General features: G+C 40.3%; 14 protein-coding genes and 10 long non-coding RNA genes across 34 annotated transcripts in view; 7 read left to right on the top strand and 17 right to left on the bottom strand.

The window, feature by feature from the left end:
- rpap1 (RNA polymerase II associated protein 1) overlaps nt 1-6,327 on the bottom strand; it is a 14,810-nt gene extending 8,483 nt beyond the window's left edge. Inside the window, exons 1-15 of one of the 2 annotated variants that reach the window (XM_026152561.2) lie at nt 6,202-6,327; nt 5,260-5,454; nt 4,994-5,142; nt 4,781-4,873; nt 4,428-4,581; nt 4,104-4,271; nt 3,709-3,936; nt 2,890-3,005; nt 2,696-2,794; nt 2,129-2,230; nt 1,860-2,027; nt 1,296-1,475; nt 1,070-1,204; nt 822-980; nt 253-410 (exon numbers count right to left, since the gene is read on the bottom strand). In XM_026152561.2, the coding sequence (XP_026008346.2) occupies nt 253-410; nt 822-980; nt 1,070-1,204; nt 1,296-1,475; nt 1,860-2,027; nt 2,129-2,230; nt 2,696-2,794; nt 2,890-3,005; nt 3,709-3,936; nt 4,104-4,271; nt 4,428-4,581; nt 4,781-4,873; nt 4,994-5,142; nt 5,260-5,452 (2,102 nt within the window). In that variant the 5' untranslated portion in view covers nt 5,453-5,454; nt 6,202-6,327. The remainder of the gene's footprint in view (nt 1-252; nt 411-821; nt 981-1,069; nt 1,205-1,295; nt 1,476-1,859; nt 2,028-2,128; nt 2,231-2,695; nt 2,795-2,889; nt 3,006-3,708; nt 3,937-4,103; nt 4,272-4,427; nt 4,582-4,780; nt 4,874-4,993; nt 5,143-5,259; nt 5,455-6,201) is intronic. The other variant, XM_026152563.2, reaches the window with a different exon arrangement.
- Nucleotides 6,320-9,878, top strand: iah1 (isoamyl acetate hydrolyzing esterase 1 (putative)). The gene is made up of 7 exons (XM_080294191.1): nt 6,320-6,400; nt 6,549-6,630; nt 6,739-6,791; nt 6,948-7,099; nt 8,836-8,994; nt 9,084-9,205; nt 9,547-9,878. The coding sequence occupies exons 2-7, from the start codon at nt 6,568-6,570 to the stop codon at nt 9,721-9,723; spliced, it is 726 nt and encodes a 241-aa protein (XP_080150317.1). The 5' UTR covers nt 6,320-6,400; nt 6,549-6,567; the 3' UTR covers nt 9,724-9,878.
- Nucleotides 9,879-11,491: 1,613 nt separating this feature from the next.
- Nucleotides 11,492-19,134, bottom strand: dctd (dCMP deaminase). The gene is made up of 6 exons (XM_080294190.1): nt 18,982-19,134; nt 17,481-17,562; nt 16,121-16,253; nt 14,063-14,182; nt 12,949-13,045; nt 11,492-11,820 (listed from the first exon to the last, which is right to left on the bottom strand). The coding sequence occupies exons 1-6, from the start codon at nt 18,996-18,998 to the stop codon at nt 11,748-11,750; spliced, it is 522 nt and encodes a 173-aa protein (XP_080150316.1). The 5' UTR covers nt 18,999-19,134; the 3' UTR covers nt 11,492-11,747.
- Nucleotides 19,135-28,684: 9,550 nt separating this feature from the next.
- LOC145422454 (uncharacterized) lies at nt 28,685-29,582 on the bottom strand. Its single transcript, XR_013903739.1, has 2 exons — nt 29,443-29,582; nt 28,685-29,162 (listed from the first exon to the last, which is right to left on the bottom strand). It is a non-coding gene; the product is annotated as an uncharacterized LOC145422454 (long non-coding RNA).
- Nucleotides 29,583-35,179: 5,597 nt separating this feature from the next.
- Nucleotides 35,180-36,077, bottom strand: LOC145422424 (uncharacterized). Its single transcript, XR_013903712.1, has 2 exons — nt 35,938-36,077; nt 35,180-35,657 (listed from the first exon to the last, which is right to left on the bottom strand). It is a non-coding gene; the product is annotated as an uncharacterized LOC145422424 (long non-coding RNA).
- A 5,591-nt stretch (nt 36,078-41,668) lies between these two features.
- Nucleotides 41,669-42,717, bottom strand: LOC145422535 (uncharacterized). The gene is made up of 2 exons (XR_013903845.1): nt 42,428-42,717; nt 41,669-42,146 (listed from the first exon to the last, which is right to left on the bottom strand). It is a non-coding gene; the product is annotated as an uncharacterized LOC145422535 (long non-coding RNA).
- A 17,643-nt stretch (nt 42,718-60,360) lies between these two features.
- Nucleotides 60,361-61,259, bottom strand: LOC145422436 (uncharacterized). Its single transcript, XR_013903721.1, has 2 exons — nt 61,120-61,259; nt 60,361-60,838 (listed from the first exon to the last, which is right to left on the bottom strand). It is a non-coding gene; the product is annotated as an uncharacterized LOC145422436 (long non-coding RNA).
- Nucleotides 61,260-66,890: 5,631 nt separating this feature from the next.
- On the bottom strand, nt 66,891-67,788 carry LOC145422437 (uncharacterized). Its single transcript, XR_013903723.1, has 2 exons — nt 67,649-67,788; nt 66,891-67,368 (listed from the first exon to the last, which is right to left on the bottom strand). It is a non-coding gene; the product is annotated as an uncharacterized LOC145422437 (long non-coding RNA).
- A 5,595-nt stretch (nt 67,789-73,383) lies between these two features.
- On the bottom strand, nt 73,384-74,426 carry LOC145422448 (uncharacterized). The gene is made up of 2 exons (XR_013903736.1): nt 74,143-74,426; nt 73,384-73,861 (listed from the first exon to the last, which is right to left on the bottom strand). It is a non-coding gene; the product is annotated as an uncharacterized LOC145422448 (long non-coding RNA).
- Nucleotides 74,427-79,883: 5,457 nt separating this feature from the next.
- Nucleotides 79,884-80,966, bottom strand: LOC145422451 (uncharacterized). Its single transcript, XR_013903737.1, has 2 exons — nt 80,642-80,966; nt 79,884-80,361 (listed from the first exon to the last, which is right to left on the bottom strand). It is a non-coding gene; the product is annotated as an uncharacterized LOC145422451 (long non-coding RNA).
- A 5,446-nt stretch (nt 80,967-86,412) lies between these two features.
- adam17a (ADAM metallopeptidase domain 17a) lies at nt 86,413-101,968 on the bottom strand. 2 transcript variants are annotated; one of them, XM_080294012.1, is made up of 20 exons: nt 101,739-101,968; nt 101,331-101,463; nt 99,931-100,064; nt 99,683-99,771; nt 98,913-99,096; nt 96,507-96,637; nt 96,241-96,327; nt 95,544-95,663; nt 95,023-95,167; nt 94,646-94,737; nt 94,126-94,278; nt 91,505-91,704; nt 91,314-91,417; nt 91,081-91,215; nt 90,636-90,763; nt 90,387-90,465; nt 90,119-90,207; nt 89,936-89,995; nt 89,065-89,101; nt 86,413-88,087 (listed from the first exon to the last, which is right to left on the bottom strand). In XM_080294012.1, exons 1-20 carry the CDS (start codon nt 101,842-101,844, stop codon nt 87,711-87,713), a joined length of 2,583 nt encoding a protein of 860 aa, XP_080150138.1. In that variant the 5' UTR covers nt 101,845-101,968; the 3' UTR covers nt 86,413-87,710. The 2 variants fall into 2 exon arrangements, with proteins under 2 accessions (XP_080150138.1, XP_080150137.1); XM_080294011.1 differs by lacking the exon at nt 89,065-89,101 and having other exon boundaries at nt 101,739-101,966.
- Nucleotides 101,969-103,025: 1,057 nt separating this feature from the next.
- Nucleotides 103,026-111,233, bottom strand: LOC113012094 (14-3-3 protein zeta-like). 2 transcript variants are annotated; one of them, XM_026152069.2, is made up of 6 exons: nt 111,089-111,233; nt 110,196-110,606; nt 106,336-106,459; nt 105,985-106,148; nt 105,786-105,881; nt 103,026-104,534 (listed from the first exon to the last, which is right to left on the bottom strand). In XM_026152069.2, exons 2-6 carry the CDS (start codon nt 110,487-110,489, stop codon nt 104,469-104,471), a joined length of 744 nt encoding a protein of 247 aa, XP_026007854.1. In that variant the 5' UTR covers nt 110,490-110,606; nt 111,089-111,233; the 3' UTR covers nt 103,026-104,468. The 2 variants fall into 2 exon arrangements, with proteins under 2 accessions (XP_026007854.1, XP_026007855.1); XM_026152070.2 differs by having other exon boundaries at nt 111,099-111,223.
- A 25,508-nt stretch (nt 111,234-136,741) lies between these two features.
- LOC145422527 (uncharacterized) lies at nt 136,742-141,654 on the bottom strand. Its single transcript, XR_013903839.1, has 2 exons — nt 141,547-141,654; nt 136,742-137,131 (listed from the first exon to the last, which is right to left on the bottom strand). It is a non-coding gene; the product is annotated as an uncharacterized LOC145422527 (long non-coding RNA).
- A 6,879-nt stretch (nt 141,655-148,533) lies between these two features.
- On the top strand, nt 148,534-164,369 carry grhl1 (grainyhead-like transcription factor 1). Of its 4 annotated transcripts, none has more exons than XM_080294071.1 (16): nt 148,534-148,700; nt 150,867-151,056; nt 151,332-151,405; nt 151,903-152,036; nt 152,141-152,373; nt 152,991-153,073; nt 153,355-153,508; nt 153,836-153,947; nt 154,338-154,432; nt 157,058-157,301; nt 157,771-157,898; nt 159,540-159,568; nt 159,768-159,853; nt 161,295-161,380; nt 161,784-161,848; nt 163,078-164,369. In XM_080294071.1, exons 1-16 carry the CDS (start codon nt 148,681-148,683, stop codon nt 163,190-163,192), a joined length of 1,848 nt encoding a protein of 615 aa, XP_080150197.1. In that variant the 5' UTR covers nt 148,534-148,680; the 3' UTR covers nt 163,193-164,369. The 4 variants fall into 4 exon arrangements, with proteins under 4 accessions (XP_080150197.1, XP_026008274.2, XP_080150198.1 ...); XM_026152489.2 differs by having other exon boundaries at nt 150,864-151,056; XM_080294072.1 differs by lacking the exon at nt 148,534-148,700 and adding an exon at nt 148,711-148,980 and having other exon boundaries at nt 150,864-151,056.
- A 4,543-nt stretch (nt 164,370-168,912) lies between these two features.
- Nucleotides 168,913-169,236, top strand: LOC145422574 (uncharacterized). Its single transcript, XR_013903891.1, has 2 exons — nt 168,913-169,101; nt 169,179-169,236. It is a non-coding gene; the product is annotated as an uncharacterized LOC145422574 (long non-coding RNA).
- Nucleotides 169,237-179,788: 10,552 nt separating this feature from the next.
- LOC145422571 (uncharacterized) lies at nt 179,789-186,921 on the bottom strand. The gene is made up of 2 exons (XR_013903881.1): nt 186,787-186,921; nt 179,789-180,205 (listed from the first exon to the last, which is right to left on the bottom strand). It is a non-coding gene; the product is annotated as an uncharacterized LOC145422571 (long non-coding RNA).
- Nucleotides 183,970-187,594, top strand: LOC113012439 (Krueppel-like factor 11). The gene is made up of 4 exons (XM_026152654.2): nt 183,970-184,204; nt 184,994-185,296; nt 185,661-186,600; nt 186,815-187,594. Exons 1-4 carry the CDS (start codon nt 184,190-184,192, stop codon nt 187,114-187,116), a joined length of 1,560 nt encoding a protein of 519 aa, XP_026008439.1. The 5' UTR covers nt 183,970-184,189; the 3' UTR covers nt 187,117-187,594.
- Nucleotides 187,595-190,070: 2,476 nt separating this feature from the next.
- dnaaf2 (dynein axonemal assembly factor 2) lies at nt 190,071-192,674 on the top strand. The gene is made up of 2 exons (XM_026152462.2): nt 190,071-192,063; nt 192,154-192,674. The coding sequence occupies exons 1-2, from the start codon at nt 190,303-190,305 to the stop codon at nt 192,532-192,534; spliced, it is 2,142 nt and encodes a 713-aa protein (XP_026008247.1). The 5' UTR covers nt 190,071-190,302; the 3' UTR covers nt 192,535-192,674.
- lrr1 (leucine rich repeat protein 1) lies at nt 192,672-197,777 on the bottom strand. The gene is made up of 5 exons (XM_026152463.2): nt 197,249-197,777; nt 195,760-195,858; nt 194,312-194,564; nt 193,624-194,098; nt 192,672-193,523 (listed from the first exon to the last, which is right to left on the bottom strand). Exons 1-5 carry the CDS (start codon nt 197,429-197,431, stop codon nt 193,268-193,270), a joined length of 1,266 nt encoding a protein of 421 aa, XP_026008248.1. The 5' UTR covers nt 197,432-197,777; the 3' UTR covers nt 192,672-193,267.
- Nucleotides 197,778-199,482: 1,705 nt separating this feature from the next.
- LOC113012738 (transmembrane protein 151B) lies at nt 199,483-204,516 on the bottom strand. 2 transcript variants are annotated; one of them, XM_080294075.1, is made up of 3 exons: nt 204,258-204,383; nt 201,982-202,033; nt 199,483-201,808 (listed from the first exon to the last, which is right to left on the bottom strand). In XM_080294075.1, the coding sequence occupies exon 3, from the start codon at nt 201,728-201,730 to the stop codon at nt 200,207-200,209; it is 1,524 nt and encodes a 507-aa protein (XP_080150201.1). In that variant the 5' UTR covers nt 201,731-201,808; nt 201,982-202,033; nt 204,258-204,383; the 3' UTR covers nt 199,483-200,206. The 2 variants fall into 2 exon arrangements, with proteins under 2 accessions (XP_080150201.1, XP_026008834.1); XM_026153049.2 differs by lacking the exon at nt 201,982-202,033 and having other exon boundaries at nt 204,258-204,516.
- A 4,071-nt stretch (nt 204,517-208,587) lies between these two features.
- Nucleotides 208,588-210,599, top strand: LOC113012756 (uncharacterized). The gene has a single exon (XM_026153081.2). The coding sequence runs from the start codon at nt 208,803-208,805 to the stop codon at nt 209,955-209,957; it is 1,155 nt and encodes a 384-aa protein (XP_026008866.2). The 5' UTR covers nt 208,588-208,802; the 3' UTR covers nt 209,958-210,599.
- Nucleotides 210,600-210,602: 3 nt separating this feature from the next.
- On the bottom strand, nt 210,603-220,393 carry LOC113012754 (cleavage and polyadenylation specificity factor subunit 3). Its single transcript, XM_026153078.2, has 18 exons — nt 220,205-220,393; nt 220,017-220,080; nt 219,669-219,766; nt 219,435-219,563; nt 219,179-219,356; nt 218,981-219,070; nt 218,728-218,878; nt 218,362-218,537; nt 218,116-218,274; nt 217,535-217,681; nt 217,289-217,441; nt 217,072-217,180; nt 216,783-216,881; nt 216,487-216,581; nt 215,981-216,068; nt 211,844-211,910; nt 211,612-211,708; nt 210,603-211,532 (listed from the first exon to the last, which is right to left on the bottom strand). The coding sequence occupies exons 1-18, from the start codon at nt 220,273-220,275 to the stop codon at nt 211,431-211,433; spliced, it is 2,073 nt and encodes a 690-aa protein (XP_026008863.2). The 5' UTR covers nt 220,276-220,393; the 3' UTR covers nt 210,603-211,430.
- A 227-nt stretch (nt 220,394-220,620) lies between these two features.
- itgb1bp1 (integrin beta 1 binding protein 1) lies at nt 220,621-224,626 on the top strand. The gene is made up of 7 exons (XM_026153079.2): nt 220,621-220,759; nt 222,308-222,422; nt 222,507-222,585; nt 222,677-222,807; nt 222,930-223,022; nt 223,419-223,568; nt 223,653-224,626. The coding sequence occupies exons 2-7, from the start codon at nt 222,351-222,353 to the stop codon at nt 223,734-223,736; spliced, it is 609 nt and encodes a 202-aa protein (XP_026008864.1). The 5' UTR covers nt 220,621-220,759; nt 222,308-222,350; the 3' UTR covers nt 223,737-224,626.
- Nucleotides 224,627-224,803: 177 nt separating this feature from the next.
- Nucleotides 224,804-281,281, bottom strand: asap2a (ArfGAP with SH3 domain, ankyrin repeat and PH domain 2a). 4 transcript variants are annotated; one of them, XR_013903882.1, is made up of 29 exons: nt 280,706-281,281; nt 264,396-264,468; nt 256,707-256,852; nt 254,787-254,861; nt 247,524-247,573; nt 243,413-243,542; nt 242,466-242,551; nt 241,711-241,786; nt 241,544-241,630; nt 240,352-240,455; nt 239,719-239,788; nt 238,860-238,947; nt 238,075-238,123; nt 237,631-237,797; nt 236,059-236,192; nt 235,407-235,501; nt 234,304-234,493; nt 234,059-234,144; nt 233,573-233,688; nt 232,117-232,184; nt 231,903-232,010; nt 230,743-230,968; nt 230,099-230,239; nt 229,612-229,708; nt 229,130-229,188; nt 228,940-229,019; nt 228,236-228,355; nt 227,558-227,620; nt 226,235-226,582 (listed from the first exon to the last, which is right to left on the bottom strand). XR_013903882.1 is itself a non-coding variant. In XM_026153077.2 (28 exons), the coding sequence occupies exons 1-28, from the start codon at nt 280,832-280,834 to the stop codon at nt 226,508-226,510; spliced, it is 2,925 nt and encodes a 974-aa protein (XP_026008862.1). In that variant the 5' UTR covers nt 280,835-281,281; the 3' UTR covers nt 224,804-226,507. The 4 variants fall into 4 exon arrangements, 2 of the variants coding, with proteins under 2 accessions (XP_026008862.1, XP_080150199.1); XR_013903883.1 differs by having other exon boundaries at nt 226,444-226,582; nt 228,236-228,352; XM_026153077.2 differs by lacking the exon at nt 227,558-227,620 and having other exon boundaries at nt 224,804-226,582.
- Between the last annotated feature and the right edge of the window lie 5,686 nt (nt 281,282-286,967).

Raw genomic sequence — 286,967 nt, 5'->3', positions numbered from 1 at the left:
GGGAGCCACATACAATATAAACTGGTAAGGGACCCTTTATCTAGCAGGCTGTTGGCTCATCATAAAGTAAATGTGCAAATTCCTGATAGAATCATTTGCAAATTTTCTATCTCAGTGTAGATACAGACATTAATTGTTTACATTTGATTCTATTTTCTCACTAGTGCATCAACATAGCAACATTTTTTTAAATATGACAGATATAACTGTGTTAAGAACTGTGGCAGTAATCGCTCTCACATTATAACTTACATGTATAATTTGCACGCCTGTCCATAGCCGGCTGCTACGGCCCACAGCCTGTAGGCCTCTGTGGTGATCCTGAGGGACTCGGTCGGCTCCAGCAGCAGCTCGTTGGGCTCTGCACTCAGGAGATGAGACAATCGCTCACTCGCTCCCAGAGAGTTTAACTGGAAAGGCCAAAAAAGAAGGCACAACACCGATTACCCTTCTTTCCAGCGGTCTCCACAGAGGATGTTTATTTGGCACAGATTTTACACCTTTCTGATGCAACCCTCCCATTTATCCTGGTTAGGACTGGTACTAGGAGCACACTAGCTTATAACCACTGGTCTCAAACCAGGGATCTTTTGAGTGCAAGCCAAATGTGTTTTCCCACTACAGTACACCGATGAGCCTCCAAAAACATGTTTGCTACTAATATTAAAAACAGGAATACATCATAAGTAACGGTAAACACTGTTTTTATAGCTTTTGTCTTAAAAGTCGGCCCCTGGACTGGCAGCTTGCAGAATCAATGCATTATAAATCTTATTACTCGAGTATCTTTGCAGTTAAAAAATTACACTTATTGATTTTACCAGTCTTGCACAGGCATGTCTACCAGAGGTAGCCAAAACTCTTAGAAGCTTCATTGCGCTGGAAAGTGGAAGTCCATAAATGGACTGAGATGATGGTGACCAGGAAGTGGGAAGAAACTCTGACATTACTGTCTCCATCAGACGAGGACAATCCAACACCTGAGAATGGGATACACCAAGAGGTATTTCAGCTATGAAGGACTTTGAGTTTAAAGACTTCTCAGTTGTTAAAAAGTTGCTGTTGTTACCTGCGTAGCAGATGAGGAGGAATGCCTAGCAATGCGAGTCAGGATCTCCAGGACATCCTGAACCACCCGAGGTGACGGCCGGACCACCTCGAGAATGTAACGCAGCCTGGGGAGCAGTTTCATTTTTAACAAACCCTGAAATCAGAAACCTTTGATCAGTTTCCATCCACAGGTCACGAAGGCAACATGTAGAATGCAAAAAAAAAAGGGATATTGAGATCTTCACCTTGACAGCATCCTGTCTGGCCACTTCATGATCGCTCTTCCTCTCTTCTTTCTCCTTCGCCGTCTCCTTCATACTTTCATCCAGCCCTTCATCCTCCTCATCTTCTTCCTCCTGAGCAGATGGCAGCAGGGGGAAGGAAGACAGACCGCGAAACCAGGAAAAAGTGCAGTCCAGACACTCCTGAGTGAGGGAACTCATTTGTAAGAGGAACTTGACTGGGGTTTCAGACACTTGTACTCATTTACAGTAAAGAAACAGTGTATTCTATTCTATTCAGCTGATGTGTTTTAAAAGATATTATCCGATAATGAGTCAATGCTGTGCTGTTTATGCACAAATCATCGAAATAAAGCTTTGAGTTTTACATGATATAGTTCTTTCTTTATATTAGTCCTCAGTATGAGGACAAATTTCTGTGATATTTGTATTTATTTATTTGCTTTTTTCAAATAGTGCATATAGAAAATTACAAAGAGTAAATTAGTGCAGGTTAAACAATTATTATTATTATTATTTTTATTATATTACTATTGCAATATTTGGCTTTATACTTTATAATCTTACTTCATCTTCTGCACACACAAGCAGTGCTTTAAGAGCGTGCACAGCTGCAGACATCACTCCCTCCATGCTATCGTCCAATGCAAAGCGGAGCAGAAAGAGCAGGCCGGCGTCGAGCAGAGTAGACGTCACGCTGCCTTTCAGAACTGACACGTATTCCCCAGCACACGCCTGCAAAAAAAAAAAGAAGAAGAAGAAAAAAATCCAGCAACATGACAGAGGCACGCTTCTTAAAGCTAAGAGTGGAACTTCATGCGTCTAGGTTCTGGTACCTTTGAGAGGATGTTCGCCAGAGTGCTGAGCGACAGCGTCCTCTGCTGGATGACCTGACTCCGAGACAGCAGGAAGAGTTCCTGCAGGGAATAACCTGCCCGCTGGGGACAAATGTCAAGATGAGATCTCATGATAAGAGTTTATACATTTTTACAGGTGCAGATATGAGAAGAACTGAATTTAAATGAATGAGAAAGAAATTGAGTCTGATGGGATCAATCAGACTGAATAATAACAGAGAAAACTTACAGATAAATGGTGAATGGATATGTACTTATTAGTGCTTTTCTACTCTTACTGAGCTCTCAAAGTGTGTTTCACTACAAACCTCAATCTTATTTAAATCCTCTGCAGTCTTGCTTTTGTACTTCAGTAAAAAAACATGACATAAACTTAAAATTAAGCCACAGGTTGTGATATTTAATCTACACGCACAATCCAGTAGGTTCTACTGTGTTCTACCAAGGAGTCAACTGGAACTTGACATTGTTGTCATTTTATAAAAGCATCACTCCAATTTTAAGGAGGTAAAGTTGTCTTTTTGTTGTGACTTTGTGCTGACTGACCTCAGGCTCCTCTCCATGGTGGTGGAGGCCCAGGTGCGTTGGCAGATCCTCAGTGGGCGGAATTAAAGTCCCCGCGAAGTCAAAACGAGCCTGCATGGCCTATCAGGACACACAAAAACAACGGAAAGTGTTGAATAAAATACAGAATTTTAACTAGATCTTTCATTACTTGCAAGTCAAATACCAGATCTTACTTTCTTGGTTCCTTTCCTTCTGGGTTCAGGCAAGTCTCTCAACCACTCCAACTTCTCCGGCTCCAGCTTATCCATGTGGACCCATTCCTTCTGAGGCTTCACTGGCAGATCCTCCTCTGTATTCACAGACGCATCCATTGTGGTAAAAACAGCGTAGCATTGTAAATGAAAATGACAATTAGTTAGCCAAAAACAACTTCTCCAAACAATTTTAGAAGCTGCATCTGCTGCAAAAACCTCAGCACTCATTAAACGTGACTAGAAGCTTAAACAATCTGGCTATTAATTGTAGCCAATGCAAGCAGGACAGAATAACATAATGAAGTTCTAACTTTTTGGGGGGTTCGTGTGATGTATAAGCAACAAATTAAGGGGTGAAGTTGATTTTTGCATTTTCTGAAATAAAACTTCAAAGAGAGGCTTCTATCACTCCAAATGGAGATATGAATCAGTTTTAGCCATGCAGCAACTACATCTGACATTAAGTTACACAGTGAGAGGATGGACAAGTACGAGAGCGGAAAAGCGTGCAGAAATGAGAAGAAGATATTTGACCGGGAAGTGAGGGAATGCTGGTTAACAGCTAAGTGTCATCGTCTCTTTAAAAAGTGGATAAAATTGGTCTCCTTAAGCAAATTTAAGATCCCAGAAATGAGGATTCAATCTTACCAGGAAAGCAGGCACAGGAACAATGTGAAAGTGTGCTATTGCATAGGCACACTTAATAACAACATCATCCACATATATTAGAATCTAACTTTCATCTTAATCACCAGCAGCAGAGAGCAGAAACTGGTGTTGAATTTGAATAAATCATACCCGTCACAGCAGGTGGTGGCGCTGACAGCTCCTCCTCCTCTCCTTCCATCTTCACCTCTTGGGGTTTCTGACACAACACTGCAGCACTGCAGGAGCCTGACTCTCTGCTCACATCCTGAACTGGAGGATCTTCTGTGCCACTTTTGTCCTTGGGGTGTTTGGATGGGGAGGGAAAGGATGGGACGCTCTGTGCTTTGCGAGATCTAACAAAGTCCACCAGTCTAGGATCTGAGAAGCAAAAATAACTGCATTACATGCTGTACAGAAATGGTGATAAAAAAAAAGTGTGATGTACGTGACTAGTACATCTAAATGGATAGAAAATCCACCCCATCACATCTTAATTATAACGTGCATTATAAAGAAAAGATCCTGCCGACAACATCAATGCCTACCGAGCTGAAACAAGAGCTTCTTCTGCTCCTCGAGTATCTCAGACTGGGACATGGCTTGGAGCTTGGCCTGGTTTTCCATGTGGATCCTCATGGTCTCTCCTGAGCTATCGGGACCCTGAAGCCCCTGCCCGGACACCAACCTGGGACCGGAGACTGCTGCTGGATCTACTGAACAGAGAGACGAAGAGGATGGTATAGAAGGGAGGAAAAATATTTTCCAGAAAGTGTTACTACTGCTGAAAATATGTAATTCCTAAATTCTTCGAAAACACACAAATAAACTGAGACCTGTGTTGCATTTGTGATATTAATGGTTAACCCCACCTGCAGCATCACACTGATCTGTATCCATGCTAGTTTCTGGGGTTGGAGCAGCTTCAGATAAACTATGTAATGTTGTCTTGCACTCTTTTAGTTTCTGGGCAGCAATCTGACGAGCAAAGATGCTCTTCTTTCCTCCAGCTGATGACAGAGGTGCCTGCAGGGAGGGAACAAAAAAAAACAAAACAAAAAAAACCAGGATTATTTCACACGACACCAAATGAATGCAAAAATAGCATGCCATCGTACGAAGAGGGGGTGACTTACTGCAATAAATATAATAACTGATTATGAATCTATAGTGGCTGATAAGAAATTTTAAAATTTAAAGAAGAGATGATATTATTGACCTTTACCTGATTGCTGGTTTCTGAGCGGTGCAGCACTTTGGGGAAAGCCATGCCTGTAAATGCTGGTAGAGATATTGGAGTGGAGCTGGTATCTCTCTCCTTGACACAAAAAAAATACACATACGTAAAATAAATAACTAAAAGAATCCCAAACTATGGATACACCAAACAAGACATTAAACAAGTCTAACTGAGAACAGACAAGAAGCTTCCACTTACAACAATTCTGGAGAGAACGGCACTGATGTGAGTGTCGTGTCTGTCCAGCCTTTCCTCGGCATCCTCATCCTCAAAGGTGACACGACTCGCTTTAAAGCGAGACTTCTTAGGAGGGGCTGGGGTCAGAGAAGGGAGCTGATCTGGAAGATCTGCATTTAAGAGAACAGCTGAGCTTTAGCTACTTACACAAGAGACCCCAAAAAGTTAAAATCAGACAAGTTTTAAAACACAATATGCTCTTGTGAAAAATCTGTGTCATCTGTAACCTTCAATGGTGACCACATCCCTCTGGCTCCCTTCATTCTCCCCACTCCGCCCTTCTCCCTCTCCAGCTTCTCCTCTCCTCTTGTCAGGGCGGCGGACAACACTGGCGGCGGAGGGAGCGCCTGAAGTGAGAAAGTGCTCCTGCTCTCTCAGGAGGTCTGCCTCTGAGTCAGTTGGCTTGGGACGCCGCAACATTGCTGTTAAGGACACAAAGAGGACATTAAACATAGGCATCTTGGGAATATTTTAACAGCAAAACAAGCCTTTGTAGCCACAGCTGGTCTGCATGTTGTTACGCAAAGCCTATGTTATCTTATATTACAACAGTCTTTCAATTTCCTACTTACTTTAGGGAATTTTATAAACAAAAATATATTTAAGTTTGAGTAAACTTCACGTAAAAAAAATGTTTAATGATATTGTTAATAATACCATTTTTAATATGCAGGGAAAACCCTGACTTTATCCCAGCCCATCACCTTCCAACACCTAATCCTAACACAAGTCTTATTAATAGACGCATCTGTTGTGTCAGGCTGTTTCATTGCTGTATTTATCTGAGACTCAGGTTCGTCAGGTTGGAAACTACAAATACAATCTGTGGTTGGAGATCATAGTCAGTGGAATTTGACAGTGTCATGCCCGTAGTGCTAACTAAGCCCATATAAGAGGGCATTAAAGGATAAAAATACACTATCTTCAATTAAGCGTTTAGACATTAATAAATAGTGATTATATGAAAGGAGACGGGGGGGGTTTCATCCATTTTTCACGTGTAGTTAAGTTTACCGCGGATGAATGTAACGTACAGCTGACGCTAGCTTGAATTCCATCACAGTTCCTTTTTATCTGGAGCTAAATTTGTCCAAAACAGTACCAAGGAGTATAAATTTAAACTATCTGTTTTTTGCTATTTGAAAATCTTGATAATAGCTGGAGCTAACCTTCATTTATTAGCTGGACCTTTGAAGAATCCACACAAGACTCTGCAGCTCGCACGGAAGATTTTTGATGTGACACAACAAGGCGGAAGGGGAAAACGTACTCCGGGAACCTTCAAAATAAAAGCCCCATCAGCATTAAAAAGTGCGGAAGACATTTCCTTATTTATTCCTTCCTTCCTTCTTCTTCCAAGGCTACTGGGTAATTTGTGGATTGAAAATATAAATTCTAATGAGTTGTTGTGCAAACACTTTTAACGCGTCTCGGAAACTGAGTTTACAGTGTAAACAATGCATTTGATGTGCAAGCTTTACCTATAAAATCTGACGTTTCTCTTTCCTTTCTTTAGGAACCGGCTTGGCTTCACCATGTCCAAGTTCACGTCAATCATTTGGCCTAAAGTTATTTTATTTGGGGACTCCATCACACAGGTTAGATAGTGTTTACACTTTAATCTATTTTACTATTTGTCTGCTCAATCACTGTCCACTTTGACTGTTAGTGTGGAAATAATTAATCGGTGCTGTTGATTCTTTCAGGTTTCATTTCAACCCAATGGGTGGGGAGCAGAAATTGCCGATAAACTTGCAAGGTGTGTAGTTCCATTTAAATTGCATTCCCTTCATAATAGCTCTGACTTCCAAACAGGTAAAAATACACACTTCTTCTAAGAGAAATTGTGCTTGTGTTATGCAGCAGTTGCTTAATGTGACTGATCTCTGTATCTGCGATTTTATTTTGCCTTTAGAAAATGTGATGTTATAAACAGAGGACTGTCCGGCTATAACTCCAGATGGGGCAAGATTGTTCTTCCTCGCCTCATAAACCCTGAAAATTCAGCAGACAGCAAGATAGAAGCAGTTACCATTTTCTTCGGAGCCAATGACAGTGCATTGGAAGGTACAGCTTCACTGGAGCATGCTCACTCTTGTTATAATTTAACAGATACTTGCACATTTGCAGTGATCTACACTAGGGGTGTCTAACATAAGGCCTGGAGGGCCAGAATCGGCCTGACAGAGATTCCATTCACAGGCCATTTTATTAGGTACGGATTGCTAGTGCCACTTTAGACCACCTTTAGCTTTTAGGCCTGTCTTATTTCTTTATGGCATAGATTCAAGTGCTGGAAACATTTCTCAGAGATTTTTGGCTATGTTGACATGATAGCATCATAGACCTGCTGCACATCCATGATGTGAATCTCATATTCCACCACATTCCAAAGGCCCTCTATCGGTTTGAGATCTGCCGATTGTGGAGGCCATATGAGTTCAGTGAACTCACTGTCATGTTCAACAAGCCAGTGTGAGACAATCTGGGCATTGTGGCGTTCAGTCTGCAGTTTCCTCAGTTTCCTGTTCTTACCGGACAGCAGTTGTACCCGGTGTGGTCTTCTGTTGCTGTAACCCATCTGCTTCAAGGTTCACGCATTCAGAGAGGCTAGTCTGGACAACGTAGTTGTATGCAGGTTGAAAAACTGAGAGCAGCCCATCTATCACCAACAACTATGCCACTTAAATCACTTTTTCTCCTATTTCAATGCTCAGTTTGAACTTCAGCAGGTCATCTTCACCATGTCTACGTGTCTATATGCGCTAAACTGCTGTGATCGGGCGATTAGATATTTGTGTTAACAAACAGGTATACCTAGTGCTGGTCAAGTTACTTGAAAAAAGTAATCAGTACTTAATTACTGATTACTTTGAAAAAAGTAATCCCATTACTTTACTGATTACTTATTTTCAAAGTAATTAGTTACTTAGTTACTTTTAAAAAACAGGATTTACAACCTGAACAGGTAATAAAGCGATAGATCTTTCGGCCCAATTCTACTTTTTCTACATAATCCATCATTCAAAATGTAATCAAATGGAAAAGTCTCTTTTTAAAACTTGTTTTATTAGTTTTAACTTTATGCATCAAGCAAAAATTAAATTAAATGCAATATTCTCTGACTGGAAGAAATTTGTTTAACATTTAAACCTATTTCCTGCACATTCCAGCACATAAAATAAAATATTTTTTGTGTTTACACTCAGTCTTTCAAATAAATGCAAGTGAAACACAGCAGAAAATAAATAAAATCAAAGACTCAGCGGTCCTGTTGCTCTATTTTCACCTGTAAAGCAGGTGGAGGTTTGCCGTGGTGCAGGTGTGCCGCAGCGGTCAGTGGAAGAATCCGCGAGTTTCTCGGGAAAGTAACGGTAATCTAATTACTGTTTTTGCAATAGTAATCCCTTACTTTACTCGTTACTTGAAAAAAGTAATCGGATTACAGTAACGCGTTATTGCCCATCTCTGGTGGCCAGTGGGTGTTTATTGGCATCTTGAGAGTTTCCAACAATGTCATGACTGGTAGTCAAGACATCACAGACCATATTGGCTTGGACAGCTGGATTTATTGCTGGATTTTTTTTAAAAAGTCACCGGCTCTCCTCACGGATGAATCCTCATTTCTCCGCTGTTCTTATTATACATTAATGACTGCTGGGAACATTTTTTTTTGTGATGACAAGAGACTGCTGGATGTTTATTATAATGTCTCAATTGCAAGTGCCACAGCCTTAAATGAATTTTTATGACATATTTTTATTAATAAATGTGTCTGTATATTATCATCTCCTTGTTTACAGGTAAGAGCCAGCAGCATGTGCCTGTGCACGAGTATTCTGAGAACCTGAAGGAGATGACCAGGTTTCTGGCCTCTGCTGGTGTAACTGCTGACAGAGTTATATTCATCACACCTCCCCCCTTGCATGAGCCATCTTGGGAGAAGGAGTGCATTCTTAAAGGTAACAGGAGCTTTTCTCCTTCTTCATTCCTGTCTTTTTACACACCCAGTCCTACGCAGATCCTGAGCATCCCTTTGCGTCTCCTGCAGGATGTCCTCTCAATCGCCACAACTCTGTAGCGGGGCAGTATGCACAGGCGTGTGTCGAAGCTGCTGGTCAGTGTGGTGTAGACGTCCTGGATCTCTGGACACTCATGCAAAAAGATGGACAGGTGAGGATCAATACTTCTAGCTGCTGTTTGTTGCTGATATTGAGGCTTTTGGCATTCAGGTGCTGCAGTAATCCAATGAGATCCATAACATAAAAAAACAAATGCTTTCTCAAATGAATAACAAACATTTTTTTATTATAATTTCATTATTTTGTCAGATTTTCTGGTATTAAACGGTTAATTTTAATATTGCCAATCAATATTATAATGTATATAATTTTTTATGCACTCACTGTGATTTCCTTTTTTAAAATCTGATATGATCTTGTATTCCTGTATACAGTGTTTCTGTTTTCAGGTCTTTTGGCCTCAGATGTCTTATTTTATCATCTTTTGTACAGGACTACACGGTCTACCTGTCTGATGGGCTGCATCTCTCAGAGAAAGGAAACCAGTTTGTGGCCCAGCATCTGTGGAGGCTGCTGGAGAGCCGTGTGGCTGACCTGCCCTTCATCCTGCCCTACTGGGGAGACGTGGACGCCAAGAGCCCTGAGAGCAGCCTGCTCTGTGATCAGTGAAGGACACTTGTTTCAAGATTGTGCAGAGAGCCTTATAGTAGATTGCATCATGCAACTCAACATGCAACACAACATGCAAAATGGTTCATAAGAATTAATGTGTCAAATGCTAGAACATGTATGAAAGCACAATAAAGATTTTTACATTTTTTTTTTTATATTCTGTGGCATGCCTGGATAGAAATCATAGGAAGACTTGTACATAAAAAGCTTCACTTGAGCATCTACTCCCAGCATTTTTACACAAATGTCAAAACTTTCTACTCCTTAAATTTTAAAAACAGGCTTGTTACTTTAGTTTTAACACATTTGATCAGAGTCATTATTTGATGGTGTTGCATGCCTTATTTTTTTCTTTTTTGCAGATGAGCCATTTTAAATAAAGAGGTGGTTTATTTAGTGGACTTTAAACACAGTTTGCTGAGGCATTATGGAGTATATCACACCTTTGGGTGGATCCAGTGGTTGACCCACTGAGACAGACTTTTTAAAAAAATATATATATACAGTATATGCAGGCCTTCAAACCGATTCAGCCTGAACAATAAGGCAATCCTAATGGTGTAGCTGGTGATTCCTTTTGGGTTTTGTTTTTAGGCTCAACACCCGATTGTGCAGTTGTCTGTAAGTTGTGGCCTCTATTCTTTAGCATCTAGCTGGCGCTGCAGAAGAAGACCGAGCTTAAAGGGAGTAACGTTGAAAGCTCACTTCTCTCAGAGATGGAGAAAGAAAGGACTGCCCAATGTGATTTAAAACATTTTCTTAATAAACTGAAAGCCTAAAGAAAATGTGTTAAATCAGATATTGAATCTGTTTATGATGTAAAATAATGGGGGGGGGGGTCATATTCTGCAACAAAAAAATATGATAATCTGAGCTATGCTAACTTTGTGTTATTTAAATGGTGGATGAAAGAGGTTTGATGGATTTAAAGTAAAGCACTTTGTTGGACAGTAGCTACAGTGTTCATGGTCAGATTTAGGTTATGTAAAGAACAGCAGATGTTAATGATCCTTAGATGCATTTACTGAATTCCACCTTTATACAAACTTGATAGGATTTAGTGTAAAGACAGTATAAACAGTATACTGTAAATGTAGGGGATGGAAATTGAAGCGAAGACAATTCATGAAAATCTGCTTACATCCTGTTGAATTCATTTGTGCAAATCCACAAAGCGCAGTAAACCTCAGAGCAGCAGTAACACAGTAGATGCTGCTATAAAACTACTATAAAGATCACAGTGACTTGTGATTCTTTTTCCCCTGCTGATTTTTCGTTTCCTCACCTCCCATATCTCACTTTAACCCAACTGAACTCCGTTTCCTGTTTAGGTGTTGAGGCAACGTCACCCTCTAGAATGTAGGCAACGAAAAAGAAAGCGTTTTTTATAACTGATTCAAGCTGAGTTCATTCATTAGAATAAAAAAATAGGTCTGGTTTGGTTAACTCCTGTGCAGCTTCAAGTATCATTGAGAGGCTAAAGAGATAGACTGCATCATTCCTCATTTACAAAAAAAGATCATTTTATAATATGTATGGTACATACCTTGCTCTGCCCTTGCTTCTGTCTTGATGAGGGAGGATCTCCCATTTTAAAAGCTTTCGATACCAAAATAACAAAACCGTCCTTTAATCTACATTCCAGTTGAACATCTCCTAACCCACCTTTCATTTTACTCTTTAGTAATTTCTATATAAGCTTTTTGTAGATTTGTTATCAGCAGAAAGAATAGCTGCTAGAAGAAGAACTTGGAGAGGACAACAGTTTTAACCATATTAATGCTTTATTATTACTATTATTAGTCTCCCATTTCGTTACTTCTTTTTTCATTTCATATGCTTTTTTCCCAGTTTCTTTTATTACATTCTGTTCTATAATTTGTCAAACCAAATATTCTAATTTCAGATTTGATCTGCAAATTAGTCTTGGTCATATTATTCTCCAAACCAGTCCCAAATCTGTTTTCTGCTGATTCTTCTTCTGCCTCACTGCCCCATTCAGCAGCTCCCCAAGATGAGTCTTAGGCATTTTCATCAGGAGTTTCGATGAAAGGCAAATCAATGGCAATTTGAGGCATTGTGTGCACAAAGCGCCTGTGAAAACACAGAAAACACACATTCAGACACGCTGGTCAGTACTGCTGCTGCAGTAGCAACACTATAGGGTGTTTGGGGCTGTGGGACCTGGATGACATTGACTATAAGACAGTTCCAAAACAAATCCATCAGCAGCCACAAAGGGAAGAAACATGGATGTCAAAAAATGGAGAGACTGAGTTTTTTTGCCCAAGAAATGAAGCACCGCGCATGGCTGCCAATGTGGTGAAACCAGGGTTTATGCACAACGTCAGCTCTCATGCTAAGCTTACACCTCAGATCCCATTTAAAAACGTATCGATATCCGGAAATGTTACCTGATCTAAATAAAATAATTTTGTAAGTCCAGTAGCAAAAAAAAAAGAAAAAAGCTGCAGTTTGGGTAAAAAAGGACAGAAAGACACAGACACATTAATCCAGTGAAGATCTACTAGACTAACTGTAGACTACATAATCACAGCGAGTGTGGCTTGTTTGGAAGGGTTGCTAAAAGAAAGCTTGCTGTATCTTAAAACAACAAACCACAAGAATAGATACGGTGATGTTTGGAGTAGTGAGATTCTGCAATCATGGAAAAGCAGATAGTTGGCTTATAAATATTCAAAATATTGAAGCTTGTGATAGAAAATATTTTATATTAAACTGAGGGGACTTGTTTCTCTCTTATTCTACTGTCATGTCCCTTATTGTACTGTACTATCCATCTCCAAAACAATCAATGCAGTGTGATTAGAGTTTACTTTGTAATACATTTCCTAGAAACAAGAAAGAAATTGTTACTTTGGACAACCCACACCTACAGAACACAATGTCCATATTTTTCAGAGGAACTGCTTTCCACTGAAGAAATAAAAAAGAGAAGTTTGTTCTTGCTTTTGTCCTGTAAGTCTGACCACTGTCATTACACACCATCTCTGCCATGCTTACATTTTGTCTTAATATTACTTTGAAAGAACAGTTACAGTTCACTCCTTTCCTTCATCTTTACACAGGAAACTACAGAAGAGGAAACAAATTTTATTTTAATTTTACAGATCTTACCTTTAATTCAATCAACCAGAAAGTCTCTACAGTACACTGGTGCAAGAAATATGTTCTTTTATTGTGTCCCAGAAATGTACTCACCTGTACGGTATCATCGCCATGTCAAGCATCTTTTTGGATGCTTTGGTTTCAGGTGTATCATGGTACTTGTCACAAAGATAAACCACTTCCTTCAGACCTGGAGAGAGTGAAGAAAGAATTATAAAGGAATCCAGAAAGCTGCATTGAAACTTGAAGGGTCAAGACTACTTAGCAGGAATACGGGGATCTGTGTGACTGTTAAAAGGATAAGGACATCTTTCTGGAGGAAAAAAAAACAGTATGCACCAGTTCTGTTCAAAACTGCAAACTGAGAAGACATTTGGGACATTTGTGCTGTCAGCAACGCATAAACATTCCCAGTTGCACACTTGGACAAAACAACACTTCCAGGCGTGCATGAATTTAGAATAGGTTCTCATTACTTGTTGATTTGCTCTGCAAATACAAAAACACAAGCACTTCGGTTCAGCGTGGCTGCACCCTGCAGGCTGTTCCGTGCACTAAACAACACAGGATAACTTATGTGTTGTTGTTGTTGTTGTTGTTATGTGTGTTATGAGAGTGTAAGTAATGTGGATGTCTAGGTTGTGAAATAAAATTGAGGCACAGGTGGCCAGAAGGGGACAGAGGAGGAATGCCTCCCCTGCACCTCAGTGCAAAAATGTTTTTGTTTGAGTATCCTGAGCCAACAAACACAGCATTACCATCAAAATAAAAACATGTGTTAATACAGTTCAAACTATATTCATGATCTAAAACTATTTAACTATAAGTTTAGCCACATGGCAGCCACACCTCTGGGGAAAACAAAAACACGATTGTCTTCCTATTTTTGTATCACAATCAAGTAAACTCTTTGTCCCCCATGGCACACAGAAAAACATATTCAGGGTGAGATTTGTTGTGACACAATCTAAATGACAATTTAAGGGGGAAACCCAAAGAATCTGCCTGCTGCCAGTTTAATATTATTAATAAAGGTAACATAATTCTTAGTTGAAGCTGAGGACTTCCTCGATCTCCAAAAAGTAGATCAAATGACAAAATTATATTTTCGTAGTTCACCTGGACATGAATAGCATTATGTGAGACTTTGACACGTGTATAACTGTATAATTAATTGCAACTGACTATGTGTGTTGTCAGCACCCACCTGCCTGGATGATGAGTTTGGCACACTCATTGCAGGGGAACAAAGTCACATACATGGTGCAGCCTTTCACATCAGCATTTGCGCTCGCGTTCACTATGGCATTTAGCTCAGCATGGCACACTGTGGGACATGACATTGACACAATCCTCAGTGAGTGCATGAAATTCATATTTTAAGTATAATGAGCTTGAACGCAGGTGTTAAAAACAATAAAAAGTATAAAACTTTGTGGACAGCAAAGCACATCAGGTTTTATTTATATGCATATGTAAGATTTGAAAAGAGACTGGACAAAACTCAGTGGAATTCAGCGTTTTAATGCATTGTTCTTATCCAAGGAAAACAAAATCATCACGTCATCGCTGTTTAGTTCACTGGAAACACTGCAGTAGAGAACGTTCACTGGATGAATATACACAGTATCATCAAAAAATTCTGGGAAATGACACTCTTTACACTTCACAATCTGTGATTGGCCATCAGCATTTTACTTAAGATGTATTTTACCACCTGAATGGTCTTCCTTAGAATTCAGTCTCTTAATACTACTACTACTACTACTACTACTAATAATAATAATAATAATAATAATAATTGATATGTAAAGTGATAATTAACCCAATTCAGAGTGTATACTGATAGGAGTTGGCCATGTTTTACAAATTAGTCTTGTAAAACAAGTCATTTCTTTAAAAAAAAAACACAAAACAGTACAGCGACTGTTAAGAGAATCTATAAGTAGAAAACTATTCTTAAATGTGTTTGACAAGCAAACAAAAATTTAATCAGATTTTTGCACTCTGATCACTGAGTAATAATGTATTAGCCCAACCTGTTTTCTTTTTTGCACCTGTTTTAGATTCAAACTGAAGTGTCTTTGATCTTTTTGCCCCCGCATGCTCCTAAAGTTTGCACTTTTGGTCTGGTTTAAAACCAAAATGACAACAAATGTTTTATTGCTGGGCTGACAGTAAAGTTGTCCAAATTTTCTTGTTATTTTTCTGAAGTCAAAAAGTAAATGTGATGAGCTCTGCAGCCTCCTGTATATATAAAGTCATTAGTACATTGAGGATCGTTGTGCACCTTTTCTGCTCCATAATATTTCTGAGAACACAATCCTTTTGCTCCTGTTGGCTGTTGCATCAAAGTTTTTCCTCAAAGTTGACACCAGCTGAATTCTGGGCCCACCTACTTTGCTTTAGTGCAGTTATTTTTATTTATTTATTTATTTATTTATTTATTTATTTATTTATTTATTTATTTATTTATTTATTTATTTTAGTTATTTTACATGATTTTGCTACAAATCACTGAATTTGATTCTTCACACATAAAGACAGCACAGCATAAAATGACAAAAACCTCTTCAAGAGGAATATATATATATATATAATATAATATATATAATATATATTTATCTTTATCTTATTCTCCCAGTTAAATTTACCCTTCATTCTAATTTGTGTTGTACAGTTATTTCATTTTTAACCTTAATTTATATTTTATTAGTTAAATTTACCCTTTTTAATTTTTCATATTTATTTCCTATCTTATTCATAGCCTTTTCCTTTTTTGTTCTCTTTAGGTCACGAGCAGTTGTCCAAGCATTTCACTACATATCGTACTGTGTATGACTGTGTACGTGACAAATAAAATTTGAATTTGAATTTGAATATCCAGACATCCTCTAACACATTAATACTGTGGTTTATATTTAATTTATAATTTATTAATTTATATTTTAACCTTAATTTATATTTTATTCCTTCCTAGTTAAATTTACCCTTTTTAATTTTTCATATTTATTTCCTATCTTATTCATAGCCTTTTCCTTTTTTTTTTTTAGGTCACGAGCAGTTGTCTAAGCATTTCACTGCATATCGTACTGTGTATGACTGTGTACGTGACAAATAAAATTTGAATTTGAATTTGAATTTGAATTTAGATGAATAAAAGCAGGAGTGCTTTGCTTAAACAAAATTATTTAAAACTTGAAATAATTCAGTCAAACTGAAAAACACAGGAGAAAAAAACAAGTGTGTGGAAGTGCATACTCACCATAGATGTGTTTTTTGTCAAGTTTATCACCTTCGATGCGATTCCATGGCAGTTTGCCTTCACAGCCATTGGGCATACAATTGTGACCAGTGCCAACTATCTTATTGTCCTGGTTCACTAAACATGCTCCCACCTGCAAACAGAGAGAGATGTGGGAGAGAAATTTACCTCAAAAGGTTACAAATGTGTTTAACATAATCCACAAGGATCATGGTCATTCATTTATTTATATAATACATTAAATTACAAAACCAACGCCGACCAAAGTGCTGCACAGACAAACAAAAGAACTAGTACCAAATAACTTATAATATTAGTATCAAACGCCAAATACCAAATAACTCTCATCCTGTATTAAATGCCAGTGAATACAAATGTGCTTTTAGATGAGATTTAAAAAGATTGACAGTAGTAGCCTGTCTGATGTGTAGGGGTAGATTATTCCACAGTTTAGGCGCTACGACGCCAAATGCTCGATAAGCTTGAACCAGCCTCGACCTTGGTATGACTAAAAGCAAAAGATCATTTGGTCTAAGAGATTTAGAGGGCACATAAGGCTGCAAAGGTCAAACAAATACCCGGGAGCCTGTCCATTCAGGGCTTTGTAAGACAACGTGAAAATAAAAAAAAACTTTTCTGAACTGAACAGGGAGTCAGTGAAGAGAGGCAAGCACCGGGGAAGTATGTTCACGCCTTTTAGTTTAGAAGACGAGCTGCAGCATTTTGGACAAACTGCAGTCTTGCAAGACAGTTCCGACTAACTCCTACATATAAGGAGTTACAATAGTCCAGCTGGGATGTAATAAAACCATGGATCACCTCTTCAAAGTTTAGTGAGTCAAGTCATGTGAGACTGTCATGTAGCCGGGAGTGGTTTCTGAGTCAGCTGAGAGGAGAGGTGTGGTTTTGTTTGATGAGGTGATTTTTGTGCTGGTGTAAATACCAAGCTGAAAGATTTTCTGCAGCATCATCTCTTTTCTTAACAGTGTAACATTTTTATATTTTTTAACTTGTTTTATAGATTTTTATCACCACTTTACCATCATCTAACAACGCCTCTGACTGCAGTAGGTGGCACTCACTGGGATCATTTTGGGTAGAAGCAGAGAAATGATGTGTAAATGCCTCCTACTTTTGTGAGTCAGCACAGAGCCTGAAGCAGAAAGACCGGCTTAACAAAGAAAGTTGACAACAACCATTGTGATATCCACCATCTCTAACTGGGGTTTTAGGTTTTGCTGATCCAGCTCACACAAAGAAAGCTATGTTGAACTTCTTTCACAGTACACACCTCTGAAAACTGTTTGTCATGATGTTGGATACAAGCTTACTGTGAATCCATATGCAAAGAGACACATACCTGAGTGTTTGGGTCATGGCTTCTTTTTGCTGACAGAACAGCTACAGCCATGAAGTAGTCTGCATCAGTCACGAAGTCTGTCCTGGTACAGAGAATTACAAAAACGCAGACACAGTAAACTTTATGAGGAGAAATATAACGACAGCCTTTAAACCAATTCTTTTAAGACACCATGTGAGATTGCAGCATCCAAGCAGTCACTTCTATGCACCTTCTATGATACGGTTCAGTTTGCATTACTTGATGTACTTCGGCAGTAAATTAATGGTTTGACATAAACTCAGCCACATAAAAACACTAGAGTGGATTTGTTAGAGATTTTCTTCATTATACATTATAACCAAATCTCTATAATACAATATAATCAAGTAAGCCTTATATTCTAACCAAGTATGCCTTATATTTTGTGTGTTCATATATTTTCACATAACCAAGCCTATTGTTGAAGAATCACCTAACCAAGTCTATTGTTAAAGGAAAACTGATGCATTCCTTACCTCAGTGTCTGAGATGTTTGACAGCATGATATAATGATGCATTCTTTACTTCAGTGTCTGTGATGTCAGATAAAGCATGATATACTTCTGTATTCTTATCCCAGTGTGTGAAAGATCAGATAAGCTGATTTAATGTTTAACCTCTTCCCTGACAGTTAAAAGAGGAAGTACTATGTAACCCATTTTTGCCTTATAAATAAAGCAAGCAGCCTGTGCTCGGTGTGTTTTGTCTTCTCAGAGAGACATTCACCCGTGCGCACATTTTCTAATTACACTCTGAGTCGGTCTGCAGTTGTCTCATTTCTCTTACTTGTGTTTGAACAAATGTCTACCCCTGACAGGATTCTTCTGAGTAGAAGCTTGATTTACATAATCATCAATAACTGGAGAATAGGCTGTAATTTAAGTTACTCAAGTCTCCTTCCTTTTTTTAACAGAGGAAATACAATGTTTGGAACCCCCAAAAAGTTGATTCTGTTCATCTGGACGTAGCGTTCACAGTGGGAGAAACATCCCACTCATCCAAGTGATTTCTTCAGTCTCAACTGTAGAAATCACTTGGATGAATCAATTTTTTGGGATTAATTTACCTGGATTATTGAGAATGCATCAAGATATAATGCCTGGAAATTTGCTTAAAAGGCACAAGTGTAAAGATTTACAAATGTGTGTAGTGTAGTGTATTTTGCCAATAATGTTTTTTGTTTTAAATTTCACTAAAACAGAACACACAACCCAGGTGATTTTAGAGGTTTTACATGTCCTTGTGATGTCAACATTAATACAACAAAGGCTGATTTGACAAATAAAATGCATTTCTACCCAAGCTAAAGCTTTAAATATTTAATTGTTATGATTTTGCAGCAACAGATAACAAAGGCTATGTTAATAAGAGATATAATTTCCACTACAGCTAGGTGAATAAAAAAAGAGAGAAGTTCATGATGTATTTGAGAAAAAGATAAAAAAAAAAAAAATCAAACAACTAGTTAACAGATAATTACCTCTGATCTTGTGCCATACTCTTTAAAAAAGTGTCTTAGCAAGTACAAGATGTTTGTAGCTCTGGACGGCTGAAGTCTTTGCTGAATGTTAACGATAGATGATATATATGAGCATATGAACCCTCCAGGTCAAGTCCACACCTCCAATCACCTGGGAGGCGTGTCAGTTTTGTGTCTGTACTTGTTGCATATGTGTGAGGGCTATGCCTAGGATTTCCCTTTTTATTATTATTATTATTTATTTATTTATTTTTTTAAATAAATAAGTCGGGTGCATTTCTAACCTCGGTAATGGGGAGTGTACTGTAAATTTACAATAGGTAACACCTGAAAAAAGACTCATTTTGTGCCTCATGATTGTGGTAAGAATATTAATTTGTTGGTTGACCCACTGAGACAGATTTTAAAAATATATATACAGTATATGCAGGCCTTCAAACCGATTCAGCCTGAACAATAAGGCAATCCTAATGGTGTAGCTGGTGATTCCTTTTGGGTTTTGTTTTTTGGCTCAACACCCGATTGTGCAGTTGTCTGTAAGTTGTGGCCTCTATTCTTTAGCATCTAGCTGGCGCTGCAGAAGAAGACCGAGCTTAAAGGGAGTAACGTTGAAAGCTCACTTCTCTCAGAGATGGAGAAAGAAAGGACTGCCCAATGTGATTTAACACATTTTCTTAATAAACTGAAAGCCTAAAGAAAATGTGTTAAATCAGATATTGAATCTGTTTATGATGTAAAATAATGGGGGGGGGGGGGGGGTCATATTCTGCAACAAAAAAAATATGATAATCTGAGCTATGCTAACTTTGTGTTATTTAAATGGTGGTTGAAATATGTTTGATGGATTTAAAGTAAAGCACTTTGTTGGACAGTAGCTACAGTGTTCATGGGCAGATGTTAATGATCCTTAGATGCATTTGCTGAATTCCACCTTTATACAAACTTGATAGGATTTAGTGTAAAGACGGTATAAACAGTATACTGTAAATGTAGGGGATGGAAATTGAAGCGAAGACAATTCATGAAAATCTGCTTACATCCTGTTGAATTCAGTTGTGCAAATCCACAAAGCGCAGTAAACCTCAGAGTAGGAGTAGGATAGTAGATGCTGCTATAAAACTACTATAAAGATCACAGTGACTTGTGATTCTTTTTCCCCTGCTGATTTCTCGTTTCCTCACCTCCCATATCTCACTTTAACCCAACTGAACTCAGTTTCCTCATGTTGAGGCAACATCACCCTCTAGAATGTAGGCAACAGAAAATAAAGCTTTTTTTTTATTTTTTTTTTATAACTGATTCAAGCTGAGTTCATTCATTAGAATAAAAAATTAGTTTTTGTGCACAAAGGGCCTGTGAAAACACAGAAAACTGATATCTAAACATTCTGGTCAGTACTGCTACAGCAACACTATAGGGTGTTTGGGTTTGTGGGACCTGGATGACATTGACTATAAGACAGCTCCAAAAACAAATCCATCCGCAGCCACAGAGGGAAGAAACATGGATGCCACAAAAAAGGGTGAAACTGAGTGAGTTTTCTTGCCCAAGGAATGAAGCACCCCACATGGCTGCCAACATGGTGAAAACCAGGGCTTGTGCAGAACTTCAACTCTCATGCTGAAGTTTACATCTTAGATGCCGTCTAGAGATTCATCCATATCAGGAAATTTTACCCGATCTAAATTCTGTTCCAAGTCCAGAAGCAGCAAATTTTCAGAGGAACTGCTTTCCACTGAGAAATAAAAAGCAGAAGTTTGTTCTGTAAGTCTGACCACTATCATTACCAGTGTTGGTCAAGTTACTTGGAAAAAGTAATCAGTAACTAATTACTGATTACTTCCCCCCCAAAAGTAATCCCGTTACTTTACTGATTACTTATTTTCAAAAGTAATTAATTACTTAGTTACTTAGTTACTTTTTAAAAACATGATTTACAACCTGAATAGGTGATAAAGCGATAGATCTTTCAGCCCAATTCTACTTTTTCTACATAATCCATCATACAAAATGTAATCAAATGGAAAAGTCTCTTTTTAAAACTTGTTTTATTAGTTTTAATCTTTTAACTTTATGCATCAAGCAAAAATGTAATTATATGCAACATTCTCTGACTGGAAGAAATTTGTTTAACATTTAAACCTATTTTCTGCACATTCCAGCACATAAAATAAAATAGGTTTTTGTGTTTACACTCACTCTTTCAAATAGATGCAAGTGAAACACAGCAGAAAATAAATAAAATCGAAGACTAGTGGTCCTGTTGCTCTATTTTTCACCTGTATAGCAGGAGTGGGGTAGGCGGAGGTTTACCCTGGTGCAGGTGTGCCGCAGCAGTCAGTGGAAGAATCCGCGAGTTTGTCTGTGAATTTCCCGCTCCGTGGGAGCGTACTCGGTGCTTGCTCGGAAGTTTAGGGCTTGTTTTCGCTGTAAAAAGAAGTTTTCTTCACACGCAGTGAACAGCGGGCGCTAATGTTTTTGTCACTTTTTACAGAATCAAACTCAAAGTAAGGTCAGTACTTCCACGCTTTAAACGCTGCACGCTCATGCTCTCTCCTGCACTCCATATATTATCCATTGTTGATCTGCACACAGCTGATTGCCACGAACGTTGCACTCGCTTACGTCACTGTCATGAGACACTCACAAAAAAATCAAGGTTTTAGTAACACAGTAACACAGCGTGCTTACGGGAAAGTAACGATAATCTAATTACCTTTTTTGCAATAGTAATCCCTTACTTTACTCGTTACTTGAAAAAAGTAATTGGATTACAGTAACGCGTTACTTGGGGGCAGCTTGTTTGGTTTTCTTGTTTTGACTCAAATTTTTCTTAGTCTATCTAGCAGAAAATGGTGGTCAACAATATCAGGGGCAAAGGTTAGGTCCAACATCAGCAAAACAGAGCATTCACCTGCATCACATCTCATCAAGCTGTCACCGGAGACTCTAAGGAGTGCAGGTTTAATAGAGTGAGCTCTACGAAAACCAGACTGGAATTTATCCAGAATGTTGTACTCATCCAGAACATCTTCTTATAACCAGGGCGGCACTCATAGGTGATCACTCACAAAAACACAGGAGAACATTAGGATCGTTGTGGCCCTTCTTGTATTCCCTGACGTTGTAACAACCCTTATTGTGTTATACCACCACTGGGGGGGGGGGGGGGGGGTTGCCCTACTACTGTAGTAGTTGGGGGAGTCTCCTAGTGGGTGTGTGAGTATAGCGGCAGTCATTACATGCAGCTCATGTTATTTTCTCAGGAGAAACCTTACCATTGTAACGGGCTGGCACCGGCGACTACCGATCTCCGCACATTTATGTATGGACAGAGTAGAGCTGTGGAGACCTGGCTTGTATGGTGTTATGTTGCTGACAACGAATAAAGGTCTGTTGTTTGATTTAAATACCCCTCTGCAACTCTGGTTTTTCTAACGCTCGCTTTAACAAACAGAGAGAAGAAATTAACAGCAAACAAATAGATATTGAAGCAAAATGGACAACAACACAGCTAGGAGCAGAAGTAGTTCTGCGAAACATGGAATTAAATGAACCAACAGTCGACAATACGATTGTTAAAATTTTCATAGAAGAGGCAGCCAAACTTTCGAAGAAGCCAAGTTGCATACGTCGGTTTTTCTCATCTATAGGCCGACTGTTTTGTTTCACGAGGCTTTATAACAGAAAGAACATTATGACATGAAAATGGTATGTTTGTGCAGATTTCGCGTTTTCTAAGAAATACATACTCTTTTCCTTCTGTCCAAGATAGCTTTAAATGTTATTTATACTTGGGAACCAAATTATGATATTTTAGACATTTCTATTGAGAAATTTTCCCCACATTTTAAATATACTATAATATACATTTTAATAGACTATAAATATCAAGCAATCTTGACTGTTTTTCCAAATTCAGCATTCAAACAATGACTAAATAAATACATTCTTACCTGAGATCGACGTGCAGTGCAGGGACGAGGACGACTACTCGGGTGGGTGCTACGGAATAGTCCAAGTGACAGCAGCTTTAGTTTCCGGCCAACTATAAATAAATGATTTTTCAACGTGATTGTTGTCACCTGGTCGACTGTAATAGATCAACAATCAACGATAAACGAAACAACTATCGTTGTTCCAAATGAAACCAGACAATATTTTAACTGCTACCATTACTAAAGTTATTATTATGGGAGGCTGTGATGAAGCTTGGGGGGGGGGGGGGGGGGGGGAGAGAGAGAGAGAGAGAGAGAGAGAGAGAGACAAACAAACCACACTCTCCGAGCGCATTCTTTTTTTGCTCGAAGTGGGCGGGGCTTAGATCAAAGGCTTCAAAGACGTCACACTTGAAGTGGGCGGGGCTTCAAAGACGTCATACAGACAAAAACCTATAAATAGCCCTCTGCAACTCTGTTTTTTCTAACGCTCGCTTTAACAAACAGAGAGAAGACATTAACAGCAAACAAATAGATATTGAAGCAAAATGGACAACAACACAGCTAGGAGCAATCCAGACAATGTCAGGAGTCATTCCACTCCTGCAAATGATGTTAGGCCACTGCTAGAGGAATTGCTAAATAATGTTACACATGAGCAGTGGCAACAGTTGCGGTCTGATTACGCCGAAAATGCCACCATAGGAAGGCTATGTAATTTTGTAGATAATGTCATTGCCCTATGCTCACTGTCAGCAGGTGCAGAACTGAGGTTTTGCCAGGACACTGCTGTCACTAGCACAACAACAGTGGCCTTAAAGCAGACACAGACAGCTCCTGAACTTGCACAGACCTCTAACACAGTTGACCGCAACACGGAAATGCCAGCTCATATTTCACAGGAAACAACAGCCAACTTGCACAGCACAGCAGAAAATTCCGCTGATGTCACATTTATCACTAATATCCAAAATACCACGGAAACAACTGAAAACTCAGAGGATTATGCATCGCTGGCAGATCAAATTAAGGCTGTGATTCTACAGAAAGCAATGGATTTGTTAAACATCCCAGAAAATAGCACAACAACAGTGGCCTTAGAGGAGACAGAAACAGCTCCTGAACTTGCACAGACCTCTAACACAGGTGACCGCATCATGGGAAATCTAATCTGTGTGCCAGTTGTTATTTTACAGAAAGCAACAGTCAACGTGAACAGCACAGCAGAAAATTCCGCTGGTGCCACACTTATCACTAATATCCAAAATACCATGGAAACACCTGAAAACTCAGAGGATAATGCATCGCTGGCAGATCACATTAAGGCTGTGATTCTACAGAAAACAAGGGATTTGATCAACATCACAGAAAACATCACAACAACAGTGGCCTCAAAGGAGACACAGACAGCTCCTGAACAACAGAAAACAACAGTCAACGTGAACAACACAGCAGAAAATGTTGCCACAAATATCATTGATACATCTGACGAGCCCAGAACTCCAATAGACAAGAAAAACCGTGACACCACGCAGGCTGTAGATAAAGCAGGAACCTCTTTGGAAAATGATGTAACCCCAAAGAAATCCTCGGCTCAACATGAAGCCAGCATGCAAAATCAATTCAAAAAACACCCTTTGGTAGCAAAGGATGAATTGTCTCAAAACAAAGAAAAATACCGATTTTTTGTGGAAACATGTATGGAAGAACTAGTTAAGCGGGTTATAAAAAAATCAGGTAAAGTCATAAGTCCAGAAAGAGTTTTAACCATCTACAAGAGGCTTAGCGAAAAAATCTGGGCTAAAATCAGGGATGAAATTGATCAAATCCCCTTAAGGAAGTTCAAAAACTTTGAGAAGGTGATTTTCAAAGCCCTGTGTAAACAGTGGCAAGAGGCAGAAGTAGTTCTGCAAAACATGGAATTAAATGAACCAACAGTCGACAATACGATTGTTAAAATTTTCATAGAAGAGGCAGCCAAACTTTCGAAGAAGCCAAGTTGCATACGTCGGTTTTTCTCATCTATAGGCCGACTGTTTTGTTTCACCAGGAGACAAAACAAGGTTGATGCATTGTAGAAAAAAATTGTGATAACCCCTTGGAACGGTCGCGGCAGATGGCTGTCCCCTCACTGAGCCTGGTTCTGCCGGAAGTTTCTCCCTCTTAAAAGGGAGTTTTTCTTCCCCACTGTCGCCAAGTGCTTGCTCAGAGGGGTTTTTCTGTTGGGGTTTTCTTTTTAATAACTTTTAAAAAAGTTAACATCAATAAAAGTTATTAAATTTTACACTGATTTCTGTTTGGTTTTTTTATTGTCTGTAAGTTGAATAAATACATTTGTTATTTCTTGCTCAGTTCAAACTGTGGGTAGAAAATGCTGTGCTGTCATGTGACCTGTACACACACACACACACACACACAGAGCAGCTAGACGAGGTAAAAACATTCCTGACTTTGTCTGTGATTTTTGGACAGCTGCAGCAAACAGCAGCGCTGTGTCTGATCAGACCACCTCAGTCGAGTTCAACACAAGTCCAGATCTGGAGTCGAGTATGAAGACCGAGTGCCAGCAAAGTCAGGAGGCTGGAACACACGTTTACAGGCTTTTCATTTCAGATGTGTTACGCCCCAGTCTAGGGGTACAGGAACGTAGCATAAGGGTTAAAAAGGAAGTGACGGTTTGGGAAGAAAAAACAATTTATTAAGTGAACGGTGGTTTATTTGTCTCCACTGAAAACTTAACTCCCTGGTGAACACAGGCCAAAATAACAAACAAAAACAAGCTAAGTCAGGAGAGGAGGTGCTATCTAAAACCCTATGTGTGGGAGAAACATTTCGTCACTCATCCAAGTGACTTCTTGAAGAAATAATTCAACTCAAGGCCGGAGCTAGTTCACAGTAAGATCTTTCCTTCCATCTCTTTCAACATCTTGCAAAGTGTTGCAAACAGAAACACTTGTGTGCAACTCCATATCACAGTAGTGAGCAGAGCAGTGCTAGGCAGCTGATGTATATTTAATTGTAAATGTGTTAATAATTTCATTTTTAAATGCTTTCCTGTGGTTCTTTTCACTTTGGCTTGAAATAAAATGTCTCCCTCTGCTGTAACCACAGCTTACTGCAATTTTTGCATGCATGTATATTTCACACTTTGAAAGAGGCAAAGCATGAAATGGTCACAGTGGGCTGGCTTGTCTATAACACGCTTTACCGTGGTTGATGTGTGAGATAACACTCAAGTCATGGTAAGCTGCACTTACAGCTATTGTAAGTGGAACAATGAGTTATTGAGTATTGATATGTATCTATACATTATTAGAATTTTTTCTAATAGAAAAAGGTTTTCTATACATGGATATTTCTGCTGTTTATTTATGGGCTTAAATCCTTCCAAAATGTGGGCCTTTTTATTCCATGACATAACCAAAAAACTAAATAAACTAACTCCTTCAGCTGATGCAGAGGTAATCCAAAAGACTCTGACTGTGGTGAATTAGTGGATCCTGACAGTCGTCTGCACCACCTACTGGACATGTAGCCGAACAGTTTCTTTAACATCTGCCACTTCATACGGTAATACCCTGTGTTGGTCAAGTTACTTGAAAATAGTAATTATTTACTAATTACTGATTACTTCTCCAAGAAATTAATCCCATTACTTTACTGATTGCTTATTTTTGTAAGTAATTTGTTACTTTCTTACTTAGTTACTTTTAAAAAATATGATACACAACCTGAATACGTTATGAAGCATTAGACCTTTCAGCCCAATTCTATTTTTTCTGCATATTTCATGATATAAAATTGAATCAACTGAAAAAAAAAATTCAAAACTAGTTTCATTAGTTTTAACCTTTTAATTTTATGCACGTTGCAACAAGCAAAAAATAAAATTATATGCAGCATTCGCTGACTGGAAGAAATTTGTTGATTCTGTAGATTCTGTAGATTGCTTAGATTGCTTAGCTAGTATTCAGTAAATCAAACTTGTATCAATCAGGAACATGACTGGAGCACCTGGGTATCAAAGCTCAAAGCAAGAGTGAATAGCAGAATGTGCTGTTTGGTATTGTATTAGAAAATCTGGCAAGTTTTTAATGGGCGTAACCCACATACTCAACTCTACTGGATCGCGGATCACGGGGGCAGCAGCCCAAGCAAAGAAGCCCAGACCTCCCTCTCCCCACCCACCTCCTTCAGCTTGTTTGGGGGAACACCAAGGCACGGGGGCCTCCTCTCAGTGGGACATGCCCGAATCACCTCACCCCAGGAGGTGTTCTTCTCAGATGCCCGAACCACCTCAAGTGGCTTCTTTCCATGTGGAAAGAAGCCACTTGGCCTCCCCTCTAAGGGAGAGGCCATCCACGCTTCTGAGGAAGCTCATATTAGCCATTTGTATCTGCAGTCTTGTTCTTTCAGTCACTACCCACAGCTCGTGACCACAGGTGAGGGTAGGGACGTAGATTGACCAGTAAATTGAGAGCACCAATCTGTCTGTCGATCTCCTGCTCCCTTCTCCCATCACTCGTGAACAAGACCCTGAGATACTTAAACTCTTCCACTTGGAGGAGGAACTCATCCCTGACCTGGAGTGGGCACTCCACCCTTCTCCTCTGATCTCTTAGCGTAAACTAAGATTTACAAACGTGTACAGGTATTTGTGTGTAACAAAAGCAGTCTGACCACACTCTGTGTTACAATTTGATAATTTTCTTTTTCAAAAAGCTTAGAGTGTCTAAAAATGTCTAAAAAAAATTGTGGAATTATTTTCACTCACTTACAGAACTTGCATGACCAAGCATGAAACAAGTAAATTTACTAAAGTAAATTTTACACAACAGTGTACTTGAGCATAATCCATAATGGGCTTTTTGTGAAAGTAGTTTGCAAAAAGCAAGCAGTCACTTTATGTGCCCTTATTTTTTGTTTTAAATCTTTTAGCGTTTCACTGCAACAAGAACACTATGAATTAAAGGGTTTTTCCACCCTGTCTTGCACTCGGTGTGGGAGAAGTTTCAGACATGACTGCATGATCACAAGACTTTTCTGGATGTTTGTCATAATCTCTCACTCGCATATCACACAACTTCATAATGTTATGAAAAAAGTTTAAATTACATATACTTTAGTACATACTGTCACCTGTAAAAGTATGTCTCCTTGAATCTGCAGGTGTACTGAGATCAACAGGTTTTTGAGGCCTACAAACTGTGTGGCAGGGCAGCATCCCCAAACAAGATATGATCATTATGATGGAGATGTTCTGGACCTCAGGGAAATTATAAAACAAAATGTACTCAGGTGAGGATCAGTACTATGTAATCAGTATCACATCCTATATATCATTCTGTTAATTTAAAAAAAATGACTACATTTGGTATGTGATGTAAACATGGCATTGTTATAGACAAGGCTCACCAGTAGCGCTGGTGAACGGAGCTTTAGCTCTGGAAGATGTTGCTCCCACTGGCTTTGCTTTTTGGCAACAAGGTTCATCGCTAAGGTCTAATCATGCTGGGACAGTGCACAGGATGACAGTGTGCAAAAAAACATGCACTCATCCAAAGTGATGGACATGTATGAATCAGTAGTAGTTGTTGCTACATGTTGTTGACATGTATTTATAGACAATGGAGAAATATCCTTAGAGATGTTTGGCCTATGTGAAAACCAGCTGATAAAAATGAAGCCTTTCTTTTAACATTGCGCAGTGAGGACCACTGGTGTGCATCACACAGCAGCTGAATAGATAAAAATGTGAGACCATGTATCAGTGCACAAAGATTTTTTATTATTTTGACATTTGTGTAGGAAATGCAAGCAAAAACTTTAAAAGAAACTTGAGTAGAGTTTTGTAAGCATAAAAACATTAAGAATATACACATCATCTGATATACAGCAGGCCTGTTTTGTTCACTAACATTCACATCCATCCTGTACACTAAAAGCTAGTGTTTTTATTTTGACCATACATGTTTTCTTAACATGAGACACAGCAGGTAACAATAAACAGGTGCATAGCTCACCTTGGCACACAGACAGAAAATTAAAAAATATATATTCAAATATTAAATACAGAATGTTGGAGTTGTCTGCTGCTGGGAATTGTATATAGATGAGAGTCGTCGGGCGTCCTGCACCACCCATCCGATCTGGAGCATAGCGAATGACGTCACAAAGGTACTCTGTGGCAGGTCACCAAGCTGACACACTGCTAACAACTTTACAGCACCTTTGCTAATATAGCTTTATAACAGAAAGAACATTATGACATGAAAATGGTATGTTTGTGCAGATTTCGCGTTTTCTAAGAAATACATACTCTTTTCCTTCTGTCCAAGATAGCTTTAAATGTTATTTATACTTGGGAACCAAATTATGATATTTTAGACATTTCTATTGAGAAATTTTCCCCACATTTTAAATATACTATAATATACATTTTAATAGACTATAAATATCAAGCAATCTTGACTGTTTTTCCAAATTCAGCATTCAAACAATGACTAAATAAATACATTCTTACCTGAGATCGACGTGCAGTGCAGGGACGAGGACGACTACTCGGGTGGGTGCTACGGAATAGTCCAAGTGACAGCAGCTTTAGTTTCCGGCCAACTATAAATAAATGATTTTTCAACGTGATTGTTGTCACCTGGTCGACTGTAATAGATCAACAATCAACGATAAACGAGACAACTATCGTTGTTCCAAATGAAACCAGACAATATTTTAACTGCTACCATTACTAAAGTTATTATTATGGGAGGCTGTGATGAAGCTTGGGGGGGGGAGAGAGAGAGAGAGAGAGAGAGAGAGAGAGACAAACAAACCACACTCTCCGAGCGCATTCTTTTTTTGCTCGAAGTGGGCGGGGCTTAGATCAAAGGCTTCAAAGACGTCACACTTGAAGTGGGCGGGGCTTCAAAGACGTCATACAGACAAAAACCTATAAATAGCCCTCTGCAACTCTGTTTTTTCTAACGCTCGCTTTAACAAACAGAGAGAAGACATTAACAGCAAACAAATAGATATTGAAGCAAAATGGACAACAACACAGCTAAGAGCAATCCAGACAATGTCAGGAGTCATTCCACTCCTGCAAATGATGTTAGGCCACTGCTAGAGGAATTGCTAAATAATGTTACACATGAGCAGTGGCAACAGTTGCGGTCTGATTACGCCGAAAATGCCACCATAGGAAGGCTATGTAATTTTGTAGATAATGTCATTGCCCTATGCTCACTGTCAGCAGGTGCAGAACTGAGGTTTTGCCAGGACACTGCTGTCACTAGCACAACAACAGTGGCCTTAAAGCAGACACAGACAGCTCCTGAACTTGCACAGACCTCTAACACAGTTGACCGCAACACGGAAATGCCAGCTCATATTTCACAGGAAACAACAGCCAACTTGCACAGCACAGCAGAAAATTCCGCTGATGTCACATTTATCACTAATATCCAAAATACCACGGAAACAACTGAAAACTCAGAGGATTATGCATCGCTGGCAGATCAAATTAAGGCTGTGATTCTACAGAAAGCAATGGATTTGTTAAACATCCCAGAAAATAGCACAACAACAGTGGCCTTAGAGGAGACAGAAACAGCTCCTGAACTTGCACAGACCTCTAACACAGGTGACCGCATCATGGGAAATCTAATCTGTGTGCCAGTTGTTATTTTACAGAAAGCAACAGTCAACGTGAACAGCACAGCAGAAAATTCCGCTGGTGCCACACTTATCACTAATATCCAAAATACCATGGAAACACCTGAAAACTCAGAGGATAATGCATCGCTGGCAGATCACATTAAGGCTGTGATTCTACAGAAAACAAGGGATTTGATCAACATCACAGAAAACATCACAACAACAGTGGCCTCAAAGGAGACACAGACAGCTCCTGAACAACAGAAAACAACAGTCAACGTGAACAACACAGCAGAAAATGTTGCCACAAATATCATTGATACATCTGACGAGCCCAGAACTCCAATAGACAAGAAAAACCGTGACACCACGCAGGCTGTAGATAAAGCAGGAACCTCTTTGGAAAATGATGTAACCCCAAAGAAATCCTCGGCTCAACATGAAGCCAGCATGCAAAATCAATTCAAAAAACACCCTTTGGTAGCAAAGGATGAATTGTCTCAAAACAAAGAAAAATACCGATTTTTTGTGGAAACATGTATGGAAGAACTAGTTAAGCGGGTTATAAAAAAATCAGGTAAAGTCATAAGTCCAGAAAGAGTTTTAACCATCTACAAGAGGCTTAGCGAAAAAATCTGGGCTAAAATCAGGGATGAAATTGATCAAATCCCCTTAAGGAAGTTCAAAAACTTTGAGAAGGTGATTTTCAAAGCCCTGTGTAAACAGTGGCAAGAGGCAGAAGTAGTTCTGCAAAACATGGAATTAAATGAACCAACAGTCGACAATACGATTGTTAAAATTTTCATAGAAGAGGCAGCCAAACTTTCGAAGAAGCCAAGTTGCATACGTCGGTTTTTCTCATCTATAGGCCGACTGTTTTGTTTCACCAGGAGACAAAACAAGGTTGATGCATTGTAGAAAAAAATTGTGATAACCCCTTGGAACGGTCGCGGCAGATGGCTGTCCCCTCACTGAGCCTGGTTCTGCCGGAAGTTTCTCCCTCTTAAAAGGGAGTTTTTCTTCCCCACTGTCGCCAAGTGCTTGCTCAGAGGGGTTTTTCTGTTGGGGTTTTCTTTTTAATAACTTTTAAAAAAGTTAACATCAATAAAAGTTATTAAATTTTACACTGATTTCTGTTTGGTTTTTTTATTGTCTGTAAGTTGAATAAATACATTTGTTATTTCTTGCTCAGTTCAAACTGTGGGTAGAAAATGCTGTGCTGTCATGTGACCTGTACACACACACACACACACACACAGAGCAGCTAGACGAGGTAAAAACATTCCTGACTTTGTCTGTGATTTTTGGACAGCTGCAGCAAACAGCAGCGCTGTGTCTGATCAGACCACCTCAGTCGAGTTCAACACAAGTCCAGATCTGGAGTCGAGTATGAAGACCGAGTGCCAGCAAAGTCAGGAGGCTGGAACACACGTTTACAGGCTTTTCATTTCAGATGTGTTACGCCCCAGTCTAGGGGTACAGGAACGTAGCATAAGGGTTAAAAAGGAAGTGACGGTTTGGGAAGAAAAAACTATTTATTAAGTGAACGGTGGTTTATTTGTCTCCACTGAAAACTTAACTCCCTGGTGAACACAGGCCAAAATAACAAACAAAAACAAGCTAAGTCAGGAGAGGAGGTGCTATCTAAAACCCTATGTGTGGGAGAAACATTTCGTCACTCATCCAAGTGACTTCTTGAAGAAATAATTCAACTCAAGGCCGGAGCTAGTTCACAGTAAGATCTTTCCTTCCATCTCTTTCAACATCTTGCAAAGTGTTGCAAACAGAAACACTTGTGTGCAACTCCATATCACAGTAGTGAGCAGAGCAGTGCTAGGCAGCTGATGTATATTTAATTGTAAATGTGTTAATAATTTCATTTTTAAATGCTTTCCTGTGGTTCTTTTCACTTTGGCTTGAAATAAAATGTCTCCCTCTGCTGTAACCACAGCTTACTGCAATTTTTGCATGCATGTATATTTCACACTTTGAAAGAGGCAAAGCATGAAATGGTCACAGTGGGCTGGCTTGTCTATAACACGCTTTACCGTGGTTGATGTGTGAGATAACACTCAAGTCATGGTAAGCTGCACTTACAGCTATTGTAAGTGGAACAATGAGTTATTGAGTATTGATATGTATCTATACATTATTAGAATTTTTTCTAATAGAAAAAGGTTTTCTATACATGGATATTTCTGCTGTTTATTTATGGGCTTAAATCCTTCCAAAATGTGGGCCTTTTTATTCTATGACATAACCAAAAAACTAAATAAACTAACTCCTTCAGCTGATGCAGAGGTAATCCAAAAGACTCTGACTGTGGTGAATTAGTGGATCCTGACAGTCGTCTGCACCACCTACTGGACATGTAGCCGAACAGTTTCTTTAACATCTGCCACTTCATACGGTAATACCCTGTGTTGGTCAAGTTACTTGAAAATAGTAATTATTTACTAATTACTGATTACTTCTCCAAGAAATTAATCCCATTACTTTACTGATTGCTTATTTTTGTAAGTAATTTGTTACTTTCTTACTTAGTTACTTTTAAAAAATATGATACACAACCTGAATACGTTATGAAGCATTAGACCTTTCAGCCCAATTCTATTTTTTCTGCATATTTCATGATATAAAATTGAATCAAATAAAAAAAAAAATTCAAAACTAGTTTCATTAGTTTTAACCTTTTAATTTTATGCACGTTGCAACAAGCAAAAAATAAAATTATATGCAGCATTCGCTGACTGGAAGAAATTTGTTGATTCTGTAGATTCTGTAGATTGCTTAGATTGCTTAGCTAGTATTCAGTAAATCAAACTTGTATCAATCAGGAACATGACTGGAGCACCTGGGTATCAAAGCTCAAAGCAAGAGTGAATAGCAGAATGTGCTGTTTGGTATTGTATTAGAAAATCTGGCAAGTTTTTAATGGGCGTAACCCACATACTCAACTCTACTGGATCGCGGATCACGGGGGCAGCAGCCCAAGCAAAGAAGCCCAGACCTCCCTCTCCCCACCCACCTCCTTCAGCTTGTTTGGGGGAACACCAAGGCACGGGGGCCTCCTCTCAGTGGGACATGCCCGGATCACCTCACCCCAGGAGGTGTTCTTCTCAGATGCCCGAACCACCTCAAGTGGCTTCTTTCCATGTGGAAAGAAGCCACTTGGCCTCCCCTCTAAGGGAGAGGCCATCCACGCGTCTGAGGAAGCTCATATTAGCCATTTGTATCTGCAGTCTTGTTCTTTCAGTCACTACCCACAGCTCGTGACCACAGGTGAGGGTAGGGACGTAGATTGACCAGTAAATTGAGAGCACCAATCTGTCTGTCGATCTCCTGCTCCCTTCTCCCATCACTCGTGAACAAGACCCTGAGATACTTAAACTCTTCCACTTGGAGGAGGAACTCATCCCTGACCTGGAGTGGGCACTCCACCCTTCTCCTCTGATCTCTTAGCGTAAACTAAGATTTACAAACGTGTACAGGTATTTGTGTGTAACAAAAGCAGTCTGACCACACTCTGTGTTACAATTTGATAATTTTCTTTTTCAAAAAGCTTAGAGTGTCTAAAAATGTCTAAAAAAAATTGTGGAATTATTTTCACTCACTTACAGAACTTGCATGACCAAGCATGAAACAAGTAAATTTACTAAAGTAAATTTTACACAACAGTGTACTTGAGCATAATCCATAATGGGCTTTTTGTGAAAGTAGTTTGCAAAAAGCAAGCAGTGTCACTTTATGTGCCCTTATTTTTTGTTTTAAATCTTTTAGCGTTTCACTGCAACAAGAACACTATGAATTAAAGGGTTTTTCCACCCTGTCTTGCACTCGGTGTGGGAGAAGTTTCAGACATGACTGCATGATCACAAGACTTTTCTGGATGTTTGTCATAATCTCTCACTCGCATATCACACAACTTCATAATGTTATGAAAAAAGTTTAAATTACATATACTTTAGTACATACTGTCACCTGTAAAAGTATGTCTCCTTGAATCTGCAGGTGTACTGAGATCAACAGGTTTTTGAGGCCTACAAACTGTGTGGCAGGGCAGCATCCCCAAACAAGATATGATCATTATGATGGAGATGTTCTGGACCTCAGGGAAATTATAAAACAAAATGTACTCAGGTGAGGATCAGTACTATGTAATCAGTATCACATCCTATATATCATTCTGTTAATTTAAAAAAAATGACTACATTTGGTATGTGATGTAAACATGGCATTGTTATAGACAAGGCTCACCAGTAGTGCTGGTGAACGGAGCTTTAGCTCTGGAAGATGTTGCTCCCACTGGCTTTGCTTTTTGGCAACAAGGTTCATCGCTAAGGTCTAATCATGCTGGGACAGTGCACAGGATGACAGTGTGCAAAAAAACATGCACTCATCCAAAGTGATGGACATGTATGAATCAGTAGTAGTTGTTGCTACATGTTGTTGACATGTATTTATAGACAATGGAGAAATATCCTTAGAGATGTTTGGCCTATGTGAAAACCAGCTGATAAAAATGAAGCCTTTCTTTTAACATTGCGCAGTGAGGACCACTGGTGTGCATCACACAGCAGCTGAATAGATAAAAATGTGAGACCATGTATCAGTGCACAAAGATTTTTTATTATTTTGACATTTGTGTAGGAAATGCAAGCAAAAACTTTAAAAGAAACTTGAGTAGAGTTTTGTAAGCATAAAAACATTAAGAATATACACATCATCTGATATACAGCAGGCCTGTTTTGTTCACTAACATTCACATCCATCCTGTACACTAAAAGCTAGTGTTTTTATTTTGACCATACATGTTTTCTTAACATGAGACACAGCAGGTAACAATAAACAGGTGCATAGCTCACCTTGGCACACAGACAGAAAATTAAAAAATATATATTCAAATATTAAATACAGAATGTTGGAGTTGTCTGCTGCTGGGAATTGTATATAGATGAGAGTCGTCGGGCGTCCTGCACCACCCATCCGATCTGGAGCATAGCGAATGACGTCACAAAGGTACTCTGTGGCAGGTCACCAAGCTGACACACTGCTAACAACTTTACAGCACCTTTGCTAATATAGCTTTATAACAGAAAGAACATTATGACATGAAAATGGTATGTTTGTGCAGATTTCGCGTTTTCTAAGAAATACATACTCTTTTCCTTCTGTCCAAGATAGCTTTAAATGTTATTTATACTTGGGAACCAAATTATGATATTTTAGACATTTCTATTGAGAAATTTTCCCCACATTTTAAATATACTATAATATACATTTTAATAGACTATAAATATCAAGCAATCTTGACTGTTTTTCCAAATTCAGCATTCAAACAATGACTAAATAAATACATTCTTACCTGAGATCGACGTGCAGTGCAGGGACGAGGACGACTACTCGGGTGGGTGCTACGGAATAGTCCAAGTGACAGCAGCTTTAGTTTCCGGCCAACTATAAATAAATGATTTTTCAACGTGATTGTTGTCACCTGGTCGACTGTAATAGATCAACAATCAACGATAAACGAAACAACTATCGTTGTTCCAAATGAAACCAGACAATATTTTAACTGCTACCATTACTAAAGTTATTATTATGGGAGGCTGTGATGAAGCTTGGGGGGGGGGGGGGGGGGGGGAGAGAGAGAGAGACAAACAAACCACACTCTCCGAGCGCATTCTTTTTTTGCTCGAAGTGGGCGGGGCTTAGATCAAAGGCTTCAAAGACGTCACACTTGAAGTGGGCGGGGCTTCAAAGACGTCATACAGACAAAAACCTATAAATAGCCCTCTGCAACTCTGTTTTTTCTAACGCTCGCTTTAACAAACAGAGAGAAGACATTAACAGCAAACAAATAGATATTGAAGCAAAATGGACAACAACACAGCTAGGAGCAATCCAGACAATGTCAGGAGTCATTCCACTCCTGCAAATGATGTTAGGCCACTGCTAGAGGAATTGCTAAATAATGTTACACATGAGCAGTGGCAACAGTTGCGGTCTGATTACGCCGAAAATGCCACCATAGGAAGGCTATGTAATTTTGTAGATAATGTCATTGCCCTATGCTCACTGTCAGCAGGTGCAGAACTGAGGTTTTGCCAGGACACTGCTGTCACTAGCACAACAACAGTGGCCTTAAAGCAGACACAGACAGCTCCTGAACTTGCACAGACCTCTAACACAGTTGACCGCAACACGGAAATGCCAGCTCATATTTCACAGGAAACAACAGCCAACTTGCACAGCACAGCAGAAAATTCCGCTGATGTCACATTTATCACTAATATCCAAAATACCACGGAAACAACTGAAAACTCAGAGGATTATGCATCGCTGGCAGATCAAATTAAGGCTGTGATTCTACAGAAAGCAATGGATTTGTTAAACATCCCAGAAAATAGCACAACAACAGTGGCCTTAGAGGAGACAGAAACAGCTCCTGAACTTGCACAGACCTCTAACACAGGTGACCGCATCATGGGAAATCTAATCTGTGTGCCAGTTGTTATTTTACAGAAAGCAACAGTCAACGTGAACAGCACAGCAGAAAATTCCGCTGGTGCCACACTTATCACTAATATCCAAAATACCATGGAAACACCTGAAAACTCAGAGGATAATGCATCGCTGGCAGATCACATTAAGGCTGTGATTCTACAGAAAACAAGGGATTTGATCAACATCACAGAAAACATCACAACAACAGTGGCCTCAAAGGAGACACAGACAGCTCCTGAACAACAGAAAACAACAGTCAACGTGAACAACACAGCAGAAAATGTTGCCACAAATATCATTGATACATCTGACGAGCCCAGAACTCCAATAGACAAGAAAAACCGTGACACCACGCAGGCTGTAGATAAAGCAGGAACCTCTTTGGAAAATGATGTAACCCCAAAGAAATCCTCGGCTCAACATGAAGCCAGCATGCAAAATCAATTCAAAAAACACCCTTTGGTAGCAAAGGATGAATTGTCTCAAAACAAAGAAAAATACCGATTTTTTGTGGAAACATGTATGGAAGAACTAGTTAAGCGGGTTATAAAAAAATCAGGTAAAGTCATAAGTCCAGAAAGAGTTTTAACCATCTACAAGAGGCTTAGCGAAAAAATCTGGGCTAAAATCAGGGATGAAATTGATCAAATCCCCTTAAGGAAGTTCAAAAACTTTGAGAAGGTGATTTTCAAAGCCCTGTGTAAACAGTGGCAAGAGGCAGAAGTAGTTCTGCAAAACATGGAATTAAATGAACCAACAGTCGACAATACGATTGTTAAAATTTTCATAGAAGAGGCAGCCAAACTTTCGAAGAAGCCAAGTTGCATACGTCGGTTTTTCTCATCTATAGGCCGACTGTTTTGTTTCACCAGGAGACAAAACAAGGTTGATGCATTGTAGAAAAAAATTGTGATAACCCCTTGGAACGGTCGCGGCAGATGGCTGTCCCCTCACTGAGCCTGGTTCTGCCGGAAGTTTCTCCCTCTTAAAAGGGAGTTTTTCTTCCCCACTGTCGCCAAGTGCTTGCTCAGAGGGGTTTTTCTGTTGGGGTTTTCTTTTTAATAACTTTTAAAAAAGTTAACATCAATAAAAGTTATTAAATTTTACACTGATTTCTGTTTGGTTTTTTTATTGTCTGTAAGTTGAATAAATACATTTGTTATTTCTTGCTCAGTTCAAACTGTGGGTAGAAAATGCTGTGCTGTCATGTGACCTGTACACACACACACACACACACACAGAGCAGCTAGACGAGGTAAAAACATTCCTGACTTTGTCTGTGATTTTTGGACAGCTGCAGCAAACAGCAGCGCTGTGTCTGATCAGACCACCTCAGTCGAGTTCAACACAAGTCCAGATCTGGAGTCGAGTATGAAGACCGAGTGCCAGCAAAGTCAGGAGGCTGGAACACACGTTTACAGGCTTTTCATTTCAGATGTGTTACGCCCCAGTCTAGGGGTACAGGAACGTAGCATAAGGGTTAAAAAGGAAGTGACGGTTTGGGAAGAAAAAACTATTTATTAAGTGAACGGTGGTTTATTTGTCTCCACTGAAAACTTAACTCCCTGGTGAACACAGGCCAAAATAACAAACAAAAACAAGCTAAGTCAGGAGAGGAGGTGCTATCTAAAACCCTATGTGTGGGAGAAACATTTCGTCACTCATCCAAGTGACTTCTTGAAGAAATAATTCAACTCAAGGCCGGAGCTAGTTCACAGTAAGATCTTTCCTTCCATCTCTTTCAACATCTTGCAAAGTGTTGCAAACAGAAACACTTGTGTGCAACTCCATATCACAGTAGTGAGCAGAGCAGTGCTAGGCAGCTGATGTATATTTAATTGTAAATGTGTTAATAATTTCATTTTTAAATGCTTTCCTGTGGTTCTTTTCACTTTGGCTTGAAATAAAATGTCTCCCTCTGCTGTAACCACAGCTTACTGCAATTTTTGCATGCATGTATATTTCACACTTTGAAAGAGGCAAAGCATGAAATGGTCACAGTGGGCTGGCTTGTCTATAACACGCTTTACCGTGGTTGATGTGTGAGATAACACTCAAGTCATGGTAAGCTGCACTTACAGCTATTGTAAGTGGAACAATGAGTTATTGAGTATTGATATGTATCTATACATTATTAGAATTTTTTCTAATAGAAAAAGGTTTTCTATACATGGATATTTCTGCTGTTTATTTATGGGCTTAAATCCTTCCAAAATGTGGGCCTTTTTATTCTATGACATAACCAAAAAACTAAATAAACTAACTCCTTCAGCTGATGCAGAGGTAATCCAAAAGACTCTGACTGTGGTGAATTAGTGGATCCTGACAGTCGTCTGCACCACCTACTGGACATGTAGCCGAACAGTTTCTTTAACATCTGCCACTTCATACGGTAATACCCTGTGTTGGTCAAGTTACTTGAAAATAGTAATTATTTACTAATTACTGATTACTTCTCCAAGAAATTAATCCCATTACTTTACTGATTGCTTATTTTTGTAAGTAATTTGTTACTTTCTTACTTAGTTACTTTTAAAAAATATGATACACAACCTGAATACGTTATGAAGCATTAGACCTTTCAGCCCAATTCTATTTTTTCTGCATATTTCATGATATAAAATTGAATCAACTGAAAAAAAAAATTCAAAACTAGTTTCATTAGTTTTAACCTTTTAATTTTATGCACGTTGCAACAAGCAAAAAATAAAATTATATGCAGCATTCGCTGACTGGAAGAAATTTGTTGATTCTGTAGATTCTGTAGATTGCTTAGATTGCTTAGCTAGTATTCAGTAAATCAAACTTGTATCAATCAGGAACATGACTGGAGCACCTGGGTATCAAAGCTCAAAGCAAGAGTGAATAGCAGAATGTGCTGTTTGGTATTGTATTAGAAAATCTGGCAAGTTTTTAATGGGCGTAACCCACATACTCAACTCTACTGGATCGCGGATCACGGGGGCAGCAGCCCAAGCAAAGAAGCCCAGACCTCCCTCTCCCCACCCACCTCCTTCAGCTTGTTTGGGGGAACACCAAGGCACGGGGGCCTCCTCTCAGTGGGACATGCCCGAATCACCTCACCCCAGGAGGTGTTCTTCTCAGATGCCCGAACCACCTCAAGTGGCTTCTTTCCATGTGGAAAGAAGCCACTTGGCCTCCCCTCTAAGGGAGAGGCCATCCACGCTTCTGAGGAAGCTCATATTAGCCATTTGTATCTGCAGTCTTGTTCTTTCAGTCACTACCCACAGCTCGTGACCACAGGTGAGGGTAGGGACGTAGATTGACCAGTAAATTGAGAGCACCAATCTGTCTGTCGATCTCCTGCTCCCTTCTCCCATCACTCGTGAACAAGACCCTGAGATACTTAAACTCTTCCACTTGGAGGAGGAACTCATCCCTGACCTGGAGTGGGCACTCCACCCTTCTCCTCTGATCTCTTAGCGTAAACTAAGATTTACAAACGTGTACAGGTATTTGTGTGTAACAAAAGCAGTCTGACCACACTCTGTGTTACAATTTGATCATTTTCTTTTTCAAAAAGCTTAGAGTGTCTAAAAATGTCTAAAAAAAATTGTGGAATTATTTTCACTCACTTACAGAACTTGCATGACCAAGCATGAAACAAGTAAATTTACTAAAGTAAATTTTACACAACAGTGTACTTGAGCATAATCCATAATGGGCTTTTTGTGAAAGTAGTTTGCAAAAAGCAAGCAGTGTCACTTTATGTGCCCTTATTTTTTGTTTTAAATCTTTTAGCGTTTCACTGCAACAAGAACACTATGAATTAAAGGGTTTTTCCACCCTGTCTTGCACTCGGTGTGGGAGAAGTTTCAGACATGACTGCATGATCACAAGACTTTTCTGGATGTTTGTCATAATCTCTCACTCGCATATCACACAACTTCATAATGTTATGAAAAAAGTTTAAATTACATATACTTTAGTACATACTGTCACCTGTAAAAGTATGTCTCCTTGAATCTGCAGGTGTACTGAGATCAACAGGTTTTTGAGGCCTACAAACTGTGGGGCAGGGCAGCATCCCCAAACAAGATATGATCATTATGATGGAGATGTTCTGGACCTCAGGGAAATTATAAAACAAAATGTACTCAGGTGAGGATCAGTACTATGTAATCAGTATCACATCCTATATATCATTCTGTTAATTTAAAAAAAATGACTACATTTGGTATGTGATGTAAACATGGCATTGTTATAGACAAGGCTCACCAGTAGCGCTGGTGAACGGAGCTTTAGCTCTGGAAGATGTTGCTCCCACTGGCTTTGCTTTTTGGCAACAAGGTTCATCGCTAAGGTCTAATCATGCTGGGACAGTGCACAGGATGACAGTGTGCAAAAAAACATGCACTCATCCAAAGTGATGGACATGTATGAATCAGTAGTAGTTGTTGCTACATGTTGTTGACATGTATTTATAGACAATGGAGAAATATCCTTAGAGATGTTTGGCCTATGTGAAAACCAGCTGATAAAAATGAAGCCTTTCTTTTAACATTGCGCAGTGAGGACCACTGGTGTGCATCACACAGCAGCTGAATAGATAAAAATGTGAGACCATGTATCAGTGCACAAAGATTTTTTATTATTTTGACATTTGTGTAGGAAATGCAAGCAAAAACTTTAAAAGAAACTTGAGTAGAGTTTTGTAAGCATAAAAACATTAAGAATATACACATCATCTGATATACAGCAGGCCTGTTTTGTTCACTAACATTCACATCCATCCTGTACACTAAAAGCTAGTGTTTTTATTTTGACCATACATGTTTTCTTAACATGAGACACAGCAGGTAACAATAAACAGGTGCATAGCTCACCTTGGCACACAGACAGAAAATTAAAAAATATATATTCAAATATTAAATACAGAATGTTGGAGTTGTCTGCTGCTGGGAATTGTATATAGATGAGAGTCGTCGGGCGTCCTGCACCACCCATCCGATCTGGAGCATAGCGAATGACGTCACAAAGGTACTCTGTGGCAGGTCACCAAGCTGACACACTGCTAACAACTTTACAGCACCTTTGCTAATATAGCTTTATAACAGAAAGAACATTATGACATGAAAATGGTATGTTTGTGCAGATTTCGCGTTTTCTAAGAAATACATACTCTTTTCCTTCTGTCCAAGATAGCTTTTAAATGTTATTTATACTTGGGAACCAAATTATGATATTTTAGACATTTCTATTGAGAAATTTTCCCCACATTTTAAATATACTATAATATACATTTTAATAGACTATAAATATCAAGCAATCTTGACTGTTTTTCCAAATTCAGCATTCAAACAATGACTAAATAAATACATTCTTACCTGAGATCGACGTGCAGTGCAGGGACGAGGACGACTACTCGGGTGGGTGCTACGGAATAGTCCAAGTGACAGCAGCTTTAGTTTCCGGCCAACTATAAATAAATGATTTTTCAACGTGATTGTTGTCACCTGGTCGACTGTAATAGATCAACAATCAACGATAAACGAAACAACTATCGTTGTTCCAAATGAAACCAGACAATATTTTAACTGCTACCATTACTAAAGTTATTATTATGGGAGGCTGTGATGAAGCTTGGGGGGGGGGGGGGGGGGAGAGAGAGAGAGAGAGAGAGAGAGAGAGAGAGAGAGACAAACAAACCACACTCTCCAAGCGCATTCTTTTTTTGCTCGAAGTGGGCGGGGCTTAGATCAAAGGCTTCAAAGACGTCACACTTGAAGTGGGCGGGGCTTCAAAGACGTCATACAGACAAAAACCTATAAATAGCCCTCTGCAACTCTGTTTTTTCTAACGCTCGCTTTAACAAACAGAGAGAAGACATTAACAGCAAACAAATAGATATTGAAGCAAAATGGACAACAACACAGCTAGGAGCAATCCAGACAATGTCAGGAGTCATTCCACTCCTGCAAATGATGTTAGGCCACTGCTAGAGGAATTGCTAAATAATGTTACACATGAGCAGTGGCAACAGTTGCGGTCTGATTACGCCGAAAATGCCACCATAGGGAGGCTATGTAATTTTGTAGATAATGTCATTGCCCTATGCTCACTGTCAGCAGGTGCAGAACTGAGGTTTTGCCAGGACACTGCTGTCACTAGCACAACAACAGTGGCCTTAAAGCAGACACAGACAGCTCCTGAACTTGCACAGACCTCTAACACAGTTGACCGCAACACGGAAATGCCAGCTCATATTTCACAGGAAACAACAGCCAACTTGCACAGCACAGCAGAAAATTCCGCTGATGTCACATTTATCACTAATATCCAAAATACCACGGAAACAACTGAAAACTCAGAGGATTATGCATCGCTGGCAGATCAAATTAAGGCTGTGATTCTACAGAAAGCAATGGATTTGTTAAACATCCCAGAAAATAGCACAACAACAGTGGCCTTAGAGGAGACAGAAACAGCTCCTGAACTTGCACAGACCTCTAACACAGGTGACCGCATCATGGGAAATCTAATCTGTGTGCCAGTTGTTATTTTACAGAAAGCAACAGTCAACGTGAACAGCACAGCAGAAAATTCCGCTGGTGCCACACTTATCACTAATATCCAAAATACCATGGAAACACCTGAAAACTCAGAGGATAATGCATCGCTGGCAGATCACATTAAGGCTGTGATTCTACAGAAAACAAGGGATTTGATCAACATCACAGAAAACATCACAACAACAGTGGCCTCAAAGGAGACACAGACAGCTCCTGAACAACAGAAAACAACAGTCAACGTGAACAACACAGCAGAAAATGTTGCCACAAATATCATTGATACATCTGACGAGCCCAGAACTCCAATAGACAAGAAAAACCGTGACACCACGCAGGCTGTAGATAAAGCAGGAACCTCTTTGGAAAATGATGTAACCCCAAAGAAATCCTCGGCTCAACATGAAGCCAGCATGCAAAATCAATTCAAAAAACACCCTTTGGTAGTGTAAAATTATGATATTATTTTATGCCATGTTATACCCCTAATTAAAGATTGTGAAGTATTATGTAGTTTTAGTTTGCATTATTCTCCTGAATTAGAAGAAGCTGATAACTATTGCATTAGTTAAACTGATTTGCATTACATTAAATTGCTGACTTGTTGTGAATGAATGATATTGTTTTATGATGCATTATATTGCTGAGTTATAAGAAATACTGTTCGCAGAAGGTTATTGTCTAATTTGTCTGAGTAGAAGAGAACAGAGTGTGCTGGAGTTTTCTGCCCCATTTCAGCAGGAGCAGATAAACAGGGAGCCAAGGTCGTAGCTTAGGCGCTGTGTGAGAGAGAGCATGTGAATGTTTAGGCTTTTTATGATAAGGTGGAGGCACCAGAGGTTATAAAAGTTTGAGCAATGCTCCACCATTTTGAGATTTTGAGGCTGTCTGCATCAGTGTCCATCTCCCACGTGTGTGATCATTAAATCATCGTTTGACTCAACCCGGCCGGACCAGTGTTGTTATTGTGGTTTTTTCTCTTGTCTCCATCCCCAATATTTTGAACCTTAACAGCTTGGGGGCTCGTCCTGTGGTATTGGGGTGGAATTTAAAAGTTTGGACGGTCCGAGGTTGTCGAACGGACAGGCACGAGCCAGTGGTCTGATGTGAGTGGACAAAAGCCGGCTTATCTAAAGGTAAGGCACTACCTGTTGAATGATTTCCAAAATGTGCCAAATTGGATATGACTAAATTAAAGTCTACTCACTGAAATTACTGGTAGAGTGTCTGTTTTGATTTTGATGAGAATCACCGTGTGGTATGCAGTTAAAGTTGCTTAAGAATGTTTAATGAAGTTGAAGAAATATGAAAGTAATAATGTTGGGTTTGAGTCCCTGGATATTGAGCTGAAGGCTCAGGTAGTTTGGTAGGGAAATTAGGACAGAAACTGTTCCAGAAGTAACAGATACTGTTTAATAGTTTTACAAATTAGGACAGAAACTGTTCCAGAAGTAACAGAGACTGTTTAATTGGTCGTAAAAAAGTTATCTTTCTTCGGTGGGACCCGTTATGGTAAAATTTTTCAAAATCGGTTAGGTTGAAATTATTATAGGACGGCACTGGAAGATGCTAAGAAGCACATAGCCCGGAGGTTACGCTCCCTCCTGGCCGTGGACGCGCGGTCTTGACCTGTCGGCGAACAGGGGTAGTTCAGTTTGGCTTTAACTGTGGGGTACAGGGCATCCCGAAATAAGCTAGGAGTTACCGAGACTCCTCATCGTTTAAAACGGTGTCATGTGCTTGTTTGGACAAAGTTAAATTGAGTTAGGGATTTAGAAGTTAGGTCAGAAACTGTTCCCAGAAGTAACAGATACTGTTTAATTGATTACAAAAAAGCGAAGCTTTCTTCGGTTGGACCCGTTATGATAAATTTGTCGAAATTGTTTAGGTTCTTTAGAAATCAGGCCATAGGCTGTTCTGGAGGAAACAGATACTGGTTAATTGATTACAAAAAAGTGAAGCTTTCTTCGGTTGGACCCGTTAACTTAAATTTGTCGAAATTTGTTAGGTGCTGAATCTGTCAGGCCTGTCAGTAATTGTAAACATAAGACGTCTTTGTAATATAAAATAAAAGAGTTTTGTCTGAGCTTTGTGTGACCCTGTGTGTGACGACAGCGCACTGCAGCGCTGCGAGCTATTTTTAGACGGTGTGTGAACATGCAAATGAGCTGTGACGCGCACAGAGGACTTTTGTTGCTGTTTAGCGTGTTTTTGAGTTTTATAATTTTGATTTGCAAACAATGATACATGCCTGTAAGTAAAACGCTGATTTTGCTGATTATGATACTACAAATAAGGTGTTGAATGACTGGGGTGTGAATGATGTTGGAGTTTAAAGCTGAAACTCAGAGAGGAGTGTGTTGGGAGACTGGCATGTAGTCTGCAGTGCAAAGGTGGGCGTCTTGCCTGCTAGTCTATTTAACAGTAATGAAAATGATATTAAATAAATCTCTCAGTGTGTTGATACAGGTGGCTATGGGGCTGGACCAACTGCCCCCACAAGCACGGCGGCCGAAGCAAAATTATAGTAATGGAAACCAAACTCAGCAAGAATCAGCAGCTGTGGAAAAGACAGCAGCTAGCAGAGAATTAAAGGAGAAATTAAGAGAAGTTTTAACACATAAAATTGCGGCCAACAGACTTGTGGAGGTTGGGAAGGCGCCTGGAGCATCACAACAAGAAGGTGAAACAAAAACACACACAAGCAGAGAAATGTGAGAGAGAGGCACGTGCTAGAGAAATGCCTCGTTTGAGAAAAAATGTTAAATTAGCCCATGTACAAACGCACATACACGCAATGAAGAAACAGCTTACACCCATGAACATGTGAAGATTTTCCAGCAACTTTAAAGCAGTGAAGCTTAACATACACCCGCCGTTACACAATAAAGTTTATCCACTACTAACAAATAAACCCTCTGGGTTGCAGGATAACAACTTAACTTCAAAAAAAAAAAAAAAAAATCACAACCAGTGATAACACGACAAATTTAGTGGTTAATAAAAGTCAAATTGTGACATGTTTTCTTTTGATTGATTAATACAAGTGATTACTGAATGAAAGAAAATTCCATTTTTGTGCTTTAAACATGATCTTAAGAATTTTAACATGTACCTGTGTTGTCCTGTCAGCTTGGTGGGTTATGAGAGGATTATATGGTGAAAAAAAAAAAAAAAAAAAAAAGGGGGAGAGAAGGCTGACACAGGGCCTGGTCCCGTTGTTTTTCCCCTCTCTGAGTAACACAGCCAATACAACATGATTTTCCTGTTCGTTTGTTTTTGTTTTGTTTTGTTTTTTTTTTCTCTTTATGCTTGATTACAGGCTGCTTTGTCGGCCCGGAAAAGCCGAGGCTGACCCTGGACTCCTGCTCTCCCCTCTACCATCTTTGCTCTCTCCTCTACCATCTTTGATGTGACCCTGACTAAATGCTAAAGCAGCTGGACCCACAACAACTTGAAACTGTCAACAGTGCTGCAGGAAAATGATCTCATGCAGCAGAGACGGAGAGCGGTAATCCAAGGCCCGTTTCACTACGCGGGGAGATTTCTGTCAGCGTCTTTTCTTTCTGAGAAGATTGAGAAAGGCCCGGCTCCCACCACCGATTCTGACCACCTTATATAAAGGAACTATTGAGAGCATCCTGAGCAGCTATATCACTGTCTGGTTCGGGAACAGCACCATGCCGGACAGACAAGCACTACAGAGGGTTGTGCAATCAGCTGAGCGCACCATCCGCTCGGTGCACCCTGACCTGCACTCAATCTACAGCAGGCGGTGCTGGACCAAGACCAGGAAGATGGTGAAGGACCTCAGCCATCCCAACAACAGACTGTTCTCTCTGTTGCTGTGTACGTGACAAATAAACATCTGGATTTGGAAAACGAGGCACTCGCAAAGCCACCAGCATTGTGCCTGATTGGACACACCCCTCTCACACACTCTTTACATTCTTGCCATATGGAAAAAGACAGCTTCAGCTGACAGAGCTGTGACGAGACGCCCATCAAGCCCAGATGAAAAGTGAGGCCGAGCAAAACCATGCTGACCTTAACCACTCTGCATTAAAGCTGTGCAGGACAGTGACGGACCAACAATGACCATCGGGCAGCAAAAAGGGCGTGCCAGGGACAGGAGGAGTAACTGAGGTCACCTCAGAATGGACAAAACACCAGGAGAAAATAAGCTGAAGGCACAGGTGTCGGGGCTCGGCCAGGAGCTGACCTCTGAGAAGAGCCGAACAGCAGAGCCGCAAAAGGCCGTGGAGCAAAGCAAGGAAAACATCAATGGACTTAAATCTGATTTCTACGGAAAAGACTCTGAGGTTTCTGCCCTCAATAAGACCTCGAGGCATCAGAGCAGAAACTGAGCATGGCCCAGGAGGAGCTAGCTGAAAATCGAACCCATCAGGCTTGGAGTCCAAGATACCGGACTTGAAATCAGGCCGGAGCATCCTGGAGCTAGATGAGCAGTGTGATTTGTCCGGTCTGCTATGGAGCGAACGTTAGGGGGATGGCTTCCTGTCGCCTCTGCCGTCCTCCGATCGCTCAGCGTTCTGGGCTGCCCAGCTCTGGACTGAACGCTCGGGCCGAGACACCCAAACAACCATGGACTCCATTCCCGTGGAATGGGACCACGACTACGACCTCAGCCGTGGGCTTGAGAGTGCAAGAAGGGATCCCAGAGAGCCTTGAGGCCTGTGTAAAACTAACAGAACAAAGATTGAGGTCTTCCACTGGGGAGGTGGAAGCTGCAGACTCTCCTATACACCTTCTGGATGTCAGCCGTTCCACCTGCAAACAAACGGACAGCAGTCGTACTTCTGCAAGCAACAAACGGACATCCAGACAATTGAGCTGCGTATCAAAACCCTGAAGGAAGACCGAAGCAAAAGGGTCAAGTTAAGGAGGAGCGAAATAAGGAGAAGATGCTGGACACTGGAGAAAAGGACTGCCTCAATTGGGGCCAGAACCAGTATGGACAGAACTCTGAGCAGCAGCACCAATGGATGCAAACAGACTGAAAAGGGGGGCAGGACCCAGGGCACGCTTCAGGCCGTGGTTTACCCAGAACACTACAACAGGAAAGTGATGAACACAAACACCCACACAAACACACACATCTACATGCACCGCCTCAGAGTGAAAAGAAACATACATATGAACATATGCACTCGTTGATTGAGGGAGAAATGACACACACACACACACAAATTAAAATGTTGATTCAATGAACTGAGAAGTGATCCACACACACACACACACGCTGATGCAATGAAGAATGCTTTACTAACAAATGCTGCACACAAACATCCAAATACGGAGTTGGTTACAACAGCAAGAACTGATTGATCATTTATTGCTTAAATGTATTTCATGCCACGCAGAGGGCATTTGTGTAGATTTAGAGGACATGGTCTGAAGCACTTTGATAATGAAAACAATGTCTGTGCGTGATGTCTGTTTATGGCTCAAAGCCTCCACTGAATTGTTTACTGTGCTTCACACAGTCTAACAAGGAGCAGTGGTACAGAGCGAAAATGATGAATGAATGGTGTGAGTTTTATTTTGAAGAGATTATGAAAAGGTTCTGTTGATTCAACTTAGTTGTTTACGTTTTTGCCAAGGTAAAGAGTGGTGTGTAACTAATGTCCACGATTGAGTCAAGTAAATCCAACATGTTTTGTTGGTGCAAAAAGGAGTTTTGGTTGATCTTTGGGTTTTGTTTGACACTAGGTTGATTCTATCAGTGAGGTTTGGATTGTTCTCTTTCTCTGAGAGAGAGAAAGATGGTTTGAACTTTGGACATGTTTGCAATGGGCCCCAGTATCTGTTATTATATGAGTGTTTTATTGTTTACGTTTGTTTTTTCTTTTGTTACAGTGCACTGAGATAAGAACATCTGAGAGGTGTGATCCACTGGTGGTGATATTTTGGTATTTTGTGAGTTCCTGATTTAACATATCAGCTCTTTAATCCAGGCCTGAGAGATTGAACTTTAAAGCGCTATAAAATATTCTTATTGAAAACAGTCGCAAAGTATTTTTTCTCCATGATTATAATGGGCTTGGGAGAAAATTGACTTATATGGGACACTGATCCTGAAGCCTAAAAGGATTGCAGCGAGTCAATCCAGTCCAAAGAAGGAAAAACAAACAAGGAGCTGTTTCCTTTAAAATGATGACGTCATCTTGCTGGTGATGGAGCCTCGAATAGGCTGCGCGTGAGACTCCATTATCAGCAACTTTTGGTATGAATGTGTGTGGATGTATGCATATGACTGACGACTAAAAGTCATGGACTGACGACTAAAAGTTTAACTGACTTGATACTAAGACAAAAACGGTACTGACTTTAGGATTATTGAATGTCCACAGACAATTCACCCAGCCTGTAAAAGAAGGGTGGATGTTTTGTTTTGCTTTGTTTTGTCTGCAAGGACAGAAGAATGACAGAGACTAAAGAGCTGTAGCTTCACAGCAGTGTGAACTGCAGACTGAACCCTTTGGTTGCTAATGTTGAGCTACTGATGTTTGCATTAAGGAAATTGTGTTTTAGTAGCTGTGTTTTAATTAAGGTATTACATTATATTGTTGGGAATATTAAACGCTAAAGTGAAGAAAAGGTTTGATCCCACTCATGACTGAGCATGTTATTATTAACCATAGTGGGTCACTATAGAGAGTCAATTAATTTTAGAAAAAAAAAAAAAAAAACAAACAAAAAACCCTCCACCGAGGCCTATGAATAAGAGGGGAATGATAGACAGCCACACTCAAAATGGAGATATGTAATGATAAACACTGGTCCCCGTCTTTTGGGCGCTCTCTTGAAGTAGTCAACAATTTAAAAGTAAGATAAAATAACAGGGGCATGTGCTGAGGGGTGGTGCTGCACAAGAACAAGAGTAAAATAAAGAAAATATTGTTTTTAGAAGTGCAAATTAAAATGTACCATTACACTCAGAGGATCAATATGAAGCTTAATATTTGTTAATTTTGAATGAAGTACATGACTGGTGACTGTTCTGTCCTGAGCTTTTGTTTTTACAGCACCCGCTTGATCACACCAACAGTTTCTCGCCACCGAAGAGGGGTACTTGAAAAAAATAAAGAACGGGGAGGAATATCATCAAAACTGGAAACAGGTAATCCCCAAAGGGGGTGATAATGCCATAACTTTCACTATGGTCAAATTCTCAAAATTTGACCCTCAAAAATTCTTCAAACATTTAGACACAAAGTGGAGATTTAGATAAATATAATGTCGTAAACCACATAAGCATGAAGTAGTTGATTCAATAAGATGGTGAAGTAACAAGCAGCAAAAGGTTGATCATGTTAATGGTGTTTATTCAAGGGTGCAGAGGAGATTATTATTATTAAAGACAACAAATGAAATAACGAAAAGTAGAACTGGAAAGAATTTGCGTTAACGGTAATAAAATCAAAAAAAAGAAATACTAACTAAAACTGTACTGAATGTTCACAAAACTAACTAAAATTAACTAGATTTATAGCAAAATGTGTTTGGTTGCATTGATGTGTGCGTGCCCTGCTATAGTGAAATTAAGGTAGTACGTTAGTCGAGTCGTCTGGGTTGCTGCTCCGTTCACCCGCAGAATCTGGTCAGGAAAAGTCGGGAGACAGCGCCAGAATAGAATTGAGGATGATTTTAATATGATTGTTTTGTAGACATAACAAGAGTCTTGTAGTGGAGAGGGACGTAATGTCCTCCTGAGACCCAGAGAATAAGAAAAAACAGGGAGAAATTATTTTCGTTTTTTCTTTTTTCTTTTTTTTCTTTTTTCTTTTAAATGAATCAAGTGTTATTAAAATAACAATCTTATAAGATGAAGATCAGGGGCCAACCCAGAAGTCACTGACACTTCACTAACTGTAAACTATTGGTTTAGGAATAAGTGATGGCACTGACCTTTCTATTTCACAAAAGTTAATTTATTTAGGATATCTGAGTAAGTACTGATTTTATTTGGAGACACAAAGGAACATTTGGCACTTCCCTCATCTCACATCTGTTTCATTGTTGTACCCAATCATTCTACAACTGAAATGCCTTGGACTGCTAACCATTTCAGGCAAGTGGAGTGAACCATATTTTGCTAGATTCTCATCAGATTGGGGCTTTCTTTTATTGATCTTTGGAGAGAAGTCTTCATTACTGGTATTATTCAGGTCTTGTTCACATGTTTGTCCCAGGTTTCTCAGCCAAGAGGAGCTTAAACCCCAGATACTGTCAGTTCTTTTCACACGTTGAGATCACTGATAACTCTCAGCAACGACGTGATCTCGTAGGAACAATTAGGTGTTATGGATTCAACTATAATTGCGACTCTTATTTTTTACTTTACTGGAAAACATTTCTGCATTTTACCCATATTTTATTTTTAACTCAAAATCAAAATTCCAGATTCTACTACATGTTGGTTTTGCACCAGATAGGACGACAGATTTCAGGTGGCCCTGTGTCTTTCTCTATTACATCTGCCACTGCATCTCGATAATCTTTGTGTGGCTTTTAGTGGGTCCTGACCCTCTTATATTTTGAAAAATCTATGTTTGAATCTCCCTTAATAATTGTGTTAAGAATTCTCTCCGCCTTTGTCAAAAGTTGGGTATTAGGAAAAAGTGAAATAAATATAAATATAAAGTCCCAATGTGTAGAGCACACATTAATAAATTAGTCATGTTCCCTGTGAAAGTAAATGAGCCTAATTCTTAAAGACCCCTGAAATTATTTACCAGATGTTTATTTTTTGAATAAAATAAAAATCTGAGTTTAACAAAACATTTTAATTGTAAATATCAAGCTTACCTTTCTTTCTTCCATAAAATGTGCTTGTGGGCACGCTAGCCATTTTGAAAAGGTGGGAAAAACAATTGGCAAGGCCACACCCCCACACATGGGATATAATTTTAAAGGTTCTGTTGTCCTCTCTAAGAAACATCAGGACTTAGAGGAGTGGCAAGTAGAGTATGAGAGCTACAAGCAAAAAACTAAATGTGTACTACAGTGCGCAAAAATGAATTACTGGGTCATCAGGGGGTCTTGAGGGACATTTATAAAACAAAAAATCCCACAAACTTTAAAAGTGCACTTGAAAAGCTCACACAAGAAGGTTAACCTAGCTTACCTAGAAGACCTCATCAGGGGGAGCACACTCCCCCTCTTTGAAGAGCTCACCCACTTAACTCGCATCCCAAGAAAACAGCTCACCCCAGATAAGGCAGCGTGATGTATCCCGAGATAACAGGACTGGGACATCTAAATAAAGGTGTGAAACAATCGCCTTCAAAAGGTTATCAATTAACTTTAACCAAAATTAGGAACACTCGGTGCGGCAAGAGTTAATAGTTATTAGTCTCAACACCCAAGGATAATTAGAAGAGCATGACTGATATGATGCAACTGAGATTTTGTTACACTTAACTTTTGCAAAACACAAATAAAACTAAATTGAAACTAAGGATTTTCAGAAAATAAAAACTAGACTAAACTAGCAAAGAATTGGTAAAAACTAATTACAACTGGCAAAAAATTGAAAATCTGGAGTCGAAACTAAATAAAAGATAAAACCTAATGAAAATGGCGAAACGTTTAAAACTCTGGTGCAGAGATTGGCAAATCTGACCAGGAACGTTATAAAATTGATTGTCAGAACAGTCAGCGTTAAAGCCACTTTTGACAGTCCATACTAGGATGGCATTGGACATCTTGGGGGTGGAAAGGGGTTGGTGTGACCAAGGTGTGGTTTGGCTTGTTGTATGTATATTTGAGATCATATGGCTCTGGATGGACCAGTTACCAGGGCATGGAAGGAGGACAGACTCATTAAAGGAGGAGAAGGCATTTCCTGGGATTGGAGATCCTCTGGGTGAGTGGTTGATTAAAAGCATGCATAAAATAGAAGTTATCTGTTGTTATTGATTGGTAATAGATTGATAATTGGCCTCATTTACAGCTGTATTGACTTGTTGTGGACGTAGTCGACTTCAGGTTTAAACACTTTAATTAACAGGTTGAAAATAGTGACATTAAAGGAAGAGTATGCAGCGCCACCCTGTCAGACGCCAGTGATGGTGGAGCTCACTGATGAGTCAGGTGAGCTGGATTCATGGCTAATTCAAAACTAAGATCCCCCTGCTGTGGTCAGTAAGGGGAGAAAAGGGGGAAATAAAATCAAGAATTAGAGAGGCATTTATAAACGTTTAGGTGTCAAGTGAAACGGGACAAAAGGGGGTGTTTTACTGTTATTTTCAATGTCAGCATTATTATTGTATGAGAATCATGCAACAAGCATTGCATCGATGATCATTTATTGAAGCTTTTGACCTTATACTAACATCTGTGTTCCTGTGATGGTTATAACCTCTGATGAATCTTCCATTTACAGGTGTTAGGATAATGATATAATTTTTCATTGCAGGTGTAATCATGATCATTTTTATACATATTGCAACTTGTTGCTCATTGTAGAGTTGTGCTCAAGTTAATAAGGGTTAAAAGCTACAGTCAGCGCGAATGTCTGACTGATCTATTGAGGGGAAAGGCTTCGAGCATAGAAGGCCGCACGCGCTTACAAAACACTGATATCATGTTATTTTTTGTGATCTTTTCTTAAATTATGTCTTTAAGGTTAGTTTAAATAGTGGCAGTTAATTAAACGAGATTTATTAAAATATTAAATACCTGAGTCAGAACGTTACACGCGGATCACCTTAAGAGTCTGGGAAATTTTGTAGCTGCCTAACTTTTTTTTGAATGTTCTAGCTCCGTTGATTTGACACATTGGAATGTGTCAAAAAAGGGGGGGGGGAAGGTTGAGCTTTAACATCAAACCAGGATTATTTGAACATTTTATAACTTCATTTGTGTCTTTAATAATTTAGGAATGGTAAAGCTTAAGCTAATAGCGGTCCGAGAAGACGGACCTTTTAGAGAATCAGTGAAAAAGCATAAACTATCACTTTCATGTTTAATCATTACTCATTGAAATGAACTGAATAGCGTTTAGAAGATTTGTTAATTTTTGTCTTTTGTTAAAAAGAGGGGTTTCAATAATTTTCAGACACACCTTGCAAATGTGCTTATAACGAGTTGGCACTCGGCCTTTTGAAGGTCAGAAGCTTCGTTCGGCGTGACTGTCCGGACTGATAAAGTGTAAGAAATGCCTTGAGTGCGGAGGGCTAAATGCAAACACTGCTTACACACACATAAGATATGATTAGAATAAGTCCCTGGGACATTCTGAATGTTTTAGACCAATTCTGAATCACTAGAAGGTCAGTAGATAATAACATTAGATTATTAGGGTTAGGAAGAGAGGTGTTTTGGTTTTCTGTCTCTTACAGAGAAAGGAACAGACACCAGACGAGGTCACAGAGATGCGAGGATCCTCCGTAGCAGAGTCAGACACAGTGACTGCCGAGACATCAACTGGGTCCAAGGGTCATGGCGTTTGGGCTCCAGCTAGTCACCACAAAAGGATGGATCCCATAAACACAGCAATAACCATGAAGGGGTTGGCGGAAATCCGGGAACACCAGACCAACGAAGTTCGAGAGGCTTTTGGGCAAAAAGGGGACACCTTCCTGTTCCTTTTTCTGGAGAATACACAGATCGTTGTTTGAAATCGGAGCAGAATAATCCCCTGATCTGTGTTACGACTGAAAGGTTGTCTAACTCCTAAGGCGGAAGAATTAAGAGCAGAGGATCACCCATCTGGACGACACTGGTAGCTGCAGCAATAAAATAAAGGTTAAGAGCTCTTCGGACAGAGGTTCTAGTCTACGTCTGAATGGTATAAGGGAACATCAAATAAAGCAGTGGGAGACAAGGACATTGTCATCTGGACCTGCTACTGTTGGGATCCTAGTTTTTCTTGCACCTGACTTGCGTAAACACAGAGGTCATCTTACATATGGTTTGCCCCTCAGGGGGACAAAGGACCTCAGGAGTGAGAAGAGATGAACCCGGCCACACTGGGCTACAGGGTGTTTGTGAGGTCATTATTCTAATGACCTCATCAGGGGGAATTGTAAAATTATGATATTATTTTATGCCATGTTATACCCCTAATTAAAGATTGTGAAGTATTATGTAGTTTTAGTTTGCATTATTCTCCTGAATTAGAAGAAGCTGATAACTATTGCATTAGTTAAACTGATTTGCATTACATTAAATTGCTGACTTGTTGTGAATGAATGATATTGTTTTATGATGCATTATATTGCTGAGTTATAAGAAATACTGTTCGCAGAAGGTTATTGTCTAATTTGTCTGAGTAGAAGAGAACAGAGTGTGCTGGAGTTTTCTGCCCCATTTCAGCAGGAGCAGATAAACAGGGAGCCAAGGTCGTAGCTTAGGCGCTGTGTGAGAGAGAGCATGTGAATGTTTAGGCTTTTTATGATAAGGTGGAGGCACCAGAGGTTATAAAAGTTTGAGCAATGCTCCACCATTTTGAGATTTTGAGGCTGTCTGCATCAGTGTCCATCTCCCACGTGTGTGATCATTAAATCATCGTTTGACTCAACCCGGCCGGACCAGTGTTGTTATTGTGGTTTTTTCTCTTGTCTCCATCCCCAATATTTTGAACCTTAACAGTAGCAAAGGATGAATTGTCTCAAAACAAAGAAAAATACCGATTTTTTGTGGAAACATGTATGGAAGAACTAGTTAAGCGGGTTATAAAAAAATCAGGTAAAGTCATAAGTCCAGAAAGAGTTTTAACCATCTACAAGAGGCTTAGCGAAAAAATCTGGGCTAAAATCAGGGATGAAATTGATCAAATCCCCTTAAGGAAGTTCAAAAACTTTGAGAAGGTGATTTTCAAAGCCCTGTGTAAACAGTGGCAAGAGGCAGAAGTAGTTCTGCAAAACATGGAATTAAATGAACCAACAGTCGACAATACGATTGTTAAAATTTTCATAGAAGAGGCAGCCAAACTTTCGAAGAAGCCAAGTTGCATACGTCGGTTTTTCTCATCTATAGGCCGACTGTTTTGTTTCACCAGGAGACAAAACAAGGTTGATGCATTGTAGAAAAAAATTGTGATAACCCCTTGGAACGGTCGCGGCAGATGGCTGTCCCCTCACTGAGCCTGGTTCTGCCGGAAGTTTCTCCCTCTTAAAAGGGAGTTTTTCTTCCCCACTGTCGCCAAGTGCTTGCTCAGAGGGGTTTTTCTGTTGGGGTTTTCTTTTTAATAACTTTTAAAAAAGTTAACATCAATAAAAGTTATTAAATTTTACACTGATTTCTGTTTGGTTTTTTTATTGTCTGTAAGTTGAATAAATACATTTGTTATTTCTTGCTCAGTTCAAACTGTGGGTAGAAAATGCTGTGCTGTCATGTGACCTGTACACACACACACACACACACACACACACAGAGCAGCTAGACGAGGTAAAAACATTCCTGACTTTGTCTGTGATTTTTGGACAGCTGCAGCAAACAGCAGCGCTGTGTCTGATCAGACCACCTCAGTCGAGTTCAACACAAGTCCAGATCTGGAGTCGAGTATGAAGACCGAGTGCCAGCAAAGTCAGGAGGCTGGAACACACGTTTACAGGCTTTTCATTTCAGATGTGTTACGCCCCAGTCTAGGGGTACAGGAACGTAGCATAAGGGTTAAAAAGGAAGTGACGGTTTGGGAAGAAAAAACAATTTATTAAGTGAACGGTGGTTTATTTGTCTCCACTGAAAACTTAACTCCCTGGTGAACACAGGCCAAAATAACAAACAAAAACAAGCTAAGTCAGGAGAGGAGGTGCTATCTAAAACCCTATGTGTGGGAGAAACATTTCGTCACTCATCCAAGTGACTTCTTGAAGAAATAATTCAACTCAAGGCCGGAGCTAGTTCACAGTAAGATCTTTCCTTCCATCTCTTTCAACATCTTGCAAAGTGTTGCAAACAGAAACACTTGTGTGCAACTCCATATCACAGTAGTGAGCAGAGCAGTGCTAGGCAGCTGATGTATATTTAATTGTAAATGTGTTAATAATTTCATTTTTAAATGCTTTCCTGTGGTTCTTTTCACTTTGGCTTGAAATAAAATGTCTCCCTCTGCTGTAACCACAGCTTACTGCAATTTTTGCATGCATGTATATTTCACACTTTGAAAGAGGCAAAGCATGAAATGGTCACAGTGGGCTGGCTTGTCTATAACACGCTTTACCGTGGTTGATGTGTGAGATAACACTCAAGTCATGGTAAGCTGCACTTACAGCTATTGTAAGTGGAACAATGAGTTATTGAGTATTGATATGTATCTATACATTATTAGAATTTTTTCTAATAGAAAAAGGTTTTCTATACATGGATATTTCTGCTGTTTATTTATGGGCTTAAATCCTTCCAAAATGTGGGCCTTTTTATTCTATGACATAACCAAAAAACTAAATAAACTAACTCCTTCAGCTGATGCAGAGGTAATCCAAAAGACTCTGACTGTGGTGAATTAGTGGATCCTGACAGTCGTCTGCACCACCTACTGGACATGTAGCCGAACAGTTTCTTTAACATCTGCCACTTCATACGGTAATACCCTGTGTTGGTCAAGTTACTTGAAAATAGTAATTATTTACTAATTACTGATTACTTCTCCAAGAAATTAATCCCATTACTTTACTGATTGCTTATTTTTGTAAGTAATTTCTTACTTTCTTACTTAGTTACTTTTAAAAAATATGATACACAACCTGAATACGTTATGAAGCATTAGACCTTTCAGCCCAATTCTATTTTTTCTGCATATTTCATGATATAAAATTGAATCAACTGAAAAAAAAAATTCAAAACTAGTTTCATTAGTTTTAACCTTTTAATTTTATGCACGTTGCAACAAGCAAAAAATAAAATTATATGCAGCATTCGCTGACTGGAAGAAATTTGTTGATTCTGTAGATTCTGTAGATTGCTTAGATTGCTTAGCTAGTATTCAGTAAATCAAACTTGTATCAATCAGGAACATGACTGGAGCACCTGGGTATCAAAGCTCAAAGCAAGAGTGAATAGCAGAATGTGCTGTTTGGTATTGTATTAGAAAATCTGGCAAGTTTTTAATGGGCGTAACCCACATACTCAACTCTACTGGATCGCGGATCACGGGGGCAGCAGCCCAAGCAAAGAAGCCCAGACCTCCCTCTCCCCACCCACCTCCTTCAGCTTGTTTGGGGGAACACCAAGGCACGGGGGCCTCCTCTCAGTGGGACATGCCCGAATCACCTCACCCCAGGAGGTGGTCTTCTCAGATGCCCGAACCACCTCAAGTGGCTTCTTTCCATGTGGAAAGAAGCCACTTGGCCTCCCCTCTAAGGGAGAGGCCATCCACGCTTCTGAGGAAGCTCATATTAGCCATTTGTATCTGCAGTCTTGTTCTTTCAGTCACTACCCACAGCTCGTGACCACAGGTGAGGGTAGGGACGTAGATTGACCAGTAAATTGAGAGCACCAATCTGTCTGTCGATCTCCTGCTCCCTTCTCCCATCACTCGTGAACAAGACCCTGAGATACTTAAACTCTTCCACTTGGAGGAGGAACTCATCCCTGACCTGGAGTGGGCACTCCACCCTTCTCCTCTGATCTCTTAGCGTAAACTAAGATTTACAAACGTGTACAGGTATTTGTGTGTAACAAAAGCAGTCTGACCACACTCTGTGTTACAATTTGATCATTTTCTTTTTCAAAAAGCTTAGAGTGTCTAAAAATGTCTAAAAAAAATTGTGGAATTATTTTCACTCACTTACAGAACTTGCATGACCAAGCATGAAACAAGTAAATTTACTAAAGTAAATTTTACACAACAGTGTACTTGAGCATAATCCATAATGGGCTTTTTGTGAAAGTAGTTTGCAAAAAGCAAGCAGTCACTTTATGTGCCCTTATTTTTTGTTTTAAATCTTTTAGCGTTTCACTGCAACAAGAACACTATGAATTAAAGGGTTTTTCCACCCTGTCTTGCACTCGGTGTGGGAGAAGTTTCAGACATGACTGCATGATCACAAGACTTTTCTGGATGTTTGTCATAATCTCTCACTCGCATATCACACAACTTCATAATGTTATGAAAAAAGTTTAAATTACATATACTTTAGTACATACTGTCACCTGTAAAAGTATGTCTCCTTGAATCTGCAGGTGTACTGAGATCAACAGGTTTTTGAGGCCTACAAACTGTGGGGCAGGGCAGCATCCCCAAACAAGATATGATCATTATGATGGAGATGTTCTGGACCTCAGGGAAATTATAAAACAAAATGTACTCAGGTGAGGATCAGTACTATGTAATCAGTATCACATCCTATATATCATTCTGTTAATTTAAAAAAAATGACTACATTTGGTATGTGATGTAAACATGGCATTGTTATAGACAAGGCTCACCAGTAGCGCTGGTGAACGGAGCTTTAGCTCTGGAAGATGTTGCTCCCACTGGCTTTGCTTTTTGGCAACAAGGTTCATCGCTAAGGTCTAATCATGCTGGGACAGTGCACAGGATGACAGTGTGCAAAAAAACATGCACTCATCCAAAGTGATGGACATGTATGAATCAGTAGTAGTTGTTGCTACATGTTGTTGACATGTATTTATAGACAATGGAGAAATATCCTTAGAGATGTTTGGCCTATGTGAAAACCAGCTGATAAAAATGAAGCCTTTCTTTTAACATTGCGCAGTGAGGACCACTGGTGTGCATCACACAGCAGCTGAATAGATAAAAATGTGAGACCATGTATCAGTGCACAAAGATTTTTTATTATTTTGACATTTGTGTAGGAAATGCAAGCAAAAACTTTAAAAGAAACTTGAGTAGAGTTTTGTAAGCATAAAAACATTAAGAATATACACATCATCTGATATACAGCAGGCCTGTTTTGTTCACTAACATTCACATCCATCCTGTACACTAAAAGCTAGTGTTTTTATTTTGACCATACATGTTTTCTTAACATGAGACACAGCAGGTAACAATAAACAGGTGCATAGCTCACCTTGGCACACAGACAGAAAATTAAAAAATATATATTCAAATATTAAATACAGAATGTTGGAGTTGTCTGCTGCTGGGAATTGTATATAGATGAGAGTCGTCGGGCGTCCTGCACCACCCATCCGATCTGGAGCATAGCGAATGACGTCACAAAGGTACTCTGTGGCAGGTCACCAAGCTGACACACTGCTAACAACTTTACAGCACCTTTGCTAATATAGCTTTATAACAGAAAGAACATTATGACATGAAAATGGTATGTTTGTGCAGATTTCGCGTTTTCTAAGAAATACATACTCTTTTCCTTCTGTCCAAGATAGCTTTTAAATGTTATTTATACTTGGGAACCAAATTATGATATTTTAGACATTTCTATTGAGAAATTTTCCCCACATTTTAAATATACTATAATATACATTTTAATAGACTATAAATATCAAGCAATCTTGACTGTTTTTCCAAATTCAGCATTCAAACAATGACTAAATAAATACATTCTTACCTGAGATCGACGTGCAGTGCAGGGACGAGGACGACTACTCGGGTGGGTGCTACGGAATAGTCCAAGTGACAGCAGCTTTAGTTTCCGGCCAACTATAAATAAATGATTTTTCAACGTGATTGTTGTCACCTGGTCGACTGTAATAGATCAACAATCAACGATAAACGAAACAACTATCGTTGTTCCAAATGAAACCAGACAATATTTTAACTGCTACCATTACTAAAGTTATTATTATGGGAGGCTGTGATGAAGCTTGGGGGGGGGGGGAGAGAGAGAGAGAGAGAGAGAGAGAGAGAGACAAACAAACCACACTCTCCAAGCGCATTCTTTTTTTGCTCGAAGTGGGCGGGGCTTAGATCAAAGGCTTCAAAGACGTCACACTTGAAGTGGGCGGGGCTTCAAAGACGTCATACAGACAAAAACCTATAAATAGCCCTCTGCAACTCTGTTTTTTCTAACGCTCGCTTTAACAAACAGAGAGAAGACATTAACAGCAAACAAATAGATATTGAAGCAAAATGGACAACAACACAGCTAGGAGCAATCCAGACAATGTCAGGAGTCATTCCACTCCTGCAAATGATGTTAGGCCACTGCTAGAGGAATTGCTAAATAATGTTACACATGAGCAGTGGCAACAGTTGCGGTCTGATTACGCCGAAAATGCCACCATAGGAAGGCTATGTAATTTTGTAGATAATGTCATTGCCCTATGCTCACTGTCAGCAGGTGCAGAACTGAGGTTTTGCCAGGACACTGCTGTCACTAGCACAACAACAGTGGCCTTAAAGCAGACACAGACAGCTCCTGAACTTGCACAGACCTCTAACACAGTTGACCGCAACACGGAAATGCCAGCTCATATTTCACAGGAAACAACAGCCAACTTGCACAGCACAGCAGAAAATTCCGCTGATGTCACATTTATCACTAATATCCAAAATACCACGGAAACAACTGAAAACTCAGAGGATTATGCATCGCTGGCAGATCAAATTAAGGCTGTGATTCTACAGAAAGCAATGGATTTGTTAAACATCCCAGAAAATAGCACAACAACAGTGGCCTTAGAGGAGACAGAAACAGCTCCTGAACTTGCACAGACCTCTAACACAGGTGACCGCATCATGGGAAATCTAATCTGTGTGCCAGTTGTTATTTTACAGAAAGCAACAGTCAACGTGAACAGCACAGCAGAAAATTCCGCTGGTGCCACACTTATCACTAATATCCAAAATACCATGGAAACACCTGAAAACTCAGAGGATAATGCATCGCTGGCAGATCACATTAAGGCTGTGATTCTACAGAAAACAAGGGATTTGATCAACATCACAGAAAACATCACAACAACAGTGGCCTCAAAGGAGACACAGACAGCTCCTGAACAACAGAAAACAACAGTCAACGTGAACAACACAGCAGAAAATGTTGCCACAAATATCATTGATACATCTGACGAGCCCAGAACTCCAATAGACAAGAAAAACCGTGACACCACGCAGGCTGTAGATAAAGCAGGAACCTCTTTGGAAAATGATGTAACCCCAAAGAAATCCTCGGCTCAACATGAAGCCAGCATGCAAAATCAATTCAAAAAACACCCTTTGGTAGCAAAGGATGAATTGTCTCAAAACAAAGAAAAATACCGATTTTTTGTGGAAACATGTATGGAAGAACTAGTTAAGCGGGTTATAAAAAAATCAGGTAAAGTCATAAGTCCAGAAAGAGTTTTAACCATCTACAAGAGGCTTAGCGAAAAAATCTGGGCTAAAATCAGGGATGAAATTGATCAAATCCCCTTAAGGAAGTTCAAAAACTTTGAGAAGGTGATTTTCAAAGCCCTGTGTAAACAGTGGCAAGAGGCAGAAGTAGTTCTGCAAAACATGGAATTAAATGAACCAACAGTCGACAATACGATTGTTAAAATTTTCATAGAAGAGGCAGCCAAACTTTCGAAGAAGCCAAGTTGCATACGTCGGTTTTTCTCATCTATAGGCCGACTGTTTTGTTTCACCAGGAGACAAAACAAGGTTGATGCATTGTAGAAAAAAATTGTGATAACCCCTTGGAACGGTCGCGGCAGATGGCTGTCCCCTCACTGAGCCTGGTTCTGCCGGAAGTTTCTCCCTCTTAAAAGGGAGTTTTTCTTCCCCACTGTCGCCAAGTGCTTGCTCAGAGGGGTTTTTCTGTTGGGGTTTTCTTTTTAATAACTTTTTAAAAAGTTAACATCAATAAAAGTTATTAAATTTTACACTGATTTCTGTTTGTTTTTTTATTGTCTGTAAGTTGAATAAATACATTTGTTATTTCTTGCTCAGTTCAAACTGTGGGTAGAAAATGCTGTGCTGTCATGTGACCTGTACACACACACACACACACACACACACACACACACACACACACACACACACACACAGAGCAGCTAGACGAGGTAAAAACATTCCTGACTTTGTCTGTGATTTTTGGACAGCTGCAGCAAACAGCAGCGCTGTGTCTGATCAGACCACCTCAGTCGAGTTCAACACAAGTCCAGATCTGGAGTCGAGTATGAAGACCGAGTGCCAGCAAAGTCAGGAGGCTGGAACACACGTTTACAGGCTTTTCATTTCAGATGTGTTACGCCCCAGTCTAGGGGTACAGGAACGTAGCATAAGGGTTAAAAAGGAAGTGACGGTTTGGGAAGAAAAAACTATTTATTAAGTGAACGGTGGTTTATTTGTCTCCACTGAAAACTTAACTCCCTGGTGAACACAGGCCAAAATAACAAACAAAAACAAGCTAAGTCAGGAGAGGAGGTGCTATCTAAAACCCTATGTGTGGGAGAAACATTTCGTCACTCATCCAAGTGACTTCTTGAAGAAATAATTCAACTCAAGGCCGGAGCTAGTTCACAGTAAGATCTTTCCTTCCATCTCTTTCAACATCTTGCAAAGTGTTGCAAACAGAAACACTTGTGTGCAACTCCATATCACAGTAGTGAGCAGAGCAGTGCTAGGCAGCTGATGTATATTTAATTGTAAATGTGTTAATAATTTCATTTTTAAATGCTTTCCTGTGGTTCTTTTCACTTTGGCTTGAAATAAAATGTCTCCCTCTGCTGTAACCACAGCTTACTGCAATTTTTGCATGCATGTATATTTCACACTTTGAAAGAGGCAAAGCATGAAATGGTCACAGTGGGCTGGCTTGTCTATAACACGCTTTACCGTGGTTGATGTGTGAGATAACACTCAAGTCATGGTAAGCTGCACTTACAGCTATTGTAAGTGGAACAATGAGTTATTGAGTATTGATATGTATCTATACATTATTAGAATTTTTTCTAATAGAAAAAGGTTTTCTATACATGGATATTTCTGCTGTTTATTTATGGGCTTAAATCCTTCCAAAATGTGGGCCTTTTTATTCTATGACATAACCAAAAAACTAAATAAACTAACTCCTTCAGCTGATGCAGAGGTAATCCAAAAGACTCTGACTGTGGTGAATTAGTGGATCCTGACAGTCGTCTGCACCACCTACTGGACATGTAGCCGAACAGTTTCTTTAACATCTGCCACTTCATACGGTAATACCCTGTGTTGGTCAAGTTACTTGAAAATAGTAATTATTTACTAATTACTGATTACTTCTCCAAGAAATTAATCCCATTACTTTACTGATTGCTTATTTTTGTAAGTAATTTCTTACTTTCTTACTTAGTTACTTTTAAAAAATATGATACACAACCTGAATACGTTATGAAGCATTAGACCTTTCAGCCCAATTCTATTTTTTCTGCATATTTCATGATATAAAATTGAATCAACTGAAAAAAAAAATTCAAAACTAGTTTCATTAGTTTTAACCTTTTAATTTTATGCACGTTGCAACAAGCAAAAAATAAAATTATATGCAGCATTCGCTGACTGGAAGAAATTTGTTGATTCTGTAGATTCTGTAGATTGCTTAGATTGCTTAGCTAGTATTCAGTAAATCAAACTTGTATCAATCAGGAACATGACTGGAGCACCTGGGTATCAAAGCTCAAAGCAAGAGTGAATAGCAGAATGTGCTGTTTGGTATTGTATTAGAAAATCTGGCAAGTTTTTAATGGGCGTAACCCACATACTCAACTCTACTGGATCGCGGATCACGGGGGCAGCAGCCCAAGCAAAGAAGCCCAGACCTCCCTCTCCCCACCCACCTCCTTCAGCTTGTTTGGGGGAACACCAAGGCACGGGGGCCTCCTCTCAGTGGGACATGCCCGGATCACCTCACCCCAGGAGGTGTTCTTCTCAGATGCCCGAACCACCTCAAGTGGCTTCTTTCCATGTGGAAAGAAGCCACTTGGCCTCCCCTCTAAGGGAGAGGCCATCCACGCTTCTGAGGAAGCTCATATTAGCCATTTGTATCTGCAGTCTTGTTCTTTCAGTCACTACCCACAGCTCGTGACCACAGGTGAGGGTAGGGACGTAGATTGACCAGTAAATTGAGAGCACCAATCTGTCTGTCGATCTCCTGCTCCCTTCTCCCATCACTCGTGAACAAGACCCTGAGATACTTAAACTCTTCCACTTGGAGGAGGAACTCATCCCTGACCTGGAGTGGGCACTCCACCCTTCTCCTCTGATCTCTTAGCGTAAACTAAGATTTACAAACGTGTACAGGTATTTGTGTGTAACAAAAGCAGTCTGACCACACTCTGTGTTACAATTTGATCATTTTCTTTTTCAAAAAGCTTAGAGTGTCTAAAAATGTCTAAAAAAAATTGTGGAATTATTTTCACTCACTTACAGAACTTGCATGACCAAGCATGAAACAAGTAAATTTACTAAAGTAAATTTTACACAACAGTGTACTTGAGCATAATCCATAATGGGCTTTTTGTGAAAGTAGTTTGCAAAAAGCAAGCAGTGTCACTTTATGTGCCCTTATTTTTTGTTTTAAATCTTTTAGCGTTTCACTGCAACAAGAACACTATGAATTAAAGGGTTTTTCCACCCTGTCTTGCACTCGGTGTGGGAGAAGTTTCAGACATGACTGCATGATCACAAGACTTTTCTGGATGTTTGTCATAATCTCTCACTCGCATATCACACAACTTCATAATGTTATGAAAAAAGTTTAAATTACATATACTTTAGTACATACTGTCACCTGTAAAAGTATGTCTCCTTGAATCTGCAGGTGTACTGAGATCAACAGGTTTTTGAGGCCTACAAACTGTGGGGCAGGGCAGCATCCCCAAACAAGATATGATCATTATGATGGAGATGTTCTGGACCTCAGGGAAATTATAAAACAAAATGTACTCAGGTGAGGATCAGTACTATGTAATCAGTATCACATCCTATATATCATTCTGTTAATTTAAAAAAAATGACTACATTTGGTATGTGATGTAAACATGGCATTGTTATAGACAAGGCTCACCAGTAGTGCTGGTGAACGGAGCTTTAGCTCTGGAAGATGTTGCTCCCACTGGCTTTGCTTTTTGGCAACAAGGTTCATCGCTAAGGTCTAATCATGCTGGAACAGTGCACAGGATGACAGTGTGCAAAAAAACATGCACTCATCCAAAGTGATGGACATGTATGAATCAGTAGTAGTTGTTGCTACATGTTGTTGACATGTATTTATAGACAATGGAGAAATATCCTTAGAGATGTTTGGCCTATGTGAAAACCAGCTGATAAAAATGAAGCCTTTCTTTTAACATTGCGCAGTGAGGACCACTGGTGTGCATCACACAGCAGCTGAATAGATAAAAATGTGAGACCATGTATCAGTGCACAAAGATTTTTTATTATTTTGACATTTGTGTAGGAAATGCAAGCAAAAACTTTAAAAGAAACTTGAGTAGAGTTTTGTAAGCATAAAAACATTAAGAATATACACATCATCTGATATACAGCAGGCCTGTTTTGTTCACTAACATTCACATCCATCCTGTACACTAAAAGCTAGTGTTTTTATTTTGACCATACATGTTTTCTTAACATGAGACACAGCAGGTAACAATAAACAGGTGCATAGCTCACCTTGGCACACAGACAGAAAATTAAAAAATATATATTCAAATATTAAATACAGAATGTTGGAGTTGTCTGCTGCTGGGAATTGTATATAGATGAGAGTCGTCGGGCGTCCTGCACCACCCATCCGATCTGGAGCATAGCGAATGACGTCACAAAGGTACTCTGTGGCAGGTCACCAAGCTGACACACTGCTAACAACTTTACAGCACCTTTGCTAATATAGCTTTATAACAGAAAGAACATTATGACATGAAAATGGTATGTTTGTGCAGATTTCGCGTTTTCTAAGAAATACATACTCTTTTCCTTCTGTCCAAGATAGCTTTAAATGTTATTTATACTTGGGAACCAAATTATGATATTTTAGACATTTCTATTGAGAAATTTTCCCCACATTTTAAATATACTATAATATACATTTTAATAGACTATAAATATCAAGCAATCTTGACTGTTTTTCCAAATTCAGCATTCAAACAATGACTAAATAAATACATTCTTACCTGAGATCGACGTGCAGTGCAGGGACGAGGACGACTACTCGGGTGGGTGCTACGGAATAGTCCAAGTGACAGCAGCTTTAGTTTCCGGCCAACTATAAATAAATGATTTTTCAACGTGATTGTTGTCACCTGGTCGACTGTAATAGATCAACAATCAACGATAAACGAAACAACTATCGTTGTTCCAAATGAAACCAGACAATATTTTAACTGCTACCATTACTAAAGTTATTATTATGGGAGGCTGTGATGAAGCTTGGGGGGGGGGGGAGAGAGAGAGAGAGAGAGAGAGACAAACAAACCACACTCTCCAAGCGCATTCTTTTTTTGCTCGAAGTGGGCGGGGCTTAGATCAAAGGCTTCAAAGACGTCACACTTGAAGTGGGCGGGGCTTCAAAGACGTCATACAGACAAAAACCTATAAATAGCCCTCTGCAACTCTGTTTTTTCTAACGCTCGCTTTAACAAACAGAGAGAAGACATTAACAGCAAACAAATAGATATTGAAGCAAAATGGACAACAACACAGCTAGGAGCAATCCAGACAATGTCAGGAGTCATTCCACTCCTGCAAATGATGTTAGGCCACTGCTAGAGGAATTGCTAAATAATGTTACACATGAGCAGTGGCAACAGTTGCGGTCTGATTACGCCGAAAATGCCACCATAGGAAGGCTATGTAATTTTGTAGATAATGTCATTGCCCTATGCTCACTGTCAGCAGGTGCAGAACTGAGGTTTTGCCAGGACACTGCTGTCACTAGCACAACAACAGTGGCCTTAAAGCAGACACAGACAGCTCCTGAACTTGCACAGACCTCTAACACAGTTGACCGCAACACGGAAATGCCAGCTCATATTTCACAGGAAACAACAGCCAACTTGCACAGCACAGCAGAAAATTCCGCTGATGTCACATTTATCACTAATATCCAAAATACCACGGAAACAACTGAAAACTCAGAGGATTATGCATCGCTGGCAGATCAAATTAAGGCTGTGATTCTACAGAAAGCAATGGATTTGTTAAACATCCCAGAAAATAGCACAACAACAGTGGCCTTAGAGGAGACAGAAACAGCTCCTGAACTTGCACAGACCTCTAACACAGGTGACCGCATCATGGGAAATCTAATCTGTGTGCCAGTTGTTATTTTACAGAAAGCAACAGTCAACGTGAACAGCACAGCAGAAAATTCCGCTGGTGCCACACTTATCACTAATATCCAAAATACCATGGAAACACCTGAAAACTCAGAGGATAATGCATCGCTGGCAGATCACATTAAGGCTGTGATTCTACAGAAAACAAGGGATTTGATCAACATCACAGAAAACATCACAACAACAGTGGCCTCAAAGGAGACACAGACAGCTCCTGAACAACAGAAAACAACAGTCAACGTGAACAACACAGCAGAAAATGTTGCCACAAATATCATTGATACATCTGACGAGCCCAGAACTCCAATAGACAAGAAAAACCGTGACACCACGCAGGCTGTAGATAAAGCAGGAACCTCTTTGGAAAATGATGTAACCCCAAAGAAATCCTCGGCTCAACATGAAGCCAGCATGCAAAATCAATTCAAAAAACACCCTTTGGTAGCAAAGGATGAATTGTCTCAAAACAAAGAAAAATACCGATTTTTTGTGGAAACATGTATGGAAGAACTAGTTAAGCGGGTTATAAAAAAATCAGGTAAAGTCATAAGTCCAGAAAGAGTTTTAACCATCTACAAGAGGCTTAGCGAAAAAATCTGGGCTAAAATCAGGGATGAAATTGATCAAATCCCCTTAAGGAAGTTCAAAAACTTTGAGAAGGTGATTTTCAAAGCCCTGTGTAAACAGTGGCAAGAGGCAGAAGTAGTTCTGCAAAACATGGAATTAAATGAACCAACAGTCGACAATACGATTGTTAAAATTTTCATAGAAGAGGCAGCCAAACTTTCGAAGAAGCCAAGTTGCATACGTCGGTTTTTCTCATCTATAGGCCGACTGTTTTGTTTCACCAGGAGACAAAACAAGGTTGATGCATTGTAGAAAAAAATTGTGATAACCCCTTGGAACGGTCGCGGCAGATGGCTGTCCCCTCACTGAGCCTGGTTCTGCCGGAAGTTTCTCCCTCTTAAAAGGGAGTTTTTCTTCCCCACTGTCGCCAAGTGCTTGCTCAGAGGGGTTTTTCTGTTGGGGTTTTCTTTTTAATAACTTTTAAAAAAGTTAACATCAATAAAAGTTATTAAATTTTACACTGATTTCTGTTTGTTTTTTTATTGTCTGTAAGTTGAATAAATACATTTGTTATTTCTTGCTCAGTTCAAACTGTGGGTAGAAAATGCTGTGCTGTCATGTGACCTGTACACACACACACACACACACACACACACAGAGCAGCTAGACGAGGTAAAAACATTCCTGACTTTGTCTGTGATTTTTGGACAGCTGCAGCAAACAGCAGCGCTGTGTCTGATCAGACCACCTCAGTCGAGTTCAACACAAGTCCAGATCTGGAGTCGAGTATGAAGACCGAGTGCCAGCAAAGTCAGGAGGCTGGAACACACGTTTACAGGCTTTTCATTTCAGATGTGTTACGCCCCAGTCTAGGGGTACAGGAACGTAGCATAAGGGTTAAAAAGGAAGTGACGGTTTGGGAAGAAAAAACTATTTATTAAGTGAACGGTGGTTTATTTGTCTCCACTGAAAACTTAACTCCCTGGTGAACACAGGCCAAAATAACAAACAAAAACAAGCTAAGTCAGGAGAGGAGGTGCTATCTAAAACCCTATGTGTGGGAGAAACATTTCGTCACTCATCCAAGTGACTTCTTGAAGAAATAATTCAACTCAAGGCCGGAGCTAGTTCACAGTAAGATCTTTCCTTCCATCTCTTTCAACATCTTGCAAAGTGTTGCAAACAGAAACACTTGTGTGCAACTCCATATCACAGTAGTGAGCAGAGCAGTGCTAGGCAGCTGATGTATATTTAATTGTAAATGTGTTAATAATTTCATTTTTAAATGCTTTCCTGTGGTTCTTTTCACTTTGGCTTGAAATAAAATGTCTCCCTCTGCTGTAACCACAGCTTACTGCAATTTTTGCATGCATGTATATTTCACACTTTGAAAGAGGCAAAGCATGAAATGGTCACAGTGGGCTGGCTTGTCTATAACACGCTTTACCATGGTTGATGTGTGAGATAACACTCAAGTCATGGTAAGCTGCACTTACAGCTATTGTAAGTGGAACAATGAGTTATTGAGTATTGATATGTATCTATACATTATTAGAATTTTTTCTAATAGAAAAAGGTTTTCTATACATGGATATTTCTGCTGTTTATTTATGGGCTTAAATCCTTCCAAAATGTGGGCCTTTTTATTCTATGACATAACCAAAAAACTAAATAAACTAACTCCTTCAGCTGATGCAGAGGTAATCCAAAAGACTCTGACTGTGGTGAATTAGTGGATCCTGACAGTCGTCTGCACCACCTACTGGACATGTAGCCGAACAGTTTCTTTAACATCTGCCACTTCATACGGTAATACCCTGTGTTGGTCAAGTTACTTGAAAATAGTAATTATTTACTAATTACTGATTACTTCTCCAAGAAATTAATCCCATTACTTTACTGATTGCTTATTTTTGTAAGTAATTTCTTACTTTCTTACTTAGTTACTTTTAAAAAATATGATACACAACCTGAATACGTTATGAAGCATTAGACCTTTCAGCCCAATTCTATTTTTTCTGCATATTTCATGATATAAAATTGAATCAACTGAAAAAAAAAATTCAAAACTAGTTTCATTAGTTTTAACCTTTTAATTTTATGCACGTTGCAACAAGCAAAAAATAAAATTATATGCAGCATTCGCTGACTGGAAGAAATTTGTTGATTCTGTAGATTCTGTAGATTGCTTAGATTGCTTAGCTAGTATTCAGTAAATCAAACTTGTATCAATCAGGAACATGACTGGAGCACCTGGGTATCAAAGCTCAAAGCAAGAGTGAATAGCAGAATGTGCTGTTTGGTATTGTATTAGAAAATCTGGCAAGTTTTTAATGGGCGTAACCCACATACTCAACTCTACTGGATCGCGGATCACGGGGGCAGCAGCCCAAGCAAAGAAGCCCAGACCTCCCTCTCCCCACCCACCTCCTTCAGCTTGTTTGGGGGAACACCAAGGCACGGGGGCCTCCTCTCAGTGGGACATGCCCGGATCACCTCACCCCAGGAGGTGGTCTTCTCAGATGCCCGAACCACCTCAAGTGGCTTCTTTCCATGTGGAAAGAAGCTACTTGGCCTCCCCTCTAAGGGAGAGGCCATCCACGCTTCTGAGGAAGCTCATATTAGCCATTTGTATCTGCAGTCTTGTTCTTTCAGTCACTACCCACAGCTCGTGACCACAGGTGAGGGTAGGGACGTAGATTGACCAGTAAATTGAGAGCACCAATCTGTCTGTCGATCTCCTGCTCCCTTCTCCCATCACTCGTGAACAAGACCCTGAGATACTTAAACTCTTCCACTTGGAGGAGGAACTCATCCCTGACCTGGAGTGGGCACTCCACCCTTCTCCTCTGATCTCTTAGCGTAAACTAAGATTTACAAACGTGTACAGGTATTTGTGTGTAACAAAAGCAGTCTGACCACACTCTGTGTTACAATTTGATCATTTTCTTTTTCAAAAAGCTTAGAGTGTCTAAAAATGTCTAAAAAAAATTGTGGAATTATTTTCACTCACTTACAGAACTTGCATGACCAAGCATGAAACAAGTAAATTTACTAAAGTAAATTTTACACAACAGTGTACTTGAGCATAATCCATAATGGGCTTTTTGTGAAAGTAGTTTGCAAAAAGCAAGCAGTCACTTTATGTGCCCTTATTTTTTGTTTTAAATCTTTTAGCGTTTCACTGCAACAAGAACACTATGAATTAAAGGGTTTTTCCACCCTGTCTTGCACTCGGTGTGGGAGAAGTTTCAGACATGACTGCATGATCACAAGACTTTTCTGGATGTTTGTCATAATCTCTCACTCGCATATCACACAACTTCATAATGTTATGAAAAAAGTTTAAATTACATATACTTTAGTACATACTGTCACCTGTAAAAGTATGTCTCCTTGAATCTGCAGGTGTACTGAGATCAACAGGTTTTTGAGGCCTACAAACTGTGGGGCAGGGCAGCATCCCCAAACAAGATATGATCATTATGATGGAGATGTTCTGGACCTCAGGGAAATTATAAAACAAAATGTACTCAGGTGAGGATCAGTACTATGTAATCAGTATCACATCCTATATATCATTCTGTTAATTTAAAAAAAATGACTACATTTGGTATGTGATGTAAACATGGCATTGTTATAGACAAGGCTCACCAGTAGCGCTGGTGAACGGAGCTTTAGCTCTGGAAGATGTTGCTCCCACTGGCTTTGCTTTTTGGCAACAAGGTTCATCGCTAAGGTCTAATCATGCTGGGACAGTGCACAGGATGACAGTGTGCAAAAAAACATGCACTCATCCAAAGTGATGGACATGTATGAATCAGTAGTAGTTGTTGCTACATGTTGTTGACATGTATTTATAGACAATGGAGAAATATCCTTAGAGATGTTTGGCCTATGTGAAAACCAGCTGATAAAAATGAAGCCTTTCTTTTAACATTGCGCAGTGAGGACCACTGGTGTGCATCACACAGCAGCTGAATAGATAAAAATGTGAGACCATGTATCAGTGCACAAAGATTTTTTATTATTTTGACATTTGTGTAGGAAATGCAAGCAAAAACTTTAAAAGAAACTTGAGTAGAGTTTTGTAAGCATAAAAACATTAAGAATATACACATCATCTGATATACAGCAGGCCTGTTTTGTTCACTAACATTCACATCCATCCTGTACACTAAAAGCTAGTGTTTTTATTTTGACCATACATGTTTTCTTAACATGAGACACAGCAGGTAACAATAAACAGGTGCATAGCTCACCTTGGCACACAGACAGAAAATTAAAAAATATATATTCAAATATTAAATACAGAATGTTGGAGTTGTCTGCTGCTGGGAATTGTATATAGATGAGAGTCGTCGGGCGTCCTGCACCACCCATCCGATCTGGAGCATAGCGAATGACGTCACAAAGGTACTCTGTGGCAGGTCACCAAGCTGACACACTGCTAACAACTTTACAGCACCTTTGCTAATATAGCTTTATAACAGAAAGAACATTATGACATGAAAATGGTATGTTTGTGCAGATTTCGCGTTTTCTAAGAAATACATACTCTTTTCCTTCTGTCCAAGATAGCTTTTAAATGTTATTTATACTTGGGAACCAAATTATGATATTTTAGACATTTCTATTGAGAAATTTTCCCCACATTTTAAATATACTATAATATACATTTTAATAGACTATAAATATCAAGCAATCTTGACTGTTTTTCCAAATTCAGCATTCAAACAATGACTAAATAAATACATTCTTACCTGAGATCGACGTGCAGTGCAGGGACGAGGACGACTACTCGGGTGGGTGCTACGGAATAGTCCAAGTGACAGCAGCTTTAGTTTCCGGCCAACTATAAATAAATGATTTTTCAACGTGATTGTTGTCACCTGGTCGACTGTAATAGATCAACAATCAACGATAAACGAAACAACTATCGTTGTTCCAAATGAAACCAGACAATATTTTAACTGCTACCATTACTAAAGTTATTATTATGGGAGGCTGTGATGAAGCTTGGGGGGGGGGAGAGAGAGAGAGAGAGAGAGAGAGAGAGAGACAAACAAACCACACTCTCCAAGCGCATTCTTTTTTTGCTCGAAGTGGGCGGGGCTTAGATCAAAGGCTTCAAAGACGTCACACTTGAAGTGGGCGGGGCTTCAAAGACGTCATACAGACAAAAACCTATAAATAGCCCTCTGCAACTCTGTTTTTTCTAACGCTCGCTTTAACAAACAGAGAGAAGACATTAACAGCAAACAAATAGATATTGAAGCAAAATGGACAACAACACAGCTAGGAGCAATCCAGACAATGTCAGGAGTCATTCCACTCCTGCAAATGATGTTAGGCCACTGCTAGAGGAATTGCTAAATAATGTTACACATGAGCAGTGGCAACAGTTGCGGTCTGATTACGCCGAAAATGCCACCATAGGGAGGCTATGTAATTTTGTAGATAATGTCATTGCCCTATGCTCACTGTCAGCAGGTGCAGAACTGAGGTTTTGCCAGGACACTGCTGTCACTAGCACAACAACAGTGGCCTTAAAGCAGACACAGACAGCTCCTGAACTTGCACAGACCTCTAACACAGTTGACCGCAACACGGAAATGCCAGCTCATATTTCACAGGAAACAACAGCCAACTTGCACAGCACAGCAGAAAATTCCGCTGATGTCACATTTATCACTAATATCCAAAATACCACGGAAACAACTGAAAACTCAGAGGATTATGCATCGCTGGCAGATCAAATTAAGGCTGTGATTCTACAGAAAGCAATGGATTTGTTAAACATCCCAGAAAATAGCACAACAACAGTGGCCTTAGAGGAGACAGAAACAGCTCCTGAACTTGCACAGACCTCTAACACAGGTGACCGCATCATGGGAAATCTAATCTGTGTGCCAGTTGTTATTTTACAGAAAGCAACAGTCAACGTGAACAGCACAGCAGAAAATTCCGCTGGTGCCACACTTATCACTAATATCCAAAATACCATGGAAACACCTGAAAACTCAGAGGATAATGCATCGCTGGCAGATCACATTAAGGCTGTGATTCTACAGAAAACAAGGGATTTGATCAACATCACAGAAAACATCACAACAACAGTGGCCTCAAAGGAGACACAGACAGCTCCTGAACAACAGAAAACAACAGTCAACGTGAACAACACAGCAGAAAATGTTGCCACAAATATCATTGATACATCTGACGAGCCCAGAACTCCAATAGACAAGAAAAACCGTGACACCACGCAGGCTGTAGATAAAGCAGGAACCTCTTTGGAAAATGATGTAACCCCAAAGAAATCCTCGGCTCAACATGAAGCCAGCATGCAAAATCAATTCAAAAAACACCCTTTGGTAGCAAAGGATGAATTGTCTCAAAACAAAGAAAAATACCGATTTTTTGTGGAAACATGTATGGAAGAACTAGTTAAGCGGGTTATAAAAAAATCAGGTAAAGTCATAAGTCCAGAAAGAGTTTTAACCATCTACAAGAGGCTTAGCGAAAAAATCTGGGCTAAAATCAGGGATGAAATTGATCAAATCCCCTTAAGGAAGTTCAAAAACTTTGAGAAGGTGATTTTCAAAGCCCTGTGTAAACAGTGGCAAGAGGCAGAAGTAGTTCTGCAAAACATGGAATTAAATGAACCAACAGTCGACAATACGATTGTTAAAATTTTCATAGAAGAGGCAGCCAAACTTTCGAAGAAGCCAAGTTGCATACGTCGGTTTTTCTCATCTATAGGCCGACTGTTTTGTTTCACCAGGAGACAAAACAAGGTTGATGCATTGTAGAAAAAAATTGTGATAACCCCTTGGAACGGTCGCGGCAGATGGCTGTCCCCTCACTGAGCCTGGTTCTGCCGGAAGTTTCTCCCTCTTAAAAGGGAGTTTTTCTTCCCCACTGTCGCCAAGTGCTTGCTCAGAGGGGTTTTTCTGTTGGGGTTTTCTTTTTAATAACTTTTAAAAAAGTTAACATCAATAAAAGTTATTAAATTTTACACTGATTTCTGTTTGTTTTTTTATTGTCTGTAAGTTGAATAAATACATTTGTTATTTCTTGCTCAGTTCAAACTGTGGGTAGAAAATGCTGTGCTGTCATGTGACCTGTACACACACACACACACACACACACACACACACACACACACAGAGCAGCTAGACGAGGTAAAAACATTCCTGACTTTGTCTGTGATTTTTGGACAGCTGCAGCAAACAGCAGCGCTGTGTCTGATCAGACCACCTCAGTCGAGTTCAACACAAGTCCAGATCTGGAGTCGAGTATGAAGACCGAGTGCCAGCAAAGTCAGGAGGCTGGAACACACGTTTACAGGCTTTTCATTTCAGATGTGTTACGCCCCAGTCTAGGGGTACAGGAACGTAGCATAAGGGTTAAAAAGGAAGTGACGGTTTGGGAAGAAAAAACTATTTATTAAGTGAACGGTGGTTTATTTGTCTCCACTGAAAACTTAACTCCCTGGTGAACACAGGCCAAAATAACAAACAAAAACAAGCTAAGTCAGGAGAGGAGGTGCTATCTAAAACCCTATGTGTGGGAGAAACATTTCGTCACTCATCCAAGTGACTTCTTGAAGAAATAATTCAACTCAAGGCCGGAGCTAGTTCACAGTAAGATCTTTCCTTCCATCTCTTTCAACATCTTGCAAAGTGTTGCAAACAGAAACACTTGTGTGCAACTCCATATCACAGTAGTGAGCAGAGCAGTGCTAGGCAGCTGATGTATATTTAATTGTAAATGTGTTAATAATTTCATTTTTAAATGCTTTCCTGTGGTTCTTTTCACTTTGGCTTGAAATAAAATGTCTCCCTCTGCTGTAACCACAGCTTACTGCAATTTTTGCATGCATGTATATTTCACACTTTGAAAGAGGCAAAGCATGAAATGGTCACAGTGGGCTGGCTTGTCTATAACACGCTTTACCGTGGTTGATGTGTGAGATAACACTCAAGTCATGGTAAGCTGCACTTACAGCTATTGTAAGTGGAACAATGAGTTATTGAGTATTGATATGTATCTATACATTATTAGAATTTTTTCTAATAGAAAAAGGTTTTCTATACATGGATATTTCTGCTGTTTATTTATGGGCTTAAATCCTTCCAAAATGTGGGCCTTTTTATTCTATGACATAACCAAAAAACTAAATAAACTAACTCCTTCAGCTGATGCAGAGGTAATCCAAAAGACTCTGACTGTGGTGAATTAGTGGATCCTGACAGTCGTCTGCACCACCTACTGGACATGTAGCCGAACAGTTTCTTTAACATCTGCCACTTCATACGGTAATACCCTGTGTTGGTCAAGTTACTTGAAAATAGTAATTATTTACTAATTACTGATTACTTCTCCAAGAAATTAATCCCATTACTTTACTGATTGCTTATTTTTGTAAGTAATTTGTTACTTTCTTACTTAGTTACTTTTAAAAAATATGATACACAACCTGAATATGTTATGAAGCATTAGACCTTTCAGCCCAATTCTATTTTTTCTGCATATTTCATGATATAAAATTGAATCAACTGAAAAAAAAAATTCAAAACTAGTTTCATTAGTTTTAACCTTTTAATTTTATGCACGTTGCAACAAGCAAAAAATAAAATTATATGCAGCATTCGCTGACTGGAAGAAATTTGTTGATTCTGTAGATTCTGTAGATTGCTTAGATTGCTTAGCTAGTATTCAGTAAATCAAACTTGTATCAATCAGGAACATGACTGGAGCACCTGGGTATCAAAGCTCAAAGCAAGAGTGAATAGCAGAATGTGCTGTTTGGTATTGTATTAGAAAATCTGGCAAGTTTTTAATGGGCGTAACCCACATACTCAACTCTACTGGATCGCGGATCACGGGGGCAGCAGCCCAGACCTCCCTCTCCCCACCCACCTCCTTCAGCTTGTTTGGGGGAACACCAAGGCACGGGGGCCTCCTCTCAGTGGGACATGCCCGGATCACCTCACCCCAGGAGGTGGTCTTCTCAGATGCCCGAACCACCTCAAGTGGCTTCTTTCCATGTGGAAAGAAGCTACTTGGCCTCCCCTCTAAGGGAGAGGCCATCCACGCTTCTGAGGAAGCTCATATTAGCCATTTGTATCTGCAGTCTTGTTCTTTCAGTCACTACCCACAGCTCGTGACCACAGGTGAGGGTAGGGACGTAGATTGACCAGTAAATTGAGAGCACCAATCTGTCTGTCGATCTCCTGCTCCCTTCTCCCATCACTCGTGAACAAGACCCTGAGATACTTAAACTCTTCCACTTGGAGGAGGAACTCATCCCTGACCTGGAGTGGGCACTCCACCCTTCTCCTCTGATCTCTTAGCGTAAACTAAGATTTACAAACGTGTACAGGTATTTGTGTGTAACAAAAGCAGTCTGACCACACTCTGTGTTACAATTTGATCATTTTCTTTTTCAAAAAGCTTAGAGTGTCTAAAAATGTCTAAAAAAAATTGTGGAATTATTTTCACTCACTTACAGAACTTGCATGACCAAGCATGAAACAAGTAAATTTACTAAAGTAAATTTTACACAACAGTGTACTTGAGCATAATCCATAATGGGCTTTTTGTGAAAGTAGTTTGCAAAAAGCAAGCAGTGTCACTTTATGTGCCCTTATTTTTTGTTTTAAATCTTTTAGCGTTTCACTGCAACAAGAACACTATGAATTAAAGGGTTTTTCCACCCTGTCTTGCACTCGGTGTGGGAGAAGTTTCAGACATGACTGCATGATCACAAGACTTTTCTGGATGTTTGTCATAATCTCTCACTCGCATATCACACAACTTCATAATGTTATGAAAAAAGTTTAAATTACATATACTTTAGTACATACTGTCACCTGTAAAAGTATGTCTCCTTGAATCTGCAGGTGTACTGAGATCAACAGGTTTTTGAGGCCTACAAACTGTGGGGCAGGGCAGCATCCCCAAACAAGATATGATCATTATGATGGAGATGTTCTGGACCTCAGGGAAATTATAAAACAAAATGTACTCAGGTGAGGATCAGTACTATGTAATCAGTATCACATCCTATATATCATTCTGTTAATTTAAAAAAAATGACTACATTTGGTATGTGATGTAAACATGGCATTGTTATAGACAAGGCTCACCAGTAGTGCTGGTGAACGGAGCTTTAGCTCTGGAAGATGTTGCGCCCACTGGCTTTGCTTTTTGGCAACAAGGTTCATCGCTAAGGTCTAATCATGCTGGAACAGTGCACAGGATGACAGTGTGCAAAAAAACATGCACTCATCCAAAGTGATGGACATGTATGAATCAGTAGTAGTTGTTGCTACATGTTGTTGACATGTATTTATAGACAATGGAGAAATATCCTTAGAGATGTTTGGCCTATGTGAAAACCAGCTGATAAAAATGAAGCCTTTCTTTTAACATTGCGCAGTGAGGACCACTGGTGTGCATCACACAGCAGCTGAATAGATAAAAATGTGAGACCATGTATCAGTGCACAAAGATTTTTTATTATTTTGACATTTGTGTAGGAAATGCAAGCAAAAACTTTAAAAGAAACTTGAGTAGAGTTTTGTAAGCATAAAAACATTAAGAATATACACATCATCTGATATACAGCAGGCCTGTTTTGTTCACTAACATTCACATCCATCCTGTACACTAAAAGCTAGTGTTTTTATTTTGACCATACATGTTTTCTTAACATGAGACACAGCAGGTAACAATAAACAGGTGCATAGCTCACCTTGGCACACAGACAGAAAATTAAAAAATATATATTCAAATATTAAATACAGAATGTTGGAGTTGTCTGCTGCTGGGAATTGTATATAGATGAGAGTCGTCGGGCGTCCTGCACCACCCATCCGATCTGGAGCATAGCGAATGACGTCACAAAGGTACTCTGTGGCAGGTCACCAAGCTGACACACTGCTAACAACTTTACAGCACCTTTGCTAATATAGCTTTATAACAGAAAGAACATTATGACATGAAAATGGTATGTTTGTGCAGATTTCGCGTTTTCTAAGAAATACATACTCTTTTCCTTCTGTCCAAGATAGCTTTAAATGTTATTTATACTTGGGAACCAAATTATGATATTTTAGACATTTCTATTGAGAAATTTTCCCCACATTTTAAATATACTATAATATACATTTTAATAGACTATAAATATCAAGCAATCTTGACTGTTTTTCCAAATTCAGCATTCAAACAATGACTAAATAAATACATTCTTACCTGAGATCGACGTGCAGTGCAGGGACGAGGACGACTACTCGGGTGGGTGCTACGGAATAGTCCAAGTGACAGCAGCTTTAGTTTCCGGCCAACTATAAATAAATGATTTTTCAACGTGATTGTTGTCACCTGGTCGACTGTAATAGATCAACAATCAACGATAAACGAAACAACTATCGTTGTTCCAAATGAAACCAGACAATATTTTAACTGCTACCATTACTAAAGTTATTATTATGGGAGGCTGTGATGAAGCTTGGGGGGGGGGGGAGAGAGAGAGAGAGAGAGAGACAAACAAACCACACTCTCCGAGCGCATTCTTTTTTTGCTCGAAGTGGGCGGGGCTTAGATCAAAGGCTTCAAAGACGTCACACTTGAAGTGGGCGGGGCTTCAAAGACGTCATACAGACAAAAACCTATAAATAGCCCTCTGCAACTCTGTTTTTTCTAACGCTCGCTTTAACAAACAGAGAGAAGACATTAACAGCAAACAAATAGATATTGAAGCAAAATGGACAACAACACAGCTAGGAGCAATCCAGACAATGTCAGGAGTCATTCCACTCCTGCAAATGATGTTAGGCCACTGCTAGAGGAATTGCTAAATAATGTTACACATGAGCAGTGGCAACAGTTGCGGTCTGATTACGCCGAAAATGCCACCATAGGAAGGCTATGTAATTTTGTAGATAATGTCATTGCCCTATGCTCACTGTCAGCAGGTGCAGAACTGAGGTTTTGCCAGGACACTGCTGTCACTAGCACAACAACAGTGGCCTTAAAGCAGACACAGACAGCTCCTGAACTTGCACAGACCTCTAACACAGTTGACCGCAACACGGAAATGCCAGCTCATATTTCACAGGAAACAACAGCCAACTTGCACAGCACAGCAGAAAATTCCGCTGATGTCACATTTATCACTAATATCCAAAATACCACGGAAACAACTGAAAACTCAGAGGATTATGCATCGCTGGCAGATCAAATTAAGGCTGTGATTCTACAGAAAGCAATGGATTTGTTAAACATCCCAGAAAATAGCACAACAACAGTGGCCTTAGAGGAGACAGAAACAGCTCCTGAACTTGCACAGACCTCTAACACAGGTGACCGCATCATGGGAAATCTAATCTGTGTGCCAGTTGTTATTTTACAGAAAGCAACAGTCAACGTGAACAGCACAGCAGAAAATTCCGCTGGTGCCACACTTATCACTAATATCCAAAATACCATGGAAACACCTGAAAACTCAGAGGATAATGCATCGCTGGCAGATCACATTAAGGCTGTGATTCTACAGAAAACAAGGGATTTGATCAACATCACAGAAAACATCACAACAACAGTGGCCTCAAAGGAGACACAGACAGCTCCTGAACAACAGAAAACAACAGTCAACGTGAACAACACAGCAGAAAATGTTGCCACAAATATCATTGATACATCTGACGAGCCCAGAACTCCAATAGACAAGAAAAACCGTGACACCACGCAGGCTGTAGATAAAGCAGGAACCTCTTTGGAAAATGATGTAACCCCAAAGAAATCCTCGGCTCAACATGAAGCCAGCATGCAAAATCAATTCAAAAAACACCCTTTGGTAGCAAAGGATGAACTGTCTCAAAACAAAGAAAAATACCGATTTTTTGTGGAAACATGTATGGAAGAACTAGTTAAGCGGGTTATAAAAAAATCAGGTAAAGTCATAAGTCCAGAAAGAGTTTTAACCATCTACAAGAGGCTTAGCGAAAAAATCTGGGCTAAAATCAGGGATGAAATTGATCAAATCCCCTTAAGGAAGTTCAAAAACTTTGAGAAGGTGATTTTCAAAGCCCTGTGTAAACAGTGGCAAGAGGCAGAAGTAGTTCTGCAAAACATGGAATTAAATGAACCAACAGTCGACAATACGATTGTTAAAATTTTCATAGAAGAGGCAGCCAAACTTTCGAAGAAGCCAAGTTGCATACGTCGGTTTTTCTCATCTATAGGCCGACTGTTTTGTTTCACCAGGAGACAAAACAAGGTTGATGCATTGTAGAAAAAAATTGTGATAACCCCTTGGAACGGTCGCGGCAGATGGCTGTCCCCTCACTGAGCCTGGTTCTGCCGGAAGCTTCTCCCTCTTAAAAGGGAGTTTTTCTTCCCCACTGTCGCCAAGTGCTTGCTCAGAGGGGTTTTTCTGTTGGGGTTTTCTTTTTAATAACTTTTAAAAAAGTTATTAAATTTTACACTGATTTCTGTTTGTTTTTTTATTGTCTGTAAGTTGAATAAATACATTTGTTATTTCTTGCTCAGTTCAAACTGTGGGTAGAAAATGCTGTGCTGTCATGTGACCTGTACACACACACACACACACACACACACACACACACACACACACACACACACACACACACACACACACACACACACACACACAGAGCAGCTAGACGAGGTAAAAACATTCCTGACTTTGTCTGTGATTTTTGGACAGCTGCAGCAAACAGCAGCGCTGTGTCTGATCAGACCACCTCAGTCGAGTTCAACACAAGTCCAGATCTGGAGTCGAGTATGAAGACCGAGTGCCAGCAAAGTCAGGAGGCTGGAACACACGTTTACAGGCTTTTCATTTCAGATGTGTTACGCCCCAGTCTAGGGGTACAGGAACGTAGCATAAGGGTTAAAAAGGAAGTGACGGTTTGGGAAGAAAAAACTATTTATTAAGTGAACGGTGGTTTATTTGTCTCCACTGAAAACTTAACTCCCTGGTGAACACAGGCCAAAATAACAAACAAAAACAAGCTAAGTCAGGAGAGGAGGTGCTATCTAAAACCCTATGTGTGGGAGAAACATTTCGTCACTCATCCAAGTGACTTCTTGAAGAAATAATTCAACTCAAGGCCGGAGCTAGTTCACAGTAAGATCTTTCCTTCCATCTCTTTCAACATCTTGCAAAGTGTTGCAAACAGAAACACTTGTGTGCAACTCCATATCACAGTAGTGAGCAGAGCAGTGCTAGTCAGCTGATGTATATTTAATTGTAAATGTGTTAATAATTTCATTTTTAAATGCTTTCCTGTGGTTCTTTTCACTTTGGCTTGAAATAAAATGTCTCCCTCTGCTGTAACCACAGCTTACTGCAATTTTTGCATGCATGTATATTTCACACTTTGAAAGAGGCAAAGCATGAAATGGTCACAGTGGGCTGGCTTGTCTATAACACGCTTTACCGTGGTTGATGTGTGAGATAACACTCAAGTCATGGTAAGCTGCACTTACAGCTATTGTAAGTGGAACAATGAGTTATTGAGTATTGATATGTATCTATACATTATTAGAATTTTTTCTAATAGAAAAAGGTTTTCTATACATGGATATTTCTGCTGTTTATTTATGGGCTTAAATCCTTCCAAAATGTGGGCCTTTTTATTCTATGACATAACCAAAAAACTAAATAAACTAACTCCTTCAGCTGATGCAGAGGTAATCCAAAAGACTCTGACTGTGGTGAATTAGTGGATCCTGACAGTCGTCTGCACCACCTACTGGACATGTAGCCAAACAGTTTCTTTAACATCTGCCACTTCATACGGTAATACCCTGTGTTGGTCAAGTTACTTGAAAATAGTAATTATTTACTAATTACTGATTACTTCTCCAAGAAATTAATCCCATTACTTTACTGATTGCTTATTTTTGTAAGTAATTTGTTACTTTCTTACTTAGTTACTTTTAAAAAATATGATACACAACCTGAATATGTTATGAAGCATTAGACCTTTCAGCCCAATTCTATTTTTTCTGCATATTTCATGATATAAAATTGAATCAACTGAAAAAAAAAATTCAAAACTAGTTTCATTAGTTTTAACCTTTTAATTTTATGCACGTTGCAACAAGCAAAAAATAAAATTATATGCAGCATTCGCTGACTGGAAGAAATTTGTTGATTCTGTAGATTCTGTAGATTGCTTAGATTGCTTAGCTAGTATTCAGTAAATCAAACTTGTATCAATCAGGAACATGACTGGAGCACCTGGGTATCAAAGCTCAAAGCAAGAGTGAATAGCAGAATGTGCTGTTTGGTATTGTATTAGAAAATCTGGCAAGTTTTTAATGGGCGTAACCCACATACTCAACTCTACTGGATCGCGGATCACGGGGGCAGCAGCCCAAGCAAAGAAGCCCAGACCTCCCTCTCCCCACCCACCTCCTCCAGCTTGTTTGGGGGAACACCAAGGCACGGGGGCCTCCTCTCAGTGGGACATGCCCGGATCACCTCACCCCAGGAGGTGTTCTTCTCAGATGCCCGAACCACCTCAAGTGGCTTCTTTCCATGTGGAAAGAAGCCACTTGGCCTCCCCTCTAAGGGAGAGGCCATCCACGCGTCTGAGGAAGCTCATATTAGCCATTTGTATCTGCAGTCTTGTTCTTTCAGTCACTACCCACAGCTCGTGACCACAGGTGAGGGTAGGGACGTAGATTGACCAGTAAATTGAGAGCACCAATCTGTCTGTCGATCTCCTGCTCCCTTCTCCCATCACTCGTGAACAAGACCCTGAGATACTTAAACTCTTCCACTTGGAGGAGGAACTCATCCCTGACCTGGAGTGGGCACTCCACCCTTCTCCTCTGATCTCTTAGCGTAAACTAAGATTTACAAACGTGTACAGGTATTTGTGTGTAACAAAAGCAGTCTGACCACACTCTGTGTTACAATTTGATAATTTTCTTTTTCAAAAAGCTTAGAGTGTCTAAAAATGTCTAAAAAAAATTGTGGAATTATTTTCACTCACTTACAGAACTTGCATGACCAAGCATGAAACAAGTAAATTTACTAAAGTAAATTTTACACAACAGTGTACTTGAGCATAATCCATAATGGGCTTTTTGTGAAAGTAGTTTGCAAAAAGCAAGCAGTGTCACTTTATGTGCCCTTATTTTTTGTTTTAAATCTTTTAGCGTTTCACTGCAACAAGAACACTATGAATTAAAGGGTTTTTCCACCCTGTCTTGCACTCGGTGTGGGAGAAGTTTCAGACATGACTGCATGATCACAAGACTTTTCTGGATGTTTGTCATAATCTCTCACTCGCATATCACACAACTTCATAATGTTATGAAAAAAGTTTAAATTACATATACTTTAGTACATACTGTCACCTGTAAAAGTATGTCTCCTTGAATCTGCAGGTGTACTGAGATCAACAGGTTTTTGAGGCCTACAAACTGTGTGGCAGGGCAGCATCCCCAAACAAGATATGATCATTATGATGGAGATGTTCTGGACCTCAGGGAAATTATAAAACAAAATGTACTCAGGTGAGGATCAGTACTATGTAATCAGTATCACATCCTATATATCATTCTGTTAATTTAAAAAAAATGACTACATTTGGTATGTGATGTAAACATGGCATTGTTATAGACAAGGCTCACCAGTAGCGCTGGTGAACGGAGCTTTAGCTCTGGAAGATGTTGCTCCCACTGGCTTTGCTTTTTGGCAACAAGGTTCATCGCTAAGGTCTAATCATGCTGGAACAGTGCACAGGATGACAGTGTGCAAAAAAACATGCACTCATCCAAAGTGATGGACATGTATGAATCAGTAGTAGTTGTTGCTACATGTTGTTGACATGTATTTATAGACAATGGAGAAATATCCTTAGAGATGTTTGGCCTATGTGAAAACCAGCTGATAAAAATGAAGCCTTTCTTTTAACATTGCGCAGTGAGGACCACTGGTGTGCATCACACAGCAGCTGAATAGATAAAAATGTGAGACCATGTATCAGTGCACAAAGATTTTTTATTATTTTGACATTTGTGTAGGAAATGCAAGCAAAAACTTTAAAAGAAACTTGAGTAGAGTTTTGTAAGCATAAAAACATTAAGAATATACACATCATCTGATATACAGCAGGCCTGTTTTGTTCACTAACATTCACATCCATCCTGTACACTAAAAGCTAGTGTTTTTATTTTGACCATACATGTTTTCTTAACATGAGACACAGCAGGTAACAATAAACAGGTGCATAGCTCACCTTGGCACACAGACAGAAAATTAAAAAATATATATTCAAATATTAAATACAGAATGTTGGAGTTGTCTGCTGCTGGGAATTGTATATAGATGAGAGTCACCGTGGGATAGTTGGTCACAAAATCCAAAAAAGCACCATATTGTTTTCTACAGGTTCAAACATCACAATACTGAAGCTTTAGCAAAGCTGATATTACTTCTCCCCACTTTAAGCTCCACCTACCAAATAACACAATAATGCTACTTACACAGTACCTCAAAGAAATAGCTGATGAGACAGAATGTGTAAGCATGTAAACTTCAATTCTCCAGTGATGTTAAAATACTTCTAGACCAACTCCTCCTTTATGTGTTGTTTGCACTTCCAGTAAATGTTTCCTTCACTGAAAAATAGTTACACTTACAACATTAATATAGAGAATTCTGCATCGTACTGCTAAGGTTTGTTCTGCTTCTAGGTGCTGTTTGGAGCAAGAAATGTTACGGTTACTTACCATATAACACATAATAAACCTACGAATAAGTATTTGTGTAATCATTTTCAATCTGCAGGGATTACAGTTAAATATTTAATATAATCTCTTTTTGTTCCTGACCAATATTTGCATTGTCAGAAACACATTTAGCCATTAGGTTAAACAAAATGAACATTGTTTAAAGAACTGGCAGGTTTATTTCCACAGACACTCAAAAGCTTCAAATGGCCATGGAAATAGATACCTTAGTGAAAAAGGCACAAAAACATGAACTTATTTGGATTTAGTGTTAGAGGGCTTTGAGACTTCCTGTGTTGTATTTGTTCAGTGGCTCAATCTAATTTCATGTGACTGAATAAACACTTTTAGAGCACTAAGATCTGAGAAAGATATGTTACGCTTTAATACCGGTTGCAATAAGAAAGAAAAGCATATGATGCTGCACATTTGTTCGTGTTCCCTAAAAAAAACAAAACAAATATCAGGACGCTTGTGCAAACGCACTTGTTTTTTGTTTTTCCTCTCTCAGCACTCCGTCTCTTTAGTATCAATGCGTTCCTGCCTCTTAAGGCGCCGTCGGTCCTTGGCTGGTAGGTTCTGTTCGGTCAGATCCTCGAAGGAGGATTTCGTAGCCGACGAGCAGGCTCCTGCGGTTGTGAAATCTTCCAGCAGGCCCTCCTCTCCCAGGTGAGAGCCGCTGCTGGTGTCCTCCTGGATGGTGGCCATCCGCAGCCCCCCTGCGCTGTCCGGGGTGGGGCCGGAGTTCAGATCGGGGGCCGGGGTACTGGTGTTGGTTGCGAGTGTGGCCCGGACCTGGCTCTGCGGCTGAGGCTGTTGTTGATGGATGAAGGGCACGGTCCGGCCGCCGGAGGAGGAGGGAGGCTGAAGAGGCTTGACGATGCGCACGGATGCTGACTCGAGGTTGCTCAGCACGTCTTGATTCTGAAGAGGGAGAACAGCATGTGAGGACGGAGGCAAGTCACAGCTGTGTGTGACTGAGGTGGCACCCATTCCCTTTTTACTACATTCTGTTTAATTCAGAGCATCACATGTATCCCAGAACTTTACAGTTTAACTCCCCAACATATGTTTTATAATAATAACCTCATGTTGCTGATTGCGCTACCTTTAAGTAGCTCCTATCTACTCTTATCTACACTCTTAAAACACACCCAATAGCTTAAGGTGGGAATGAGTAAAAACAAAAACCTTTCTGCCTTTGACCATTTTGAAGTGTCAGGCAAATGTGATTTATTAATTATGACTGCAATCCATTTAGGGTTACCAGCACCCTGATATTAAACACATTGGTTCAGCTGCAGGATTTAAAAGCAAACCTAAATGGAACTAAGCCATCATTAATTTGATCATTTGTGCGAGCGCTTAAAATGCTCTAACAAGTCAAAATGTCTGCAAGAAAGGTCTTAAGAGGAATGTACCCCCCAGTCTTTTTCTTCTCCCTCCAATCAAACCCAAAGAAGGACCTCACACAGTGCACACAGCCACTAAACAAAAAATAAAAACAGTCACCTAAACGCTTCTTGTTTTGGCTTTGAAGAGCAACTAAAAACTGAAAAATGTCGACACACACTGCATCCAATTTCACGAACGACAACAATGTGAAACCCGTTTGGTCGTCTCGATGTTTGAATACTCCAAAAGTGCAATCTTGCTTACTTGAGGCAATTCCTGATCTGCTGCTCCACAGCTGTTCAGTCACATGAAGCTGTGCGAGCCTCCCTCGCTTTATTTGTCAGATGAAGACGAGTTCGAGGGGCTGCAAATGCGCAGCTGGATCAGTGATTACCATCAAGCAGTAAGTGACTGCAAGAGTATCCCAAACGTGGGCCACTGACCATGCACCGTCATGGACTCAATGGCAACGCATTGCAACACCAAGCCGTCGCACACACACTCACCTATGGCGGGAGCTCTACTACAAATTTCCACCATCTGCTGCAGTTCCAAGGCAAAGAGTGATGGACAGGTCATTCAGAAAACCCAGCAGTGACAGTGAGGCCATTGCTTGTGGATTATCTGACCACTGGTTTATACAATTTAAAGAGAGTCTTCTGATTCTCATTCTTACCCTTTTATTTTTCCAGGTCTGGGCTGGTTTACCACTAGCCTTTTCCAACATCAAATAATGATATTAAAGGTAAAACCACAATTTCCCAGCTCAGCAACAAAAACCATAACTGTTAGCAAATTTTAAAGTTGGCCTATTTTGATTTTTCTCATCTTTTGTCACACATATACCGTTTCAATGTGGGAAGCACACATGGCCAGGCTCCCTATGAACTAAAAGCTCAGGCTTAAGATGCTCTAAATGCTAATTTCATCATGTTTCCTTTTACGCTTGGTGCTGCAGGATGATCAGAGAAGGAAAATCAGCAGCAGACACACAAGACTTTTGGTTAAACCTTCTGTTTAAAAGGCTCAGCCAATCAGAGGAAAGTCAGCTGGAAAGAAGAGGAGCTAAAAACAGATCTTGTTTTCTGGCAATGAGGGGGTTGCCGTATGCTCCAGCATAAGATATAAGCAATACTTTGAACTTTAAATGTTACACTGCAGTTTTGAATTTATGTCTTAATGTCTCATTTGCAATGAAAAAAGGCCAATCCCTGATCCTCAGTTACAGTCCTTCCTGTTTCTTCTCCCTGCTTGATTAAAGAGGTCAGTTTTTAAGAAGCAATATGGAACTGGATTAGTTTGGTTAGTCTGGTGCAAGAGAGCAACGGTGGTGCACAGGATCAGCGTGTGTGAGCACTGGAAAGTTGAAGAACTTACATTTGGAGGATAATAAAATGACTTTGTGTTCTCCTCATACTGCTGGTCGAGTCGCTTGTCCTAAAGATAGAGGTAACAGAAAAGGACAGCATAAGCATAGTGCTAATGATGCAAATATCAGCTGCTCATTGTACACTGAAGACAATGGGGATCAGTGCAAATGGATATTCAGCAGCTTCTTACCACACAGTGAACCAGGATACTGAGAGGAATCCAGAAGATGAGGGAAAACACCACGACTGAGCCCACTATGTTATCAGCCAAGAACTTCCCTGATGTGGTGATGAGGTGGAGGATAGTGATAAACACACAAAAGAGGAGAAGAAGAAGAAAAACTTTGAATTTGACTAAGCTAAGCTACTACAGTCATAAACATTAAAACAATATCACAATTATTCAGAGTTTTATTGTATCTGGAAGCATTTTCACACACTTTTTAACGCCGACTTACCAAATGTGTTTATGTCCAGCTTGTCAATAAAGTCCCACAGCCTCTCAATCACATCCTGTACCTGCTTCATGCACTTTCCCTTTATGACCGAAAACAAAGTTGACATTGAAATAAAAATAATATCTCCAAAATGTTGTAACGCTGACACAGTTTTGTCAGCACTACTGTAGTTCAGAAATACAGAAATATGATAGGATCAGCAGGTTTCTTGATTGCAGAGCAGAGAAGTATAAAGGTTTGGTAACTCACGCCTTCATCACAGAAGCCCACGGTGCAGGGTTTTCCTTTGCGAAGGAATAGAAAGTTGCCAGCTTTAGAGTAGGGAGAGCAGGTGCCATTTTTACTCCTGCAGCACACTTTACAGGAGTGCTCAGTATCTGGAAGCAGAAGAGACGATCAACACAAGAAGCATTTAAAAAAATATTGAGAACTGTTATTCATTTATATCCTGGATATATTGAAAGAATATCCAAGCTTATTCAAACAGTCCCTTTTATTCTTAATATGTTACTTCCAGCTGTAAATCCAAAAAAGAAAAATTCATCTGTGATCTTGTCATTTCTTTCCAAACTCATTGATTTTTGCTTGTCTAGATACTCCTCCATCTGATTACCTCTATAATCAGTGAGAGTCTCCAGGCTTATTCAGCAAATCTCAGACATTTTCAAATGTTGTTGAAAGAAATAAAAATCACCATTGCAAGCACAAGGCTGAAGGTTCAGCTCAGCCTCACAGAAGGGCACACACTCTCCATTGCGACACAGGCCTTTGTCAACACACACTGTTTTGTCAGCAGCATTTTCAGGAGGTGGGCATTCACTGCTGTTACCTGTTATGTGAAGAAAAGGGTTAATTTATCTAGTTTTTTAATAGGCAGGCTTGAATAACTGCTGCAGTTCTCGTGTTACACCAGCAGGAGGCGATCACCTGTGCAGACTGATTTGCCTTTACAGGTAGCATTGATGGGCTCCTGGCACACTGTTCCTCTCTTTGCATAAGTGCAGTTCTTGCAGCAAGGGCTGTTTCTGTCACTGTAAAGAAATCAATTAATCCAACATTTAATTCGATTGTTGTTTTTCAAAAAAATTCCTTATAGATCCATCTTTTGGATTTCATACCTGCACTTTGCATGACTTTTGAACTTGCAATTGGAGGTGCAGCAGGGGTCATCATTGAGGTGGAGAAGCCCAGGGTCGCAATCTTCCCCATTCTCCACTCTGGAGTTTCCACAGACTTTGCTGTTCCTCTCTTTGAAGCACAGCGGTGCCTTGTGACTTAATGTCTTCTCTACAGAAGCCTTGCTGCAGTTGGAGAAATGCTTGAGGAAAAACAAGAAGATAAGAATTAATCTGTAACAGGTTAAAGAGGACTAAATTTTTACTGTTATTTTGTGTGTGTGATTAAAGGTGATGTGACAAAGAATAGTCATGAATCTTTAACGCTGAAATAATGACATACGCAAATCACTTGCCTCTAAATTTTCCAAACCTGAATCTCAAAAGGTTTAACAGTTTATGCAATTATCTTGTTTTATGCTTCTCCTCAAACACCTAACGTGGTTGATGTGAAGCTGCAGAAATCATAAGGCCAATGATGGAGGAAGCGCATAAGATTTTGCGTGTGTTGTTAATTTCACAGGAACAACTGTGACTCAGTTATCCCACCTTCTGCACAACCAGAAGCTGCCATCCATTCTGCCCATCACATTCTGTATCATCTCAGCTCATCTTGCAGACATATATCCTGGTATGCAGCAGTCTATTCAAACTAAACGGCATCATAGCCTATTTAAAAAAATAAATAAACAATGCTACCTGCTGTAAATTTGATTGATCTGCCCCCTCAAGTACAACTTGTTGGCAAGGTTATTATGGTTAACTAAAACAAAATGTGACATTTTAGCTAACTAAAATAAAAACTAGACTTTCGAAAATAATTAAAACTGGTCAGATTTTTATTTGTTTGGCTGTAACAAAAGGGGACTTTAAGTCGACTGCTTTCTACAAGTTCTGTGTTTAAAATGTAAAGCTGAAACTGATTTTCCTAAACCTTGCCTCTGGCATAATCCATCGATACAATAATAACATTACAGACTAAAACTGAAACAAATAAAAACTAAATGGAAACGAAACGAAAGGCCATGGTTCTCAGCCGGAAAAGGGTGGAGTGCCCACTCCGGGTCGGGGATGAGTTCCTGCCCCAAGTGGAGGAGTTCAAGTATCTCGGGGTCTTGTTCGCGAGTGATGGGAGAAGGGAGCCGGAGATCGACAGACGGATTGGGGCTGCGGCTGCAGTAATGCAGACGCTGCACCGGTCCGTCGTGGTGAAGAGGGAGCTGAGTGTAAAAGCGAAGCTCTCAATTTACCGGTCGATCTACGTCCCTACCCTCACCTATGGCCACGAGCTGTGGGTAGTGACCAAAAGAACGAGATCGCGGATACAAGCGGCGGAAATGAGCTTCCTCCGAAGGGTGGCTGGCCTCTCCCTTAGAGATAGGGTGAGAGGTTCGGCCATCCGGGAGGGGCTCAGAGTAGAGCAGCTGCTGCTCCACATCGAAAGGAGCCAGCTGAGGTGGTTCGGGCATCTGACAAGGATGCCCCCTGGGCGCCTCCTGGGTGAGGTGTTCCAGGCATGTCCCACCGGGAGGAGGCCCCGGGGCAGACCCAGGACACGCTGGAGAGATTATATCTCTCGGCTGGCCTGGGAACGCCTTGGTGTTCCCCCGGATGAGCTGGAGGAGGTGGCTGGGGAGAGGGAGGTCTGGGCCTCTTTGCTTAGGCTGCTGCCCCCGCGACCCGGCTCCGGATAAAGCGGATGAAGATGGATGGATGGATGGAAACGAAACATTTTCAACGATAACTGAAACGAGCAAACTCACTCTGGAAACTTACTGAAACTTAACCAAATGAAAAACAAAAAGTCCAAATGAAAGTAATCAAAACGATAATAATTCTGTTTCTGTTGTGGACTTGCTGTTCTGACCTCTCACACTGTACACCGTTTGATTTCACCACAGAGTTGCACAAAAAGATGATGCCAATCACTTATAACCAATAGTTTGTCCATTCCCACAACTTTTTGATCAAAGAAAATCAAGTAGTAGCTGAACTACGAGCACAGCTGAAGTATTGTTGGGTCAAGATTTAATTAAGCTTAGGATCAGGTCTTATTCATAGTGAGTAATACTAATTCACACAGCTATGTATTAATGACTAACATTGTGGGTCATCGCAGACGTTCTCTCTTCCTGGTATGTGACTGTATTTGTCTCTGTGTCAACATGGACTTTCACGAAGAACAGTTTAACCCTCCTCCTTCATCTTCCTGGTGTTTAGGTCTCAACTTTATTTCAAGTAGCGCAATTTCACTAATCCTCCAAAGGTCATTGACATTTAGTTTTTTATGTTTAGTGTGCAAAGATGTACAGTGTAGTTTTGTTTTTTCTCTCTTTAATCATAACATGGCATCTCCTCTTTAGGTGGAAACTAGCTAACTAGCTTCTCGATCATTTCTAAGGCTGCTTTTTCATGGATACCTGGATGTTAAACTTTATTGTAACACCTTGGACGACAGACACATTGATCGTGATACTGTAGCTGAAACCTGGACTATTTAACTCTCAGTGTTGCTTCACTGTGTTTACTTTGGGAAGTGAAGAAGCATCTGAACCCTGGAAATAGCTAATGATGTCAGGCTTACCAAGCATATATGTTTTTATATTACATGAATGGATAGTTACCTTGTTGTTGACATGATCTCCACTCACAGCAATAGGGTACATGACAAACTTCCCCCCCTGGTCATCACTGGGGGCACAGTACGGTATATTATCAGGATCATGCTCTGCTCCAAAGTTATGGCCCAGCTCATGAGTAGTTACCAAATCCGCCTCCTGATGAGACAAAAACAACATTAATTTTTAATGCTTAATTTTTAAGCTACCTAAGAATAAATCTAGAATCTAAAATCCATTCTGTTTAAAATAAAGGTAAAAGTTATAATTACATAGTTAAGTTTTGCACATTATATTTATAACAGTAAGCGTTTTGCAGATGAGCGTGGAGCATAACGCTACTTGGGGTGTCAAAATGCAGCCTGACTTGACATCGATACTCATCACACCCACACAAAAAGGTGTGTCTGCTCTACCTAGAACCTCAGCTTGGCAGACTGACATGTTGCGTAACATCTTGGCTGAACTGCACCCAGCAACTCGTTTTATTCTGAAATTATGACTAAAGAAATGAGACGAAACAGACCTTTGTGAGGATGGTTTTGCCGTAGTTCTTGGTGCTTGTCAGGCCTGTGTTGAGATAACTCGGCTTCTTTGAAGAATGAGATGGATAGTAAGCTAGAAAATTACAAAGGAAAGTGTCAGTACCTTTTTTTGTTTGTTCTAAAAAAAGCCTCCAACACATGGCTTTTTGTTTGGTTTCTTTTCAATATTATGGCTCGTTTTTCTTTTTGTTTTTAGCTTCACAGAGTAGAAATCATAGTTTGTCCATCTGGTCAAGAGCTGTGCCAGTGCAGTAAATTTTAATGGAGCTAATTGTCCTAACAGGGAAACGCTAAAAGTTAGGCTTTCAAAATGACATTAGAAAAATCCTCCATGCAAATAATCAAAAAGTGATCTTACGTTTTGGGCAGAGTCCACCTAGAGCCTGAGGTTTGGAGGGGGCCACATACGCCAGACCCAGTGTCCCCTCATCAAAGTCCTGGTATGTAAACAGGTGGGCCAGACACACACTAGAGGCATTGTCAGCAATGTCCGAGCTGAATTGCTGCAGGACAAGAGGATTCTTATTTGTCACCATTTCTGTAAATCCTAATTATTTTTCAATGGCAATACAAAAATATTGGACATTCAGAAACTGAGCTCTGTGTAAAACTCTTTGATTTGGAACAATATTTATCTTATACCAGGACATTTTACATGATGCACTCAACTTATTTACCATATTACCTCAAACAAACCTGTGCTCAGCTACTTGAACTCACTATTTTTATGCATTTGTGTAAATGGATTAAACAACCTGATTGAGTTGAACTGAATGATTTCCAAAACTAATCTTGGAAATATGAATCCAGTCAGTTTTGCCTGAAAAGGCCCCTTTGAACTTTGTGTATCTATACACTTTGGTTTTCTTGCTTTTGTACCTCCAGAAGTCTCTTCACGTCCCAGACCTCCTTTCCTTTTACAGGGCTGTCCTCCATGTTGTAATGGACCCAGTTGGGCTGGTTAGGGGGAGGCGTTGTAGGCTCCTTGTTAATAATGATCTGCGAATAGTAACCAAAGACACAATTTCAGTAAGTGTCATTTCTGAGTAATACAAAATTTAAATTAAAGCCATGCCCCTAAGTGTAATGCTAATAATAAGTGCTACGTGGAACATTTTATTTGAAAAGCTATTAAAGTAATAAGAGCAATGTGTTGGGCGTTCCCTTTCAGACCCTTACTGGGGGTTAAATGTGACACAGTTCAAGTTCCTCTTGACATTTATTGTGAAGAAAATTAGTCATTAAGCAGCTAAATGAATGCATATCTTTTCAGTGAGAACGCACTGAGTTCATAGTGTGACAAACAGTGTTTCTATTCATTCCCAAAGCCAGTGGAACAAATTAAATTACCCAACGAGGAATGCACAAAAGCTTCCAGTTTCTCCTAAAAATGCACTTCTCAAAGCCACTGAGGGGGCAGCGTTATTCTCAGCCTCATTTCCGGAGTGACGCAATATAAAACATCAGCCATCGTGAGGCTGGGAGCAGCACCGACTGACACTAAATCGCCACAAGTGGATCAAAATGTCAATATTTGACAGTACTGTAATGTTATGACACACAGCCACGTACACACCTGATGGATCTGGACCCCATAGTTTTTAAATTCCTTACTCCATGTTGTGTTTCTATAAATATCGTCAACTCGATCAATTAGCTCAATCTGGGATAGGAAAAGAAAATAATCAGACATACAAATAAAGCATTTTGACACACCTGAATATGCAAACAACAAAATTCCTGCTGGCTTTATTTACAATTACTCTTTCAACGGGAAACAAAATGTGACAAAAGTTATTCTGCTGAAATATACATGTATAATAACACATTAGAAAATCAGACCAGGTAGTTCAGAGTAATGCTCTCTTCTTTGCGGCCCATGTGTCTGTAGAAGCGGTAGTCTGCAACCAGCAACAGGGGACAGGTATTCTTCTTGTGATCGTGAACTTGTCTCTTCTCTCTGTGGTGGTATTCTGCCAGGACGAAGCAACAGAAGCAGAGAGAAAGAATAAGTACAAGCAAAAGATTCAGAAAAGTAGAATCTTTTTTTGTAGCATTGCCTCACCAGATAAGTCTCAGGTAAGACAGATTAAGTACAAAGTACATAAAGATGCTGGACAATGAGGCCACGCTCCAATATCCCATTGTTAATTGTCCTCATTTTCAGATATAGTAACATGACTTCTCTTTTTTTGCTTGGCTGTGATCTGATTAAGCTCTACCTCTGTTCAGGCCAGATTTAAATAGCAGATTTAGCCTTATTATAGAGGTTTAACAGCACAATAAATGTGGATGAGGTGTACTTTACAGGGAGGAACAAAGCCACTGTAAACACAAGGTAATTTAATGCGCAGATCATACAGTGTTGGGCTCCATCACCTACCTTAAGCGTAGGTATTCATGATATACTCAGTTATTTATTTTTAGTCCGCTTAAGTTGCTTTGTTCTTCCTTTATTAAAAGTCTAGCATTAATCCATCTACCCACTCACTTTTCCAATTTAAGGTCGCAACCTAGCCATCACGAGGTACACCCCTGACAGGTTGGCGGTTTACAACAACATTAACACAGACACACAAACAACCATTCGCGCTCACACTCACAACTACGGACAATTTAGAATCAACAGCTAAACTAATATGCATGTTTTTGGACTGTGTGAAGAAGACAGACGACCCACACGGGCACAGAACCAGAACCTTCATGCTGTGAGGTAACAGTGCTAACCGCTGCACCAGTCTGCTGCCCCTGCATTCATTGTCAATATTCAATTAATCATGTTCCTCAGCAGGGTCCTTCAAATATATGTGTTTAGACACGAAGGAAACAAAGTTCTCTTGCTGCAAGGATTTTCAAACTAAACAGAAGATGGCTTTATTTTATTCATTTATTTATTTTATTTTTTGGGTTATTTTTAAGGGTTTTGGGGGTTATTTTAAGGGGCTCTTTGCACAATTCCTCCTATTGTGCAAAGAGCCCTACATCACCCAGCTTTAAAAAAAACTCTTCTATAAAAGGTGGAGGGCCATGAGTGCAAAAATAAATTAAACAATCACATCATTAAACATCCAAAAGTTGGTTCTGTTCACCTGGACGTAGCGCTTTCAGTGGAACGAACGTTTTGTCACTTTGATAAGATCCAGATGAACAAAACGAACTTTTGGGGATTTCCTCATCTGGATGACTAAGTTGGCAACAACACACATCATTAGATAATTAATTAAATATGAGTCAATATTTAATTAAAATTTAAAATAAATACATAAACAATCTTTTACATTTTTTAAATAAAATAATATTTAATTACTTACACATTAAATGTTACAATTCATATTAATATATAATTTATTTAACTCATTTTGGCTCTTGCAGCCCTCCATATAAACTAAGGCGATCCTTCATTATAAATCTGTGCTTTTAATAGACTAAAAATCTACAACCTACTACCCAAGATAAAATCAACAGCAAATCCTTTAGGAAAGAATGACGATTAATACAATTTAAAAATAAATAAATAAATTATTCGAATGCATGTGCAAAGTCATTTTACCGTGTAACGGTCACAGTATGTTCGTCATAAAAATCTGAATATTCTACCTAGAAATGTTTAAGTGAGACTCACACACCCTAAATAATGCATTACAGAAAAGGAAAACAGGAAGACATCCTTTGGGGCATTACATCACACAGTACACTCGACACTATTCAAAAGTGTGGGTGTGCGCTTCACTGTCCTCCACAACAAGCAGTGGGAGACCAGTGACGACTCAGAGTCCGCTCATTGGGCAGAGGAGCATCCATGAATTTTAATGCCTCCTCCTCCATACGAACCTTCACCTCAGCTCATTTCCCCAAAGAGCATTTTCAACCAGGAACCAGTGAGAGCTGTTGCATACATTTCCTCTGGCACATCGCGCTGTTATATTCTTTACATTTCCAAAGCAGCACAAAAGAATGAAGAGGCATTTGGTTTTTACATAATGCCTACTTGTGATCAGTGTGTATGTGCATAACACAGGATGGAGATAGAAAGGCTTGTATTAAAGTGACTGAATCCAACACCCACCTCCTTTGTCTCACTACAGGCTCCTCTTTCCTTCTCTCCACCTTAAACATTTGCTATCCTCCTACTCTTTTTCACCTACTCCTATAATCCACACCAGCACAGAGCCCACGCTGTAACAGCACAAATATCTGCACAGATTTGCGAGATTCACCACTTCAAGAGAGTTAAAAAGCACAGCTCACCCTCTTCCTGGTCCACCCTCTCCTGCCCTTCCCAGTCCCCTCTGGTATTCTGTGGCAAAAGGGGCTCAGCGTTGACGTAGCCACACACTTTTGGAGAAGCAATGCGGCTCAGATTCTTGACATCTTCTGAGCGATAAACCAGCAACCTCCCATCAGTTGGGGAATCGGTAAATCTCCACAGGGGCTGCATTTTTATAAATTTTTTAAAGAGAGAAAGAAAGAGCTGGTATTAGAGAGAAAAAAATCACAGAGCTTGATGAAACGTGAGTATTGATAGCTGGAGAAAAAAAGACAGTAAGGGTAGTGGTGTGGTGGGAATGGACTGGCAGGTGTGTCAGATTTACACAATATGAAAAATGCACTGTATCGTTTACTTCTGTGTAGTTTCACATGTTAGTTGTGAATAATTAGAACAGATATTGGGCATTTTTAATCACACAAAATAAGCTCATTTCTACAAGGCATCGATTATTTAGCTGCCTCACTTTCTACTAATCTAGCATCTTTTTCAACTGACACTATAGGTAAGCTCTATACTGGTAATATTTTATGATATCTCAGCAAGCAAGCCCAGCACGTTGTACTCAGTTGTTGTATACATATAGATTTTGGGGTTTTGTATTGGTTTTGTTATTGCTGCCGTTACATGCTTCAGGAGTGCGGGCTTGATGATGTGAAACAGCTAAGGTTAAGCGTCTTACAAAGAAAAATACTGAATTTAAATTCTCCCTCTATTTTGGCACGGAGACAGCAGGTATACAGATGCATACCTCTACATTGTACTCTGCTTCATCAGTCAGAATGTGAGCAGAAAACTCATCTCCGTCTATGTGTGCCTGCACACGCGAATTCTCCTCCCCTGCGAACATAAAACAAATTATTAGTAACATTTAATAAATATGGATTTACTTCAGATATATAAAAATTTGCTTGATTTCCACATATAAACTGTAACTCTTCTAAAATGAAAGACTGGAAAAATTATATTCTGAAAATATGTTTTTTTTCATTCACTCACCAACAACATGGCCAGTGAAATAGTTTTGGAGGTGAACATCATAATTTTCCTTCATCCCGTGTTTGTCAACAAACACAGCTTGGAAGTTGTCCGTGAAAAGGTCTGTGTTTGTGGTCAAGTAAAGTTTGAAATGTCTGGATTTGGAAAAGAAGATAACATATTTTACTTAACCAATAAATGGCTGTTTGGTCCTGTGTGAGACATCAAACTGGGTTTAGCAGACATAGTATTCACTACGGGTGCAACGATACACAAAATTCACGGTTCGGTTCGATACTTTGGTGTCACGGTGTGTATGTGTCTGTATCTCCTCCTAGATTGGAACACTGTAGAACATCCAGTGTGAGGGCCAACATCTATATAGCATATACAAATATTCTATAAAAATCCCACAATTGTATATATTTGTACATTTGACAGTTCAATTGAGCACCAAACACCTCGCACAGGAGTTTGCTAGTAAATATAAATTGCAATTATTAAATAGAGCAGGCAAAAAAATAGTCTTTGGGCACATTTCGATTTTACAGTTTGTGTAAATTTAGAATTGTCATCTCAATTATTTTTGACGTGAGAGGATTTAACAAAACTAACAAAACTGAAACCTTTCTTGTTCCCCTTTCAAGACAAAGGGAACTAGGCACGAACTCACCGCTTCAACTGAGCCTTTTCTTTTTACAAATAACACTTCTTACAAAACAGTCTATAACAGCCACAACAGTCTATTAGGTTTGTACTGAGCCATGGCTGTGTGGATTTTTAACAGTTTCTAAAAGGTAGAACGCAAAACATTTAGCTTTTTCCAAGACTTACACAGTTTCTGCCATTACTGCTATTTGGCAATGATGGCAGTAATGCACATGTAGGATTCACCAATAAAAGAAAAGGTTCTGAGTGCTTCGGGCAAAAAAGCAGCCCAGTTAAGACTAAACGAAAGAAAAACAAAGCATGCTTTGAGAAAATCAGGAAAGAATTATCAGGAAAGTGGAAGAAAAATGGCTTAAAGAAAACAAAGCTCCTATGAGATTAATTTTTACCCTCTCTGTAACACTTGGAGACCTGATTGTGCCACTGATTGTGATCATTATTATTATTAGAATATAGTGACTAGTGAGACAACAGCAGATCAGTGTTATAATCTCTGAGCCACAAACACAAATTTGTGTTTCTAAAGAGACTGATAAAAAAAAAAAAAAAAACATGTCAAACACGTTAGAGATGTTTTACCAGGTCCTCATTACTCCAAAACCAATGTATAATATCACAGTGGAAATCTGCTCATAGATTTGATCAAGATTTTTACCTCATGTGCACAGCTATAGGGGTCTTTGTTTTAACACAAACCTAAAGGAAAAGTGAAGCGACTCAACAACATCGCTTAAAAGAGCTCATTGTTGTACCTGTGCAGGGCTCTGAAGCTCACCAGACGCTCAAGGTGGGACTGGGTGTGGACGTCCCTCTTCCTCAGAGAGTGCAACTGGAGGCCTGACAAAGGCAGCACCTCATAATCTGACAGGACTGAGTTCAGAGAATCTGGAATATGAAGGGGAAAACTGTCACATAAGACCGAGGACATACTGAGTTCGTTCATTTACAAAAGTCTGCACATGTGAAAACGCCCCTGTGCTCGCAATTAACAACTGTTCGGGATTTCGTGAGTTAATAAGTTATAACATATCTAAGATCGAGAAAATATAAGTGGCATTGCTTTAAAGTATTTATTATTTACCAAAATTATCCAGAAGATAGCTTTAATGTTACCGTAAACTAACTTCTGCTTAGGCTGAATTGCTAAATTAGCTTCTTACCAAACTCGGGGTGGTCTTCGTGGTCCCCATCGGTAGCAGTCATTGGCTTAATTGCAGCGTTTACCCAGCAAGGAGCCAGAAGGGTAAATAAAAGTATGCCCTCCATTTTAAGCAGAGCTCTCTATACATGTGCTGTCATTGTCGGGGGTAAATAATCCGTTTGTTTCGACAGCTAGCTAAGCTACCCGGAAGTCCACCGAATGGAAAACATCCGCTAAAAGCTAATGTGCCGTTGGAAAGGAGTGACGAATGACGTCAGACACATGAAGAGCAAAACTGATGTACGACATTAGATAAAACGCTTGATTTTGATATATATATATATATATATATATATATATATATATATATATATATATATATATATATCAAAATCAATCAATATATATATATATATATATATATATAATCTGTAGTTTATAAATAAACCTATAGAAATAATGTAAATGCCATTTTGCATTTAAAATTTTAAATACACACAAAATCTCAATTCCGTAAACATAAGCATGAGGAGTTGTTGATATATGACTGAGATCGTCTTATCATACTCCTCAGTGTGTATTTATACCACTTGAGTAAAGTACATCTTGCATCCGAGAAAAAGAAATCCTCTCCGTGACTGAAAACTAAAACCAATAGTGAAACTATAACCAAAATAAAACTGAACACACCAAATTACAAGCCCAGGTCATCCCGAGTTTACCTTCAAATCGGAGTATGAACAAATGTACATACTGCTGCTCCCTTTAGGGGTCGCCACAGAAAATTATCTGCCTCCATCTCACTCCCTAGCATCCTCTTCTGACATGCCAACCCTCTCTGCATGTCCTCCATTACATCCACTATTCTAAGTTTCTCACACATCGAAAACATCTCAGGTTTTCCTCTATGCCAATATGTTGTCATGTATTGCACTTAACTCACTGGGACAAAACATTTTCATTTCAAATATATTCATGTTTCATCTGTATTTTCCACCAGTGTTTGTTAAAGCATTTTACCTCAAGCTGTGCTAATGCGGAGATCAATATTGCTAGCTTAAGTTTTATTGCAGTAAAGGTAAACATTTAACCCATATCAAATGTGGAAAATGTCAATTGTAAATGCAAATTTAATGTCATAATTCACTGTTTGAGTCATCTCAAGTTCGCTTTTTATTGATTTAATCCTACAGGGAGTTTTAAGTACAGTTAAAAATTCCTCATTTTATCTTTTGTTTATAAGCACCAAGTTAAAAAAAAAAAAATTAAAAAAAAAAAAAGAAAAGAAAAAAGGCAAAGGCTGAACTTGGTTTATAAAAGGTTTTATTTATGTTAACATAGCCGATACATACAGATTCAACAGACTGTTCAACAAGGCTTCTGGGGGGGGGGGGGGGGGGGGGGGGGGGGGGTCTACAACTGAATGAATAGCAAAATAGTGGTCCAAATCTCTAGTGACAATCACTGGACAGACTAACATTTCACCCCTTCTAGGATGTGTACAAACTTGCATTGGAAATGGATAAACTTGACATTTGGACAGGTTTGTGTTACAGCAGTTTCCCATGTCAGTCTGAAGATGCACAAGACCCAGAAGATCAAGGTGGCCTCTCTGCTGGAGGATGAGGAGGACTGAAATTATAAATAAATCAGAATAGAACAGACTGGAGTGTGAACATCTACTTCAACATCCACATCTCAGTCTGGTTTTCCTTCTGTGACGTGAAATTTACAACGAGAGAAAATAAACAAAGTCCAACTAGTTCCCAGTGGACATCAAGTATCAAGACAGTGATGCATTAAGGACATTACAGGAAACTTCAAGTCTCATCACGGTGTATGAGTGATGAAAAGACAAGTTCACTGAAATTCAACCAGCTGTCCATCGGGGTCTAGTGCATGGACATCAGAGTCCTCGACATCCACAAGCTGGCTGCCTCTGAGCGCTGTTCTCGAACTCACCACACCAGAGAGGTTTAAAGGAAGTGATGCGCATTAACAACTTATTATATTTAGGAAGTGTATCAACACCACAAGGTTTAAGAGACAAGCATGTCCCTGAATTTGATCACACGAGGCCCACTATTACCCACCAAGTATAAATGCTTCATCAGACCCAGGACAAAGTGAGGGAAGTTAAACCTGTTGCTGGGCGCCGGTTTAGCTCAGTGTGTCTAGCAGGCGACCACATGCCATAAGTCTGAGAGCGGCCGGCCCGGGTTCGAATCTGACCCACAACCCTTTGACGCATGTCTCCCCCTCTCTCTGCCCCCGCTTTCCTGTCCTTTCTTCACTGGGTGTATCAAAATAAAAAGGCCAAAAAAAATTAAAACTGCTATGTAGCAACAGGTGTACTACAGTAAGATATACAAGGAAATTAGTATGTGTGTAATATTTGTTATTGGAACAAAATACAACCATTTTATGAAGTTTAGCTTTCCAGTTGTTTTGCCTCTAATTGAGGTAGGGAATCTGATATCATGTTGAGCTAGCATTCACGGTAAACTGCACACAAAGGGGATGGCTGAGACCACAAAGTACAGGAATGGAGGGTTCTCTCTTGTGTCCAAATCAAGTGTGTGTTTTTGTCGTTTCTCCCCCCCATATTAATACACAACCGTTTTCAGCAATGTTTTCATGGTAGAATGTTTAAGTGGAGCATTTTAAGGAATGAAGGATGTATAAAAAGTTGTTGTTTTTTTTCCTTTTATTTTTTGGAGTCAACCCCAGCAGCATGGGCTTGGGCTTCTTAGTTCGATGGCTTGGAGCCCTCTTCTCCCTCTCCCTCTTCAGTGGCGCTGTCTGATGTCCATAACTATGGGAGGGGGAGAGAGAGACAGAGAGATTTAAGACAGGCAAATATCCAGATTCATTCACAGATTATGATCAATTTAATGAAAATTTACTGTATTGTACACACTAAAAAACAGGGACACTGTTAAAAGGCATTTTTAATTGATTGGGTGGGGTCCAACACTTATCCAAACACGCAACCTGACAGTCTCAGCCATTTTATCATGAAGGGATACGGTTTTGAAGAATGACATGTTTCTTTTAAGCCAATTAAAAGTAATCGTGACTTTATAACCTCAATGTCACACAACATGCATAAGCCAAAGACAAGTCATGCTCTGGCCTTTGCTACACTGACTTGTCAAGTGACAGAAAGCCTTCTTCCCCTCAGCACACAGACTGGCTGGATAACCACAGGAAGTCTGTGCATGTGCAGAAATAGCCGATTCATGCTTATGCTTGCATCTTTCATCAAAAAGGATCTGTACACTGCAGATTTGTCACTTGGGATAAAGAGTAATGGTATTTAAATGTTTGTGGCTAAGTATTGATTGTTTTTTCCAAACAAACCTTAAAAAAAAAAAAAAATTAAATTACAACACTCCTTGTCATACATTGGGGTGGGACACTGGAAAAAAATAAATAAATAAGGCAGCTGCCCAAGCAAAGTTGTTTTATGGGTATCTCGATGCAAATTAACAGTCTGGGTTATCACTGAAACTGCAAACTGAGGGACAGCACTGCTTTAAGACATCCTTACTAGTTGTGATCATACTTTGTCAATTTTCTTTAAAGGAAAAGTTTACATTTCTAATTTTTGCAGGTTGTGTGTCTTTTCCCCAGATGTTTGTAACTCTTTGTAAGAGTCAGTGCACACGATTCAATGGCAATATATGATATACATCTTTAAGCAACATATAAGATGTCTCCTGTACAGGGAAGGAGGAAGAAAAAAGAAAAGAAAAAAAGAGGAGTAATAGGAGCTTAACCAGCGCTAACATATTACCTTGCCTTGGTGCGACTTAGTGTTTAACACATCAGTTTTGTTGTTTAAAAAGCACCAAAGTCACAAAACCAACAACCACAGTGATACACACAAAAAAAAAATAAAATAAAATTCCCCTTCTTCTTGCTTGAAACTTGAATTAGAAATTAAAAATACTGCCCAGCAATATTTTAGGTGTGGCTGAACATCAGGTTCATGACACTGAAACAACTATGATACATTCGGTTCAGTGAAAACTGTTTTATGTCAAAAGAGTAAAGCACTCACTGTCAGGTTATCTCTGAGGAGCTGCATGATAAGAGTGCTGTCTTTGTAGGACTCCTCTTGTAGATTGTCGAGCTCTGCAATAGCATCATCAAATGCCTGCAAGTGCAAAGATAAACAGCAACACTTAGAACTGATCCATTTCCAGCTGTTTACAACTTAAGACCTCAATTAGTTGTCAGATTACTATTAAAGTCTGTACCTGTTTGGCCAATTCACAGGCTTTTTCTGGGGAGTTCAGGATCTCATAGAAGAAGACCGAGAAGTTAAGTGCCAAGCCCAAACGAATGGGATGTGTGGGTTCCATTTCAGCCTTGCTGATGTTAAATGCTTCCTGGTATGCTTGCTGTGAGCTTTCAATGGTATCTAAAAGGAAAAAATAAATCACTTGTGTAATTATCAAAGTTCCCAAACAAATCCATTGAACAGAAATTGTTCAACTTAAAGACTACACTCCACTTTCAGCAGGAGGCAAAACTGTAAACTTAAATAAATGAAAACTTACAAATGCTAGTGTGAGAATAAAATAACCGTAGTACTGATGTTAACTCACTTGTTTTGTTTTCTCCACTGGCAACTTCAGCAAGGTATCTATAGTAGTCACCCTTCATCTTTAGATAGAAGACTTTGCTCTCCGAATTTGAAGCATTTTTAATTAGATGGTCCTCCAGCAGTTTCTGTGAAAATAAATGTGAGATTAATTTCAAGTTTACAGACCAAATACTGAACAGCAAAACTTCAGTATGAATATTATTTATTGAGCCCCAAGTTAAAAGATATGAGGACTGCAACATTCAACACCACTGGATGAGCAATGGTTCATCCAAGTGTCATGCTGGCCTACATCCATTAGAAAGCTCTCCTGCCTTTGCTCTTTACGAGTACATTCTGTATCCATCAGGAGTCAAGTGCATATGCTCACACTGTCATTTTGAAGGATCATTTTACTTTGTGGTAATTTCAGCTGAAGTTGCTCCAAATTGCACAGAACCAGGCCAGGCCTCTGGTGTGTCCCCAGCTGCCCCAGATACTTGCATTTTGTGCAAGGACTGTGCAGCATGGTTTCACATCTTATTGCTGACACTGCCGTTATTGCCATTTTGAAACAGCCATGGCATTGCTTATAGGCTAGAGATTTTCGCAGATATTTTATAAGGTACTATGTTTTTACAATACTCCCATTACAATGGTCCATTTGCACCCCCCCCCCCCAATTTTAGCACATGCAGTAAAGACTAACAATGAGCATCTTTGCACAGATAACAAAGAAAACTAAGAAAACTAATTAAATCCACCTCATCTGAATTTGAACAGTTTAGATGATAACTACATCTGATATAGTTATGGTAAGATATACAATCAGGTGCCCAAAGTTTATTTCTTTCAATAAAAATAAAAAGCTACATACAACCCACATTAACATAAGTTAACCATTTGTGTGGGCTATACATAACATACTGGGGTAACAGCAGAAACTACAAGCTGATCATTTCTCCACCTGCATGTTATGCCTAAACAAACTCCATCCCGACTAGTGCTGAGAGGTATACGGTAATGGTTTAACGGTATAAAATTTTTGATTTTTTTTCCCCATATACCACAATCCCCACAGAAATTCCATGAGCAAAGTCTAGGGAAACAGAAGCTCTGGCTGCAATGGATCATTCCCATAATTACTACTTGAAACCACAAAGTTCAGAAAAGACCCATACTTGCTCCATGTGCATACTGCATACTCATTTAAATTTAAAAAAACAAAAAAAAAAAAAAAGGAGAAAGAAAGAAAATGCTGTCCATCTCTAGCTGGCAAATTCAGAATCTGCCTGAAATTGAATCAAGTTTGCGAGAGAAGGAAACGCGAGCCCTGATGCTCAGTGGCTAGTTTACAGCTACCTTCTCCTTTCTAATTTCGTATGGGGTTTTTTTGGGGTTTTTTTTATAAATAAAGCCAAAGTTCTTTAACTTACTACTTGTCTAGAGCAATAAGCTTTGGTTGTAAAACCATCTTAAGCTTTAAAAACTGTACTTGCAAACTACTTTTTGCAGTTTTGAGTAAATAACTAGTTACTTAAGACATAAATGACTCCTTTTTACCATCCATCTGCAACAAAGACCAATGTAGAAAGTCTTACCAACCACATCTAGCCATTTTGCTTACATTTTACTTAAAACTTTATTTTTAGCTTTTTAAACTGTTAGTTTTAAATTTGTATTTGCGTATTTTTCCATTTACCAATTGCCTTGCTTTGTGCAAATATTGCATTTAGCTACTAGATTCTATTTCCAAGTTAAATTACTATCAACTGTTACGTTTCGGTCACCTAACAGTATTTTCCCCAACTTCGCGATGATTAAGCTAGGCTAAGTCATTCATCTTTGAGTGGATATGTATAGAGGATTACTTTGGCTAATCTGTCAGTGAAACTCACATGGCTTAACCGATTGAAAGTGCAGATTAACTGTTTGACTAAATGAAAAGCTTGATACTCTGCAGACAAACATCAATTTTACCTACAACTTCCGTTTTACAAATTTAAACCGTTTTCAAACAAAAAGGTCCATACCCGCCATTTCCAAACACGCTCAGCTGAAACACACAAGTGCTAAGCGTTCCTCTTTCATTGCATATTCTACACAATAGACAAGAAGAGGAGTGCATTTCCCTTCAGAGCTTTCACACAAAGCTCTGATTTCAGTCACCAGTGCTCACACACACACACACAGCATGGTGTTGTTACATTTAATCCCAACTGTGCAAGTGTCTTCACATTTTTAATGTGAATTGATGTGCTTTCAGAGTATGGGCGGATCCCTTATCATTTCACTATTAGCTGCAGGGTGTTTCCTTTACTTTTTACATAGCAAAGGTTAATCAGGCAGAATAACGCAATGTGTCTGTGTCCTCCCTTTAGAATATCAAAGATGCCTACGCTGGAAATTAAGAGTTTTGCTGAAGGCTTTAATTTTTTTAGACTGTGTACAATTTAGGGTTTAAAACTTTTCAATAGCCTGCATCTGCTCAGCTGACAAGCCTATAGTTGTGTTTTAAAGCTCTAAATGCACATGCGTGAAAACCGGAGCAAAGCATCTCCACACCTCTGCTGTCTGCACAGTGAAAAGTCTAGCACTTGTCACTGTGCAGGAAATCAAATAAGGCGGCACATAAGCAGCTTACTCGTCTATTGCCGTCTTTGCTCTTCTTTGTGGGTGCATTACCAACTTGTAAGGCTTCAGCAGACAAGTTAAGGCATGAGCACTGACACGCCCTTCTCTGCTGACAGGCCCTCAGTCAAGACTCAGTAGGGAGAAAGCTGAAAGCTGAGTCACTGCCATGCAAGCGCACATCCTCATGAACACGCATGGAAGATGGTGGAAAATGAATGCTTTCTACGTCTTTGCAACACATTTGAAAAAGGCATCAGCTCAGAAAAATTATTTCAATCTTATAACTAAGGTTTCACTTTGATCCCCTCTAATCCATTATCAAGGCCAGCTAGAAACAATGTAAAGAACCAATCTGTGATGTAGCATTGGGTTAAGTAGTAAAGCATACTCCAGCAACTTTGTAATGATAAGCCTTGAAATGCAGCAAGCAAAGTCTGAGAAGGTATTTAATTGGACTGGTTTTAATAGGTGGATCTGCACAACAAAGGATGACTTTTTTTTTTTTTTTTTTTAAACCAATCAAGCTGAACTTGAGGAAGAGTGAGGCATTTCTGCATGTATAAATGGCACCAATAATATTATAGACTACACTGACTATCATCTACAGCATACATGCAGTGCATTTCCTAGGTTAAGCCTTTACCCATTTAGACACACCTTTTTGGTGCAGCTAATCTGACCTTTCCTCAGTTACAGCACACCCTCACAAGTTTAAGCCCATTGTTTGAAATCCAGATTCCCAAAAGACAGGAACAGTGGGAGGACAACAGAATACTTCCTTGTCCCCACTGGTTTTAGAGTCCATATTTACAGGACAACTTACAGGAAAGAGCATTGAATTCAATTTTTAAAAAAAATAAAAAAAATTTAAAATGCAAAATTAAAATGTGTGTGCGTATCATATTTAGATCTCAGGTAAAAAGTCTATTTGCTTAATTAAGTGCATTCTTAAAAGAAAAAAAAAATCTTGTGGAAATCTCTCCTTACAACAAAACACATCAAGCATTTGCCACTCCCCTCAAGAGCAAACGTAGATTCTAAAAAAAGAAACGCTGCAGTTTTAGTCACCACTAACTAAAGTTGGTTACAATAATTATAATTTAGTCAGCAATAAGACATTACAGCTTAGCTTCCAGAGTACATATTCCAAGACTGTGGTCTCCATCTCACATATAAGCAACATGCGCTATGCTGCGCGATTTAAAGAAAAAAAAAATAAGTACAATTAAAAATATATATACACTTTACCAAAACACATCTGCAGATTTCATCCAGTTCTGATTCCACTTTCTCGCGATATTCTTTGACCATCTGCTGCTTCTTTTCGCAACCCTCGGTCTTCAGTCCGATGCTGGATATCACCCTCCATGAGGACCGCCTCGCCCCAACCACGTTTTTGTAGGCGACGGACAGCAGGTTCCTCTCCTCGTTTGACAGCTCCTCTCCCATCTCTGTAACAGCCTTCATACATTCTGCCATGTCGTCGTAGCGCTCAGCCTGCTCTGCCAGCTTGGCTTTCTGGATAAGATCCGTTTTAGCCATAGTTTATATATTTATTGAAGCGAGAAATGAGAAATCCCGGGAAGGTGAGTGACAGTCGAGGACTGTTACGCTTTAGAATGGCCGTAGGATGGGATGGACTGTGGCAATCCCCACAAGCTGCGGAAAGACGTTAACAATTAGTACGATGGGACATATCAATATACAACTGGAGGACAAGATATCCCAACGATAATCGTAACGGGGCGTAAAAACGGGTTTAAAATAGCACAATTTTTCCAAACTGAACGCGTTAAATCGCTTTAGCGTACAGAAATTTCCGATCCCAAACATAAGTAACCTGTAGTGTTAACAGTAAAGACACTTGATCTCGCTATACGGTTCTTTTAAAGCTGCGGTTTGCTGCGAGCATCGGAAGTAGGAGATCTACTGGCAAGCCCGTCTCACAATTGAACCCGCCACAAAGCTGTCTGCTGCACCTAGCTAGCGAGTTAGCAAAAGAACTAGCTGGCTACAACGGCCACTCCTTTCATTATGAAAAAAAGTCACTAGTTCCAGAAAAGCCTAAACGTACCCACAACGTGTCACTAAAGCAATCCACCACTAACCGTATATTTTCCAGGAAAAAAATAAATACTCACTGTTGCTGACCTAATGAAGTCTAAATTTTCTCCCCAAAATGCTCCGTTATGAGATAGTGACTAGAAAGGAGAAGAACGGCGGTGGCAGCAGAAAAAAACCCAACTGAACTGCTAAAATAAAGGGGGGTGTGGGGGGGGGAAAGTCATCTGAGTGTTGACTCTCCAATCATAAGTCCGTCTCGCATTTGATTGACAGGAATAGTAAGCTCTGTAAACCTGTAGCTGTTTAGCGCGGGGGAAAAAGGCGGGCTTATGGTGGTAGTTTGGTTGAGCGGAACGCTGCAGAGACTGAGGCCCACGGGGTTTCCTCCAATGAGACCAAGGGATGAAGACGTCATCGCATTGCCATGGTGATGCTTATCCAATCACGCCCTTGCCTTCCACAAGCTGTGGGCACTGTAGGCGGGTGTGGTTCTGGCTTTTTTTCATGACTAGAAATTTGCCTTTTTAAGTGTTTTGGATAATATTTCATTGGTTCTTTCTTATTTTAAAGAAATCACTTGAGAACTTGAGTCGATATCTGCACATTTTAATTACTGTGGCTAATTTCTGTGTTGAAATCTATCCAGCTTTAAATCCAGTAGGCTTTAAATCCAGGCATAAGTATGTCAGTTAATCAAATAGCAATGCTGAATCCACTTTCACATATGAAGACAAGTCAGCAGCCTTGTTTATTTTGATTTTCATTCTGCTTTTTTGCCTGGATTTAAGCTACTTCAACTGTCACCAGGATTGATTTAAATGATTTAAATATCATCTTTAAAACTCCCAGTAATGCCCTCTAACAATGGAAGAGATTATTCTGCAGCAACTAAATAAAGTTGTTGCTTTCACATGGTAAAAGAAAGTGATCAGCTTTTGACTGAAGTAAATGGGATTACACTTTTATGACCGCATTAATTATTATACAATAATACAAAGATACAGTGCAAAGGTGTCTTTGCTTTTGATGTCGAGGACAATACAGAATAGGCTGAGTGGGCTTACGTAATGTGTTGAAAACCTTGTGAGGCTGCTCTCATCTAAAACCTGTATGACAGCTGATAACAACAGATAACAGCTCGCTCTCTCTCTCTCAGTTTCCCTGACACTTAAAAAATGACTATGATCTGTAGTTTACCTGATACTTCTAATTTTGTATCTGGGCTGGGCTTGCAGTGCAAATTGTCTGTCAAAAATGACTTTCCTTACTTACCTTGTATTAGCTGATTTGATTTCTTGTATGTTTGACAAGCAGTAACATGTCAAAACTTCAGTTTCCCAATTGACCACTTAAGACCAGCTCCAAATTATAGTGAAAATCTCATGAACCTCCATTTTACAATGCCGAACTAAACAGCAAAATTAAAGGTGTTTAAAGCCTTCAACAAAAGACGTTTCTTTTCTTTTTTTTTGTTCTTTTTTTAAACTAATTTCCAGCTTCTAGATAACTGAGCTTTTAAGCCAGGGTGAACTGTATGTCAGCAGTAACCCTTGTCCCGTCTCCCTCCCCCCACCCCCAACTGGCTGAGGCAGATGACTGCCCCTCCCTGATCCTGGTTCTGCCAGAGGTTTCTTTCTGTAAAATGGGAGTTTTTCCTACTCACTGTAACCAAGTGGGGGTCTGGTTGTTGAGGTTTTATCTGTATTATTGAAGGGCCTTTACCTTTTAATATAATGTGCCTTGCAGTGCCTCCTGTTGTGATTTGGCACTATAGGAAGAAAAAAAAAATTGGTAACCTGTTGCATCGCCCACAGGGGCTTCAAGAAACAGTGTACTGCTTTGCATTTCCTTCATCACTTTCATGTCAAACTATAACATAGAAGCTTATCATATTTGATACATACAGTTTTTTAGACTTCTACATCATCAGTGTGATCGCTTTTTTTTAAATGCCAGATATAACAAACATGATATAATTAAGTCATATATGTATATTAAAATTGAATTCATTTTTTAAAACAAATTTGTCAGATGGTTCAATAAACTCCCCATTTTCAAATATTTCTAGCAATTATTTCATATTTCAGGTTTTAACGGGTAAATTTCAGACCAAACCCAATTCTGGCAAGTGCTGGTGTCAAGAATTGCTACCTCACTTTAACTACAGACTACAAAACTACATGACAGCTTAGTTTAATGTGTCCGAGTGACACATTACAAACACTTATGTGTGCATTTTTTTTTCCATTGTTAAGCAATTGTGTGTTTTGAATGAAAGTCTGGTAACATTGTTTTTTTGTTCTGCTAAAAGACACTAATTAAATCCCCTCTATTGGCCAAATATTTGGGATTTTCCTCGCCACACCTACTGCACTGATGCACCTTAATCATCAAGATAGTTATGTAACCCTGCACAGGTCTACCCTTTCATCCAAATATGGTCACATCCCGATTTAAAAATCTTTTACATATAGTCTGTGTACCTTAGTCATATATATGAGTGGGTTAGTGTAGATGCATTAGTTACCACTCCTAACAGACCTAAAGCAAGCTAACGGGGCCTTTTAATCCAAGACATAAATGGAAAAGGTCAGAACAACAATTGAGCAATAGACACTTTCTTTCAGAATCTTAGCTTTTAGAGGTCTTGTTTTTAGAGGTCTTGTTTATAGAGTCACAGGCGATTAAAGGAAGATTTAAGATCACGATTTATCATTTATAAAAACATAATGCACTATCTGGAATGTGTCACAAATAGCTGAATCTCTGAGTATTTCAGTGCTAGATGTTATTACAGCTAATGTCAAATATCGACATATATGCAAACATAGTGAATATGAGATTTAAACTCAAATTTATCCATATGTTCTTATTATATTAGAACTGTAATGACTGTTCATAGTTTTTTTTGCACTTTCAGCATGCCTCATGGAGTACTTTTTAAAGTTTCTGGTTCCTATTAAAATCACAAGCTTAAAAACAAAATAATTTGCACAAACATGCCTGCTGGGTGTGAACATGGGCTAAGCAAACAGATGGACCTAGGATTTCAGTTAAATTTAGTCACTCACGCTCTTTAGCTAGTGCTTTACGATGGACATGACAGTAATTCTAGTTCTCCAAAATCACAGATTTTGGACAATCAGAGCTTCCTTCGCCCTTCATCTGCTCTCTTTAAACACAACATGTGTGCTAAAATAGGCTATTGGTAGAAAATGTACTCCATTAAAGTCAGCTAATCTGTTTTACTATACAGATCCTCTGTTCTTAGAACCAGCAGCAGATGGGAAAGAAAAAGAAGAGGAAATGTCTTTCAAGATAAGCATGCCATGTGGATAAAAAAATGTAAAACACATCTTTGTGTTGTATTAAGAGCTAAAGAGGAGTTTGGGATATGTACTGATGGCTTTTGTCCTTCTCATTTGCGTGATAGAAAAGAGAAGGGCTTTTTTTAGGTTGCAGCATACCCTTCACACAGTGTCCTCGAGTTTCTTTTCCCTTTCCCACGTACTCTGCTTTCATAACGCTCAGTACCTGTTCTCCCTCCCAACCCTGTTTTCACTCACCCTGTGGTTCTCGACTGACTCAGCCTTTCCAGGGATGCCCAGCAGTCAAACATGCTCAGACACATACATATGTACTGACTAAAACAATCACACTGCTGGTTCATCACTCTTTGCTCACCAAGTGTGAGTTAAAATATTTATTAACTGTGTTTTCCCAAGCAGTCCAATCCATACATACATGCGCACATATACAAAATGCTATAGTAACCACAGTCATGAATCTCTGACCTCAAAGCATTATCTCACTACAGTGTGCCACAACTCCCCGCCCCCTGCTACTGCCTTTTTTTTAAGCCAGCTGTCTTGTGATTGGCTGCCTCTGGCTTGAACTGTGGAGATGGGCTGTGTGCATATCTGCCCTCATTGACATCATATAGAGGCAAGAGTGGAAATGAATTGCCTGAAACTGATCATTCGAATCACCATATGAGCACTCTGTCACATGACAGGAAACAAAAAGCCCAACTGGTCCCCTTTAATGAAGATAAATATGGACCTTCAAACAAAAAGTCCATATTTGATTTAACACTTACGCATTGCCTCTGTAGGTGACAAATAAGGTGGCTATTTTTGTCTTTAGAGATGCCACTGTTAGATGAAGTGTCTCCTGTTCACAATAGACAAGATGCTATAAAAAGCACTGGTTAAAAGGTTGGGAATTCCCATAGCTTCAGCTCTAGTTTTGAGCTGTCTCTACCCTGCAGTGTGGCGGCTTCTCTTGCTCAGGTTCACATTTCCTATTGTTATATCCGATATAACGAGCAGCCACAATGTGAAGTTAGGAAAAAATATGCCCAGATACTGTAGTGGAAATGTTTCATTACTCTAAAAACCTAGTCCAAAAACTGAGACTTAAACCCAAGCCTTATACCAGACCTCAGCTTCAGTTCTCTTCAGAAAACAAGTAATATATTCAAGGTGCTGTGAGTGCGACTTAACTACAAGGCTAACTACAAGGCTAACTACAAGGCTAATATGTCACTTCTGCAATTTTTAAATCTAATCAAGTCTTTTTAGTCCAAACAGGCTTTTAGTGTAGTGAATCCCCGATAAGGCTTTAGCATAGATTTAGAGTTGACTGTTGCTATGCGATGACAGGATATAGCACCTGAGCAGCCCTGTTCACACCAAGCTGTGTCAGTCAAGAAAATGTATGACAGCTCCTGTTGCTCTCATTTCTTGAAACGGTGGTCAAAGTTCATCTTTGATCTGTGATCTGTGTCATTTACGCAAGAGACTATGATTCAAATCCCACAGAGACACTTTTTTCCCCTCAGACTTTTCCTCTCAAAACCTTATGTGATGCAGGCAGAAATCATCCGTCCAAGTGAAATATATACAAAGTTGTGCTGACTGTTATGAAAAAGAGGATAACTGGTGTCTTGACCTTGACTAGCAGCCAAAGGGAATCCAAGCCCAGTGTTCAGAATGAGATCATAGCGCTCCCAGTCTGCAGTGCTTCCTAAGCACAAAGACCTTCCCCGGACATACTGAAGTAAAAAATGCAGTTTTTGATTTTGAATTCAGGCTGACTTTGTTTGATATCACACAGAATTGTCCACTCAGTCTGGCACTCAGCTTGACAACAACATTGATACTGTCCATGGCGCTGATTGGCTAATTGTCAGTCCTCCCACAGCACTTATTGAACAGATTGTATTTTTAAATTGAGAAGCTGTAATTTCACATCAGAATGCCCAATCAGTCAGTCGGTGTATTCAGCAGGGTAGATGGACTGAAAAGGGAAGAATTTCACACACTGGGCCTTCTAACTAATGCATTCATTGAATTTTGTAGATTCCCTTTTACACTGTATTAAAGAGGAAGTCGGAAGGGATAGCATGAAGCCAGCAAAATATTTTAATACCCTTCCCCATAAAGATTAAAGCCGGTGTAATTCAACCTTGCTGTAGTATAGATTGTGTGGAGGAAGCAAATGGTGTTACACAACAAGCGGGCTTCCAAAAACTCCCACCCAGGGTGCTACAGTACCGAAGACTCAGCCAAATGAAACAGAGATAAGAGTAGGCTGAAGTGCTCCTCTTTCTCTCCCAGTTGCCATCTGTCTCTTTTTCATTGTTTCATCTTCATGGGCTCTTTTTCATCCATTTATTTTTGCTTTATTGTTGCATGGAAAGTTGGAAACACGCACATGGTATTAACAATTAGCACAAACATCTACTTATCTGTGTAAAAAGCATTGTTACTCTGTGTTTGCAAGGTACACGCCCAGCTACCAACACCCTGCATGCATATTCTTAGGAGAGGAGACAGAAGGGCTGATGGGCTTCTGTGTCGACTTGCTGAGTTGAAACGTGACCAACTCTGCACAGGAATGCAGCCAAGAATGAAAGCAGAGGAGAGAGTGAATGCTTTCTCCCAGGAAGTGCGATTACGAGGACGCGTGTCTTCTTAGGGGAGAGGCGTTGGTGTCCTAGTAGGAATATATTTTTCAGTTGTACCACAAACCAAAGGCTCTGCATGAAAGTATTTTCTGTACACATCCACCTTCTGTTTAATCCTTGGACCGATATGCTTCCTGTATAAACATATTATTCGTTTGGATGCATTGGATGTGTCATTCTGGGAATTTTTGTCTAGCATGCCAATCACATCCTGCTTGAATCTTGCTAGAGATTTGTAGTTCAACACAGTGAGCATCAAGTCTGTATTCTTGTGATTGTTAAGCTGCTTTTATGCAGTTAAAGGATTGATAGAAATTTGTCATTAAAAGAAAAAGTAAAAATAAGCTGTTCTGTATTTGTTCATCAAAAATGTTGAGCAGAAATGTTAGGTATGCATAATTAATGTTATGAAAGTAAATTTTTAAACGCATTAAAAGTTCAAGAAATACACTTGCGCAGACATCAAACGGGCCTTTTTCTTCTTCAACTGTAATGAACTAAAATGGAAACTTACTAAAGCTGGTTTGATTCTGGCCACTCCCTGTGGTTTACCCAAAGGTGAGATGAGTGGCCCACTGCTGTGTGCCCCAGGCATGAATTGTAAAGTGTCACAGAGTCTGTATCCTATGTGGCCGCAATGCAACTGAGGATGAATATTATTGTTTGTTTGTGGCAAACACTATAGCAACACTTTGACCAAGAGACAAATGCAAAACGCAGAAGCATGCGCAGAGGTCCTTTTATTTTCTTTTTTTTCTCTTGAGTTTTTTTTATGAGTCATCAGAGGGCACCGCACAACCACTGGGACAGAAAGCAAACAGACACTGCCACAACATGCCTGCAGAGAAAGCTGCTGCTGAATCAAAGGGAAATAATGGGGATGACAAGGTTTGAGAAAACATTGAAAAATGCTTGTTTCTTATTTGCTTTGGTAATTGATTAAAGTAGATGATCATGATGACCACTTTTTGATTAGAATGACTCCCTTTTCAATTCTGTAGGTGAAAAAAAGGTTTACTAAAATGCACAACCAGATGTAAGAAACATAAACAGTGATGGAGCAATACTGGAAGAGCATCTGGGAGACGGATGCAACCCATAACAGCAATTCTCAGTGGCTAGTGGATGTAAGTGCAGACCACAGCAACCTCCCTGAACAGGATCCAGTAACCATCATATTGGCAGACATCCAAGAAAGGGTCTCCAGTATGAAGAGCTGGTCAGCGTCCCTCCTTGCTGCCTTGATCTTCTTCTCTAGTCTCCTTTGTCATGGAGGGTACTGCTCCTTGTGAGTGTTCATCTTGTAGCCATGTATCTCAGTGATCACTGCTGCTGTGGTGCTGCAGCTGGTCGGTTACAGAGGGTGCTTCACGTAGTACTGGTAAGTGGCCACGGAGGGTCCAGCTTTCCAGCTTAGCCATGATTCTGTCTCTCTCAGGTCAGTACAGTTGTACTTAGATCTGGACTCCAGGTCGAAATGTTTAGGCAATAACTAGGCATATCTTGGCATGGTGTGCTGAAACTGTGAACTAATTTGGTATGTTTACAGTTGACATTATAGGCACGGCATCACAAGATGATGTAATTATGATAATGTGGTCAAAGAATTCAGAAATGGGTTTTCTCCCGCACACATCATCTTTATAACCTGTGACACAACACAAAATTTAAAAAACCTACGAAACCTAAAAATCAGGAAATCAATTACTCAAGAAAAGAAGAAAAAAAGAAAAACTACAACATGCAGAAATGGAGTTGTGTCAAGTATAGGACATGTGATGTGCAGTTCACAAACCTCTTCAGCTGTAGTAGGGCAATAGTTTGCAGAAATTTTGAATGTTATCTTTAGGCACTTTAGTACTAGCAGACGTGCACACAGTTTGTTCACATCTGTTTAGTTGAATCTATTAAAAAAAACAAAGATAACACAGTTTGGCAAGCATAAAAATGTATTTTTTCCACCAACAAGGTGATTCCCAAAGACCTATAGACAAGAGGACAAAAGAAGAACGTGGCAGGATTAAAATACTGGTTACATCACATGAACAGTAACAGAAAGTCCTGTCCCTAAGAAATGGGCATAAAATACAACAAAGACTTTACACAGGACCCCAGAGACGCATGTGGGCATTTTTAGTTGATCCATGTACTGGTCACTGAATCCTCACAGGCATATTCTCAGTGGAAGGGTAGCTATCAAGAAGCCATTCTTAATTAAGGGGAAAAGGGAGAAAATGCCAGTCAAGCTTGGTCCTCTACCTGGGAGTTTGATAGTTCTGCGCAGTATCTTAGCTGTTCCTAGGACTGCACTCTTCTGGACAGAGACCTCTGGTGTTGTGCCTGTTGAATCTGCTGAAGCCACTGTTACAGTTTTTCAGGGTTACATCTCCAAAATCTCTTATAACCCCCTAAACTTCTGTGGACTTTACCTTTTACATCAGATCCAGCTGTTCCTTTAGCCCCTACTACTTCTCTGCTCATGGTCTTTCTTTCTGAAGTTGCTGCTTTGCCTGCTTTATCCATCACAATTGCGGTTTTCTGTCAACCACTGCATCTGGTTGGTTGGACAGCAGCTGCTTGTATGTCTGAACCTCAAATATCCCACAGGACCTTTGCCCTGCTGTTGTCAATCACCTTTGTCAGTGGAGTTGGGGCCCTTAGTCCACATGTTGTGCAGATGTTCCTGTACACTATCCCAGCACTCGGTTGTACCTCTCGGAGTATGCAGTCTATGCTTGAATCTTACATCTTGCTACTAACTGCTGGAATGTCTTCAGGGCACCTTTACACAGTCTGAAACTATGTATAATTCTTTAAAGCATTTGTTTTGTGGTACTGGATCATAATTCTGGTGGTGTCCTGGTATTCTCTGAAAGTATACATTTCTATAAATGTGTACATTTTAGCCACAAGCATGAGAGCTTTAAGTGGAGCAGTTATTCTTTCAATGACAAAAGAACAAATGGCTGTAACCTCTTTTTGTGGTATACATAACAAAAATTCAATGTGGCTGGTGTGAAAGCCAGTGAGCTTATAAGAGACACATACACACAGTCCAGTGCTTCATCACCAAATTAGTATGGACCACATGAAATGGTTTGGGGGCTTGCTGTTAATTATTAAGTGGCTGAGTCAGGTCCAGAGCCTTGCAGGAAAACAGCAGCAGAAAAGGTTACAGGGAGCATGGCATGGGGCTCAGTTCTAATGAATTTAAAAACACCCTACAATCATTTGAAGCTGATATTGTCTATTGTTATGTGATGCAAACGGTCTGTCACGCTTAACCATTGCACACACCCACGTGCTGACAAAGCCATTTGCAGGAGATTACAGCTTGCACCTCCTGCAAAACAGAACAGGCCATCATGAGTTTTCATCCCATCCTCCTCCCTTCTTCCCATTACCACCTCCTCCCTTTGCTGATTTTTCTGACAGTGCACTCTGTCTTTTCTGGGTTGCCTTTGCATGCCTCTGAGGCACAGATTATTGAGATAAACTTAGCAACAGCTAGCCGGGTCAGCCTGCAGACCCTGATAGAGAGAATGAAGAAGAGCAAGTAAGGGATACAGTTTTACTGCTTGAGCCTAAATATGTGAAACAGAGCAGGTTAAACAGGTCACTGTGCAACACTGCTGTGCAATCAATACTGCAATTGTAACTAGGCACTCATACTATAGTTCTCTTGGCTTATTTAGCATTATACCAGGATGCTAAAGAAGAGATAAAGAAAAGCATATATAAACAAGGACAAGTTAGTCATTCAAGGACATTACTTTTTATTTATTTACTTGATAAAAATACTAGAGACATGAGAATAGATCCTTTACTATTCATGGTCTTAAAGTCAGCAGTGGACAGCTTTTTGTCTGAGACTATTTCTTGGATAGGTGCAGTAACCTTTCTTGTAAATTCCAGGAAGTTACTGTGAATGAGTAGGAAATAGTCTGCCTCATAACCACTGATACTATATATATATATATACGTGTGTGTGTATGTGTGCATGTGTGTGTGTGTGTGTTTTGTTTTTACTTGAAGGATTGTGTGCTATTTAAGAAATGATACGGTCATTTATGAGTTTACCGGTGCCAGTCACTTTATGTTATCTTTAGACTGATGCAGGCCCAAAGGGAACCTCTGAGGCTGCCATGCGAAGCCATCATGAATGTGTCAAAATCTGGAGTTCCTCTAATGTCACACCAGAGTAAAAATATGACTTCGGCCTCTTTACGATTAGGTAAAATCGGTGTTTCCTAGATTATTGCACAAAAATGAATTTGGTGACTGATTGCAAATAGTTATAGCAAGAACTTTTGATAGAGTTTTGTTAGAGTGAAAACTGTCCAGTGGTGCTAATATGCTCACACTGACGCTCTGCTGCTTCAACATCGTTGCTTGTCATTAATCACGATTTTGTGGCAGAATGAAGACACTGATGAACACTTAAAAAGATGCGGGAGAATGTTCTGAGTTGGGGCATGATAAAGTGTCTGCTTATTTTTTATGTTTATTTGTTTTTATTTGTTCTCTAAATAGCAATAAAAATGAGCTAAATCACTAGCGATTGTTAGCTAATTTTAGCTTTCTGTGCAACTAGTCTGCTGGTACCGTATATCGCTACACACGAAAATAATAAAGGAGCTGCTTTATCATTTCAGCTTGTTAAAGATTTCTGTTCCTGTTCTGTGCTTCATTGTTTGTATACAGTACAGCTCCACATCCAGGTGAGAGCTAGTCAAAACGATGTTACCCGTCTATGTCCAGCAGCAGTTTGTATTCAGCAAAAAGAGTGAAAAATAAACAGGTAAGAGTGGACATGTATATTATAAAGGGAGTGGTTTTGCCCATAGTCACAGATGATGATTTCAGATAACTAAGCTGTGTGTTATACTGATATCAAATATGGATTCCCAACTTGTTCTTATAATAATATTAATCAAATGATATTATTATGTTATCTTAATGTGTTTGTGTGTGATTCTCAGTGGAAAGGAGACCAGGACAGAACAACTGTACAAGAGCAGGAACAACCAGGTGAGTAAACTGGCAGATAATGAAGTTAGCTGGAAAAGCAATAAATATTTTTCACCAAATAATTAAAAAATATTTTTTAATGTTTTATTATCACAGCCTTTCTGTGCTTAGTCTGCACAATATAGGGAGGATTTGTATGACTCAAAAAACTTTAATGTAAAAGCAACTTTGCAGTCTGAGCAGTTTGCTTCTTGTGTATGGCTTGGCAGTGTGATCTGAAACAATGTTGTGCATGTTTCTTACTTTGAAAAATTTGGTCAACATGATTGAGCCTTTGCCTCAGATTTGATAACCAAAGGCTCCACCCTAAAACTGGTGAAAAATATAAAAATCTACGATTATTCATTCTGAATTATTCTTGGACACAATAGGTCGTTACCAATTTAAATTCATTTTGAAGGTAACATTACAGCATGTACCCAGCTGAAATGAGGCTTGCAAATGTGAAAAGAGTTGAGCACCAGTGGCATATTCCTTTAATATTAATTGGAAGGCACTGTATGCATGACCTCATGACTGAGAGCTGAGCACTCCTAAAACTCTGAACCTAGACTTGCCACTGGATTCACTGTAATAAATCTTGAGATCAGCCTGCACCCTGCCACTCACCCTAAGACAGCTGGGATAGGTTCCAGCCCCCCATGACCCTAAATTGAATAAGCATAAGAGAATGGATGGATGGATAATCTTATGATATTGAGGCGACTGAAACCAGTTAGATTCCTAAATTATGACTAGTAGTAAATTAAGTTTTACTCACTTCATAACAACTGTAGCTGCTTTCAGCTTCTCCCTTGCAAGAGATCACTACAGCAGGCAGCGCCATGTTTGGTTTGAGTTTTCCACCAGATTCCCCCAAAGGAGATTTGTGTATCCAGCTGGAATTGAACCAACAACTTTTGGCTTGCCAAGTTAATGTGAAGGCTTCACTATTCTTCCATGTTTTTTGCTGCTGGCACCATTTGGTCCATTTTTCATCAAATTATCAGCCGGCTGTACACTAAAGATGTCCAAGAGGTTTGTGCTTCAGGCTACTTCACACGTTATGGCTACATCTTGCTTAGCAAGCTTGCTAGGTTTAGCTGATAGATTAGCACGCTGCACTCTAAATCAAATATGATCACTTCAGGCTCTAAAAAACCAACACAGTAGCCACTAAAAAGCTGTTGAGGTTTCAAAATGCAAAGTAGAAAAGACAGTGAATGACATCACAGGGACTCTACCCACCTTTTATGTACAGTTTGTGAGCCACGTTTGGCCTTTCCCTGTTTTTTTTGCCAAACTAATGCTCATTAAACTTTGCAAACAAAGATGAAATTGGTATTAGTCATCTCATCTAACTATTATTATTTTAAGTATTTTTATTTCTCAGTCTGTACTTTTATTTCCATCCAAGGGTCAACTCTCTTTTTCTCTAATGGTTCAAATTTCTGCTCTAATTTCTTCCTTCTGTGGTAAAGTTGGCATGCACACACTCTCTATTATCATTTGGAAACAATGTCTTCAATTTAAAAAAAAGAAGTTGTGATGAGTATCTCAAGTAAACTGTCAATCAGTGAAATGTTTTCTCTGCGGCTGAGGCTGATAAAGAAGACGTGGGCCGAATGTTCCCTGTCATTCAGTATTTCAGTTAATTTACTTTGCTAAATACTATATTAGGGACATGAATAGGACCAGAACTAGTACAAATATCCTGTGGACAGAAATATACAAGGATATCCCTGCAGGAAGTGCTGCTACGGTGTCTTCCTGGAAACAATGCTTCAGGAAATTATCTTTTGCCCAAATATGGAAAATCTGATAAGGCGCTTAGAACTTTGTCACACGTGTGTTTTGAAAAGTGTTTTTAAACCCTTTTCTTCAATTTTTTTTCATTTTTTCATCCATTGGATGTAACAACAAGAGTGATTTTATGGAGAATTGTTACTTTTTCTCCCTTTTTTTGGTCCCCTGAGATGATTGCGCAAGACTTACCCAGACAGAGATCAGCGTGGTCTTTTCGCTTCTTCTTCTTTCTTTTTTTTGCACTTGTGATAAAAGCTTTCCTCAGCAGGCACAAAACAAAATGCCTTTGTTTCACCAAGGTAATCTGGCTATGTGTCTGAGAAGCACAGACGATAGACGAGTACAGAGACAGAGAGAAGCTTCAATCTGTGTCCAGGCCTCAGGACATGTTCTGCTCTGATGACGAGCTCTCTGCTCTCGTTTCTATTTTTTCCTCTCCTCCCAAGGTGACCCTGCTCTGTGATGACTGTACTTGTTGACTTAATTGCATAATTTTATTGCTTTTATTTTCTTACCATTACAACTGGTTTGCATAACAGGATTTTATAAAAATCTGAACATTAACAGTCTTCATTTCTTTATGTCTGTCCTGCTTGTTAAGGGAACAAAGTGAGATAACGTTTTACATCCCATCCCACAACCACATACATTTTGTTTCTCCAAGCCGACATAAGGCATGAGGGGCAGGCAACACCTTGGACAAGTTGTCAATTAATCACATAGAGGACAAACAGACAACCAGTCATTCCCACAGCCAGTTAAGAATCCCTAATTAACCGAACCTGACTCTGAGGTGTGGGTAGAAGCCAGAGTACCAGAAGAAAACCCACGTAGTGACAGGAAGAATGAACAACTCAAAGGCCTTCCTGCTGTGAGACCCCCACCCCCGGTCATAAACTGTCCCCACTTTAGCAGTACTAGCCTCTAATGGTTTCATATTCTAGAAACTTCCATGGGGATCTACATTTTGATGCTAGGTTGCAGCAGTTATAGATTTCAGATGTTTTGCCAGTTTAATCTACTGAGGGATATTTACTATTTTAATTGTCTGCATTGGTGTCTACATTCGTGTTTATGGTCTTTTGTTTAGTTCACCTCTTTTATAGTTAACTACTAAACAAATTACTGCACATTAATGTCTTAGTGTAGATGAAATGCCCCAGCTGCATTTGCATTTAGCCTCACCTTAACCTCAAATCTTTATTTTGACCATTTATTGCCACAAAATATCCATCTATCCATTTTCTACTGCTTATGAACAGCAGTGTAAGCAGAGATACCCAGACATCCCCTCCCTGAGTCATCTACAGGGGAATAATAACAAGTTCCTAGGGCCATAGAGACAAAATCTCTCTCGTCCTGGTCCTCGGTCAAAACACCTCACCCAGGAGATTTTCTGAAGGGATACTTTCCAGATGTTTGAACCATTAAAATATCTTCAAAAGGACTCCAAACAAACAAGCATTAGTCCAAACTGTGCTGTGTGTTTAATGTTATTAGAACGTGTTAGTGTAAAGCTGCTAAGCAATCCTTGTAAGGAATGAAGCTCCTTGTTTTTATTCTCTAAGTAGCTTTGTTTCACCCAGTTCAATCAAATTGCTTATTTATGTAACACTGAGTTTTAGTGCAGTCTCTTAAGTTCAGCCTCTGTCTGAAAGAACTGTTTTGGCCACTGTCCCTTTAATGCTGTGTTCCATTTGAAGTGGGATGCCAGAAATCCCAACTTCTGAGTCAGAATTTCCGGGTGGAATCCCGAAAGTTGGATTTCCTACTTTGCAAGTCAGAGAAGTCCCACCAATCCTGATTTCACAAACCCAACATGATAACAGTGCACGTAAACAGTAATAAGAAGCGTTTGAAGAACACAAACATCAACCAAGCCAGCTCACTCGCTGAGCAGTAGTTACTTTTAAAGATATAGTACTGTATTTATTTTTTTTCTCATCAATTGGTAGGTTTGTTTAAATGTTTAGTAACAAAATATAGACAAAAAAAATATTACTTTGACCTTCAGATCAACCTATTGATCTTGAAGGAGAGGTCAAAGGTCAAATGTTATTTTATGATATTTTAAATGCTTAATATATGGCATGTTCTGTATGTTGACAGTACACAGCACGTTTATAAGAATCATAGTTTAACCATAAAAACTTTGGCGGATTTAAGCCAAATTTTAACTGATTATTCACACGACTGCTACCTCTACAAAGGTTTCATGTTTACAGACAGAATAATGACGCACCTCCTCAGCGGAGGAAAAAATCTAAAACTCTTAACCTATGCTAACACTGCTGCATGTTTGTGGTTGGTTAAATACACCTTACATAGAGCTCTGAAATGCTTGTTTTCAGGCACAGAATAATACCCATTGTGTTGTACTGCCAGTGATGCATGAACTGCTCTACTGTGCTATTGAAACAAAATAAAACCATTTTTTTTCTTTGTTTTTCTGACTACTAAGACTGGAACACGGTATGTCACTCCCTGCCTCAACATCTGACTTCTGAGGTAAAAGAAACACAGAATTAGAACCAATAGCCTATCCCTCCTTAAGACAGTTTTCTTTTGATTGGTTGCTGCTTGCAAACAAAAGGGCACAGTCACAGTCAGAGATGTGTGTTCCTCTGTTTAATGCCATACAGATCCAAAATTGAAAGATTTGACATTATTTATATAAAAACACCCAGTATCATGTATCCCTACATCAACAGTGGTGCTGCAGTAAATCCAGTCTGCATTAGGTTACATGTGTCATTCTTATTGTTTATTGGGAGGTATATTGAAGAGTTTTCTATCATATCTTGAGTGAGCTCATGAAGGTGATGTCAGCATTCCCCGGTGAAGTCTACCCAGGGCCATAAATGGTCTGCATCCTGGTGTGACTGATCGCTTCAAACCAGCTTCTCTTTGTGTCACCGTTCTTTTCTCCTCCTGTCTGACTTTGACTGTTGCCATGGAGACCAAGTGCAGGCTGACACACTCGCAGGCATCCTTGATCTTTGGACTGTGAGGTCATGTGGTGCGCATGAGAGACAAGCAGTCAAGCACAGACAGAGTCAGACAGGATTTGGGAGGAGACAGACAGAGGGAGGATTCCAGGGGAGTGTGTCACTGCCGACTGGTCACTAATCTGGCTGACACCTGGCACTACATGCACACACACACACACACACACACACTACTCATAGTGCAATAGAATAAAGAGCAAGTCTGCATCTCTATTGTGTCTTCAGCTACAGTTTTTCTCGATGGGACTCAGTCAGCTGTTTACATACCAGCGTGACAGCTGTCCCAGGGTGTAAACTGGGCTGATAACTGGACTGCCGGGTGCACCAGCAGGCACAATAACAAAAACCAAGCTATAGCCAAGGCAGCAAGAAGTATGTGAGTGCATGTTTTTACTTGATGTTGGTATCAATTCAATACCAAGAAAATACAGGGCCAGTACTGCAGATACCACTACCAATACAGTTTATGTATGGGAGAGCATTCTTAACACATCTTAATAACCACTAAATCACTGGGAGTTTTACTTTCTACAGTAATTAGTTAACACAACAAAAACCCACCTTTTAGGTTAGCATGTATTATGAAACTGGACTTTTTGGAAACCTGGAATGTGAATGTGACAACTTCAGTTGTTTAAATGCTTTATAGGCTATAAATAAAATATATGAGACGGTAAAATTGCACTACTGTTTATGGAGCATGTTTGAGGTATATTTTTACATTTCCAAAAAAATCATCTATTTAACACAATTCAATGAGTGTAGAAGATAGAAACAAAGTATCAATCCTATAACATTAGTATTGATCAATACCAGCGTTGCGATCGATACTATTGCTATATTGCTATATGCTGGCATAGGTTTTTATTTATAACTACCACAATGACACATAATTGTCCAATAGTTTAGCCTACATTAAATGTATGTAAATAAAATCCTCCAATCAGAGAGCATAGAGCTCAGTAAACTGCCAATACTAAAGATACATTCTGAAAGCCATTGTTACAATGTTGCCCTAGATTTGAAGAAAATATGTTACATGTGAACAGAAACTGTGAGACTCTCGGCTGTAGAGGGGAAAGTTTAAAGCCTTTAGTGGTTGTGTTGTTTGTTTGTGAAGACAGCATAAGGTTTAGATCAGGAAATAATAACTGAGTCTGATCCTGTTCTGCATTCGTTCACTCATGGCTCCTGACTGGATAATTGGAACAGCAGGTGGGAGATAATGAATGTTATCATGTGTTTCCTCTAAAATTCTCAAAAAACAAACATTAAAAAAAGAAATTCTGGCCTTCGAGCCTTACGTGTGACACCCCTGTTTAAAAAAGAAAAGAAGAAACCATTTATACTGTATATATTTTTAGTGGTCAGTAGTAGTGATCAAATAATGATAATAATGTAAGTGATCAACTGAGACACTTGGATCTGTTTTGCTCCACTTCCATGTACAGTAGGGTGTCAAATCACAAAAAAATAAGAGATAAGATGTGTGTGTGTGTGTATGTCTGTGGGTGGGTGGCTGCGTATGTGTGTGTGTACTCTAACGTTTACTGCTTCTGTTCATGGTGATGAACCCAGCCTCCTTCCCTCTAGTGGGTGGAATAGTCCCAGTTTTCAGTGGGATTGATGCGAATGCATTTCAAGCAGCGAGTCGTGCAGCGGTTTCTATGGTTACCAGTATCACGCCGACGTTTTGCGATTTTGCAGAGGATTGAGGAGGGAGGGCGGAGAATTACATGGGAACATCTGCGGTGAGCGAACGTGTGCGGCGATGAGGAGGAGGGACAGCAGGGGGAAGGCATCGTGTTGTTGCTGCACTTCCCTCCATGTTGTCCTGTTTCCTGTTTCCTGCCATGTGTGCAGTGCGGTGGAGTGGAGTGACTGTCTGCTCTTCTCATCAGTGACTTACTTTCACAAATCTCCGCACATTTTCTGTGCACATCTGGAGCACAGGGTGGAATGAAGCAAACAGTGCAATTAGACTCCAGGTTATAGACAAATAAAAAGACAAGGATGATGAATCCAGCGAGTACCTCTGACAGCTCATTACCTGCACCTTTTTGTTTACCCATGCAGTGCATGATAATAAATACCCACCTTCTTTTTTTTCTTGCTTTAACTGGGACTCACACAGGTCGATACCAATCCACCTCCTCTCATTCACTCATCATCATGATAAAAGAGTTAGGAACCGAAAGGAGAAGAAGGTGAGAGATGAAAAGGTGCTTTAGAGAGAAGCAGCCTGCAAGAGCAAAACTCAACAGGGGAATGAAACTGGTGAAATATTCATGAGCGAGAGACAGGAGAGCAGAAAGGAAAGAGACAAAGAGTCAGACCCAGTGCAGCTCTGCTTGAGCGTGCGTGTGTGAAACAGCAAGTATTAGCCCTAATAATAGGGTCTCCTAGCTAGGAGGCCTCATATCAAACCTGCTCTTTTATCTGCAGCGTCAGTTGAAGCCTGCAGTTAATTTCCATAGATAAGAGCACCCTACAGCAAGATATTTGCATACAAATGATGGGGTCCTGAAAGGTTGAGAGTATAAATAACCTTCTTTAGGTGGTTAAAGTGTGCACGTGTGTGTGTGTGTTGCCTGAACACAAGAAGAGCTCTCAGTAATTAGGAAAAATTAATTTTTGGAAGGGGCAAATATTGTGCAACCTACTTCTTTTACCACAGAATAGGAGACAGTTTTACTGGAAATTGATTACACATAATTACATGCTATCATGTGGTGCCCTCTTCTGGCTTCTTACAGTACTGCACAAAAAAGCCAGTTGTTCATTTTCTTCCATTTATCCAGTCAGGGTTTCACTCACATTCACACCTATAGCCAATTTTGAATCACCAGTTAACCTAAACCCACTAACTGTATGTTTTTGGATTGTGGGAGGAAGCTGGCGAGAACATGCAAACTCCACACAGAAAGGCCCCGGCCAGATCACATGTTGGATTTGAACCCAGGAGTAGTCATTCTTTCTAAATTCTCATTTATGCATTTATTTATTTTTAATGCATGTTGAGGGGCTTGAGAGGGTATTTATTTTCATATGTGGATACCAGTGGTGGCCATATTTCATAATTCAAATCTGCGCATTAGAAAATGTCTCTTTGTTTCCAGCAGGGGTCAACAAAAGCAAACTACTTATGAAGAAAGAAATCACAAATGATAGTGTGCAAAAGCAGAAAAGCATGAGGTACAGAAAAGTCCTCAAATGGATAAATTGGAGTGTGTTACAGCAGTTTGAACAGAGCTGCTTACAAATGCCAAAGGGGTAAAACTTGGAGAATGGAAAGATTTTATTTTTAATTAAAATTCCAGGTTCTTATTCTACATCAGTCACTTCGTTGTTGGATATTAATTACTTGCTCAGTCACTCTTTCTGATTTATGTTCTCTTAAGCGTTAGTCAGAGTTTTTGACAATTTTATCTAAACCACCTTTTATCCATGAAGCCGTTAAAAATAATATGATTATAGTATTTGATGCCACACACTGACAGACCTGATGTACTGGAGGATGAGATAAATGTGAAGATAAATGTAAATAAGTTTTTGTTCATTAAGAGCTTAAATTTACACTGTGCCAAAATACAAGTCCTAATCGTGCATTTGCTGCTTTTTTGCTGTTCGCACAAAAACAGATGCAGAGCGAACTAAAAAATCCCCAAAAAAGTGTCTTTAATAGTAAATTCATTATATTTATCTTTTTTGGTTCAGAACAAATCATAAAAGATATTCGTATTTTTCACAAATCAAACAAGTAAAAACAAATGCGAATGAACGCATGGAAAAAAAAGTTGGTCAATACATACTCCCGCGATTTTCTGTGGAAACATGCCATTGTGTGTCTTGTGTCACAGATCCAATCACATAAACTGACTGAAACCTTACAGCAACATAGAAACAAAAACCAAAGGTGACGGTTGGCCTAATCCAGCTTGTCAACTGCAGTGATTTCTCTGCTCCACCCTGGCGTGGACTAAGGATGGAGGTGTTGCTGGTTTGACTGGTCTGTAGTTCAGTTAACAAAAGGCACGCATGTAAAGGTGTTGTTTTAGCAGCAGTTTCAATCACTCTCTAACCCGCGCTCCACACACATTAAAGCCTCGCAGTACATGGTCTCATAAACGACCAGCCAAAGTTTAGATTAAAGCCTCACAGATGCTGCTGATTGACTGTAAACACTCCAGTAACCTCACAGGATTTTATCATATAAAATTAGGTTGAAGATTACAATGATACATGACAAGATATGACTTAGTAAACACCAAGTATTACATTCTATATGCTTTATGAATTAAACTTTGTCATATATGCCTCATTTCGTTGGATTTAAAAGCAGCATGAGAAACTATCCTGGAATCCATTTGAAAAAGATGATTTAAAAATCTTTAAAATCTTGTATAGGCATTTAAAAAAAAACTTTATTTGTATGGTACGGAAAAAGTTGCAAAGGTTGCGCCAGATGCAGTACAACTGTGTGTGCTGCAGTGTGAAAAAGAAAGTGGTTGACAGTGCTCACTGAATACACCCACTCTGCTTTCCTAACATTTAAGAGCGTAAATAACGGACAGGTTCAAGTAAAACAAAAACAAAAAAAACAGGAGGAAGTATTTGTGTCTGATGTAAAAGACAGGATGTCTGAAACAAACCAAAGAAACCAAACTGAGATTTTTGGCCATAATGAACAGCACCACATTTAGACAAAAACAAACTTAACAGTTGCACAAACACCTCATATCATCTGTGAAGCACGGTGGTGGAGGGATGATGATTTGGGCTTTTTTTTAATGTAGCCACGGGACCTGGGGGCTTTACAGTCATTAAGCCGGTCTCTGCAAACCAAAGTATTCTAGAGTCAGAAGTGAGGCCATCTGCTCGATGGCTAATGCTTGGCTGAAACAAGACAATGATCCCAAACACAGCAGCGAATCTACAGCCTAATGCCTGGATAAAGGAGAATCAAGGAGTTTGAAATGCTGTAATTGGACCTTCAGAGAGCTGTGCAAAACAAATACCTGTAACATTGTAAAGAAGAGTGGGCCAAAATGCCTCCACACCAATGTGAGAGACTAATAAAGTCATGCAGGAAACCATCACTTCAATTTATTGCTACAGAAGGTGCTTCTACAACCTGTTAAATCACAGCACTGCACTAACACCCGTTACAACTTATATATAGTGATTAAAAATCTAGAAAAGTCTATAATACACTGATAAATCTGGCTGTATTCAGAAAAGGTGAGTACATAAAGCAAACAAAATAAGATGAAATTTTGTATCAAGAAATCACAAATGCAGCTAGTAGGTCATGGCCAGATTTTAAAGCAGGATCTGGGTTTTTTTTAGCAAAAGAGTGTTTAAGAATCTTTAACCTTTCACTGAGAAGCCAAGTTTAATGTCAGCATGTTGAAGAGCAGTTATAAAAACCATTAAGAATTGGTATAGCTAGATGTTGGAAACATTTCCGTGTAAGTGTCAGACTCTGTGTCACAACAAATATTCCCAAATATCACACGAACATGAAATTTATCTAGGAGTGTCATCACTATCATTTATTCCTGTTTGTTACCTCCCCCTGGGCTAAAAGTCTTGGCCCTTGTTCAAGTGAAACCTCCTTCTCCTGCTCTCTGTCCAGGCATGACGTTACCCTTTTTTTTCCTGGTTGACTTGTCACTTGCCGCCAACCCCCATCGCCTTTTTTTGGGGAGTTCATGACTTACTTTTCACTAACACGACGAGCCTCAGTGACTCGTGCATGAACCAGAATGCAGAAAAAGACCCTTCTCGTCTCCCCCCATGAATATCAGCCACTTTGCATTTACAGAGTTAAACAGGGGATAGAGGAGAGAACAGATGGGTTTCAGTGCAACAGCTAGTTGACGGCATGAAGGCAGTGGTAAACGCCAAGCAGCAACGGTTGGCTTGAAGACAACAGAAACTCAAGCAGGTACATACATGCCCCACTGAGATCCTGCTCGCTGTGTCACCACAGAGGAGTCAAATATGAGACTGTATGTGCATGCATGTGTGAATGTGTTGTTATAAATGGATTATCCCTGACTGAAACGTCTCCTAATATCACTGGCTCTCTGCTGCTCTGCTAACACCATCTCGTTCATCAATCACGGTACGAACAGATGCAGCTGAAGAGCTTTTATTTTCACTTCCTGTGTGTAACATCAGTCCCCACTGTTGTCCATATATTCTCCCAGGCTTATTATTTTAGCCATAAACATGAAAGATCTCTTTGGAGTCCTATGAGTGAACTTAAACGGTACTACTGATATATGATTTTAGCCATTTATGTATGAAGGCTTCACTGTGTCATGCTGACAGTTGTGAAAGTGAAAAACAAACAATAACAGGTTGAGAGTCCATCGATGTCAGGGTTCCCACACATAGGCCCACATGCTTGAACCAGTCCACCAAAGGGACCAGTCCAGCCCCCTGGATTGCAAAGAAGTCACTGATTATGGCTTTTAAGACAATGATCTGCTATTTCTAATGCAGTAACGCTCAAATTACAACGTATGAATGTTTACATTGGAGAACCCCTACACTGGATTGTACAGTGATCTTAACAGTTTATAAATTCAGATGCACTACAAAGTAAGACATAATACATGTGCCAAAAATTAAAGCCGAAGTGCAGAAGCAGTGTTGGAGTCTTTTTGATTTTATATGACGGTAAGTAGCACCAAGGTGCTGTTAATCAAATGCATTGGATTAATTGGTTTTCAGCAAGTGAAGTGTGTTCAGGTGCATTCAGGTGCATGTTAACACGATGCTAAGTAGGAAAAGACATCAGCATTGACCTCAGAGATGCAATTGTGACTTTCCATCAATCCAGGAAGAATTATGAGGCCATTTCCAAGCAATTTAAAGTCCATCTGTTACGCATGCCCTCAGTGTCTTTCCTCATTCATCATCTTATTATTCTCTTGTCACCCACATTAACCTGCTGTCTCACTTCTCTGATTAGGTAATGATTGGGTGATCAAGGCTCACAGGACACATAAAAACAAACAGTTACTGGCAGTCCTGTTTCAGGCTTTTTTGCTTATAGAAAATGGAAAAAAATCTAAGAGCTACATCTCACATTCTGCTAGTCTCAGTTAGCATGTTAAATGTTAAAGTTCATGACAGCTCATTTAGAAAAAGACTGAACAACTATGGCTTGTTTGGAAGGGTTGCATGTAGAAAGTCTTTTCTCTGGCAGTGTGATTTATTCCATCTGGTCTTCTGAAACAATTCCCTTTGGACAGATAAAGGGCTCTTGTACCAACTTTCAGGCATGGTGGTGGTTATGATTCGGGCCTGTTTTGCAGCACAGTTACTGGGCAAAGATGCCCATAAAAGATGCCGAATCAGTGTTTTTCACACACTGTGTCTGCATTTTGGCTTTGTTTGTGATACATAAATAATGGCATAATGTGATATATCATGTGCTGCTGTTTGTCTCAGGTTATATTTACCTAATTTTGAGAACTGCTAGCACCCAGTTGATATTTTATCATGGCTATGAGAGAGGATTTACTTTTGTTTTACCATGACTGCAAGTCCCCTGTGTCGTTTGTAAACCTTAATGTGCATGCAGAGAGAACAGGCTGACTGAATGTGGGAAAACTGATCCTGCATTATATGCTTACATTGTACACTTCATTACATTTTCAGTATTTGAACAGTAGTTTTTAAATTTCGGTTTACCTGCCACTAGCTAGGTTGTATGTGACCTATGAACTAAAATTAGCTTGATGCATTTTAGCAAAACATGAAGCTAAACCCATAATTACTGTTAGTGTGAGCCTGTTGTTCTTTTACTAAATGAATTTTCCAGAAAACATTTTAGATGCTGCTTCAGTTTCCTGCTTCCTCTTAAGGCACATTTCAGGTTTGGCAGCTAATCTCGTCTGAAAGGATTCCTGTCTGCTGAGTGTCTCACACAGGTCGGTTAGTGTGGGGGTGAGCATAAATGTGTACCTAAATGCGAGCGACAGATCTCAGAGCACGTACATAATGTGCAAGAACATATAGCCAGTGCTTTGATGGAAAGTAACCCAGGAAATGTACTGCAATATGCTTAGTCATGCACACTTCTGAGATTTTTCTTTCATAATTGATTAAAGTAATCTGCTTCCTACAGTATGGCTCCTCTTTTGCTTCACCGAAGCTAATAATTATTTTGCAGATTAAAACCTTTTCCACTCTGGAGACCACAAATACCGTGTTAAATCTGTTGTAAAAACATAACCAGCACCTTCTTCTACTCTGAAGCGGCCCTCACAAAGTTGTCCTCACATTTTTGCAGCAGTTACCAAAATCAGATTTTTAAGTGGAAATGACTAACATTGGCCAAAGTTTTTTGTAAGTAAAAGTTATTTCATCAATAAATTATTCTTCTGCTAATTAATAGCTAAAAGCTAAAATAACACTGCTTTTGCTGCCTGTAACAATAATATGCTGCTTTTGCATTGCTAATGGAAAAATAGAATAGTGTTTTGGACATTGCAGTTGCATTCATTTGTAACATACACTAACTAGCCACTTTATTAAGGACATTTTTAATCACTTGTTAATGCAAATATCAGCCAATCACATGGCAGCAGATCAGTGGAGCTCAAGGCATAAGACAGGCTCAAGATCACCAGTCAAAGGTGATTTGTGAGTTTGAATGTGCCATGGTTGTTGATCTATTTCAGAAACTGCTGATCTACTGGGATTTTCCTGCACAACATCTCAGGTTTACAGAAAACAACCCAGAAAAGAAAAAAAAATCCAGAAGACAATCCCTTGTTGTTGTCAAAGGCTAGAGTTAGGACAGTTGCCAGACTGCATAGAAGTGTTTGATAGCAACAGTAGCTCAAAATATCACTCATTACAACCAAGGTATGCAGAAGAGCACAAGAGCTGAACAGGTTGAACATTGAAGCAGATAGTCTGCAGCAGCAGAAAACCACACCATGTGCCACTCCTCTCAGCTAAGAGCAGGAAACTGAGGATGCAACGCTCACAGGCTCACCAAAACAAAAAGGAGAGAACTATACAGCATTCAGATGGAGGGTCTGAATGTAGCATAAACAACATCAAAGCTTCGATCTACCCTGCCTTATATCAGCGGTTCAGGCTGCTGCTGGTGTAGGAGATATTTTCTTGGCACACTTTGTGCCCCTTAATATCAATTTAGCAGCATTTAAATGGCACAACCCACGTAGGCATTGTTGATGATCACGTACAGCCTTTTTTGACCAGATGTACCCATCTGATGATTGCTTCCAACGAGATAATGAACAGTCTCAATCCAATAGAGCTCCTTTGGGATGTGGTGGATCTGGAGATTTGCATAGCTGACAAATCTGCAGCTGCTGTGTGGTTCTATCATGTTAATCTGGATCAAAAAGCAGTTCTGAAGATAAAAGGAAGGACGAAAGACAAAGAAGTGCAAATTAGAAGCACTTTACAACATTTTGACATCTTAAATTACTTGTTATTTGTGGCAGTCTATAAAGATATACTACACTGATATAATGAAGGGAGATGAGATTAGATGGGAATACTGGCATTTTTCAGTGAGCCAGGTCTTTTGGCTCAGCTCAGTATTAAGACGTCCTGCATTTAGTGCCATTTCTGTTTTTTACAAGTCAGTCAACTTTAGCGATACTCAAACTATTCAGTGTAGTTGCACCTAACTGTTTGTGTGTTATTCATAATAACTGCATTTTTGCATTGTTTGATATGCGTGTGTTCTGTACACATTCGGCCCCTTTTACCCAGTTGTTGAGCCTTCACTTGAGATCATGTGAGTGGTTTCATAGCAGGGACATTAACTCAGTATTCAGTCAGTTCATGGTGTGCACTTGGAGGGCCAGTTGCTGAAAAGGTACACAAAATAAATGATAGCTATAAGAGAAAGTGGAAAAAAGCAGACTGGCTTATTACTGACACATTTGCTACCTTTATTAGCCTGACAATTACAGAATGATTGAAATTAGTGCCGTCTTGACCAGTTACAATACAAAAAGAATCTGCATTTTGTTCATATTTATATGTGCTCTGATTTTTTTTTTTTTTTTAAAGGAAAGTCACTGGCCGTGATTGCTGCTTGTGCAGGTGAAGTAAAATCAATCACAGCAGAAACAAAACTGGACTGGGCAGAATGGGAGGTTGAACTAGGTGACAAGTGGCAGAGCTTGTTTGGCAGTCTCTCACGCTTTCTTCAACAATAACCGCCTTCACTGAAGTCAACAGGCCAGTCCCATCTATGCACGTCTTCCCCATAGAGCAAAATAATCCTCGCATTGTTGTTTGTGCGTTTCTGTAGGCACCTGTAAGTCACAAGACTGCGATGAGTAAGGTTAAAGTGTTATCAAGACGAACAAAAAAGACTTTGTTTGTTTGGACTGAACCTCATGCTTTAAATTTGACATAATAAGACAGATTCACATCCAGCTGGACAAACTGAGACAAAAAAAATTTGCACCTAACCTTCAAGATAAGATCAAGACATTTTCACTGAGAGCTTATCTGATCAGGATTTTAGATCAGCAGAAAATGATAATCGAACTCACCTCTTAACTAAAAATGTTCTCAAAAAGTGCAAAGCCTGACAACAGAGAAAAAAGCAGTTTTGGACAGATAATATCTGAAAACACTAAACTGAAAAGGGGATTTCTTTATCTTTTCAGTGGGTGAATTTTAAGATTTCATCTTATCTCAAGAGTAACGCCTGCTCTGCTCATGGAATACGTGTCTGTATATGTTTTAAGTGGAGTTGGGAACATTTCCTGTACATGTTGTTAAAGCAGCACGCTGCCAAGGTTCGGATCACACAGGAATGCTGCGACTTCTGTTTACCAGCATTCCTCAAACAGCCAACGTTAACTGTACTCGGCTGTTTATAAAGGCCTTACACTACAGTCAATACAAAACTGTTGCAAGTTGTCACTTTTTATGGGATAAACAAGCATCAAAAGGAAATGGAAGCAGAGGCTGCAGAGAGCAGATACTGTTGATGCTACTGATTTTGCAGCTGTTCACAGATTATCACCTCACCTTGACACCTGTCATTGTTCCTCATATTTTATAGATAAAGCCTGTTAATTGAGCTGACGCACGTTTGACTCTTGAGCTGTGCAGCTGTCTTGCACAACAATTCTTCTTTAATATCCCAGAAAATATTTTCACTCTATCATGAAAAAACTCATTAGTCTCATAATTTCCACTGTATTGCAACACTTTAGTTTAAGCCCAAGGTTTATTTCACGGTATTGTGACAATCTGTTTATTCCTTCTAGTAGCAGCAAAAGATACGACACCATAGTTTGATATGGAGATGACACAACCGTGGTGGCGCTCTCCACCAAAAGTCTGCATATAGAGAGAAGATACAGAGGTTTCACAGAGCGGTGTACTGTTAACAATCTTATACTTCAAAAAGGCAAAATTAATTATTATTGACTTTAGGGGGAAGCTGGATGTCCATGCACCAATATATACAGTTAGGTCCATATATATTTGGACACTGAACAAGTTTTGGTTTTTTAACCTGTCCATTGAAACATATTCCAATTATAGTTATATAATGGACATGGATATAATGTGTAGACTCTCAGCTTTCATTTGAGGGTTTCCATATTGAAACTGGATGAAGGGTTTATGAGTTTCAGATACTTAATATGTGCCACCCAGTTTTTAAAGGAACCAAAAAGTAATTGGACAGTTAACTCAAAGGTTATTTCATGGGCAGGTGTCGACAATTCCTTCATTATGTCACTGTCAATTAGGCAGATAAAAGGCCTGGGGTTTATTTGAGGTGTTGTGCTTGCATTTGAAAGATTTTTCTCGTAAAAGACAACATGCAGTCAAAGGATTCTTGATTCAGGTGAAACAAGACATCCTTAAGTTGCGAAAACATAAAAAACCCAGCTGAGAAAATGCTGCAATAGAAGGAGTGGCAAAATCTACAGTTTGGTACATCCTGAGAAGGAAAAGAAAAAGCACTGGGGAACTCAGCAAAGCAAAAAGACCTGGACGTCCACAGAAGACAACAGCGGTGGATGATCACAAAATCATTTCCATGGTGAAGAGAAACACCTGAACAATAGCCAACCATGAACAACCCTCTGCAGGGGTCTACCAAATCTACCATAAAGAGAAGACTGCATGAAAGTAAATACAGAGGGCTCACCCGCAAGGTGAAAGTCACTCATAAGCTTGAAGTATAGAAAGGCTAGATTAGACTTTGCTAAAAAAAATAAAAAAAATAAAAAAACAACCTCTAAAAGAGCCAGGACAGGTCCTGAAAAACAATCCAGAAGGATGGCAAATATGGAGAAGGTGTGGAACAGCTCGCGATCCAAAGCATACGACATCATCTGTTAAACAGGGCGGAGGCAGTGTGATGGTTTGGGCATGCATGGCTGACAGTGGCACTGAGACACAAATGTTTATTGATGATGTGACTCTGGACAGAAGCAGCCAAATGAATTCTGAGGTGTTCAGAGACATACTGTCTACTCATTGATTGGGATGCGTTTCATAAGACAGATGGACAATGACCAAAAACATACAGCCAAAGCAACCACGAAGTTAATTAAAGCAAAGAAGTGGAATATTCTCCAATGGCTGAGTCAGTCACCAAATCTTAACCCAACTGAACATGCATTTCACTCTGAACTTCAGACAGAAAGGCCCACAAACAAACAGCAACTGAAATCTGCTGCAGTAAAGGCAAAGCATTAAAAAGGAGGAAACCCAGCATCTGGTGACATCCATGAGTTCAAGACTTCAGGTTGTCATTGCCAGCAAAGGATTTGCAACCAAGCATTAGAAATGAATATTTTATTTTCAGTTAATTAATTTGTCCAGTTACTTTTGAGGCCCTGAAGTAAAAGGCTTGTGTTAAAAATGCTTTAGTTGCTCACATTTTTATGCAACCTTTTTGTTCAGCCCACTGAATTAAAGCTGAAAGTCTGAAAGTTCAACTGCATCTGAGTTGTTTCATTTAAAATTCATTCATATTCATGTGTGCTGTGTCTGCATGAATTAAATTAACTGTCATTATTTCTATTTATAGCATAACTTATTTTTTATTCTTATTTTTATATATTCATTAAGTGTGGTCAACTTAATTTCATTGTATATTTCTTTATAATGACAATAAAGAATCTTGAATCTTATATCTGGATGCTTCATAACGTTGTAAATGCAATTTTAGATGGATAAAAATCAGGATTTGGCTTCAGTTTTTATTGTTTAGTAATTATTTAAAGCAGCTATCTGTGGTGGCAGTGGGCTTGTGTTATTGCATTGCTTTTCAGCACAGGATTAAATGCAGTTATATACAGTTCGTTTTTTAAGGAAACTCAGCACTGTGAGATATGGGAGATGGTTCACCTCTGACAACCCAGGAGGTCTTTGGACTTCAGACAAACTGTACAGCTCCACATGTTTGATTTAGCAGTTTTATGCCAAAAAAAATGATTTTTGTCTCGCTGGCTGGAATCAAACCAGCAACCTTTCACTTGCCAAGTGACTACAATAACCACTACACACTGGAGGAACCTTAAACAGACAAATTTATCGAAATTCCTGAAGATGTCACTGTGCTATTTTCAGTCACTCTGAGAGAAACTGAGCTGATCTGGAAAAGAAAAAAAAAGAGATAATCTCTCCAAATCCATGCGTGCAAATCTTGTAAAGACAAACACACTCAAAGCTGCAACTGCTGATAACAGAGCTTCTATAAACGGATTACATGAAGTGTCCTTATGATTTTTTAACAAATATTTTTGTTACTTTGGATTACTCAGATTAGTCTGATAAAAATCAAAGTTAAAGGGCAATAAAGTTGGCAAAAGTGAAGGGATCTGATTGAGGTCTGTAACAGCTATACATAATGTATGTGTATATCAAAGCAATCTTTATATACAGTATATATGTTTATATGTATATAATATATAAAATAGGCATATTGATCAAACTCCTCTCATGACAAATATAGCTCAGTTAAGTGCTCTGCATTCAGATGTTATTAAGAAAAAGGGTCTCTTCAACAGGTCAAAATGGTCATTAATATCTGCAGCTCGGGGCTAAAACATCCGCAGTGTTGTGAAGCAAAACACAGACACAAACACATCATCAAGAATCCCAGAATCCCATAACACCCGGAAAAAACACCGGCTCCTTTCCCTCTTTCTGTGTGTGTGTGTGTTTTTAGTATTAGTGCAAGTGTTTTAGTTGCCGTGAAGCAGCATGCGGGTCTGCTGTGCCCTCAGTCCTCATGGCTGTTTTTACTGTAATCAGTTGGAAACATCGTGATACCATCTAACCCCGACCTCAGCATAAAAGATTACTGCGCTGTTTCCATCAGACTCTCCAACTGTCCTTCACTTAAAGCTCCTAAATCAAGACCTCATTGAATAATGACTGATTGCAGTTTTATAGGCATGGTGACCATCCCACAATGTCAATATAACATTTGGAGGTCAAACTAATATGTCGCCAGTTTAATACATGTAAATAGATTTACGCGGCTCGCATCACTTTCCGTGCTGAAAAGCTCTGTGTACGCATACGTCCGTTAACATTTAGCCAGCAAAAATGATAATGATCTTCAGACACATTACAACACTGTTTCATTGTTCGCAAAGGGTCGCCCACCTGTTTAACCAATAATAACACCCTCTACCGTAGGACCTCACTACAGTTAGAAATGCCGCCTGCTCAGACAAGTACTCACATGCTGGACAAACGGGGTAAAGATTTGCATCTGATTTCCATCCCAGTTATGTGCCTGGAGTGTGCTAGGATAGCGTTAAACACCAACCGACTACGAAGATGAGAGGCATGACAGGGGAGGAAGATGGAAAAAGTGGTTGGTGAACGGTGGGCACATTGTCAGGCAGGTGATACGAGCGTGCTGACAAGTTGAAGTCGTTGGAAACTGTTGGAGAACTGCACCAAAAAATAAACTAAAGGTGCATTTAGGCCGTCTGTCTTTTTTTTCCTACTCTTTCTATGTTTCTGTCTCTCCCAAACACTCATGACGTCATCACTTTGCCTCAGGCTGTTGAACAACTACAAGGAGACTGGCCTGGATGTGGGTTCTATGGAAGCTCTTTTCTGCAAAAAGTTATTAAAAAATAAATAAATAAAATTGACTCAAACAGTTTGTAATCAAAATAAGAAAGCCAGTCAAAATTAGGGCACTATACTTCTTCATTTTTAGGCACATGAATATAAACTCATAATTATGAGAAAATGTCATTAGATCATCAAGCCATTAAAATTCATTAATATGGGATTGTACCATATTTTATGGGACACAAAGCCATAAATATGATATCTAAGCCGTTAGAACTTCACATCCTGAGCCCCTATCCTGGTATGGCGACATTCCTTTTTGGCTTTCCTGCAATTTCTACTTCATTCTGCTTAATAAGTGTAAAATAAGCCCCCTGTGCCCATGTGAGGACAATAAAAATATTTCTGTTCAAATTTAGTGCTCAGTTTTTGTGCTAGTCCAAATAGGAGAAATTTGAAATTCTTCCCCAGTATTTCATAAGAAGTCATAATTATGAGACGCAAAGTCATGATTGCGGTTGTTTGGGTGACGAGACTCTAAGAAGCTACATGTAGGGCAAAGAGTGTGCTCGTGTTGACCAATATGAGACTAATGCAGGGAGGTAGTCTGAGTCTGGGATTGTGATAAAACTTCTATCCAGGACATTTATATTGTCTTTTTAATACAATTGTTCTGATGCTGAAGCCTTTGTACACTTTTGTATTCACTTTCAGAGCTGCATCCATAGACGGGCACATTTCTTTATGAACTACACATTTCTATATTCAGTTCAATTCAATTCAATTCAATTTTATTTATATAGCGCCAAATCACAACAAAAGTCGCCTCAAGGCGCTTCATAGGTACAGAGAAAAACCCAACAATCATATGACCCCCTATGAGCAAGCACTTTGGCGACAGTGGGAAGGAAAAACTCCCTTTTAACAGGAAGAAACCTCCAGCAGAACCAGGCTCAGGGAGGGGCGGGGCCATCTGCTGCGACCGGTTGGGGTGAGAGAAGGAAACAGGATAAAGACATGCTGTGGACGAGAGACAGAGATTAATAACAGATCTGATTCAATGCAGAGAGGTCTATTAATGCATAGTGAGTGAGAAAGGTGACTGGAAAGGAAAAACTCAATGCATCATGGGAATCCCCGGCAGCCTACATCTATTGCAGCATAACTAAGGGAGGATTCAGGATCACCTGGTCCAGCCCTAACTATATGCTTTACCAAAGAGGAAAGTTTAAAGCCTAATCATGAAAGTAGAGATAGTGTCTGTCTCCTGAATCCAAACTGGAAGCTGGTTCCACAGAAAGAGGGGCCTGAAAACTGAAGGCTCTCCCTCCCATTCTACTTTTAAATACTCTAGGAACAACAAGTAGGCCTGCAGAGCAAGAGCGAAGTGCTCTAATAGGGTGATATGGTACTACAAGGTCATTAAGATAAGATGGGGCCTGATTATTTAAGACCTTGTATGTGAGGAGCAGGATTTAAGGAGGAGCAGGAATTCTGGATTTAACAGGAAGCCAATGAAGGGAAGCCAAAACAGGAGAAAAATGCTCTATATGAGAGTCAATGTGAGCTGACCAGGGTTAAAATCTGGGACATTTTCTCTAAACGTGAGACAAGGAGACACCTGGTCACCCGAATCATACGCTTAAAAAATGTTTTCAGTATTATAACATATTACAGCGCTGTGCAAAGATCTTGAGTCAGCCCTCGTTTCTGTACACTAGTAAACCCCCACAATACATGTACGTACAAACAGGCCTGAATGTGCTACCATGATCATAGTATGATGCTATGATACATTATATTGTGACACAGCATTTCATACTATTACATTTCATTCGCTGCTCAGTTGAGCTGTGAAGTGCACAAATATATACAATCGGGGGCTCTTTATAAAATATTTGTATGTGCTGTGCAGATGTTGGCGCTCACGGTGCCCTAGGCAGTGTTTATGCAAAATCTCATCAAGAGTGTTCCACTTGCCTAGGAAGCGATAGGGAACATACAAACAGAGATAGATGCACTACAATCATTACAGTTTGATGTTGTTAGGAAAACTGGAAATAGACATAGTGATTCAGTTAAACATGTGCTAACATACATGGAAATACAGTACACACAAAATAAAAACAGAGTTTGTTCAATTCTAAGAGAGTTTGACTGTCTGTATTTGGTGCGACCACTTGAACTCTCATAGGCAAGTTTTCTTCTCATGTCTTTAAGCAGTCTTCAGGAATAGTTTTCCAGGCTTCCTGAAGGATGTTCAAAAGCTCTTGTCCAGCTGTTGGCTGCTTTTTAAACTGTTCCTTGTCATTTATTTTCTTACGTTTACGACAAGAGTAGGAGTAACGAATCCTGTCCTCTCGGCTCCAAAAAAGCAGAAATTATTCCTGAAAAACATCTGACGTCTTCAGTTTTTTACTTCAATGCATCAATAACGCTGATTCCTGGATCATTGTCATGCTGCAAAATGAAGCCATTACCAATCGAATTGAAATATGGCTATACCTTTCTGTGTTTATAATTCCATCGGTTTTTACAAGATCCACAACACCACTGGCTGAAATGAGGCCCAAACCAATAAAGAGCTTCCACAGTGTTTTACAGATGGCTGTAGACAATCCTCTACAGCCTCTCTGCTGACCTCTATTCATACTGATGACAATTTGAACCAATAGTGTCAAACTCACTCCATAAGGTGCTTATTTTCAGTCCAGTTCTTGTGTAATTTGACATACCTCAGCCTCTCCCTGTTTCCCTTTCTTAAGAATGACTTCTTGGCAGCCACCCTTTCACTGAGAACATTACTGTTGAGGCCTTCAGGTCCTGCATCAGGTCTTTGTTTTTTTGTTTGTTTTTTAATATTTCTTAAGGACTTTCAGATACTGTTCATCTGCTGTAGATCATTTTTAGGCCTACCTTCCCTGCTTGTCCAGTTTCTTCAATTTTTTTAAGGATACACAAGTTTGCAGCTGTTTAGGAATCACCTTGTTGATGGAAAAATACAATTTTATGCCAGTTTAACTGGAAATTCTACTAAAGAAAATGAAACAAATTGTGAGACAGGCTGCTAGTAACAAAGCGTCTGAAGATATAATTCAAAATTGCTTCTTTGCTAAATTCTCTGTTATGTGTCGACACAACACTGGTTCATCCCTTAGGTTAGGTGTCTTTTTATGCTTGAATGACCTATAGGTCAGTGTAAAGTGACTCAACAAACAAAAAAAACCACTTCTCTGAAAATGGTCAGGTATGTCCAAGGAAAACCTTTAAAAGACCTTCACAAAGCCTGGAGAACTGTTGCTCAAGCCCACTACATAAAAATTACAAGAAAGTTTAGGGGTGGCTGACACAGGATTATGTTACTCCTGCTCTTGTTGTAAACATAAGAAAATAAATGCACCATTCATGAAAGTTTTTTGTCATGTATTACCTACTCGGCTCACATCATCAGATGTTGTCATGTAGTAAAAGAATCGAACTACGTAGTGACCAAGCCCACACCTTCCTGTCTGGACCACATTGAAAACAGAGACCTATTGATAATTTAAATAACTGCAGAAATGTCACCAAACAGATCTCTTAAAGTCCTCCCAGGAATGTTAAATTTGATTTAAATCTCATTATTTGAAGGTGATTAACTTTAAGTTGTATGAGATGCTTTTTGGTGGCATGGACATAGATCTCTTTTTCAAACAAAGAGGGACTTTCAAAAGTCTGGATAGAAAGAAAAACAAACCAAACAGCTCTGAATCAAAGCATGAAGCTATAGAAAGTCCCCTTTGACTGTCCTTCAGGCGCTCTGAGGGACAAAAAGATGCATCAAAGGAGAATTGTAAAGTGGGAGAGGCTTATTTGGACATCCTGAAATTAAAACTAAAATACGTTTTAAAGACATTCGGTTCACTTTAAAATTTTCAGCAATTCTTAACAACACATTTTTAAGCTTGTTCTTTTACACTGTTGTTCAGATGAAATGTGTCTTCTACATCCCAAAAGTGATTCAGCAGGTCTTTTCTCATGTCTGAACCTGTGCTTTGATCCACATTCTGCTGTCTTTGGTGTGTTTTCCCTATATGTGCTCTGTCGAGTCAGCATCAAGCAGCAGCTACCATCAACAGCGCAGCCACGTGTTCCCAGCCTCCCCTCTCAGACACACAAAGCACCACACACACACACATCCTCACATCCCTCCCTTATTCTACTATCCCATGTCCTCAATGCAAACACAAATAAGCACCAGTAGAAGCAGGTGTCCTTCCACTGGGATAAATAAACAGTACACCAGGATCCAGGAGCAGGAGGTTGTGTCTACATGGGAGTGTGTCAGGGATGTGGGGGGATCGGTAGGCAGTTAGGCTAGGTGGGTGGGGTGGGGTCGTTGGAGAGTTTCTATGTAAGTGTTTGTGTGAGGGGGAAACTTTGAATATATCTGATAGCATCTCTTAAGACCCTTCTATCGCTAACAAAGCTGTTTGTTTTCACTCAGACTTCCTTTTCATCTTGCTTGTTTTAGAGTCATAGCTCACAGCTAATTGCAGAGCAAATGGCAATCAAACAATCCTAAATGTGCCGTATAGACACATGACCACTAATTTATTCAAACTTTTATGCGTGACTGCCAGTGCTAGTGTGCTTCTATTCCAAGCTCTTGGTTCAGTGGTGTCATCACTTTATTTGCACTCTTGATGTGGCTTTCGGGACTAATTTGCCTGTTTCTTACCTGCAGCTGTGCAGACTGATGCTTATCTGTCCTCTGGAAGAAGGTAAACAAGCTTCTGTAACATCATCTAGTAGTAGAGACACAGGTGGGACGAAAGGTGTACTTACCGTTAAACAGAATGGAAAAAGTGCCCCCAGCTATGTGAGGGAATATGTTTAGGTGAGTGAGGGGTCCCATGATTGGAACTTTTTAAATTCAGTTTCTTGTTGCCTTCAAGATACCCAGAAACTGACACAAAAAAGCCCAAAGCATAATTCTTCACTTGCTTTACAGTTTTATCATCTTGTTTTATTGCATTAAGACAGGTTACTGTAAGCGTTTGTATTCATCAAAGATGTTTCATGTAGTAAATACTGATACACATGGTTTTATATCAGGCACACTGATAGACCACTTGTGATATTTGTCATGTCACTTATTCATAAATTTGAACGCACAGGTATATACCGACCACTGATGTCAGTAGATGGCATCTTATTTGTTGATATCATTCAATAGCAGGTCCGATATTGGCAATACCCATGTTTCACTACTATATCTGTGCATCCCAAAGAAATTAGTGTAAACTATCTTCTTACGATGTTATCACAGCAGCTTCTGTGTGACTTGGCATCATTGCTGCAAAATTCTAATAATCTGGTACTCAAACATATTTCTTGGAGCCAGCTGGCTAAAAAGTTGGTCCAAATTTTCATACAGGCCATAACACACAATTCGGGTAATTTCCAAACCATTAAGGGACTCCTTTAGCCTTATGGATGGAGGTCATACTGGAAGAGGTGAATCCTATCAGGATAGAAATAGTTCAACATGAATGAAATCCCTTAGATGAAGAAGAGGTGGCAGGTGTGGGCAATTAAATTTCCCAAGGGGCTGGATGGGACTGTTGTGTACGGTCGCACCTATAATCTGAACTCAGTTCTGCTTAACATCAATTTTAAGTCTTTATAAACTGCCACTAATAAAAGAAGTGTTTACAGTTAGTGAATGAATGGCTCACCCCTGCTCTAAGGGCACAGGTTAGGTTAGATGAGGTTAGATTATTTTATTTGTACCCATAGATAGATTTGAGCTGCATTACTTAGTCATACTCATATGTACATTTTCAATGCAAGCACAGACAACAGCCAACAGCATGTTGGCCAACAGCTTAACACAAAACACTGAGGAAATAAATAAATAACAATGACAAAGAATTCCCACAGCATCATGTAGGATAGCAAAGGATTTCCAGGAAGACCCACGTTATCAAAAAACTCTCACAGAGCCACCATACAGAGACAGAGGGTTCTCCTTTAATTTGTCGCCTTTGAATTGAGTTCATGCTCATAAAAACAGGTCTCCACTAATCCACAGCAGGCTGATCATTTATCAGTGAATTACGTTATTAGTTTACTAAACGTCTTATTACCGTGTTATACAGTAGTTATCGGTGTAGACTTTAAAAGAGCGCGCTTGTTCATGTCTTTGTGAAGTGAATCAGGTCTTTCTGCCACAATAATCTCCATCATAGTAGCTCCCACATAGTGACATCTATGAAGCCTGCAGGTGTGTACAAATAAGTGAATATTTCCTTAGTGACTGTAATCATCAAAGACTTTCTTTCCTTTTTTTTGTAAATCATTTTAATTTTTAAGTCATCCCAATAAATTTTGCACTGGCCTTTTTTAGGGGTAGGGGGAATATATTTCTCATTTAATATTCCAATATGATAAAATCACAGCTTTTAAAACCCAGTTTTACCACTGCTTTCTCCAAACTCACCCTACAGCTGCAGGTAGGCCAACAGGTGAGCCAATCACAAGCCCGGCAAGGGCAATTGACAGTAAGACCCCGCCTCCCGTCCACCTGTAATCCAATCCGCGTCCTTGTCACAGGTAAAACCGGCCTTAATTTCTAAGCATTGCCCCAAAAAGCGAGAAAAGCCGACAAAACCCGTTCTCTCAGGAGGGGACACCTTGTTTGTTGCCGTGGCCCTTATCCAGTGTTAGCAGCGGAGTTTTCCAGGGTGGTAAAGAAGACGGATCGGATTTTCAGTACCAACTAGAAAGTCCAGTTCGACCGACCGAGATGTCACAGGAGCATGACAAGTAAGTTGTCCTGACTCCTCTGTTAGCCCGCACAAAGAGCATGTTGACACTATAAGCTTGTAATACTGACTTTAATTGCTTTTGTGGATTTTCTGATTATTTTTGCAATTTATTTTTTTAAACAAATACATTCATTGCACTGACGGATTTTTCAAAAGCCGAGGTCACACTGTGACCTGCAGCTGCAGCCTTCTGTATTTTTCTCAAAATCGTGTCCTGATGTTCGTGTCGCATATAAGCATGAGCCTATTCTACGATCATTATAGCTCCTTTTAAAAGGGTAAGTGTGCTCTGTTACAGCGGGTTGCCAAGCGGGGAGTTGGTGTAGTCTCATAGTTTCCCATGGTGTTGTAACTCCGCTCGTTTCACCTGTCATGTTCGAGCCTGTACAGGTGTACCTCCACCTGTCGTGCGAGCTGGAGGCGACTGTTGGAATAAGAGCCGTCCCGGAGTAGAGATGGGCGGTTGTTTGATTTTGCCTTAAGCTTTAACTGTTATGTGGATAGTAGAAATGATGTTTGCTCAGGAATAGGCACAAGTCTCCGGCAGCAAGGTGTCAGCCAAGGAAAACTGCCTCTGCACAGGTGTAAAAGAGATTTAATGGAAGATAGAGCTTAAAATAATAAAATAATAAAAATAAATCAGTGTTTTTCAGATATATAAATGTTTAGTTTGAGATATATTCTGTATTCTGTGTGTGGGGGGGGTTTGAGGGCAGTGACAAGGAGACATTTGAGGGGAGTGAAATCGTACACCTGCTAGGCGTTGGCCCCACGACTAACATAGACAAGCGAGCACAGGGCTATCTGAGGTTTTCATGGATTTTACTCTACACTGCTGTGTGTGTTTTGTTTTGTTTTTTTTAATTTAAAATGAGGGATTAAAGCTCTTTTCTCTAAATGTCCAAAAAAGTAGTGTTATTTTTTTTTTTTACTGCTCCTGTACATTAAAGTGACAGAAGTCTGGACTCATGCTGCCTTACTCACTTTATTTCTTGACATCTCAGTGTAATTTTTGCCTGATCAGCAATCAGACTCTTCAGCGCTTTGGGGTCCTTAGGGACTAGTAAAGCGCTATATAAATACAGGCCATTTACCATTTACCATTGTTTTAGTAAATAATGGCTTATATTGCCTTACCTTAGATATATTTTTTTATAGCCAACACATAATGGATTATATCAGGTTGCGTTTAGATATAGGGTTACTAATTATCACTTTCTCTGACCACTGGGAGACAAAAAAGTTGTATTTGTTGTAGATACTCAACATGGAAACTGATCCAGTCCGTTCACACTTTATAATAATTACTTTGTTGGATGTGGTTGCAGGATGGCTGAAGAGGGGATATATGCGGTTTCCGAAGTTTGTGGATGAAACTTTAATAACAAGAGCTCCATTAATGACTTTACTCTGACTGGGGCTTAATGCGTCTCAGCAAACAGAAGCTGTGTAAACATTAAAATTTACTGTAAACAGGTGACTTCAGTGCAAACGTCGCAGGCTCATCATCAGCCGTTTCGTACACGCAGAGGCGTTTTTGTTTTACTTTAAATGTAATGCACCCAGGTTCAAATAGCTTAAGGTTGCACACTGTGCACAGCATACCAAGGCGATGTTGAATTTTGAAGAGGAAGAGAAGGAGCGGGAGGCAGGCGGCGACTGAGCGTTAAAATCTCATGATTATTTGTCACAAACAAGTTCGTTTGCAAGCACAGCGCAGGAATGCAGCCGGGTCAGATGCGTCACATGCGGGCGGCTTCTCAACCAATGAGTGATCCCCGAACTAGAGTCGTTACACTGGACGATCCTGTAGAGCATCTTTTTCTCGATACACCTTCTGCCTCTGTGGTTCAGCGGCAGAGATTTGTTGCACAATCCTCGAAAAGCCTGACCAACTGGTCCTGCAGATAAAAAAAAAACATCTACATGGGTGATCTCTCGCTCTTATAACCTGTTTGTCTGTTTTGAGCGACACTGAGATTTCAGGTCCCGGTCTGGAGAGCTTATGTGGAGTCAGTGTGGAAAATAAGTCCATAACAGGAGATGAATCCCTTCTAGTATGGACGGCTCTTCCCTTTTGCTGCGCACATCCATGGCTTTTATTTCATGTCATTAACTGCTTTGTATGCAGTAACTAAAGCACACACTCTCCCCCTTTTAGCAGTAAACGTGCAGTCCTGGTTCTCCAGAACGAGCCGGGTTATGGCGGCCAGCGTCGCTCTTTCACCACAGAGGATGAAGCCTGGAAATCTTTTCTGGAGAACCCGCTGACAGCTGCCACCAAGGCGATGATGAGCATAAATGGAGACGAGGATAGTGCCGCAGCTCTGGGTCTGCTCTATGACTACTATAAGGTATCAGGAAAAGCTCAGCAGGAATAGTTTCTCCCCTCCTTCTATGAGGAGTAGTGCAAAATCACATACTGGAGGAATAGTTGCCAGGTTCTTGCAAACTTTCCCTCTGTGATCCTCACCCTTAGTGACATCTGATCATTAAGTAACATCTGTGAGACAGAGTCTACATTATGTCATGTAACTGATCTAACTATGAGTACAAACAGCAGGATGACCCAGTCTGGTAGATGTGATGTGGTCAGACGCTGAGCGGCTGTGTTTACTCTCGTATACAGGTGCCCAGGGAAAAGAGAACAATACACCAGCCCAAGACAGACACACTGGTCTCTGATGTGGATCCCAACAAAAGGTAAGCGGCAGTCCTCTCCGCGTACCACCTCCCCCTTTAAAAATAAAAGCACAGCAGAGGGCAACAGCAGAAAATAAGAGAGCGATTCAAGCTCTTGTGATATGATTTTTAAATTCTATTTAAAAACTGTATGCACATTTATTCTCAGGAGTGTACCTGTTTTCTCCAGAGCAGCAAGGAAAAATGATTATTGACATTAGGATTTCTTTTGCTGCTTTAGTCAGGCGTACTAAAATAGCTGCTCCGAGTGTCATAGAAGACAACTTTAAATTCTCAAAAAAGGAAGGAAAATGTCCGGTGTACAAATTCCTTTGTGTTATCAATGGGTCGTTAATCAGTTCTCAGGCATGGCAACACCAAAGGTGAAACCCAGGACTGAGAAAAGGGAGAAGCAGAAAAACATATCATATAAATAACCCATTGTTTCAAGGTTTATCAAAGCAATGATGTATTGTATTGGAGATCTAAAATTTATGTGCACTTCTACTTCGTCACAGGCACCAGATCCAGGCCGGACACTCCATAGTCCAACTCCAGGAAGCCAGTATGGAAAACAGGATCCCGGTGCTCAAAACTCCCTTCAATATTCTTCAGCTGGGCCCAGACAAGAGAGCCCACTTTTCTTCACCAGGTCTGCTCTGATTCAGCAACACAAACAGAAAAAAACAGAAAAATTTAGAAACCTGATGATCAGTTAACTGTTTTGGGTTTTTTTGCTTTGTTTTGTTTGTTCAGATACTACTGTCACAGTTTCCATTGCCACCGTGCCAAACCAGACTATCAAGACAGAGGTGCCCACTCACGGCTTCTCGGTGACTGTGCCAAACAACTGCAGCGAAACGGAGAGCCACGTGGGCATCTTTGACCGCCAGCTCACCCACAACGCGGTCCATTTCAGCCCTGGCACCCAGGCTCGTACGCCCCCTGACTCCACCTTTCCCGAGAGCTTTAAGGATGGTTCCCAGGAAGTGAGTGTTTCGATGCCCCCCCCCCCCACCGTCAAAACCCTGCCAATGCTCTCCCAGCACCCCCTCCACCCCACCTCCTCCTTCTCCTTCGCGTTCCTCTCCTCTCCCCTCTCAGATCTCTCCCATCAGACAATAGGATATTCACCCGATCCCATGGAGCCGGCGGTGGGCTCAACCTTCCCTGGTTTTATTTGAACATGCCAAAATAGTGGCCAGTGTGTTATTATGCCATTGTCTCACCAACACAATAAAGTGCTGTACTTTTCTCCTACAATAGCCAAAGCCCTTTCTCTCTCCTCTTTCTCTTTTTAACCTGGAGGGGAATTACCTCAGAAAAGCCAACAAAACCCCTGTACAGGAGGGGGTGGAGGTGGCCGCAGAGCCATTTTTTTAAAACAAAAACCAAAATGAAGGGGAATAAAAAACACCAAAACAAACTGTTATACCTGATGAGAGAAAGCCTAGCCTAATAAATGACTAGAATGAAACACAGTGTTCATCTAGTTGCTTACACAGTTTGCTAGTTGAAGAAAATCATCTAAAATTTATGCAAAGCAGCTGTTGTATTTCCTGTTCCCATGCTTTGCTTGATTCTGTTTTCCTTTTTTGCGCTTCAGGTGTTTTCCCTCCCAGGAGATCTCCAGTTTCGGATGACCTCCATGACGCCCGAGGACTACACTCAGTTTGACACCGTGCCGGGGTAAGTCGCCCTGCCGCCGGCCCACCGTCCAACTTCCACACCGCCATTCAGCTTTTGACACGGCACAGCAGAATGGCTTCATTCATCTCAGTCACAGGGGAGACACCAGACTCCCGTCTGTGTGTCTCACAAGTGTCTGCACATATTTAAAGCCCGCTAGGTGTTACTCTGCTGTTTCATTCGTCTCCTCGGATTTGTTTACAGAAGGGATTTTTTTTAAACACAGCGTGCTGTTGTTTATGGTATTCACTAGATTTGACCCTTATTTTTGTGTGTCTCAGGAATAATTTTGAGTACACTCTCGAGGCATCCAAATCTCTGCGTCAGAAGACAGGTGACGGGACAATGACGTACCTCAACAAGGGCCAGTTTTACCCCATCACCCTCAGGGAGATTGACAACAAAGGCCTGCAGCAACCCATCACCAAAGTCAGGGTAAGAAAGAGCACTTAAAAAACCAGGAAATGACATATAATTCATTTCAGATCAATTCAGTTTTATTCATATAAAAATGACAACTACAGTTGTCTCAAGTCCCTTATATTGTAAAGTAAAGACCCTACAAAATACAGAGAAACCCAAAGGACTTGGCGACAGTGGGAAGGAAAAACTCAGTTTTAACAGGAAGAAACCTCAGTGTGGGGCAACCATCTGTCATGACCGGTTGGGGATGAAGGGAGGAAGACAGGAGAAAGTGTATTGCAAAATCTGATTATTGACAGTCATATTAAGGTATCACTGTGCTTTATTTTTTTTCCTCAGAGCGTGGTGATGGTTGTGTTTGGAGAGGAGAAGTGCAGAGACGACCAGCTAAAACACTGGAAGTACTGGCACTCCAGACAGCACACGGCTAAACAGAGGTGCCTCGACATCGGTAAGTTCTGAAAAACGATGTTTTCATAATAAACCACATCGTGAAATAAAACAAACCAAACCGACCAGTTTGAGTGCGGAGACATAGCGGACACGCTAATCCTCATCTGTCTGCAAACTCAAGCAGCTGTTTGTAGGCACAGCTTAGCAGGAAAAGGTGTGTTCTTTGATTGTGACAGCTCATTTTGCTTTTGATGGATTACTGTTAGTCTGTAACTTTCATAAATCTCAGCATATGTTGAAGTTACCTTACCTTTCTTACTTTTTCCAGTTTGTTTTTTATCATTTATTTAGATTTCTTTAAATGGGCTAATTTCTTTTTTACTCGGCATAAAGCAGTTAATATGCTTTCAATACATCATTTATTAATAACCAACATCTGTTGCTCCAGCTGACTACAAGGAGAGCTTCAACACCATCGGCAACATTGAGGAGATTTCATATAACGCCATTTCCTTCACCTGGGACACAAACGAGGAGGCCAAAGTAAGTCAGTGGACTTAACGCATCTACACCCACATCCACACCTTCACAGGTACACGGCTGCCTGACACCCCCACTGACATCTCTGACACGGTTGTTTCTTGAACCAAGTCCAAACATGACAGTTCACTGTTTGCACTTCAGTGTTCCTGTCAAAACAAGAACAGTGTTTGGTTCTCAGGATCACCGGTGATCCGAGGCTTCCGCGTACTTCCTGGTCTTGAACGTTTAAATATGAGGCTTGACCTTTTAACAACAACAAACTTAGACACCTAAAAATAGTCCTCCTTTTCTTTTTGTTTGTTAAGGCCCCGTGCCTGAATGACAGTGTCAGGTGCCGAGTCCCCTTTATGGGTGATCGTCATCCCCTTTGCTCACTTTGATCCCCCCAAAAACAGTTGTTAAATATAATTAGTGGTTTTAAAAAAGAAGAGTGAGGATGCGGTCATGTCGCAGTCACTCCTCTCCTGTGTGGTTACTCAGGTTGTGTAAAAACACAGAGGTGTAGGTGTGTGTGTGAGTGTGTGTGAAAGAGAGAGTTATTCCTACACTCTGTTCTTATATTCTTGACTGGTCCAACCTGCCTGTCACCCTTATTGTGATGTCGCATGTTTAGGTATTTTTGGACATGAGAAACAAAGAGTGCAGGAATGAGGAAACTCATTGGGAAGGGAGGTGACCAGATGGAACAGTTGTCAAACAAAATCCGTCAGAAAGGAGGAGCTCCTGTCCTCGTCTCCACTCATGATTGTTTATTTCTTTGTTCCCAACCCTCGTGCTGCCCTGTGGCTCTGCTCTGCTCTCGGCCTGAGATGGAAGACTACTGACAAGGTGGCAAACAGACAAAGAGACAACACAGCGCTGCCGCTCATCACCGGCGTACTTTTCTTTAGGCTACACTTTGGATAAATAAAGTCACATGAACAGACCTTCCTAAGCACACACACACTTATACACACACTCACGCTTGCATACCAGGATGTGGGTCTAACTGTCTCATGACTTGTGGCATGCATTCATAGGATGTTCATCCTTGTGTGTTTTTGTTACTTCACCATTTGTATAACCGCCCAGCCACATTGTTTGAGCATCTCATCAGCGAGGTGTTTGGTTACAGATGAAGGTGTTTGGCGTGTGTGTCTTTGGATGGATGTCTGAGAGGATCAGTTTGGGTTTCTGACCTTGGGAAGTGAGGTCAATTTACATGCTGATGGGATTTCAGGATATAATTAGGAGTTTAATCATTTGGTTGTGTTAGTTAAACTTGGTGTGTGTTAAGGTGAGAAGTCCGTTAGAGGAAGTACCTGTATGTGTGTGGTTTGCCCTTGGGCTGAATGCATAGCAGTATATGTGCATATATCAAAGTGTACTGTATATGTAACCCTTATATAGTCCTGTGATGATGGAGGTAATAAAGGTTATAAGATGAGGAACAAAGGCAAAAGTTATGTAAGGCTTTACTATATCAAATCAAGGTTGCAAATCATATTGTTTTAGTATATTTACATCAAAACAGCACCAACATCCAAACTGTCTGCATGTGTGTGGTTGTTATTGATTGAAACAGCTCAAAAAAGGAAGAAAGAGTATTAGATCATCCACAGTAACATGCTCTATGGAAAAGCTTGTGACGCTGCATCAGTTCTCTTTAAAAGTACTTTTGTTATCAAGTCGAGTTCATCGATTTATTAAGTGCAGTTTTATCATATGATTTCCATGACTTCCATTACTCGTAATACTAAACTGGTTACATTTTAAATACTATAAGACATTATATTGAATGATTTGGATTCAAAGTAACACCTGGTATTCCTTTAGTGTGTGTGAATTTTTAAATTAATTATTAATTATTGTCCCCAATTAGGTTTTATGGATATAAAATGATGTATAAAATGTTTCTGCTCCAAACAGACTTTTTCCTTAACATTTAAAATATAGTTGTTGACCATTAAGGACCATTAAAGACTGTTAAATGTCTTCATTTGTGGAATACACCAAATGAACGACAAAGGCTATATTTATTTGTACACTGCTTAACAAATTAATTAAATCAATTCAAACTAAAATCTATCAAATTCACTGAACATAGTTCAGGTGGTTATAGCCAAATTTCAACACTGGACTTCTCTGAGAAGTCAGAAATAACTCGAGCATAATAATGATTTACTTTACTATTGTTCTGCTCTTTTGTAAAACAGCAAATTATATATATAGACAAGAAAACGCACACGTGTGGCAGAAACCTTACATTTGGTGGTGATCTAATAAATTTGTTAAGCACTTTCCCCTTGAGACTTTTCTATGTGGTATTTTTAAACCTGTCTTGATTGTGTGTTGTGTTAACACAGTTAGAGTGTGTTTTCAAAGCAAATAACCAGGACAAAGGAAAGTAAAATGAGCATGTAATTACTAAAGCCCACCAAAAGAGGCCAGCAAAAGACACTGAAAGCATGTGAGGCCTGACTATGAGATACCTGCTGCATCAAGGCCTTCCTGAAAGTTAAACGTCATCGCATTGGCTTCATGATTAAGAAGCAGTTTCTACTTTAATAAACAAACTTTTAAGTTTAAAGTTGTACATTAGTCTGCTTCGGTCCTCAACTTTCTTCCTCTCTCCTCCCCTCACAGATCTTCATCTCCGTCAACTGTCTGAGCACAGACTTCTCCTCTCAGAAAGGGGTGAAGGGTCTTCCCCTGAATCTGCAGATCGACACTTACAGTTACAACAACCGCAGCAACAAGCCCATCCACCGTGCCTACTGCCAGATCAAAGTCTTCTGTGACAAAGGCGCCGAGAGGAAGATCCGAGATGAGGAGAGGAAACAGTCCCGCAGGAAAGGGAAAGTTGTCGACCTAAACTCTGGGCTGGCTTGTAAGTTGCTCTTAAGTTTTAGGATAATCAGCTACAACATATCATTACTAAAATGACCAGAGGCTTCCACAGTACGATCAATTTTCATTTCAAGTCGCCCTGACACGTGTATTTGTTAAAATGATTTCCTGTATGTAGATGAAAACATCCCCTTAGTGTGTTTACCCCCTGCAGCTGTAGTTCCTCTGAGCTCTGCAGCATGTTTCAGCTTGCTTCAGCTAAACATTTTTATTTTGAAGACCTACGCTACAACTTCACTATAACTACACTCTAACACTGGAAACCAGAATAGAGCAAAGACAAGAGTAAATGTGGTCCTCATGTGTCCAGGAGGTTTTCCTCTGCATTTGCTGGATAACTTTCAGCAAACATGTATTCAATCAAACCTTGTTTCACTCATGTCGTGTTATGTTTGACTTCATCCTACTGCATGAATATTAAATTGCTTCCTGCTGTCTTCCCCTCAAAGTTGCAGACATGAAAGTACCAATGCTCCAGAAACGTAACGATGTGACCATCTTTAAGATGATGACTGATCTCGAGACCCAGCCTGTCCTCTTCATTCCCGACATTCACTTCTCCACCTTCCAACGTCATGTGAGTGCCGATCAAAGCCGCAAAACTTTTTTTTTTTTTTAGGCCACCACTGAAAACTGTATGTTTCCTGCCATTCCCAAAGCACGAACGTGTCTGTTGCAACATTCATAGCATCTTAGGTGGTCCATAAACAGTTTGTTTTTCAGCTTCCGCCCACTCGGCTGCCAGCTGAGTTGAGGTGACCTGCCTGCTTGCTAGTTGGCAAGAACAGAGAGTTCTGGTTTTGAGCTTTGATACAAGTCCTACATACTGATGGCTAGGTTTCAAACTGGTTACTCACACCATGATTCATTTACCAGTGACTCAAAACAAACCGGCATACAACCACCTTGATTTATGTGTTCATATGCTCAGAGCAAAAAATAGTCTTGGTGCACAGGGAGAGAGGAGTGCAGTTTTCCTGTCGGTTTGTGGAAACATGTTGCAGAGGATGAGGAGAGATATAGGAGTTTACCTGAACTCTGCAGGTTATCTGGCTTTTTTATGAGTTTTAAACTGAAGGAGCGCCTCTTCTTTAGAACTGGACTCTGAGCTCTGCCACAGTGAACACGTCACATGGCACTTTCAAGATGAGCACGCCACACGGCGAAGCATGCACACCTGACGTGCTCACATGAGTTTACCCGGCAAAGGATACTGTTTTTGAGAAATTCCACTAGGTGTGAGCTTTGACTGCCCCCTGTTGGTAAATGATGCAAGTAGGACACCAACACCCCCCCCCCCCCCCCCCACCCCACCCCCTTCTCTCATGCATGTGACGTTTACATTAATACCAGGAAAGCAGAGGAAGAGACAGGAGGTTGGTTATTTTTGGGGATGCCATTGACATTGAACCTGACCGAACTCTCTGCAGCCTCGCTATCAGTTTTTGATAACCAACGGGTTTGCTGATGTTCCTCTCAGAATAGAAAATCTATTCACAGCAATGCCTGTAATCGATACAGTCAAAGGGCGAAAGGCTAGAAAAACAACAGCCTTCCAGGAATTACAAAAAAAAAAGAGTTGGATCATTTTAAATCAGAGGATCTGCTTTTTTACTTTGTTTCATATGATAAAAAACTCTAATATTTATTAAGAGCCTGCAATCTGAAGGCATTAAGTTGATGTGTTTGAGACTAAATGGACAAGTTCTACTTTATTCTCACATTTTGCAGTCAAATTTATTCAATCGGGTGATAGATAAATAATGACACTAATCGATATTTGGTATTTAACACGAGCGCTAACAAGATAAAAAAGGAGTGCAGTTGCGTGAGCCACAAGATACCAGTGAGTCCTGTCAGTCCACCCGACCTGCACTTCACCGTCCACAGCTGTACAGACTGGTTTATGTTGACCTGTTCCAATTCTCAGTGATAAAGGAAGAATAAATGGGGCAACACAGGAAACTATTTGGACTCGGCTGTTGACTTTACCTTTGGCCTAGTTGACTGATTTAGCCACTACCATGAAGAGTTACGTGAAAAGTTACAACTGCAGGAAATTGGTTAAAAACGTTTTTGGATATATTTTAACAAATCATCATAAATATTTGATAACAATTAACTATAAGGCAAATAAAATGTATTGTGAGATGCTGTATGTAGTTTGTAACCTTTATGTTGCATTTGAGTGAAATTCTTATTTTTCTCTGTTTTGCAGCCCTTCTCCACAGATGATGGAGAAGACAGGTGAGTTCACTTCACATTTGCTTCATGGTAGCTTTGAATTGCCGTGACCTTTGACACTTCCCGGTAAAATGCATACAGGGTTGCGGTTTCTAGGAAATGTACGTGAGCTTTTTTGTCTGTGCTCGTGCTTTATGGCCTGTCAGCCGGTTGTTGAGACCATTTAAGCAGCTGTTTGTGTGCGTGTGTGTTTCAACCACAGCTCGGGCATGAAGAGATTACCCTTCAGTGACGATGAGTTCGGTTCACCCCAAAACAAGCTGCCGAGAGTGGAGGAAGCAAAGAAAGGTACTACGTGTGTTTGCTGCTGTAGTGCAATGTCCACACTGCTCATGTTCTAATCAGCAGCCTTTGAGTGATGCTCCCCTGTGCGTCTGCGTGTGCGTGCGTGTCCGTCTGTGTTTGCTGTGGTCAGCGCCTGTAGCTCCACACATACATACACAGAAACACACACACACACACTCTCCCTCGCTCTCGCTCTCTCTCTGGGCCATGTGATAATTCCAAGTCTTCCAACATATACACGTGCCCCAGCCCTCCACTGACCCAACGAAATACCACAGATCACTGCGTGCATGCAGACATCTATGCAAACAAGCATTTGCCCTTCACCACCTATCCCATTCATAGACACTACAATTTTCAATACATTACAAATCTGTAAATGCATGTTTTGAAATATTTTGTAGCTTAGGGAGGAATGTTTTAAACATTCAGGCCTGCTTCAAAGTGCTTCTGCACAAATACACCTCTCGTACCTTCACAAAGCCACACTCGACCTTGTTAAATACATTCTTGCGGAATGATGTTAACCACAGAGAGGGGAGGAAGGAGTCACCGATTGCATGTTTTTTCAAAATAATTTCATCAATAACTGGACACTTTTTTTCTCTTCTGTGGTCTTTAAACATGATGCTTCATTTCAAGGGGACACAAGGCAGAAAAGTGGAAGTAACTACATTTAGAAGGTGCTGTAACACTGCAAGTGGTACAAACCCTTCTGTACTGGCTTACTGTTGTGGCAAGGTTTACTACCTTTCCACAGCAGTCATGTTTTTCCTTGTTGTAAAACTGTAAGCTCTGGGGACTTGTTGACGTCTCAGTGACGTAGAGAGTAGTCAGTCAGCTCCTGTGCAGGCTCCTCAAACTGAAATCTGTCATTATGTTTGGCTACTTCAGTGTAAATGTGTAAATCTGGCTTGTGTCATCATAAAAGCATCTCTCAGTTTCCCCTGTCTTGTTTGTTTTTAGTCCACATAAAGAAGTAGATAAATTAGCCACATACTCAGATTACAGCAGCAAACTGTATTATTTTTTAATTGTCTTAAAAATCTGTTGGAACCAGATCTAGTGTAGTATCAGTGAACCTTCTAGGAGCGCTCTATCTGAGATCTCTGCATGTTCTTCTGCAGTCTAGCAAAGAGATGGCTTGCAGTGTTATATATAGTATAGCTGCAAATGTATTAATGGCTCAAGGCATATGTGTACATATATGCATGCAGCTTCACCACTCTGAAAGTCCTTTGGAGATGTGGTAAAACCTCAAATCCTCAAACCCACACAAATGTACCAAAGCATCAGTAAAGCAGTCTGGTCTGACGCAGATAAACCCTTTTATGACTGCCGCTGACATTTGTCTGAGGTTGAATTTGTGTTTGTGTTCAGTCCATGAGCGTGCATGCTTTTCTTTGACGCCTGCTTGCCTCCTCTCTCTTTTTTCACCACACAGTCCTGCTGTACGTGCGCAAGGAAACAGACGAGGTGTTTGATGCCCTCATGCTGAAGAATCCCACGCTGAAAGGCCTGGTGGAAGCTGTAAGTTGTCCTCAGTTCACCGAACTAGCTATGGATTGTACTAAAGAACAGTTTCTTGCATCATCTAAGCTTTGCTGAGCCACTAACACAGGAATCGTGCAAAGTAGTGATTGGGGAAAAAATAAAAATGTGTTTTTTAGAATTGCACAGGGGACAAAAGGTGTTAATGGAGGGGAGGGTTAGGGGAAAAGATTTAGAAAAGACATGGAACGTGGAAATGTCCTGGGAAAAAAGTGGAATGGGTACTTCAGGGGTCATCAAGTTTAAAAAGATGAAAAAGAGTGTGAAGGTCATGGATATTAGTAAAAGAGTACTTATGTGGAGTGGGTGAGATAACAGGTAGTAGAGGTGTTCTGTATTTCTCTTAACACAAATTTGTGTTTGTTTTGTTTTTTCCAACCAGATTTCGGAGAAGTATGAACTGCCTTATGATAAGGTTGGAAAGGTCTACAAGAAGTGCAAGAAAGGGTGAGTGTATACATGTTTATCACATTTCCACACTATGTTTGAAACTTTGTGAAGGAGGAAATCTGTTATCCATGAACAAATGAATACAAAATTCATAAAGTGTATTTCTATATTTCTTGGTGCTTTACTGAACTGTTTCACCTGCAGATGAAATAGATCATTTAGTTATAACCAATCATATTTTTCCATTGTATTTCTAGACTAATGATTGGTTTTTCCCCTTTACATCAAATTATTTTATATATATTATATCATATAAATTATAACAAAATATATTTATATTATAATAATATATATAATTTAGTGCTGTCAGCGTTAATCTTGTTAAAATGACGTTAACGCCACAACCGCACTAATGCAGTAAATCTCTGTCAGCGAGTTAGCGCGGATCGCCCCGTGCATTGGGCTGCACGGCGTCAACACGTTACTGCGGTTAGCTCGTTAATGTGTTGACGCCGTGCAGCACGGGGCGATCCACGCTAACTCGCATTAACGTCATTTTAACAATATTAATGCTGACAGCACTATTATAATTAAATCACAACAGGTTCTCCTCACACATAAAGTAACGGTAAACTTGGGGATTAATTGACCAATCAGCAATTAGCACATGCAGATGAGGTAATCACGACCTGGGAGGAAATACGCACATGCCTTACAAGAATTACACTTATATAATGGGAGAAAGTGTTTATGCTAAGCTAACCAGCTGGTGGCTCTGGCATGCTTAGTCCTGCACGCACCCAAACTTAATGCTTTCTAATATGCCCCTTTCCAGCTCCGTGTCTTTATTCTTGAACTCCATTAGAGTAGCTTTGCATGAGTCACAGTTCAAAATAAGTGTATTTATTGTATACTGGGCCATTATGTGAAGCAAAAAATCAGTCTTTTCACCTCCCTTAAAAAACAGCTGTCTTCTCTTTGAAAGAAAGTAGGTGGGAGGGGTTACTAAGCCTAAATGACCATATTAAGTATTTCCCCTGTCACTGATGTCATACAGAGCTAAGAGTAGAAAAAGCTGTCTGAAATGATTTGTTTGGATCATACTGAAGCCCATGTTTTTGGCTCATATGGATTATTTGTGGATACACTGACGTATTTAAAACTTTGGCTATGATTCATATGAATATGTACCACTGCAAAATTACATATATGTCACAATAATTCATAATATTAAAAAAACATTTTAAAATATTTCACTTCAACACACTATTTTGTCATTTTGACAGCATTCTAGTCCACATGGATGACAACATCATCAAACACTACTCCAACGAAGACACCTTCCAGATCTCCATGGAGGAGTTGGGCGGCTTGTACAAACTCACCCTCACTGAAATCTGATTGGAGATGTGATAGATTACCCTGAAAAGAGGGGCTGAGGACAAATGGAGCCGTCAAGTTTACACTTCTGGCTATGCAGTGATTATGGACCTGTCATTCATGTTGTCTGCGTGTTGTATTAGCGTTCAACAGATGTTTTTTTGTTTGTTTGTTTCCTTTTTTTAAAAGCCATAGCTCTTAACGGATACTGGTTAGAGATGTAAGTTATACATTTTGATCATTATAAAGCTGTTTGTTTGTGCATAAGAATTAACAAGTGAGGACATATTTGACACTGACATGACACTTTTGCATTTAGTGAGAATATGAGCTGAGCCTCAAATGTCAGTGCCTGCTTTTGTATATTTTGCTCAGGCTTGCAGAGCAGTTGAAGTGCTGCTATACCTCATGCTATACAAAGCAGCAGAGTTCATTCATTCATCAGAAGAAAGAGATTATCTTTCCCATTCTAAAGCCACAGCGCTGATGATCTGCAAAGTTTAGCGCCCAGAAATTCGTAGTAAAATGCCCTTGAATTGTTGATGAAGCTCCAGAGGTTCAGTGTATTAATACTAAACAAAACGTGGCAGTATTTAGTGTGTAAAACCATCATATAATTTGGTAGAATATTGTAAATGTATTTTTTTTTTAGCCTAGAAGATTTTTTTTAGGTGCCATTAAAAAATGCTTTTTCTCAGATCAATTTAAATAATGGTCTCCTCTGTAAGTATTAAATGGTCACTAAATATGTTGATAATATTGCAAAAACAGAACTACCCTTTTCCTCTAGAGTAGATTCACAAATGCTGTAAAAATAGGTCAATTAATATCTAGCACAGTCTGTAATGGCTGTCCTGGAAGTGCAATATGATGATTCAGAAAACAAATCTCATCAATTGCCATAACATACACTATAGAAATCATGTTGTTGTTTTTTTATTTGTACATAGCAAAAAGAAAAAAGGGATCTAAATGATCTCTCTTTTGTATCTCAGTACTTATTGTGTATATATTTATTAAGAGAATGGATGTGGGTCATTGTTTTTTAACCATATATAGATTTCTATTTCATCATAATATAATGTTGTTGTTTTTTTCTTTTTATATGAAGTTATTCAAAAATTACACGTTCAGGAACACAAAGTTAACATCTTTTTGTTGTTTTTGTTCCCTAATAAAAGCTCTGCTGTAGCTGCTGTTTTGGTTGTGTAAGACTTTTTTTCTTTCTTCTAATAAGATGTTTTTTATTAAATATCAGATATGATGGTGGTTGATCTGTTGGGCTGTGGCAGAGATTAACTGTCGGTCCACAGGAGCAGATGTCTGGGCATCAACTCCAACCCTGCAGACAGGAAGTGGGCATGACAGGATAGCCTGGTGCAGAGAAGCTTCTCTGTCGGAAACCTGGCCACAAATTTCCACATACAGTAGCTGGCATGCTTTGATTGCGCTAGGTCCTGAAATTTGATACATTAATGCTACAATTAACATTTAAATTACTCATTTTTGTAAAAATGTAGAAAAACACAGTACCCACGCTTTTAAAATAAAGTTTACCAATCAGAGCGGTGTACTACAAAGCGATTATAATGACTTAATGAGCTATATCAAACCTGATCGGAGGCAGGTTATCCTTCATGTTTCGGTTTAAAATCATTTGGAAACATTACATTTCACTGATTCATTTTCACCGATTCTTTTATTTCAAACATGTTTTAAGTGTAAGTGAGAATATGTTTTATATGTGCAACTTGTCAAGTTGTAAATTACTAAAACCACTGAATTAAGTACAAAGTCTGCATCACAGAATTGTGCATGTATTAACTTGGTGATTTAGAAAGTGTAAAAATGCAGAATTGTAAGATAGCAAAAGACGTACCCTTAGGCCCCCTCCTCAATTCAGAGATGGTCTTTTCCTTTTCATGTAAATTGCCTCCTTGACTCCGCGCTCAAACCAGCATTCCTCCCTGTCCAGGATGTGTACATCAGCCATTCCCCAACTCTCTGTGAATGGTAGTCATGGCCATTAATCAGTGGTCTTTGATCAATGATCTTTGATCAGTGGTTGTTAATCAATGATCATGAGAATTTGCATATTAATGACCTCCCAGTCCATTGTTCCCTCAGTGGTGCTAGTTTCATTCATTATGCAAATGTACTGTTTATAAGATTGGGGAAACCTGCAGTCAGCTGAGACTGAAGAAGTCACTTGGATGAGTAACGAATCGTTTCTCCCACTAAAAAACGCTACATCCAGATGAACAGAATCAACCTTTGTGGGCAGGTAATCTAAGCTTTGCACCATTTCCACTTTCCCACGCTGCCAAGCCAATTGTGACATCACGGGTCTAGTCCAGTGAGCATTCTGCTGGCCTTCTTCAGGCCAGCTTTGACTTTAAAACTTTAAATCTCCCTGCGCAGCTGTCATTCTTCCTTGCACTCGACTTCATGCAGCCCACCTTTTCTCCATCACTGCCTCTCTTCACTCCATTCAAGCCTCCATCTTCATCTACACCATCAGCGTCTAGACTCTGGGAGGGTCCTGCTCTAAACCCTATCACCACTATGATGGGCCGTTGGGGTCTAACCGCCAAATACCTCAAACTGAATTCTTTACATCAATAAATCATGTTCATTTCCTTCTAATGAGTTCTCCTTATTGAAATATATCACTTTTCAAGACTAAGATCACAAAATGCTCCTCCAGAAAATAACAGAGTATTTTTTTAAAAATGGGGAAAAAGAGTTAACTAAACACAAGTCTAAAAAAAATTGTTTTTAGTCGTTTCTTGATAAAGACCACTGAGTCCATAGACCTCAAGCTGCCTTGGTCAGATTAATGGCAGTTTTTTTGTTTTGGTACTTTTGCATTTGCTTCATTTTCCAGCCCTGGAGGTTGTTTTACTGAATCTTGCCAGGCAAGCAAGTTGTCTGGCCCACCCAAACCAACCAAAACCAAACAGGAATATTTTTCTTTTTCTTCAGCCAATAAAAAAAAACATCACAGAAAACAGAAATACCCTTTCTAACTGGGCGAACAGCCTACAGCTTGCTATAACAGCATTAATTATAACTGCATTTATAATCAGCTGCACAGCTTTTGGAGAACGTCTTTCTCTCTATCCTGTTATCAATAGATGCAGATGTTGATTCCTGCTGTTCCTGTCTGTGGAGACAATCTTACAGCTTCTATCGGTGTGTTTTGGAGCAAATTAATGTTCTTAATATTAGTTCAATAAGGAAAGATCATAAGAAGGAGCTGAACATGATTTATTGATATACAGAATTTATTATCTAGTGATTAAGCTTGGATGGTCCATCACTACTGAATAGACACCCAGCATTAATAGAATTTAGGGCAAACAACCCCCTCACCCTGCTCCCCAGAGTCTAGAAGCTGGTGGTGGAGAAGATAACATGGAGGCTTGGATGGAGTGATTTGGGTAAGGCGGAGATGGAGAGGAGGCAAGTTGCACGAAGGAATCTGCAAGAGAGAATGAGAGATTAGCAGTGTGATTTAGGTTGAGAGTGAAGGCTGATTGGCTTAAAGAAGGAGGTCAGAAAGATGATTGGACTAGAGCCATGATGTCAGCATTGAGTTTTATAGTGTGGGAAAGTTATGTAAAGAATAGCCAAACACCTGGGAAAGCAGACAGACCAGTGAATGCAGGTCATGCTTATTGAACTTAGTTGTTTAGTCTGTCTATTTTTATTAGTGGTCATGTACAAAAGCAGACATTTCAGCATCTAAACAGGGATCCAAAACAAAAACCTGCAAATTAGTAGCTACCTGCTCTAACCTCCAGTTTTGTCTCACCAAAGTTACCCACCTGGCCCTGCTTACAGCTGTCAGTAGGTAGACTCATGCAGTACTACCATTTGTGGCTACAGAAGCAATCTGATCCCTTTAAACATATGATCATAAAAGAGGGGGATCTCTTATGGTTCAGTTGTGCAGTTATAAAGAGGAGAAAGCACTCAGTTAGAATTTAACCAACCAGCCTCGCCAGTGTTGCCATGTTGCCATGTTGCCACACTGCGATGCCTTCAAGTGTCTTCCACCATCTGTTGTCTTTTACTTTCTCATTCTGCAGGAGAATAGATTAGAAAAAAACTCTACTATTACACATGATGAAACTTTTTTATGGCTGTGGAAGCCCGATATAAATAAACTTGAATTATTTGCTTACTGAATAAAACTGTTTGTTATTATGTTTTTGTATTCTAAAATGTTGAATATGCAAATGATCTCATTAAAATGCCCTGAAAGCTACTTTCAACTGTTCCCTTATTCACAGGAAGTCACCACAGCAGGTAGCTCCACATGTTTGATTTATCCGATTTTTTTTTTTTTTTTTTTACAGCAGATGCTCTTTCTGACACAAACCCAAAGGGATTTTTGTCTCCTCCTGGGAGAAAAAAAAGTGTAAACCACCACATTATGAAGCCACAATGAGATTTTTATTCTTATTGAAATGCACTAATTTGCATAAATGATAGTGGATATATCCTGTAAAGACAAATAAAAATGTGTGTTTTGGACATTTTCTTTCAACTAGTTTGAGTTAGCATAACGTCTTGCATTAAACCCACTGCTGGTGTCATGAAGGAACTTCTGTTGTAAGTATGGATGACTGATCAGGAAAGTGGTTGCTGATCACAACTCTTCTCTTATATGATTTAAAGAAATTGATTTAAATTGAAATTAGTAAGTTAAGCGTTGGCACTGGATTTCAAAATTTCTATAGTTACATACGGCATTGTTACAACAGCAGATAACAACAGGTTATTAAATGTAGCCGAAAAAGACAACTAAAGTGACTGCGTAAACAAAGTGTAAAGTACAACAAGCAGTTCAGGGTTAAAATGAAGGGTTTAAAGTACTGCTGTATAGAGTTGTAAAGATATATTGCATAGGAAAGCTGAGTCATCTCTAGTGAAGTGTGCGGATGAAGAGGAGGTTTCAGAAGACCCTTCTCTCCCTGCTGCATGAACATTGTCCGTGTCCGCTCCTGATGAGTTCATTGCATTTTTAACACCATCCTTTTCCTTTTAATACCCAACAGACCACAGCTTAGTAAATGTAATTACAACAGACTTAGAAAATATTCTTAGGTACAAAGAGTTGCTAACACTTATAGTGAAGAACCAAAGCGAGCTTGCGCTGGCTGTTCCTGCAGAGATCCTCGGAGTTCCCGCTACAGTACAGAAACTGTACTACAGGAACTCAAGTGCTTTACTGAAGAGCAGTTTTAATATATTTGCACCGTTTTCTTCTTAATTTACTACTACTCTATAGTACATTTGTTATACTTTATACTATTTTCTACTTCTACTTTACTATAGTTTATACTCCATGTCATTTTTTAAAAGTTCTGATTACATATATAGATATAATATAGATATAAATCTACTAATAATATTAGAATACAACTGTTTTCAGGTTTAAGGCTGAACATTGACATGAATAACCAAAAGCCCCAAATTACTCTACGGGAACTGGAGAGGCACACTACAAAGAGGGAGGACACAAGAAAGGGCAAAGGGAGACTCGGACAATATATACACAAGGTAATGAGGTGAGGGGAAAACAGGTGGGAAACACAGTGGGAATAAATCTGGAATAATCAGACCAGGGGAAGTCAAATGAAATACTAGAAAAATTTGCATTTCCTGCGAAAATGCTGTGTGGATGCCTTAACGTTGAAGATGTCTGCTGAAAAAAGCTGAAAACAAAAAACATTGCCCTGAGCAGGATTCGAACCTGGCCCTCCTGGTCAAAGGGCAGCTATTTAGCTCACTGAGCCAAACACTTTCTCACAAAGAAAAGGTGGAGAGATTGACAATTGTGCTAGCAGAATTTGGGCAAAAAAAGGGGGTGAAAATTCTGCTGAAAAGAGTTCAATCAGCAGAATTTCTGCTGAAAAGAGGTGAATGAGCAGAATTCTGCTGAAAAGAGTTTTTTTCTGAAAACAGCAGAAAAAACTGAAAATTTTGCTGAAAAGAGTTGAATGAGCAGAATTCTGCTGAAAAGAGGTTTTTGCTGAAAAAGAGCTGAAAAAGTTTGGATTTGTGCTGAAAAGGGGTTAAAAAAACTGAAAATTTTGCTGAAAAGGGGTGAAAAAGATGAAATTTGTGTTGAAAAGAGTTTAAAAAAAGTTTAACTGTTAAGTGAAAGAAATGTTGCCATAAGCTGGATTTGAACCCAGGCCTCCCAGTCTGAGAACGGATGCTTATCTCACTGAGGTAAAACACAGCTCAGCCCATCATGCAAAATCAGTGACCACATTGATAATGTGTTCCATTCATTTCAATGGTCAAAAGTCATAACACACATCAGCAGGAATAGCAGAATTTTTTAAAGTTTAAACATAGTATTTCTGCTAAAACTTAGTATTTATACTAAATAATATTTTTTTCCTGCCAAATCATAGCATTTGTGCTGGAACACAGAAAGTTCCACCAAATCATACAATTTGTACTAAAACATTATTTATGATTTAGCAGAAACATTGGGACTTGGTAGAAATACTATGATTTACATGAAATACTTTGACTTAGCAGAAGTACTACAATCTAGGAAAAAAGTACTAAAGCATAGCAGAAATTCTATCATTGAGCAGAATTACTAGGATTTAGAAGAAATACTAAGATTTGGCACAAACACTGATGTGGCTCAAGAACCTTTATTGTGCAGTTATACTATGATTTGGAAGAAATACTATACTTTGGCACAAATACTATGATTTGGAAGAAATACTATGTTTTAGCACAAATACTATGATTTGGCTCAAATACTATAACTATCCTTGGTCAGAAGGAGAGGCTGACATCCAGGGATTAGATTACCACAGGTGGAGTTTATTGCGGTCAGATGGATGGTACAGGGAGGTATGGCATACAGTAGGAGGATGTGGAGAGGTGATATGGTGTGGTTTCTATGATTAAGAACAGGGTATGCATTACAACATGCATACAGATTAAAGATTAAGAAAACTGGTAACAAATTCCTCCACTACAAATCAGTCTGATGCCACTTTTTACAGGGTTCCCATTTACTAAGGCACTACCCAAAAGGCGCCACAAGAGGGCACTCCAACACAAGAGATGACCTATTTACACTGATGCACTTAGTAAACAGCCCCTACTTAGCCACTACATAATACAGTGATATTACAGTATACAAATTCACACAAATACTATGATTTGGCAGAAATACTATGACTGAGTAGTAATACTATAATATAACAGATTTCCTAAAAAAAACTATTAAATTGCAGTAATTCTATGACTTGGCAGAGATACTACGTTTTAGCACAAATACTATAACAACGCAGAAATACTATGACTTAGTAGTAATACTATAACATAACAGTTCAATGTTCTTGCACAAATACCACAATATGGCAGAAATACTATGTTTTAGCAAAAATACTGTGATTTGGTGTAAATACTACGATTTGGCACACATACTATATTCCGCAGATACACTATAACATAACAGATATTCTACGACTTAGTAGTAATACTATAACATAACAGAATTATTAATTGGGCACAAATACCACGATTTGGCAAAAATACTATGATTGGGTACAAATACTATGATTTGGCAATAATACTGCATTTTAACACAACTACTGAGATTTGATTGAAATACTATGATTTAGAAGAAATACTATTACTCAATACAAATACGATGCTTTGCGACAAATACTATGTTTTGGTTCCAATACTATGATGTTCAACAAATACTATGATTTGGCACAAGAACTATGATTTAGTACAAATACTATGATTTGGCAGAAATACTATGCCTTAGTAGTAATACTATAACATAAGAGATATACTATGGTTTTGCAGACATACTATGTTTTTGCACAAATACCATGATTTGGCACAAATGCTATGATTTAGCAGAAATACTATGATTGGGTACAAATACTATGATTGGCAATAATACTGCGTTTTAACAACAACTACTGAGATTTGATTGAAATACTATGATTTAGAAGAAATACTATGACTCCATACAAATACGATGCTTTGGCACAAATACTATGATTTGGCAGAAATACTATGACTTAGTAGTAATACTATAACATAACAGATTTCCTAAAAAAAAACTATGAAATTGCAGTAATTCTATGACTTGGCAGAGATACTACGTTTTAGTACAAATACTATAACAATGCAGAAATACTATGACTTAGTAGTAATACTATAACATAACAGTTCAATGTTCTTGCACAAATACCACAATATGGCAGAAATACTATGTTTTACCACAAATACTGTGATTTGGTATAAATACTGCGATTTGGCACACATACTATGATTTGGCAGAAATACTATGCCTTAGTAGTAATACTATAACATAAGAGATATACTATGGTTTTGCAGACATACTATGTTTTTGCACAAATACCATGATTTGGCACAAATGCTATGATTTAGCATAAATACTATGATTGGGTATAAATACTATGATTTGGCACAAGTACTATGATTTAGTACAAATACTATGATTGGGCAGAAGTACCATGTTTCAGTACAAATACTATGATTTGGCAGGAATACTCTGGTTTAGCAGAAATACTATGTTTTAACATAAATACTATCTTTTGGTAGAAATTCCTGCTAAAAGGTACTATTTCTGCGTTTTAGCAGAAATACTGTAATTTGGCATAAATACTATAATTTGGGATAAATACTATGATTTGGCACATATAATATATTCAGCACATATATTATAAAATAACAGAAATATTTGGCCCCAAAACCATGATTTTGCACAAATACCATGATTTTGCAAAAATACTATGAATTGGCAGAAATACTATGATTTAGCAGAAGTACTAAGATGTAGTAGAAGTACTTTGCTTTAGCAGAAATACTATGATTGAGGAGTAATACCTAAACATAGGAGAAATATTGATACACAGACACACATACACAGACAGTAAAGGGAAAAGGAGCTGTGGAGAGTCTGGGCTTGGTATATGTAGGTCAGTTAAATTAGCTGCACCTGCTGTAGTCAGCCCTTACACACACAGACACAGACACAGAGAGAGGTGTGAGTTTTCTTCAGTGTATTTCTGACATTCAGGATTCCACTCGAACAAATGGCCATAATTTCCTAACCGTAGAGGCTAGAACGGTCATTCAGGCATCGTTTTATTCAGAAGAGATGGGGGAATCTTCAGGTCTTCATAATTCAGAGATAAAACATAAATTATTAAAGATATATGACTTGTAATACACTGTAACTGAGTAGAGGCGAAGCAAAAACTGCCTTGACTTGCGCTCAAAACACCTTTGGTAACTCTAAATCTATATGGAGCATCAAAATCATTCTTTCACCGTAAGAAACAGCAGGCTTTGGTGAACAGTCATGGAAATTTTCAGGGCTCTGTGGAAATCCATCAAAAAGATATGACGAGAGAAAAAAGTGGTTCATTTCCAGAGATTGAAATCTGATGAAATCTGAGCGAGGGACAAATTTCCTACCCTCAAACAAGTCCAACTCATTTCAGAACGGTAATAGGTGAGAAAGAAATTCTTGAATTGTGAGTGTCAGGAGTGTCTGAACATATACGGGGACAAGCCTCATGTCTTAACTTCGCTTCGTTAAGGAGATATGACAATTTGAAAATGCCTCTCATTAGAGAAATCCAGCGGTGATTTTGAACAAACTCTCCATTGAGTTTATATGGAGAGTTTTCTGACTTTGTGTTACTCTGAGGAGATTTGCAAAATATCTATGAGTCCCACAACAATGATAGTGACATTTTCTGAAAGCCAGCAAAAATACCTACGTTTTGATGTATAATTTGTGGGGCTTGAGTGGAAATTGAGCGAGTAGCAAGAAGTTGTTTGGACATGAAGAGAAAATTCAAACAGTTTCACTGTCCCCTCTGAGTTAATTGCATAGCAACCATAGCAACGCATGTATTTTCTGAAAAATCACAATTTTGCAACTGAAAACTCAAAGAGGGATAAGATTAAAACGGTAGAAGATCTGAAAAAGCTGAATCATACAGGAATAGCCAAATCATTTGAGAACATTTTAAAGTTTGAATGGAGTTTCTAGGTGAAAGTATGAGGCAGTAGTTAAGTTTCAAAGACAAGAAAGTTTTAGCAGAATTGTGGAAGTTTCCCATTCATTTCAATGGGACAAATTAAAGGAAAAAAGTGTAATATTTTAAAAAGTATAATAGTAATAAACACCAAAAGTCATAGCCGGCATTAGCAGAAAGAGCAGAACAGTTTAGAGTTTGAACGGTGAAAATAGCACAAAAATTGTGGAAGTAGATCCACGGCAAAAAGTGTACGGAAACACCCGGAATAATAACTAGAAAAATTTGCATTTCCTGCGAAAATGCAGTGTGGATGCCTTAACGGCTGAAGATATCTGCTGAAAAAAGCTGAAAAAGTTGAAACAAAAAAAAAAAAAAAAAGATGCCCTGAGCAGGATTCGAACCTGGCCCTCCTGATCAAAGGGCAGCTATTTAGCTCACTGAGCCAAACACTTTCTCACAAAGAAAAGGTGGAGAGATTGACAATTGTGCTAGCAGAATTTGGGCAAAAAAAAAGGGGTGAAAATTCTGCTGAAAAGAGTTCCATCAGCAGAATTTCTGCTGAAAAGAGGTGAATGAGCAGAATTCTGCTGAAAAGAGTTTTTTTCTGAAAACAGCAGAAAAAACTGAAAATTTTGCTGAAAAGAGTTGAATGAGCAGAATTCTGCTGAAAAGAGGTTTTTGCTGAAAAAGAGCTGATAAAGTTTGGATTTGTGCTGAAAAGGGGTTAAAAAAACTGAAAATTTTGCTGAAAAGGGGTGAATAAAATGAAATTTGTGTTGAAAAGAGTTTAAAAAAAGTTTAACTGTTAAGTGAAAGAAATGTTGCCATAAGCTGGATTTGAACCCAGGCCTCCCAGTCTGAGAACGGATGCTTATCTCACTGAGGTAAAGCACAGCTCAACCCATCATGCAAAATCAGTGACCACATTGATAATGTGTTCCATTCATTTCAATGGTCAAAAGTCATAACACACATCAGCAGAAATAGCAGAATTTTTTAAAGTTTAAACATAGCATTTCTGCTAAAACTTAGTATTTATACTAAATAATATTTTTTTCCTGCCAAATCATAGCATTTGTGCTGGAACACAGAAAGTTCCACCAAATCATACAATTTGTACTAAAACATTATTTATGATTTAGCAGAAACATTGGGACTTGGTAGAAATACTATGATTTACATGAAATACTTTGACTTAGCAGAAGTACTACAATCTAGGAAAAAAGTACTAAAGCATAGCAGAAATTCTATCATTGAGCAGAATTACTAGGATTTAGAAGAAATACTAAGATTTGGCACAAACACTGATGTGGCTCAAGAACCTTTATTGTGCAGTTATACTATGATTTGGAAGAAATACTATACTTTGGCACAAATACTATGATTTGGAAGAAATACTATGTTTTAGCACAAATACTATGATTTGGCTCAAATACTATAACTATCCTCGGTCAGAAGGAGAGGCTGACATCCAGGGATTAGATTACCACAGGTGGAGTTTATTGCGGTCAGATGGATGGTACAGGGAGGTATGGCATACAGTAGGAGGATGTGGAGAGGTGATATGGTGTGGTTTCTATGATTAAGAACAGGGTATGCATTACAACATGCATACAGATTAAAGATTAAGAAAACTGGTAACAAATTCCTCCACTACAAATCAGTCTGATGCCACTTTTTACAGGGTTCCCGTTTACTAAGGCACTACCCAAAAGGCGCCACAAGAGGGCACTCCAACACAAGAGATGACCTATTTACACTGATGCACTTAGTAAACAGCCCCTACTTAGCCACTACATAATACAGTGATATTACAGTATACAAATTCACACGAATACTATGATTTAGAAGAAATACTATTACTCCATACAAATACGATACTTTGGGACAAATACTATGTTTTGGTTCTAATACTATGATGTGCAACAAATACTATGATTTGGCACAAGTACTATGATTTAGTACAAATACTATGATTTGGCAGAAATACTATGACTTAGTAGTAATACTATAACATAACAGATTTCCTAAAAAAAAACTATGAAATTGCATTAATTCTATGACTTGGCAGAGATACTACGTTTTAGCACAAATACTATAACAACGCAGAAATACTATGACTTAGTAGTAATACTATAACATAACAGTTCAATGTTCTTGCACAAATACCACAATATGGCAGAAATACTATGTTTTAGCAAAAATACTGTGATTTGGTGTAAATACTACGATTTGGCACACATACTATATTCCGCAGATACACTATAACATAACAGATATTCTACGACTTAGTAGTAATACTATAACATAACAGAATTATTAATTGGGCACAAATACCACGATTTGGCAAAAATACTATGATTGGGTACAAATACTATGATTTGGCAATAATACTGCATTTTAACACAACTACTGAGATTTGATTGAAATACTATGATTTAGAAGAAATACTATTACTCCATACAAATACGATGCTTTGGGACAAATACTATGTTTTGGTTCCAATACTATGATGTTCAACAAATACTATGATTTGGCACAAGTACTATGATTTAGTACAAATACTATGATTTGGCAGAAATACTATGCCTTAGTAGTAATACTATGACATAAAAGATATACTATGGTTTTGCAGACATACTATGATTTTGCACAAATACCATGATTTGGCACAAATGCTATGATTTAGCAGAAATACTATGATTGGGTACAAATACTATGATTTGGCAATAATACTGCGTTTTAACAACAACTACTGAGATTTGATTGAAATACTATGATTTAGAAGAAATACTATGACTCCATACAAATACGATGCTTTGGCACAAATACTGTGATTTGGCAGAAATACTATGACTTAGTAGTAATACTATAACATAACAGATTTCCTAAAAAAAACTATGAAATTGCAGTAATTCTATGACTTGGCAGAGATACTACGTTTTAGTACAAATACTATAACAATGCAGAAATACTATGACTTAGTAGTAATACTATAACATAACAGTTCAATGTTCTTGCACAAATACCACAATATGGCAGAAATACTATGTTTTACCACAAATACTGTGATTTGGTATAAATACTGCGATTTGGCACACATACTATGATTTGGCAGAAATATTATGCCTTAGTAGTAATACTATAACATAAGAGATATACTATGGTTTTGCAGACATACTATGTTTTTGCACAAATACCATGATTTGGCACAAATGCTATGATTTAGCAGAAATACTATGATTGGGTATAAATACTATGATTGGGCAGAAGTACCATGTTTCAGTACAAATACTATGATTTGGCAGGAATACTCTGGTTTAGCAGAAATACTCTGATTTAGCAGAAGTACTATCTTTTGGTAGAAATTCCTGCTAAAAGGTACTATTTCTGCGTTTTAGCAGAAATACTGTAATTTGGCATAAATACTATAATTTGGGATAAATACTATGATTTGGCACATATAATATATTCAGCACATATATTATAAAATAACAGAAATATTTGGCCCCAAAACCATGATTTTGCACAAATACCATGATTTTGCAAAAATACTATGAATTGGCAGAAATACTATGATTTGGCAAAAGTACTTAGATGTAGTAGAAGTACTTTGCTTTAGCAGAAATACTATGATTGAGGAGTAATACCTAAACATAGGAGAAATATTGATACACAGACACACATACACAGACAGTAAAGGGAACAGGAGCTGTGGAGAGTCTGGGCTTGGTATATGTAGGTCAGTTAAATTAGCTGCACCTGCTGTAGTCAGCCCTTACACACACAGACACAGAGAGAGGTGTGAGTTTTCTTCAGTGTATTTCTGACATTCAGGATTCCCCTCGAACAAATGGCCATAATTTCCTAACCGTAGAGGCTAGAACGGTCATTCAGGCATGGTTTTATTCAGAAGAGATGGGGGAATCTTCAGGTCTTCATAATTCAGAGATAAAACATAAATTCTTAAAGATATATGACTTGTAATACACTGTAACTGAGTAGAGGCGAAGCAAAAACTGCCTTGACTTGCGCTCAAACAACCTTTGGTAACTCTAAATCTATATGGAGCATCAAAATCATTCTTTCACCGTAAGAAACAGCAGGCTTTGGTGAACAGTCATGGAAATTTTCAGGGCTCTGTGGAAATCCATCAAAAAGATATGACGAGAGAAAAAAGTGGTTCATTTCCAGAGATTGAAATCTGATTAAATCTGAGCGAGGGACAAATTTCCTACCCTCAAACAAGTCCAACTCATTTCAGAACGGTAATAGGTGAGAAAGAAATTCTTGAATTGTGAGCGTCAGGAGTGTCTGAACATATACGGGGACAAGCCTCATGTCTTAACTTCGCTTCGTTAAGGAGATATGACAATTTGAAAATGCCTCTCATTAGAGAAATCCAGCGGTGATTTTGAACAAACTCTCCATTGAGTTTATATGGAGAGTTTTCTGACTTTGTGTTACTCTGAGGAGATTTGCAAAATATCTATGAGTCCCACAACAATGATAGTGACATTTTCTGAAAGCCAGCAAAAATACCTACGTTTTGGTGTATAATTTGTGGGGCTTGAGTGGAAATTGAGCGAGTAGCAAGAAGTTGTTTGGACATGAAGCGAAAATTCAAACAGTTTCACTGTCCCCTCTGAGTTAATTGCATAGCAACCATAGCAACGCATGTATTTTCTGAAAAATCACAATTTTGCAACTGAAGACTTAAAGAGGGATAAGATTAAAACGGTAGAAGATCTGAAAAAGCTGAATCATACAGGAATAGCCAAATCATTTGAGAACATTTTAAAGTTTGAATGAAGTTTCTAGGTGAAAGTATGAGGCAGTAGTTAAGTTTCAAAGACAAGAAAGTTTTAGCAGAATTGTGGAAGTTTCCCATTCATTTCAATGGGACAAATTAAAGGAAAAAAGTGTAATATTTTAAAAAGTATAATAGTAATAAACACCAAAAGTCATAGCCGGCATTAGTAGAAAGAGCAGAACAGTTTAGAGTTTGAACGGTGAAAATAGCACAAAAATTGTGGAAGTAGATCCACGGCAAAAAGTGTACGGAAACACCCGGAATAATAAAGAATAAAGAGAAACAGGAACTCAATAGTGTGGATGCCTATTAAGGCATCCACACAATAAAGAAGAAAGAGAAACAGGATCTCAATAGTGTGGATGCCTATTAAGGCATCCACACAATAAAACACATGAGACCAAAAACCAAACACAGAGACACAGAGACAAGGATTCAAACATACAAACTAGGCACAGAAAGACAACCAGTAAAACAATAGTAGAAGCACAAACAGGAACTAATAAACCCAAATTCATCTATAATCAAGCAAAGAAACTTAAAAACACCAGGGAATATGAAATTGCATCACTAAAAGAAGACTATAAATATTACATAATCCCTTCATTCTGGAGTCTTCTGTTATAATACAGCTGGTGGCCATCCATCTGAATGGATGATAGAGGGCCCAGTCTGGCTCTTATCGGTCTGTTTACCTCTAATAAAACCCTTTGAATGGACTGATAGGATCCAAAGTGGGTGTCCCTTCTCAAAACCAGCAGAACTCATAAACCCACAAAATTCAAAATTCAGTCAATAACCCAGGTGCAGTGATAAATGGATGCTTTATTACTAAAAGGAAAGATGCCCAGTAGTGGAAATCTAATTAAAATGATCTCCTGCTGCAGTGTTAAAGTCATACATACATTAATGAATTATGATCCAGTGATACAGTCTAATGTTTAATATTGTGAAAAAGACTACTCTGCACAAAACCATTTTTACAGTTACCTAAGTAGGATTATGATTTTTTCCTTAAGGTTCCAAATAATTTCACCGCACCACAAAGCAATGCATTTAAGGCCTGTGCAGTTGTGATACTGTGCTTTTGTTCTTTACGGTTTATTATTGCCTGTGGAAATTGTGTACATCACTGGCCATCTCTTCATATCCGCAGACTTTCCCATTGGTTGGCTTTTATCTATAAATCTTTGCTTTGGCTGGTTCCTTCTTATCTGTGTGTTTCTTTGTGTAAAAGCCACAAACAATATAGCCTACGCTATCACAACAGCATACAAATCTCAGAAATGGTTACAATGGGGGAGTTTAAGTCCATTTTAAAGGAGTGAGAGAATAGCCTTTTTGGTCAGTGCGATTGCCGCACACTTTTATCGCACATTATTCACTTATTTATGTTCACTTGTCTGTATGGAATATTGTGTTTGTTTTTTACTTGTTATATTGTTATGTGTTGTATTTGTTGTAACTTGTGGTGCCCTCATAGCCAGGTCTTGGGGTTGCTCATGAGCCTGAAAATGTGCTAGTTGTTTTTTATTAATTCTTTTTTGATGCTGTATTTCTTTTAATGCCCCTGAGTTTCATCGAATGCCCAGAATTAGAAAGACAATTGGCTGGAGTCCATATCTTAAAAACACAGAGAGCACATAGGATAGTGAGGTTCAACAGAGCACACACTGAGTAGACCTGAGCTGTTTTCAGACTTACAATGGAGCACAGAAATAGTTTGTAATGTAACTAATGTAGGTGTTAGAAAGTGGGGATGATGAATAGAGCAGCACAGAGAACCAAGTGGCCCGACAGCCGCACAGAACAAAATTCAAAGTGTAATATTTAATAACAACATGGAGCCCACATCATTAGATCGTCTCCTCTAGGAAAGCTCCTCCAGGGAGCCCTCAAACCTGCCTCCTGTTCCTCATGTTGCCAGGACAACAGACAGCAAGCTTGCAGCACACAAGTCAGTCTCTCATAGCAACAGATTGTCTTCAGAATCCCATTCTGACCAATCAGGAGTCGGCTGCTGGATGAGAACTCCCTGTTGTTGCTCCACTCTTATGTGTAGGAGGAGAGGGGGAGGAGTCACATGGTGTGAGGTACATAAAACATCCTTCACTGCAGACTACTACAGGTCATCTGTGGCTGGAAATAAACACCAAAAAATTTCATCAGGAGCAGGAAATAAAATTGGTTTTTCCTCTTTTTCCAATAAAGTTGAGAGCGATTGCATACCAACTGTGATTATTAAGATGAAGAGTTCAGTCGTATTTCAGTGCTTTTGCTTTGTTTTGTTTTTGTTTTTTACATTCATGCACACTCAAAGGATTCTTTCAGTGAAGTTCCTTTAGAACTAGTAATTGTGCCAGTAATTGACACAATAACTGGTCATTGTAAAAATTATTAGAACAATTTATTAGACCTCTTCAATTGAAATGATATATTTAATACTAAAAATATAATAATTGTTGTTATCCATGAGCTTTCAAATGTATTGCTTTACAAAAAAGCAGAAAAAATAATGATTTGGCTTTTTTAATTAAAATGCCAAATTAAATGTATTTACTTGCATTCCTGAACAGAAACAAAATGTTTTAGTGGTTGAATGTTCTACATGATTCATTTCTCACTTCTCAAAAATGTACAGTTGCTCAAATCTGTGTACAAAAACCTGAATTTTGTTCAATGAATTCAGTAGGATTTATTTTTAAATATATTTTTGACAGATTTCTAAAATATTTGTGTTTTCTTGTTTTTATGACGTGTGGTCTAATGTATCTGTTAAGCACTATACAGCTGCTTCTTAGCCGCTTATCCTGTTCAGGGTTGTGGGGGCAGGGGGGCTGGAGCCTTCCCCAGCTGTCATAGGGCAAAAGGTGGTGTACACCCTAAACAGGTCAGAGTCCATTGGAAGGCCCATTCAAAATAATATTTAAGCTAAAAAAAAACATATATTTACGGACTAAATAGCGACTCTAAAATATACAAAAACACACTTTAATAATTTCTTCTAAAGGAAACATCCATTCTGTCTTTTGCTTTGTTTTTCAATACACGTTTTTCTCATAACTTTGCAAATCTCAACTTCACATATAATAAAGTAAAATAGTGTCTTTATGTCAGTGTGTAATTCATCATTTTCAACACATACTGCAAATGTTCCTTATCAGCCATGTAGTTATGTATTGTGTCCTTTCACCCAGATGCCAGTTTGTAGTTATGGTGAAAAGGAGCAACTGCTGGACAGTGTTTCTATGAGCCCACAAAGCACTCTGAGTAATATTAGCATTAGCGTGTGTGACTATCAGGAAACCGTGCAAGTGTTGCCAAGGGTTGCAACATTCGAGCTGCAACAATGATCTGCAAACAACAACGTAGCTCTGCAAAGGACAGCAAGAACTACAAACTGGTTGTGCATGTCTTCTTTAACTGGGAGGTAAACAATCTTGCCACATATTTGCAGGCTTCACTTTGAATTCAGGTCCATAAAAATGAATTGAGATCGTGCTAAGTTTGTTTATAGTGAAGTTATGAATGCGCACACCCTCATATTTTAGCAAACAGATGAATAAATTTGGATTAATGTGAGTGATATTTATGATATTTTACATTTTTAGACAAGAAACCCTTCTCTGTGGATGGGTGTCAAAGTTCAGAGGCTCTTAGTGAAATGTGGCCCCTGGTGATATATTTAACCTCACTGGGGCAACTCCCCCATTTCCTGACTCCGGTCCAGGAGTTGCTGAGGTGGGGGGGGTTGGACAGGGGAGTTGTGCATGCAGAGGCCCAGATAGGGCCAGCATAACCTTTCCTCCAGATTCCCTTAAGTAAGATGAAGTGAACTGGCCCACAAACAGGCTGCTGTCGTAAGACCCGGCTGCTTGTCATGCCTGCATGCTAACTGGTTTTCTTAGCAGCTCCTCCCTCTTCCCCTCTCTTCTCTCTAACAGCTGGCAATGAAACTGCATTACCGCAGCTCCAAAGCCCTCAATGCTCCCTGAGGTCATGCTTATGTGAGTCATACCGAGACCAGGCCCTCCTTAGCAGCCATGCGCTGCCAAGGCTGAGCCGACACACCTGCTACTCCCCTCCCTGTTGCAAGCAAGCAGCACCTTAACAGTTAGGTAAACTGTGTTCAGATTCTTATTGTATAAGCACCAATGACTAGAAATAAAATATAAAATACAATGGTAATCATAACAATCACAGTGGACCTGCTATTCCCTTCAAAGTTTGTGATTATACTAAAAATAAAAACAACAACAAGAAAATGCTTTTAAAGCACTGATTTTTACTTTTTTTCATATTGTGGTTTCCAGAAGTTTGTTAGAAGTTCTGACACATTTTTCCCCCTTTTGTCCAAATACAGTTGGTGATGATGTAACTAACAGCACATGTAGGTCAGGACCAGTTTGGTTTCTCTTACATGTAGATGTGCTCATACAAATGGTCAGACAATAGGACACAGGAAAAACATGCAGCACACACTTACATAAAGCTTTCAGAACATATTTAGAGTCAGAAGCACAATGCATAACACAGAAAGCCCTTTGCCCTACATACAGGACAAATAAGCATGTACTGCCCTGTGGAGACTTGAATTATTTTAAGCCATAGCATGTCTTCATATGTATGAAGATGTTCAATAAAAATAAAATACCAAATAAGACAAAAGAAGGCTCGAGGATTATGACAAAAAAAACAAAACAGGAAAACATGACTGACAGTGAATTGGTGTGTTTTCCTGGATGGCCTAGTTTACAGTGGAGGGGGAAAAACTGAAACATGGGAGTGATACATTATTTCTGGCAACAAAGTTAAAGATCGCAACAACAAGCTTTAGGAAACTTGGCTGAGTATCATTGTGTTATAAAACGTGAATTTGATACGTAATCAATTGCTTAACAGCTGCAAGAAAACGACATAAACACCTTGAAAAACAGCAGAACAAAACAAAACACACACGAGCGCGGGAGACAGAACCCCGCGTTTCGGCAGGCAGTCGTGTTGCATTCAAGGTATTGTGGGAAAAGCTGGTAAAAATGACTTCGCTACCTTTCTCAGATAGACCCATTTCCATAAATTCAGTCAAATCAGCTGAGTATAAAGCACAATTAAATCGGTGCTTTTTTAAAGCTTTTTTTAAATATGCCTACTGAAATGTTTTTCTAGATAGTTAACTACAAATTCAAATGTTTGCTTGCTTATGAGCTATTGCAAATGCTTTTCAAAAATAATCAACTAGACGTGGACTTTTTGCTGTATTATTCATTCTATTTTAGATTATTAAAAAACATATCGTACAGCATCACAAAAAAGCAGAAAAAAAATACAGTTAAAACTTCATATAAGAGGGTTCACTGCAATTTCTTATTTAATATCAAAAAGAAGAGAGAGATAGCGGCTATTATTTGAATATTTAAAAATGTCTGATGAAATGTTTAGACTGTGAAAGGTAGATCTAATAAAAATAATAATTTTTAATCACCAGTCATCACTTATGAACATTTATTGGCCATTGTTTTTCATTCTTGTCTTATAATATATTACTCTAACATATACTAAAATAAATCCGATTTACCATTCTCCAGGACATACATTGTGCTTAAGCTCCAAATTAATGTTATGTGTGATTTCCGAGAGATTATTCCTACAGCCCATGAATGCAGCATACACTGAAACGACCTTTCGCCTAGTTTGGCGGATGGCAGTTCATCGGGTTTACCCTGACACTGCTGACTCCTGTGACCACGCCCACCAACGACCACGCACCCTGTTTCCTCCAACCGTCCAGCGAGCACGCACTGTTCACGCGCTTTTTGCTCTCCCATTGGCTGAAGCTCTTCACACGCACGCTCGTGATTGGTGGAGTGTTGCCACCCGCCTTTGCGTGTTGTGAGTTTTGTTATTCTTTTTTTTTTCCCCTTCCCCCTCCTCCTTTTCACCCCCCACGTTTTACACACACAGCTGAGAGAAAAGGGAGCCAGTCAGAGAAAAGACGACCTCAACCCTATCGGAACAGGCAGCAGCTCTGGCAACCGCCGTCTCTTTGTTCTAAACTGGCTTCAGAAACAAAAACGCGATATCAAAATATTTTATTCCTCAGTGCCATCGCGAAAATTCAACGAAATGGACTCACTCGAGGTAAGGCAATTTTATTAAACTGTCACTTTAGCTTTACGCAACATTTTTGTTTGTTTTCACTTCAATTCTTTTAACGTCCACTTGTTTACTTTGACATTTCAGCACTTACATAAATGAAAAGCTTAATTCGACATTTTAAAAAAAGTATATTTATTATAATTTTTTGTCTAATTAACTTTGCAATAGTGCCACAAAAAACATATTTAACATGAACACTATTTTTAGCATTTTATTCAACCTTAAATAAAATAAGAAAAATAAAAAAATATCACGCAACGACACGCGCAACTCTGTCGCTGTCAATTTTTTTTAGTCCGGGTGTATTTCTGTGGAGAATTACTAATATGCTTTGTTTACTGTGAAAAATATATAATAAAAGTTGGAACGTGACAAGCCTACTTCCTGATGCAAACCCGCTTTATGGGGATTTCACATGGCTCATCTCGGCAGCACGTCACTGTTTGGTCTATATTTGGTCATGGGAGGTGTCCTGGCTTCGGGCCAGAGGCAGTGCATGGGGTGGGGTGTAGTCACCAGCACCCTCTCCTTTTTGGCCCGGGAACTTCAGGTACAGGAAGAGTGACTGAGCAGATGATAACTGGAAATAGAATTTTTTTTTTGTTCCATTCGGGTTCATAGAATAAAAAAATGTCTCCTTCTAAGCGCGATCGGAGAAAAGCTGAATAAACATAATGTGGAATAGGCGTGGAAAATAGCTTTGTGTGTTTGTACGTGTGTTGTCAGTGACCTGAACACAGAAATGTAATTTAATTTTCTCCACCCCCCCAGACTGAGAATATGGATGCCTGTGAGGTTAATGTAAAGAGAAGGAGGCATGACAGCGAGCACTCTGACTCTAGTGGATTGGGTTTCGACTGCTCTGGTCTGGAGTACACTGACCTGGAAGCAGCGGAGGCTCTGGTGTGCATGAGCTGTTGGAGCACAGATCTTTTCTTTAGCCGCAAAAAGCCAAAACCAAAGCCAAAGACCTGCAAACCAAGACCCCTAACCCCAGCTTCAGACTCCGGCGACTCCCTCCCACCATCAGAACTTCCAGACCCCCCAAAGGACTTTGTGTCCTTCTCCTCCCTGGTAAGACATATCATATAGCACCAACATATGGGCACCACCACTGCAGCATTTCTTCATCATAGTTTGAACTAAAAGGACTGAAAGGTTTGACCTTGTGATGCATAAGTGTTAATGATATGAGGTTGGGGCAGCTGACAATTGCTACAACAAGAAAAACCTTGTTACAGTTAGGTGTTTGACTGTCAGGCAGAGTTCCTTCTTGCAGAGGCAGGGTCATAAAAATCACTGTTTTATAGCTCATTATGATGGTTATTCTTATGTCTTATCTTCTTGCCACCTGTGATGCTTATCACTGCAAATGTAGGTTCTTATGCAACTAGAGACAGTAGATGCACTTTTTAACTCTCTGACTGTCTCTTTGCAGTGTATGACCCCGCCCCACAGTCCCAGCTTTGTTGAAACATCATCAGGCACCGCGTCGCAGTCAAGTTCTGGCTTGGTCGCATCCACACAGCAACTTGTCCTGGCAACCGTTGCTGAAAAGACCCCCTCTCTCCCCCTCACACAGCCCTGCAAAGCAATGGCGACAAGCGTGATCCGCCACACTGCGGATAGAACCCTCTGCCAGCACCACATTCCAGTGGCCCCCAATCCAGAGAAAGCTAGGGACATGGTAACAGCTACTACAATGGTCTCCCAGCAGCAGGAGCAGCAGTGCATCACAAACACAGAGCAGATAACCACACCTCCATCCCCTCCTGCTTCTCTCATACCTTCAAAAACAGAGCAGCCACCCAGTCCCCCCAAATCCTGTTTGGACAGTGTCCCCACCCTAACTCCTGTCAACAGCCAACCGCAAAATAGCCCACCCTCTCCCCCTGTTCCCACAACTGTGTCCCCTCCTCCAGTTGCAAGCCCTCAAATCATCTGCCAGATGTTCCCTGTCAGCAGCCAATCGGGTATAATCTCAGCCTTCATCCCCAGTGCGGTTCAGACATCCAATTCTGGCATTCGGGCTGCTGCCACACCCATCCTCCCCCAACCCACCTCAGCTAACAACCCCCCTGTCCAGCAGTCCCTGATTGTGGGCTCCTCAGTGCCCCAAGGCACAGTGATGCTGGTCCTCCCTCAGTCATCCGTCTCTCAGGGTACCCACTGCCCTCAGACTGTCATGACCCTGGGCAACACCAAGCTACTACCTCTGGCCCCAGCCCCTGTGTACTTGTCAACAGGACCCAGCAGCACCACAACAGCCACAAAGATGGATTTTTCCCGCAGGAGGAACTATGTCTGCAACTTCCCAGGCTGCAGGAAGACATACTTCAAGAGCTCACACCTCAAAGCTCATCTTCGAACACACACAGGTGGGGGGTTTACTGCCTTCAGAGTTGCTTGTGAGAATGTGGACTGAAAATGAGTGTTGCATCCTGTTTGTAAAACATTCCTTCTCCGACCTTGTTATTCTTGTCGGGAAAGAGAGTGAGCTCATTGTTTTATTGTAAGCCAAGCTCAGTTATGTGTCAAGTTTTTATGACTACAATGTGACTCACTTGTTTTCTTCACTTGGTCCTCCCTTAGGTGAGAAGCCCTTCAGCTGCAGCTGGGACGGGTGTGATAAGAGGTTCGCCCGCTCAGACGAGCTCTCCCGTCACAGGCGTACGCACACTGGCGAGAAGAAGTTTGTGTGTCCCGTGTGTGACCGGCGGTTCATGCGCAGCGATCACCTGACCAAACACGCCCGCCGCCACATGACCACAAAGAAAATTCCCTCCTGGCAGGCTGACGTCAGGAGTTTGAACAAAATGGCCACAGGAAAAATCCCTCCCTCGAAGTCTGGCATTGCAGCGCTAAGCATGCTGGTACCTGTTGGCTCAAACTAAACAATGAACAACCTGCCACCCGACCCACTCCCAAGATACCAGAGGGACACACAGGAAGCAGTCAAGCACATGGGACTGCTGTTCTTTTGAATCATGGGAATGAAAAAGAAATCATGCACTGGACTCTCTTCCTGCTCTACTGCTCATTTGTACACATATTTTCTCTAAAAGATTCTTTGTTTATATAATTGTGATTATATGTATGCACTCTTGCCAAAGCCTTTGTATGAAGTTTTGTCTTATACATTTCACCTTCTGCACCTCTCCTTTGTTTGTGTTGATATTCATGTACGTGTATGTGAATGTGTTGTTTGTTGTACTATGAAATGAATTTGTCACATTTTGGGGGGGATGGGTGAAAAGAAATGTACATATGAATAGTAATCATCAGTACCATAATTATACCTTGATTGTATCTCCCTGTCTACCTTTTCATATTATTTAATACATATTTGTAATAAAAAACAAGGGTAAATGAGTCGTGATTATGAGTCTTGTGACCTTTCCCATATTCTAAAAATGAAAAAAATCATGTGTGGGATCAAGATGAAGTCAGCAATCTTTCCCAGTCATCTCACGCACAAATACACAAAAGTGGTGCCTGCCCACATCCTGTGTGTGTGTGTGTGTGTGTGTGTGTGTGTCATGCTGACTCCCACTACCGCCACCGCCCTCAACTGAAGCTCACTCATGTTCTTTCAAATGTGCTGACTGGCCTGTGGGTAGCTTCCTGCTGGTTGAATGATTTTTTTCTGGGTGTTATAAAAGCTCTTTTGGCAAATCCATCTGGGGACATCGCGTCCTGTTCATTAGCTCAGAGACAGAGCCAGATGAGTCAGAACAGACAGGCAAGTTGGTTGTTCTGTATTGGAGTTCATTAGAAGCATATTTGAGCACATTCAGATCTGTCACATGGGAGCAAGGAGGGCACGAGTTACAGCTCTTGCATAATACTCTACTAAGTTCATTATAATGTCCCTGGTGTATTTAGCATATGTGGACTGGTGTTTAGAATAAAGTCACATGCCTGACCTTTTTTCGTGCAAAGTTCTGAGAAACTGTTAGAACTTTATTTTTTTATGAATCATAAAGATGTACTGTCTCTTTGTGATGCCGCTTTCTCTCTCACACACACGCAGTTTCATAAGCAGTGGTCCCATACCTAGTAACAGTCCACCCCTTCCAATCACACAGTGAGGAACAGGAACTGCTGGGGGTGCGACCAATCACCTCTCTCGCTCGCACACCCGCCCATTTGCCTTACTAACCGATATACTAACTGGCTGAGTTCCACCTGAACTGTGGTCTACGGAGACACCTGCTGGTGGGACTGTGTAATGTTATTGCTTGCAACGATGGAAAAAACACGCCCGGAATATAAAAACAAAAAACAAGAAAACAAGAAGAAAAAAAAGGATATTTCACAAATAGCGGCCTACCCATTATGTCATCATTAACATGATAACATAATGAGTAGAAATTAAAAAGTATACTGTATAGAGTTCAAGGGTAGCTAATTGATTATTTGTACTATGCATTTTATTCAAATTTATTTGCTTAAAGCTTTAATTAATAGAGTTTGTTTAATTCATAGGTTGTGATTAGGTGGCATGCTCTAATGACGAGATTTTAGGTATTACTGGGAGTTATTGTTGGGACCAATTGTATCTACTATACAATGTCTCCTTAATCACAGTTCCGAACAGATCATATTTTAAAAATGATCAAAATGTTAATTAAGATTTTTCTGAAATGACAGTAAAGACTAAACTATTAAAGGTCAGGAAAACATTTGTTTAAAAAACTGTAGCAGTGGCATGTTTGTGGAATTTTTCATTGTAGAAGAGAATAGGAAGACAAACCTTGACACACGTAAATGTTGTTTTGTAACCTAAAATAAAATTTTGCAATTTCGTTACGTTGTTACACATTTAAGGTCAGCAGTTTAGTGGAATTTTTTAATGTAACTTTGAAATGTTTTCTGCAATGCTCTAATACTAAAGTCCATCTGGTGTTTCTTTGATGAAGTCTCTTCCAGTGTGTTTTTAGGTAACACCCTGTGCCTATGAACCCTATTCAGAGTCACTCGCTTGCACACAATTTTGTTACAAACCTGGGTTTAAGAGATTTGGGAGTGAATTGGTAGTAATATCAGAAAACATATCTACCATCTCTGACTACCTTCTCTGTCTGATTTGGTGATGTGCAGTACGGGGACTCTACAGGGAGCGTGTGCTGTCTCCATCCATGTTCACCTTCTACACCTGAGCCTTCCAGTACAACTCCAAGTCGTGCCATGTACAGAAATACTCTTATACTTCCACATTGGTTGGATAGAGTGGTCTGGCAAGAATCATCAGCTTCTGAATGGAAATAACATCAGAGAGACGGTGCACATTTCAGCACAAGGACATCAGCACACTGGATGAGTACCAGGGTGTCTACATTGACAACAGGCTGAACTGAAAGAACAGCACAAAGGCTGTTATAAGAAGAGTAGTGTCCACATTGAGTTTCCTAAGGAAGCTGAGGTCCTTCAACATGTACACGTGAAGCAAAATGATGGGAAGGCAGTGCACTTTGCCATAGTTGGAACTTGTGGCATCAACAAACTGAATACACTGATTAAGACAGATATAGCGAGCCTTTGATACCGCATGCTGTCACATTGTGTAACACAGTAATAAAAAGATAATAAAATAATAATGATATTAATATTATTAGCACATTTCATCATGACTTCACCTGCTCTAACAAAATAATTTCCCAAACATGGGATTTAAAAGTGTCTCATATTCTCATTCATATTTCATTTTTTTGGTATTCATTCGTTAAATGACGACATTTATTATTGTTTATTATTGGATTTTAACCTTTAATCCGTAAAAAAAAAAAAAAGGGGGGGGGGGCCTATCAGTCGGTATTTTTGGTTGCGCCGTCCTGTCGTTGCTATAGTTACATCAACACAACTGTTGCTTCCGCTACACTGTCGCTGGACCGTCTATTATTGGACCTAAAGAAGAAAAATATATCGCGTATCTTTCACATTAGTAAGACCAGGTGATAAATGTGTTTTGAATTTCACCTCTTTATTTTATCCAAAGATTAAAAGTCACGGAAATTTGAGGCCATTTTCTGTCCTCCGAGCTACGTTCAGCTTAGCGCTTCTGTTCTCCCAGTGTCAGCATGGAGCTCGGGGAGAAGCTCAAAGAGCTCAACTTGACAGCGTATGAAGTCGACAGGTTTACGAAAGCTTTCAAAGACGAGAAATTCCGGGAAATGCTCCGGGATTACACCCAAGAAATATCAGACCCCGAGAACAGGAAAATGTACGAAGAAGGGATCAAAATCCTGGAGCAGGAGCGAGGCAACACCGTCGAGTTTATCCACCCGGAACCGTTTAGGGCCATCAAAACCAGCGTGGACGGCAAGCAGAAATGTTTCATCAACATTTGCGCCAGTGATAAAGTTGGGAAGCCTTCATCTAAGTGGGTTGTGTCGGAGAATGGCCGCAGAGGTCAGTGTTGGTCCTTGCCTCACAGTCTGCACCCTGGGAGGCAGGACACAGATCCTAAAGGTAACAAAATGATGATTTATGATGTTGTTTTCCACCCTGACACTACCCGCATGGCAAGCAAAAACAAGAGCTTTCTGGAAATGGTGGACAGTATAGCTATCCAGGGAATCCAGGGCACTTTTAAAGTGACTCTGGACAAAAAGAACATGAGAGAAATGAAAACAAAATACAAAGGCACCCCACAGCCCTGTGTTATAAGAAAAGCCATACCTGGATTCAAAGCCAAGGAGTCTTCAGACCCTCCAGACCCCCTTGCCTTTCCATACCCAGATGAAGAAAGACCGAGCACACAATCAAAGCCCACAGAGGCACCAAGAACAACAAAAAACAGTACTGATTCTAAACCTCAAAGCTTACTGAAAACCAGAGAGCCAACCAAGCCGAACTATACAGTAAAGTATCGATCACTTATTGATCTCCAGGACTTTAGATGCTCTAGAGACTCAGCCCAAAGCCCCAGGCCCAAAGAGATTGTGGTGACTGTTGATTTGCCTCTTCTAAAATCTGTCAAAGACACAAGCCTTGAAGTAAAAGAGAAGCAACTGCTGCTGGAGACCAAGAAACCAGCCTACAGATTGGAACTACATTTAGCCTACCCCGTGGATGAAGACAAAGGAGAGGCCAAGTTCAACAAACAGAGAGGACAGCTCATCGTCACCCTGCCTGTTCTTCCTCATAATTTGCCTCCTGATTTATTTGAAGGGCCAGCAATGGCCAACAATAAGAGTGCAAGTTGTGATGAGAGCGAGGAGGACAAAAGTGAGGTTGAAGAAGAAGACAAACAGAAAAACAGGGAAGGGGAGAAGAGGGAGCAGGAGCTACAGAAAGGGGCTGAATTAAAGGAAGAAAGACAAACTGAAAATCCCATGCAGGAGAAAGGGGGGGAAAATAGTGAAAAAGAGGAAGACGGAGTTCAAGAGAAAGGAGAACAAATTAGGGAAGAGGCGATCGGTGCAGATGAGGCAAAATGGAAGAAGGGCCAGGAACATGTGGAGGAGGAAACAGTAACTGAAGGTCACGAAGGCAGAAAAGCGCAGGAGGAGGACAAATTAAAAGAGGAGAAGCAATGGGCAAAACAAGGTAATCAGAATGAAGATGAGAAGTCAAGTGAAGGTGGATGCGACAGAGCAGCAGAGGATGATGATACTCTGTGTGAAGCTTTTGCCCTGAAAAGAGGCCCAGTGGCTGATGATGAGGGCCTTGTGATTGAAAATCAGCACATTTTAATCTCCACTGAACAATCCCATGGTGCAATAAGAGAGGAAGATGTAAATCTGGCCTCTAGTTTGGAGGAGGCATCCAAAATGAAACCTTCAGATATCCAAGAAAAGACTGAAAAGAAAAAAGCAAATGTAGCAGGAAAGGCGCAGGTGAGATCAATTGTAAAATTCAGTTTGTTGGTACAAGTTTCTACAAACTACTGATTTTTCTCTCCTCTTCTTTCATCAATTTTGTGCCAGATGGAACAAGATGCAGCATTTCAGAACCAGACATCCAGTGACGAAGCCAGAAAAACAGCTATGGATGAGTGCGACACTTCTGAGAGGGTTGTGAAGTCCAAGGATACGCATCCAACACGTAACGTGAAGACATCAAGTGGAGGAGAATCGGGCCAGCGGGTCACCTTCTGCTCTGAAGACGTCACTGTAGGCTCAGCAAAGCAGGAAATGGATGAAGATGACCTGCAGACGGAGCAAATCTCACCAGTCTTACAACGTAACAAGCCTCCACCTGTATTACTGAGGGAAATTGATAAGGATGGAAATGAGATAGTAATCAGTGATCATACATCATCAGCTGGGTTCACCTTCCTAAACACTCTAATGTACGAGCTGGACTGATGGTGCTGTGAAGGATGCAGAAACATTGCTCGTAATTTTTAAAAACCTGACGTTCCTTTTTTGCTGATTTCATGCAAACTTGTGACAAAAATGGGGAATAAATCATTTGGATCCAACAGAATAAAGTACTTAAGACATGACAATGAATACTTTTATTTAATCTTTCACATATGTAAAAATTGTGGGTCATTTGCACAGTAAAAAGCACCTCCCTTTGGTTGTTAGTCATTGACCCTGAGGCACTGTTTTCAGGAAATTTATCTAATCTTGTAATTCCCCTGTCTGATGGAAGTAGGTCAGTGGGTGAACCTGCAGTCTCTTTAAACACAAGGAAGGAAAAAAAAATACTGTTAAGAGACTTGCCAGCAACACAAGGTCTTGTGCTGCCTGCTATCATAACGTACAGTAAGTGCCACTCTGTTTCAGATGGAGCAAGAGGTAACATATTCATGCTTGTCTCAGAGCCCATTTTGATAAACGGAAACTGCCTCAGAACATAAATGTAAGCATATAACAAACAGCTTGAAGCTCTTTTTAAAAACACAACAAATTTAATATTGTCTTTTCACACAAAGGCAGCATAAGGAAACTACGGCAAAGCCATTTACCACTGCAGCTTCCTCTTCACGTACTCTTAGACTGTATCCCACAATGCTACCTACTGCAGCGCACACATGCGCGTGCACAGAGGTTTCTAGGCGGCAATGTTTTTCGATCAAATAGGTCTCCGTCCTCATCTGGTTCCTCTCTGGAGGGAGTTGTCTAAGAATTCGGAGTAGCAGGAAAGCGAGCAGAAGTGCTGCTCCACCGGTGCGTCTGTGCCTCCCATGTCATCCACCAGCACAACTGTGTGAGAGACTTGGTGGAGGTTCATGCTCACTGCAGTCTTGATGTAGAAACTGATGCAGATGCAACCGCAGTAACAGGTCTTGGCTATTTTGAGGTCCCGACACAAGTGAGCAGGGATAAGGTGAGGTCCATATGGGATTCTGTAAAGTGACAGAAAGAATAAAGGATTAATGAGTTTTATACTTGCTAGAGAACCACAGTGAGGTCTAAACTGGATGCAGAGCAGCATGTAAATCTAACCTGAGATTGGCCACGGCTCTGGAGGCCAACTCCTGAAGTGGAAGTGGGAATGTAAGCTGCATTTTGTGGTCCAGAGGGTTGGGCTGGATGAATGGATTTCCGAACAAGTCCAGGTTCTCTAGACTCAGCTTGCGGAAGTCACCGGGCAGTACAGTCAGCTGGTTGTGTGCCGCGGACAGGAACCTCAGCTTCGAGAGTCGGCCGATGTGGAACGGCAAACACAGGAGTGCGTTATCGTCCAGTTTAAGGTTCACGAGTTCTCTGAGCTGGCAGAACTGAGCAGGGAGCGTCTGTAAGCGATTCTGGCTGAGGTCCAGGTGTTGGAGGGTCCGCTGGAGGGTGGACAGACAGAGTGCCTCGCTGAAGGCTTCCAGGTGGTTATTGTGAAGGATGAGTTCGGAAAGACAGCTGAGGTCACCGATGGTGGCAGGAAGTTTCTTGATATGGTTGTTACTGAGGTCTAGCTTGCGCAGAGCTGAAAAAAATCAAACAGAAACACCTCAGCTTAGAGAGCAGAGTCTACTCTGACACACAAATTTTCACTTTTTAGGAGTCTGGGGTCTTGAAATGGCTTTTTCCCCATGTGTGACTTGGAGCTACACCCAACTATTTATTATTGGATTTGCATAGACAAGGAGACATGGTACCTTTAACCAACTTGACTCACTTATTTTATTTATCAATTTACCTTTGAGTGAAAGCATTCGCATGTCCACGCGTGACAGTTTGCAGTACGACACCTGCAGCTGCTCCAGGGAGTGAGGGAAGTTGGAGGTGAGTGGGTAATCCTTCTTGGAGACGATAGCGAGCTTCTTCTTGGGCTGCTCTACGTCTCTGGCGCGAACAGGAGTCAGTGTGGACAGAGGAAGGCTGCTCGTGTCACTCCCTCTGTCTGCCAGACGAGCCGCCGAGAGAAAGTTCTTCAAGCTGTTGGAGTCGGCCTAGAGATAGATAAATACAGTTACTCTGGATCAGTGGATTAACAGGAAACAGCAGTTTCACGGCTCCTCAAAGGTCGCTGTGGTGCATGACTAGATTCACTGAAATATCTAACCCAGATTCCCTGACCTAGAATGCTCTGACATACTTCTTTTGAATGAACAGGATGGACTATATGCAGCTGGGAGTGAGAGATTGTCGGTTGGATAGAAAATAGAGGAGTTGGAGACAGGTTTGTGCACCTGTACAGTGCACTGACAGGTAATTTAATCCATTTACTGTAGGAGAAGTAGAATGTTTACAAAACTGTGGCCAAGCAGGTTAACCGAGGTTTGGTTTACACATTTCTCCATGTTTACCTGCTCAATTTAAAAGCCTGTGAGAAGCTGTGTGCTTTCTAAGAGTGTGACGCGTTAAACACCTCGGAGGGCTGTGCAACATAAGAAAAACAAACAATAAGTCATCTAAGCTCTCTGCTATGGCATGAACTGGGGTTGAAACTGACGTGTGTATGTGTGTGTGTGTGTGTGTGTGTCTGTGGTTGACAAATGAGTCAGAGAACATAAAGTTCTTTTTCCAGGACAGACAAAGAGAACAACCATTCCAAGGGCCAGCACTACAATGCAAAATTAGACTCTTAGCAAGGTACTTAGTGAGCGGGGAGGGGGCTTTAATACAGTGACATGATCCTATGACAGGGAAGTAAGCTAAGCCTACTTGCTGGCTTGAATTCTGTGTTTATATTCATTCTTCAGTGTTCTCAGAAATCTGAACACCAACTAAAAGAATAAGGCTAAGACTATTCCAGGCACATCCAACAACAGCCTGTTAATCAAACAAAGTGTCTTCTGTCCTCTGAGTTTTCCTATTACACAGACTCAAACAAGACTGCTTAGGCGGCTGAAGCAGGTTTTGTGTATTTTTCTAATATTACAGTTTAAACATCCTCATAAAATACATCACTCTGCTGTGAGAAATGTAAAAACAATGTAAAAATTACATGTTACAGTCAAACTTTTATTAACTAGCTGACTAAAAGCTCAATAAACAACCATGTAACAGTGGAATTGGACAGTTAGTTAATGCAAAACAATTTGTTTCACTCTTGTAATGTACATACATCTTCTAATTTAATTCAGGGTCTTCAGTTGTATACTCCTTACTAAGACTGCAGTCACGGTGTGCTCTATGTCATACCTTGCTCAAGCAAATGTCAACAGCAGGTTCCTTTAATCTCACAGTGGCCTTGCCTTCCTCCACAAACCAAGTGAAGAACTTCTCTATGTTGCCTTTTAGCTAGAAGAGAAATAAATGGTCAAATTTCAGCGGTGGGAAAAAACATTACACAACTTCAGGGCGGTGGTGCATCAAGCAAGTTAAGACTGGAATACTGAATTTCAACATTCAACAGCTAGGTGACAACAGCTGCAAACGTTTACATCAGAGGCTGACAAAATGAAAACAATATGACGAGGGTTTCCAGTTTAGGTCACTATTGGAAAAATAATGAATATTTTAAAAGGCAGATCTGATTAACTCCAGCAGTACTTTCCAGTGAGATTTTCCTGATGTTTGTTCTTTAGGTAAATTTGGGATTTTTTTTTTCTTTTTCTTAAATATCATTTAGTGTGTGTGCACAGGAACTAGTGAATTTCTATTTGAAAAATGATCCAATCTTTAACTCACTATGAAAACTGGTCATAGATCAATAAACTAAATGATTAATATATTAGCTGCTGGAGCTTGAAAATGAAAAGAAAAGGTCTGTGTGTTCTCACTGACCAATAAACAGCACAGGCAGTGGTTTTCTGGTATTAAAACTGTCTTAAATGACTTGTTAGGGTGTAATCTGTCAAACACATCTAAAACATATCTCTCATTAATGATATAAATACACTTTGAGTCAAAAATTATGTCATATGTTTTTGGCAAAGTGGCTTTTCTATATCTTTCATTTATCCAGGTAAAAAGTGTCACTGACATTAAAAATGCCTTTTACCAAAACAGGTCTAAACAAGAGGAGAGCAGAAATTGTAACAAATATAACATACTAGTTCTATAAAGATATCGTAGGTGGCCACTATAATACAGAACAGAGTCATAAAGAGAGCAGCAAAACAGGTAATTTCTCTATTTTATATATACCCCCTTACTAAATCCAGTTGACTATAGTCTACTCATCAACTTAAGGAAAGATATTAGATTTTAAAAACACATAAACATCAGCGATCACTTTTTGGCACAACACCGTAACATTTCAAGTATATTTTACTTTATTAAATATTCTAAACAATGCTGAGTCGCCGGATCAACTGATAGTTTTCACGATTTAGTAAGTTATTAACTTTTTAGAGCCGTGCCGTTGGGTTTCATTATATATTTATTTACTTTTCCCCCTGAGTGTCTGAAAAGCAAGGCATGATGGGATAGCGTCACTTCACTTCTCATGCCATCCATGACATAACAAACAGACGCCAGAAGAACTAAATTACACGTTTCTGGTCTTAAAATGTACTTTGAAAAATTGAGTAAATTAAATAAAATAATTAGCTTTAATCATCTTGTAATTTGCTTACTTTAGGGACCAAATAAAAACAGACGCACCACACCCAGAGATAAACATTAGCTCCAGACTGAACAGATAGTACTTGCTGTACAATAGCTTTTAAAGTAAGGAGTAAAATACCTTGTACTTTGATCCGGCTCTGTCTTTGGCTGTGCAGATCATCAAGTAGATGTTGCTGCGCTGAGTCGTCTTGTCCAAATGCTTTCCAATAGAGAGCACTGCTCTCGTCCCTTTGCCTCGACTTTTCATCCCAAACGTCGGCAGCATCCGATTCACCACCTCGACATCACACTGGAGCTTCATCGCAATCTCTTAAGTAACAGACTTAAGTCCGGCCTAACGCCGCGTCACAGTGAGCAAATGCTTGAAAAGCATACCAGGTGGAAAACTTCCGTGAGAAAGTTAGGCTAGCTCGAAGCGTTTGTGGTTAGGCTGGCGACACATCCGTGCTCGTTATGGATGTCAACAACAGACCAGCCTTTTTCACAGCATTTAAACCGCTGACGAAAAAATGAGCCGGCATCTACCGCGGGGATAGTCACTTGGGTTTTCCTCGCATTAATTTGACTAAGCTACAGAGCTCAGTGAACGTTCTCGGCTGTCAGTTGGTTTGTTAGCTGCCCTTAGCACAAACCTCGCGTGTATAGGGAAGTGACGTCAGGGAGGCGCGAGACCAAGCCCGCGATAAACATGTACACATACCGACCACTTCATTAGGTACTCCAGTTTGACTTAAGAAGTGCTTTAATTCTTATTTTTTTAGTGTTTTGTACAACAAATTCCTACCCTATGATCAGAATATAAAAGTAAAAATTAAGGCCATCCAAAGTTTTTTCTAATCTTCCAATATGAGTTATTATACTTTTATATTATCTTACTAGTTTTTATTTTGTTTTGACTTTTTGTTTGGGAGTTTGTAGTTTTTATTGTTTGAAAATGTTTAGTTTTACTTGGGTTTTACAAATATTTTATACTTTGATATGAATACTTATTATTTTTACAGATTTGGTATTAATGCCCATATTTATTTATTGTATTACTCCGGCCAAAGTATAACGCAAAATTCCTATAATTTCTAGCGCCTGACTGGTACAGGATCTTTAAGACTAGCTGATATTTTCGGGATTTTAAAAAGCGATCCGCCAGTGTTTAGACACACTAAACATAAACAGATTACTCATGAGTCCTCAATAAGATCATATAAAAGTGAATTTAAAAATGGTTTTATTGTCACAACAAATCACTGGTTACTTCAGCTTATGTGTTCCTTCCTCCAGTTGTGTGAGTGGCCACTAGTGGACAAACTATGCAACATCAATACTAATAACATATTTATTTGGCCCTTATAAATACTGATACAGATATATCGGCAAATAACTAATATCAGCCTCTCAGATGATAATAATTTTAACAAAGATCTCTCTATAACACATATAGGTTATTTTATATAGCCTACTAATGACTTTTTGCAAATTATGTAAATGCCTGACATAAAATAAAATGAAATAAAATATTAAGTGGCCTTGTGTTTTTCAAACTACAATTTGTAGTGTGCAAATTTAGAATGGTTTTACATTAAAATTGTAAATTTGTTTATAAACATTAATCTGGTTAATATTAATTGAATAATATTGATGTGTAACAATCTTCAAAATAGAAAATCTCCTCTGAAAATAAGTGGAAAACGGAGTATTACCAACGGTGCTTTGTAGTAGGCAGATGAAAGAAAAAAATTGTTCATTCGATAACAAGAATGTCACTATTTAAACATTTTCTTTTTTGGGGGGGGGGGGGGGGGGGGAAATCCACCAATTGTTACAATAAGTTGCATGAGTTGAATGAGATAAAAGGATTGATAACTTCCAGTTTAAAAGGATCAAATCTTTCTCCTCAGTTAAAGATCTTAGTCTTAGAACCCCAAATTTTACTAGAAATTCTTCTAGAAAAACATTTTGAAGTCTCTAACAATGCGCAGTTACTTACTATGCTAATAAGACTGGGTGAATTTAAAGTAGAGTGAATCAAAAACTTAGCTTGCTATTCAGAAAATGAACTCTCCAGTCTAAAAGGCATGCTGAATTTATTTTTGTATCAATATATGCTTCATTTGTACCACTCGTCCCTCTGGTGTTATTTGAAGTGAAGTCCCAACTCTATCTTTAGAGTTTGTGCCCTTGCAGTTAAGGACAGGAGACGTAACAGTGAGCTGTGAGTCTGAGAGTGTGTGACATTGTCGCTTTGGATCAATGTGATCAGAGAAAAAAAAAAAACAACTTAACTCAGATCTTGTTTCCTTGTTTTGTCTCCTTTCTTTCTCATCTTGTGCTTTGAGGGCCCCACAGACACACATGTTATAATATTTGTTACAGTTTATTAAAAAGTCATTTTATTAGTGATAACATTCATTGGGATTTTAGACATTTTGACACCTTTATTGTTTTCACTTAGACATTCACATCACGGTCTTCAGTTCACATGTTCCACATAGTTTTTTTTCTAGGTCTCAATAAAAAATAACATTAAAAAAAGTCTTTGGCTTCAACCTGGCATGTCTTAATTTTTCAAATGGTCTGCAACAACATGCAACTTTTTAAATTTTACCTCTTTTTCTTACATGTGCCTCTGAATGGATCAACGCTCTGTAACCATAAAGGTACCTCACCCACCCACCCACCCACACACACACACACACACACACACACACACACACACACACACACACACACACACACACACACACACACACACACACACACACACACACACACACACACACACACACACACACACACAGAAAATATTTCTGCAAATGACAGATGATGAAATTAGCAGGATGCGCAGATCATGCAGCAAAGACATGAAAATTCCAAGATAAGACTCCCTGGTGTAGCAACAGGATGTGGATGAAGTTCAGTGCTATCGCTATCTGTAACTTTTTTCAAAATAAATAAATTAACACTCTTGGTTTCCTTTTGTTTTAATTTCTTTTTACTGTGAAACTTGCTAAAAGTGCATATTTGATCCACATAGCAATGAACCCCACCATACCCTCCATCATATCTGATATTAACCACTGTCTCACAAGGCCGTCTCCACACAGGATGACCCCCTCCGTACATAGTAGCGCCTCACTTCCCTCCCGCCTTCGCTGCCCTCGGACCGGTGCACAATGAGAACAGGAAAGAAGTGTGCGTCTCTGTACGTTGGTGGACTGTTGCTGAGCGCCAGCTGGCTGGAGTCCGACCGGCAGCACTGCTCGTCCGCGCAGCAGGGCTCCGTCAGATTGCTGCTGCGACTCCCTCGATGGGAGCCGTACATGCGGCAGAGGGAAAAGCGAGAAGTGTCCAAGGAGAGGTGCGAGTGGAACAGCGCTCCGCGGCAGGACAGGATGGAGGAGCAGCTGGAGCTGGTGATCGTCCTCCTCCTGCCTCCTCCAGCTCCTTGTCCGCTCAGCTCGCTGCACTGCTCGCAGTCGTCCTGGCTTTGGAGCGCTCCGTAGCTCTCAGCAGTCTGGCTGCTGTCCAGTAGAAGGCAGTTAGAGGAAGACGTGTCTTGTAATGAATTAGAAGCCCCTGTCCTCATGTTTAACAGCATCGCCTCAGAGTAGCTGGGAATCACCTGGCGATTGCAGCGTATGTGCCACTCCATCTCAGTGCTGTCCAGCGTGTCAACTCTGGGAATAACGCAACCAATATTTCTCCCCACAGGCCTGTCTTCATCTAGAGGGGAGGGGCTGCTGTGGGTGTACTCCAACCCAAACAGTTTCTCGATGCGGTAGTGCACGTAAGCAGTGCGGTACTCCGTGAGCACTCTTAGAGGCCAGGAAAGCATGAGCAGAGCTGCCAGCCAGAAGGCAACCTGGGAAGTGTACCAAGGCATGCTGTCTGGGTCTACATAGGCTAAGAGGTTTTCTCTGAAGTCCACATTCTTCAGCTGCATCCCCTCCCGAGCCTCCATGTAATCATCCAAACCTTCGATTTCAGAGAAGAACCTGGCTCTCTGGCTGAGGTAATCATTTTCTGGGCCCGCCTCGGTGAAGCTGAAACACTTGGTGAAGCGCAGGCGAATGGCTGGATGCCTCTCCAGGCCTCTAAGGTCACGTGATACATCCTTCATGCCACAGTGGCTGTAGTCAAACTCGCCCTCGGCCACGTGAGTGTTGACTCGCTCGTGGTACACCTGCGTGGTGGTGTACGCATCCCCGTTACGATACCGGGTCACCTGTCGTGTCCGCCGGACAAAATGGTAACTGATGGCTTTCCACCATATGCAAGGCTGGGCCCGCTGCATCCGAAGCACCCGCTCGTACACGCTGTCCACGTCTGCCTTGCACTGCAGCTCGCTCCTGGCCCTGCAGTGCCAGCACTCCACAATATACAGCACGTAGAGCATGAGCAGGAAGGCCAGGGGGATGTAGATGAGGCCGTCCGAGCAGGGGCTGTCGTGGTAGATCATAGCGTGTCCTCCGATGCCCACCCCAGAGGCGCCCCGCAGGGAGGAGGTAAAGGAGGATGTTAAAGAGGAGGTGAGGGCAGAGTTGAAGCTTATCTTGGTGACCCGGGTCAGCTTACACCAGGCCACTGCACCCAGGCAGCTGTACATGAGCAGGGAGAGCACCAGGCAGCGCCAGTGGGACTCCCGACAGACGCAAGCACCCAGGGACTGCTTGACTGGACGCTGCTGCAGAGAGAAAGAGAGAGCGAGGGAAAGGGATGGAAAAGAAATGAAGGGGAGAGTAATGAAAAAACACACTTAAAGCAATGAACCCGCTAAACATGGCAGCGATTTTAAGGCTCGCAGCAGAAATGCAAATGAAAGTGGTTAAGCTATAAATCGAAGCGCTTTTTCCCTACCTAAGCACAGAGAAAATCACACTGAAGGAAGAACACTGGGATTCAGCAGGGACTGTAATGTAAGTAAAACATGTACAAGTGAGTTAACCGGATCATATGCAATACCATATCAAAAACAAGAGCAATTATGAGAGCAATTAAGCAGATCAAGGGAACTTTTTTCTTGATCCTACACCGGTTACTGTGGAGGACTACCTTCTGTAGATTGTTCCTGGATAATAGCGGCTGCTTATTAAAGAGTCTTATTTTCTAATTCTCTTCTGAGTCTGGAGACAAACGTTTGTGCCTGCGGGCGCACAGAGACAGCCGCTTAACAGCAGCATACAGAGAACAATGGTGTACATGACTATGATAGAATCTGATAAAAATGTAAATAACAACGGCAGACAGCATCTGATCTTTTTAGGTAAGGTCAGGTGTATTCGTAAAAATCAGATCACCATAATAAAGGTAAAAAATAAAGTGGCAGAAATCAAGTATTGCATGATGTTGAGAGAGAAACAAGATTTATTCCTGAAAGAAAGACTCTTAATGGAAGTGTCGGCATGGATACAAGCTTTTTTCATGCTATTTTGCAAAACAAAGTTCCACCAGTTATCAATAATGGAAGCAGTTTGTTTGTTCCATCTCCAAACAACACATTTTAGTTGCATTAACAGCTAAATTACAGCTAAAGTAAATAGAGGTCGACTGTAACTGAACACAGTGGGTTCACAGTGGCTCATAGCTCTGTCTCCTCACACAAAGAAGGTCCTGGCTTCACATGCACCAGCTGGGTGAGGCTGCATGGAGCTGTATGTTCTCCGTGTACTCTGACTTCCTCCAGAAACCTGCATGTTAGGTTAATGGGTGATTCTAAACTTGCCGTAGGTGTCTGCTTGTCCAGGTTGCAGGCCTCATTTTGCCCCATAACAGCTGAGACAGACTCCATCCTCCGCAACCTCTGAATAGGATAAGCAGTTAAGAAAATTTATAGATGGACCACAGTTAATTTCAGTTATGAAGCACCAGTACTTCTCTTGAACATGTCCATTTTATTCTACTTGCAGTTGGCCTATACTGTTCTTAGTAAAGAATAAAATATATCTCAAAGCTTTTAGCTACCCAAAGAAATAGTAGGGTAAAAGTATCTTTTTTTCCACTTTTTTTTCACTCTCCCTTGAGTACATGTCCTGAAAGCTTCTCTTGTTACCACTTTGTCACAAACCCATCCATCACTCTGCGGAGCACTGGGAGGTTTGGAGCGGAGCGCCCAAACAGAAACATAAAGTGCTCCCATTTGCAAAACTGAGCAGCGGTCAAACAGTCCTATTCAGCAAACACACTGGCTGAATGCTATTTCATCAGTAACACTAACAGTCAAAACTTCCAGAGTGCATAAAGAGAACCTTAGCTCAGACTATTTACTGAAATTAAATTGACTGCATTTTGTCAAGCAATTATCTGAGATTCCTGATTTCAAATGCTTAAATTTGTTTTTGTCTCGTGGTGATATTCCTCCACATTGACTACCTCTGGTGTTTTATGGAGTGAAAGGATTTATCCTGACAGCCAGCCATTCATTACTGCACTGCCACAGGGGTGGAGATGCCTTACACTGTCGGTTCCACCTGAGTTATTTGTGGAGCAAATGAGGGATTCGGTTCTTGTGAACCAGAGAGGGCGGACTTTGAAGCGGCCCAAGCCTTGTGACTGCAGACATCATAGGTGCGACATCTGAAAAAGGTTACCCTTTAATAAAAAAGAAAAGCTGACTCATATATGCTAGATCCTTGGTCATGAAGACAGTTTACAGGAAGCTGAACTCAGGAAATGTAAGGGGAAAATAGGCACAAGTTGTTTGCAACCACAGAAATGTGGTCAGAGTCATCCCCCTGCAGACAGAAGCACAGTAATTACGCGATGACAGTAAACACCAAGGGCGTGGAGGAACTAATGCAGACACATGCATGTAAACTTGTGTTGTGCAAGACTATAATCTGTGCTTTTGTCGTTACAGTACTTTTCCACATCACTCGAGTGTGCTGCCACTATGTCAAATTAACTATTGTGACATTTCAAGAAGCAATGATGCTGTTTGGCTGCAGGTGAAAGTGATGGCACAGAGATGACTGCACGGGGCACCAAAAAGGCAGTAATGAAACAAAACCGCATGTTTTGTGTGGCTTTTCCTCCTACATTTGAACAATGAATATATGGCTCTTTATTACCTACTACTTACTTTTCTGGAAGTTATCAGAGAAGAAAAAATAATGACTACATCTGTCTGCTCTTACCTCCTCCGGGACATCACTCTCAGCCGGTGAGTCCTCCTCCTCCTCTTCTCCATCAACATCATTGAGACCGCTGGCCGCCGCGTCCTCCGCAGAGTCCTGATCGGATGAGAGCATGCTGCACTTTTTCGCATGTCCGAGAGAAACTGGAAGCTCACTCCTTTTTATTCACTTGCTTCGCTCCTAATAGCGCTCCGTTCGCTCCCCCCTTTGGTGGCCCCCTCAGCCCCGAGGCGTCTGGGCCGGAGCCAGCAGGCTGCTGCTGCTGATGTTGCTGCTGTGCGGAGCGGGAGTCCCGCGCTGCTCCCGGAGGAGGGGGGCGGGGTTCAGGGAGTTCACCGCAGCAGAGACAGCAGAGGTTAACCATGATGCAGTCAGTGTACTAAGTCAGTAGCTGAAGTTACCTGAGAAAGACCATAAAAAAGGGGCATCGCTGCATTTGTTAACGCAGGCACTAAGTGGATCCGAAACGCTGGTATGAAATGTTTTACGACGACAAAGAAGACCGCACTCACTTCCGGTTAGGATCAAACGGCATCCTTCACAATAAAAATGCATTCTTTTTTTTTTTTTTAATTGATTTAGAATAGATTTGTCAAAATATATACGTTAAATTGTTATTATTTAATCATTATATTTGAGGACAAAAGAATCTTCTAGAAATTATGAAATTTAAGTCAGTCAAGTTATAATGTTTTTATAACTAGTTACATTTTAACCAAACAACAAATACAGCCTTACAATAAGGCTAGGTTTTCTAATATGTTAGGCTATGTCTTTGTTTTTGACACATATATTTTACTTGTGTGTTTTGTTTTGCTCTGGTCGCTTTTTTTTTTTTTTTTTTTTTTAACTTGGGTTAAGTTTGAGTACCATGTGTTTTTTTTATGTTATGATTGTGGATGGTGAATGGTTATCTGTCTCTCTGTGCTAACCCCGCCACCAATATAGCTCATTTTATTGTTTTTGTTTGTTTTTATTCCATATTTATTCCATTAATTCGATCGATCTACGGTTTTATCTTTTTTGGTTTGACCAACTTATAAAGCACTTTGCTCAACCTTGTTGCATTCAAATGTGCTATAGAAATAAAATTGACATTAAAGTCTGACATTTGCATGTCCACTAATATATGTCATATCATTTTTCAGTGATATTTATATTGGTAAGCAGTGTTGGGCAAGTTACTTTGAAAAAGTAATTAATTATAGTTACTAATTATTTCTTCAAAAAAGTAACTGAGTTGGTAACTGAGTTACAATATTCTAAAAGTAATGAATTACTTATAAAGTAACTATTGCGTTACTTTTAAAAAAAAATTAACCCTCTGGGGTCCAGGGTATAATTGGTCATTTTTCATTACATTTGATGTTTCCTCTACATTTCACCGTTAAAAACTATTTACTTTGCCTTGTTTGGTATCATTGTTTTCAGCACAACCTCACGTGTTTGAATTTACAGTTATGTTTTCATTTTGACATACTGTATTAATAAAATTGATCCAAAATCAGACAAAAAACATAAATCCCAAGTAGAAAAGTTTTTTGTAACAACCACAAACATGTTTATTTAATCATATTTCATAACTTTAATATAAATTGCCAATTTTAAAATCATATGCACAAGTTTCGCAGACAAAGTTATTTGCAGCCATTTACCTTTTACCCTTTTTTAAATAACCATTTCAAACTATTTACAGAACAATCAGCTGTTCTGCATTCAATAAGATGCCACACAAATTATTTGTGCCACTCCGAAAAAATAATTTCTGTCCACTATAAAGGAGAACATCACAGCCTGATACCTGCAGACAGCAGTCACCTCATTGTTATGACACACACACACACAACACTACGCACTAACTAACTACACGAGACAACACATTAACTACACACTCCAAACATGTTAAGCGTCACAAACCTCTCACATCTCAAAACTCGCTCTCTTTCTCTTTTTCTGCTCTCTCTCTCTCTCATCACTCCTAAAACTTCCCCCTCTTCCTAAACAACCAAATGTCAGGTTGCCCTATCAGTTTTTGATTGGTGGACATTGTGAATTTTTCCACCAACACCAAAGGGGTGGGTTTTTGTTTTCTTTTTTTGGTCATAAGCAGAGTGCTTGCTAGCGCTGTCCTTAGACAGTAAACTTGACAAAACTATTGAGGAAAAAACGCCATGTATATATTGTTTATCATGACTCTGGTTTTACGTGGCCTATCAACACAATTTAAAAATTCAAAATTTAAAAATATCACCTTGTTGCTTTGTCATCTTGAAGTGGTCATGTGATTGGCTTACCGACTACGACTACTTTATTCTTCCTCAGTTAAACAGCAGCACTCATGCGATTCTTTTGCCCCCTTAGCTCCAGGTGTTGTGCAAAAAAGTGATCGTTGGGCAGAAAGTGATTGCCACCCGCAGGAGCACGCGCAGCTACTTAAAGCTGTAGCGTCCAGTAGAGCTGGGCGATATGAGATTTTTTCATATCACGATATGTTTTTTTTTTCATTTCAGGCGATAACGATATCTATCACGATATAAGCCAAATAACTATATTTGTAAGATTTAAATGTGCCGTTGCTCACAAGTAAAATGTGAAATAATCAGCAGCTTGTTTTTATTTAAATATTTATTTCTCATAATAAGTTCAACAGGGTAGATGTACTTAAGGAACATGAGACTTTTTCAGATAAATAAAGGCAAATATTGCAAACTACACAAAAGGCAGCCGCTAAAGCGTTTAAGTTTCAAAATAGAACAAACGAAACAGACTAAATTGTCAATTCCACTTAGAAACAAAATATTAATTCTAAAAATAAATCTTAGTTTGTTTTACAGAAGAACAGACAAAACTGACTAACTTTTGTCAATATCAAATAAACTGAGAACTAAAAGGAAATTCTCAATCTCTCCTTGTTGTATAGCTGAGCTTTTCAAACAGTTTTAACAGTTACTTTAGTCTGACAAAAGCCGAATGACGAATTAGCGCTTCCAGTCAGAGACTGAGGCTACGTCCACACGTACACGGGTATTTTTGAAAACGGAGATTTTCCGTTTTCGTTTTAAAAAAATAATCCCGTCCACACATAAAGGGAGAAATGAAGGAAAACGCTGCTATGAACATGCCAAAGCAGCAGGTGGCGCTGGATTCCTAACCGTGCAGAAATGTTGGCCAATCAGAAGTCTAGAAGCCTCGGTGGGAAAAAGTAAACAAAGCTGGGGCATAGAAGCAGAACAGAGTCGTATGTGTGGAGGGACAGTAACTGTGTGTATATGTAAGCATTTAAACACTGCAGAGAGTAGAATTAACAGTAACAGTATTGTAGAAATTCATTTCACCGAAACAATAACGTGGCGCGCAGTGTGACGCATGCACCAGTTTATTGTATTTCCAGACTTGCTTTCGGCACAATTTACAGTGCGTGCTACTCTGTTTTTTGTCAGACTTGAAATAGTCGAAATACCTTCACACTACGGAACTTCTATGGCTCTTCCGTTCGACAATCTCTCCGGCGTTGGAACCATCATCTGTTTTCTCTTCGGTCACGCTCGGTTGATTTTTCTAGTCGGCACACTCATTTCCTCCATTACGCGCTGGCTCCATTACCCGCTGGCTGCTTCCCAAACAAACACACTTGCGGCTTGGCACTTGTGCTGTACGTAACAAGTCACGCGACGTGACGCTGCGGCTGTGATTGGTTCGGCTCTGCGCTACTTAGTTTGGATTGGCTGACCTTTTTTTTTTATTTTAATTTTTATTTTATTTTAAGAGGACAAGAGCGGCGAGGTCTATCGCGATAGCTTAATTTCTCTATCGAGTAAAAGTTATATCGCGATACATATCGTTATCGTTCTATCGCCCAGCTCTAGCGTCCAGATTACTTACAGCTACTTCCGTGCAACTGATATAAGGTGCAGTAACCTAAACACAGCTTCAACCGTCTGTTTGTTGAAAAATAGTAACGTGACTGCTCCGCATTTTCTTGTTAGTAACGGTGTTGTAACGATAGGAATAGTAATTAGTTAGATTACTCGTTACTGAAAAAAGTAATGCCGTTAGTAACGCTGTTAGTTGTAACGCCTTTATTCCCATCACTGTTGTTAAGTCACTTAGAGTGTCCATATTTTTTACTGATGTATCTGGCTTCACCTTTCTCTCATTAAGAAGCTAGATGATAATTGATTACATATAAGTGTCTTGATTTTTAGTTTATTTATGCATGACCTCTTATTTCAGTGTTTCTACGTCCCAGTTTAAAAAGAGAGAAAGTATTCAATAAATAGAAATACTTTTTTTTCTTTTTTTTTTCTTTTATATTGGAAGTGAAGTTCGACTTGATTTGTTTCGCACGACCTCTATAGGTGAAAGTTATCAGGCTGTATTTTGGTTTTTAAGGCAGACCCATTTGTTCGGGAGAATTTGGATTTTCTTTCTTTCTTTCTTTCTTTCTTTCTTTCTTTCTTTCTTTCTTTCTTTCTTTCTTTCTTTCTTTCTTTCTTTCTTTCTTTCTTTCTTTCAGTCCACACTCCACACCAGTTGGTGGCGGTAATGCACCATTTTGCTGTTTGCCGACCGCCAGTAAACCCTATACAGAAGAAGAAGACAAAAACTCCCCGAGATTACCCGACACACGCTTCGAACGTAGCACTCGTCAGAGGAAACATGGCGGAGGTCAGGAGTTGTTTTGGAAGGAGGGCGCACGGTTTCTTACACAAATTAAATAACTACTGCCTACGTGTCAGCCACAGTAAACACGAGAAAGGTGCCTCACACGGTTCGCCTTTGCCAGCAGGGCTTCTTTGGGGTGATAGTAATAATGGCAGGCCGTATGGAGCCAAAGACGCCGCGCACACAGACCGTGCTCTAGCTTCTCGGGACGGTTACACAAGTGTAAAGCCGGTGCTTGGTGCTATTTGTGAGAACGGAGCGGTTGCAGAAAATTACCATTACTATGTTCCTGAGGAGTTTTCTCTTTATAATAAGAACCAGGTACAAAGAGAAAACAGGAATCTGTCTCGACAGTGGAGACGCGCCGGGTTTTGGAGGACTTCGCCCCGCACTTTCCGCCGACAGCAGAGCCCTTATAGTCAGCATTTGTACTGGCAACACGGGCAGCGGTCATTTATCAGGGCTTACAGCGGTGATGGAGCCAGATCCGAGCCTCTTTACAAAACCAAAACTGGCTACTATGATATCCTTGAAGTGGCACCTTCCGCCACTCGAACCCAGATAAAAACAGCGTACTACAAGCAGTCCTTCACCTACCACCCGGATAGAAACACTGGCAGCGAAGAGGCCACAGTCCGCTTTTCGGAGATCAGCGAGGCCTACACCGTGCTGGGAAACAAGGGGCTCAGGAAGAAATATGACCTGGGACTATTGAGTCTGGCAGACCTCACCGCTACAGTCAGGCCTTCCGTCAAGGACACGAGCGGGAGCGCAGGCAGACGGCAAACCGACAGCCGACGCTCCGTGGTGGACCCAGACGGCCGAGGAGGCATCTTTGATTTCGACCAGTTCTACAAGTCCCACTACAGCGAGCAGCTGCAGAGGCAAAGAGACATCCGAGTCCGCAAAGAGGAGATACTGAAGAAGAAACAGGACACTATAGGCGAGAAGGAAATGGGCAAGATGATGGAGCTGGGAGTTGGTATGCTGCTGGTGGTAGCCATAGGTTTACTAATCAACTTAAAACGGGGATGAATAAATCTGCTGGGAAATGAGGGACACTGTGGTCCCCCTTGAAACTCCTCCACTGATCACACTATTAAACATTTCACCTAATTTTAAGTCGGGTAGTAAATTGTCATGAAAATAAACAACAAGCATCCATTAGTTAAAGCTTTTTTTTCCCCCGTTCAAATGTGTTGTTAAAAATAGCTCATTCTGGAGCTTTGATCAGCAAAAAAAGTTATATGTGCAACATGCACATTTGCTGTTTGTGAATACATCATATAGAAGAGGTTAAATATGACAAAATAGAAATCACTTGTGGTCTTGGTTCATCCTGTATTACCTTTTGCACAGCAGCGCTTCGGTGGTTGGTTTACAACCGTTCACTTCAGCTCCTTTGGCTTTAATAAAGTCATTTGTCTGGTAGAAATTATACAAATGTTAATGACAAGCCAAGCTTCAATGGTAATGTGTTACTATTTATGACATATTTATAGTAATATAAGTAAAGGGTGTGGTAATATCTTGAAAGTCCAGCCAAAATGGGAATTAAAGCAACTTTATGGTTAAAATCAGATGGTTATTTTTAAAGAATGTGCCTTTGATTATATTTATTGTGAAATTACTGGGTATATTTTTTCAGATATTTAATGAATAAAAGACTTATGGGCACTGTTTGTGTTGCCTCTTTTTATTTGATTTTGTCAATGCATGTAGTGCTTTTAGTGAGAACAGATTTTAAAACAAAAATAAATATTAAATTACATAAAACAAGCATGTGTATGTCCAAAGATCACACGATTACAATGAATACTGTATATTTAAAATCGACAAAAGTAAACACAACACTGTTTTTAAAGTAGAAGCCTTCTTAAAACAACAAATACTTACAGCACATGTAGTGCATTTAGAAATTCACACACATCATCACATTTAAAAGTAAACAAGTCATATCAGTGCATATTAATAATGAACTCAGGTCAAATGAAACCTGCAGTAAATCTACACTCAAACGCAGTTAACATAATGATGTATTTTATAATTAAAAGTGCTTACAATACAAACAACACAAGAATCTGTTAAATAACATCACATAGCTTATTCTCGCAAGTCAGTCTTGCTCACTTGTTACTGTGTTTCTTCAGTCTGTGAAACAGCTCTGTAAACTGTGGAACAATTTCAGAATGTTCCTCTGTAAAATTACGAAGACTGTCTCATCATCTACAATACATAAAACAGACAATCTGGTGGATAAACATGACTGTTCCAACTTTCCTAAGAAGTGATGCTGCCATCCAAGTAAAAATGAGCTCGTCTTGAGCTAATCATACATTTTCTCAGTTTAAACATTTGATGTTTTCTATGCTCTGTGGATAAAATGTGTTTTTCAATGCAAATCACAGCATTTTGTTTTTAATCTACATTAACACGATGTCCCAACTGTGTGTGTATATCTGATCACTAACAATGTCTGGAGACCCGCAGGCAGGTGTGTGTCTTTCTTCAGATAACGGGGTTTAGAGCGTCATAGAGCCGCTGCACCGCCAGTTCCACCATCTCTCTGAGTGAATCGTCCTCTGTGCATTCATCTTCGTAGCACACAGACTGGTGAGGGGATAAGAAGTCAGCGACATACTCAAACACCAAATCAGCAGCTCCCATTAACAGGACAAAAGACCCTCACCCTTGTTTTCAAGCAAATTTGCACCGTCTTCCCGTCCACAGTCACAGAGATGATTTTACCATCGCTGAAGTTCACGCATTCTTCTCCAAACATGTCCCTGAAAACAGACAGCAGACAAATAACATAATTCATTAAGAGCTTAGCAACTATTTATCCGAGGAACTTCATTTCCATAAAAATATTCATGCTACTGCATTATAAAAATGTTTTATGGATTTATTCTGTCACTTACTGCAACATGACTTCTAGCCGAGTATGGAAAACATCCATGTCCATAGTGCTGCTCTGGGTCTCCATCACTGCTCATAAGGCAGAAAGCAGATCACTGGCATTAACCAGATAGCACCCGCCTCAAACTTACAGCAGCAACTAAACACACGTGTACACCACGTGCTTAATGGCGCTTTGTTAACTGTGTTTAAAAGATGGATGTAACATCGAGTTCTGAAATGTGAAACCAATGCAGTACTTCTAATGGCCCTTAGGGGGCGACTCCTCTTACAGCAAAAAATGTCAGTTTTTATGTTATAATTTCCCTGCTTTTCATTTGATTTATGACTTTAGTAAAAACATTCTTCAATTAAAGACTAAGACTATATATCTTTTAAATATTTTTTTTAAATTATGGTCACATGTAACATAATATATATGACAAAGTATAGTATGCTTAATTATTTGCAGTATCTTATCTGATTTATTATGAGAATGTAATGCCTGATCATTTGCACCCAAAACATCAAAAATGGGGGCAAAAGGGAGGAGATCGCGTTTAATCGATTATAACACGAGGTCCGAAATATAAGTGCTGACATGAGTAGTGTCCACAGAAACCTCTGAATCTCAGCTAAAAGCTCATGTAAACCATGTCTGCAAACAACAAACAAAGCAAAGACACCAGACAGTTAAAAGAGCAGTTACGTCACCATGAATCTGTGGACAGGTAATATCCATATCTTGATTTAGGATTTTCTGGACTTAAATGGGAACCAAAGCATATTTTCAAAGGTGTTATATGCTATAAAACAGCGGTCTCCAACCTTTTTGCGCCACGGACCGGTTTATGCCCGACAATATTTTCATGGACCGGCCTTTAAGGTGTCGCGGATAAATACAACAAAATAAAACTAGTACCGGTACCGAAAAAAAGAAAATTTATTCATAACACACGTGAAGAGACCCAGGAAAACCGAGTAAACAATAAAAACGATAACAAAATAACGCTGAAAACCGATAAAAACCCTGAAAACTATACATTTCACACCTGAGCCTCAACTCTCGCGGCCCGGTACCAAACGACTCACGGACCGGTACCGGTCCGAGGCCCGGGGGTTGGGGACCGCTGCTATAAAATACTTTTAAAAATTAGGTGAGGGAAATAAAAAATCAAATTTTCTATGTTTGAGTCACAGTAACTTCTGCAGTAATATTTACAGCTCTGATGACATCTCACTAGTGTTAGCTTTATTTTGACACCAAGACTGTTTACACAGAGTTTGTAATTGCAGAGAAATACATTTATTTTGGTCATTTCATTTTCGAGCAGGAAGGTCACCCTTCTTGTTATACCCTTTAGATGAATACAGAGTTTTTTAATTAAATACATATTCTTTAAATAATGTTCCCTTTTATAAAAAGTAGGATGATTAAAAAAAACTAAACATTTATTATAGCTCTGTCACGTAGAAAAAAAACCTGTCTTTTTTCTGTGGTCTGTTATATAACATTAGGGGTATTCGTGGCAATTAACTTTTTAATCGACTAAGCGGGTCAAGTAAGAAACACTTAAATATTAAGTTAAATTTGAAAACTGTTTAAAAAAATATATATCCCCATTCCACATTTCAAAATGTCATGTGACAATCTGATTGGCTTAGGAGTGATGATGTCACAAGGATCTTTGATCCTTTGAAGTTTTTCCTTAAGTAGGGGTGAGAAACAGCAATTTTTAGTTCGTTTGTTTGCAGCCTTCAAACGTTCACTACAGAAAAATTTGGAAACCTCTCAGAGTCATCGGATACAAACGCCAACATGTATCCAAGATTACGGCAACCAAGACAAAAAGATTACGCCGCCTCTCCTTCAACGCGTGGCCGGCCAATTTCTCCAAATGGCCTCTTATCCATCCAAAGGGCATTACAGGAGAGTAGGAATGAAAACAAGCATCTCCAGAACAAAATTCAACAAATTGAAAAAGAAAAAGTTCACCTGGAGAAGAAGTGCTTACAGATGGAAACACAAAACAAACACCTGGAAGAAACACTACAGCGCCAGCCCGACATCAACATTATTAATGAGGGCTGGGGGATCAAGTTTGCTCAAGCCAGAGAGCAGATTGTATTCCTCATCAAAGAAAACAAGAAAAAGAGCGCTGAAGTTAAAGAAATGTCCGAGCAGCTTCAAGGCAGGAAAGCGACGATTGATAAGATAGAGTGGGATCTCTAATACATGGACCAAAAGAATCACCTGCTCCAAAAAAAAGCTTGATGAAGCTGAAGAAAAAAATAAAGAAGTCCTCCAACAGAAGGAACAACAGGACACAAAGCAAAACGACCTGCAGCGCGAACTCCAAGGCATGCAGGAAAAGTACAGAATGGTGAAGGTAAGGTTGGATCAAACACTGGTCCAAAAGAAAGACCTCCTTCAAGAGAAAGAGCAAAAGCAAGAAAGACTGACAGAAGAAAAGTGCATTATCAAGGACTTTGAGAGTAAAAATCAAAAAATGCAAGAAGTCTGTAATGAACTGAAGGTCAAAACAAGTGAGCTGGAGGGAGAAAAGGAAACACTGGAAAAACGATGCTCACAGATGCAGAAAAGGATCGATCAAATGGCAAAAAACAACTCAGAGCTCATTAAGGGGATATTGTTGGAATTCAACAACTTGAAGCGGGAAAACACAGAAATGCAGGCCCAAAAGCAAAAATAAGACAGAACGCATGAAGACCTGCAGTGTACGCTCCACGATATCCAGAAAAGAAATGAGCAGCTAGAAGGCCTGCACAAAGAAGATCAACTGAGAAATGCAGACCTGCAGAAGGCAAAGCTGACACAGGAGGCAACATCCAAAGACCTCAAAGAAAAGCTTGAAGAAACACAAGCAACATTAGAACAGGTGGAACAAACATGCAAGAAACTAGAGAGGCAAAACACCGAAACCATCGATGAGTTGAGAACCCTCATCCTGGACAAAAAGGCCCTCGTGGAAAAGTCCATGAAAAAGAAGAAAAAATTCTTCAGCTTTTTCCGGTAGAGGGACAATACTGCTTCTTCAACTGATGTAGCCTCATCTTGCTCCACCTCTGTTCACCCCCCCAACCAGTCCCGGCAGTTGACTGCCCCCTCCTGAGCCTGGTTCTGCCGGAGGTTTCTGCCCGTTTTAAGGCAGTTTTTCCTCCCCACTGTCGCCTAGTGCTTGCTCAGAGGGGATTGTTGGGGTTTTCTCTCCTCTACCTTGTTTCTTTATTTACTTGTTAACTTTTTTGCTCTTACTTCATTTTACCTTGTTTCTTTATTTACTTGCTTGTTTAACTTTTTGTTCAACTTATCTAACAAAATAAACCAGTTGGATTTATCCTTTGAGTATTGTTCATCTAATCTTTACAGAGTTTTTCCAAAACACTTTCAAACATTCAGATCTGTCTTTCATTTTCTTCTTGAAACCTCATGAATGGTGAACTAAAAACTCTGGAACATGGTTTGAAACACTGAAATTGTTTCAGCTGAAACTGGCAAGTCATACGTGCATGTGTGAGAGTCACAGGTTATATGGTGTCACTAGTCCGGTCATCATGTTTAGGCTCATTCACTCCAGAATTATTTAGGCCAAATCTTTAAAACTGTGTCATTGCACACACTTTTCAATCACACAAATGCAGGATTAAAGACAATAATTCCCAAAAAGTGTGCCATGAAGCAACTCCAGGTGTTTCATGGGTATTCGTGATAACAATCCCATATATAAAGTTCTGAGTGAACTGTTAATATAGTGCATGAGTACTTTGTGCACAGAACCCAATCCATTTGTGCAGTTTCTGGATGCTAGACCATAATAGGTGTATTACACATCCAAAGGTCCTGATTATAGCAAGGAGAAAAACAAAGGGGAACTTAATATGTCATAAAAACCAAAAACTAACAAGGAGTGCATGATCATCGACCAAAAGAAATGATTAAAGAAACAATCTAATGGCCAGAATCACCAAGACTATGACTTCTATGACATCAGGTGGATTGGGGATTTCAACAGCCCTTAGCTCAAATGTCACAGCCAAACTGTTTAATTTCAGGCTTCAAAGTGTGTGTGAACAAACCAGTGTGCGATTTCATCTTACCTACATCCATCTTTTATATGGGTCTATATAACCAAGCTGACCTTTTTGAGCCTTTGGGTTGGACTGCACCTCCAGTACCACGGTGGTGACAGCATCAGCATACATGTCATTTAGAGGGTTAGCTATCCACTGAAACAGCAGATAAAGACAAATTAATAAAACACAAGTCCCAAGCTGTCTCTGAGCATCACAACGTACACTCCCTTTAAAAATCTGTGGCTAGGAGCAGAAATAACCAATCATAAAGTTGTCCCTTAGATTTTATATGGCTACAAAGGAGAGTGATCCAGTCAATAGTCTGCACCGAACCAAACCCAGGATTGTAGTTCACTGGACACATGCACGTGGAAAGCAGCAGAAAACATAAATGAGTAGTTGCTATTACGTGGCACACTGGTGCAGTGTTCACCTTCTTACCTTGTTAAAAGGATTATTAGAGTGTTTCAGTGATATCAAACCCTGTGTCTATCCTCTAAAGAAATACATTTAGGACTCCCAGTTTTGCACACTGGTGTGAAAAGCACAGCGCTACGTTGTGGGCTCTCACCTCTAGCAGCACCATGCCGGCCTCTTGGATTAGAGTGATGTTTTTAAAGATCTTCAAAGTGTTCTTCTCAGTTCCGTCCAGCTCTTCAACATCACCTGAGAAAGACGGTCACCACTACGGGGTAAAAATCACTCACACGCTGACAAAACTCAAAAGGTTGCAGTACGTGTCAAACTGCAACAATGTGGGCAGTTGTGTTTTTTTGTTTCTTTTTATGAGTTTGGATGGTCTCAGACAGTCTACTGTCTGCAGAGATGGTCATCGAGATTCCCACAGAAATGGTCACGCAGTCTTACCTGTGAGATTCCTCAGATGGCAGACAAGCAGTGAGTAGGGTCCAGTGAAGGGGATGGCCTGGGTCTGTTTCACTGTACTCATGGCCAGCTCTGTGTACGCTGCAGAACAGACAGATCAGGTCAGTACAGCTCCGAGAGGAGGAATGTTTCATTCATTCATTCATAGTCTACTTTGGTTTAGTTTTGAGGCCAAATACCCCAAAACAATGACAGAGTCATGAAGCATCAACGCTACTAAAATGCTTTGGTGGCCCTGTTCTCCATCTGGGGACAATGAAAGTGAACTTACTGGAAAGGTCAGAGGGATTGAGGATGTGGTAGTTGAAATTCTTCTTCACCAGTATGCCTGATACCCTTTGACCCTGAACACACTTCTTATCAGCCAGTGAGCCCATCACCTGAGAAGAGAAGTGTATCCATTTTCAGTGGATTTGTCATTTTTAACAGTGTCATTAAAAAGCATACGCACAATTCAGCGACTGCTGATCACAAAAAGCGTACTGCACCTTAGCCAGCTTCTCTCCTCTGAAGTTCAGCGTGACAGCCTCAGTGTTGCGAGGGTTGTGGACTTCGATGTGAACCTCGTCGTTATCCTCGTACTCTCTGATCAGCGCGGCTTTCAGGCGCGCCATCTCATTCTGCTCCCCATGTACCAGGATCTGAAATTAAACATGTGCAACATTTTATGCAAAGGACAAAAAAAGACGAGTCAAGAGAACTGTGAATTTCACCACACTGTTTTCTTCTCATACCACATGTGGCGGTTTGAGGGCTCTGATGAACTCGCTGGTCTGCTGGTAATCAGTGTGGGCGGAGAAGGAGATGTAGTCCACCGACATCTTTAGCTGCAGCTTCTGTCCCGACATGGTGGTGATCTCCTCGGGCTCAGACATGATGTGCTGTAGAGTGTGCAAATAACTGAGGACTGATTTTACAATTATCTTCTTGATAAATCATTTAGTCAGTGAAAGGATTTAGAAAATAGTTAAAGAAAATGGCACGTAAATTGCTTTTAGAGCCTTCAGTTTGATTGCTTTGCCAAATTAATGACCTAAAAACTTCACATGTTCGATTCATTTTTATTAGAGAAAATGAACAAAGAACACTGAAAACTTTTTTTCCTTCTTCTTGTGGCAACTTAATTTCTTTTCTTTAAAAAATGAGTAATTCCTGTCTTTTGTCACAGCTTCTGAGTTTTAAATTTGATGGCTTGAAAATTGCTGTAAATAACGGCAATCTGGTGCAATTGAATCAGCATATCGATTATTAGATCACAGCATCTTTTCCCACTTTGCTCAGAAAATTTTTTTTTGCTGTCCTGCTGTGCTCTAACCTTGGCGAGTGTGCCCTCCACGCAGTAACCGGCGATGATAACTCCATTCCTCTTGTCGGTGCACCAGCTCTCAAAGAGCTCCCTGGAGAGCCCGCTCTGCATCATGCCCGGAGACGCCATCACCACGCTGGGGCCAATATCATCAAAGTGATCCATGCTCTGGAAAGAATAGACAGTGCTGCTTTATTTTTGGAGAGAGACAGTCAAGCCTGAGAATATGCACAGGGTTTCTGTGACAGTCTCTACCTTCAGATTGCTGATATGCTTGAAGACAAAAGGGTTGTTGATATTTATGGCCTTGCGGATCTTGTCGTTCATTGCGTTAACATATGTCTGGTACACAGCCATGCACTTCTTGGCCAGGGAAGAAGCATAATAGATGGGGATGTCATGGAGCTCTGGGTGATTCTGCCAGTACTCGTCTGCAAGAGAACATTAAACCCAATCTTACAGACTTCTATGAGTGATAATGGGATAAAGAGAAGACAAATAACCAAAGTCATAACTATCAGAGGAAATCCAGTGCTAAACATAAATTTGAACATTGAGGTTAACAATATTGACACACATTATCACATTTTCAGTATCAGGGAGTCAAACATGACTTCTAACCCAAGATAAGCAGCAGTTCCTGTGCTCGTCCCAAAGCAAACACAGGGATTAAACAGCGACCCTCTCTGTTGACAATGTCATGGACGGTGTTACAGAACCGAGCTTCTCGCTCTTCCCTTTTTTCATGGATGTGAGTGCCGTAGGTGGACTCCTGCAGAAAGACAAATAATAGTTTCTGACTATGTTTCGATCACCTACGGAGCCTTTTAAAAAGGTGTTCAATATGACTTATTATAGTTAAATAATGTCATACTATGATTAAGATGTCAGGTTTGACACTGGGGATCTCAGCTGCCATGAGGTGCCTGTCTTCTTGGCGGGAAAAGTCTCCTGTGTACAGAAGCTTTGGAGGGAAAAGGAGATGGGGAATATACATGTAGGTTAGCTTTTTAAAAAAAATTAAGCGAACAATCCTTTCTTATCATTATCGATTAAACAACAGCAATTTTACTTTGACTCCAGCTATTTCAATCATGAACATAGCAGCTCCCAGCACATGACCAGCGTGGTAGCACCAAAACTTGATCCCAGCCACCTCTTTGACCTCGTGGAAGTTGATTGTCTCTATCTTGTCCATGCTCTCCTCCAGGTCGGTTTCAGTGTAAAGCATGTCGTCTGCCGAGATGTTACTGCAATAATAATAAAAATATGACTGTATGCTGCACTGCAATTAAAAGGTAATTGTCTCTAGGCACCTTTGCCCCTACCTGACTTTAACATAGTCTGATAGGAGCCAGCGGTAGATGGCTTTAGTGGCATGAGTCATGAAGGTCCTCCCTTTAAAGCTGGTCTTCTGGAGGAACCAGGGCAGAGCTCCACAGTGATCCAGGTGGAAGCTGAAATGAGAACACATAAAACCAGCAATAATTAGAGATCTAAACTGTCGTTTCTGTGCAGGAAAAATGTGAAAATGTAAAGGAGACAGGGCAGTTGAGCCTCACTGGCTGATCAGCAGCAGGTCTATCTCAGCTGGGTCAATCAAATCTATGTATGGGAGAGCGTCCATCCCCTCCAATCCAGGGTGAATGCCGCAGTCCAGCTGCCACACACAAATACAGCTTTGTTCATTTAAATCCAATCTGCATCAATGCTGCTTTCGGACATGAAATACTACAATGGCAACTATATGTCAAAATATATAAAATAATAAAATTAATTTAATTGTATTGAATGAATGGATCAAAAACAAAAAATTGCACTTTGTACTCCTTCAAACAGGTAACCGTAATATAGTTATTATTGCTATTGATATAAGTGTATAACCAATTATTTGTTATTATTTATTTTACCATAATTTTCCTTCCTTTGAACTCCAGGATAATGCATGACCGCCCAACCTCCTGCCCAGCACCGCTGCAACATGAGCCAAATACGGTATCAGTGCATGTATGTGGTTTTATGGTGGCACAATGAATCAGCCATAAAATATAATATTTATATGTATGTGCATATATCTAAAAAATAGAAATTAACTCACAGTGGACGAATCAGGAGCTGGTCGCTTTCCTCGGCAGGGACAATTATCTCTATTTTGCGTTTTGTGGCCATTCTGTTCTAAAATTTTAGTGTCATTTTTAAAATACAAAAAAATAAAATAAAATAATAATAACAAATCCGATAATACTGCACTCAATGTGTTTTCTGAATGAACTTCCGGGGGCGTGTCCAAAATACGCCCGACTGGAATCAAGTCGTGTGACAGAAGTTCCGAGACGCACGTCGGTTGGCTTTTACCAGCTTTGATCTAACATTTGTTAAACAACCCGACGCAAAAAGAGGCACGGCAGTTAAATATATTAGCTCAATTTAGGATTATCTATTTTAAGTTCAGCAATGTATCGACACAATAATCCGTATTATTCGTAGGATTTTTATGTGTTTATTTTTCCTCTGCGTTGCGTCCCCTTTAAGTGGTGTTGGGTGTAGGCTTCAAAGCTCAAAGGGAAGCCGAAGAGTCAAACTGTGGATAAATAGAAAGTGGATTGGAAGAAAAGCAGATAAACGGTACACTGAGAGCACCTCGTTACAACAGGTATGTTTCAAGTCATGTTAGCGTTAGATAATTCACTCTCTTTACAAGCCCCTCCGAGGAAGTCCTCGGCTTGTAACTTTTAAAATGAATGCGACCAAGAGTGAGTAGGATAAGTTTGAGTCACTCAGGTTTTCTTGTAGCTACAGCACTACAAGCACAGAGCAGCTCGTAGTTTGGGTGATAGGCGTCTTAACCTTTGGTGTCTGTAGCCTGGGACTCCGTTAGCTTCATCTGTTTACAGACACGCTGTTCAAGCCGCACCTAAACGAGGCTGTTACAGTTGCAGGTGTAGTTTCCTGTTTAAATGGTGCTCCTGTTTTTAAACTTGGTGGTTGTACGCGTTGTTAAATAGTACTGTAATACTATACTATAATGTTAAAAAGTACAAATAATCTCACACATTTGTGTTTATAATCGATATGATCAATTTAGGCTCTTGTTTGAGTGTTATATCGTCTGTTATTCTGAGTATTCTGGTCCTGAGTTATTTTCAGACTCAGACGTGATTAAACTCAAGTTGAAAGTGAAATGCGGTTTAGCAGCGGTGGTGACTGAATATACTGTAGCTTTTCTAGCCTTAGTTTAACTTTGCTTTCAGAGTTCCCAGGACAAGTACACCTTCCTACATGAAGAAACTACTCGAACAAATATCTCACCTTTCACTTGTGGATGTTGTTATTTTAATTAGGATGTCTTCTTGTGTGGATGACTCAAGGTTATTATAGTTTAACTAAAACTGGTCTAGAAGACTGAGGGAAAGGATTTTAGTTCGCTAGAATAAAAATAAAGCCCAATTTTTATTTTTTTTATTTTTTAAAAAGAAACCAACCGGAAACATGTACTTGCCAAAGTAATACAAATTATATAAATATCCAAGAAATCTCATGAATTTCATGAAAGGTATTTAGCAGTTGTTTTAAGCCAGCCCTCACTTCTTAATATTTTACTTTCAATGAAGCCACTAAACACACACCCATGAATCTTTTCTTTCTTTAAATTGCCATTAGTGGTTCAGAATGTCATCAGCATGTATAAAGGAGGAGAGGAGAACGGTCCAATGGTGAATGTGTGCAGCCATCTGTAAAACACACTACTCTCTCATGGTTTGGGCTGCTTTTCAGCCAGTGCTGTTGGGGACCTTTTTAAAATTGATGGAATTATGAACACAGAAAAGTACCATCAGATTTTAATCCACTGGGCAGTGCCATCGGGAAAGGGCCTGATTGGCAACGCCTTTATTTTCCAGAATGACAGTAATCCCAAAAACACTGCCAATGCAGTAAAAGTATACCAGGGTAGAGAAACACACAGTAGAACACTATCAGTCATGGATTGGCCTCCCCAGAGCCCAGACCCCCAGTGTCATTTAAGCAGTGTGGGATCATCTTTATTTTTCTTCTTCTCTTATAAGAAAGAGGAACAAACTAGGTATCAATTATTCAAACCGTATATGCTCCTGTGTCCTGCATTTAATTATTTATGGGCTCCATTAACACCTGAGAAGGCAGCCATGCTGCGCGTTTAACTCTGAGCCCTGTGATGATCCAGGTCAGCGGGTCTGGAGGGCTGGATGCGGTCGTCATGGTGAAGGATGTTCCGGAAAGGCAAAAAGCGCCACAGCAGCAGCAGCTCGCAAAGCAGTGAGATCAGCACAAAGAGCAAGGTGGTTAACAACACAAGCATGCAGACACGTGTGTCTTTGCGTTTCATTAAGGCGGCGCTGTCTAATGTTTCTGTCTCACTGCAGTCTGTGGACTCCAGCTTGGGAGGACTCTCCAGATCGAGTACTGTTGCCAGCCTTGACACGGACTCCACCAAAAGCTCAGGTCAGCTTGACTTCCTGTTAAAATTTTGAAGCAGCCTCGCAGTTTAATTTTCTAACTGGTGTTTTTTGTTGTTGTTGTTTTTTGTCTATAGGGAACAACACATCTGAGACATGCGCTGAGTTTCGGGTGAAATATGTGGGTGCTATTGAGAAGTTAAAGTTTGACATGAGCAAGACCCTCCAGGAACCGCTGGACCTCATCAACTACATTGATGCTGCTCAGGTAAGAAGCTGGAGAAAGATCTGGGCACATTTTAACTTTAACCTTTCTCCTTGGAAACATGCTGTAATTATTCTGATATAAAACAGAGAAGGTACTGCAAATTTTGCTTCCTCTTCTCATAGCAAGATGGAAAGCTGCCATTTGTTCCCGGAGATGAGGAGATGGTTCTCGTAGTGTCCAAGTACGGCGTCAAGGTGGCGTCGCTGGACCAGTGTGTGAGTAGTAAAGGAATAGAAAGGTGGTACACAGTCATTTCGAAGAGTATCCCAAGAACGGAGGAACATTTTGGTGTCTAAACTACAACAACTGAGCTCCTCGGTTACCTGAATTTTAAAAAGAAGAGGTGATGCAACGGGGTGGTAAACATGCTCCTGCCCTCAATGCACTGAAAAATGTTGCTGGCATCAAATTCAAAGTGAGTGTGAATTCTGTGAATGTGCAGTGAAATTTCACACTTCCAACCTTTGATGTGATTTGATTTAACAGTTTAATTTTAACGTAATTTAACTTAAATTAAACATGGCACACAAATGATTTGCAAATCATTTTTGGAAACGGAGTTAACAAATTGAAAAAGACCCCTACTATGTGTTTTTGTTCTACACTCTCAGAATGTGCTGCATCGCCATCCTCTCTACCTGATCGTGCGTATGCTGTGCTACGATGACGGGCTAGGCGCGGGGAAGAACCTGCTGGCTCTGAAAACCACTGACACAGAGCAAGAAGAGTGCAGCATCTGGGTGTACCAGTGCAGCAGCTCAGTAAGTACGAAATGGAAGGTCTTTTACACGGTCACTGTGCGTTTCCTTTCCCTGATGCGTGACATCTGCTGTCTGTCTGAACAGGAGCAGGCGCAGTCCATCTGCAAAGTGTTGTCGGCCTCCTTCGACTGCGTTCTGACATCAGACAAGTCCAGAGGCTCCGAGTGAGAGTTGGGATGAGAGCGAAACATCTGCAAAACCAGCAACAGTTAGACAACCAGCATTGTTATTGGCAAAAATGTTGCACCTTTGCTTTCTTACCCTTCTGAGAGGTCATCTAAAGGGCAGATCTGATGGTGCGTAATCTTTGTTATTGATGGAAAAGTCTGGCGTGAGCTAGCTGTTGTTCCCCTTCCTGTAATCCATCCAGTTAAAACAGAACTGTGGTGAATTTTTCTGAGTCACTTCCCTGGAATTTGTTGTTTTTTTGCCTTCTCACAATAAATATTAAAAGAAGGTGTAGTAAGGAGGCAAACGGTTGCATTAAATATAGCTTTGGGACACAATGCAGAGCTTTTATAAGTGTAACGTTAAGTGTATTTAATGTACGCAATGGTACTACATAGTGCTAAAACTTTGCTGACATATGTTAATTCACGGAAGACAATCATCGGATTAACTGCTCGGTACACAGATGTGACAGCTGGCTTCAAGAGGAAATCACTCAAATCCCTCTTCAGGTTTTGAAACCCTGTGAGTGTTTTGTTTTCTAACAGCAGTATTGGTACAATAGTGGTCACTTTTTGACCAGAAGGAATGTTACAAATATCGCCTGACTTTTTGGACACATTGATCTTAATTTGTGGGATTTATTCATTTTTAAAGATTTACTTGAGCTTATTTTAAAATTCTTTTTTTTTTTTTTTAACTCTTGGTACCAAAAGTGTGATTAGCTGGGAAAAAGTAAATTTTAACAGGCTGGTAGCGACACATGTAAGATTTTGTGGGACTTGTTTACAGTTGTGGTACTAACTTGACTTCACCTTGTGAAATAATACTTTGGTCCAGTTGAAAATGTGTGTGAAGAAGGAAAATAAAGACGTGGATCAGGTACAGCAGAGGAGCGTTTTCCTTTTCTTGAGTGCATTTGCCAGCAGAGGGAGCTCATGAGACATCATTTAACTCTTAGCTTGACAAGATTGTTTTTAAAATGCAGGTCACGAAATATGGTAATGGAAGAAAAAACACTTGCTGCTGGATCACAAACTCTGAAGAAGAAACACACCGACGCCTTGCACTATTTCAGATTTTATTGTTCCAGTTTGTTTGTTTTTCTCCGATTTACTTGCACAACAGAGTTAGGAGTCAATGCAGTGATTCACAGACTGTTAATGAGAATGATTTGAATAGTGTTTGTGTGTGTGCGTGCACACATTAGTATCTGTATTCATGTTTACAGCACACACACAGGCCCAGCTGAGGTTGTGTGACTGCTCATCACCACAGTGCATTAAAAGACATTTACTGCCCGGGTTAACCTGCTTTTTTTTTGTTTTTTTTTTCCCCCTCCTTTTATTTTCAATATTTTACATTTAAATATCCACAAACAAAACCTGCTCTATTTACACAAACAGATTTAACAATCCAGTGAGTTAATAATCAACACGGTGGAGAGAGTGCGCATCAGCTACCACCCTCTCGCCATTCACAAATCCACGAAAGGCTCCGATTTCAGGTTAAATGCCTAAATATCAACAATATGAACAGAGAGAAAGTTGCTCTGCAACTAAAATGAAGTTAATTACACTATGTTTAATATTTATTTCACAATGCATTAGATAAACTTGTCTTAAAAGTACTATATGAGGCTTAAGCTGCAGGAAGGGTGTTCCCTCTCTATTTAGCTCATCTGTGAAGAAAAAGTCTCGAGGAAGCAACAAAAGTCACAGAGCTTACTCCCGCTTTTCATCTCATTCCCACGCTCTCATTTTTTTTGCTCCCTGTTATTTGAATATGCTTTCGTTTGCAGCTTATTTCCGTACAGACAAAACATGCACTCGCACATACAAGCACACGCTTCTATTCCTCTAATAAGGCAGATGACAGGCAGAGATGGCCTGAGGTGTCAGGACTCAGCATAAAGGTAATTACTGCCTGTTGCAGCTCCAGTCAGCACTGCATCAGGAGGAAGAAGAGGAGGAGGAGGAATAACTGGAGTGTTGCTTTTGAATATGACCCCCTGCCCCGCAGCTTAAATTGGGGCAGACAGTGTGCATGTGTGGGGGAAAGCCTTGCAGAGGATGCATGTTCCTATTACTCTATGCCGGCTCGGGAAAGTGGACTCTCCCAGGTGTGATGGGCTGGAGGCTATTTTAACATGCAGCATCCCCGTTCTCGATTGCCAGTCAGTCACTGAAATTGGGTCAGGGAAAGGCTCCCTTGGGTGCAACTTCCAGCATATTTTAAGGTTAACTTAGCACCATTAGAAAAACCTCCACACGGGAGGGCTACTACATATGTGGAAAGCTGCACCTAAAAGCAGGCATTTCAGAATTGCTCATGCACAGATATGGAATGTAAGCATGGGGACTAAGTTCACATTGACAGCTGTTAGTAAGTTAAAACACAACGCTGTGATCTTCTCAGTGCTGTCGCTTTAAGGACTGTCTGTATAATGGAGAAAATGGATGACAGGAATCCTGTACATACATGTCAACAAGGGAAAAGACAAGAAAAGTGCATTTATTGTGAGAGGACATTCACTACAATCATCTTTGTTTTGTTTTTCTTTTTTAACTGCAAGCATTAAAACCACAGTCTGATGAGTCCCCTGTGACACCCAGACTCGCTGGAGCAGCAGTGACGCTTGAACGAGCTCGCTCAAGACGCCAGCGAAGATGGTGATGATGGTGCCGATGACGTCGACTGCAAACACTGGGGCGATGGTGGATGTTTTGTCGGTGATAGTGGGACGTGTGATACTTCCCGAGTCCCGGATTTCAGTCGGCGATGAAGTGCACAAACGTAACGGGGAAGGCGCCTCTTCTCATTGGCTCGCCTTCGATGTGGCCCAGCTGCGAAGAGCAAAGACAGATGAGACGTGAGGTCGGAGGACGATATGAGGCAGCCATGACAAGAAAACAGAGGGGTTTAGTCTGTTTGGGTAGAAATGCTTAAATTATTTGAGTCAACTAAAGTATGTACAGACTTCATCTAAAAGATGGACATAGCCACGGGGAAGTCACCTACTGGCTGACTAAAGTTGTGTAGCCTCAGGCTGAGCGTTTGGACAAACACCTGGATCTGACTGAGCTGTATGCAATAAGACTTGAAGCGTTTACTGAGGTTAGAAATCAAATCAAATGAGCAACAGGGTTTGTTTTTGCACCTGTTTTGGCAATAAGCAGTGCTGCCTCCTGCTGGCCGTTATAAAACAATGCAGCTTTCAGGCACTTCAGCATTGGCTTCACTTTTTTAGAGCAGGAAGCTACGCCCATCTTTAACATACAGTCTACGACAGTACCAAACACCACAGAAAATGACAGAGTAGTTAAAAACAGGTGGGGAAGACTTTTCCAATATTTGTGATTTCAACCCATGTGATTCAGTTTTGAGATTTTAAATCCCAAAACTACTACTTACATACTTCATTGGCTTTTATTGGTGTATATTATAATGCTTGACACAAGTATACTGAGCTAAAAGTGTGAAAATGCACAAATACAGTCCCTCAGTGCTCACAGAGGGGGAAACGAGCATTTGTCATGTGTGCAAGTATCATCAGGATATACAGCAGGCAGCGTTAGAGGCTCTAAAGTGCTTGGATTTAGTTGATATACTTCTATATTTTCTGTGTTTGGCTCAGAATCTAAAAAATACATCTTCAGCTATATGAAAAATGAGCATGTATCCATGTAAATCAATCGGGATTTTGTCAAACAAAACTGAATCAACAGAAACACCATCTAAATCTGCAAAGAGTAACAAAAGGCTACGTCACAACAAACATGAGAGCTTTACATGTAAAAGACTTTCCCCTTTTAAATTACCTTGAGGATAAAGAAGACAGTACCTATTATCTCCATTAAAGACATTTTAAAGGTCGTCTATACCTGAAAGTAAAAAGCTAGGACATGTTTCTGCTCCGATAAAGTTAAATGAAACATGGCAAGTAACAACATCAAATGCTGATCAAAGCTTATCAGAGGAACTACGTCAGAGATAAAAGTCACGTTTTAAACACTGTAAAGCATTCTTTCCTCATTATGCCGGCTTTCTAGAATATTTTCATAGGAAACAGACTTTATATAGTGTATGATAGACCCGTTTGTGCAGCCGCAGCTCTGTGCTGTTATTTGATATCTCAGACACAAAAAGAGTGATAATGTAGCTGGACATAGGACAGAGAGGAAGCATGGCAACGGGGTCCTCGGGGGGAAACTCTGGATCCATGGAGGGACACAAAGTGAGACTGACTAAATACGGTCATATCTGCAGGGGTGGCTCAGAGAAAACAAGTTGCAGCTGGTCAGCGTTCACACAAGGGGCTCCACAGAGGAAGCAGAAGCAGCAGCATTCGGAAAAAGAGGAGGAGGGAATGAGCTCATGGTTTATCAAAGTTACATCCATCAAAGAATGCTTAATATCTCAAATCTGAAAACACGTGCAAACATCCAAGATGCACAAAACAACTTGCACACCGAGTCTTCAACGTGACAGATACTGACCCACCACTCCTGGTCCTCCTCTCCGTCCACCACGATCACCTCGCCCTCGGAGAAGGTCAGCTCATCGGGGTTGTCGGCTACACAGTTGTACATGGCTTTCACTCGCTTTGGCCTCTGCTTCTGGGACACGGGAACAAGCACAGACACACACACACAGGATTTCAAGGGCATTTGCGTTAATCTGTGGGATTTTACTTTTTAAATAGCAAACTAAGGCAAAGTTGACGAGAAGATGAGGTTTGTGAATCATCGCGGCACTGCATGGGATTGGACTGGCAAATACCAACAACTAGAAGCCAGCGAGGGGGATTAGTGTACAGACCATGCAAATGAAAGACGTGCACTCTTTTCTGGTTTTTCTAGTCAATTTCAAATCGCTTTGCAATATTAAAACGCTTAAAATGTGCTAACATGAAACACATAATGCCAGCAGTAGCCCTCTCACATGCAGAATAAGGCCAAATTATGGAGTCAGGCTGCAGAAGGGATTGAATTTACAAGCAAGCACTAGAATCACTGAAACAATAGGGAGGGGACTTACACAGCTCTACAAAGGCAGTAAGCCATGAATTAGGAAATAAGCTGCAGATGAGTCTGTACTGCAAACTGAATGAATATGCAAAGTAAAATCTGGATGATAATTAAAGGGGGTGGAGGGTGGGGGTGGGGGGGGTTAATTGAAAAAATAAAAATCAGGGACTCACTGGGTATGCTTTCCTCGGCATGGGGGCTGGAGGCAGAGACTGACCTATGGAGTTCTGAGGGCATCCTGGCAGTTCCTTAGCTGGAATGAAAAGGAAATTAGATCACGGTGACAACAAAACTTTCCACGTTTCCAGAGGAGAAACGGGATCTGAGCGAATACTCAAACAACTCACACACAATGTTACTCACATGCTCTTTCTTTAGATTCTGTTCGATTTAGGGGCCCTCTGCTGAAGCTTTTATCATTTCTGGAAATACAAAAAAGAAGGAAAAAAAAAAAGAAGAGTGATAGTCGTACCAAGATGGAGAAAAGAGCTCTTGAGGAAGCTCAAAGGCATTTATCACAACACTATGAGGCCTGTGGGAAGGAAAAAGAAAAAAAAAAAAAGGACAAAAGGACGACTGTGGAGGAAAGTTATTACTTGTCTGGCTTGATGTGGAGCTTAGCCTAGAAGCTAAAGAAGCGTCTCTATCCACTTGGAAAGAAACGCCACAAAACAAGCAGCCAAAACAAGACACACGACCGCAGTGCACAATCTTCATGTGTATGTGTGAATGCATGAATATTTTTGTGTAGGTCAGAAAGCTCTAGTACATGTCGACACGCCTTTTACATCTAAGGAAATCTAAAACTTTGCTGTGCATAAATAAATGCGCCTTTATGTTCTTACCCTGCGGGAGATTTAGGTGGCACCGCCCGGGACCCCAGTGGCCCCTGACCTGACTTGCTCATGGAGTCAATCTTCATCGCAGTAGGAAGACCCAGAGCTGGAACACAGCAATCCTTTGCTTTAGCTCATTTGTTTACAGTGTGAAGAAAAATGTGACTAAGCTGATGTTGTGATGAGTCAGGAAGTCTGGTTTTAAATAGATCAACTGATAAATTAAGGTCAGAAGAACCTTTGACATATGCATGTGGAAAGAAAAGAAAACTGAACGTGAGCTAAGTGCATGTGTCGATTATGTAAATGAAACATTTAACAGCTTTCTTCCAGTAAAATGTTTTATTAGACGCTGAGAAGAGCTGCGATCCAAACACATCTATAAAATGTCCACTACGTCTTATTAAATCACTTCACTGTAGCTCTGGTCAAGACTGAGAACGAGTTTCTATGCCTTAAAGGCAGCATTTAAGCGTGCACAAAACTGGGGCCATACCTCCAGTGGAAGTGAGCCTCATGGGCGGCGGCGGAGGATGCATGTTAGGGGGGTCTGAGGACGACCTCTGTCGGCCAGTCAGGTCTAAAGGACTGGGCTTCCAGGTGCTGGACGCTGAGCCTCCCGGGCCGGACAACTGGACTGGAGACGAGATGGGGAAAAAGGAGATGGGGGTTATTAAAATGAAAAAGAAGGGAGACTAAGAGAGAGCAGGGCTGTTTGCCAGAACCAGCGTCCACTAATAAAGTCAAGTCGTTTCCATTTCAGTGTAATTGAGAGCGACGGTTAATGAGGGCAATGAATGCCGAGGCTGAGAGCTGTGGGGACGTGAGGGGGGCGACACAGCTGGCTGTTCGTCCTCTGCTCTGTTGGCAGCACTCCAAACAGACACTAATGGTATTATAGGCCGACTGTGGCAAGTCACTAGATTTTATTTATTGATTTTTTTTTATTCATATCACTTCCTTATAGGCAGGCAAAGAGGCCAGCTTCAGAAGAAGTGAGGTTATCTGTGTTATCTGGAGAATGAGATCATTTTTTTCCATTCATATAAACCGTAACAGATTTATTAAATGCCTGCCGGTGTGTTTCGCTCACAGTGGTTTCTACCTACATTCGCCTTTATTTCTCCTGTCTGAGCTTACCCAGGTTCCTCGGGGGCAGAGGTGGAGCAGAGTTGGTGGTGGGCTGAGGGGGGTTTGTGTTGACTATGGTGCCGTAAGTCTCGTTGTTGACCAGGTTGGGCATGAAGAGGCGCTGCTTGTCCTTAGCTTCACGGCCGGCGGAGCCGAGGCCGGACTGTACGTGGTGGGAGTTACTGCTCGGAGTGTAACAGCTGACCGGTCGCTCGTCTCTCCGATGGGGGCTCGGCTGAGGGGAGGCATGCATGTGAGGATGTGAGCATTACAGTTACACAATGTGAGACAGGAGCACATCATATATGATTAACCTAGGTACCATGCACTTTACACATGCACCACAATCATGAACTTTTTATTGACATTACTTGACATAGGTGCACGTGAGCATTCATAGTGAAGTATGGCTGTCATGTGACTCCTGCACGCTCTGCGCAGGCAGCAATGTCCCAGTCATGGGACTTTGTCTTTGCCTTTTAATAAAGCTTCTCACTAATCTTCTAGCATTACTTTGAATGATTATTTTAGTATTTAGGAGATTTCTCATTTGGCTACAACACTTCAACAAAGGCAACAACACAACAAAAATATAATTAAAACATGGTTATTCCCCCCCAAAAATTGAACCAGTATCAATTATCTGATGAGTTTTCAATAATGAACTCAGGTCCAATCAAATCTAAGTGGCAACTTTCAGGGTTTGAAAAATCAAGCCAGCGCCAAAACTGCAGTTCCTCGAATGGCCACTTGAGGCAGGTTAACTCCTGCATTAAAATGCACCATTTCTCCTCCTAGATATATATATATAAGGCTCCTGTGTTAAAATTCAGCCTTGAAAACAACATGTTTAACTATCAATAATTAAACTTGTCCAAAATCCAATCACATTCAATCATTTCAGGCAGCAAGAATGACAAAGCGCATTAAAAAGCACAAAGGAAATAAGGAGTTTAGTGTTTAATTTAAGGAGATTGTATTTAGTGGAAACAAAATAAAATAAACCTCTTGCAGAAATTCAGAGCTCTTCAGGTTGTTTTTCACAGCAGCCTCACTACAAAGCTGATTTGATCTCTCTCTCAAGCGTTAGTCGTTTTCATCCCTTTCATGTTTGTTTGTTTGTTTGTCTCTTTATCACTTTTTTAAAACTTCACAAAAGCATCCCTCACCTTCTCATCCAGATCCTCGTCGCTCTCATCCAGGTCTTCGTGCTGCAGGCACCATTCATACTCGACGTGGACGTGGGCGTTGAATTTTCCTGCCAGTGCTTGGTTCAGCTGTAAACACATACGTACGGAAACGCAAATGACTGACAGCTCTTACATTTCACGAAGCGACGATGTGCTTGCAGGATTAAGCCAAGTCTAAACATAGTAAGCTCACCAGCTCCTCACACTGTAGGTGTTTGAGCCTTCGAGCGATATCCAGCGGTGTCTCCCCGGCCTCATTAGCTAGAAGGCAAAACAACAGACACATATAATCACTGTTGTACTCACAAGCCACATGAGCACAAACACACGGCCCATTTTCTCCCTTTCCTGTCACTGTGACAAGACAAATGTATAATTAAACCGTTTCCCACACCGAGCATCTCTCTGGTGTCTCTCTGTGCTCCGTCTCCATTCATTTGTTATCTGGCTGTTTTGTTTGATTTCAGAGCAGAGCAGAGCAGAAAGATAAGTGCTGTGAGAAAAAGTTGCCACGGCTTGTTTTCTGGGAACCAAGTGTGAGATGAAGATAGGCCACCAGAGAAAACAAACTCCCGGACTCAAAAGTCTCACTCAAAAGCAACTTTATAAATACGAGCAGCTTTCATGTATTAAGCACACTGTTATGAAGAAATTCCATTGCAGTGGCCTCTATATAATGTGCAAAAGTCTTGAGCCACCCCTCATTTCTTTATATTTTACTAGTAAATAGGTGCAGCAATAAGAACATTGCCATGCTGATTAGAAGTTTTTCCTATGGTATTGCACGCAAGTGACTTTTCTATATTCAGTTCTGACCAGATCACAAAGCATGACGCCATGTTTTACACTCACTGTGCCCCTCATGGTCTCCTCCACACAAACTGATGATTTTATCATTTCATTACTATATAAGATCTATTTTCATTGATTCTTTAGTCCAGTTCTTGCATAATACGGCACACCTCAGCCTTTTCTCTCAGTTTCCCTTCCTTAAGAATGGCTTCTGACACCACTTCAGACCTAAAATCAATTCTTTGCCAAGTCGTATGTTATATGTAGGCAGAAAAAATGGTTCATCCCTTAAGTTAGGTGCTTTTTTTTTTTTTAAAGCTCGAATGATTCAGAAGTCAGTGTTAAGTGGCTTAACACACAAAAAAATAATACTCTGAAAATGATCAAGTACAAGGAGTGGATTGAAAATGATAGAAAATTGTCCTAAAAGGCCCTTTTTGACAATTTTAGAAAGCTTTGGAGAGCTAGTGCTTAAACCAGTTAATATTACAACTATAAGAAAGTCTAACTCCTTGAAATCCAAATATCAAGAAATGAGGGGGGGCTTCAGACTTTTGCACAGTGCAGTAATGTGCAATTTAAACTGTACTGTGATCAAGTTTAATCTGCAAAATTGGTTTTTTTTGTGCTTGTGATTCCTGATTAAAATGACCGGTGTCTCACGCTGTCAGAAAAATGTAAAGGACTAAATGTACAGGGAGAGAAATAGATGGACATGGAAACACCCAAAGCACAATTACCTCAAAACTGTAATTACAATATTTCAGTCCTTGCACTTTGTTAGCTGCTGCAGAAAAAGAACAATGGACTGTTGATGCACTGCGGCTGTGCTGTTTGTTTCTGGTGTTTTTCCTTACCAATCTCTATGGAGGCTTTCCCCCGCAGCAGCAGCTTCAGACATTCACTGTTGTCAGTCAGGCAGCAGTAGTGCAGCGCTGTGCTGCCTTTGGCTGTCTGCTTATCCAAATTTAAACTTCCAGGGAAGAGAAACAAAGAGGGGAAAAACTTTAAATCCCAACACAGAGGATATAAAATCCAGCTTTCTTCTGTCCTGCCTCAGTGCTCCATAAGACCAGGGAGTAGTTTTGCCAATACAAACACTTTCTGTAAAATTGTGTTTTTAGCACGCAAACCACAGCAAAACAAAGCTCTATTGTTGTTTTTAATGCATCATTGTTATTATTATGCAAATAGTTTCTGTCCATAGAGAAAAGAGAGTTAACAGAAAAAAAGTGGATGTCAAGAAACCAGCAGGACTGAAAATAAGCTTTTGGTCTTTTTATGATGGTCCGACAGACCATCTCAGCATATTGATTTCTGGTTGCCTTCAGTGCTGTGTTTACCTGTTCTGAGTGAGGAAGTCGACGATGTGAAGGGACGTTCTGTCCACTAGCCTCACCGCTAGATGAAGAGCCGTCTCTCCTTGTTCCTGAAATAAAACCATCAAGCATTTGCATGAAATCTCTGGAACGTGTGGTGGATTTCAGGTTCATGGAAGGAGATAGAGAGCAATAATAATGCCACAGATTATTATAAATAGGAGGAGAAACGGTACGCAGGAAAATGTTAACATATGTTGTGCACTGACATGCCCGTTGGCCAGAGGAATGGGCTCCATGAGGTCCACCCCCTCAGCGTAGACTTGGATGAGGGAGAAGATGTCTCGGGCCTTCACTGCGTCGCACAGCGTGTGAAGCCGCGACATCGCATCCGGACACTTCTTCTTGGCGAAACGTTTCTCCGTGTATTTGGCTGTGATGAAGTCTTTCCTCGCCTGCCTGGGGGAGAACACGAGGACACAGATGCTCTTAGCATGTCATCTTGGAATATGCCCGTGCCATCAGGGAAGAAAAAAATCCATTGATGGAAAAACTAATCTGCTGTCTTCATTTTTTTAATCTTGCTGAACCTGGAACTTATCAGCTCTAGCAGCTGAAGTGACCCCAGATCATCACTCTGGCCCTTGTAGGGTGGACGCCAGGCATAAAGGGTGCATGACCATATCTTCCTCTCTTCTTACCTCAATGTACCCATCACTCTGGAACAGGCTAAATCTGGAGTAATCAGATCACACAACCTTTTTCTATTGCTCCAGAGCTGAATCTCACACTGAAACCCTTTTCTCCGATTAGTCTCACTGGCAAATGGTTTTCTTAAGGCTATCCAGCTGCTTAGCCCCAAACCCTTGAGTCCTCTTTGCACCGTGCATGTGGAAATGCTCTTATTTTCACTATCATTAACAAGAGCCATGAATTCTGCTAATGTTTAGCGATCTACGACCATCCAATCAAAAGTTAGAATCATTCAAGATTTTCTTCCCCCCAATCACACTTCTTCCCTCAAGACAACACCTCAACACTACCTTTCCAGGTTTCAATAATGCATTAAACTGTTCTTTCAGAAGTCGCCTTAATTGTTCTCACTCTGAGGATCAAAAACAGCTTTTGTGATTATGATAAAAAGTTGATCAGATTTCAGATTCTTTTCTTAGTTTTTTTTTAAAACAGAAGAGATAATCAATAAAAACATGTCAAACTTGTTACTTAAAATGTGTTAAAGGGTCACATAAAAGGATCGCAAATCGATGTGTAGAGTGTAAACTGAGATCAGTGAGGAGACGGGAGCAGCAGAAGAGCTATGGAGGTGAGGTGAGGGGATAGAGGAAGAATGGAGTGTGAGGGGGTGACTTACATGTCACTGGCCGGGTTGGGTTTCACCACGTTTTCAGCGCTTAAACAAGCCTCCATGATTTCATTAAAGCCTACATTCCCCACATTCTTGGCCAGCTGTGGAACACGAACACACACACACACACACACACACACACACACACACACACACAGTAATTAAAACTAGTTATGTGTCATTTTCTGAGCCACATCGATTAACTCAAAAGTCATCAGCTCCAATCACGCCCCCACCGGGAGGCAGGAGACATCCTGAGCTCCAAGTGTGGAGCCTCACAGACTCCACAACGCCCCGTCTGACTGTGGCCAACATGACTGGCGTCTTAACACCAGGGAAAGCAATGATGGCTGGAAGCATTTAATCCCGACCGTCCCTTAGGCAGTAAATCACTACTCCAAACGGTGATTAGAAAAGCCAAACAAAATCTCAGCTATTCTGAGTGTGCAGACTTCCAGAGGTCTTTTAAAGAGGAAGACGCAAAAGGCACTGTAAGGCTTCTCATTTTCACCCAATCTTTATTTACTGTCCACCTGTCCTTAAAATCTCCCTCTATTTTTTCCCTTTCTTGTTTCATTTTCCAAGCTTATCCTGCTTAAAATATTCCAGAGAGCTCTGGATAAGAAAAAGAGGAACAAGAAGATGGGTAGTGATTTACCAAGAGCTCTGAGGTGCTGAGTACATCCAGTGTGAGGGACTGGATCCGCGAGTAGTGGACTCCCAGCTCCCTGTGTATCCCTGAGCATTCAATGCAGGTGAGGATGCCCAGGTTGGTGGATAGCCATGTCGGGTCTGTTAAGGGGTAAAAAAGGAAAGATCATTGTAAAGAAAATGGAGAAAAAGGGACATAAACAATGCATGAGTGACATGAGAGAGGAGTGTATGTGGGTGAAAAGCACTGAAGCAGAAGTCACTTCAGCAGCCTGTGAGCCAACTTTGATGTGTCCTTGTGGAAATCCAATGGCTGCCTGAAAAGCCTTTTACTAACACTAACACACTGTCACAGGAAAGTGACCGAGCTGGACTGCTTACTCTGTGCATGTGTAGGTATATGTGCCTGCCGTACGTACATACTATAATAAAGTACAGACCTGTGGTGGGGGTATTTCATGGGTTTGGGGGATTTCACAAAACTAATTTCAAGGTTGTGGCAGAATATTTCCTCAGGGGAACCACTCTAAGAGTTTTCAATACGAGGAATTTATACCACTGGTGTGCATGAATTACACTACCCGCTCCCCGTAAGTACTGTATACTACATTAAATTACAGCAAACACTTTGCCAAAGCAGTGTGCACATGTCTGATCTGCCTCCAGGCAGGCTTCTAAGTGTCCGCTGCCTTTAGGAATCGAGGATACAAGCGGAAGGATGTTAAAGTCATTGTTGCTTTTTCCAGAAAATCTGATCGTGACTGCAGAACTGTGGAGATTTCTGATTTGATCCAGCCCCCTGTGTCAGGAGATTTAAATAATTAATGAAGTTATCGGCTGCTGTGCTGTGTAAAATGCACTCGGTGCGGCTCTATTTGGAACAATACTCTTAGGGTCCACTGTATATGCATTCACTAAGATCCCAGCTGTAAGCAAGACAGAAAAAAAACACCTGAAATTATATAAGAGTAATATTTGAAGCTAAATGTAAAGACTTAAAAATCTTTAATCCGAATGATGTTTAAGGAATTGAAGAAATCGGAAGATCCTCATGACTGGAGACCCACCAACTATGTGCGCACGCCAGCCTACTAAAATTTGAGATCGTTATGGTTTCTGAATTACTACAATTTGAGGTCTACACAACAGCAGTTACGCAATCGTGTCTTTCCCATAAATCATCTCTTAGTACACGAACACATAAACAAGTTCTTCAGGGAAAAAGGAGCTGATACTGGAGGAAAATCCCAGGAAATCCTGAGTTCTCAACACCTGTTATTCAACCCAATCTGGTCCATTTATGAAAGTAAATGAGCTGGCATCACTATGCTTTCAATTATAAAAACAAAACAAAACATGAAAAGCATGTAAACCTTGTATTTAAATGGAAAAAAGGCATACTTAGTCGTTTCTGGTCTTAAAAAGCTGCTTGTATAAGAGTTTAGCATAATCTAAATTGTGGGATATCACATAATGATCATGTAAGATTCAAAACATAGTTAGTTTTCCATTTGTTTAGGCTTAAATTGAACTTTATTAAGGCATCTGAGGGTTTCCCCCGTCCAACTGTGCCACTCACTCGGGGCTCCGCAGTCACAGCAAACATCATTTCCTATCATCCGCTTGACTTCCCCCAGTATCGCCTTGGTCAGCTCCTGCACGATGTTGTTCTCGCCGACATGATGGTCCCCTTTAAAAGCTTGATTTAACGCCTCCTCCTTACTGTTCTGTAGCACCGAGATCCAGCTGCAGGAGGGACAGAGTAAAGGATCACGGGAGACATGAGTCGGGCAGATGAAAAGAGGAAAAATGACAAAAGGAGAAGCACGGGGAGGAGAAGGGGGGAAACAGGCGCAGCTAAGGCAGACACGGGGGGTTCAGACTGGAGTAAAAGGGCAGTTAATGGGCATGAGGTGGGAGGTAAAGTGACTGAGTGTGTGTCAGGGAGGAAGTGTGTGGAAAGCATTGGAGGTGATAAACAGGCGCACCCACACACAAGAGGAAGGAAGGGAAAAGCACTTACATCTGACAGTCCTGGTCGTCCTCGGCCTGAAAGTGATACGTTCTGTCATCTAAAAACAAAAAAAAGAAAGGAAACAAATGATGGAATAGAAAAGATGAGCGGGAGAAAAAAACTGAAGAGGAAGAAGATCAGTCAAAGAGCTGCAGATATGCAGTAAAAAGCTTTGAGTGATTCTCTCCAGAGGGCATTAAAGTGCTCAAGTGAAAGGTCAGACTGAGGGCGCGCTGCAAAACAAAAACATAAAGTACGAGTGTTTCCATCTTCACATGGGAGTTTTTTATACAACTAAATGAAAGGAAACTTAAACTGTGTTATATCCCTAAAGCCTGAAGTTTAGTCTTCATTTAAATAGCCACAAACTGCCATGTTTGTCACATGATCATCACACAGATCATCCCTCTCTCCATCCTCCTTTCCTGCCATCTCTTTATGACCAGACTTCCAAGCAAGTGTTATTTGAATATTTGTTCGCCAGAAACAAACAAAAGAAAGCAACATTGTAGCCTTTCAATCTCTCTCAGCCATGAAAGCAATTATTCGACCATCATTTTGCTCTTTGGTATTTGAGTCTAGTCTACACGCTGGATTCAGATGCGTCAGACGTGTTAATATTGTCTCTTAATCATCTCTGTTTTCTGCTGCATGGGAAATAATTGAAATCTGCTCAGCTACATAACAAATCTCAGCCAGCTGCTGCTCGAAGCCAATTAAACAGAGGCATTTGGTTACAACAACACACTGGAGAACACAGGCGGCAGAAAGCAAAGAGAAGAGGCTGAACGTACGTGATATGAGGTCAAAACTCCGCTTCTCTTCAGGATTGTGTTTCACCTGGCAGGTGAGCAGGTTGAGTTTAGCTGGTGGCCGGTTAGCCTATGAAAGAGAGACAGATGGAGGGAGGGAAAGAAAGGAAAGGGGGAGAAGGAGAAAAATGAGAGAACAAGTGAGCAGGAGTGTTGGTTTAAGTGTATCTGACTGTTGCTGGAGCCAAACAGAACATCTGATAAGCAGCTCTGTGAGAGATGAACCGTGTCAGCGAGAGGGGTTGACCGAATCTTTAATGTAAATGAGCCGAGTGAACTGAAACTCCGAGGAGTGTTAACTTGCAGACTTTGTCCTTTGATCTGTGGAAAATGTAAATGTGCAGTTCAGTTTTTGCCTATTTGTCATATTTCAGATCATCAAAGCAATTTAAAATCAGCCGGCTGAATATAAAATGCAGTTTTTCAAATGATAATTTAATTCAATTAAAGGGGGAAAAAAGTTATCCAAACTCACCTCCCCCTGTGTGAAAAAGCCATTGTCCTCTAAACCTAATAACCTCAATCAGAGATGGACTATTCAAAAAAAAAAAATAAAAAAAAATCATAATTTAACAAGGGGGCAATCACTTTTTTCCCTTCTTTTGGATAGATTTCCCCTTAAATAAATAAAAATGATCATTTAAAAACTTTAAAAAACACTGAACACACTGAAGTGTGTTAAAAGTGTGTGAAAAATGCTAAAAATTCACTTTTGTGCTTTTTCACTGCAATGTATATGAAGACAAGCAGCAATGATGAGGCTTGCAGACAAACTAAAAGGTTTGTGTGTGTTTTCAGAAGAAAAGATGTCGTCTTGTGTTTCTTTCCACTGTTTGCTTACTGTGCCGTGTGAGATGGTGAGGAATCCATTCTTCGCTGTACACTTCCTCTTCTGCCACACTTTCCTCAACCTGCGACGCAGAGACGGCAGCGATTAGTGTGTCGCGCGTACACCCGTGCAGTGAATCGGTAAAGCCTATGAAATATTTATCATTATCACATTACCACTAGCATTCACATGCATTAGTTATGACACACGGGGTGAGCATGTCTACAATAAAACAATAAAAAGAATTAAAAGCCAAAATGATCTGAATCAATTTTGACAAATTAATGTCATCTAGCAGGATCGCCAAAGTAACCATTGACTACTTGTTATGGACATTTTCAGCATTCAAGATGATCTGCAGACTGCTCGTTTTAAACAAAGCAAACCACACATCTTTTATTTTGCCAGCTCTTTTACTGCACGTGTGCCATCGCTCCACCAAGCCGCTGCATGAAACTGTGCAGGTAATTTTTTGCACAATCTTGCTGACAAACACTCATTAGTAACCCACCAACACGAGAGAGACAGAGGTGGAGGAATAATGAGGCCTCTAAACGCCACAGCCTTCTCTGCGTTCTTCACTGAAGAAATAGTTTGTTGTGTAGTGACTCATCTGATCTTTTGAACGCCCTTTTCTAAACATACCCATCACTTTTCTTGTGAAGGTACCCGCTGCGCTCGGTGCCGTGCTCCTTGTTGCCCTGCGGCTGGTGCAGGCTGTAGGTGGTGCTCTGACGCACCTGTGAATCCTGAGGAAAAAAACAGCAAAAACACAGGCGACAAAGCAGAGCTGTCATTTCAGCAAATGAGGTGCGGAAGGCAGGAGCTACACACCGAATTAGCAAAAAACAGTATGAAGTCGAGGGGAAGCTGCACAAGCGCAAAATTGCTCTGGATTACACTGTGCTTCTGGGTCTCCTGCTCCGCGGAGGATTTTAAAGCAAATATCAATTATGTTAAGATTGCTCCTCTCAGCCTGAGTGATTTTGTGCAAATAAAGGGAAGGGAGAAAATAAGAGCTTGTACACCTTTGAAGTCAGAGTCTGCAGCAGCAGCTGGCCAAATTGTGTCATTAGCATTTTAATCTCATTAGCAATTCTTGCTGTTTTAACACATGCAGCCTGAATAGGCTTCATTTAAATACATCAGCTACCATGAAAGAGGACCCAGACTTTTTTTTTTTTTTTTTTTTTTGCATATTCCTTTTTTGTGGAAACACTACGGGAAACAGAGAGGACGACTTCTGAGTGGTGGAGCGGCTTGATGTGTGCCGATATCAGCAGACACACAAAAAAAGATATGACAGGCCCACCTCAAACTTTTCTCACTGAACGACTACATCGAAAACATCGAGCACTGGAAGCAACGACATCACCACAGGGAACACGAGATGCTATAGCTTTTCTTTTTTTTCCACAAATCCACTTACTCTTCTGGACTTGTTTCACAAAAGGCGGCGGCGGCAGAGGAGAGAAGAAAACAATCTTCAGATTAGACCTGAAGCTGCTGCGCTTTGCAGCATATTTAACAGTTCACTGAGCATCTAGCTGATGAGCAGTCTACCTCAGTTCATTTGGGTAGAGAAGTAAACGACTAATAGCACATGCAAGAAACAAGACAGATGTAAGAAAAGAAAAAAAGATGTGCTTCTTTTCAATTATAGTTTAGATCCCAACCCAGAGGGATAGATTAGTAATGGAGTCGTATATACATTAGTGTGTGCGTGAGTCCCAACTTAATGTCATCACTGAGAGAAGCTGAAGTTTAATAAGCAGATTTCAGCTTGTCCGGTACATCATAAAGCATTTGATCGTTTCGTTTCTGTTGTGGGTGTTACCTCCTTCTGCTCCACCTGTAACGCCGACTTGAGGACGTCTCGTAACTGAGCCAGCTGCTTCCTCTCCTCGTCCTGCACCTGCTTTATCTGTACAGACACAAGTCATGTCTAAGTCATGAAGGAAAGTTTAAGAGTGGACAAACAGGCTGGATTGAAACGGCTCTGACCGTGTGCAGATCTGTGGCCAGTTTCTCTATGGAAGGTTTGAGGTTGTCCACAGCTTTTAGACCGTCCTGAAAGAAACTGAATGACGAAGCACACAAATTTATCCCAGTGCCACAAAACAGATTTACAGTATACGTGAGTAACTTTTTCTTTGCAGTGACAGTGGATCGGGGCACTGGATTTGCCTAAATCCTAAATATATTGTTGATATAATACATTAAAAATAACATCAACTGTGTATGCATACCTCAAACTAAATCTTTACTATTAGACAGTAAAAATATGCTCTTCATATATACTCAATTTAACCACGTGTATCAGGGGTGTCAAACATAGGGCCTAGGGGCCAGAATGGGCCTGGTAAAGACTCCTATTCCGCCCGCTAGATGGCTTTTGAGAATGTAAAGGAGTGCACAGATCTTGAACGTTTAACCACATTTTCCTAGGTTTTACAGCCTTTTATTTAGATAAAAGGAGCCTCATCAACAGTTAAATAACAAACTTTTTTCAACATCTGCTACATAAATGCACGTGTTTTTTTGTTTTTTTTAACAGTGAATTTACAGAAAGGACAAACGTTTTCTATATGATAACATAATCTTTTTATGTTATAATTACAAGACTGTCTGGATGATGATGAACTACCAGAACTTTTCTGTAATTTTACACAATGTGTCAGGTCCACTTAGCATCAAAGTAGTATGTACGTGGCCTACGATGTAAAATAAATTTGACGTATATAATATGCACGTCTTACTTGCACTGTGCGTGGAAATACTTGATGAGGTTCTGCAGCAGATCCACCCCCTTCTTGATCTTGATCTCATTGACTTTGAGGAGATACTGTAAACAGATTGAATCCAGATCCAGGAAGAGGGGTCAGTCCAGGTTCACACAGATGGAAAAGCAACTTTGAAGTCTGAGACTTCAAATACTCATGGACCATCTCAAATGTATACATCGCTTTCATCTCATACCCAGACACTTCAAAAGGGCAAAAATGTAATTTTTCAAGCAAGGCTTCATTAAAATGAAACATCAAAAAAAGGCATTCAGCACATAAACATGCTTACATGTAATGTGATTTTTGTATTCCATCAGGCTGCGCAGTATTCAGTTTTTACCGTTACTTTGACAGAAACTGCCCTGTTTTCTCAACCCACCACTGCCTGTTATTTTCTTGATAAACACTATGCTGAGTGGTTGATCTGATATCCTCGTGTTGGTGTTGTTCCCAGATCATCATACTAAATGTTGTTCCAGGATCAACATTGCAAGTGACCAATCAGAATGTTGTGACGTCATACCTTTGCGACTTCGGGAAAAACCGGCGTAAAACAAAAAACTGTACTTAAGCTGCGTGAAACCGCCTCTGTCCGCCGATCAACGGACCCTGACCCTAACCCTTTAATAAACAGTAAGCAGAATTAATATTGTCCTTGCAACATTGGAATTTCATAAATGCACGAATGGCTTGGCGCGCAAAGGAATAACGTCACAACAATGTGATTGGTCACTTGCAATGTTGAACCTGGAACAACATTTTCATGATGGTCTGGGAACAACACCAACACGAGGATATCAGATCATCCATGCTGAGTACAGGATTTCATACAATTTTAATGTTTCATTAATTCATGTTATATATATTTAAAACACTGGTAACCAAATGAAACCCGTCTCTTGATAATCGCTCCAACCAACCTCACACATCTGCAGCTGGAAGAATCTTCTCTCTTTCTCCATCTCTTCAGCGATTTCTGCCCCGCTGATTTCCGTCCTAATCATCCCATGCTGTCTCGCATGCTCCTTCTTTTCCTTTTCTATCTTGGTGCTGGCAAGAGTGACAGCGTGGCAGAGGGTGTCAAAGAGCAATCAATAGATCCATAACAGCACCGAAAGCATACAGAAGGCATAATGTGAAAAATCAGCCCTAAAGTTGTCAGGCAGTTCATGGTTGAGCTACATATAAGATGAGAAAAAGCCAGCTTTGTAAAAGTGTCAAGGCAGTAGATGGGCTTACATGAAGAAGCAGAAATTCTCTTTATTAAAACTTAATGTTTAGAAACCATAGAGTGTTGATTACATTTGGCGATTTTGAGTGAAAAAAGTTGTCTCATGACCTGAAAATATCGAGGCGAGCAATTGAAGAAGCTCCTGATAAGAGCACAGGATTGACATAACCTGGTATTAAATATGTTACTGGGTTACCTAGGCAACCGGAGCCTGAAACGTCTCCTAGAAACCATCCGTTAGCGACAAAGTGATGCTGCGTGGACGCAGATTTAGTCAAGTGCCTAAAGTTCTTGCGTAGTAAAGTATTGAGCAACACCGAGGGGCGTCGGCACAGGAAGTGATTTCCTATGTCAGTGATCCAGCCCGCTAGAGGACATTCCAGGCTCCAGTTGCCTAGGTAACCCTCTGTGAATCAACTGTATCCTTTGCTCTCATTAATGGCCGCTTCAGTCACTGGCCTCAGAGTTGAGAGATGTTCAAAAAGGCATCCATACGGGGAACGATTAACTCGCCACGCTTTGCTCTGAAGCTCAAGGGACAAGCGACGGGTGTAAAAAGGCTCGGGAATGAAGAGTGGACCGGTCCTGAGATAAACCTCTCTCAACTCCAAAGCAAGTGATTGAAGTGTCAACCAATGAGAACAAAGAATACAGCTGATGTTTGATATTCCAGGCTCTAGCTGCCTCGATGCCTCGAATTTTCACAACTCTGTCACATGTCGCCTTGAAAGTGGGAAAAGTTTAACTCGGGGGAATGCCCACTTTGTTTTTTTACCCGTCATCATTGAATCTCTCCGACTTTCTCCGAATTTGTGATCAGCGAACTGCTTCCTTTGCAGACACCCCATTAGAAATGATCCACCAGCTATGTCAGACAATCATGATGAATTAGAAAGTAATTCTTGCAAAGCCGACTTCATTCATTCCTCAGTAATTCGAGCTGGTGTCTCATTTCGCCTTTTTTTAATCACCTTGTACTGCCAGATGTATCGTGTCCTGAAGCAAACACACCAAATGCGTAGGTGTGTCTGCACAGGAGGAACGCACGGCTCATTGCACCGATTTCACTGAGATGATAGAAAAACAAATAAATAAATAAATAATCCAAGCTGCTTGAACAGAAGTGCCAAGAGTCAAACTGCACTAAGCTCATCAGCGCTGTTTTTGGAAGGTTTCCATAATTAGCTGAGAGCTTGTTTGGGAAATCAAACACTTGTAGTTTCTCGCTGATGACGACAATTGAGATCAGTACATAAAGCAGAAGGAATTAGAGCGCAGATGTCGACCAGGGAGAGGGGTTTGACTCAGCGATTCGATTCCACACTTTTTGCAGGATTCTTTTGTGCATGGTTTTTTTTTTAGTGTTTGAGGATGATTACGTTAAAGATGATTAAGGTTAGCCATGGGTTTAGTGTACTAAAAAGGTCAGGAGTAGGACCTAAGAGACTACAAGCCAATGAGATACATGCTGCCTGACAGCCAGCGCTCAGAGCCAGTTTTTCCCATAAATTCTCCATCTTCCACAGGCAATCAGGACAACACAGAAAGACAACAAAGGGAGGGGGGGGGGAACCTTTCATGCAACAGGTCATTCTTTTGGATGTGCCGCATTTTCTCACAGCATATTTTTTAAACAGTTATGCAGAAATGTGACTGAAAGCTGCGTAAGAGTCCAGCCTGTTTCATGTGCGTTAAAGTAACAAAAGTTGATTGTGTTCATGAACACAATCGACTTTTTGGGATTTCCTTACCTGGATGGATTGAGCATGCATCGAGACATTTTAGCTCACTACCTGATGTTTAACTCACTTATTAACCTTAAACTTAATATTCAAAACTTCAAATTAAGAATCTTAGCAAAAGTAAAAAAGCAACTTTAAAATTTTACTTTCAAGTCCATTAATTATTTAATTAAATATTTTGTCTTACCTGTGACATTATGAGCCGTTTGTATTTAGTTGTACAGTCACATTTGTCTAGGTTTCATTGGAGGTACACTCACTGGATACTGTGTTTAGGTACACCTGGGTAGTATCAGGTTGGACCCCCTCTTGCTTTCAGAAGTGCCTTAAATCTTGAGGTATCAGGTCTATTGGTGCTCTACTGGACTGAGATCTGGAGGCCGTTTGAGTGCAGTGAACTCATCGTCATGGTCTGAGCTTTGTGACACGCCACATTAATCTGCTGGAAGCAGCCATCATTGAAAGTGAGGCAATGTTTTGGTGGGAACATGAGAATTGCAGCATCAGTTTCCTGTTCTTAGCTGACAGGAGTGGTTATGGAGTGAGAGGTTTGACGTGCTGAGCATTCAGAGATGCTCTTCTGCATACTTAGGCAGCAGCAAGTGGCTGTTTGTTTACCAGCTCGAAACACTGTAGCCATTCTCCTGTGATCTCTGACATCAACGAGACATTTTCACAGAACAGCCGCTCATGAGATATTTTCTCTCAGAGACCATCTGGCTCTTAGGTCACCTTCCTCCATTCTGAAGCTTGGCTTGAACTTCAGCAAGTCACCTTAACTGTGTCTACATGCCTAAATGTACCAAGCTGCTGTTAATTAGATATTTGTATTAATGAGCAGCTGAACAGGTGTATCTAGCAAAGTGGCCAGTGAGTGTATATTCATGGGTACAGTGTTAAAACCTTAGACACAGTTAGCACACCACACACAAACAACCTCACACTCACAGACATTAGTCCCAAAAGCTTTTTGGTTTTTGTCCTAAACTTTCTGTTTAGCTTTGCTGAAGGTGCCAAACCCGATTTCATTAGGTTTACACTGCCGGCCTTTGTCAGCACATGAATCTTCAGCCCCGACAAATACAGAGACACGTGTTAGCCAGGCTGTTTGGCTGCTAGCCAAACTGACAGTTGTTCAAATGACGACGGGGCTGAGAGTCCATTCATTTTCACTACTGTTGGTTCAGGAAGCAAAGCACCCACAAGACAAAGGACTTGGAGTTTTTCTACATTTAAACAAAATATAAATGAATCACTTGTGAAAATGAAGGCAAAACACTTCCTGAATAAACAGCTTTTAATGTGGGATGAACCCCTAACAAGGAATTCAAAATCAGGCATTGGGTGCAAAGAGCTCGCAAACAAAATTAGGAAACCAGAAATCAATGCCATGTTGACCAAATACTGTAATTGCTCTTTGACTGAGCCTATGAAATGGAGACAGCGGATAGATTAGATGATCACTGATATGTTTGGATGCTTTTCATATCAGGCAGAAAACTCTATTGATGGCCTCCATTAGCCATCAATGGAGTCGAACAAAATAGAACAAGTTAGGACGGTCGGGAATGGTCACATGGCATCTAGATGAACCCTTAATGTCAGCACACAGTCTGCACTGCTTGATCAAAACGGTTTGGAGAGAAGACGCATTACCCTTTCAGTAAAGAATGTCCTTTGCTGCTTGTAAAATATATGAAAGTGCTATAAAAACTCCCGAGTTCTTTGCATGCACAATCACAAAGGAGTGTCGGTGAAAATGGAGTCTCAGTGTGGAAGTGGAAAAGGTGACAGTGGGTTATTCACATTATAAGGAATTGCCTGAGTTGTTAATCAAGGGAAGAGGCATTAAAAGGGAAACATGGAGGACAGACACAAGACACTTACTAAACATTTGATTTTAAACATACTGCCCAAAATCATTCAAACAAAACTAACTTGAAGTGTTAAACTACGTATAACTACATGAGCACAAGTCATGGACTAACAACAGTGCAAACATCAAATATGGTAGAAAACACACAAAGAACTGCTGATTAGATGCGCTTAGTTTCTTACACTTTTGTTTCGTAGTCCTTCCAGGCTTTGTCGAAGGGCTTTTTCAGATCCTGCGAAAAAACAAAAGGAAGTATTAATTAATATAATAATTATTTTTAAAAACTGAACAAAACCAGCAACAAGCTCTTTGAAAGACAGCGAGACGATCGAGGGTTGAGTAGAACATAGACGAGAAATAAACTGGGACGACATTTTCTTAAGTGGAGCACATGGTAACATTCAAAGCTGCAGGTGCTGAATGAACGGGGTAGTTTGGCTCTTACAGTCTATTAATTGTTTGGTTCCTTTATCAGAACAAAGCCTTTATTGCATCTTCATAAAAAAACAACAACAGACAAACAAAAAAACATTACTCTGTGGTTTTCCTGTGATTGGTGCAACTTTTGGGATCCTCACATACATTTAATTAAGAAAGCTGAGACCCATTGGGAAGTTACTTTCGGACGTCACGAAGGAGAAGCCAAAAAGTTACAAGAAAGACTGACTTCCAAACACGGTTAATAAATACTCTTAGGTCCTCAACAATGAAAGTAACTGATAGTCAGAGCCCTACATGTACTATACATAATCAACGCAGACAAGCGCATCAAGCAGAAAACTCGGGAACTGTGTGGTTACACTGTTAAAATAGCGAGCAGAAATCAAGAAACTGGATGCAGAATGACACAGCCTTCACCATGTCAATAGCAAAACATTGCAAAAAAAATATAGCTAATCTATACAGCCGGCATTTGTCTCAACAGTGAGCAGGAGCACAAGGTGACTGTTTCTGGCATTCATAACGCAAATTCTCTGGTAACGATTTCTTGCCGTCGTGTGCTGCTTGAGCAAAACTCTTGATTAAAGCACCTCTTTGGTCCTCCAGTGCTGATTAAACAGTGATTAGGACGCACAAAGCAGACATTACTGGGTACAGCTGCCCATTTTATTCCCTAAAAAACAACCAATACACCAAAATCAACTGTTGTGTTGTTATGAGGAGTGGAGGGGGGTCAGGAGGCCAGGAAAATCTGCTGTACAGCAGAGAAACAGAAAAAAAACCTAAAGGATTTAGCTGCAATTAAGCTGCTTTAATTCTTGTAATTAAAACATTACAGTGAGCTCACCACAGAAAGCCAAACCAAATCATGCAGCACTTTTCTTCACCTTGCTATGAATTTCTGTTGCCTTAGGTTTTGCTTACGGCTTCAGTGCCACTGTTAGATCTCCAGAGTGAGCTGATCCCCACCGCTGACCTCCACTTCAACAGCAGAGGAGTGACAGGCTCGACCTGTCGGCCCACAGGATCACAACATGGTTCACTGGGCCAATTCAAGGGGCAGGGAGCCATTCACTCATCCAGCTCAACGGCAGAAACCGCCAGAGAAAAGAGAGTATAAAAGGTTATAAAAATCCAACGTAAAAGAACAGGACTGCGGGGAAAATTGTCAAAGGGTAGAAGGAAGCCACTAAAAGAATGAACTGCAGGTCAAGAGAGCAAGTGAGAAAAAAAAAAGAAAAAAAGAGGGTAAGCGGAAGGAAATGTCAGAGCCGGAGAGAGGAGGAAAAATGGTAACAATGGCTAAAAATACCAGACAGAGGCATCACTGGGCAGGGAAGGGCAGAGCAGAATAGGACAAGGCACAGGGGCAAAACACTCCCTCAGAGATATGCAGGCTTTTAGCACTCTGCATCCTGTCTGGCTGAATCTAAAGATGGAGAAGGCGACCTTTTACTACCCAGGACCATACAAGGAGCATACATGTGAAGGATTAGCAGCTCCTGGAATACGTGCCTCACACCTTTTCCTACAGATATACTAAATGTGCAACCTAAAGTAGATCGGAGTCCTTTTCAAGGGCTCTTGATGAGAGGTAAGGGTGCCACTGGGGGAGTGTGGGGTCTATGTACACCCTGGCAGAATCACTACATGCTGCAGCTGTCAAAAACATGTGAAAAAAACGGTACTGTGGATTACTCTTGCTTGTGTTTGGGATCTTTTTTGTGTGTTAGCTTATCGCCTGCTGCAAAGAAGACAGAGGGCACAAAAGACAAAGAACTACGTAGCATTTGCATTGGCTGGCAGCCCATAATCCTTCTATCGTCACAGCCAAAGATGGACCAAAAAAAAAAAAAGCATGTTTTGGGGGGCCTATCAGGAAGAGAAACAAATGAAATGTTACTGTCATCATTTAACAGACTGGCTAAAGAATATTTAGAGAGAAAGGAAGAAAGTGTGAGCAGCAAAAAGACCCCTGAATGTCACAGCGGGATCTTAGATATGATCAGGCAAGAGTGGAGAAACAGAAGAAGGGATGTAATAAGATGAAACTCGAATGTATCAATGATGTGGAGGCTCTTAACTTTAAAACTTTGTAGGGAGAAAGCAGAGGGATGACTTGCAAAAAAATAAATAAAAATGCTTGGAGTTGAATTGATGCGAGGCCACCAGAATAATGACTAAGCCTGTGTTACATGTGACGTGGTGCTACGAAAAGGTTACTACAGCGGAGGTCCACTGGCACGTTAACCTACTTCCTTGTGCTGTTTTTAAATGTCTGCCAATGTCATTTTTAAAAGCACTAATGCTGCAGAGTATTTGGTTTGCAAACTAATGAGATCAGCAAACACAGATCAGTTCTCATCTAAAAAACCTCCAACAGCTAGCATGCGTGGGCGGTTTCGGGTGTTCACGATCCACTGAAACACAATGAGGGGGGGACACAGCTGGACTAATATCCCTCAATCCAAATGCATTAGTCCACACTAGCTTCCCCCCACCAAAGCTCCAAACACACACACTAGGTTCTGCACCCCTTAGTCACTGGGGTTGAATACTGATAAGTTGATATGATTCACGGTGTGTTAGAGACCTCTCCATAAGCATGTGATGAGCGAGTAGACGGCAGGTATGATGTCATGCAGGCATCCGCTCTCACAATTCAGTATTAGCAGAACAGACTGGTGAAATCAACACTTTCTAATTTCTCCTGAGTGGGAGTGTGTCTATCTCCAGCAATAACACTACTGGGCTTTCCACTGACCCTCACAGCAGCATTCTTGTTGGTACTACAGTGAAAGGGCTTAATTTCATTACTGTGCAAAACTTCTTTAGCCACCACTAATTTCTTCATAGCAGCCAGACTTTCTTCTACTCCTGTCATTTTTTTCAAAGTGGTCTTGATCAATAGTTCTTCATGTTTTTTGAAATCTTTCAAGGTTTTGCTTTGGATATTGGCCGATTTTTCATTCAGTCCAGTCCTTGTACCTGACCATTTTCTATAAGAAGGGAAACAAGGAAATAATGCTGAGGTATACCAAAACTTCCACGACCATCTGTAAAACACTGTCGTGGTTTGAGGTGCATTTTAGCCACTGGTGCTTGTGAAAATTGATGGAATTATGAACACAGAAAATTGCCATCAGTTTTTAATTCACCATGGAGTACCATCTGGAAAGCCTCTCACTGGCAGCATGAACACATTCATTTTTCAGCATCACAATGATCTCAGTAAAGACATAATGAGTGGAAAAAAAAAACACACACAGTGCAACACCATCAGACATGGATCGCCTCCCCAGAGAGCACAACATTATTAAGCAGTGTTGGATTATCTTGACAAAAAACAGAGCAAAATGTCACTCAAGAATCTTGGAGAACTATTCCTGAAGACTACATAAAGAAATGACAAAAAGCCTGAGAGACTTCAGGCTGTGTTGAAGAATAAAGATGGTCATAACAAATGCATTTCACATTTTCCTAGCAAAATACGAAGAGAAGAAGGGTGTTGCATTGCCTTAAAATTGACTTTTACACATGAAATCTTGATTCTCCTTTGTGATAAGATGGTCGGGGTTTTTAATCAAGTAACAGCAGTGACAGGTTGTTAAGTGTTAGCCCTCTAATCCCAGAGCCATTAGCTGCTGCCTCTTGCAGAGTGAGTTCATTGCACTCATTGCTGAAGACAGCACTGGCAGAATATTAACAGGGTTTATGTGAGCACCGGTCACCAGAAAGCCATTAAATCCTGAATTAAATCAAATGTAAAGGCTGGTAACTACTGAAGCTGCCACACCGCAGCGTTGAACGTGGAGAATTTTAAGAGACCAAACTGCATTTTTGATCTGCACTGAACGGCAAGAGGGAAGTACATTTCAAAATACGCAGCATACTTCTCATTTGTTGAGGTGTTACTGTTAGTTGCCCTCTTTTGTGTGTAAATTTTTGAGAAATGATCTGATCAAGATATACATTTAGCCTTAAATGCTGAGTAAAGAGTTACTGGCAGAAGTTAGGGTTAATCCTACCTATTAAAAAAAAGGGGGGGGGGGGGGGGGACTTATAGGTAAGACGGGCTTAAGGTGCTAAAACGGTAGGTGAGCTCAGATGTCTTATTCAGGACTGGTATAACATAAACAAGCATTATTTTGAACCCTAAATCATGCAAAGCCATTCTATTAAAGTCAAAGAACAAAATAGGGAAATCAGCACAAGTTCCTTTTATTACCTCAAGCACGGTCTGCTTTCGAAGCTACATTAATAAAAGTGAACTCAGGTTTCCGTCATCAACATTTATTCGAGGCGAGTTTGATTTGCTTGTAAAATTGTTGCATATTTGTTCCAAAAACACCACAACTCGTTTAAAATGAGCGTACAAATGTGTAAATCTTGTTCCTGCTTGTGACTGGTGAAGTACATAATTCCCATCCGCATTGCAATGCATTCCTCCTCGTAAGCTCCTTTGATCTTTTAAATACATTACTCTTTAATGACATCCACATCAGCCAATTAATATATTATACTTCAGTTGTTCCTCTCCCTGTAGTGTAAACAGCCTGTCGTGCATGTCTGGACTTCTTCCTACTCCCCCACCCGCTCTCCTAACAGGTACTTCCCGTGGTAGTGGTGGAATAATGAATAATGAATGGCAATAAGGAAGAGACGAGGGAAAGCCTCTGGGCTGTGTAAGTGAGCAACAGGTAAACATTACTGTACATCTCTGTGACCTTTTCTCTCTCTTTGTGTAGAAGCCTAACTTCCAGGTTTAGTGACTACATCACTGGTGACATTTATATAAGTGTGTGTAAATGTGAGTGTGCCCTGAAGTATAAAATAACCAGCAGCTCATTAGTCCTTTGCCACTGGGGTAATGAGAATCATCTGTGGGCTAATGAGCAATAAGTGGGCAAGCATTGCGGAGACAACTGGCTGCCAAAGCCGGGTGGGCGGGGTGGGGGGGAGTGTCGAGAGAGAAAGGCGGAGATATCAGCAGAGTTAAAACAGAGACGAGAGGACAAAGGCAGGAAATCACAGAACAGAAAAGGAGATTGAAGCCAAAACGACAACACTTGAGGAAAGAACGCAAAAAAAAAAAAAAAAAGGGGGGGGGGGGGGAGGGCAGTTCAGGGGCCAGACAGCACAAAGTGGCCAGGGGTCATGGGGACAACTGGCTTCTCCATGGCAACCACCCTCATTAGAGCCGACTTAACTACATCATACCTCAGTGGAAACCAAATCTAATCATGTGCCTAGAGAGTGAAAGGTCACAGACCACTGTGGACAGTCTGATTGCATTACAGATTGGCAGAGACTGTTGATGAGTGTCTGTCTGGGTTTAGTCTGATTGGTGGACACACATGACCGTCTAGCAGACTGCATTAATACACAAGGCACAGGCCTGTCTATTAAACCTCAACACACTTTATTTCAGACCAAAGCGTGTTTGCAGGCATTAAACATTTCCTTGCTGCGAGTCTTTGTGTCACCCCTCCCCTCGCTTACTGCAGTCTCCAAACGTAGCACTAAAAACCTGCGAAAATACTGAGCTACGGTCTTTTATTCCCACCTTAATTTACTGCTTTTGTTTTGGTGGCATTTCACGGTTGTTTAGCTCTTCCCCCGATAAAGACGACATTGTTTTGACACCTCGTAAAATATCAATAAAGACTCCGTTTAAGGACTATTAAAATAGTTTCCAGGTTTTTCAGAGCATAGCTGCACAGGCAGAGACCACCCCAGCTAACTTCTGATGCACACACAGTTAATTTCCTCTATAAGAAGGCTTGAAATGTCACAGAAAGCACTAAGTTCAGAGAAGAGCTTCAGGGTTTACTCCTAGTAGGCTTTCAAGAAGAAGAGTTTACAGGAGAACATATTTATTATTCTATACCTGAAAGGACTGCAAAATTAAACAAACCGCCCATGATGGGCAGAAAACTATTTTGCTTCTCCAAGCTAAACAAGAAACACACAGTTATAGATTGAACCAGCCAAGCAAATGAATATTGTTTTAGATCTCACAACAGAAAAAGTGAGAAGCACTGCAGTAGATCCTGCAAACACATGCACAGTAACACGTTCTCAAACATTCATATGCTCCGCATTTCTATTCACGGCCTCTAAAAAGTAGCTTTGCATAATTCATGGTTCAAAATAATCTTTATTTTCTGGGCCTTGTTCATCCTCGATCTGAAAAAGTCAATACATTATTAGCTAGCGCCCTTCTCCCTTTAAGTCAAGTATCTGATTGGCCTCCCCTTGCAAACAAAGCATATAAATAGCATGTTTGTAAGCAGCTGTGCTCCTGAGAGAACCTTATTAAGAATATCTGCTCTCACTGGTGTTGTTATTTGCACGCTTGCTGACCTTATGGCCATTTTAATATGAACCTGCACCATTGTAGCAGCAAGACATTAATAAATAATCACTCAAGCTGAGAGATTGTGGACTCCATCCCTCAGTTTTGCATAACTACACAAAAACATTAACATTAATATTCATTCAGTCAGAGGCTGATTTTTTTTATTCTGCAGTTTGATGAATCAGCTCTGCTGCAGACAGGTATATTCCAGGAACTGCTTCATCCACCATCTCTCTCTCTCTCTGTGTTGCCAGCTCCACTTTTACTTTTTTGGGAACAGGAACGTGGTCTGAGATCAAAGCAGCGTGTTATTAACCTTGATAGCTAGACTGCAGCACCTAAAGGAGGGTAATAATTGTCCAGCAGCTTTGAACCACTCAGAAGGTCTCTCTGTACGTCTAGTGAGCCGTTTTCACTCTGCGATCTGGTTTCTTTGACGGATTAAACAACTGCAAGATGAATATGTTCATCAGCTGACATTTACATTGAAATTAGTGCAAGAACAACCCTTAGTGTCCGTCCACTATCGCAGAATAAGAGGTACTTCAGGGCATCATCCAAGAATAATGGCTTTAATATTTCCTCCTGTATAAAACACAGCACATGGAGAGTAACACAAAGACTTGCTGTTTATATGCCTTACCCCTTTGACACCCTTCAGGTCTCCTTTCAGCAGGCTGTCCAGAGGGAAGGTGATGATGTTGTTCATGTTTTGGAACTGGAGGAAGTTGAAGAGAGACACAAATAAGAGTCGAAAGGTTACGTCAGAGATTTTAAGACAGCAGGAGACTGAAAGTCACTGAGACGTAATCCTTTCAGCAGTGTCCTGTGTGCTGCGTCTCCTTGCAGTGGACATACAAAATCCAGAGTATCCAGAGTTTCAGCTCTTCATCTTAAGTAAATAATAGCCTTGAAAGGCTAATGCTGCGCAAATAAAGAAGCCACTAGCAGACAAATTGTAACACAGAACACGTCACACAGGTTCAGTGGAAACAGTCACTAAACACTAAAAATAAATATGTGTAAACATCTACTGCGACAGCATGTATACACAACTGGTCATGTTTTACAATAAAAGCAGTGGTATGGATGGTTTCTCAGTCAAGGAAGGTTGGAAATCAGCTGAATCAGGTCATTCGTTTTGTTATTCTTTAAGCCTGCAGTATGTAGCATCTTAATGAAGATAAGGTCTCAGTCACACAGGCTTAGTTACGTGTTGGTGACCATTTGGCAGCAAAAAACTACTTGTGATAGCTTTAGTTGCTAGCAGGTTGCTGCAGTCGTCAGTAGTTTGCACAGAAGTCTCCAGATACTTGCAAACTACTTGCAAAACAGCAGTGAAACTGTGAAAAATGTCACGCAAACAGGAAGCAAATACTGTTCTCCTTCAAAATAAAAGTTGAAAATCTTCTGGTTGCAGCAGTGAGATAAATCTTTTACTTTGAAGGAGAATGCTCTCGATTTCTGGTTGCTGTTCCATTTTTTCAAGTTTCACTGCTTCTCGGAGAGTAAACGGTGAGTGTTTGCAGAAAAGTCCATGTACATGCAAACTATAGGCGATCACTACAGTCTGCTAGCAACCAAAGCAATCACAGGGAGGTTTTTATTGCGGCACGCTCTTTGGGACTGATTATACTTGCTAACCAGTCCAGGAATGCAGATTTTTTTCCTGGAAACCATGCTTGCCACGAGAGTCACGGACTTAGCTCTAGATTTGTGTGCTTGAGACCTGAATTGATCATTTGTTCAACTGTAGGAGATCCTCTCTAACACTGTCAGATCTTACTATACAAAGTGACTGTTATTGTGAATCGGTGGCATCTAAACAAAAGTGAATTGAACGAAATGCTATTAAGATTTTAGTCTGAAACGGATTCAGGAATCTTTAAGCTTGTGAGAAAACATCGAGTGAAGGTGCAAAAGGGTTAATTACACATAGCTCAGTGTCTTGGGTATAAAAATTCCACCACCCTTGGTATCATTTTCATATTTAATCACATTTCAAACTTGTTAAAGACACAAATTCTGCCTTTAACTCGGCTGTTTCCAAGCTGCTATAAAGGCCAGCCCCTACACGCAATCTAGGAACCCAGTGCTTTCTTAAGCTATTGGAGATTACATCTTCACATCCAGGTCAGGCAGAAGCTCATATTTCTTTAATATAAGACGCTGAGATCACACCAACACAAAATCTAAAGCTCCTGTTCTCGGTATGAGCTGATAAAGTGTGCGAGGGGAGCGACAGACCTCACAAGATGGAGTCAAATTTTTTTAATAAAGCGTTGGCTTTCACACAAGACCTGGGCTTAACAGATCAGGCAGTATTAGATCCAGGAGATATTTGGTGTTGCACTGGCTCTTCGGATGTCTTGATGGAAAAACTAGGGCTATGTCCTCAGGGCTTTAAGTTCAAGCTGGACTTGGTGTGTGATCAGTGTGTGTTAGAGAACACACACACACGGTGGAATAAACACAGTTAAGGACAGCATGAAAATTTGTCTTTGTCCCAGAGGACTTTACCCACCCACACATACAGCCACATACACACACAGTGTGAACTCACAAGGTTTTTGAAAAGCGCTGTGAGCTCCTTGGTGAAGACGGAGAACTTGAGAAAAGCCGAGCCCAGATCAGGATCGTCTCTGTACACACAGTTTTCTCCAAACTTCTCCAGGGCCTGAGTGTACTGCTCCTCATTTTCTACATGTGCTGAAAAACACACATATATACACACAGATTAACCAAAGTCTTTTTCTCTCTGATCCTAACAAGTTAAAAGTCAATCAATAAGTATTAATAATGCATGGTGATAGTCTTCCAGTGTAAAACAATCCAGTTTCCTTCCATTACACGGTTTTCCTCACACATCTATAGTGAAGGTGGTCAGCAGGGACGGACCAAAAGAGATACTCACCCCCGGCACAAACCATAAATTCTACAAATTAACCCTACATGTTGATAAAATGTTTCAGTCAAGTTATAGTTGCAATCATTTTTGGAAAGAAGAAAAAAAAAAAAAAGGATGGGACAGACCAATGAGGCTATGGTGAATTATAGAGACCAACAATACAGGAGTTAATATTTGTTATGTGCAATAATAATATGTTTACGTGTTTGTGGTATTACAAACAGTGCCCTCTGGTGGACAAACTAGTCAACATCCACACTCATAACATGGTTGAAGGGTGTTTCTCCAGTCTCTACTTCAGTTTTTTAAATTTTCCCTTTAATGACTGATATAACTGGCGATACCAATAGATGGACAAATGGCTAATATCTGCTGCCTGATAAATTGGTCAGACTCTATCCAGAGAAGTGTGTTTTCTTGGTAGGCTACAGTGTGTCTACACCCACTGGGCATACTCATATTTTATAGGTCGTACAAATACAAATGATGAGATAATTAGCCTAAACAGAATGATACACAGAGAGAGCAAATGTTCAAATGATATGCAATAATAATATTATAAGGCCAAGCGTGTTTGTGCTTTCACTCACGTTTTTGAGAACTGGTCCCTATCTGAGGGTTATTTTTCAGCATTTGCTTTCATCTGTAGCAATGAACTCTTTTATCTTCTCCCCGCCTGCCATCTTTCCTCTTCCTACAATACCGTCCTTTTCACTCGATGGCATCGATGGACTTGATTTTGTCTTCATTGTCTTCATGCTAAAGACTGAACAATGTTGGGTGGGAAAACTGCAGTAGATCAGCAGTTTCTTTTATCGTTCTTCCCAATTTTGACACTAAAATTGACTGATGAATGCTTATTGTAACAATAAATGACAGAAATAAGGAAAAAAGGACAACTGGTCCCTTTTAAATGTGTTACATATACTTTAGCTATCATCTAGGCAAGGTCTTTATATAATATTTTGCCAATCTTATCTAGATTTTGTTGCCAGTGAGTTGCTTGTGCAGACCTGGGATGTATGTATGCAAATCCTGACAGTTAGTAATCAGTAAACCACCAACTCCGGTTCACTGTTCACAGTCGTCCAAAAGCACGAGATTGCCACCAGGAAATATCCTAGTGCCCGTGTGGTGAAAGGCTGCAAGAGAGAGCAAGCTGGACTACTACACGTAATGTTAGCATCTGATGGTTGCCGGGCTCGGTCACTATGTGCAACAGTTCCCACTAAGCCGATATCCCAGCGACCCTGTGGCAGCACTGATCACCACTGATTGAACTGGTCCGGAGACGGCCCAATCTCAAGTTTTCTTTAATTTACTCAAATCCTCACTAAGGTTGTCAAAAAGAAAAAAAAATGTATCAATACTCAAATATTAATAGAGAATAAACACTGATATTAAATTAAACAAGGTCAGGAAAATTCCCATTTCAATACCACTGAATAATTAACCAGTTATCAGAAATGTTAACCACAACAATTTATCCAAAGTTCAACTTTTATGCTCTTCTAACTTAAGTTGTTGTGACTTTAGGTATTGTGTTGTTGTACCCTTGGTTTATTACTAGGTTTTGTAAAGAAATGTTCATAATCTGTAAAATGAATGAAACCTCTGATGATAATCTGAAATTATTTTGTTAAATCTGGGGTGAAACTTCCTTGTGGTATCGAAAAATGTTATTGAGTGTTTTCCTGGGTATTGTGACAATACCATCGTGTCAAGCTTGCCATCCGGTTTTCAATGTAATCCGCAAGACACACACAAAAGGCCTCCCTCATCTAATGCCGCCTGCTGCCCCAAAATCTCAGAGTGCGTCTAAAATCGGTTTAATGTACCACAAGGTTAGGCCTAGGAGATTCCACTTAATGCACTTCACGCCACACTAGGCTGCTGATAACAACCAATGCCACTGGGATAGCCGTGGAGCCAGGGATGGAGCGCCAGGGGACTGTTGCTATGACGACAACTTGCAGAGAAACGCAACAGAGGTGGAAGTAGGAACAACTGAAAGAAAAAAAAAAAAATAAGGGGATGCGGTGGTGGTGGGGGGGTCTGAAATTGTGAGGATGCATGCCAAAAGACACCTGCAACCACATTATGACTCAGCATTTAAGAGGTAACACACACACACACACACACACACACACACACACACACACACACCGAGCAACTGCACAGATGTTCCAGGTAACTAGATAAGCTCACGTCTTGGCCGCTGACGTATCCATCAGGTTATTAAAAGGGAAGAGCTGAAAGCCTGAGTCACTACCTGCAGGCATGCTCACGAGACGAATCTAATTTAAGCCACAAAATATCATCTGACGCAATAACAGAGGTCGATGATAAGAAAGCTGCCGCGAGACTCACAAGGGAAGTGGCAAAATGAGAAGCCTGGCGAGTATGTGTTATAATGAGACTTTCCCCCCTCTGTCTGTGGTCTGTGCAGAAATAAAAGACCTACAAAAATAAATAAAGGGGGAAAAAAACGATCTCATGTTTCGATAAAGTGATCAATTCTTCATCCAAAAAACTAAATAAATAAAAAACCAAAAGCACCAAATCCTCTTTTACATAACAAAGACCTGCAGTGAGATGTACCACACAAAGATGTAGTAAACTTCAATCACAGTCATGTGTCAGAAACCGACCACTGCCACACATCCACAGCCCGCTTTCCAAATCCGCTCCAGCTGTTTAGCTCAGCCAGGTTTCGAGCCAACAGGGCGGGGTCCTGTTGTTGTTTTTGAAGTGGCACATGAGAGCCCTACTCAAAGCTGACAAATAGCACAAACCCCTCCAGGGCAGCTTAGTGACTACATGTGTATTTGTTGTAACATGACCCAAACATGTCGTGCATGCAGCCCCGTAGTACAGAGCAGAGGGCGTGTGAGTTTACGTGGCAGGAAAAAACCCAACAAAGGACAGGAGAGACATTTTCCTGTAGTTTACACTGCAAACACAACCTGCTAATTCCTTGTTTACCTACAGATGTGTAGACACTGAGTAAACATTTCCATGAAATAACACTGGTGTTCCGAACCTCACTTAAAGATATGCAACAACAGAAAATGGGGAATTGGGATTTTATATGATTAGAGCTTAAAAGATTCATTGATTGTTGCATTACATAAGCTGATTTTACCTGATTTTTATTGTTGCAGATCTAAAAGACGCCAACTCAGGCTCTGACGAGAGGTTACAGGGAAATTTCTCAGAGAAGACAAACTCAGAATATAACAACACTAAATGAGCTACAATTAGTGAAGAGCTGTCAGGCTGACTGCGAGTTCTTAGTGATTCCTCAGGCTATTGCACAGGTATGCAAATAACCACAATTCAGCCCACTTTAACATAAACCCTTACCCTTCTGCAAAAAACTCAATGTGGGGAATGTTGTGCTTTTTTCTAGTCCATATTTTTAATCTTAGTTTCTACTAGTGTAGCTTTGCATGAGTCACAGTTCATAATAAGTCATCTTTATTTAGCTTCTCCTGGTATCTCTGAAACAAGCTTTTTCGTGTTATTTGCAATAGATCATTAATACGCAGTTTGAATAAACTGGCTGTTGAGCGTATATTGTCTCAGTAATGTATGAAGATAAGGAAAATAAAAGGATAGATGGTCCCCTCTCCTTTGTATAACTGAAGTCAGTACTTTCATCTTCCTTTGAGGGAAACTTTGAGAGTGGATGTTATTGTCTATTTAAAATCAGCATGAGAAATGGCTTAAGAAGTCGGCTTGAAAGTAAATGGCAGCATATTGTGCGTCAAAGGGAGAGAAAAGGATTCCTGTTGCTCAACCTCAGGAAATGATAAAGTTGCATTCACTGCAAGACAGAAGCCTGCTCACGCCTGTGGCATTCACCGCTGTATCTTTCCTCCTAAACTTACAAACACACACATGTACAGCTTTCCAGGCGTCTGCTGAGGATTATCTTACATCCCAAAGGCTTGTTTTTGCAGCCTCTTCCATTTCTCTCCCACACATGCGGGATTTAATCACCAGATAGCAACTTCCTCTCTCCGTCTCTCCCACACAGCTTCGTAAGTCCGGGTCAGCTGACACTCGGCGACACAATGCGCCGGTGACCTCCGATCAATTCCAGATCTCTCTAAGGACTCAATGAAAACAACGCTGAGCAAAATGACCACAAGCACACAGAAAAGGAAGCGTGACTATTAATCCCACGGGACAGAGACAAGGAATCGCAGAGGCATGAGAGACAATCAAAGGAGAAAGAAAACTTTCCTTAAAGTTCAAGTTTGATGTTTTGCTAAAATATTTTTTTTTGCAAATTCCTGGAACGAGGACAGTAAGTGAGATGACAGTGAGTGAGAACATGTGCTATAGTACAAATCCAGTTAGCTTAGAATGAAAACAGAAACTGGCGGGGTTAGCTCGGCCAACTTAACTTTGTCTAAAGCTACATTTCTATGCAAGCCAATGCACATGCAAATAATTTATTTTAACATTGATATACGTATTTATATATAAACATAAATAATTAAATATCAATTATGTACCCAGCAGCTTAACCAGCTGCAAACTCCACCTGAAACCTTCAGTCTTGCAAAGACAACGTTATATTTTCTAAATTGTATTTACTAAAATCTAAGAAACCGCTTTACACAAGTAGCATGAGCTCTTTTTTGAGTCCTCTCTGCATTCATTTTAGTTTCTCCTCGGCCCATTTATCTCAGACATTAAAGGTAATCGTGCTAAAAGTTTATGGAGAATCTCGTTTTCTCTGCTACCTGCAGACACATGATCAACTTCAGTGTTTCTCTGATGCAGCGTGGTCTGAGTTCTGCATTATATTCAGCAACTAAATGTCCTTCCCAGCTACAGGTACATCATCCCCCTCCAGTTATCCTCTGTTCAGCAGCTCTGACAAGCCTGTCCGAGCAGCTCTGCACGATCAGCTCCTGCTCCTTCTGAGGTCTGAGATGCTGCTGCTGGTTTATTCATCAAAACCCACATGCTGACACCTTGACAGGTCTCTGCAGCAACACAGGGTTCTCCTGCTCATTTAAAACCACTCCACCTTTCTCGCTCCCTTTCCCATCTTTTTCTTTATCCACATTACAAACTCACCATGCACGCTCAGCCTCTCAGATTTTCCCTGAGATGGTAATTCTTTAAAAAAATCGTTGATTTGACCTCAATACAGTCTCTAAACATTCAACATTCCCTCTGCTTACCCAGCTCCTCTTTCTCCTCATCGTTACAAAACATTATTTCTCAGCCTAAAATATCTTTGCAGAATTTTGGAAGAGTCAGTCAGCCATAGCAGGTGCTGAGGCTCCCTGTTATGTGTCACATTACTCACACTTTACCCACAACACCTTGTCTGGAGAACATTAAGAAAACTCAAGTGATCCTTTTTCCTCTATATTTATGTTAGAGCTTGGCTTTAGATACAAGTTGCATGGTGTCATTAACCACTTACAATCTAATTAATCTCAGCTGGTTTTAAAGAGCCAATAGGATCATTTTTGAGTGTATGTAGCTTGTTTCTGCAGGTAGAAGGGTTTGCAAAGCCGCCCACATGAACACTGCTCCTAAACTACAGTCGAGGGATTGTTTATTTACGGCGCTATGTAACCCATTTACATTACACTGATGTGCGGGTTAGTTTGGCATGCTGTCAAAGAAACAAGGCTGCCTTGCCGTCCAACTACGAAATATGCAGCCACTAGCAAGCAAGCCGAGCTTTCTGTAGACGGCTGCAGCAGCAAAGGAAGCAGATCGCTCATATTCTAAATCCTTAGCATTAGCCTGCCGCCCTGAAGTGACAAACATTAGATTTAATGATACCGAGGTCTGTCAGACTTCGGGATAACACAACAACCTGGCAACGCTCATTTGGGACACAGGTGTGCTGAGTGAGGAAATACACACTGTTGGGTTGGTCACCTGAGAAACATAATAGTCACTTTTCTGGTTTTCTTGTTTTGATCACCACCAAATCCAAAAGGTAATTATCTGGCTTCACCTGCAACATACTCCACTATATTCCCCACATAGCAGCTAAATGTCTGTATACACTTAGCTGCTGGGCAGGGAGCACACTGAGCCACAACAGAGGAGGTCTGCAGCCGCCTAATAATAAAAACAAGTGCGAGTTAGCAAGATGTAAGCGACAAAAAGCCTGAAGTGAACTGGCAGATAGTAATTTAAACTGCCCTTGTCACAACACTCAGTGGATGTACCGTTATTATAGAAATATGGATCAATAAAACTTTAAGTATAAGATATGGCTTTTAATTTAGTAGCCTGTATTTGGAAAATATACTAAACAACTGTCATTATTGTGTTTCCATTTAAAAGTGCCATGTACTCGGCACATGAGGATCACACAGACATGAAACTGAAATCCTCTGGGTTATACTCAAAACACACTGGTGTCTGGGCTGCTTCTCCTTGATAATTGCTGATAACAAAAGGTGACCTCCATTCATGCGAGCATAAATAAGAGCATCCCCTGTGGTATTCCTACAGACAAAGCAATGTTTCTACTCCAAACATTTATAAAAACCGTCTGAAATGCAACAACGTCCCAGTAAAAAGATTCAAATGAAGAGCCTACGGCAACATTTTGCAGCTTATACGCTTACACCTGCATGAAAGATTACATGGGACTGAAAAGTGCTGGACGTTATAAATGTAAATGCATGTTTAAGAGTGACGTGAGAACGTGTGTGTCCATGCCTCAGCGGCCACATACAAACACAGGCTGTGCCCCTCCCCAGCTGTTCCTTCCGGGGGTCTGGATCAGACAGCTGTCCCTCCTGCCTGAACAGAGCTCACACTGTTCTGAAAAAGACGTGCTCAGCACATTGTTCAGAGGTCTCTCTCCATTTCTGCCTCTCAGCAGGGTTCTGTCAGGCAGGCCAAACAAAAGACACTAAAAAACACCCAACACTGGCACAGCCAGGCATAATGAGCATGGTAATGACACACACACATACACAGGGCTTAAAAGACAAACCTCTCTCTCCCCCTCAAAGACAGAGGATATACTTTCTTTTAAAATCAAACAGAAAATAAAGACCAAAGGAACTGAAAAAAAGCATTTCCAGCAAACCAACCTCTTAAATATTTTTTTACTAAATAAAGAGGTAGAAATATTCTGCTCACTGCACTCCAACAAGGAGTCTCCTCCTAAAGGAGACTCAAAAGGTAAGACATAAGCATCTAGTCTTACTGCAAATTAACTCTTTCCTTCAGTGCTGGCATGTTAAAATGGTTCATAATATTTGAATCATGCAGCATTGTTCTTTCAGTAATGCAGAAGAGGCCGGCGATCTGCTGTGGTGATGGAGCGTAGTCAAGACTCACCTAGCCCAGACGTGTAGATAGCTTTCACAGACTTCTTCATCTTGTACAGCACGCTGCGATCCACATCCAGAGCCTGGACAGACACACAGAGAAGAGCACATTAAGAAGTCAACGTTCAACTTCGTGCAAATTTATGGCGTGAAAAAGATGGCGTATGTTTAGTCTGCATGAGGTCTTTACTCTTCTTCCAAAGGTAAACTCAGTAGGATGTAGTGCAACAGTGTGCACAGAATACAGAAACACCAGTCTGTACGGTGCCTTTTCCTGTGAAGTAGATGGACATATCTGAATCGCTCATATTTGTGTGGAGATTTTGAGGTTTTGCAAGCAGCCATGCTTTGCAGTAACACAATGTACCACCTTTATTAAATGTGTACTGTTAGATAGTTACCTCCTAATCCCAGATTGTGCTTCTGCTCTGAATTGTAATGAGGCGTTGAGTGGTTTCGGTTTAGTCCACAACCTCAATCCACGCCTGTGTGTGGTCGCTACAGTTTGTGCGTTTCTAACCCACCGATGTGGCTCCTAGCAATGCATTATTCAAGGTAAAGCCAAGAATAGACCTGGGCTCCCTCATTAGTCAGTGTGTGTGTGTGTGTGTGTCAATGTGTGTGTGTGTGTTCATCACTGTAACGGCTCGTAGGGCAAGAGCAGTGAGTAACTGAGGTCCATTGCAACAAGGGCATTTTCCCCGCAATGAATATATACACAAGTCTATGATTAACCAAAGTCACACACACATGCACGCACACACCTTCCCTCCAATGCATTCAGGCCAGTCTCACAGAGAAAAGCTCACACAATGCGCCACTGTGTCAGTGATGACAGGAATCTTTTGGGGTGAGGGGGTTTTTAGGAAATTAAGTTTTTAGAGACTTTATTAAGTATGTCCGCTTGACCAGGGCAAAGCCGGCGCCACTTTTCTCTGCCCCGCTCCCCGTCTTACTGACACCCATCAGATCCCCTCAACTCCCTGAAAACAAAAATAGACAATGACTCCCATTCAGCAATGTACTCACACATACTTCACACACACACACGCACTTTTTCTACTCTGCAATTGCACAAGATGCGATGACAAAACTTATTAAATCCATAAATCGTTTTAATATCCAGGCTCCGAGATGCTGAATAACTGCTCAGCACGTCGTTTTCCCTGAGGTCACATCTCACCCACACTAACAGAAAAAGAGGAAGCGATGAGAGACTTTGAAGGGAAAGTGACAGATAAATTAAGTGGCACTGGTTGAGGGACAGACAGAATAAAACACAGAGCTCAGAGAAAAGACAAGAACATTCACAATGTCCTCTTTCACTCTTCTGTCAGTACGGGCTCACAGAGGCCACCTATAAGGGTAAAGAGGGGGGACCCTGTCAGTCTGTTAGGGGATACAGTTACACTCATGGAAGAGGGAAAAAACGACTAATGGGGTGTGGGGGATCAGTCTTGAACAGAATGATGAAACTTTTATAGTTTAACAGCATTTTAATGAGTTTAATGAGCTATGACATTTACACTTACTTCAATGTAAAATCGATGTAACTTCAAAAAACTGTAAATAAAAAAAAAAAAATGGATAGAGAAACCATGAAACTAACAACTATTATGGAGCTGCCAGGTGATGATTTTAGTCATTGTCATCTTATGTCACGCAGGCTGTCACTATGTTAAATTGGACGCAAAGAGCACCAAAAACCTCCTTGTGCTTTCTGGCATATCACAGCTGCTTGCCAACTAGTCTGCAAACACTATCCAACCACTTGCCGAGCAGCAGTGAAGGCAAAAAAGGCTAAACTTTTACTTTCAAAATACATGACAGCAGCTTTAGCAAACGGCTTCACAGAAGCTGTTAGCAACCACTGACAAACTGGGTGGAGGAACTGGTGACTGCCAGTGGACTCCCCACTGGTCTCTAGGCCTGTAACTAAGAGTGGGTTTGACGGAAAACCAGAGGGATACAACTTACCATTCACAAGGTCGGCCATATGAGTCGAGCCGAGGAGTCTTTTACAATAGGAAATCTCTTTTGAAACAAAAGCAGTCTACTGGAATCACTGGAAAAGCATGCTAGCTTAAGGCACTTTGGCACTGACGTGTTTGATGCAAATCACTAATTTGCAGATGAGAAAATTAGTTAGCAGATCAGCAGATTAGCAGACTGAGGATGGAAACATAGCAGGAAGATTATTTCCCACATCCATCATGAAGCAAAAAGAAACTACCCCAGCAGGAGAGCTCTCAATCAACTTCACTCACTTTTAGTGATGAATGATTTAACCTTCCCTTATTAGCAGACACTGGTGGGCATTTTCCTGTTTCATTACTCTCTTTATTAACTTCTTAATAGTTTTTTTTTTTTATATGTGCAGAACTGTTAACACAAATGCTAAACTAATAAGATACATGACACACTCCTGCCTTTGACAAATGCATTTAGTCTGCTCATTTCAGCTGAAAAATACCCCGCGGTCACGCTCACCTAGCCTTGACCCCTGAAACAGCAGCACATTATCCGCACTGTCAACCTCTACTTGGCGTTTCACAGAAGACCAAATCTCTCCCATATACAGTTCAGGCATTTTTCATGCTGTGAAAACACAGGCATGTGCAAAGTGCTAATATTTCAAATTTCTAAATATAACTGCTTTCCCCCCCTGAACATATGTGTTTATACAACTAAGCTTCCAGACAGCAGCGTCTGGTAACAGTAACGTGCTAAAAATAAAATATGATGTATTTAACCAGAGGAACTGTGCAAATTAAAAGAAGCTTTTGCATATAAGTGGGACTTACAGTTCTGTGGTTTTAGTTCCTTCAGCTACCGTTAAATGACTCATCTGTAACATATGCCATTATCCCATTAGCTCTGTCTGGCTCAGACAGACTCTGCAGCTGTAGCTCTGACTGAGCTTCAATCGGAAAAAGGACTGAGGAAAAGTACAGCTTTCCTACAAAGAGTATCATCTCTGCATACGCCGCCAAACCAATTCAACTACACAAAGACTTTTAACCCAGAGCGCATTTTTTTAGTAGAGCTAATCTCACCTGGGGCTTGCCTTTGTACATCAAGTCTACTCCAAGTGCTAAGAACGAAAGCCATAAAAGCACTCAAAGCATTTCTGCTGGTATCTGAGCTTCTGCGAGAGTGTAGAAGGCTTCCAGGAGGATCTCATTGATCCCCTCTTCAACATAAGGTGGAGTTAATGATTTTCAGGCTCAAAACATATCAAACATAGTGAGGGGTTGGCGCTTGAGGCGATATGATGTGCAATTTCACAGTTACCCTGTAACTCTCAGGGTGTCATGAAAACTGCCTCACGTATAGCTGAATTCATTTAAGCTAGCCAGCAATTTCAGAAAAGCATGCTTGAACCTTTCATCTGTTTATTGATCATCTGAGGTTGAGTGTGTTTTGGTTTGGAGGACGAGAGGTCAAACAGAGGTGAGCTGCGGAAGCTAACGCATGTGGCAGAATTTTACAGACGAGTTTTGTGCATAAAAAATAAAAAAATAAATCATCTGTGTATGTTTAATTCATAATTTTAAAACACAAGTGCAAAATGTGTGCTGCATGCACTGAGATAACAGTCAGGTGCAAGCTCACTCCAGTTAAGTTGAACAGCGAGTTCTATAACAAGAGATAAGAATGATATGTTAAATTAAAAAAATACACGACACAAGACGAGGTCGGTAGTCATGGAGCACTCTTACTCTGACTCAGCGGGACTCTCTGGCAATAAAGTGCATGTTTTCATGGAGAACGACGAGCCAAATGGATCAGATTTACCGCAATCTGTTAGTTTTGTGACTAAAGATTTTGGTGCATATGCTGTATCAGAGCAGTCAGATGGCAGCTATGTGTTCTGCATCAGTATCAGCAAACAGCCTCTATGTTAGAAGTTATTTGTCAACTACTGCAAAGTACACAGGGAAACACTGACATTCAGGCAACATTGATTTCAATGTGACCTCATTTCCCTGTGCAGGTTATAACAGTTGTGATGAATAAAAGAGTCCAGCTTTGTTCACATAAAGCAGGTTTGTGTTGCAGTAGGTTTGCAATGCATATGCAAACTGGGTGCGCTGGTGGATGCGGCACTATCCCAGAATACATTTCACTACTCACATGCTGCCTCGTGTGCTGCAATTGGCTAGAGTCTTCTCATTCTTGTGGATATTACTTTGACATGTATCACCCCTCCTAAAACTTCTCCCCAAACAGGTTAATGGGACTCCCCCATGACAGATGCCTCCAGCTGGAAGAAAATGTGCCCTACCTAATTGCAAAACTAGCCCAGGATAAGCTCCAAGAGTGCACGATTCCCTCCCCACACACTGGGTCAATGACCTGGTGCCGGAGTGCGATCCGATGGGTCAGAGCTATTTTCAGTGGCACAATATTAAACAGCCAATTTTTATGTTCTGGCTGCTCAGCTGTCAATACTTTGCTCTCACAGACCGTTACCTCTAAACCTCTGGTTGACCTCTCTCATAACAACACTAAGTGACGAGTCCAAGGCTTACACGCACATTGGAACAGGCATCTCGCCTCCCAAACACACAAGGTGTCCCCCGCTCAAGAACAAAGCACACCATCAATCAGCACAGAGTGGTCTGACAGGCCAGCAGGGTAATAAACCCACCAAACACACTCCTCTGACTCATTCTCACATGACTCAATCACTTTCACACATTTGCACTCCGATGCACTGCCCACATTTGAGCATAGCGCGACATTTTGTAAAAACTTGTTTGAAGCAGAAATGTAACCCAGAAATGTATTCACAGTGCGAGGGGAACTCCGCGGTGTTGTAATATTTCATCAGCCCAGGCTCCGAGCTGAATCCACACACACAATAGGCCTCGTCACCCGGCCTGGAGCTGCTTCACCAGCCAAATTTATGTGACATTTCTGCGATGTCAGCCGTTTTCTCCTCCCTGTTAGCAGTTCACAGTAAACTAACTAGAAGCGCACTTTTCTCCCATCTTGTGAAGGATCAGAGACCCAAACTGAATTCTACTGATAATCATCTTAAAGGCATGACATCAGCATCATCATCGTGGTGATTATAACAAAGCAGCATCTGCTGCAGCCGATCTGCGCAGACTAATGCAGGGTCACGGGGGTGACTGTCAGAGTGATCCATTCACTTGAGTTTGTACATTTCCTGAATTGCTGAGTATTATATGTCATGTTACTGATCGCCGTGAGCCCACAGCTGATAGATAATATCAGAGACAGAAGGAAAGAAGACACCGTAAAGCTGAATAATGCTGACGATGCTCAACTCCACTCCACTAAAGTTTACATTTTTAAAAAAATTAAAAGAATTTAAAGGGTTTTTTAAGAGGAGAAAAAAAACAAAACAAAAAAAAAAAAAAAACAGCGGACAGATATCATTTCTGCTCAAACGGAGCACTCAAAGAATTTTTTTTTAATACAACTTCACTCATTAACATTCATTCATACAAGCACTTTTTTCTATGCTTTTCCAATGCAAGTGCTTTCTATCCAACATTGATAACATTCATTCTCCAATGGATGCATCGGAAAGCAAATTGGGATCGCTATCTTGCACAAGGATATTTGGCATGCAGATCAACAACCTTCCAATTAGTAGGTGACCTGCTCTAAACTAAAACTTACTTCAAATCTGGTTTCAGACTGAAAAAAGTGACATTATATAAGGACAAAATAATTGTAACTGACAAAAGAACCTTTATATCTTGAGAAGAGAAACAAAACCCAAAACACAGTGAGGTAGAGAGAACACGAAGACCATGTGAGACAGCGGGGAGTGATAGACAACGCCAGCAAAAGTGGGTCCAGCTAACAGGGCTGTTTTATCGTAGCAGTTTCCACCTCTTTCTCCTCTGTCTGAAGAAGAAACACATTCCTGGATGATTGCATGCAGGAGTGACTGACAGACAAGACAGAGACCCAGCCCCATTGTTCCTGCCAGCTAACTATCTGCTGATGACAGCATGTCTGCTTTGCAAGATGCCGTCCCTCTTTCCTCAGAGGCCCCATCAGCAGACAACAAACACGTTAAATTTTAAAGAAAGGCAATCCGAGAAATCTTCACACACTTCTCTGAAGCTCACACACACACGCACATCTGCGCTCTGTCTGTGCGTCTTTATAAGTCGTCTTATAACCTTGCCTTACCCTTTAAGCTCCCCACCGCCTGCGACGGGAGACCCAAGGAAGCGTCTGCTTCATATAGTGGAAACCAGGGAGTAAGAAAGCAGCAGCCTAGGATTTGCTGCATGTGTTGGTACAGTAGCTCCACGGAAAAAACAACTACAACTAAAAGAGTGAGTTAATAGGACAGAAAAAGCCTAAGTTTTGATGTGAAGATCATTTGACTGCACTCAACATCACATTGATATTTATTTCCCCACTGCGAGGTGGTCAGCCCACACAGCAAAAACTGGAACAGGATCTCTTAATGAGACAGATCTAACTTCATATCTGAAACAGCAGATGAGCTGTGTAAAAGATTTCACAGGCCAAACAGCAACTGACTCACCGCGGTTAGCAGGTCGACCACTAGCGCTACATAAGTGTCTTATGAACATCTATCATTAGGTGTACGAGGTTAATGCCCATCTATACACTGTGTGAGACTGCATCAAAAACTTTCCCTTTTTTTGAGTCACCTGGGGGGGGAAAAAAAAAAAAAAAAAAAGTATACTTGGGCCCAAGAGAAACATAAATAAAACATTACATTTGTATGCAGTCTTCTCTGAAACATTACAAAAAAGGGACAAGTCAGGTTTTCTGCAGGTGTGCTGTTGAAGCAGCTGCACAGTGCAAAGTACTGACCAGCCTTCGGGCTGCTGTCTGCACTTCCATATGTTTCACAGTGTAAACACAGGAAGGGAAACTCGCTCTGTGTCGGTGAAGGAAGATCTGTGTCTCAGCTCAAAACTCAGAACACTGAAGTAGACCTACTATGCTTTTCCTTATATCTTGTCATAAGTCTCCCTTCACAGTGGTTATTGTTATATTAAACAAACATTGAGGTCACAATAGCCACAAGTAATCCCCTTGGAGAGCTTTTTAAACTCTTGGCTCTGTATGATGTTGTATGATGTGAAGCAACATGTTTAATGTGGCTTAATATGATCATCTCATTTGTGACAAAGGTGCGACACTGAGCGCAGAAGCCCGTCTCTCTTCCTGTTCAAACCTTTTGTTTGCGAGGAACAGGAGCTAAGAAAAAAGGCTCAACCCAACAGTGGATGAATTTAGTTGCATCGAGGCTCAAAGTAAATATAAGGGCTACTTTGAAATGTATAATGAGTATAATATGTCCCCAAACATGCAGACATTAAAACCAAGAGGCATGTCTCTGAGGAAGCTGTGCTCAAGCCATGCCGTTTTCTTATGTCTCTGCTTCTGATTTTCCACCCGAGACAGATTTTATCTATAATCTCGAGCTGCAGATGAATTCCCTCTTTAAAAGAGCTCCTTTAAAGCCACTTTCAAGTGTTTCATTCACAACTTTTCTCTGTGCTGAGTGAGAAAAGTCAATATTTGGACAGAGGTGGGTTTCGTGGAGTGGACTGCTAACGGGCCATAGTTGCAGGCTTTCTGTTCCCTCGACTGCAGAGATGTGAGAAGTTAGTCTGCCCGAGGTCAGCATGGAAAACTCCACGCTGACATGAGCTCATTAACACAGAAATGCGTGCATTTTTGCATCTCTGGCGACAGAACTGATGAAGACTCCAGCACAAAGCTAAACAGTGACTACATTTATTATGAGTCAACATCTTTTTCCAGGGAGCCTAATAATTCCAGCTTGAACTCACTTGGGAAGTTTCGGTTTCGTTTCTGTTTAAGTTTTCTCCCCAACTGCAAGTTTCTGAAAACATCTCATCCACCCACAAGTACTTTAGTACCGCGCACTCGCTGCTTTACAGCTCCTCGGTGAGCACTACAAAGACCGCTGCTGGACCACAGCCTTGACTACCAGCTGCCAGAAATCACACTGGGATGACAACATCAACTGCAGCGCTTTAAGTGGCAGAGAAAACAAACTTTCATGTTAAGTCCCGAGGCGTATTTCAGGGTGTTTTACATTTTACAAGGTGAGAGACCCCAATGCAAGTATGGTTTCCTTTTGGTTTCCCCAGACAGCTGCACTGCATCAAAGTGAAATGCATCTATAGCATCTGAGCAGCCCCAGCCCATCACTAACAGATTCAGGTCTGCATCACTGTATCCGCCACGCTCTGTGCATGACTTCAAATATAACATAAAAGATCTTAAAAATGAGGGTTAAATGAGCAGCAGGCTTAAGACCCCGATGGCGCCATGTATTTAAAACCTGCTAAAACGGTCTGCCTAACTTTGAGGGGGAGTATTTAATGAAGTTTATAAAAGTAGCAGGAGGCTGATAAAAGTTTGCAGGAGAGGGTGGGGGGGACATAAGGACCAAATGTGCTGCACTTTGAGGAAGCAGTGGGGAAAAAACCCTCCTCTGACTTCACGTTAAAGTTTCTGTTTGGCTTCTTTTCACACGGAGGTTTGTGCCAGCTTCACGGTGTCAGAGACTCCTGTGCCAGAGACCAACAGTTACAACATGATGCCTGAGAGACAGAGGGGAAAATGACCTGTTTTCTCCTGGAAAACTCTGCTGTAAAAAACTACAGAGACCACGATTGTGTTTGTGTGCCGTTGTTGGCTTGAGAGCGCACTTCAGACGTAGAGACGAGGATGACCTGTATTTCACACAACCCTCTCTGAACTCCGCCGGGAACTCAGAACTTGAAAAGAGCTCCGATTGACATGAACTCACTCCGCTCTACGAAACTCAGACAATCTGAAAAGTGTCAGACTCGGGCAATCTCTGCAGATAAAACATGCTTCAAAAATTACAGGAAGTATCACTGTTTCCAGTGCTGTAGCAGACTCCCACAAATGAGTTCTACAAATCTATTTTAGAGCATTTGCTTTGTGACTTATGCTGAACATTTAATTTATCACTGATATTATGAAAACTGCACACCAGGAGGACAGATGTTGGATGTTGCAGAGCAGTACTACAACTGAAGGGTGGTGGTGCAGGTTCGACTGGCGGTTTCACACCTTCCAGACTACCGATGTGTAATTCCAACACCGTACAACTGATCTTAGGCCCCAAGCGAGTCAGAAGCAATCGAACTAAGATTGCCTTGAGAGCCTCTGAGGAGGCAACGCTAGAACAAACAAAGGAGAGGTCTGGGTCAGATCTCTGAGTGAAAGTGACAACAGGACAGCACAACTGTGAGGATTCACCCCTCCCACGGCACCGTGGGCCTAAGCAACATGGAGTGGACGGGACTACAAATCAATAGCGGAGTTCATTAATGGAAGAGGTAGAGCCTGTGAGGGAACAAAAGCCATCAAAAGCAGCCGTCTCTGACAATCTGGGCCAGGACACTCTGATGGATGAGATGGGCTTTAATTTCCAGGCATCCCCAAGTGCCCCTGGTGTCTAACCCCCTAACCTCTGTTTAGGACAGAGAGAAGCACGTTTGTCCTTTAACCTCAGTCCTTTTCACCATGCCGGACTCAGTTTCTGACTATTTTCACCCTGTCTCCTAATGAAACAGACTTATTAGGTCTAACAATGACTAACAGGCTGCAATAAAGGAAAATGAATTCGCTACCAAGTCCTGATGCGTTCACCCACAAGTCTAGACAGCACACAAAACTGAATAAAATCATATCACATCGTAACAGTCAAAGCCACGGAGGATAAAAGGCATCAATGCTTTGAAGTGACTGGGACGCTTGCCGCTAACAGATCTTAATGAGGTACATCATAGAGAGTCCTGGCCAGAGTCCATCTGAGGAGGATGATAACACAAACACTGCATTACCAGGCCCCAGACGCCGGACAGCCACCTCCCATTTGAAACCCTTGGGAATCATTGAGTTAGCAGTCCCACACAGATAATGAAAAGAGACTTTTACCGCAGATATAGTCATAAAGTGAGAGTGTTTAATCACATGCAACATGTCTTTCCCCAGATATCAACTTTAAGTATTCCATCACCAGTACCTCAAGCAAGATTACTATAGAAAATAAACTAAAAGCTAAAAATTCAAGAGCTCATCCCAAGATTTAGCTTTGCTTCAACATACTTGGCCTATTCTGGTGCCTTAACTACAGTTAAGGCAAAGTCGAGGGACAACGGATAAAGAGTTAGAATGAAGGGAGGAGACAGAAATCCCATTTCAATTACTGAGAGCATCATTAAGCTTCTTTGGTGGGATACAGAAGACTGGCCAAGGTGGCTGGGGGTTTGGGTTGCTCACTTGGACCAGACGGCGCATTTAGGCCGTATGTGTAAGAGCTTATAGATCCAACTGTGTGGCTCTAAAGCTATTAGATGTGGATTGTCCCTGCACTGATAATCCTTGTCTGAAGGCTGTTAAAACTTTCCTCCAGGCCACCTGTTCCAATGGGGGTGCAGCTGCTGTCCCTGACCAGGTCACAGCCGTTAACACCAACCACGCCTGGGATGGGGCAGCAATCAGGACAGGAGAAGGCCACGCTCTCTTTAGGCCCGGGAGCTGCTGGAAAATCAACACAAGCCAGCAGAATGACATGTGTAAAATGAGTTAGGAGACCACATTTGTCTTTAGATGTTGACACATCCACCACAAATTGTTGCACTTTAGGTAAAACATGTCAACGCAAATAGTAGGAGAAGAATAAATGTTTTGTCCTGCTCCAACCGGTTATGCAGAACAGACTAGAAATTAAGAGATATCACCATGTGCTAACAGAGGATAGCGTCAAGTTAGAGCATGTACCCATAACAACTGGTGGCTTCAGATTAGGCTTAGAGGTGCTATAAAGAGATGAGAGGCTAAAGACTCAGGGCAGGCAGTAATCAGCTGCTGTTTTTTTAAACACACTGTTTTTTTTTCATAAGCCACATCCCCATGTTGCACACCAGCATTAGAAAAGTTAGTAACAGTCTGTGAGAACCAGACTGCAGACTGGTATGGGCTGCAGAGCCAGCACCCGTGCATGCTGTGAATGCCATTTCCATTCCCAGAGATACTCACAAAATAATCTCACTACAAAATCAAGTGCAAATAATCCAGCAGGCTTTACAATGCATAGCTGGCATGCCAGAGTCATGGACCTCTGTTGGGTGAATTAATAGCCAGATGGATGAATAATGATGCTAGCCTTCAAGACCGAGTTACCCCCAACTGCCCTTAACGCCAGGAACAATCCATGAAAAGCTGACTTGGCTATAAATAACCGTTATTCATCTGCAAAAAATGAATAAACTTAACAATGAGATAGAGGTTGGAAGGAGAGGCCCACTGAGTGGGTGTATTAGAGGGCATAAGCCATGCAGTATTCTGCATCAGTCATTTACTATTGCCATTACATCAAGAAACTGATTTTTTTTAGCATTTCAATGAACTTGAAGTCACTTAAAGCTTCAGATTGGACCTCTAGTTGCTCCTTGTCATGGTTCATTAAGTTTTCTGGCTCAGTAACCTGAGCCGTTTTCACAAAAGCACTGCAGCCCCGAGGCTCTTGAACAAATGGAAGTGCATGTAAAAATGCAAATTTTAAACCGCCTGATCGGACATCAGCAGATCTTTAACCTGTTGTTTAACCTGCCTTGTATAAAATCTGTATGCACGCATGGGCAAATAGATGTCTTTGGTGCTGCATCCTGCACGCGGTATCCTGACACGTCACTTACAATCGCATCGAGCCCAGTTGACAATGCCCTTGAAACTGCTGGTGCTACAGAAAAACATGTATTCCTCAACCAGATGGCAAGTGGTTTCTAGACATTGCCGGCTGTCACCAGGTGAAACTGGCTGCTGTAGCAAGTCAATTTAACTTTAATTACACAGCACCAAATCAGAACAACAGCTTCACATTGTAAGCTAAAGACCTACAACAACCTCCTTGCAACTGGTCTCTAGTTCATCACCATGGTTGCCTGTAGACTGCATGAAAGATGGTGACTTGAAACAAACGCTTGTGATGCAAACCAAAATTAGAAATGTTGACTTTCAAAGTAAAAGTTGCACCTTTTGGAAAGTGCTGGTTGAAGCAGTAAGCAACTGTTACTTTGAAAGTGAACGGTCTCCACTTCTGGCTTGCATCGCAGTTTCACTGTAAACCAAAGTAAACACAATGTACAGTAAACAGCGAGTGTTTGCAGACAAGTTGGCACCTTCCATGAAAACTATTGTCAACCACCGCACCCAACTTACAACTAAAGCAATCACGGGAAGGTTTTTGGTGCAGTACCATCTACTGAACTTTGCAGCCAATTTCACTCCAGCGACTGCCAGAAACCTCAACAGGTTAAAGAATATAAAGTTCTCCCAAGCACTCTGTGGTCAACAGTGAGATCACTTAACACTCTCTTGGTCTGTGTGAGCAGGGCTTTAGCAGTCAATTTCACAGTGAGTGCCAGCTACCAGTCACAAACAGCCAGGAGATAAACATTTTTCCCTGGAAATACACATTTTCCCTAGCAGCTAGAGGTTGCTGACTCATCTCTAGTCTTGTTTAACTGAGGCCTTACCTAAACCATGCACTTAGAGCAAGCTGTAAGGTGTCTTTTTGTCAAATGTTGAAACACTTGCATGATAAGTGGCCTTTCATAAATACTTTATGCTACTTTACATGAAGTAATTGTCTTCCTTTGTTGTGTGTGTGTGTATTGTGGTGGACAATGGTTTACATGATCCTTAAAAGAAAAAAGAAAAGAAAACACACACACACAAAAGCAACACACATATCATATAACTATACAACAACAGAAAGACAAATATACTAAGGTCGAGGAACAAGTTAGGGATACTTTTACATACGAAGCTACACCCGGGAGGCGAGCACTCTACCTGTCAAACAACTTTAAATGAGAAAGCAGCTGTAATGTCATAACGGATATTGTGTGTCTGCCTGCAAAGGGTTGATCAAAGGGCTGAGAACACAAAAGCTTGTCTTGAATATCAAGTAGTGACGGCTGTTTTACAGCCCCAGACGCTGCTGCTCAGCAGTCTAAAGTATGACTAACATCTCTTTCATACCGTTAGCAAACGGTTTGAGAGGACTGTTGATGTTACACATCGCGAACCCAGTAAGTGACCCACTTTACCACAGAATGAATGTACTAGTAATTCTTTAACCTCCTCTGTGAGTTTCAAGCGCAACATAGTGACAGTACACGAAACTACCAGGTACTGCTGCCAAAGATAGAAGTGAAAGCACGTGAGATTCGTTCCTGGAGGCAACTCTATTGATTGCAGCTGTTTTAGGTGTCTGTCTGCCAGGCAGCCTTTAGTAACTGAAAGAGGGGGGGAAAAAAAGGTGCAAAAACAGACCTGAGACGACTACAATGTGTGCCAATTTCTGACTTCAGCGAAACATACTCATGAGTTTCTCCTCGAGTGCATGACTCTTCAGCGTGATCAATAGACAGGGATCAGATCATCCCTCAGGGCAAGTCCTGCTTTCCACTTGAGCTCATGGTTTTTCCTGATATGCACAGTCTGTGTTATACAAAAAACAAAAACAAAAAAAACCTGACAGCTGACATAATAACGATTGCCTCAGTGTCATATTTTTAAATAAGGAATGAGAAAAAACGATTACAGACTATTACGAATAAAGAAAAACAGATCCTACATCTCGACTGCTGAAAAGTGTGCCCAGAGCAAAGTCAGCACAAGTGTTTTACATGAGCACAGAGGGGGGCCATGACACAAAGCCCAATATCCTCTTACTGGATAAACAGCTTTTTATTGTTGTGGTTTTTACAAACGAGCACCCACATGCGCACAAGCTCTCTGAATGGCCTCCTAATAGCCAGCACTTTAAAGCTACTAGCCTAATTAAGATTCTGTCAGATGCAATTAAGTTTGGAAAGAAATAATTACACAACAATGTGCACCCGTTGACATAAACTCTCAGAGCGGTGCAGTCTCCGCTTTGGTTAACATGTTTAAAGCTTTTCTATAAACAGCCAGAAACAAAGATCAGAGTCTTTAAAGAAGTTGAGACTGTAAGCCCATCAGGTACTTTACAACACGCTTCATTAGGAAAACGGATTATTGGATGCAACCTTCCAAAGAGGTGAGGCGTCCAGGTTTATAAGCAGTTTGCATCTCCAAAACAGTACAGGATAAAGCAGATAAACCTCCTGTATTTTCCCAAACAGCAAACAGGACTGTTTTAAGACTAGTAATCATTCCTTTCTACTAATAAATAACCCATTGCTAAGTTATAATGGGGGGCAAGCTCCTAAAGCAGTGGAACAGGAGATACCACGATACACTACTGCACCATAAAATGCATTTTTTGTGCAAATGATAGCAGTGTGGTCATTTTATAAAAACACATTTTTAGTGGAGAAGCTCTACTTGTCGAGTGGAGCTTGTACAGGGAAACAAAGCTCACAAGTGTCACCTGAAATCATATACCAACACACTGTAGCATCACAGAGTACACTGCTGCTCTGTCCTCGACTGTCAGCTGAAGGGTAAAAGCAAAGAAATGAGCACTTGTACAGCAAACAGAAAGGCCAGAATCAGCACAAGGTTCGACGATCGGTATAATGCTGAAAACAGCAGTATAAAATCTTCATCCGGCATTCATGACTAGACAGTATGCAGGTGTATTATTATACTCGAGGTTAAATGCGTGAAGTACGCTGTCCATTTGACTGCTAGTCAGTTTTTTCCAAGATGAGCCACCAGGAAGATGAGCACCACTAACAGGTGCTCGTGCACGCATGTGTATGTAAATGTGTTTATGTTTGCGTACATGCGCTTGAAATTCCAGGCAGGCCTGCAGACAATGAGAGGAAGTGTTCCCCTTCCACTGCAGCGTTTAATTGGTCAAACAGACCAAAGTGAGCGAGCTCCGCTAGGCCCAACAATAAGGCCCTGTGTTCCCTGAGCCTCAGCTTTGGGCAGGTCAATGTGAAACAACAACACGCCACTCTGTGCGCCTCTCCAGCGGCAGCAGCACTCTAAAACAAAGCTGCTGAATTAGTCTCTCAACCCAACAATTCAAGCTCACAAAGCCACCAATTACAGCTGACCTGCTATTTAAGAAGAGAAAAAAAAACACTTTTATGTTTACTTCTACGGGAAAAGACATTCGAGCAGTGCTGAAAATCCTTCCCAACTGGAGATTAGTGGCTATTTTTAAAAAAAATGAGCAGCAGCAAAATAAATAAATAATAAATAAATGAAAAGGTTGAGGCAAAGTATGTGCAGAATGGTGACTGATGCCAAGGAGAAGCACCTGTCAGCTAGAGCAGGTGTGTGACCGTCTGCCTGGCTCAGTCCTCCATGCACGCACACACACATATATACACAGGTTAAAAATGAAGCCACAACCCTCACCAAGGTGTGGAGGATCAGGAAGCTTAAGCTGACACTGAGCCCATATGTGGATTATCTAAGCCACCAGATTCCCTCATCTTGTCATTTTTATTTATTTATTTTTTTAAATAAAAAGGTGTTGGATGGAAAAATGACTGCACCAGTTCCAAAACTTTTTACCTTAATGACACCAGAATTAAACCCCCCATTCCCTCCACATGCCACCCAACGGCAAACAAAGCAGCGACACACTAACACACATAACAAACGGAGCTACTCATGTGGGAAATTCTATTTTTACCAGGAGGCAGGGCGAGGCTCTGCCATTACAGTACACAAAGTAGGGAAACTACAACAAGAGAGGGAGGGAGGCAGCAGAGGGCTGTCAGGAAACAAAGCGGAAGTGTCCTTCCTCCTGATGACCTGCAAGTTAAAGGAGAACACAAAGTGCTCTCTGTGCAGGAACAGTGAAAAGTCGTGTATATTTGACTGATTTCTTTCTCTCTTTTTTTTAATCCTCTCACAGCCCCTAATTTACCTCATTCATTTACTCTGTACATGAGACATCTATTGCATGTCTAGTCCTCTTAGAAAGGAGAACCCCTCCTCTGTTATACATTTTTAGATTCCTTCCATTTTGGGGAATCGGGGGTTTACGGATAGATATGTTGGAAATGCTGTGCAAACCTGTGAGGACTGATCTCTAATTGGACATTAAAATTAAACTGAATTACAACCAGAGCACATTGTAGACGCAAAACAGTAAAAAAAAAACCTCTAATTAATGATGTCTGAGTTTGCCAAAGCATGAATATAAAGGTTAAGGGATGTGTAAGTGAGTGGTAACCGTTTACGTCACTACCTGCCAATACTGGAAAATCTGAATAGAACTCATTTATGTTTGCAAAACAAGGGGCTACCATCACTCACCTCCTCCAGGGAAGCCACTGTATTCCTACACTGGGACATCCTGGTGGTGAAGTTAGAGGCGGTCGGCGATTTGTAATCTTCATTGGTCTCTGCCACAAACTCTGCAACTGTGATTTGGTCCGGCATCATTAATCCCTTCTTGCTGATAAGAACGAGCCCCTTTTTCTTAACCCCCTTCTCGTCTGCGCACTTCTAGGACTGAAAAGTTCAGAGGAGCAGTAGCAGCAGTGGTGTGTGTGAAGGTCCCTGCGGGTAGTAAACCATCTCTGTTTGTGTTATTCCCTTGTTTGCTCCCTACACAATCCAGCGCAGCAGTGCTGCACGTTGCCGCTCTCACCGCGCCGTGCTTTACAAGGTGATGGATAAGGTTAAATCCCTCCTGCCTTTTTATCCCGCTACTCCATTCAGTTTAACGGCCAGCCGGGTGGTCACAGGGGAAAGAAAAGCTTCCTCGGCAGATCCCGCTGTCCTCTCTCGGTGTCCCGAAAACCTGCAGCAGAGCAGAGGTAACTTCTCCTTCCTCCAAGCCCCGGGAAACAACAACCAGGCGTTTCAACGGGAGCGCAAGGAACTGACAAAGGTAGAGGAGGGGATTCAATGAACCCGCACCAGCCAATGGGGACACGCCGCGTTCAGTGCTGCTTGTAAATTATAGCACCGCAGTAGGAAGGTGATTTCTGTGATATATAAATTCAAATTCAAATTCAAATTTTATTTGTCACGTACACAGTCATACACAGTACGATATGTAGTGAAATGCTTGGACAACTGCTCGTGACCTAAAGAAAACAAAAAAGGAAAAGGCTATGAATAAGATAGGAAATAAATATGAAAAATTAAAAAGGGTAAATTTAACTAGGAAGGAATAAAATATAAATTAAGGTTAAAAATGAAATAACTGTACAACACAAATTAGAATGAAGGGTAAATTTAACTGGGAGAATAAGATAAAATATATAAATTAAAGTTGAAAATAAAATAACTGTACAACAAAATACACAATATAGAACTATATAAGAATGTATGAAGAAATATAAATAAATATATACACAATAACAGCAGCATATACACAATAACAGCAGCGTGATTTAAGTAATGAAGTGAAAACAATGTCCAGAATGTCCAGTGTGTGTAAGAACCATATGTGTGGGTCAGTACTGTGTGGTGGTGTGATTGAGAGACGTATCGCCTGCGGGAAGAAGCTCCTCCTCAGTCTCTCTGTGTTGGTCTTCAGGGAGCGGAATCGCTTTCCTGACCTCAACAGAGAGAACAGTCTGTTGTTGGGATGGCTGAGGTCCTTCACGATCTTCCTGGCCTTGGTCCAGCACCGCCTGCTGTAGATTGAGTGCAGGTCAGGGAGCTCGGAGCGGATGGTGCGCTCAGCTGACCGCACAACCCTCTGTAGAGCTCGTCTGTCCTGCATGGTGCTGTTCCCGAACCAGGTTAAGATGTTTCCCGTCAGGATGCTCTCTATGGTGCAGGAGTAAAAGTTCCTGAGCACCTTGGAGGGCAGTTGGAACTCTCTCAAGCGTCTGAGGTGGTAGAGACGCTGACGGGCCTTTTTCACCACGGTGTTGATGTGACAGGACCATGACAGGTCCTGCGTGATGTGAACTCCGAGGTATTTGAAGCTGTCCACTCTCTCCACTGGGCACTCGTTGATGACAGGGGTCTGGTAGTTCCTCTCCTGCTTATTGCTGAAGTCCACTATCAGCTCCTTTGTCTTACTGACGTTTAGAAGGAGGTTGGACACTGTAGTGAGTGTGGGGGGCTTCAGTTTTCACGTTGATATGAACCTTTACATTTGATAAAAGTAATACAAACTGTGATTTCAATCAAAAAATACTGTAGGTCTTTTGTAAAAATGGATGCAGAAACTTTAATAAAAATATCTGAGGAAAAGAAAATACTGTAGGGCACACCAACAGTATTGTGTATCTGTTAGGCTAGCTGTACTCAGTCCACATATGACTCTGATGCCTTTATGGTAATTTTATACATGCCACTTTTAAATCTTGCAGGAAAACATAACATAACATATAAGTTAATGTAGAACATCACTGATATTGCACAAATTAGTGCCTGAGGACATCACCAAAGGGCTGCAAAGTGGCAAAACACCCTACCAATAATACTACATGCGGGGTTTTTAGCCTATAATCAAAAGTGGCATAAAGGGTTAAGTAAGAATATGTGTATTAAATGCACAATAGAATATAACATACATGTCATGTGTTAAATTAGCTAAACTCAGTGCACTGTCCGCGTTCCACGAGTCAGCTTTTTCGCCTACCGAAATATTTCCTACAGACCTTTAAAGCATCACTTTGAGTGTACAGTCGCTTGCTGGTTCTTTTTTTAAGGTGGAGAGAGGAGAAGCAGCCGGGTGTAACAAATTGGCGGCACTATCATAATCAAAGTGCGGTTTAGAGTGTCATTTTTGCAGGTCTGTATTTCTGTAATGCTCATAAAGCAAGCAGTTCTTATTCTGTACAAACACAGTTACTTTTAAAGGAATGATCATCACTAAAGATAATCTCTGAATCCAATTATATGCGGCTAAACACCTAAACAGCAGGAGCACATTAACATTTTATTTTGTGTAACAGTGGGTTGCTGTTCAGATGTTGCCTGTGATTTCAAACAGAGCCTAAAATACTCCAGCAGTAGCTAAAGCATGTACAGTATTCATTCAAGGAGCCCGCTCATCATGGCTCAGTGAATCAGAGAATAAAGACTTAAAATAACTGGATTGAATGTGATTGTTTGGATTATGCTGATGCTTAAAGGTGAGCATCGTTAATGTGACTGTGCTGCATGAGAAGATTAAATGGAAAATACCCATTTTTGATCTCCTGTTCTCTCGATAGTGTCACAGCTCCTACCACATCTTTGATAAAGAAAGGAAAAAGTTCCAGATTTATGTTTGAAGAGGACCAGCATCAGTGCAAGGAGGGAAATCTGATGGTGTGCTTTCTATCATCTTTTTATCTGCCTACACTTCAGTTTGTTTAGTATATGTTTGTTTTGCCCATGGAGCATGGGTATTTTAAGTTACAGGCAAGAATAAAAATGAAAAAAAAAAAGTTGGATCTACTAAAATACAGTTCAGAAAATAAAATATTCTATCATTAGGCACAGTCTAAAACTGTGAAGAGTTACTCTCATGCCGGAATTTCTGTCAACAGGAGCTTGAAAAAACAACAGCCTTTGCTCCCAGAGTGCTTGCATTTCTCCTGGGCTTTGGGATGATGTTTCCCAGCTCATTCAGCCCTGGCAGGACAGCTACTGGTATAAATAGTCTAGAGGCGGCAGAGGCAAAACCCTGGGCAGCCTTTAAATCACAAAATAGGCACTGTTCACACATTCTTTCAGTGCTGCAGCGTCTCCTGGCAAACTGCTAAATGAAGAGCCCGAGACCCAGGCTGACCCTGACCGGGCTAGCTGGCCTCGACTCCCTTATGAAATGAATACATGCACTTCCAGGGAACATCTGCTATCCAGAGACAGAGCCGCTCTGTCAGTGAGGTCAGCAGAACCAAACAACATCAGCCCTCCTCTTCACCACGGACTTAATATTTTCAGTTGCACCTGCCTTAAACAGAGAGTGCTACGTCTCTTTCTGAAGTACTGCAATGAGAAGCAGGTGTATAGGGTCATCTGGAAGATATGGCTTGGAAACATAATAAAAAGCAGCATGTTTTATATTTTATGGGACCTGAAGAAGAACACGCAGGCTTATCAGTGAGGAAATATGAAATCCTGTTCAAATACACCAGTTTAAATTGCTTAACTAATCAACGGTCCACTTTTACCGTATTGTATAATCATCCATGTTTCCATTTTACAGTCAAGCTCTATTTGTTTAAAGCCCAAACGGAAAAGGGGTGTCATAGCAAAAGGCCGTCAGCTGCGCTATTAATCTGGACAGAAGCTTCATTCAGCAGCTCAACGCAGAGCTTGTTCGCATGCAAGAAACTTCCAGCCCTGAGTAACAAGTCAGAATTGTAGCTGTTGGATCTTCAAATGATTTACTGAGAAAGCGAACTGAAAATGTCCACTTTAATCACTGAATTGTTGTGAAATGCGTTATTTTCGCTTTCCTTCGGAACCAAAGTTCATTCAGTCGTAAAAAACTGAAACCAAACACAACCAGACAGCTGCAGACAGAACAATAGCCAAAGCAGATGTCATACTGTACACAGAGACCTTCTTGGAAATGATGTTTGTAATTTGTATCCTGCACAGAAAGGCACAGGGCGTGTCAGTGAGCCAGTTCTTTGGTCAAAATGAGCCACAAATATCCAACAAAGTTCGACTGATTTGGTATTTCAGCGTTAGCGGGAACAAGGCAACATGTCAGACTGCAGTAATGAAGGGGACTGAGGCTCCAGTGGGAGTCACTTTTTCCTAATTGGACTGCCATGACATCATGATTGTATAGCAGGTGGGATAGGCTCACAATCCAGCTTGGAATGAATGACTTCTTTGTTTCAAATAATCTGCAGGCTAATTAAAACCATTCTGCACCTGAAACTTTTCCACACACGAGCAAATAAAACAGAATATTCCACGCTAAGGGGAACTTATGGACCGCGTCATTGACTGCAGATTAGATTAAAGACGAGCTTGTTATACAAACGAAGCAGCTGCAGATAGGCAAGATCGGATCAGACAGTGCCTGCTGAACCTGAGCGGTGGCCTCACGTACTTGGACTGTGTAATGGGAGGAGATGAACAGATGAAGGGAGGGCAAAGGCAAAGGAACAAGAGGTGAGAGAGCAGCAGTAGGGGGCCCATCAGTCCACAGACTCGGCCTTTCCTTACAGATTCTCTGAGATTTTCTGACAAATTAACAAATTCTGGAGCATTACTGTCTTCGTGAATGGCGAGTCTGCACAGAGATGATGCTTGCATCACATGCAGATTACACTGAAGTGCATACACAAAATTCAGAGGTGTTTTACTCCAGCTGTAACTCACTCTTGCTTCGCTCCTGCTAGGTTGAAGTCATATTTTTACGCAATCTGTGTGCATATCTTTTAAAGTAAAGCCAACTTTTCAAATTTTACAGTGCACAGCACATTCAAAATTGATTGTAAACTATTTAGTAGAGCTCAGTGGTGGTACTTAACAAAGAAAAATCACAGTCATGCATCTTTATTTTCATCTTATGTCTTCAGGTCAGCTGAAAACCTCACCAGGGTCAAAGATCAGTATTAGCAGCAATTACATGTGGTTCAATCAATAACAGAAATCATTTAACTGGTGGGGATTGGTCCAGTATGGCTGACTGCAATATATAAACCCTATACTGAAATGTTACTTCATAACACACACAAAAGGTCACGGGATCGATAAGTAATTCCAATCTTGAGCACTGGGTTTTCCATTAATATCCAAATCTGAGCACATTCATGCACTCCACACAGAGGAATGACCTGGTTTTAACCTTGCCACCCTGAAGGACATCCAAGAAATCATGTTCTCTCGAATAATTGCATGACATTTTTAGTCAACCCCCACCACGCGCATCCATCTGAGTGATGATCGAAAAGAGCTCAGGCTTTGCAGCTGCTTCACTGTCATCATTAGGAGCGAGAGGCTTTTACAGTAATTATGAGTCCTCTTAGGATTTGGCTCTGTGAGCCTGAGTATATCAAGTGTCCCCGTGCTTCATTATATCCTGTCAACCTGTCACCATCTCTAGGTTTCCTAGGTAGAGCAGCTTGGTAGTTCAGTTCAAGCTGCCACAAGCATCTCTGGAAAAGAAGACGAACCACAAGTTGCTCTTGATAGAAAGCAAATAGGTGAATAAGAATCAGATTGTAAAGCACCGTTTAGAAAGATCTCCATTCAGAGTGAAAGCACACTTTGTCATGTTTCATTGTGTAGGAGACACCAGCGTCGTATTTTGTTCAGTGTCCCCTGGGGCAACATGAGACTTCTGAATTAATAAAAGGTCAGTGGCTGTGCATATTACTCTTCTCCTCTAATCCCCAACACGTACCACAGGATATTAGCTGTTAAACTATGTGACAAAACACACACACAAAAGTGATAATGATCTCTGAACGATCTCACCAGTTCAATCCTCGTATCTCTGGGTTGAAAACATGCAGATGGGCACACAGGCTGCTGTGTACTAAGAAGACCTCATGCCTGTCGAGGAAACATAATATCCGTGCTGTGTGGACTCTCCTTGTGATCAATGCAGATATTTAGATTTATTTATTTATTTATTTTAAATATCTACAATTAA

The sequence above is a fragment of the Astatotilapia calliptera genome, chromosome 19, assembly GCF_964374335.1.
Source record: "Astatotilapia calliptera chromosome 19, fAstCal68.1, whole genome shotgun sequence".
Lineage (NCBI taxonomy): Eukaryota > Metazoa > Chordata > Actinopteri > Cichliformes > Cichlidae > Astatotilapia > Astatotilapia calliptera.
The sequence above is the reverse complement of the archived record's forward strand: the minus strand, read 5'-3'. Positions and strand labels throughout refer to the sequence as shown.

Bases quoted from the DNA above. Each gene is read 5' to 3' on its own strand.
- adam17a (XM_080294011.1), bottom strand. From the start codon at position 101,844: ATGGAGGGCATACTTTTATTTACCCTTCTGGCTCCTTGCTGGGTAAAC. The intron at 99,772-99,930 runs GTGAGTGAATGA...TTATGTTCGCAG, and splicing joins TTTCACTGGCCATGTTGTTG to GGGAGGAGAATTCGCGTGTG. The intron at 90,466-90,635 runs GTGAGTTACCAA...TCGGTCATAAAG, and splicing joins TGGGCTTCTGTGATGAAGGC to GGAAAGTGCATGAAGCAGGT.
- lrr1 (XM_026152463.2), bottom strand. From the start codon at position 197,431: ATGAAGCTCCAGTGTGATGTCGAGGTGGTGAATCGGATGCTGCCGACG. The intron at 195,859-197,248 runs GTATTTTACTCC...TTTCTCTTCTAG, and splicing joins GAGCCGGATCAAAGTACAAG to CTAAAAGGCAACATAGAGAA. The intron at 193,524-193,623 runs GTTAGATTTACA...GTCACTTTACAG, and splicing joins AGAGCCGTGGCCAATCTCAG to AATCCCATATGGACCTCACC.
- LOC113012754 (XM_026153078.2), bottom strand. From the start codon at position 220,275: ATGGCCACAAAACGCAAAATAGAGATAATTGTCCCTGCCGAGGAAAGC. The intron at 219,767-220,016 runs GTAAAATAAATA...TGTGTGTGGCAG, and splicing joins TCAAAGGAAGGAAAATTATG to CTGGACTGCGGCATTCACCC. The intron at 218,275-218,361 runs GTAGAGACTGTC...TATTCTTTCCAG, and splicing joins AGCATATCAGCAATCTGAAG to AGCATGGATCACTTTGATGA.
- asap2a (XM_026153077.2), bottom strand. From the start codon at position 280,834: ATGATGCCGGACCAAATCACAGTTGCAGAGTTTGTGGCAGAGACCAAT. The intron at 238,948-239,718 runs GTAAGCAAACAG...TCTCTTTCATAG, and splicing joins TCACCATCTCACACGGCACA to GCTAACCGGCCACCAGCTAA. The intron at 234,145-234,303 runs GTCAGTGCACAA...GTTTTATTTCAG, and splicing joins TTCCTCTGGCCAACGGGCAT to GAACAAGGAGAGACGGCTCT.
- dctd (XM_080294190.1), bottom strand. The intron at 14,183-16,120 runs GTGAGTATGCAC...CATGTCCCACAG, and splicing joins TGACAAAAAACACATCTATG to TGTGCCATGCTGAGCTAAAT. The intron at 11,821-12,948 runs GTGAGTACATTT...GTGTTTTCACAG, and splicing joins ATGGCGATGATACCGTACAG to GCGCTTTGTGCACACAATGC.
- LOC113012738 (XM_026153049.2), bottom strand. From the start codon at position 204,371: ATGCTCTCATCCGATCAGGACTCTGCGGAGGACGCGGCGGCCAGCGGT. The intron at 201,809-204,257 runs GTAAGAGCAGAC...TTCTCTCTGCAG, and splicing joins AGAGTGATGTCCCGGAGGAG to CAGCGTCCAGTCAAGCAGTC.
- itgb1bp1 (XM_026153079.2), top strand. From the start codon at position 222,351: ATGTTCCGGAAAGGCAAAAAGCGCCACAGCAGCAGCAGCTCGCAAAGC. The intron at 222,586-222,676 runs GTCAGCTTGACT...TTTTGTCTATAG, and splicing joins GGACTCCACCAAAAGCTCAG to GGAACAACACATCTGAGACA. The intron at 223,023-223,418 runs GTGAGTAGTAAA...CTACACTCTCAG, and splicing joins TGGCGTCGCTGGACCAGTGT to AATGTGCTGCATCGCCATCC.
- LOC113012439 (XM_026152654.2), top strand. The intron at 185,297-185,660 runs GTAAGACATATC...GTCTCTTTGCAG, and splicing joins TTGTGTCCTTCTCCTCCCTG to TGTATGACCCCGCCCCACAG. The intron at 186,601-186,814 runs GTGGGGGGTTTA...GTCCTCCCTTAG, and splicing joins TCATCTTCGAACACACACAG to GTGAGAAGCCCTTCAGCTGC.
- dnaaf2 (XM_026152462.2), top strand. From the start codon at position 190,303: ATGGAGCTCGGGGAGAAGCTCAAAGAGCTCAACTTGACAGCGTATGAA. The intron at 192,064-192,153 runs GTGAGATCAATT...ATTTTGTGCCAG, and splicing joins ATGTAGCAGGAAAGGCGCAG to ATGGAACAAGATGCAGCATT.
- LOC113012094 (XM_026152069.2), bottom strand. From the start codon at position 110,489: ATGGCTAAAACGGATCTTATCCAGAAAGCCAAGCTGGCAGAGCAGGCT. The intron at 106,460-110,195 runs GTAAAGTGTATA...TTATTTTCACAG, and splicing joins AAATCTGCAGATGTGTTTTG to AAACTGCTGGAGGACCATCT. The intron at 105,882-105,984 runs GTACAGACTTTA...TTGCACTTGCAG, and splicing joins CCTGTGAATTGGCCAAACAG to GCATTTGATGATGCTATTGC.
- iah1 (XM_080294191.1), top strand. From the start codon at position 6,568: ATGTCCAAGTTCACGTCAATCATTTGGCCTAAAGTTATTTTATTTGGG. The intron at 7,100-8,835 runs GTACAGCTTCAC...CCTTGTTTACAG, and splicing joins CAATGACAGTGCATTGGAAG to GTAAGAGCCAGCAGCATGTG. The intron at 9,206-9,546 runs GTGAGGATCAAT...TCTTTTGTACAG, and splicing joins TCATGCAAAAAGATGGACAG to GACTACACGGTCTACCTGTC.
- LOC113012756 (XM_026153081.2), top strand. From the start codon at position 208,803: ATGCACCATTTTGCTGTTTGCCGACCGCCAGTAAACCCTATACAGAAG.
- grhl1 (XM_026152489.2), top strand. From the start codon at position 148,681: ATGTCACAGGAGCATGACAA. The intron at 151,057-151,331 runs GTATCAGGAAAA...TCTCGTATACAG, and splicing joins TGCTCTATGACTACTATAAG to GTGCCCAGGGAAAAGAGAAC. The intron at 152,374-152,990 runs GTGAGTGTTTCG...TTTGCGCTTCAG, and splicing joins TTAAGGATGGTTCCCAGGAA to GTGTTTTCCCTCCCAGGAGA.